The 276,996-nt window shown below is 48.3% G+C and overlaps 4 protein-coding genes, 2 long non-coding RNA genes and 1 other non-coding gene across 7 annotated transcripts; 3 read left to right on the top strand and 4 right to left on the bottom strand.

The window, feature by feature from the left end:
- The first annotated feature begins 26,189 nt into the window (after nt 1–26,189).
- On the top strand, nt 26,190–31,322 carry LOC147002137 (uncharacterized). Its single transcript, XR_015044559.1, has 4 exons — nt 26,190–26,289; nt 27,111–27,133; nt 27,547–27,645; nt 31,040–31,322. It is a non-coding gene; the product is annotated as an uncharacterized LOC147002137 (long non-coding RNA).
- Nucleotides 31,323–47,764: 16,442 nt separating this feature from the next.
- Nucleotides 47,765–51,803, bottom strand: LOC147002138 (uncharacterized). Its single transcript, XR_015044478.1, has 3 exons — nt 51,619–51,803; nt 50,609–50,793; nt 47,765–49,457 (listed from the first exon to the last, which is right to left on the bottom strand). It is a non-coding gene; the product is annotated as an uncharacterized LOC147002138 (long non-coding RNA).
- On the top strand, nt 51,778–132,694 carry Slco2a1 (solute carrier organic anion transporter family member 2A1). The gene is made up of 14 exons (XM_021172521.3): nt 51,778–52,183; nt 89,445–89,582; nt 92,815–92,977; nt 110,450–110,677; nt 111,684–111,782; nt 112,810–112,946; nt 115,101–115,176; nt 115,690–115,854; nt 116,915–117,104; nt 119,486–119,651; nt 121,792–121,955; nt 124,670–124,734; nt 127,069–127,192; nt 128,193–132,694. Exons 1-14 carry the CDS (start codon nt 52,088–52,090, stop codon nt 128,311–128,313), a joined length of 1,932 nt encoding a protein of 643 aa, XP_021028180.1. The 5' UTR covers nt 51,778–52,087; the 3' UTR covers nt 128,314–132,694.
- LOC115032044 (small nucleolar RNA SNORA17) lies at nt 66,090–66,219 on the bottom strand. The gene has a single exon (XR_003837691.1). It is a non-coding gene; the product is annotated as a small nucleolar RNA SNORA17 (small nucleolar RNA).
- A 20,329-nt stretch (nt 132,695–153,023) lies between the features above and the next one.
- Rab6b (RAB6B, member RAS oncogene family) lies at nt 153,024–225,381 on the top strand. Its single transcript, XM_021172658.3, has 8 exons — nt 153,024–153,484; nt 181,292–181,350; nt 200,688–200,741; nt 200,932–201,037; nt 202,427–202,538; nt 203,732–203,825; nt 207,023–207,089; nt 221,263–225,381. The coding sequence occupies exons 1-8, from the start codon at nt 153,415–153,417 to the stop codon at nt 221,325–221,327; spliced, it is 627 nt and encodes a 208-aa protein (XP_021028317.1). The 5' UTR covers nt 153,024–153,414; the 3' UTR covers nt 221,328–225,381.
- Nucleotides 225,382–227,194: 1,813 nt separating this feature from the next.
- Nucleotides 227,195–241,254, bottom strand: Srprb (SRP receptor subunit beta). The gene is made up of 7 exons (XM_085827952.1): nt 241,024–241,254; nt 240,389–240,483; nt 238,107–238,184; nt 236,323–236,405; nt 231,765–231,901; nt 230,633–230,687; nt 227,195–229,979 (listed from the first exon to the last, which is right to left on the bottom strand). The coding sequence occupies exons 1-7, from the start codon at nt 241,169–241,171 to the stop codon at nt 229,766–229,768; spliced, it is 810 nt and encodes a 269-aa protein (XP_085684078.1). The 5' UTR covers nt 241,172–241,254; the 3' UTR covers nt 227,195–229,765.
- A 5,564-nt stretch (nt 241,255–246,818) lies between these two features.
- On the bottom strand, nt 246,819–268,670 carry LOC110301231 (serotransferrin). The gene is made up of 17 exons (XM_021171578.2): nt 268,408–268,670; nt 266,200–266,372; nt 265,122–265,230; nt 264,184–264,360; nt 263,277–263,409; nt 261,745–261,800; nt 261,098–261,276; nt 260,249–260,426; nt 258,913–259,064; nt 257,815–257,905; nt 257,234–257,266; nt 255,371–255,541; nt 253,924–254,053; nt 253,289–253,353; nt 249,966–250,150; nt 248,441–248,624; nt 246,819–247,018 (listed from the first exon to the last, which is right to left on the bottom strand). The coding sequence occupies exons 1-17, from the start codon at nt 268,619–268,621 to the stop codon at nt 246,984–246,986; spliced, it is 2,265 nt and encodes a 754-aa protein (XP_021027237.2). The 5' UTR covers nt 268,622–268,670; the 3' UTR covers nt 246,819–246,983.
- Between the last annotated feature and the right edge of the window lie 8,326 nt (nt 268,671–276,996).

Below are 276,996 nucleotides of genomic sequence, written 5' to 3' on the forward strand. Positions count from 1 at the left end.
TGGGAACAGACAGATAAAGGAAGTCATAGTCTGCTAGTGTGGAGTTGCCCTGCCCTCTGGGAAATGTATTCTTATGCAGCTAAACTCTATCTCCTCCTTGAGGTAACAGGACAGTCTTAGTCAGGGTTTCTATTCCTACACAAACATCATAACCAAGAAGCAAGTTGGGGAGGAAAGGATTTATTCAGCTTACACTTACATGTTGCTGTTCATCACCAAAGGAAGTCAGGACTGGAACTCAAGCAGGTCAGGAAGCAGGAGCTGATACAGAGGCCATGAAGGGGTGTTACTTACTGGCTTGCTTCCCCTGGCTTGCTCAGCTTGCTCCCTTATAGAACCCAGGACTACCAGCTCAGGGATGGCACCACTCAGAATGGGCCCTCCCACCCTGATCACCAATTGAGAAAACGCCTAACAGCAGGATCTCATGGAGGCATTTCCTCAAGGGAGGCTCCTTTCTCTGTGACAACTTCAGCTTGTGTCAAGTTGACACACAAATCCAGCCAGTACAAGAACCTTGTAACTAGACACAGACCAATCTCAAGGGAACACTGGACACATAGCCAGTTCTCACAGATCAGGCAAGTGAGTGATGGGGACCTCCTTCCACCCCAGGGTTTGTATATTCCAGCCATCAAGAGGACAGCCATCTCTAAATGCTCCTGGAGTGAGATGGCCCTTCAGCATGCTTGGCCTGGGTGGGTCTCGAGGTGGGTGTCATCTGGCACCAACTGGGAGACAGGGGCAAACCTGATACTGCCGTACCTTCACACTGCATTTAGGGGAGGCCTTTCCCTGAATGCCAGGCCCACAGTGATGGAGACAGCCCTGCCTTTTATGCTCATCCAGTGAGGAGACAGAAAGAAAAGTCACCACAGACATAGGGTGGGCAGGTACTGGGAGAAAATTACTCACCTGGTCTTGGGTTATAGCAAGCAGTTAGAAAAACCTTCCTGGGAAGTGATAACCCAATTTCTAAGTTAAAAAAACAAACAAACCATGGTCGGAGAGGTCACTGATTCCTTTAAGGGTGGAGGCAGAAACTTTGAGGATTTCCTGCAGGTCTGATAAGCTGGGCTTTGTCATCCACTTCCCACCACGCCTGTGCCAGTGTTACCTGGCTGTTCTGAGTGAGTCAGAACCTTGACTCAAGCAAGCCATTGGCAGCACAGTGGATCAAAGACTGTCCTGAGGAGTGTTGGGCATCCACTGTGTGTCCCATATACTGTTCTTGGAATACACCTTTCCAGAATTCTCTGTAAGGCTGGCATCGTTACCTTTGATTTAAAGTATATGAACCGAGGCTCAGGGGTCTCACTGTGTGCCAGGCTAGCCTAAAGCCAAGCCTAGATTTGCACACATGTCTGTCAGCCTCCAAAGTGTGAGAGCCCTCCTTTCTTCCTTCTTGTTCTCAAAGGCGTACCCCAAGTCAACAACGGTGACATTTGTGATGGCATCCTCATGGCCTTGGGCCTCTAAGTGTGACAAAAGCCCAGGCTGTGACTCAGACAGAGGCTCCCATGCCTGCCCTTGAGCTTCAGTGCCCTCAACCCCCTCAGACATTCTCACTCCCTGAATATGAAGTTCAGTGGTGAATGTTTACAGTGAGTAAGACCATGTGGGTGAGTGAGCCCGTGTGCTAGTTATATGGAAACAGACTGAATCACCTCCTTTCCACCTCCCTGACACAGGTCCGGCTCGGGCTTCCCTTAGCACCACTAACAGGCACAGAGAAAGACAATTTCTTACATGCTCGCTTTAAACTGCAAGGCAGTCAGAGCCACTAACCCCAGGCTGCAGAAAAAGAAAAGTAGGCTCAGATAGACAAAATTATCTGATCTGGGATCAGACTGACCTGAAAGCCCACCTCATATTCCTGCACCCCAACCTGCTTTTCTCTATCCCTTTCTGCGATGCGATGCCGTTGGGAGCCAGGAGGCAGAGGCTCAGCAGCTCTCCCAGACCATACAGCCCCAACCTGCGACTGTTTTCCAGACTGAGTAATTCTGCCGCTTGCTGGGCTACACCTTACCTGGAGAAGAGCCTTTTAGCAGGACATGGTAATGTATGGCCCATGGCGACAAAATTTAAGGTCATAAGGTCACCGCAGTGTCATGCCCTAGCTCCTTCATGTCACTTTTTCACATTGCCCATCAGGAGGAGTTGGGGAACAACCAGAGCCCAGAGGAGATCCTCCATCCTGGCTACGTGCTGCAATAGCCAGAAAATTTTTATAACTCATCAGTGCCTGGGCCACACCCCAGAGACCTAGAGCGGGTCAGAAATCTTGACAGGTTAAAAAGTCTCCCTTGCACCATTAACTGTGTGGCAAGCCACCCAGGTTGAGGGTCCCTTGCTACGCGGTGCAGTCTCTGCCGTTCCCACCTGTCCTCCTGAGTAAGTTTGCTCATTGTAAGGGATCAGAACTCAGCATAAGGACAGGACCTGGAGGCTCTGCAGAGTGGACCACTGATATCTGCTCTCGCTGACTAGGTCATCCAGGGCAGAGGCACCTCTGAGAGCTTTGCTCTGAGAGATTTTCTCATCCCTGGAAGCTGAGGAATTTTGGTACTTTGGACCACTTTCCTTAGAAATCTGACTCTATAGCTCCTGGAGGTTGGCCAAAGGTGGCTAATTTTGTAGCTATGGAGCCAAGGGCCAACGGAGTGGGGCACTTCCTGGAAGGCTCCCAAGGCAAGCCTTTCTGGCTCCTATTGATTCAACCTCTGCCATCCCTGCCTCCCAGGCAGGCCTGATACTGCAGCTGGGTCCAGAAACTAAGAGATAACGGGTAACACACTTAGAAATGACAGGCATCGGAGTGGCCTGACTGCTATGTGCAGGATGCAGAGTTGATGGGGAGGCCAGCAGGTGACACAGTGTGTGCATTTGCAGGTGACACAGTGTGCACTTTCACCATTTGGATAGAAGCGCTCTTGCTTTTTTGGCTTCCATGTTCATGAATCCAAATCCAAGGCTATCCCCACTCCACCATAAAGAGAGCGTGAGTCTAGAAGGTCAAAGAAACACTGGGACTCCTCTTTGGGATCTGAGTGCCTCTGGGCGAGATACACCCAGGGTGGGTGGACCCACAGGAGATTTTCCTAGGGACTTGGTGTCCCTGGCACCCTGTCCTTCGTGACTGGGCTGCCACAGTAGCAAGGGATCAGTTGAGAGTCAGGGAAAGGGGACACTAGGCCTCTGGAGGCGGTGCTCTGCCACCCCTTACACTCAGAGACCTTCATCTGGGGATGGGGTTCTTATTGGAGGGCTCCTCCTCTCTGGTGGCAGACTGGAAGGTCACAGGTAGGCACCCAGAAGGTTCACTTCCTTTCTTCCTACCTGGATGGACCTCTGTATAAACTGACAGCATGACCACTCCAGGTAGGCTTTTATTGTAGGAGAGAGAGAGAGAGAGAGAGAGAGAGAGAGAGAGAGAGAGAGAGAGCACATTTAGTCTAGGCTACTCCCCACAGTTACCTGGCAACAGCCAGGTGTGCCTGACTCACTATAAAAGAGGCTGCTCTCCCTCATCTCTCTCTCTTGCTCTTCTGCCCTTGCTCCCTAACCTTCCTCCCCCTCTCTCCCCATTCCTTCTCTCTCTCTCTCTCTCTCTCTCTCTCTCTCTCTCTCTCCACATGCTCATGACTGGCCTCTTCTCTCAACTCCCCTCCCTATGCCCTGAATAAACTCTATTCTATACTATACTGTCATGTGTGTGGCTGGTCCCTCAGGGGAAAGGGATGCCTCAGCAGGGGCCCACAGAGGCACCCCTTCCCCCACACCTTACCTCACCTCCACCAAACACATTCCGTCTCTCTTTAGTTTTAAAAGACAGAACAGAGAGAAGGAGTGAGAGAGTAGAATAGCTATAGTCATCTGTAAGAGTCCAGAGCAGAAAATAGCAGGGGAGAGAGAATAGAGAAGACATGATGAAAGGAGTAGGGGACAGCACAGAGAGGAGAAGGAGGGAGATGAGGAAGGGGGTGGGGGACAGACAGAGAAGGGAGAGAAGAAGAGGGGGGAGGAGGGAGGGAGAGAGGGCAGGGGAAGGAGGGAGAGAACATAGTAGGGGGGTGGGGGGAAACAAAATGCCAGGTTAAGTGGAGAATGAGTAGCTGTGGGGGAAGGGAAGCCCAGGAGCTGGAGGAAGTGAAAAGGCCGGGAAGCTAGCGTTACCTTTGAAAGGGGTGACAGATACTAGCAACACGGAGCAGACCTGGAGGCCAGCGTGTGCTTTGGTATGCTAATAGGCACCACAGGTAGCCATTTGTCCCTTCTGCCACTGGTAAGGGAAATGGCTCCTTTTGGTAGAGGGAAACCAGGTTCATCAGTCCTTGAGAAATACTGGCTTTTATCTAGTCACGGGAAACCCTCCTGTGGTCCAGGCTGAGCCCATTTCTGGCTATTTGGACTGCCTTTGGGAGTTCGGGGAGTTGGAGTCTCCTCTGGCTCTAACAACCTGCTTGTGTAGCCTGCCCAATTTCCTGGGTATGAGTGTGGATCCTGGGGGAAGAATTTACAACCCTGTTACCAGGAAGAGCTAGAAACTTTGAAACTCTGACAGGGACTTCCTGTAAGCCATGGGGCTCCTAGAGCCAGCCTTCCAGAGCCTAGAGTCCAAGAACCCTCTCTCAGGCCTGAGCGGTAGATGGGGCTTCGTTAAGATTGTGCTCAGTTGGAGGTCCTTCAAGTATGGCTTGTAGGTCTGTGTCTCAGCCAGGGTTTTCAGGGTCTGATGATTTTTTTGTGTGTTGAATTCCTGGGCTCAAATGATTCTCTAGACTCAGCCTTTGGAGTAGCTAAGACTGTAGGGGTGTGTCATCTCACCCTTGTTCTCTGAATGAGTGACCCGGGAGGGGCTGAGTCCCTCTCCGAGCTGCCCCTGGCGCACACCATCTCTGAGTGCCGGCTGACCATACATGTCAGCTTCTAGACTCCTCCTGTCCCCTTGCCAAGGCCGAGATAATTTGGAGGTCACACGGGCCAGCGACTTTCCTCTCTGCCCCCTCCGTTCCACGTGTAGCTCCTCACTCTCCCAGCCACAGCCATAGCCAGCCAAGGATTGCAAGAGCCTGGTGGTAAATTCCAACCCAGCTACCCTCCTTATCAGGTCAGAAGTTTACAGGATCTATTCCCTTGCCTTCCCAGATAGGTGTGTCAAAAGTTTAACCTGGAGATCCCAAAGACGGAATTCGAGGGGGGAGGGGAGGACCAATGAGAAGAGCCCCAGCCCTTTGATGCAGGAAGACTGGGATTGTTCTTCATGAGCAGTTTTAGAGCATCAACAGACACCATCCCCATTCTGCACTGTCACATGCTTATGGCTATGGGGAGGGTGCTATGGAGGTCAAGAAGGGAGGACCAGAGGTGGGCGCAAGGATGAGGAGGCTGTTCCTGACACTCCCTCCATCAGAAGGGTTCTGGCGTGCAGCTCATTGACATTTAAAACATCTGATGTCTTCTGCTGGGTTGACAGTAATGGTAGTTTTACCCTCTCTTTATGTTAATAATTTCCAGAAAGTAAATTTAAAACAGGCCGTCGGCTTAGGTATAGACGGGGGACAAAGTATTCCCAAATGTGGTTTAGGAAAGAGGTAGCCTCAGCCTTTGCAGAGTGGACTTCCCTTCTCAGACAGATGAGAACTTTAATTCTGCTCAACACATTATCGCCATTTAAACATTTTTCTTCAAGGGTTTTTTTTTTTTTAATCTGAGGAGGAATAATTATTTTGCCTAAAACCACCACTTTCTACCATGTAAAAGGTCTAACATGAATGGTGAAGTCTGTCTGCAGTGTGCCGTGAGCAGCTTTAATAATAACCATCTGCCCAGCCTTGTTCATCTCCAGCTCCCTCCCTAGCCTCTGGTCATTGGATTACGGGAAGGTCAGCTCTAGACTTGAGGGCTTTCATCTGTGAATACTTAGTGCTCTAAGAAATAGGGCTTTCTCTTCAAAACCAGACACGCACGCTAATACAGCAGCATAGAGAGTTAACTTTGGCTTCTGAGTGTCATCAGGTTCCCCTCCGTGATTAAACTTCCCCTGCTGCCTCCTTACAGGCACGTGTGACTGTGCAGCTGTGTGTACCCCAAGAGCAAGAGAAGAGCGTCAACAGTCCTGCGCTATTCCTCTCAGCCACACCCCCTTGAGATAAGTTCTCTCACTGAACTCAGAACTCCACTGAGAGTCAATGAGCCTCCGTGTCAGTAAGATCTTCCTGTGCCTGTCCTCTACCGAGCTGGTTATTGGTTAATAGGTGTCCACACCGGCGTTTTCCTCTGGGTTCCAGGTTCTAAACTCAGGTTCTCACACTTGGACACCAGATGTTCTTACCCATTGAGTCACATTTATCCAGGTCCTACTTGTGTTAGAATGGCGGCTTGTCCAGACAGATCACACCAGGCCAGCACAGATCCACAGGGAAAAGGTTTATTGGAGGGGGAAAAGGACGAAGGGGGGCAACGAAGAAGAAAGAGAGAGAGAGAGAGAGAGAGAGAGAGAGAGAGAGAGAGAAAGTCAGGGGGTTCTGCCTTTTATTTGGGCTGCGATGTAACTGTTCACACAATTGCGTACAGGTGAGGACAGGCAGGTGAATGGAAGACGGTTGCCATGGCAACAGATGCAAGTCCCTGTTGTCTATGGGTGACGTCATCATTGTAATTGGAGGTTTGCTTCTGATGCCAACACTACTAATGGGTTTTCATAGATGATTTGTTGAAACAAAGTTTGGACATCGATTGTGCTTGGTTAACACGCCTCAAGCTTCCTTGAGACAACCATTTTTTCTTGTAATACATTTGTTTTTTTAAAAAATCATATGTCCTGCAGAATCTTTCATATCTTGACCTTGTTGATTGTACCCTCCTGGTGCCTTTCATGTGTTCCTCTGGTCTCTCTTCCTGACAACAGTAGTTAGATTTGGAGGTTTCATCAGACCCATGGTAAATTCTCTGTAAGAAGTCGTTGACAGCGAGATTAGTCTTTATTCTAGCAAACATGTCCTTTTTTATTTTTTTATATATATTTTTTATATTTTTGGTTTTGTGAGATATTCATTGCAAAGTTTTTTTTTATAATCTCTGGCTTTGAGTTTTAAATGACATCCGTGGGCCCACATGATGGGTAAAATAAGGGTGCTCACTGCCAAGCTTGACAACCTGGGTTTGATCCCTGAAACCCACATGGTCTGACACCTGGAAGTTGTCCCTTGACCTCCACCTGTGCACTACAACACACACGCCCACACAGTCAAATCAATCAATGTACAAAAGTGTTGACGTCATCCCAGAATGCCATGGTCCATCATTATGTCATGACATGCAAAACAGTGGTTTTTAAACTCTGCCAAGCACTTCTGAATTTATTACCTAGGACTCTTCCCTACAGCGAATGGCTAGACCCTTGGTGACCCTGAAACACGGAGGGTGGAGGAGCTCCAGATAAACCTTTGCCTCCGCTTGTGTCCCAATACCTGTCCCAGGCCATTAGTGAGAGGTGTTAACCTCTGAGTATCTTTCTGAATGCCACCAGGCTAGCCTGCCACCTTTGTGGGTGCCAGCTGAAGATTTGTGAGGTCCAAATCAGAGGCGGTGGACTTTATCACTGAGGTCAATCGTGAGTCTGATGTTCACACCGATTCTCCCCTCTTCCAAGTCTCTCCAGGGAGGGATGGTGTAACCCAGGCAGGTGCTGTCTATACAGTGGGGTTGTGTGGCAGCTGAGCCACACTGGACCTAGGAGATCATTGAGAGATTCACCTTGGCTCTGAGTATGACATTGTTTGACCCAACATAATTACTCTATGCACACATAACTAAGATAGCCAGTCTGGGTAAGGTGGGGACAAGGCTGGAGAAAAGCAGGGGTGCTGGGCTTAAGTCCTGAGCTTCTCGAATTATTATCCAAAGGCACAGTTATTTTTAAATACGTTTGATGTATTTTATTCTGTCGAGGTCATTTAGCTTGCTGGTGCTCAAGTGTCCCTTATATGACTGGTGGGAGCCTTTGATGTGGCTCCTGTACCCTTTTGGTATAGTCACAGTGATCCTGCATAGTCTTCCAGTCTGACAAGGCCTTCTGGCCTCACCCTGTTCAATTCCTACCTCAGAATTCATATATTTCCTCCTTTTCGGCTATTGGTGTTTAGATATACAAAGTAGGTTGAAAGTGTGCTTTTAGGTTAGTATCCATTCTACGTCCTAGGGAAATAAGTATTTATTTTGAAATATAGAACTATTATTTATCATATTGATATTTTAGATTAAAATTTCAGATTATAGGGCTTAACTTTAAATTTTTTGTTTTCTTAAAATTGTGTGTGTGTATGTGTGAGTGTATATATGTGTGCATGTTTTGTGTACGTGAACATGTCGGTGTGCATACATTTGTATACACACGCATGTGTAGGCTCGAGGCTGATATTGGGTTTCTTCTTCTATCAATGTCGTTTGTTTGTTTGTTTGTTTGTGTATCTAAGACAAGATCTCACACTAAACCCAAAGCTCACCAATGACTAACTAGAGTGATGGTCATCCATCTTTGAGGATCTGTTTCCTCCATGTACCTCCCTTCCAGACCTCTGAGCCCCCAACTCTAGGGGTTACATGTGTGAAGCAAACCTGGCCTTTTCATAGACGCTGGGCATCTGAACTCAGGATGCTTGCATGACAAGCACTTCACCGAATGACCCTTCTCCCCAGCCCCTATTCCTCTAGTTTTTACATAAAAGATAACATACTGTCCATACTGTCTGGGCAGTGGTGACACACACTTTTAATCTGAACACTCTGGAAGGAGAGGCAGGCAGATCTCTGAGTTGGAGGCTAACCTGGTCTACAGAGTGAGTCCAGGACCGCCAGGGTTACACAGAGAAACCCTGTCTCAAAAAACAACAGAAAACCAACCAAACAAAAAAGATAACAGGCTGTTGCACTGTCTCCCACAGGCTGGAGGTTTGAATCGTTGCTGACCAATTTGTGGTGTTATTTTGAAGACTGTGTTGCCTTAAGTGACCGGGCTGGAGGAAGCAGGCCATTGGATCAGGCCTTTGGGGATTATACCTGGCCCTGGTTCCAGCCTGAGCTCTGAGCCCCCTTGTCATGTGATAGGTGGTGACTTATTTGCCCTCAGAAGGAGCCGCTCCAGATGTGCCTTCCCTACCTGAATAGATCATAATCCCTCTGAAATGGTGAATCAAAATAAATTCTCCCTCCCTTAAGTTGGTTCTCTCAGGTACTTTGGCCACAGCCACGAGGAAAGCAGCCAACTCGCATAATATATACATGGTCTGCACCTTCCTCTCTGTTTCACATTAGATGCCAATACATTGTCCCTCTTTCTAACTCCATCTTGGCTCTGTATTGCCTGGTCATGGTGGGTGGGGGCTATTGGGCATTCTCCTGTGATTCAAATGTGTGTTTCCAGCCTTCTGCTATTACAAGCAGCACTTTAAAGAATGATCTGACGATAAATCTGTTTGGATCATTTGCTGGTAAGTCTGGGACTAGATTCTTAGAAGTCCAGTGTAAGAGTGACCAGTGCATATTGTAAGCACAACCCTAAGGTTACCGGGTCCTGTGAGGTCTCTGAACCTCTTATTGTAAATGAGCCTTGCTTGCTGACAGGAGGTGAAGGCTGTCTGGGGGTGGGGGTGCTGTTCATTTTCTGTCATAACCTTTCACAATAAGCCTTTTATTTTATTTCTTTTTAAGTTAGTTTATAGTTCTAACATCTGTCTCTCCTCCCTTCCCTTAGAAGGATGGTAAATAAGATCTTTGACTTTTGAATTGTTTTAATTGCACAAGTCATGAGTCATGAATAGATCTAATACAAAAACAAAAAAAGAGTAAAGGCTAGTGTAATTTTGTTTGCTATCATCATCAAATTTCCTTCCACACTGGGCTGGTTAGTTTTATGTCAACATGACACAAGTTAGAGTCATCAGAGAGGAGGAAGAGCCTCAGTTGAGAAAATATCTCCATGATCTAGGGCTGTAGGCAAGCTTCTGGAACATTTTTCTTAAGTAGTGATTGACAAGAGAGAGTCCAGCCCATTGTGGGTGGTTCCATCCCTGGGCTGGTGGTCCTGGGTTCTATAAGAAAGCAGGCTGAGCAACTCATGGGAAGCAAGCCAGTAAGCCGCACTCTTCCACCGCCTCTGTATCAGCCCCAGCCTCCAGGTCCCTGCCCTGTTTGAGTTCCTGCTCAGGCTTCCTTCAGTGATGGACTACAATATGGAAGAATAAACCAAATCAGCCTGTTCCTCTCCAACTTGCTTTTGGCCATGGTGCTTCCTCACAGCAGTACAAATTGTAACTAAGAGAGACAGGGTTGGGCCTCGCCACTTTCTATCACTGAATACATCATCAAGAGTGATGTGATATTTTTCTTAATATTTTCAGTATATCTGAAATTACTTATTTACAGCAATTTAGGTGTATGAAATAACCTTTTTACTTAATTTTAAGGAGAGTACAAAGATCTTTCAAAAAAACTTCGTTAGGTTGCCCAGGTTGACCTCAGACTTACTGTGTAGCCAAAGCTGGACTTGAGGTTTTGATCCTCTTGTTTTCACCTAAGTGCTAGGCTTGCAAGCATTTGTCTCCATCCTTGGGGTTCGGGAATCTGTCTTAGTCATGTGACCAAAGACAACAAGTACTGAAGAGGGTGTGAAGAAATGGATCCTCTGCACACTGCTCATAGGAATGCAAAGTTGAACAGCCATTATGGAAAGCAGTAAGGTAGGTAGGTCCTCAAAAGGTTTAAACATGAGTTAGCATATGGTCACACAACCTCTCCATTGAATATAAACCCAGAGGAGGTGGAGTCAGTGTGTTTAAAGAGACACCTACATCCCAATGCTAGTTGTAGCACAGTTCATAAGAACAACAAAAACAAACAAGCAAACAAAAACGGCAGCCATTAACTGATGAGTGGGTGAAGAACATACAGTCTGTAAAAAGTGAGAAACAAAGAACTATGTCATTTGTCAAAAATGGGCCTGGAGGTGGTCATGTTATAGGAAATAAATTAAGCACGCAAAGGAGGGTGTTATATGAAGGTAATTCTTATGTAGAATCTATGAAAGCTGCTTTTATAGAAGTTGACAATGGAGTGGTAGTTACCAGAGAGTACAGGGGGAATTGGAGAATGTTGATCAGTGGATTATAAGTAATGGTTGAGAGGAGTAACATGTTCTCATGTGCTATGACACAGCCATGTGACCATAGATAACGATAATGCACTGTTTATTTAGAACCATTAGAAGGGATTTTCACCATTAGCTAGTGAAGGACTAAAGATATAGCTTGTACTGGCTAGTTTTGTGTCAACATGACACAGGCTGGAGTTAACAGAGAAAGGAGCTTCAGTTGGGGAAATGCCTCCACGAGACCCAGCTGTAAGGCATTTTCTCAATTAGTGATCAAGGAGAAAAGGCCCCTTGTGGGTGGGACCATCCCTGGGCTTGTAGTCTATGGGTTCTATAAGAGAGCAGGCTGAGCAAGCCAGGGGAAGCAAGCCAGTAAAGAACATCCCTCCATGGCCTCTGCATCAGCTTCTGCTTCCTAACCTGCTTGAGTTCCAGACCTGACATCCTTTGGTGATTAACAGCAATGTGGAAAGTGTAAGCTGAATAAACCCTTTCCTCCCCAACTTGCTTCTTGGTCATGATGTTTGTGCAGGAATAGAAACCCTGACTAAGACAAATTGATACCAGGAGTGGGGAATTCCTGTGAAAACCTGACCATGTTTTGGGGAGGACTGTGGAAGGACTTTGGAACTTTGGGCTAGAAGATCAGTGTTAAGAGCTCTGTGGGATGTTGTGTAGGAGCTTGGAAGATAATGTTGAGAACAGTGCAGAAGATGGAGGCCGGGCTTGTGAAATTTCAGAGGGAATATTAAAGATGCTTTTCAGGGCCATTGTTACTTTGATTGTGAAGATTCTGCGGTTCTGATTAGCTGGGGCTGAAGAATCAGCTGTGATTAACAAGATACCTTAACTAGAAAAGTGAAACCTTTGTATTACTGGGACTATTGATGCTGGTTAGCTGGAGCTAAGAAATTAGCGGTGATTAAGAAGAGACCAGCATCATTGAGGTGACATCCTCTGGGAAGTGTTTTCTGAGAGCACAGAGGCTGTGTTCCAGAGATAGCCATGGTTGTATCTTGTGCTGTGGCTGGACTTAGTAATGTGTAAGAGTTACCCAGGTGGTAGTGGTTCTGAAGGCATGAAGGGGTCACACAGAGCACCTGAGGTTCAGCACTGTGAGAGGACATAGAAGGCTATTGGTAAAGGTGCAGCCTCCATTGCAATTGATGGCCCAGGACTGAAGGGGTCATGAAAAGGAGTTGAGGCTTGGCACCAACTATGAGCCTATGAGAGGCTATTGTTAAAGCCAAGTTACAGTGGAAGACAGCAGAATTTTGGAGATGCCAGTACCATGAGATGGCTACCAAGAACAGCAGCAGCAGTGTAGTACAGGTGGCTGGAGCCTAGAAGACAACATGTGTGCTACAAAGGGCATGGCTGGAGAAGTGACCCAAGCCCTTGGAGGAGCCCAGAAGATTGTGAGTTGAATTCCAGACATTGAATGGTTGGAGATTGATTTTTGTTTTTGATTGTGACTGTGCCCTGATATTTTTCCATCTTGAAGGAAGATTTTTAGTGAAGTCCACAGTTAAGAGACTTTGAATTTTAAAGTACTTTGAATTTTAAAAGATACTGGATATTTTTAAAGGGATTGAACTTTTAATATATAAAGACTGTGGGATTTTTAAAGTTGTTTAGATCTTGGGGATGAATAAGAAACTAAGGGTTGAGGCTTACTAGTGATGTGTTTGTGTATCAAGTAGACAAGGGGTCAATTGTACTGGCTAGTTTTGTGTCAACTTGACACAGGCTGGAGTTAACACAGAGAAAGGAACTTCAGTTGGGGAAATACCTACATGAGACCCAGCTGTAAGGCATTTTCTCAATTAGTGATCAAGGAGAAAAGGCCCCTTGTGGGTGGGACCATCTCTGGGCTGGTAGTCTTGGGTTCTATAAGAGAGCAGGCTGAGCAAGCCAAGGGAAGCAAGCCAGTAAAGAACATCCCTCCATGGCCTCTGCATCAGCTTCTGCTTCCTAACCTGCTTGAGTTCCAGTCCTGACATCCTTTGGTGATTAACAGCAATGTGGAAAGTGTAAGCTGAATAAACCCTTTCCTCCCCAACTTGCTTCTTGGTCATGATGTTTTGTACAGGAATAGAAACCCTGACTAAGACATAGCTTGTTGACAGAGTGCTGGCCTAATATTTGTAACAACCTAGGCTCAATCCTCAGGGAAAAGGAAAGAAAAAACAGAAATGACAAACATTTGTGGTGATACATATGTTTGCCCAATTTAAAAAATTGTACCAGGCTGTGGCTATAGAATGTTTGCTTAGCACATAGAAGACCTGGGGTTTGATCTTCAGTGTGTGTGTGTGTGTGTGTGTGTGTGTATGTGTGTGTGTGTGATTCATGGGTTTAAGTCTCATACAGTTACCCTGAATATGTATAATTTTGGTTCTATTGGTTTAAAAGCAAACATTTTCAAAACACAGGTGGTATAAAAAACTAAGTATTTGTATCAGTCCTAGGTAAAGTGCAAGGCTTTGTTGACACATAGACCTGAGCCCCATTCTTGCCTTCTCATCAGTTGGTCAGGTGACCCTTGGGGAAGCATTAGTGGAAAGGGAGGGGTGTGTGAATACATAGAAAGCCCATGGCTGAGTCTGGGAGTCATTGCCTGGGAGAGACAAGGACCACCAGACTTTTTCGTGCCAAGCACACACGATCCTTTTGTATTCAAAGGTCTGAGTACAGGAGACATCGAGGCTAGCACTAAAGGACTAGCCATAGGTCAAATAACTTGCCCCAGTTTCCCCTGAACTTCTCTGGTTTTAGTTCTGAAAGTCCCTGCTCTGGGAACCCCCTCTGTCCTGAATAAACCACAACAGATGACTTCCTTATTGGAGAAAGAGACCTGGATTGAGGGATCCTGAGACCCCTCAACCGAGTTGGAGGCAGCTACCTCACCCTTGTCAAACATTCATGTAGCCCAGCGGCTCTCAAACCTTCCTAATGCTTCGACCCTTTAATTACAGGTCCTCATACTGTGGTGACCCACAACCATAAAATTAGTTTTGTAATGTAAATATCTGTTTTCTGGTGGTCTTTAGCAACCCCTGTGTAAGGGTCCTTTGGGCCAAAGGGGTCATGATCCACAGGTTGAGAAACACTGACACAGCAGAAGAAAACAAACATAGCTATTGTTGCCGAGGGGACTGGTATTGTCTTGAAGCTAAAGTGGAGCTATCACCTTGAGGAACCAGTGCCTGGTTCCTTTCTCCTGTCTGTGGCTGGAAGCAGACTTAGACGCGGTCTCTGTGGGGTCTAGGGAGATAGTTGTCTGTAAATTGTTTGCTTTGCAAGCACAGGGATTTGAGTTCAATCCCCCAAGCCCCTGTAAACATCTAGTCTTGGTGCACACTTAGGATCTCAGTGTTGGGAGGCAGAGACAGAAAGGTTCCCTGGGAATCACCGGCTAGCCCATCGAGCACTTGGCAAGATCCAGGCTAATAAGAGACTGTCTCAACATAAAAGAAAGGTGGATAGCATCTGAGGTACACCACTGAGGCTGTCCTCTGGCCTCCGAATGTGTGCTTACACGTGTGCATGCCTGTGGACACACACACACACACACATACATATGGCACATAGATCTTTGGCCTCTTGGTAGCAATGTTAACTGGAAAGACAGCTAATCTCTCTCAGGCTGACGAAGGCTAGTATTTTATCAGTAATAATGGTGAGGTATGCATCAGCCTTTAGCTGTTCTGAATTATGGCTTTCAATATAAGAAAAAGCGATCCCTGGTACTGAATTTTCTCATCCTTATTCACTGGGGGTTAGTCATGCCTTCAGAATGGCCAAGTGGGAACCTTGGGATTTGGCAGCCTGGGCTTCAGGCCTCAAGGCAGGAGTAACCATGCCAGACTTGGGTCATTGATGGAGTTTCTCCACTCCGATTATTTCATCACTTTTATGAAATCACAATGTCCTTCCATGGATTATTAAGTGTCCCCAAGATTGCCAAAAAGGAGGCTACTCAGCCAGAAGGTTGTGAGTTGTACTGGGACCTCGCTATGTCCCCAACATCTTGAGCTTCCAACTCCCTGCTCTTTTACTAGAAACCAAGGAACAGGCTTGGGTGTGGCTCCTCAGACCCAAGGGGGGGGGATTTATAACTTGAGTCATGCATTCTAAATCCTATTAGTTGCCTCTGAAGTGTAACTTCACTTTCCAAATAGCATAGTCAACCTCCAAAGCCTGGGTTTTCATCCCTGCGAATGGGAAATGAGTGTAGTCTCCCGTGGCCTATTACACACCCTTTGTTCCCTTTTATCTGACCATCCACTCACATTTCTTCCCCCTCCAATTTCAAGTACACTTGTTCTGCCCCCACCCCCACCCTCCTGTGGGGATGTGGGACCACTTGTGGCTTGGTACCCTCCTGACACAACATAGAACTGATTTCCTTCAGAAACGAAGCCATTCCACCATCAATGACCCAAGGTGATCCCTCTCTTCCTACTTAGACACAGCCCAGGGTAGCACCAGGCACAGGACTGCTTACTGGGTCTTTCTCTCCAGAGACCTTATTCTCCAAGACAACACCAAGAGGGTTGAGCGATGTTTACACTTGAACCCACTCAGTATAGCTCCCGGAGTGGTGCAGAAGCAGCCTGTCTGCAGGCTCTGGCCTCCTGGCGGTTACCGTGTCCCTTCCACTCTTAAGGCTCTGCACAAAGTCTTCCAGAGCCTGGGGTGTGCTGGGTACTGGGGAGGGTGGGCGTTGCTGGGTGAAGAAAGCCTGTGGGCAGCCATGATTGACGACTTGCCCACAAAAAGCCTGACTCCTCCGAGCCTGGAAATTGAAAAAGGACAAATTTTTTTTTAAGTTAAGTGCTTCTTTTCTTTATGCAGTGTACAGCCCGATACAAAACACAAAGCACATCACAGTAAAATGTTATCAGTCTTCTGTTCCCATCCCCCACCCTCATCCTAGTTTCCTACAGATTCGACTCACATCCATGAGAGTGAGGGGTGAAGTAATGGCTGGAAGGCACAGCCTCCTCAGACATCTTCCACATGCAGCCCTTGTGACCACAACTGAGCATTTCTCTGTGGTTCAGATAGAAACAGGTAGGTATGAGGTTTTGTTGGAAGAAGCAGGGACTCACTGGAAAAAAATTGTCTGAAGGTGAAAGGTGATCTTGGGCACTGGTGGGCAGGAATGGCTGCAGCCTGTGAGTTGTCCCATGGGTCTTTAGCACTGCAGCCCTTTCTATTGGGAGACGAAGTAAAAGCCACACAGAGGTTTCAGTTGAGGCTGTCTTTGTGATGTGTGCATGTCTTAGTCAGGGTTTCTATTCCTGCACAAAACATCATGACCAAGAAGCAAGTTGGGGAAGAAAGGGTTTATTCAGCTTCCTCTTCCACATTGCTGTTCATCACCAAAGGAGGTCAGGACTGGAGCTCACACAGGGCAGGAACCTGGAGGCGGGAGCTGATGCAGAGGCCATGGAGGGATGGCTTACTTCCCCTGGCTTGCTCAGCCTGCTTTCCTATAGAATCCAAGACTACCAGCCTAGGGATGGCACCACCCACAATGGGCTAGGCCCTCTCCTCCTTGATCACTAATTGAGAAAATGCCTTACAGCTGGATCTCATGGAGGCATTTCCTCAAGGGAGGCTCCTTTCTCTGTGATAACTCCAGCTTGTGTCAAGCTGACACACAAAACCAGCCAGTACATTGCATGACGCTGGTACCTGCTGTCCTGTGCGGAGTAAATGGGGTCAGGAAAGCAGATCTTTTCCATCCTGTTAGCACAAAGGCCCAGCACACAGTAGGCATTCTGGAAACCTCTTTCTGCCCATGCCCACAACACAAATACTGCAATCTGGCCAACTATGGGATTGCATCCTACCTTGCCAGTACTTGCTCAGGAAGCAGGTGTGTGTGTGTGTGTGTGTGTGTGTGTGTGTGTGTGTGTGTGTGTGTGTGTTTTGGTGCTTTTTTGTTTCTTCTACCTGGAGTACTTTGCCCTCACTAGGAGGAGTTTAAGCTCCCTCCATGAACTGCTAGGTATGAGAGCTACAGCTGTGGATGATATAATGTCCAGCCCTAGAGGAGCTTCTGTCATGGGGAGGAGGGTGAGCAATAGCCAGATAGCTGTGTGTCCGCAGTGCCAGTCCACAAATGGCATAGCAGACCAGGATGCAGAGTAGGGGTACCTGCCAGTAATTTCATCAGGAGGGACTAGGTAGGACTCTGAAGAGGACAGGAAGGAGGTGGGTAGTGGGCAGGCCATGTCTAGGAGCTGATCCTAACTAAAACCATCCAACCAGAATGGCTGAATGTGCTGGGAGAGGGGGTGGCAAGAGACTGGGAGCAGGAAAAAGGAACCTGGAGTGCCAGGAGATGGAGGAGCAATGGGGCAGAAGTATGGGGGTACAGGTAGGGCAGAAGTGGGGGGCTGGGCTTTACTCTGAGATATGGGAAAGGTCTCAGGGGGCTACAGCATCCCAGGTCAGTGACAGCATCAGACTTGAGGACAAAGCCATTTGCTCTGCAGCTGTGTAGAGACTGTAGAGGTTGAGGGCAGACACAGAGAAATACTGAAGAAGAGGCCCCAGCAGTGACTGGGCCTGGGGAGGATAGTGCCTTGGCTAGGGTGACCCTGGATGTCGTGAGGGATGATCTAATATGGGCAAGATCCAGAGACAAAGCCAGATGGATGTTATGATGAGTAAGATGTGTCTTATCCACCCATCCACCCACCCATCCATCATCCATCCATCCATCCATCCACCCATTATGACAGACATTGGTGGGATCTCAGACTTTGCCTTAAGTGCCTGAAGGTACAGGGAACAGCAAGACTAGCCACACTGGTGAGGTCTGGGTTTGACTGAAAATCTCCACAGCAGTTGCATCTCAGATATCCTGTATATCAGATATTCACATCATGATGCATAACAGTAGCAGAATTACAGCTATGAAGTAGCAATGAAATAACTGCATGGTTGGGAGTCACCACAACATGAGGACCTGTATTAAAGGGTCACAATGTTAGGAAGGTTGAGAGCACTGTTCTACGTCAACTTCAGATCTCCACAGTATGCATATACATGCATGCATGCCATACATGCACATATTTTACACACACACACACACACACACACACACGGAAAAGGAAAAAAAAATCTCAAAGAATTGGTCAAAGCAGGCTACTTATGTGTGTTCTTTACAGTCTAGAGTCATGATGGGGCTTCTCAGAGGAGAGGAGCAATAGCCCTCCCAACCTCCGTAATTGGGCAGCTGATGTTGCTAGGTAACCAGACTCAAAAATGTGAGCAATAGCCCCTTTCCACCTCCTCAGTGAAAGATGAACTATGTAGAGACCATGAGAGATGGAAGAAGGAACCTGCTCAGGACAGCCAGCACTAAGGGCGATGCTTACATTTTAGCAGGCTCCGGTGTTCTTAAGTACACTTCGCCCATGTTGAAAGTAGGTCTGAATTCCTGAACCTTGCAATTGAGACCTGACTGTGAGTTTACAGCAAAAGTCAATACTTAACAAATATAGCACCTGCCAGAATCTATAAACTGCCTTCTGATTCAGTATTGAGAAATTTAATTTAAATAGGTCATAAAGAAATGGGGCAAGAACCTGTCAGGAGTCCTAAAAGATCTCTCTCCTCACAGGAGACCCTGTTGATCAGTCAGGTGAATCCTAGATAGTTAGGGACTTGGTGTTTTCTTCATGAATGTGTCTTGAACCACTGTCAAAGTCTGTGTGTGTGTGTTGGGGGCAGGGGGTCTTGAAGCTGTGAGGAGGGTTTTTCTGTGGCCATATCAATCATATTGAGAATGATTGAAATGTCTGTTCTTGACACCTGAGTGTCTGTCCCCTCTGGGAGCAGGGTGCAGATCACATGATCCAATACAAGAGCCTTCAAAGTGACAGCTGCCCTTGGTTAGGGGCAGGATGAGGAGGACATCATTCATCTTGTCACCAAAGCAAATTCTTTTCTATACACCCTCACAAGATCTCTCTGGGCGCCCCAGGGGGATAGCACATAATCTCTATCCTCAGGGAGTTCATAGACAAGCAGAGACCACGATGTCAGTGCACCGTGCACTGACGTGACCAGGGTCACCGTATCTTTCATTGCTTCATTAAGTTCCTGGGATAAATCGAGAGAAATCCCTTGGCTGATGCACTTGCCTTCGAGGGATTAGATCTTACAAGTTTTTTTTCTACAGTTGTTTTTTTTAAGTTTTGTTTGTTTGTTTGTTGTTTTTTTCGAGACAGGGTTTCTCTGTATAGCCCTGGCTGTCCTGGAACTCACTCTGTAGACCAGGTTGGCCTCCAGCTCAGAAAATCGCCTGCCTCTGCCTCCCAAGTGCTGGGATTAAAGGCGTGCGCCACCACGCCCGGCCCTACAGTTGTTAATAATGAACTTCAGTGGGAGTGAGTTGGGGTTACTAGTGCCCACAGCATACAGCCTGGCCTAGCCCATCTTAGGGGCCTGCTGAAGTTTGGGTGGACATTGCACTGAAGGGAGAGACCTCTGTGCCATCATTGGGTGGCAGCTCTTGTAAACTGGGTAAGATGAGGGGTCACTCAGAGGAGTCTCTGGAAGGCACCGTGGGCATGCCTCATGCCTGTTCCTGTCACATGGCACAGCACCATGTGAGCTTTTCCTTCCTAGCTTTAGTTACTGTGAGTAAATGGGTCTGAGCACAGCACACTGGAATGAGGCTCTTCCAGTGTAAAGTGGGTATCCACAGCTTGTGGGGAGCTAAAGCAGCTTGTGGAGAGGTTCCAGGCAGGCTAGGGGAGTGATCTGGATGGCCCTCAGTCTCCCAGGGGAGCTGGGGGACAGGGGGGCTTTTGATGTTAAAAGCCGCTTTGGAAGAAGTCCGTCATTTGCTCCTGGACTATGACATGCGTGGTAGGAGGACAGAGGATGGCAGAGGCAGTAGGGCTTGCTTCCAGGATGGCCCACCTCATCAACCTGCCTCTAAAGGAGGCGAATGGACCTTGGAAGCCCTGACTGGAAGACAGGGAATAAAGGGTTAAAGGCCACATTCATTTGAAGACTCTTTTAATGAGTAACACCTTTGCCCTTGAGACGCCCACCTCTAGAACTAGATGATAAAGCTACTTTCTCTCTGTGTGTGCAAGGTGTACCCTGAGAGGTGTGTATCTCTTGGGCTCCCTTACAGGGTTGCAGATTGAAGCATCTCGAGTGGCCACCAGCCTGCCTGGCCATAGACCTTTCTATCTAGATTTAAGACAGAACAAAACAAAACAAACAAACAAAAAAGTTGTTTGTTTTTTAAATCCATTTTCCTTAGGACCAGCAAGATGGGTAAAGGTGCTTACTGCCAAGCCTGACAGCCTAAGTTCAATGTGTGGGACGCACATGGTAGGAGAAAAGCAATTTGTAACTTCCACATGTGGTACACGTGTGTGGGGGGTGTGGGAGGGGTGCATATGCACCCGAAAGTACATACAGAACAAGCACACAAAAATCAATAAATGTAAAAATATAAAAATGAATCTCACTTAGAAGCTTAAGTGAACAGTGATTTATTAACATAGTTTTATTCAAGGTCTGTCAGAGAACAATAAGGTAGTCTATTAAGTTAACATAGACACTGGAAACCCAGGGGGACAGGAAGCAGGCAGTCTCAGACCAGCCTAGACCTGCAGTGCCTTCTCATGTATTGATTCTCTCCATCTCAGCACTATCAGGTGCCAGGTGCCCCAAAGTCACTGGCTGGCCTGAGCCTTGAAAGATATTTACAGGAGCACTGATCTCTGCCAGACACCAGGAGTGGCAGCCACTTTGTTTAAGTCAAAAATGTTCCCAGACATTTCCCATGTCCTCTTGGGTTACAAGATTACCCCAGTCAAGAACCACTGCTCTCTATTTTGAATGAAAAAAAAAAGTATCAATAGGGATCTCTCTCTCTCTCTCTCTCTCTCTCTCTCTCTCTCTCTCTCTCCTGCCCCCCTCGTGTATGTATGTGTGTGTGTGTGTGTGTGTGTGTGTGTGTGTGTATGTTCACTGTTCCCAACACTCTTGGAATTCCCATGGATTACATAGACATTTTATTCTAAGGTGGGCCTACAACCAACCCACCGTACAAGTTATTAAGTTGGTAGTTTTCAATGTACTAAAATTTGTATGTAACACATTTGAGTGGGTGTGTTGTTTTTATTACAATTTTTGAGGAGTAGGAAAATCTTCATGTTAGAAACATTCAAACCAAATGTTGGCACATCCCTTGAAGCCCTTTGAGAGTCAGTTTGGAGCCAATGGTGCTGGCTTGGATCTGAACATGGTCACAGGTTAGAATGGGAGGGCAGCCTAGCCATTGCCCCTGGGACCCCTTGGCTCTGTCCAATACCGGCCTGAGGAGGAAGAAATTGTATGTACCGGCCTGGGAACCTCTCAGAGGGTTTGGAATTGAAGCAAGGAACTGAAGATTGATTTAGGGTGTGAGCCCAAGGGAAAAACAAGCCCCTGGCCCCAAGCAGCCCTAAGATCGAGCCCGAGATCCTGGTGACGCAGGGCCAGGAGGTTAAGCCCAGAATAATCATAATGAAAACAATCTGTTTGCACCATTGATGTTTCCAGAAATTCCTGGGAGCAAGTCCAAGGTGGAGAACCCCAACCGGAAGTGCTGCTGGTTGGAACTGAGAGGGTAGTGGTGGGACCAAGGGCCAGAAGAGAGCATCTTCCTCTGCTTCCAAGAACAGGGGCAGGGTGGGAGGGGAGGTGGCGGCCCCAGGGAAGCAGCGGCCAGCGGAGGGGGAAGGGGGTCTGTGAGCTGCAGAAACAACAGCTGGATTTAATGTTCTTGGAAACAGTCCTTTGCTGGAATCAATTTGTTCTTCCTCTTCTGAAATTTCAGGGCTGAATCCTCAGGAAATCTGCCTACAATGAGGTGGGACAGCCGACCACAGGCCACCTACCACCACGTCCACGGGGATATAAAAGACAGTAAAATAAGGCAAAGGTCTGACAGGGCAGCCAACTGTCTGCTTGTATCGCCACAACTTCAAGGGTAGTTCTCAGCAGGAGCCTGGCCTGGGGCTAATGAGGCAGAAAGAGGCCTTGCTTGATCTTAATGGAAGACACCCTTCTCTCCTCCTCACTAGGGCCACTTAGGGGAAATCCCATTCTTGTCCTAGGCTTGATCCATTACCATGTATCAGAACTTTTTTTAAAATTATTTTTATTCTATATGTGTTGGTGTTTTACCTGCATGTATGTCTGTGTGAAGGTGTCAGAGCTTGGGGTTACAGACAGTTGTGAGCTGCCAAGTGGGTGCTGGGTCCTTTGGAAGAGCATTCAGTGCTTTTAACCACTGAGTCATCTTTCCAGCCCCAGTGTGTCAGAATTTTGTGCTAAGAAAGACCTTGGAAAGCATATGGTCAGAGGGGTCATTGAGATTTTAGCAAGATGGCCTTTCTAGCTACCTTCCCAGGCTTCCTGCCCACTGGCTCTGTCCTCCTCTAAACCTGCCAAATTCTTCCCAGTAGTAAAGGTTCAGGGCTTCTAAGCTTGACCACCCTGGGTCTCCTTGGAGCCGTGGGTGTGGATCTGTATATATTGGGATTGTGTGGGCTCTAGTGTGTGTGAGTCTCTGCAGGAGGACACTCACCTGCTAGTACATATGTAGTGTTAGGCCCTGGAACTAGGGTAAGGCTTAGGGTGGGACTAGACACTGGAGTGAGTCTTGGGACTCAGGTTGGTTCCTGGAGGATTTTGGATATTAGATTGAAGGCAGGCCGGTCAGATAAGTCATCCCAGAAAGAATGGCTCAGGAAGAGGGACTTGGGAGGACACCCAAGGCAAAAGAAGTGAGCCAGGGAGCCAGAATCCAAGAGCACAGTTGGGAAACACCCACTAGTCCTTGCTGTCTGTAGGACTGGGTCTACATGAGGCGCAACAGCCATCTGGCCACCATCTGTTGAGTACCCACTGTATGTGTAGTGTTGTGCTAGGTTTTAGAGGCCAAGCTGGAGGAGATAGTTGAGAGTTCAGCATGAGTTCCTGCTTTCTGTTTCACACACACACAGGGACCCTGCTCTGTGGGTTCTAGAAGAAACAAGACATGGTCTATACCCTCTAGGATTCCCTGAGCTCAGGCAAGACTCCATAGGTCCATTACAAAATGGAGTGCAGTGGGATGTGGGAGCTGCCAAGGCAGGTTGTTGAGAATTGTACTTACTTTCTTATCCTAATCTTAATCTGCATACACCAGTATCCCAGGGCTGCAGAGCCAGGTCTGTGCATCATTCTACCTGAGAACGGGCATCCAGACTCATGGGATATACACGTATGTTTTCCTTGTCTCCAAGGAAGATTCTCAAAGGATGGCATCCCGAACAGAAGCCTGGGCCTCGGTGTGCTCTGGGAGCTCAGTGTTCATATCTTCTTGGGAGAATGTGGGCCTGTGTACCAGGGGCTTTCCATGGAGACCTCTGGCCTAGCCTGGTGTGAGAGTTCCAGCAAAGGGAAGCGAGTGCAGGCAGGGAGGGGAGGTCTTTTCTGATGCTTCTGTTGCTGCAGTTGGCTCCACCTCCATCTCTGCCTTGCTTTCCAGGTTACTCAGTAACTCTGTGCTGCCCTGCACTGAGTTGGGTTGGACTGGGCCAATGAGAGGCCATCCGACTAGTCAGTGAGGAGTGTGGTGGAGCTTCAGGCAGTGTTTCAGGAGAGCAGACTTCTTCCCAAGTGTTACAGCTCTTAGGACAGAAGCTCTTGGATGAACACAGTTGTTCTCACACACCTCTAATCCTTCCAGATAGGATTCTTATATACAGTTTGGGGGTGGGTCAGGGTCTGACAACAGGTTCTTCTCATTGGTTTGGTCTGAGAGCTTTGAGTAAACCTTATTTGCATGTGGGAGGGCTTGGTGCTGCGGATTGATGGCCACACACCTCTCTGCAGGGGGCTATGGGAGGCTGTAGCTGCAACAGGAGCCAGGGGCCCAGGAGTCATGATCAAACGCCTTCTATCCAATGCAAGTAGAAATCACCACCCACTGGGTCACCAGGGTTTCAGACCTTTGCTCCACTGGAGACCAGGCTGTCTGTGCACAGTTCACCGCCCCACAGGTGAACAAGACCTAGCACTCTAACTTCCCACACTGTGGGTGTTACCAGGTCCCAGGCAAAGAGAAATGCAGCCTACCAGCTAGCTCCCTTGCTTCATATCTAACGGCTGACCCCTTAGGCAGACCTTGGTATCTCCCTAGGATAGCAGGGGAGATGTTTTGAAAACGCCTTCCTTTTCCTGCCACCACAAAGTCCTCCACAGGACTTGATAGAGCAGGGTCCACCTTATGGTCAAGGCCACAGAGGCTGGGGTGGTAGAGTAGCTATCTCAGGAGCATGCATTGCCACTACTGTCTGCCTTTGGCAACTTCCCCCAAATACAGGTCATATGTGCTGTGCTCCTATGTGACTGACTGACCCATGTCCAAAACCAACCGTGGGGTTTTCTGAAATGTGCTTTGGAGTGGCCAGCGGCTTCAAAGGCTCCTGGCAAGGCCCTGCCCAGGAAGCTATGAGCCAGCACTTCCCTGGCTATGTGCTTGTGGCTGACCCTGGCCTCAGGGTCCCTCCCCTCCTCATTAGGGAAGGATGCTGAGGAGGGTGGAGTAGGCTCCGGAGAGAGCCAAAAACCTTCTGGGAACCATCTTAAGGGAAATGGATGCCCCAGAGTGGCTCTGCCCTCCTCTGGACCTTACCCACCCTCGGCTTCAGCAGCATTTGGTGCTGGAAAGAATGGACCTTGGTTCCTGAACCATGCAGAATAAAGAGGTCAGTACATTCCAGGGCTTGGCCTCTCTTCTTCTGTCAAATACTCTAGCAGATGGAAGATCTAGGCCTCGTCCTATCCTTAGATTAATCGGGGAGTTGTCAGGTCTTTCTCTGATGGACAGGGGTGTTGAAGAAGTGCTGTGTGGTGGGAACTGAGGCTAGACCCCCGTATCAAATGCTGCTGGGCTCAGGATCACTGCCTGCTCCCAGGGCCTGGCCACATAAGACAAGCTCTTGTTTTGGTCCTGTGGCTCTTAAGACATCTCTAGCTGTTTTGACCTTCTGTCAGGGCACAATGGTCTTCTTAAGTCCTTACACCCCTGCCCTTGCCTTCTCCTCTGCTAGGATCACCTTCTCACCCATCTTTCTCTTGATGACTTCTACACATTCCCCAGCCCAAGCCCTACCCAACTTCCCCATGATCCTATGTATGCATGGGAGGGTTGGTCCTTGGGTCCCACACTCTGGGTTTCTGCTCTTTTTGTCTTTCTGGAGCTTCATACTCTAGGATAATTCCAGTTAGTTCCCTTTCCTAGACAAACACAGAGTGAAGGTGATAGCCCCACTCTAGGCTTGGGCACTCAGCCCAGGCTGGCTCCGCCCTTTTCTGAGAGGATGGATTCTCTGTCCTTCCAGTTGCGCAGGCCAAAATCCTGGAGTCATCCTGACCCTCCTCCCCTTTCTCTCATAACCCACACCCAGATCCATTAACCAGCCCTGTCAACTTGGCCTTAAAATACTAGCAGAGGCTAATTCATGGAAGCAGGACGCAGCCCTGTGGTACCTGGAGTATGGGGTGAGGGGTGGTGACAGAAAGGCTTAAGGAAACTTTGGTGACGTGGAAGCCTAACTATCTCAGTTATGGAGATGGCCTCGTGGCTGTTATATACATTAATGTATACATTATGCTCAGCTCAATGGTTGCCACTAAGTTGTTGGTTATTTAAATCAGAGGTTCTTCATGACCTCTGCAGTTCTCGGGATAGATCTCTTTCTTCCTCTGAGCTTGCTGTACTGGCTGGTTTTGTGTGTCAATGTAATAAAAGCTAGAGTCCTCAGGAGAGAAAGGAGCCTTAGTTGAGGAAATGTCTCCATGAGATCCAGCTGTAAGGCATTTTCTCAATTAGTGATCATTGTGGGAGGGCCTGGTCCATTGTGGGTAGTGCCATTCCTGGGCTGGTGATCCTGGATTCTATGAGAAAGCAGGTTGAGCAAGCCATTGGGAACCAAGCCAGTAAGCAGAACCCCTCTTTGACCTCTGCAACAGCTCCTGCCTCCAGGTTCCTGCCCCACTTGAGTTCCTGTTCCGACTTCCTTTGGTAATGAACAGCAATGTGGAAATATAAGGTGAATAAACCCTTTCCTCTCCAACTTGGTTATTGGTCATATTGTTTTGTTGCAGCAGTAGAAGCCCTAACTAAGACACTTGCCCAGGTATAAAGTGGGATCCCCATAGAGTCTTCCAGCTGGGCCATCTGCATTAACCAAGCTTATCACGGCACCCTGGGAGGCTGCAGTGGGTGGGCCGTGTCTGTGTGACTCAGGTCTATCCCAGGACTCATCAGCCCTTCCGGTAAACGGTAAACGTGGTTTAGACCTAGCTAAGGGATTAGTTAGAGATGGGGGGTTTGCCAGGGCGCACAGCAAAATCATGCAGGGAAAATAAGGACACCTCCTTGGGTCTCTGCTGCGTGGAGCTCTCTTCAGGCTCCCCCAAACCTCTAGAGCTTGGGGAGAGGATCAGGGACTTTGATCAATATCCATATTTGACAGATAGGGAAACAGAGATCATCTGGCAAGTCCAGGCATCTGGGTACTGATAGAGCTTATACGGGAATGCAGACTGATAGATTCTTACTTCTTTCTTTCTCTCTCTTTCTTTCTTTCTTTCTTTCTTTCTTTCTTTCTTTCTTTCTTTCTTTCTTTCTTTCTTTCTTTCTCTCTCTCTTCTGAGACAGGATACCACAAAGTTGTCCAAGCCTTGAACATGAAATCCTTCTGCCTAGGCTTCCCAAGTAGCTTAAGTGACAGGCCTATGCTACCAGGCCCAGGTCAGGCTGCTATATTCCTAAGCTAGTATCAAGTCACTCCTTCCCTGACCCCTGTTTCTTTGTTTGCATAACATCTTTTCTTTCTAATGTATAACATAATTTACTTATTTATTCCAGGTAGTCTTCCTCCTTGGGAGAAGGTAAGATCCACACGGCTAGAGGTGGGTGTCTGTTCTCTAAACCGAAGAATTCCGAAAACTTAGAATAGCATCTTTCACAGGCCGGGCCCAGAACCAGTCCTTAAATAAATATCTTAGTCAAAGGTCATTGTTCTGAAGAGCAAGGACTTCTAGACGATTCTATTGCACTCAGTGGTTCACTCCAGCACTAGCTGCTTTATCTCATCCCCCGTAAGCCTCTGTCTTTTGACCTCCAAAATATGGTTTCCCAGAATTTTTACAAGTAGTGAGATGCCTAGCAGGAGGCAACTGTAGGGAGAAGGGTCTTTGTTTAGCAAATAAATGTACAAAGCAAAAGCAGGGCAGGCAGAGGAATGGCGGGCTTGATTTAGGTGTGAAGCCCTCAGATGAGGTATTTTCTTTTCTCCTTGTAGGAAAATGTTCCGGTTTGAGACCCAGGCATTAAAACTGTTCTGCAGTGGGAGAGGATACATGACACTCAACCCTGGTGACCCTCACTTGCTGGCAGCCAGGTTTGGGGGTCAACTAGTTCTTTGAGGACCTTTGTCTTCCTCCCTGTGAAATGGGACATGAATGTATTCTCCACTGACTTCAGGACTGATAGGAGGGTGAAAGTGCTCCTGAGAGCACTCTACGAGCACTGTGGGGCTGTGCCTGGGGCAGGTGGCTCCAGCTAACAGCAGGCCCACAATGCTGCCTGTCTGGTTTGAACAATGTGCTTGCTACTTGGGCAAGTTGTGTTCCCTGAAATTCATATGTTGAACTCTAACCCCCCCAAGACACTCCACAATGTTTCCATAATTGGAGACAAGGTCGGTCATTAAAGAGCCAGTGAAATTACAGATAGGCCATTAGGATGGGATGTAATCCAACCCCGATACTCTCCCTGTAGGAAGAGGAGTTTTGACATAGATCTTCACAGCTAATATCAAGATAGAAAGGTGACCATCAGTAACCAAAGAGCAAGAGAGATACCAACACCACTACCATCACAACCACCACCAAGAAACCTGCCCTATCAATACCCTCACCTTTCAGCCTTCCCAAGGCCTAAGCTGTCCAGTCTGTGGTACATTGTCACAGCCGCCAGGAAACCAGAAGAGGGACTGCTTACTCTTCTACCATGCAGACCCCCAGACCACACATTGCTGCCAACACCCCATCTCCAGGAACCACTCTCCTCCTGGATTCCAGAGTGAGGCAATCGCATGTCTGTTCCTGAGAGACCTGTTAGTTGAAGGCTGTCCTTAGGACACTGTACACACTGTTCCTGAACGCGACTCTAGGAGCATGGCTTTTTAGGAAGGGACTCTAGAAAGACTTTCATCAATTTATCAAGAGCTAGAATGTCTCTCAGCTCACCGTTTTCCGATGTCATTCAAATGAGTCAGATGAGTGTAGTTTGTTCTCTACAAAGGGCAGATAGGCACCTAAGTCCTGCACTAAAATCCCTCTTCCTTCCACCTGCCTAAGGTCTTGTGTAGCCACACAGAGCTGTTAGGGTTGGGGACTATTTCTGCACTCAGTGAATGCTGCATCCTGAGGGATGCAGGGACTCTCAGGTCACCCACAGGGGAGGGCACAGTATGAGCCAGCTGCCAGGCCTGTCCTGCTTTCTCTACTCAGTAGGCATCCCTGTTGGGCAGCTTATCTGGACACCCTCTGTTCTGATCTGGGCCTTGACTTAGTCATGAGATGTCACAGTGTCCTCTTACCAGGATTGCCCCATCCCCCATTCTGGATACGAGAGCTCTTTCAACTTCGATAGACAACAATACAGGCTAAAGGCCACAGGAATGAGCTCAATATATCATCACTATTGTGAACATTACTGACATCTTTTTGGAAGAGCGTCCAAATCAAAGGGTGGGGGCAGTAATTGTGTACAACCTGGTAGAAAGGAGCTTACTTTCCTTTCAGGATAAGGGGAAAAATAGAAAGAAAACAAGGCCACCCACATACATTCTATTCTTCTCAAAACTCCAGCCCTGCCAGGAGTAGCTGTGAGTTTTGGTTCATTGTCATGTGACGTCACTCTGCAGCCCCTGGTCTGTGTCTGTCTCATTATTTGACGCAGTCTTGATTTAAGAAAGAGGAGCTGCCAGGATCCAACCTGTCAATTACACTGTCTCCACCCTTTACCCCAAGTTCCCCTGGCTTTCCCTGTGTATCTGTGACACACCCAGGGGTCTGTAGGGAGAGTGGATAAAGTCCCAGGCCTACTAGTCTGAGAACCCTAAATTCAGCCTGGGGGGAGGAGCAAGCCCATCAGAACTGGTTGGTGTTCAAATAGCTGCTGTCACTGGGTAGTGTGCAGAGCCCCTGGGAGGTCTTCTGGGTGTTGGAGGAACATTCAGCTCTCAGATGGATGTCCGGTTCATTCAGGTGGTTTTAATGATGTTTTTCAATCCTTCCACCTTCCTATGTTACATCCCGTCTGCCCTACATCTGGATGTTTTCTTGTAGAGGCAGAGCAATGCTCAGATGTCAAAGTCTATGACCTCTAATCTGTTTGTACAAAAGGTCAGACTGAAATGGGCTTTTCCTGGCAGTTCCAAGAGTGAATTAGCAGCCTGTGTTTGCCGGTCTTATGGCTGGAACGACCTGGGTAATCCATCTTTCATCCTTCTGTCAGTGTGGATGGCTCCCAGGAAGGGAGATGATGGAGGTGCTGGCCTTGGTCCCCAAAAGTCTGAGAACTCTCTAGATGTCCTCCACACCAATGGCTGTCTCACCAACCCATGCTAGAAATGACAAAAGCAGCCCACAAAATGTTTGGACCTGCCCGTATTTGCTGTGGACACCATAGCACCCAAGTTCATTGGAATCTATTGCCAGGGACTTTTTCTCTTCAAGTTGCCTCAATAGACAAGGTGGGGGGTGGGCAGAAAAGCAAGCAGGAATGCATGTGTCAAAGATGTCGAGGGAGTTTCCTGGCTGTCACTACACACTGACTCGTTATTTCTTTAACAGCTTGGTCTAGTTGGCATTCAGAATCCCATCCTGGAAATCCTAAAATTCTGACTAATTTTGTAAAAAGTTAGAATGTGTTGGCTAGATGAATCTTACAGAGTCAGAAAGATGTACTCTTCCTGAATAAAGAGTACCAGTCATGGTCCAGAGGATCAAACAGTGGCTCTGACCACAGCCGAGGTGTCACTTGAGGAAGAAGCTGGCTGTCGAGACAGAGGGGTCATGGGCTCATCTGGGCAGGTGCTTTGCTCTCTTTACTTCAAAGTAGCTCCATGCTGGCTGACCAAATGCTTCTCCCTCTGGGACTTTCTAGTCAGAGACTATCTTAGTTACTTTTCTGTTGCTGTGAAAAACCACCATACCCAAGGCAACTTATAAATGAATGCATTTTGATTGGACTTATGGTTTCAGGGAGCTGGAGTTTATGGTGCCTGAGCAAAGTGCTGGGAACACCTGTGAGCTCACATCTGGATCTGAAAGCAGGAGGCAGAATAAACACATTGGCAATGGCACAAGAGTTTGGAAACCTCAAAGACCACCCCAGTGACACAACCCTGCCAACAAGGCCACACCTCCTAATCCTTCCCAAACAGTTCTACTAATTGGGGACCAAATACCCAAACATATGAGCCTATGGGGGCCACTCTCGTTCAAACCACCACAGGGACAAACAGAATAGAAAACAGAGGAGGTGGGGGTGTAGATGGAGGGATGAAAGAGATGCAGAAGTACCAGGAAGTTATGTCCCATGAGTGGCAGATCTGTCAAGACTTAAGTCACAGATCCCAGCCTAGGGGAACAATGAGATAGGCATTATACTCCTAATGGCAGAATCCTTCCCCTAGGCTCCAATAGGTTAGGCTCATATTCCAGAGCTGAACACATTACTCGTGTGACTTAGAGGAACTCACAAAGCTCTCCGGGTCTCCACAGGCTTCCAACATGGTTGATGGCTGTGGCTTATCTCCTCAGCTGGACTGTGAAAGATGATGCCCATAGATTCTCTGGTGCCTTGTCAGAAACGCAGGCAGAGCAAGTGCTTGACAAGCAAAAGCTATCATCATTGTCAACCTGGCCTTAGGATCAACCTCCAAACCCCAAGTCCTTGCTATAGGCACTGCTGATGTTCTGTTTGTCAATGGATCCATTTGTCCAGCCACCCATCCATCTGTCTATCCACCCTTCCTTCTTTTCAAATAAACAGCTTTGATGTGAAGTAACTTGCATGTCTGTGTTTCTTGCAGCTTGGAGGAGGCTGTTCAGAATGGAAATAAAAAGAACCTTCTAGGTGCATTGAACCCAGGTTACCACACCACTTAATCCATGTAGCCCTCAGAGGACCTGGGCTTCAAAATGTCTTCAGTATAAACAGGATAGACTCTAAATACTGTTGAGAGTGATGCCCTGGAGGCTAGGGTAGGGGACATTTTAAAACAAACTTTGGCAGGGTGCATCTAGAGTCTTGGGGCTTTCTGAAGGAATTCTAGAAGCATACTCAGTGACTTAGTGTCAGTTCAGAGGCCATCTACTTGGGGTGTGTGTGTGTGTGTGTGTGTGTGTGTGTGTGTGTATGCAATCTCTGTGAGTGGCTGGTGAGGGGACAGCTCTGTTTTACCTTCAGGAGCTCCAGCCACCAGGCAGAATGGTGCCGGCCAGGCCACATGGTCACTGGCCACAGAGCTACACTGACAGACTTTACAATGGCCTATTGCACCCAGGAACCAAACTCATTCAGGAACCTGTGCCAAAGTCCAAAAAGGGGGGAGTTCCAATGACTTTCCTGGGATCTCATCTCAAGGGGCACAAAGTGACCTTTGACTCTTACACCTGGCCAGTTCCTGGTCCCTTCCCTCAGTGAGGGAAGAGAGCCCAGGTTCCTGGTTCCGCCCCACAGCCAGGGAGGAGAAGAGGTTTCACTTTTCTTCTTGTCATTTTCGCTTTCAGACTCTCTTGCTGAACTGCTGAGGAAGAGAAGCCCAGGGCCACCGTGAGCAACGCTGGGTGGAGATGTCCCTGCCTCAGGAACTGGCCTGGTGATCAGCCTGATCCAGCTGACCTGGTAAGACAGGCTCTGACTTCACTGAGCATACCACACTAGCTCTCTGTGCACTTAAGAAAGCAATTTCCAAGAAGAGGTGTAACATGGTATGGATATTATGGCCCAGGCAAGGCGGCTGCCAGACCTAGCACTGAGAAAGGACATTAGCTGCTGGTTGGCCCAACCTCAGGTAAAGGAAGATGCTAGAGTCCAACCTCACATGTTAACATGTGAGTGTCACGGATTGCGGCCCCCAAGAAAACCTGGCTCCCAGAGATCCCCGTCCTGACCTTCAGTAGTCATGTCGTAACACCTGTGACTGTGTTCTCATGCCTGGCCAGGTGCTAAGAAGTTGCTGGCCACTCTCAGAGCATCTTATCCTGCAGGTCACATCTACTCTCTGGTAAATCCACCTTGTGGCATAGGCTATGAAAAACAGAACCAGCCTCCCCAGCTGCCCACAGCTAGTCTCACTGGAGTCTGAGCCTGGCCCTACACTCTGTCTTCCCAGGGTCTGCATCAGATCACATCAGCATACACAGACATAGACACAGATACACAGATGCACAGAGGCACAAACACAGGCACAGACACAGACACAGGCATAGACACAAACACACACACACACAGGCACACAGACACACTTAGACACACACATACCATAGATATTTCATACACATAGCACCACACACATACACACACTCTCATATACACATACGTAGGCACACACACACACACACACACAACATAAGTATTTCATATCCTAAGATGCCTAGTCTACTCCCAAGCTGCCACCCATCCCTCACGGTCCACCCAAACTGCTCTTCTCTCTACCCTCTGCCTATCCTCCTACCCCCAACCCTCCTTTAAAGGCACCCTTTATTGACAGGCTGTACCAACAAAACATGTCCCGGTGGACTCTTGCCATCCCTCCAGCTGCATCTCAGAGAAAATAAGAACAGGCTTAACTCAGGAGAAATGAAATTCCTGTAAGATCCACATCTCCTCCCATCAGGCACTTGGCATTGCAACCTCAAAGACAGAAATCATCACAAATTTTACGTACAGCATCTAGACACAGTTCACCAACTTCAACCTTCAATCTGTCCATTCAAATTGCCATTAATCTTTCCACAGAAATACTCCGTATGCCTGAGACAAAATATCAGAACCATGACATCTCTCCCTGGAATGAATTAAATTAAACTGAGGCTCCCTTAGAGGTCACTTGAGAATAGCTTTCCTGTCTCCTGCTGATCAAAGAAGCTTGACTGGAGGAGATGTTTATCAGTAGCATCTTGGAGATGGCACAAACAGCCTTTTGTCACTTAGTAAAGGGTCTTCAGGTTTAGTATTTTATTGTCAGGACATTTTGAATTTTAGACCAGCTTTTAGTATAAGCATGACCCCCCAGAATGGGATAACTTTAATGGTCTGCTATACACAACACAGAACATATGGTTTATCTGAAATTCAAATTGACCTGGCATCCAGTGTCTTATCCAGTGACCTTAAGCTCCTACATCCAAATGCTGTGCTATCAGGCATCAGGGGCTCAGCAAGGGAATCTGTTGCCATAGCAACCACTAAGCTTGTCAATGATTTCTCACTGAGGACAGAGCCAGGTTCTTCCTAGCAGTCACACCCTCTCCAGGGTTCTAGAAAGTAAGCTTAGCCAATACCCTGGATGCCTGGTCCTGAGGTCACTCTGGTGTCTTTATGTAGCAACTGCAAGCCTGGTAATGTTATAAGCTCATACTTCCAAGTTCCTTCTGTTTTCCTTTCTCTTCTTCCTGTGAACATGTTTTCCAGAAAGAAGGCAAGCCCCATCAAGAGAGTGGTGAAATCAACCATCCAGCGACTGTGTCTGAGCAAGGGCGACCCCTGTGAACACAGCGGGTATAGCTTCCCCACAAGGCCAGAGGTGGGCTTTGGCTCAGCACCATTCAGGATAACACTCATCTGTGGGTTAAATTACAAAGATTACTCCCGACATCATCTTCAGTAATGCTTCCAGTCTTACAAAGGGCATCAATGAGGATAGGCAGCCAGATTAGTACTCATTGAAAGTGAGGTATTTGCGAGTTTAGATTGATGTTGCTCATCCATCCTGTAAAACATGACATTTTGGGTTGATTTGTTTACTCGTGTAATTGTGAAAGGGCTTTGGCACGTATGCGGCTTCCAAATGCCACAGCTGTGGCAGGGCCTGCTTCGCTTCCCTGCACACACAGGATTTTGGAGACATGCTGACAGCTGGGGTGGACCTGTGAGGAGCTCAGGGGGCTGACTGGCACAGAGCATTGCTGAGAGCTGTCCTTTCCACAGCTTTTAGACCCTCGCCAGCCAGCTATCCTTCAACAGCAGACTTTGTTGAAACCACAGGCTGGTTAATGCAGAAACCTGCTGGGAGCTTTCTATTCCTTCTCATCGAGGTTTTTCCTTGAACTAGGTCCACTGTTGCGAGATCTTGCGTCTTTTTTTTTTTTTTTTTGTTTTGTTTTGTTTTTTTGAGACAGGGTTTCTCTGTATAGCCCTGGCTGTCCTGGAACTCACTTTGTAGACCAGGCTGGCCTCGAACTCAGAAATCCGCCTGCCTCTGCCTCCCGAGTGCTGGAGAGATCTTGCGTCTTTAACTTGGGTTGGCAAAGGGTCTGGATGGGAAGGCAGTGGACAGACCCTACCTTGGGAGATTTGGAGAATGCACACCATGTTCACCATCCTCAGTGTCTCGAGGCACTTGGGAATCTTATTGTAGATAGGCAACTTGGGCTGCAACTTTGGATCACACAGTCCAACTCCCGTCCCTGCTAGCTGGACTTGAACAATAGTAGTCGTTGGCCACAGCTATATATGGGAAATCTTCCATGCCCAAAGGCCGTGGAAGTAATAATATCTCTCAAGGAAAGCCACTCATTCCATTGTACTGCTTGATGTAAGTTTAGGTCTATAGAGGCTGGTGTTTCTATAGAGGATAATGAATTAAAACAAGCTAGAAAGAAAGATTTGGTCCCCACTCCCACATACCCATGCTTTACATCATGACACACTGCAGAGTGAACTGCAGACCACGCTGCTCTGCCGTATCTCTTAGCTGTTTTAAGGAACTTGGATGCATCTCCTAGCCTTGGGATGTGGGGACAATCTGGCTGCCATATCTGTCACCCCATTGATTGACAGGGTGGGTTTGACTGACCTGAGCGGCTAGGCGGGGGTTGCTTTCTTCTCTCACTGTTCCACGTGTGTCTATCCTGAAGCTATATGCTTGGTCGAAGAAGATGACCTTCTCTGAAGAGAGGAAGATTGGTCTCTGGTCAAGGGTACCAGTCAAGGGTATACAAGTAGCTGCATTCCCCTGCTAGGACTTCCAAACAACAAGGTTAGCCAAGCATGAAAAGAGACACAGCTCTGAGTGGCTCTTCCTCATCATTGCCACTAGGCCAGGAGCTTGATTAATATGTACTGATGGCCAAATCAACCCTTGAGAAACATATGCATCTCTTTTTATTGGCTCCTTCAATCGTTCATATCTCTGAAGCCCGGGGAATAAGGAGTACCACTTTTTGACTGAGGAATTCACAACGACAGGCGGAGATGCTCACAAGCATCCCCTTGCAGCTTCCTGAGCCGAAGTGTAAGGAGAAGCATCTCACTGGGGGCTCATCAGAGACATCAGTGGGAAAGATCGGTTTCATTCCAGATAGTCCTGAGGCCCACAGAGAAGGAATTTTAATTTATGTATTGCTGAGTGACACTGTCTACTGACTCCAAGTGACCCATCCTTTGTTCCCTGGCAAGCCAGACTGCAGGATAAAAGAGAATCTGTTTTATATCCATTTTGGTCCCTTATGAAAGGGAAGGGTGAAAAGAAGCAGAAAAAAAAATCCCACTGAAATGAGAGCAGCCAGGATCACCTTGGATCTGCTGGAGTGGACAGACTGTCCAGGAATGAGCACGCTCATTTATTTGCCCTGAAATTATTTATTAACCACCTTCAGCCAGCCAGGTGATGATGACCCAGGCCCTGCTGCCTCGACATTAAAGTATGGCTGTTTTGAATAATTAAATCAGATCGGATCTTTGGAAGAAAGCAAAGACCATTTTATTATAGCATTCACCAAAGAAAATAGCAAATACTTTTAAGCTTCCTCCAGGGAAACCTAATCCCTGCCCCCGCACTTGGTAAAATGTGAGTCCCTGTGCCTTCCTTCAGCCCTCTGGGTATCAGCCGCCTTCTTCCTGTGCAGATAGGATCAGCCCTGGGCTGTGGAAAACAGGGCAGGCATTTGGCACCGTTCTCGAGGTAAAGCCATGTGCAGACAAAGGCAGAGAAAGGAGCCGGTGACTTGGAGGCTGTGCCCCTGGGGAGCTTTGCTGACCTCTGTGCTGAGGGTGGCCATGAGTTACTTACATCAGCAAATGCCTTTACCTGTTTCTTCTCTGGGGCTGGTATCTTTCAGGGTGGATGAAGGTCTTTCTAGGCCTCAGCACAGTATCTGGGGACGGGGCAGAGGGGACTCAGGGATGCTAGAGGAAAATGAGAACCTAAGCTGGGTGCAATGTACAACACCGTGGGCCTCTGGAAGTGTGGCTTTGTGTCCTTTTAAAACACACAAGGATGAGGCCTAGAAAAAAATGCAACATGAGGAACCAGCAAAATGGCTCAGTGGGTAAGGGCATCTGCTGCCAGCTCTGACAACCTGCATACCATCCCTGGACCTACTTGGTAAAAAGGGAGAAGCAACAGGTTACACACACACACACACACACACACACACACACACACACAGAGGCATACACAGACATACACAGACACACTCAGGCATACACAGATACATCACACAGTCCAACTCCCGTCCCTGCTAGCTGGACTTGAACAATAGTAGTCGTTTGAACAATAGTAGTACACACACACACACACACACACATGAATACACACACACTCACAGGCATACACAGACATACACAGACACACTCAGGCATATACAGATACAGGCACACATACACAAACACAAACACAGACACACACAGACACACAAGCACAGACACACACACACAAACACAGACATATATACAAACACATACACACAAACACAGACCCACTCACAGGCACACACAAAAACACAGACACATGCATAGACACATGCAGAGGCATACACAGACACCTGTACAGGCACACACACACATAAACACACACACAAACACAGACACATACACAGTCACAGACACACAGACACACAGACACACATACACGCATACACACACACCACACACACACACACACACTTTTTAAAATGCAATGTGTAAGGACTCTAACTCTGGGGTAGGGACAGTCACCGACACTCATGCCTTGCACATGACTCATGCCATTCTCTGCTCTCGAGTCACAGCAGAGGTGAGCGAGAGTCAGCTGAGAAGTGAGGCAGGGGTGAATCCAGTCACTGAAACAGATCAGTAACAGGGGACTCACCTTTGTCAGTTAACAGAGAGGGTGAACTGCCCCTCCCACCTAGGCAACACCTAGTCCTCTTGTGCAGGCCCTGTAGTACTCATTGACAGTACCCAAAACAGCACGACTTCCTCTAAAATCAGGATGCTGCATTGTGCTTGTAGGACCTGCAGCAACCACAGCAACATCTGCTAACTTATCGGAGCTGCATTGACTCCACCTCAGACCTCCTGAGTTAGGGGCTCCAGGCAGGGCCCAGAGACCTATGTCTGAATAATCTCCAGGAGCTTGTAGTACACACTCAAACATGGAAGCTACTGTTCCCCACATGCCACCTCACTCTGAGGGATTTATAGCCACCTGGGCCAGGCCACGCACAAGCACAGCTGCAGACTAGATCTCAGGTGCAGCCAGGGCTGACAGAGTGATGCTTCCCCGGCCTGGCTGCTACTCTCTAGACTTTCTTCTCGTAATTTTCATTGCAGAGCTACAGGGTGTGGAAGGCGGTGGGGGATAGATGACCGACTGCAGCCTGGGTGTACTAGAGATCTAAGGGGCCATCTTCTCTAGGATTCATGACTCCTCTCCTCATGAACAGGGACAAGGAGATCTCAGAACGCTGTACCCATGCCAGAGAAGGGGAACAAACTGGGTTCTCATCATAAATCAAAGTTAGGCCTGCTGAGGGCAACAGACCTCATGTTACCTACAAGGCATGGAGGAAGAAGCACCAAGGCTCACAGAGAAGTCCATGCATGGTCACATGGAGCAGCGAAGTGTGGACTTGCCGTTATCCTCAGTAGGACTTCCAGGGACTGAGTTTGAGGAAGCCAGGAAAGGGGGTGGAATTAGAGGCAGCATGGAGTCCAAAGGTGGGGGCGGGGTCAGAATGGGCCACCTTCTCTACATCTGCAATGCTCCTGAGGAATGTCACAGTCTGAGAATGTCACTTGTACACTTGCCACCTATTCAGTTCCAGCATCATCACTGGCCCAGAAGCCCCTTTATCTGCAGGGGTTACCTCCGGGACCCCTTATAGACTGATCCCTGAAATGGCAGACAGTTTCTAGCTCTACAAATGTACTATACATATACTTACATAGCTACGATGAAGTTTAATTCCTAAATCAGGCACAGGTGACTCACCACGGTGACAGTAAAATGGAGCAGTTGTTACAACAGGTTGTAATGAAAGTCACAGGACTAGCCTCGGTCAAGCGATCCCTGGTCAGTTCATTACTATTTCTATTTCTGTGACAAAATGCCCGACGGAAGCAGCTTAAAGTTATCTGAGTGTTGTCTTTCCCTCCCTTCTGGTGAGATTGTAGAATGGAATGTCTTCCTAAAGAGATGGGGTAAAGGGGGAGAGGCAGGAGCTGTGCTAAAGTCTGAGGCACTATTAATCTTAAGTAATCTTGAGTACACGTCATTGAGCCAGGATGGTGCTTCTGAAAAGCAACTTAAGGAGGAAAGGACTTTGAGGTTTGGTTGGTTGGTTGGCTGGTTATTTGTTTGGTTCACTCATATTTCAGGTTTATGGTGTATGGTGATAGGAGAGTTACCATGGCAGGAGCACAAGGCAGCGGATGCATTGCATCCACGGTCAGGAAGCAGCAGTGAATGGTGATGCTTAGCCTGCTTTGACTGTGTATGCAGTCCACGACAGCAGCTCAGAGACTGGTACCATCTCAATGAATCCATCCTCATACAATTCCTCACAGGCACACCCAGAAGCTGAGGTAATCCAGGTGACTCCTCCCATGAGGGCCTGAAGCTTTGCCTCCTGGGAAATTCCACATTCTGTTAAGCCAGCAAGCAGTATCAACTGTCACAGGGTAGAAAGTCTGGCAGTTCTCTGCGAGTCATTGAGCAACAGGTGGCAGCTGAGCTCAGCTTGTGGGATATGAAATGAGAAAGGATCTGAGATGTATCAGACATGTTTCATGTACAGTTAACATGACAATATATTGTGTTGTTGTAAAGTTTATGAGGAATAAAAATAGACTATTATGACATTATAGCCCTTTTTCAGCTGTAAGTAGAAACTGTGGTGTATCCAGCATACCGCCTATGAGATGATGGTCCCATGTCCCCAGCAGGGTACGTGTGTTTCTCTTTGTCTGTTCTGAGCTGCAAGGATGGGCTGGTATCTCAGAGTTCCTCCTGTGCAAACAAGAGTCAAGATATGTACATAACTGGTGCTCAGCAAATATTTGTGCAAGGAACAAATAAACATGTCACCCAGGAATGTTCTAGAAGGGAGGTAATGTCAGTGTGGACAGCGGCTTGGACTTTGGAATAGGCCAGATTGCAGCTTGAGTTCCAACCCTGCCTCCAATCCGCCCAGTGAAGCAGATCCTGTAGTCAGCCTCTTCCAGCCTCAGTCTTCACCCCTACATAAAGGACACGAGGCCCACGGCTTCTCACCAGCTTGTTTTTAAAGGCAATATACAGCACAGTAGCTATGGAGGCAGGATTAGGTAACATGACCCGTGCTCACCAGGAGCTAACAGGAGTAGCAGACTCTAACTCACGATCTAAGGGGTGGGCTCCCCTAGGATGCAGAGGATAAATGTGAGGCTTGACAGTCACAGGAGCTAGAACATCAGCTTGGAGGCTACCTGGGTAACTTCCCATAGTGTACAGAAGCAACAGAGAGGAGTGGTGACTGCTCCAGAACCACAAAGGAGAGAGAAAGGCAGGACAGGACCTCGAGTGTCCCCCTTGACCCCACCTGAGGTGGGGACCCTGGTGATGCTTTCCATTCCAAAACTGGGTAGAGAAGCTGATGCATGTTCGGGAGACTGCTTCTTCCTTCTCCCCCTCCCCTCCTCCTCCTCCTCTTCCTCCTCACCCATCTCCTCCTCTCCTTCCTCCTCCTCTCCCCATTCTTTTTATCAAAGCCCATTATGTTTGCTTCATTATACAACAATGCTGCTAAGATTCAAAAGATAAAGAAAAATGAAATTATACAAGAGCAAAAGTCCACTAGATGCAATTATAATCTTAATACATACTTTACTGTTTCTCCTAGCCTTACATTGCCTGTCATAGCTCACGTGTGGTAGGTGTACATGTGTATTCGTGTGCACACGGATGTGTGAAGGCCAGAGCCCAATGCTGGGTGTCTCCTTCAATCACTCTCCACCTTAGTTTCCGAGATAGGCTCTCATGCTGAAACTGAAACTCACCAATTCAGCTAGGCTGGCGGGTCAGTGAGCCCCAGATCTGCCTCTCTCTTTCTCACCAGTGCTGGGATTACAGACACACATACTGCTGCGTCCTCCTGGAACAGCATTTTGAAATCACAAATGACACATATTATATATGAAATATATAATTTTAGAAATTTAAATCACATTATTAAAAATATCTAATAAAATTGTGTGTGGGTGTGTATGTGTGTTGGTGTGTATGTGTGTAGTTATGAGGATAACTTGGGGAAGTTCTTCTCTCCTTCTATCATGTGGCTCCCCAGGACTGGAGTTGGGTCCTCAAGCTTCATGGCTAACAGTGAGCCATCTTGCCCACCCAAATTGGCCTTTTAATTTGACATCATGATATAGATGTTTTCTTTGTTATTATAACTTTTTTGTGATAACTTTTAGTCCCGCAGATAGCCTATAGAGCTGTGTTTCTGAACACTTTGGATCCCCTCTTCTCCAGGGGCTGGGAAGTCTTGCCTCTGCCCTTGTAACCTCTCGGCCGTGAGTGCTTGAGGCCAGCAGGGTCTAGTGTGTCTGTAGTGTGTGAGACCAGAGAGACAATGGCTGTACTCAGAAGACCTGAGAGCCAGGTCACATTGACCTCTCCATGGGACCAGCCAGCCCTTGGCTTCTAGTCTTCTTTGAAATGGGATCAACAGCCTGCCTCAGAGAGTAAGTGCCAGGCAAGTGAGCTATCAGCTCAGCCCAAATCTTGGTTTATTGGATTTACCAGAACCTTCAGAAGCCAGCAGCAGGAAATGCAGCCCAGCAAAACTTAACCATAAAGAGAATTTATTAGCTCACAGAATTGCAAAGTCCAGATACAGTGACCCAGGAGGGACACAGAGCCTGGAGGATATGGCCGTGGGTCTCAGTCATTGTGGTCCTACCTGCCTACTTTTCTTGTCACACCTTTCTAGGGAACTTTCTTTCCCGTACTCTCCAGACCAACTTCTGTATTAGTCAGGGTTCTCTAGAGTCACAAAACTTATGGGTAGCCTCCATCTAGTAAAAGAATTTGTTGATGACTTACAGTCTATAGTCCAACCCCCAACAATGGTCAGCAGCAGCTGTGAATGGAAGTCCAAGGATCTAGCAGTTGCTCAGTCCCACAAGGCAAGCAGGAGAAGAAGAAGAAGAAGAAGAAGAAGAAGAAGAAGAAGAAGAAGAAGAAGAAGAAGAAGAAGGAGGAGGAGGAGGAGGAGGAGGAGGAGGAGGAGGAGGAGGAGGAGGAGGAGGAGGAGGAGGAGGAGGAGGAGGAGGAGGAGGAGGAGAAGAAGAAGAAGAAGAAGAAGAAGAAGAAGAAGAAGAAGAAGAAGAAGAAGAAGAAGAAGAAGAAGAAGAAGAAGAGGAAGAAGAAGAACAGAGAGAGAGAGAGAGAGTACTGAGGACAGCACTCCCATTCCTGGCATCCCCAAGAGAAACATTGGCCTGTCTGCTTCATTAGAGGTCCCGGTGACTAGGCCTGGCCTATGTCCTTCTGCCTCAATGGTCATCCATTTACTTATACCTCCTAACCTGTGAGTGGGTGAGGGTGGTGGTCCCAAGCAGGGTTAGGAGGTGCTTTCATCAAAAGAGAGGAAGACTTGGGGAGGGGCAAAGAGTAGCCATGCCCTTCGCAGACTACCAGTTCCACTGTGGCTAGAAGTTCTCAGAGCAGGGAGCCCAGCATCCCCTGTGGGTTTGACAGTCACAGTCCTTTGTGATATGTTCAGAATCTTCCTTGGGCACTCTCTTCCTCTGCCAGCTCTACCCTAATACAGTAAGCATTTTCTCTCAAATGCCCAATGCCAAGAACCACACCCTCACACCCTCAGTCCCTGTGACCATGAACTGGGAGGAGGCTGGCTTTCAGTGACCTCATTAGGTGACTCACTCCACCTTCACAGATATGGTCCAAGGTGTATTACAGTCCCAGACCCAGTTGAAGTGTCCTGAAACAGGAAGAGGTTGGAACTCTGAGATGGGGCTGGAAATCCTTATCCAGTCTCAACGCCCAGGACCTATCTGTGTTCAGCAGGGAACAAAGATGTGCAGAAAGTACGTCTCCCATCACCTTGTGTGCTTGGGAGGCCAGGAGAGGCAGGTGCTCATTGGATCCACCCAGCTGAGTGTTCTGCAATGGCCTCCTGCTTTCTGCTCTTGTGTGCACTTGGTCCCTGTCCTGAAGTCTCACAAGTCACCTGGTAGGAAGTCAATCCAAGCAAGGCAGTGAGAATGTAATAATGGCAAAGCAGGGCACCGATCCCTTCAGAAGTGAGAAAGTCAGGGCTCCACACTAAGGGGCTAGGACCGTGGCAAAGATGCTGAAGGAGGGGAAGGTGGGATGGGTAGCCCAAGGCCCTTCCAGGAATGGAGGACACCACAGATAAAGGGAAAAGAGACTTCAGGCGCTGAGGAAAGTCTGAGGAACAGAGGTCTGAGAAGAGAGGGGCCCACCTAGATCCAGAGCCAGGGGACAGGGCACAGGCAGGGCACCTGCTGCAGAGAGGTCAGATGCTGATCTAGGTGTTTGTGGGAAATCTAGGAAGTAGGCAAGGATCCTCAGGCCTCCTCATGAGGACTTCTAGGTTTGACACAAGGACAGGAGGGGAGGGTAGGCGTTCTGAGAGAACCGAGGAAGCCTGTTGTCAGGAAGAGCTCTCTCCTTTCTGTGTGTCTTTTGTGTGTCTGTTTCTGTCTGTCTCTCTCTGTTTTCTGTCTGTCTGTCTATCTCTGTCTCTTTTGCATGCATGTGTGTGCATGTCTGTCTGTCTACATACTGCAGGTAAGACCCACCCTAGCATGGCTGGAGGAAGAATGGAATTTGAGGCTGGTGTAGACTCCGAAGCTCGCCACATGAACTTAGGGAGAAATTATGCCAGCTGTGGAGAGCACCTGGGCCTGGAACTATAGCCATCATGGGTTTGGAAGGAGGCTATGCCAGCTGTGGAGAGGACTTGGGTCTAGTCGAGGCAAAAATCAACAAACAAAACAAGTTGGCTGCATCCAGGGAGGGACCAAGAGGACAGCACCTAGAAGACAGCCACAGCTCCAACAATGGTGACCTGAGAGTCCAGCCACAGGAGGGAGTTAAGCGACTTGCTTGAGAATATGGAGGATAGAGCCAAGAAGGTAGCCCTGCTTTGGATCACAAAGCCCCAGCACTTAGGGTACGTAGATCCAGGAAGGCAGAATCCTTCTTCAAAACTGGATCAAGGCAGCTTCACTTACGGCACCCTCGGTCAGCTTCAAGATGAATGTGTGACCTTGAGCTGCAGAGCTCCACACGGAATGTTGGGGGACAAGGAAGACCTGAGGACTCCCTGGGAGGTCTTCTGCAGCTGGCTTAGTCAGGTTACGCACCCCACCACACCCCACCCTGGAATGCTGGTCTCGCACTGTGGAGGCCAGAAAGATGTTGCCGCTAGGAAGAAGGGATGGACATGCAACAGGGAAGGGGATGTTAAATGAGAAAAAGATCCCCAGGTGAGTTCATGCCCACTGGACTTCGCCAGTCACTGCTGGTCCTCAGTCCCCAGTCAAAGGGCTTGAGGGGAAAAAATCACTATTTATACAATAAGCACATTAAATAATTTTCATCATTCTAACCCAGCAGGTGGTTGAATAACTCCTGTTGGCTGGCACAGCCATTCATGAGACCAGGAAGAAAAGCCCCTATCATGTATAGCAATGCACACAGTAAAACCCCTATCATGTATAACAATGCACACAGTTAAGATAACAGCTGAAAGCTGTTGTTGCTGGCTTTAGTTTGGTTTCCAGCACCCATGTCAGATGGCTCACGACTGGGAATCTGTATTGGGAAAGAATTAGGAGAAGTAGAGAATTCAGCAAAATCTAAATCGTGACAGAGAGTGATGGGATTTCAACAAACCACAACCTTTGAAGCAGAGTTAAACCACTGTAAACCGTTTTTAGAAGACTATCGGGTTCAGATCATCAGCACGTTAGAAACAAGTACCGTGGCAGAGACCAGCCGTAGCTCTCTATCCAATCAGCAGCCTTGGGACAGCAAGATCTGTGGGTCTTCAGGTCCCCCTGTGGAGGACTGAGAGAGCATAGAAGCTTGCTCTATGTGTGCCTGCAGAGTGGGTCTCTCTATTCACAGGAGTGACAGCCAGTCCGCCTTAGCATGGACTGGGGCTATGACCTGGCCATGAATGGGCAGTGTGCAGATAGGGCAGGCTAGACCCCCTTCTCCAAGAAAGAGTGAGATCACTGCTGAGGGAGTGATCTCGGGAAATGTGTGGGAGAGGCCTGTGGGAGTTTCTCCTTTCTTTACCAAATGACCTGCTCTGGGTAAGACCAGGAGCTAGCACAACAGAGCCAGATCCTGAAAAAGTCATCGTAAATGACCACTGACATTGTCTTAGGGGTGTGTGCCAGGCCCTGGTACATCCCAGAGAAAACAGAGAGCAGCAGGGGGCATGAAACTCTGGTGCTATGATAGGCCCCACTGGTCACATTGCATTTTCTTGGGGGAGGGGAGGCTGGAGTGTGTCTGAGAGCTGAGAGGGGGAGACAATGGCAGATAGGAGGCCCCCAAGGACACCCATGCTGGAGGGCCAGAATCTCAGGACAGGGAGGAGCAAAAGAATGGTCTTGTGGCTGGACCAACAGGGCCCACCAATGGCTATAGCTTCCCTTGGACTTTTGTTTAGAGAGAACTTACCAGGCTGGTTGTGATCGTGGCAGCAGGGTTTATATTTTCCAGGAAAAGGGAAGGCTTTCTAAGGGGCAAAGATGGGAGATGCATTCCTCCATGGGCTCAGGACTTGGCTAAGCCTATAGCTGTGACCCTCAGACTGTGTGAAGAGCCCCCCCCCCCAAGTGCTCAGACTCTGTACCTGGCTTCCATGTTTCTATCTGGGCTCTGCCACTTAGAAGCTCTGTGACTGACCAAATTATGTGTGTCTGTGTAAGAGTATGAGCATGGGAGTGCAGTTGCTCATGACGGCCAGAAGAGGGTGCCAGTTCCCCCAGGCTGTAGTTCCAGGCAGTTGTGAGCCATCTGACATGGGTGCTGGAGACTAAACTACAGTCTGCTGCAAAAGCTGCATTTAGGCTTAATCACTGAACCATCTCTCTAGTCCTCTTGCCCCAGTTTCTGCAAATGTAAACCAGAACTACAAAAAAACTATATCTTTCCTTGGATTGTTTAGAGTATGCAATGAATTTTCCATTGTTGGAAGTATGTGTTAAATAAAGATAGAAAACTGTGCAGGATATCTCATGAGTTGTTGGCCAGGAAGGACCCAACGATTCCTTCAAATCAATTCAGGCTATTGTCATTGTTCTTGATTGCCCACTAGAACTAGCCGAAAAAGACCACATTGCTGAAGGTATCATGCACTTTAGTTGTAGAACATAGAGAAATCAGCCTGAACCTGAACTAGGAGTCAGCTGGTCTCCAGAGGGCTCAAAGGTTCTAAGTGCAGCCCAGGCACTGGAGAAGGAACACCGTCAACGGTCTTATCTTGCTGTGAACCCTGGGAGTTACACCACCAACCATCAGTGCTGTGACTATCGTGGAGGTAACCAACCACTTTCTTATTGGTTTGTAGACCTGCTTCACAGGAGGAATTCAAACCAGGTACTCCAAACCTGGTCAAAATCCCACGGCTAGGGAGGTCATAGGCCCTAGAGGGGGACCTGTGACTTTTGTTTTGCTAGGTGGACAATGGTGTCAAACTGCCCTGTAGATATCTCTGTTTCTACCAAACATCAGTATCGTTCTCAGCCTTGGTCAGAGAAGCATCTGCAGTTGAGCGTAGAGACTCAAATGGCCAAAGTGCTGAGAAGTGACCATTGAGCTCGAAGCACTAGACGGGACAGCCCGAGGGCAAGAAGGAGTACCATAAAATGCTGTCCGTGGCATCACGGACATGGCTTTTGGCATCATGAGCTCACAGCTGTAGCGGCTGCCTGCACAAGACTGGGTCCATCAACATTCCGTCATGGACAAGGGAGGGACTCACAAGGCCCCACCTCTCCCCGAGGAACCATAGGCAATTAATGGTTGCTGAGGCAGAGAGAGTCATATTCCTCAGTGGTCTAGCCACTGGTAGGTTGTTCTCGCTCAAGTAAATAACTCTCCACCCATGCTCGTGCAGGCAGCCCTAATTAAATGCAGTGGGTCACAAACAAAACAAAACAAAACAAAACAAAACAAAACAAAACAAAACAAAACAAAACAAAACAAAACAAAACAAAACAAAATTGCAACACCAGAGAGAAAGATATGAAAGTAGGAGGAAGCTTGCTGGGAACACGAAGGGGTTAGTATGAGGGGGGGAGGAAGAGAGGATATGGGGGGTGGGGAGATGTGACCAAAGTAAGTGTGTGTATGTGTGTGTGTGTGCATGCAGGTCACTGTAAAAGGACAAAGAAAAAGTGGCTAAGATAGTGAAACATATACAAGAAAGACTTGTGCCTTTAGCCATCACTCAATTTGACCCAATTATGACCTGTGACTAAAAAAAAAACATCTAGGAACATTGTGTGTTTACACTTGCTCCTTTCTGGGTTCTCCTGGACCCATAGAATTTGGCCTTGGACCCTATCATCCACTGTTAACACCCTTGCTTGGCTCCTCAGTGTGGGACCTGGCCAGCTCGGTAGCTGCCCCTCAGGTCATACCTTGTTCACAGCAAGGGCAGTCTTCAGTTTTCCTCTTTGAACATGACCTCTGGTCTCTCCCCACTCCTATCTCCCCTGGCTTACCTCCTTCCGCTCTGGGTCTATTTCTTGGGCAGATGTTTCTGCAGTCTTTTCTGGATATCCTTCTCTTCACACTCTCACTGAGAGACTTCATCCTTCCTGGAGGGTTAGCATCACCTCCACCCACCCTTTTCTTGACTTTGTGTCTATCCGGGACATTGAGTCATCATAGCCACCCACCAGCTGCCCACTTTAAAAAGAATTTATTTTAATTTTAAAAATTATAATAGCACTTTCCCCTTCTACTTTCTCCAACTCTTCCTCTGCTCCCTCTCAAACTCATGGCCTCTTTTGCTTTGTTGTTTTACACACACACACACACACACACATACACACACACACTATATGTAAATATATAAATGTAAACCCAACTGCTCAGTTCATTTGGTGTTACTTGTATGTATATGATTTCAGAGCTGACCACTCCGAATTGGGCAACCAAGTAGAAGGCTCCTCTTTGGGGAAGACAATTTCTCCCACTCTCCGCATTCCTTAGCTGCCAATAATTCTTTGCCTATGGGCGGGGCCCTGTGAGATTCCCTCTCTCTGTGTTAGCATGGCTGCTGCTACCATCCTTGTGCAGGTCTTGTTTAGACACCCATATCATTGGGTACCAGGAGTGAAGCTTTCCTTTTGTTTTTAGGAGACAGTCTCAAGGCAGATTCCCTGGTCCTCTGGCTCTCGGATTCAAGTGCTCCGCCACATCTTCTGGAACGTTCCGTGAGCCTTCAGTGCAAGAGTTATGTTGCAGATGTATCCCCTGGGGCTTAACACCCACGAACGATCACTTGCTCTCAGTACTTTGACCAGTGGTGGTTTTCTGAAAGGGTGTCCATCTGTTGCACAGATAAGTTTATTTGCTGAGAGACGAGAACTACAATTATCTGTGGCCATACGGATAAATATTTAGAATCTAGCTGCCCGTCTTTACCTTTATGTAGTTCGTACTGGGTGGAGCCTTAGGACACCACTGGCTTCCCCCCGTGGCTGCTAGTCCTTCTGGGTCCCCGCTGCTGGGAATGAGTGTGGCAAACTCGTGGCAAATGCTCTGTGGGAGTCTTCAACTGATGTGGGTACCACCAGCATGTGAGTGCTGATTCCCTGCAGTATTCCCTGAATTTTTCCTCCCTACCTCTTGCGCAGTCCAAGCTTGTATCGCTTGCTTTCCGGAACTCTTTCCGGATCATGGGAAATGCAAATCAGCTTAGAGCCCATGCTACTCAGAAATCTTCAATGTACTGTCGCTGAGCTCTCGGGATAAGGCCTCCATTCTTAGCATGCCAGTTGGTTTAGCCTCTCCCCAGCCTCAAGTATTCCTCTTGTTCCTGGTTGTGTACTCCAGACAGAGTGACACCAGGGAGCAGATGTCACCTCTATCCCTCCTCCTCATCCTTATTCTTAGGGGGTCACTTGACAGTTACCTCTTCACATAGCCTCCCCCCCAGCCCCACCCTGCTGTCCTGAGTGCATTGGGGCCCCTCTTCTGCATGTTCACAGCTCCTGTGTGCAAGTCACTCTGTAACATGGCAGAAGCCTCCTCTCTCCCTACACAGACAGAATGGCTTAGCGGCCAGGACCTGCCATTGTGCACTGGGGCTGGGCTTTTGTGTTTTTAGCACTAACAAATATTTCCTGCAACCAAGGGTTGGGAAGTCCAGCGGAGAGATCCTGGTGATGCTCTTTTGAGGATGCGGATAGCTCCACGTGGAGACACTCAGTGTTGATACAACAACCTTTGTTTCTCTTCTTTTCCCTAACAGACCTTCAATGTTACCCCGGAGGGCAGCGTTTGGGTGAAGCTCGTTTCTTAGTATCCTTTGTAGGGGGTTCCTCTGTGGTCCAGCCAACAAGATTTAAGGCAAAGTCAGTGTGTGAGACGTTGCTTCTCTGCTGTGAGCCTGGCCCTTTCCTGTTTCCCTGTCTTCTACTTCTTTCCTGGAATAAAGAGAGGAGGCTGGAGGAGGAGCCGCCATCTTGTGACCATGAGCTAGCCCTAGTCATGCAAGCCACAGAAGGAACCCTGAGGGCGTCAGGTCATGACCCTCTAACTACCAACAGCCAACCTCTTACAACAGACTGTTAGTGTTCGCAGGGAGCTCGGTTTCCCCCAAATCCTGGTGGTTACTCATTCCCTTTGTAGCCCTGCAGGTTCAGCTATGCTCCTTCTTTTTTGACTCCCCCCCCCATCTCAATCTCTTTGTCTCCCCCCTTCTCCTCCCCCTCCTCCTTCCCTTCCCTAGGTTTCTCTGTCTTTCTGCTCTTCCTCGGCTTCTCTCATGGCCAGGTCTGGGCTGCTGGCCATGTTCAGTCTACTGCTTTCTCTCTGCTCTGGGCCTTTCCAGATGTCTCTGTTGGTTCTCTCCCTCACATCGACAACAAAAACCTTCCCCTTAATCATACCGTGGACTATCCATGTTCATACACAGACAAAGAAGTTTCACTGGAGTCACTGCGGTCAGACACCACCGCATTTAGCTGAACTCTCCCGATAGCATTTCTGAGTAAGCATTTCCCTTGGAGGTGACACACTGGCCGTGATACTAGGCAGAGGGCAAAGTTAAAGGAGCAGGACAGCATCTACACAGGAGAGGTGGATTCTCCCTGGGAGTCTACTAGAAGGATCTACCTGGGAAGGACACGTGTTGAGGAAGAAACTCTAAATCACCGAGGCCCCAGGGTGAAATGCAATTGCTGTATTAGATAACTTTAAAAGTGCCTAAGGCTAGATAGATAGCTGTCAGTAGTGGGCCTGCCTAGCAAGCAGGACTTGAGTTCAATCCCATGTAATCAAAGAGAACAATTATGGCAGCAGGCACTTATAATCACAGGCCTGGGGAGGCAGAGACAGGTGGCTTGCTGGCCAGCCCCAGGTCAATGCCAGGCCAGTGAGTCTGTTTCAAAATCAAGATGGAAGATATCTGAGAAACAGTTGGGGCTGTCCTCTGGCCTCCACCCTCCTTCATTCTACACAAGAGTGGTTCATGGCTGGGCTTTGGCATCAGGCAACACTGAGTTCTGGGTCTAGTTCTATTACTTCCTTGCGGTGTGGCTTTGGTCCCTCTAATTGATCCCTCTGGCATCCTTACCTGTAAAGTCCAGATCATCAAAGCATCCTCTCTCACTTAGATCTAGCACTGGTGGCACAAGAAATCTACATAGCATCAGGCACAATCCACCATGGATGGGGGCCTTCTGTGTCCAGTGTACACTGTCACCTCTAACTACCTGTGTCCCACGGTGGTCCAGCGAGCCAGTCTGTCTGTACTTCTCTCTGCAGGTGAACAAAGCAACGAAGAAGTTGCCCACTGTCCAACAGCCTCTGGATTGTTGCTGTGTCCAGCCAGAGTCCTTGGCTTGCTAGTGCGTAGGAAGAAGTCCCCAGACCGACCAGACCAGAGTTGAGAAAACATCAGCCTTCAGAAATAACGAAGCAGTGGGCTCCATCCTTCACCCGGTGTTCTCCATATTGACAGCATCTTTTCCTGGGCTGGGCTGGAAGAGGTGGTTCTGCCCAAGACAATAGAGTAGGAAACTGGAAGGGCGCCTCCTCCGAACTGCCTCAAGAGCTTTTGCGGGATCTATTTTGTCTTTTTCTGGAAAAGGCTCACCTTCTTTCCCTAAGGTCCCAGTCCAGGAGAGGAAAAAATATCTTGCTCACTCCAGCCTCGCAGAGGAGGTCAGGGTTGGGGCAATCCTGTGTCAGACCAGCGCTTCCTTTTGTCCCAACCCCCAGCACTTCAGGCCAGACCCGCTGACACTCGACAGCGCCTGCAGTTTACCTTGGCTCCGGTCCAGTGAGTTCGAGCCCAGCCCTGGGGCGGCCCCCACCTCTCCACCTTGTTACGCCTTCCCACCCTCCTCTGCAGCGCAAAGAGCAGTTTAAATATAAATCAGTCCTCAGCACAAACAGAGCTTGGGCAGCGAGTCTCAGAGCCATCACCGGAACCGAGGGCCCAGGTTTGCGGAGCGAGTGCGGACACGCAGAGCCCTGCTCTGGACAACCCCAAGAGCCACAGAGACTCCTCGCTCCCTTCCATCACCCCGTGCCCCTCGAGTCCACTCTAGCTCCCCACCCCTTCCCCAGTGCCGCGCCCACCTTAAGTCCCCAGGTCTCTCTTGGCCTGCAGCCTCCTGCCTCCTCCATACGCGGTCTCCTCTTCCTCGGGGACCCGCCACCTCCCCACACACTACCCCCAACCCCCAACCCTGGCCAGCAGGACCTGATAGGCAGCCAGGGCTCACTCAGCTCGAGTCCCAGAGCCTCTGGGCTTCCGCAGCCGCGACTCCAGGACGCAAGACACCTGCCTGGGGGAGGCGACAGCGGCTGGGCGGGGGCTAGCAGCACCTCTGACACCCGAGGAAGAGAGGGAGGAGAGAGAGCGCGTTTCATCATCGCTGCCACTTATAAAAACTTCTGGGCGCTCACTCTCTCGCTCAGTCTCCACGTCTCACTCCCCATAGCCCGGCTACCGCTGCTGAAGCCTGAAGCACCCAAGTCCCGCAGAACCTGACCCCGGCCTGTCGCCACCACCTTGGCCCGGTCAGGGGACGTCGCCTCAGTCACGATGGGGCTCCTGCCCAAGCCCGGAGCACGCCAGGGCAGCGGCACCTCCTCGGTCCCAGCCAGACGTTGCTCCCGCTCGATCTTCAGCAACATTAAGGTGAGTAGTGTTCGTTTTCCGGGCAGGAGGGCGGCAGAGTGGGTGACACAACCTAGGACGTCGATGAGGCCAGTCCGGGAGCTCTGGGTTGCACCCGGCTCCCTTCTCTGTCCCCGGTGCTACATCCGTGGGGCCTGGCCCGGCGTGTGAGCGTGAGGAGGCGATCTCTCTCTCTCTCTCTCTCTCTCTCTCTCTCTCTCTCTCTCTCTCTCTCTCTCTCTCTCTCTCTGTGTGTTGCGCGCATATGCTCATAGGCTCTCGTGGGGAGTAATAATCAGAAGAACAGACGTAACTTTGTAAAGAGGGAACTGTCCTGTTCTTCCATGGAGAAAGAACACCTCCAGGGAATTCTGTTGGGTCTCTGCTGTGGGTATGCGCTCTTCCTTAATGAGAAGGGATGCAGAGGAGTTTGGCCAGCACCTTGTGGGCAACAGGCTGTGAGCAGCCTGAGATGCTGCAAGTCAGAGCACACGCACCTTGTCTCAGTGGATGGTAGAAGCCTGCATTCCTTGCCTGGGTTTTCATCTTTGCAATAGTTGGGAGTCGCAGATTAGATTGCTACCTGGCTGCATAGCTCCCAGCAGTTTTGAGAATCCCCCAGCTCTCCTGGTCTCAAGAAAACAGCAGGCACTCGAGGTTTATGGAGAAAGGCCACCAGAGGTGTCTGTGGCCTAAGAGTTATGGGGAGTTAATAGAAAAAAGGGGAAACTGTTAGCATGAGAATGCCTTCTTTGGTAAGGGTCAAAAGTAGGGTCCACTTCCCCCAGGTCTTGAAGGACCTGGAATGGTTGCGTCCTTACAAAATTTGGGGGAGAGGTTCCTGAAGAAGGTATCTCCTGGAAGGGGCTAGACGACCTTGGTCAGACATCCAGGCGCCCTGGGGTCCGGCAAGCATATGGTGCAGAGAGATTATTTCCCACAATTCCTACTTTAGATGTAGAGGGTGCCCAGACCTCACATGGAAGGATTGAAGAAATGTGAACAGGCTATGTGTGTCTAACGGAAAGAGACTGGGGTTTGGGGGGTGGGGGTGGGGCAGAGCGATGCCACCTGCATGTTCTGCCTCAGGCTGTTACTGGTAGAACTGGGGTTCCTCGTGGGGATCCCTCTTTTGTTACTACCACCACCACCACCACCATGGTTTTAAAAGGCTACCTTGATTTCCCATTGGAATATTCCTAACATAAAAAATTGGAGGTAATTGAAAACAGTCCTCAGATCTCCTCCCCTCTAGCCAGACCTGGATGGGAATTCCATTTATTATTTTGGTTCTACCAATTTACAGGGACTTAGAGAATTATGGAGATTTAAAAAAAAAAACTTGCTAATTAGAAGGAAAGGGTGTGTCCAAAGGATGGGTGGTCTCAAAGGAATGGGATTGTGGCAGCACGAGAAGGAGGTCTCTCTCATTTTCCCCAAGAATGGAAAGAGAGGTGGCTGTCCCAGGATTCCTGATGGTCAGGGTGACAAGAGTGACTCAGCACCTCCAACCTCTAAAAATAAGTGGGTGGCAGCCATTTCGTTGAAAAAAATATAAAAATAAGATAAAAACCACATTCATATGTTGAGATTCATGCCTGAGACCTGGACCTAGGCCAGTTGGCCTCAGAAGGGAGAGTCAAGAGCTCTTATCAGTCAAGAGGTTTTGAGTCTGTTAAAACATTTCCTTGGTTGGAGGATAATAAGCATCAGATGACAGGCAGTTTGGAGAGCCCCCACCTTAGCCAGATTCGTCCTGGAGACCCTAGGCACACCTGAGTGGAGATCCTAGCTAAGCTTTTTCTTGCTGGTGACTCATGCCTGGGCCTTTGCTATTCGAAGGGAGATTTTCTCCTCTTGATGACAGGCTGGGTGACTACCTTATACCTTCCCAGCAAGGGAAAGGTGACACAAATGACGTGGGGCAGGTGACAAGGGACATTCAGCCCAATAGCTTGTCACTTTGCTGGCATCTTTGTCACTGGGATGGACTGTCAAGAGTGGATGTTGCTGTAAACCCATGTGCCACATGATCTGAGGGAGGAGTAGAGTCTAAGAATACAGATCCACGGCCTGGCCACACTCACTTCCTGGGTCACACAGGACAGACACATGGCTCACCTTTCTTGGCCCTCTGTGGTCCTTTTCTGAAAGAGTGGGTGTCATGAATAGTTCCCATTATGCACCTCGGTAAGAATGCCCTAGGGTAAGAGTAAAACTGGGTCTCCCCAGGGTGAGCCCCAAGTGAGATAGATCACTTCTCACTTCTGTAAACAAGGCATTGCATTCCAGTGTCCTCCAGGAGCTCCGGTTTCAATGTTAGACCAGCTCTGAATGACGCCCTGGTCTCCATCCTTGACACCACACTGTAGGCCTGCACAGGTCAAGCCAGATAGGAGGGTCCCAGTACTGAGGTGGGAGAGTGAGTCCCACCTCTAACCAAGATGCTATTTGCAATTGATACATACCAACCAAGGCAAACATCAGTTTTCTTCAGTGGAGTGTCCCTGTGAATATCAAACCATACTTCAGAGCAGACCCGTGTCCCTGAGTAGCTGGCCAAGATAAAACAAAACCCATTTTTGTTTGTTTGTTGTGGGCTTTTTGTTTAGCTTGGACATTTTTGGCTTATTGTTTTGTTTTGTTTTGATTTTGAGTTTTGTGAGATTTGTTTATTTGTTTATTTATTTTAAAGACTACAGCACCTGCTGGTCTCCCAGTAGTAACCAAGCCTTACCCTGCTTAGCTTCCAAAATCAGACGAGATTGGGTGCATTCAGGGTGGTATGGCCATAGATGAGTGTTATTTTGTTTTGTTTTGTTTTGTTTTGCTTTGCTTTGTTTGAAAGAGAGAGAGAAAGCATAAAGTTGAGTGGTTAGTGAGGTAGAGAGGATCTGGGAGGAGTTGGGGGGAGAAAAAAACATGATCAAACTATAATATTGGGCAAAAGTTGTTTTAAAAAATCTTAAAAATGATTAAAAGATAGATTTTTAAGAACTCAAAATAAAAATTAAAAAAAAACTGGGTGTAGTGGTCTTGTAATCTTAGCATTCAGGAGATAAAGGCAGGAGAATTAGAAGCTTAAGTTATCACTGGCTATAGAGTAAGCTGGAGGCAGCCTGGGCTACATGAGACCTGTCAAAAGAGAGAAAGAAAGAAAGAAAGAAAGAAAGAAAGAAAGAAAGAAAGAAAGAAAGAAAGAAAGAAAGAAAGAAAGAAAGAAAGAAAGAAAAGAAAGAGAGAGAGAAAGAAGAGAGAAAAAAGAAACCATTGTCCCATTAGTTCCATGATGCAGTTATTAGTTATCAATGACAGTTAATAATATTTATCACAAGGTCCATAATAATAACAAATAATAGCTAACAGTAATTGGGCTCTATGAATGTACAGACCTTGAGGATCTTGCACGCACATCCCATCTGCTTTACAACTCTAGCAGAGGATAACATTACCAACCTCACTGATAAGGCAATCAAGCCTTCATGGACCAGGAAGGGAGGCAGGGAGAGGCAGGAACAGCTATGGCACAAAGCACTGTCCTGCCCGCCCCTCATGAGCACTGACGTCTACGCTGGCTCTATAACTGGCGACGACACAGCCATCAGTTAACAGTACTTTCTCCAGGACCGGGAGACATTCAGGAGTGGGTATAGAGGGGACCCAGACAGGAATCCCCAATGCTGACCCACTCCTGCCTCTTCTCTCTTCACAAGTCTTCATGAAAGAGCCTTGCAATTATTATTATTTATTATTATTATTATTATTATTATTATTATTATTATTATTATTATTACATGAAACAGGATGCTGGAATGTGTGAGGTGTGAGGCACCACCATGCAGCCAGGGGAATTTTTACATAGCATGTGTGTGTGTATGTGTGTGTGTGTGTGTGTGTGTGTAACAAGTCAACATGCAGCTATGTGGAGGCCAGAGGACAATCTATAGTATCAGCCTTAGGGACAGCTTCCATCTCCTTTGAGAAAGGGTTTTAAAGGGCCTGAAGCTCACTGACTATGGTCAACTGGCTAAGCCATGGATCCCTAGCCATGGATCCCTAGGGCTCCCCTGTCTCTGCCTACTGCTAGGGTCAAACCCACTCTGTCTGGGTAATGCCATTCTTACACAGGTACTAAGGTTAGAACTGGGATCCTCTTGCGCATGCGGCAAGCGCTTTATAGGTTGGGAAGTGTTTTGCTTCTGGTTTGCTGTGGTACTGTTGAATCCCAAGCCATGAGCTATGTAAGAGAGCATTCTACCACTGAGTCACCTCCCAAGCCCTGTGGGGTGAGGATTTATATATCTCCTCCTGCAGGAGACCTCTCTCTCTCTCTCAAGATTTATTTATTTTGTCTATATGAGTACATCATTGCTCTCTTCAGACACACCAGAAGAGGGCATTGGATCCCATTACAGATGGTTGTGAGCCACCATGTGGTTGCTGGAAATTGAACTCAGGACCTCTGGAAAAGCAGTCAGTGCTCTTAACCACGGAGCCGTCTCTCCAACCCCCAGGAGACATCTCTTGAGGTTTGGTTTGCAAGAAGATTCTTAGGAATCCCAGAACCTGCTCAAACATCACTGCCAATTAGTCTAGTACAGGCCCAGGACTCTAAATTAAAAACTGGTTCCCTTGGAGATCCTGGGATAGGAGAGTGTTGGGAGGAGGTAGGCTCTGCTCCTGACTTCTCCTGGCAGCCTCAGACTAATCCGAAGCTCCCCAAAGTGAAACACCGTTTTGGAGCTAAGTCGAGGTTCTTCTGAGGCCTTTGACCCCCTCAACCCTGGTGAGGCATCTTGAGTGCCACTTCTTAGTTTCCAAAATCCAGGGCAGCATGCCAACAACCTAATCCACCCCCAGGAAAGCACTCCCACTGGACTCCCTGAATCAGAGAAGAGCCAACCGTGGTTTGCCCACCTCCCTCCAGGGGGCGCATTTCCATAGACTTCAGAACAGTGTTTTGTTCTCAGGAGGCCTTCTTGGCAAGTTTATCAGAAGGCAGGGAAAGGAAGGATGAGGACTGATGGCTTCTCTGGTATTAGAATACTGGGATTCCTCTCTGGGCTGATGTTCTAAGCCCTCTATAGCTTTTCATCTCCCAACACAGAACAAATGAGAGCGAGTTAACATTTCTGAGAGTGGAGAGTCCCTTTCATCTGTCCTGATTGTGACAGGACTATCTCTTTTTCCAAGCTAGGAGACCCAGCCTGGGCTGTTGGGATGAGGGCACGCTTCTCCTCATTTTCTCTTGTCTCAGCATGTAATTTGAGACAAACGGTGTTTGTAGGGGAAGGTCAGAGGCCTCTGACCCTCCTCATTCTCCCCTTCCCACCCTTGCATTGGTTGTAACCACCTCCTGGCAGCCTTTCTGTCTGTAGAGGCACTGGCTGCACAGTGTTTGCTATGTGCCCAATCCCAAGGGTGGGGAGGGAGGTACAAGAGGGCAAGGATAGGGAGACTCAGAGGCTGCGGTGGGAGTGTTCCTGCCCCCTGCCCCAGCCCTGTGTCAGGATAGAGGGTTGCTCTCTGTTTATTATTTTTAGACTCTCTAGAGATGGTTTTCCCAAGGGATGCTGTGAAGAAATGAAGAAATGAGGTGTATGAGTTTGCCCTTCTTCATGCTCTACACGGGTCACCATCACTGGGGGCTCTCTCATAGTGACCCCATGAGAAAGTCACTTGTGTTGCTAGTTCCAGGCACAGCTTGATTTGTTTAGAGTCTTTTAGAAAATGGTTTTCAGTTTGAAATGATAACAGATTCTCAACAAAGCTGGTCTTAGAGGTCCTGTGTGTCCTACACCCACTCACCCTCAGGGTTCCATGCTATATGACAACAGTAATGACGAGGGATATCAAAAAAGCAGGAAATCACCATTGCTATCTCGTGCACGTACAGTCCTGTCCTGTACTGCTTTATCACAGGTAGATCTGTGCAGACACCACCCATCTGAGGATACAGGCGTGTTTCACCACCCTCCGCAGAGAAGTGCCTTGTGCCCGCTCATTGAGAGTCTCATCCTCTGACCGCTGTCCCTAACCCCCAGCACTGTCTAGTGTCCATCTCCCGGATTGTATTATTTCAAGGCTGTTACATACATGGAAGCATGTAACAGGTGACCTTTTGAAAAACCAGTGGTCTTCATGCAGAATAACGTATTTGCGTTCCAGTCCATCTAAGCTGTGACACGGATCAGGAGCTGGTTCGTTTTAACGGCTGAGTACTACGCCAAGGTGTGGATGTGCTGTGCTTCGTTTACACATGTTCACTTACGGAAGGGCGTTTGGCTCATTTCCCACTTGGGACTAGTTCAGATAAATCCGCAAGAGTGGTGACGTACAGGCTTCTGTGTGGACATAGCTCGTAATTTCTCTAGGGTGAATGCCGTGGAGTGTTGCTGGGTGGTGTGGTTGTTGAGCAATGATACTTTTTTTAAAGAAAGATTTATTTATTATTATAAATAAGTACACTGTAGCTGACTTCAGACACACCAGAAGAGGGTGTCAGATCTCATTATGGATGGTTGCAGGGATTTGAACTCAGGACCTTTGGAAGAGCAGTCAGTGCTCTTACCCACTGAGCCATCTCACCAGCCCTGAACAATGATACTTTTTTAAAAAAGGAGCTTCCCAACTCTTTCCTGGAAGGGTCACCTCACCTTACACGGGTGTCAGCTGCTTAGCAGTTGGTCAGCTTTTGATATTACCACTCTTTTTTTGTAAAAATTCTAATAGACATGCGGTACCACCTCTTTGTGTCTCATTCATGTTGTCCTTGTGGCTGGAGAGAGGAAGATTGACCTTCTTTTCATGTGTTCATTGCTCCTTCATGTTGTTGTTTTCCTTTAATGTTGTGTAGCTTTAAGAGCTCACTGGGCACTCCAGTTATAAGTCCTTTGTTGGGATATTTGGTCTGCAGATTTTGTCTTTGAATCTGTAGGTTGGTTTTTTTTTTTTAATCATTTAAAATGGTTTTATAGAGAAAATACTTAATTTTGATGAATCCTGATTATTGCTCTCTCTCTCTCTCTCTCTCTCTCTCTCTCTCTCTCTCTCTCTCTCTGTGTGTGTGTGTGTGTGTGTATGTATACACCTGCTCACATGTGCGCACACAGTAGTCAAAGGACCTTAGGTGTTGGTCCTCAACATTCACATTGTTTGAGACAGGGTTTCTTGTTTACTGCTATATACAACCCCAGCCTTTGTTTGTTTGTTTGTTTGTTTGTTTTTAAGCTCACGTAGGCAGATTACCCACTACTCACTGTGTAGCTCAGGTTGGCCTGGAACTCCTGATCCTCTTGATTTCTATCTCTGAATTGCTGGGTTACTAAGTATGTACTGCCGTGTCTGGCTTACATATATCAGCCTTCAGCAGTTTGGATCCTCCTCTTGGTGCTACATCTAAGAAGGCTTGCTTCACTGAATCATTGCTCCTAAGTGTTTTTCTCCCCTATATCTTCTTGTAAACACTCCCCGGTTTTACTATTGAATCTATTGTTCTGTATAGAGGCGCGCGTTGGGTCAAAGCCTTGTCTGTTTTTACCTCTTGGTGTTCTTGCGCCATGTCTCTTCTCTCCTGACTTGTCGCAGCGCTCTTGTCCCAAAAGAGTTGGCTGTTCTCCTGCAGGTCTCTTGGTTCTTTGTTTAGCTTCACTGCTACACACCTTCAGCCCCCTCCCCTTGTATCGCTGTCTGATTATTGTAGCTACAGATCGAGGCTCGACGAGGGAGGGGTTTGCTTTCACCTCTAACGGTGCAGTTATCAAGCTTGCTAACTCAAGGAGCTTCCCTTGCCCTCTGGCTTTTGGCATGATTTCAGGGCAGATTTCAGCAGTGGGTGTGAGCTCTGCAGCACCCCTGTCTCCTGCTTGCCTTCTGGTTTCAGCTGATTGGCATGCTTTTCTCCTTGGACTTTTAGATCTGTGCCTCTAAATTCTCTATGAGAGTGGGAGATGTCTCAGTCTGTAAGGTATTCACCATGCAAGCATGAGAACTTGAGTTCAGAACCCCAGGATACATGTAAAAATCTGGGAGCCACGGCACAGGCCTCTAATTTCAGTGCTGGGAGGGTAGAGATAGGTTTCCTGAGGCTCCCTGGCCAGCCAGCCCAGCGGAACCCATAAGTTCCAGGTTCAGTAAGAGAATTTGCTTCAAAACTAGAGACTTGCTGTCAACCTCTGGCCTCCACAAGCACATGCATGTGCACTTGCACACACATGTATACACACATGTATACACATGCAATAAATACAATTTTCTTTTATAATCCTAATGACAGCCCTGAAGAGAGGTGTCAACCCAACACCTCCATCTCACAGCTGAGGAAGAAGAGAACCGCACAGGGCTGCGTGCTGAGTAACTGGCAAAGCAGGAATGCCCACTCAGCATCTCCCTCCCAATCCCCCCTTTCCCATGACCACAGAAGGACTCTGTCTTCTACTTTCTCTCATCCATGACCTGCAGGCTTGGGCTCCATGGTCTCAGGGTTCCTTTCCCAGTCTCAAATTCTCATCTCATGCTAGCCACCACGGATTAAGATGAGACTAGGAGCGAGCCAGTTGGATTTGGACTGTGCTTGGAGAGTTTCTGTGGACCCAGTGGAAGCAATGGGATTCTTCCAGCAGTGTCCTGCTGGCTTGGGTTGGAGGACCTTGGTGGCCTGGGTCTGCCTTACTGTTGGAAGTTGATTAAATTTTCTCAGGGGTGGAGAGTGAAACCAAGGCAGAAGTCAACTTGGACTTCACTGTGGGGGTGAGGGACGGGTGGGCTGATACTGTGGGGGGTGGGCATCTTCATGAGCTGATCTTCCCAGCTCCTTTCCATTCTGGGTCCTGAAGCTCAGCAGTACACCCAAGAGGCTCAGGTCCAGCCTAAGGGTGAAGCAAAGAGAGGGAGCCAAAGGGCTTGTGAGGAACTCTTAGAACATTCAATGTGATCAGTATTTGGTGCTAATGCCCAGGACTGCTCTTGGCTTCTAGAGATGTGGTGGACTCTCTTCTCCTATCTCAGGGTTTCTATTGTGGGAATGAAACACCATGACCAAAAAGCAAATTGTGGGAGAAAAGGGTTTATTTGGCTTAGACTTCCATATTCCTGTTCATCACCAAAGGAAGTCAAGACAGGAACTCAAACAAGGCAGGAACCTAGAGGCAGGAGCTGCTGCAGAGGTCATGGAGGGATGCTACTTACTGCCTTGACTCCCATGACTTACTCAGCCTGCTTTCTTATAGATCCCAGGATCACCAGCACAGGGATGGAACCATCCATACTGGGCTGGGCTCTTCCATATTGATCACCATCCATACTGGGTTGGGCTCTTTCCTATTGATCACTAATTAAGAAAATTCCCTAGAGCTGGATCTTATGGAGGCATCTTCTCAGTTAAGGTTCCCTCCTTTCAGATGACACTAGCTTGTGTGTCAAGTTGACATAAGTCTACTTTAGCACACCTCCTTAGAGAGTTAATGAGCATCTGGGTCCTGGAGGAGCCTGGGGTCTTCTTGACAAGCCACATATGTTCAGAGTGGTGTCACACCAAATGTCCCTGGGATGTGGGCTAACCTAGAGCACCAAGGAGCTTGGGTAAGATACAGAGGTCCTCAGAAGGGGTCAACATGGAGGTTCACCTTTGTCACATGCCTCACCTCAAGGCCCTGGGTTCTAAATAATAAATAGGTTTCCACATCCTGGAAGGGCTAGAGAACAATGTATCTGGAGATAGGGCCTGACCTGACTAACCCCAAGAATTACATTTTTCCCCCTGAAAATCAAATGAATTTTATATTTTGTTTCACAAATCATCTATTTCCACAAGTCTGTTCTTGTTCCCCAAATCTGGGAGTAACCGCAACATCCAGGGACCTGTCTTGTGTTTCTCAAACGCAGGGTCCCAGAAGAAGCCCATCAAATTTGGGGACTACCACCTAGATAGAGCTCAGGAAATAACTACTTATCTGGCTAGTTCACTCAGTCAGCTTGTTGGCTGCAGAGGGAAAGACGCTCCACAGTTTAAACAGGATGGGAATGTGGGGTGTGGGTCAGAAAATTTGTAAACTGAGCCCAGTGGGACACTGGCAAAGTGGAGCCAGTTACAGAATCTGGTGAGGTGCCCTGGGTTTGGGGGAAAAGGGCATGTTGGTAGATCGCTACCAACATCTACCAGTAGAAATGACACAGGATTTTCCTGGTGTCTTTTGGTTGCCAAACAGAATCCTAAACAGATCTTAACTGAACACTTGCTCAGTCAGCTTTAAGCTGTCCCTTCCTTGCACCTCAGGACCTCCTCTTTTTCTTAAACTTCCTGTTTTTCTTTGGCTCGAAATGCAGGTGGAGGCAATAGCCAGGAGCTGAGCCAGGAGTCTGCAGCTGATTGATTGGTTGTGGGTGAGACCTTTTCTAGCTAGGCACTGCTGTTCTGTCTGGCTCTCCGAGAAACTCCAAAGTTTCTGAGATGGATTGCCTGTATGTTTGCTGGTTCCCAGGATGAACAAACAACCCCCATTTGCCCTGGGACACAGGACTTTCAGTTTTAAAACTGGAAATGTTCTAAGGAAATTGAAATAAGTGAGTCAACTTACTGCCTCCCATGTAAGAATAGCTTACAAAAACAAGCTTCTACTCTCTGACTACCAGAGGCAGCAAGGAGGGTTCGCAGATAATGTTGCAGGGTAGACATGAACCCCAGAGGCTCATGGAGGCTTCCAGAGAGCAGCTTATGATGGGCCAGATCTTGGGCCTTGCAAGCCTCATTCGTCTCTCCGACTTACAGGTGAAAGCCTTTCTCCAAGCTTCCTGCACCCATTGTGGATCATGGTTCATGACTAGTCCATTGCGTAGAATCTGTACAGATAAGAATGGAACATACTATGGACAGATAAAGCTCCTGGTCTGGGGAGCTATTGAATTTCAGAATTGACTGTGATATGCAAACTCATCTCCTCAAAGATGCAAAAATGTGCTGATGTCTCTGTCTTTGCTATCTGGCTCATTCACAGGATAGCCTTTTTCTACAACCCAGGTCCACCTGCCTTGGGGATAGCACCACTCATGGTGGATGAAGTGTTCCACATCCACCGTCATTAAGACCATCCCTCACAGGCATGACCACGGGCTACTCTAATCTGAGTAATCCCTCAATGGGAACTCTCCTTCAAATGACTCTAGGCTTATCAAGTTGATAGCTGAATCTAACTAGGATATAACCTATTATATACTTAATGCATAGGTATATAAAATTTATAAGGAGCAGGGATGGCATTGTTCATACTTTTTTGTTTGGTTGTCTTATTTGTACTATATTTTAGTCTAATTTAGTTTCTTTCTTTCTTTTTTTCTTTCTTTTTTTTCTTTCCTCCTCCTCTTCTTCCTCCTCCTCTTCCCCCTCCTCTTCCTCCTCCTTCTCCTTCTTCTCCTCCCCTTCCTCCTCCTCCTTCTTTTTGAGACAGCATCTTGCTCTGTGGCCCAGACTGAGCTGAAATTCACTAAATTAACCTGGTGTACTTTGAACTTGCAATAATCCTCCTGCCTCTGCCTCCCAAGTGTGATTACATACATGAGCCACTGTGCCTGGTCTTGAACATTCAGAGTACTGGCCTCAGTTCCAACCCATTCTTAGTAGCTGGTACAAACTTCCTTCCATTTGGACCATGTGTGTGGTAAGCCAAAAAAAAAAAAAAAAAAAAAAAAGGACAGATATTCAGCTATGACTATAATTATCAATATATCTGTGCGTCCTGCAAGAGCACACACCCACAGTGCACACATTTAGTGAGCTAATGTGAACAAAGCTAGGTCCTTCCAGAACGATGAATGATGAAGCCCTTTTCCTATGCCGAGAAGGCAACCCGTTAATTTCTACTTTATCAAGGAGGAAACTGGAAGGAGGACTATACAAAATGCCTCTCACACAAGTGGAGAGCTGAAAGTAGCGCTTTCTGGGGGTGCTGTCTTGAGTTTTTCTCCCCTCTACAGCTGCACACAGTCCTCCATAAATCTCCAATCGTTTAGCCAGAGTGGTACCTAGCCATTGCGTCCTACCAGAGATTCGGCAGAGTCACGGACATCTGTCTAGTGCTGTTTTCTAAGTCAGACGTATCTACTGTTGTCCCGGAATTCTAACTTCCTCACGTTTGCCTCTAGATGCACATTTCCTCTTTGGTATTCAGCCAACACCAACACTCCAGCGCAGGACACTTAGATGGAGTGTGGACGTGGGGCTATGTCATGGCTTTAAAAATGTTGATTTCTAAATGAAAGGATTAGTGGAAACCCGATCATTTGCACAGTGTCTTAGGTTGTAACTCATTTGCTTAGAAACTCAAAGGGAAGGACTACTCTATCATCGGAGTGTCAATAAATAAACTGCAAGATGTTTGTGGAATAGTCACAAATCTATTGTGTTTATGTGTCCTGTTGGGAATTGTACTACACATCAATTTTAAAGTTTTTTTTTATTCTTATTGATTCTTTGTGAACTTCATACCATTCACCCCAGTACCACTCATCTCCCCATCCCTTCGTACCTGCCCTCTTCCCTTGCAACCTCCCCTGCTACAGAAGCTGTAGTGTGTCACAGTGTGTCCCAGAGTACACTCTTTTGTCTATACTTATTTATTTGCCAATGTTCATTGCAATGACTTGTTGGTTTGGTACAAGGCCTCTGACTCCTGCTACTGTATCAATACTGGAAACACTCTGGGACTCCTCTTAGATATCCTGTTGTTGCTCTGTGTCATGGTGATCCTGTAGTTTTAGATCTGTAGGACTGACCAGCCATTCATGCACTCCAGCAGTTCATCAATGGGGTAGATGTTGGGGTAGGCCAATTCAAAGCCCTGGATCTGGGCCTGAGAGATACCAGAGCTGGTCAGCCTTCTGGCTCTCCTCCTCTCATTGCCCTTGGAGATGGCTCACCAGCATCCCCCATATCCAGACCAGCTCTACCGTGCTGCCCCAGGAGGTGCAGGGCCTGCTCTCCCAAGTGCTGCAGCAGGGGAGGGGCAGGCCAGATCTCCTGCTCTGATGACCCAGGGCAGCTCTCCTGCTGCCAAAGGTAACAAGGGGTGAGGGAGGGTCATCTCTCCCTAACCAATGTCACTACACAACAGGCAAGGGACAGGGCCAGCTCTCCCATACACGCGCCCTTGGAGCTGGCTCACCCACAACCCTGCTACCAGGGGCAACTCTACTTCGCTGCCAAGTGAGGTGGAGGGCCCAAGTGCTTCTGCAGCATGACCTCCTTTCATGACCCCAGGGGCAGCAATCCCATGATGCCCAGGTGAGGATAGGGTCAGTTCTGCACAACACTCAGACATCAACAAGTCCCTGGGTGGTATCCCAGACCAGGGACATCTGCCTAGCTGCTGCAGGGTTACAGATCAAGATGTGCCCTCTCCCTGTGTCAGCACAGGCCAGGGCCCCGCTATGGTCCCAGGTGGCACCACCAGTTGCTCACATCAGGTTCCTCATGACCCTTGAGTCTGCAGTTCTGCCTTTCTTCATTGTGCCCACATCCTTCTGTTTCTTGTTCTCTTCCTTTTCTCCACCACTGACTTGCTCCTCTTTGTGGTGTGCCTGGAGACTCTGAGTATCTGGGGTCACCTCAGGAGTGCTGTGCCCTGATTGTGCATTATGGTGCCAGGCAGGGGTTATCTTGGGCACAGTCTGACCACTGCTGGACTAGTGGACACCTCGGGCAAGATCCCTGTCCAGGCTTCATGGTGCCAGTCTGGTGGTCGTCTTGAGCTCACTCCTCTCCCAGCCTACCAGAGTGGTCCTTTGCAAGGGTCATCTGTCTCAGGCTCACTGCCACCTGGGACCCTCAGTCCCAGGTGGGATTCTTCTAGTCTCCAGCTCACCCTCCATCCTGGGAGCCCATGTGGTCCTGCCCGGCACCGGACTGGTGGTCATCTCAGGCTCAGTTATTTCAGGAAGTGTGAGGCTACTAATCATTCAGATGTTCATAGGTCAGAACACCAAGCGCAGACATAGTCTCTTCTCTCTGCCACCTACTGATGTGCCTGTGACAGAGCAGCCATGCCTGCCACACCTCTAGGGGCAGGGAAGCTTTCTAATGATTTACTTATGTATTTGTATTTTCTGTGCACGGGTGTCTTGCCTGCATGCTTGTCTGTGTGAGGGAGACAGATCCCCTGAACTAGCATGACAGACAGTTGGGAGCCACCATATGGGTGCTGGGAATTGAACCCACGTCCTTTGGAAGAACAGCCAAGTGTATTCAACCACTGAGCCATCTCTCCAGGCCCCAATCTTAATGTTTTAAGAGTAAATCAAACATTGGAAAGGAGCTTCTCTGATGTTAAGTGAAATGAGGCAGGATGGGACACCGTATGGACCAAGGGTGTGGATATTTCTGCTAGGGCACACAAAGCAAGGCAGCGCTAAGGAAGAACACCCAGACAGAAGTGGTTCTCCGCTGGGCGGGGACAGGAAAGCCTAGCAACAATGTCCCTTTGTTCTTTATGGATTTGTATGTTCTTTATTGTCCTACAAACAAACGTGTCCTATATTTATGCTTAGATGAAACTATCAACTCCAGACTCTAAAGTGACATTCACCCTCCACTGCCAGGTGCACCAAGACATTACACTGGTGGTACATGAAATAAAAGCCATGGAGCACAGAAGTGCTATTTTCCAGGACTCTGAGAGTGGACCAAGGACGCCTCAGGATTGCAGTGAGAGGGATGGGGTTGTCCTGTAGTGTGGTTGCTATCCCCTTTGCATTTTTACGCCTATTATTGCATTCGAGGCTCACTGCTTCCCAGAGGTGGACTCAAAGTCAGATAATGATACTTGAAGCCTTAAAGAGCGGTAAGAATGCAGAACACTCTCCATTCTGGAAAGATGGGAGACAGGTATATCCAGGAATCCCTCTCCACTCTGCCGGCACCCACTCACAGTGCCCAGCTCAGAGCTTAGGAATCCAGCCCCAAGGGTTGGCAAAACACCTTAGAGAGACGAGTCTATCTATCAGATCTGCATCTTGCCCTGTAGGAAGGGCAGCCAAGGGCGAGGCAGCAAGAACAAGAGCTGCCACTGGATCTGCTGAGTAGTGACTGGAGGTCTAGTCCTGTGCCTGGGGATTTATGCCTAAGAAGACATGGAAACCATCTTAGTGGGCTTTCCTGTGGCCATGTTAGTAAACCTGGATTGCCTGCCACATTGTTTGTAAGGCTGCACTCTGCTGTTGTTCTAAACAACAGTGACCTTTGACTCTCTGAGGCCAAGAGTGGTAAGGTTCATTTATTTGTGTGTGTGTGTGTGTGTGTGTGGTCAGGAGTCACCTGGGGTTTTGTTGTTGTTTTGTTTGTTTTAAGACAAGGTCTCTCACTGGCTTTGAACTCATTAAGAAGACTACGCTCGATGGCCAGTGTCTTGGGGTTTTACTGCTATGAACAGACACCACAACCAAGGCAAGTCTTATAAAGGACAACATTTAATTGGGCTTGCGGGTTCAGAGAGGTTCAGTCCATTATCATCAAAGCAGGAACGTGACAGCATCGAGGGCAGGCATGGTGCAGGAGGAGTTGAGAATTCTACATCTTCATCTGAAGGCTGCTAGCAGAATATTGACTTCCAGGCAGCTAGGATGAGGGTCGTAAGCCCACACCCACAGTGACACACCTACACCCAACAGGGCCACACATCCTACTAGTGTTACTTCCTGGACTGAGCATATACAAACCACCACAGCCAGAAAGCCCCAAAGGTCTGCTTTCTCAGTGATGGGATTACAAATGCACACCGACATGCCCAGCTTCTTCTTCCCTTTGTTCTGAGGATAAGCCCAAGGTCCTCATTACTGACTGAGCTAACTCCCCGTCTTCACATTCTTGGTCGATTACCATCAAGCATTGGCTATTCTGTGATGAGTAAAAACTGAAGAGCTCTGTCCCTCCAGTCAGATAAACAGTGCACAGCTATGCAAATGACAGCAAAGTCACCAGGCATGTCATATAAGCGGGGGAGAAAATTGCCTATTTAAGGTAACAAATACGGTGGATTCTGCTTTACATATCTGGGTCACGGACTGTGAGTTTTAGCATCATCCTCACTGTCCTCATACAGAATGACTGAGTGGGAAACACCCTTAGGAGCAGAAACAAGGTCTCTGCCTCCCAAAGGCTGTGGTTAGATGGCTGGATCATAATAAGTTCTAGTGCGTTATGGTCTCCATCAACAAGACAGGCTCATGTAGCACAGAAGACCTTTTAATGAAAATACTTAAAGGTGCTTCATAAAATAAGTAAAATCAGAGTTCCCATGTATAGCGGAACTTTCCAGAAAGAGAAGGGGAATGGTCAGGTGAGAGAAATGAAGAAGGCACAAAACAGCTGAAGCTTGACACACCAGTCACTGCGGTGGGGGACAGATTGGAATGGAGCATAGTGGCTATGAGACCAGGAAAGAGCCCAAGAGACTGTCGGAGAAGGATGTGGTATTAGCCACAGTATGGGTACCTAAGATGCCATGAGAGGCGGTGGGATCCCATGTATGAGCTACATGGAATTGCCAACTGAGGTACCACATGATGGACAGACTTTAGACCATATAAAAGTTAACTCAAATGGATCTGAGACTTAATTATAAGATCCAAAACTATAAAACTCAAAAGGAGACATGGAGATCAAGCTTTGTGACACAGAGCTGGGCAAAGCTGTCTTAGATGTGATGCCAAAAGTATAGGCAATATGTATTAAAATTGTTAAAAGTTATATGATGTTGAATTTTTAAACATTTTTGTGTGTCAAATGAGACAGTCAATGGCATCTTAGAAGGAGCAATCTATGGGCTGGAGAGATGGCTCAGTGGTTAAGAGCACTGGTTGTTCTTCCAGAGGACCTGGGTTCAATTCTCAACACCCACATGGCAGCTCACAACTGTCTATGCCCCAGCTCCAGGGGACACTACACCCTTACACAGGCATACGTGCAAGCAAAACATAAAATAAAAATTAGAAACAGAAAATGCAACCTAAGACATGGGAGAAAATACATGCAAATTTATGTGCAGTAAGAATTAATATCTAGGAGCCAGGCGTGGTGGTACACACCTTTAATCCCAGCACTCGGGAGGCAGAGGCATGTGGATTTCTGAGTTCGAGGCCAGCCTGGTCTACAAAGTGAGTTCCAGGACAGCCAGGGCTATACAAAGAAACTCTGTCTCAAAAAACAAAAACAAACAAACAAAAAAAGAATTAATACCTAGGAATATAAGAAATTTCTTCGATCCAGCAACAAAAAAACAACTTGAACTGTAAACTGAATAAATCCAATTTTTTACTTTGCTTTTGGTTCAGGTACTTTTATCCCAGCAATGGAAAACACACTAGGCCATTACAGGAGGAAGATCTGAAAGCAGAGGCTCTAAGCAATAGTTAAATACCCTGGATCATAGCAGTGCTAAGGTAGAAGAAACCCAAGTCTCCACCAATGAATAAATAGACAAGCAAACCAGACATAGCCACAGGGTGGAACATTAGTCAGCCATCAAAAGGAAAGACATTCTCACGCATGCTATAAAATAGACGGACCTGGAGGATGTTCTGATCAGTGAAGTATGCCAACCACAAAAGAGCAAAGATATGATCTCATTTAAGTGAGGTCTGTAACATGGCTAAATGTATAGATAGGGACCATAAATGGCAGTTTTTTAGGGTTGGAGGGATGGTGGGAGAATGGGGAGCTCCTACCCAATGGGTATTCGTTTCAGCATCACAAGATGAAGTGTCTGAGAGGCAGATGATGGTCATGGTTGCACAGCCTTAAATGTGTGATGCCACAGGAGCTGGTCCTGGAAATGGTCATGATGGTTGGTGGATTGAAATGTGGTTTTCCTCCATTGGAAATATGTATGGGTGATCAGGAAAACGTCACTAGACACATGTCTTCCAAGGGAGGGAAGAATAAAAGGTAGATTTATAAAATGATAATAAAACAAAATGTAATCAAAGGCTGTAGCAACTGAGGGTTGTGGAGGCAAGCCCCCTTCCGTGGAGCCTGATATTATAACTAAACCGAGAAAGAACTGAAGCCCATGCAAATGGCCTACCCTCATCATTTCCATTTCAGAGAGTCTCAGGTTGGATTAAAGAGAGAGAGAGAGAGAGAGAGAGAGAGAGAGAGAGAGAGAGAGAGAGAGAGAGAGAGTCAAATTGCTTTTGAAAAGGGACATCCAAGGCAGTGGGATGTGAGGTCACCTATATTCCTTCATGTCCCACCTCTTCCTCCATTCTCAAAGATGGTGGCTTAGTATCTTGAAATCTATCAGTTCACCCTCTCTCCTCTCTCATGAAGACTTTTGTCATTATACACTCATGCACACACACACACACACACACACACACACACACACACGCACATACACAGCCATGCATCTTGAATAAGCTCTCAATTTAACATCCTAATCACGCCTTCAAATTTCATTTTGCCACATAAGCTAATATAGTCAAAGGTTACACCTGTAACCCCAGCATTTGGGAAGTGGAGGCAAGAAGATCAGGAGTTCAAGGCCAGCCTTGGCTACATAGCAAGCCTGTGCGACGTCAAACCTTGACTCCAAAACTAAATAAATTACCACAAAACCAAAATCCACAAAAAAAACATTAAAACACACAGAAAGTTTGAAAATCAAGAGGCAGAAGATTACCAGGAGACCAAGATGTAAAGATGATTTATCCATTTTAATAACAAGTAGAAGTGCCTATAACAAAAAGAATGCTAGATGTTGACTGTGGTATATTTGTAATATTTAAAAATGAATGAGACTCATAGCTAGAACATATCCAGAACAGAGCACACAAAATCCAGCAAGGAAATACTGACAGACGTGATCAGGTGGACGACAGTATCTCTGAATGTCACTGTCATTTTGTCCTCATGAAGCTCTGTCTTCTGGAAGAGTCACAGCCAGCAGCCAGAGCATGTCCATTGCAGTTCATTTAAATGCAATTTGAAAAAAATCCTGGGACAGACTCTAATTGGCTCTGCTGGGTCACGTGGCCCTCCCAGTGCAGGACACCATACTGGTGTTGTCTTCTTGAATCATGGGTCCAACAGGGACCCTTCTAGAACTGTTCTTACAAACAAGGTAGGTAGATAGAGCAATCCAGACCTGCTGTGTTAGGAAGGGGGACAAGTAAAGAGAAACCAAAGAAGAGGTGCGGTCCTTGGTGCAGTGGGAGATTCCTTGGGTGTCATGGTAAGCAGATTGTTTGAGCAAGGAACAAGATGAAAGGGGTTCGCCCCCTCTGCACTCTGCAGTCACAGAAGTTCTAAGGAGCCACCAACAAAACCACCACCTTAGAGGAACCCGGAAGTGAGGCTTAGAACACTTCTCAATTGGCTACAGCTCAGCAGTCAGCCAGACGGCTGGCTAAGGCTTAATTAATTGGTTAATTGCAATGCCCCTCCCCTCCAAATGTTATTTAACATCCTTTGCTGTGGAGAAAAGGTCCCTCCAGAAAGAGGGCAGTCATGTACAGGCAAGGGATCTTTCTGAACTGGATTCACACCTGTTTCTTATCGCTGCTGTAACAAATGATCCCAGCCATGATGCTTAAACAAGGACTTACTGTAGGGAAAGCAATGCCCTTGGAAAAATGTGGTGCCAAGTGATTTCCTCACTTTCTTCCGCTTCTACAGTCACCTACATTCCTCCATCCTCAAAGATGGCAGCTTAGTGTCTTGAAATCTCTCCCCCCCCCCTTCTCCTTCTTATCTCATAAAGACCTTTGGAATTATATTGCTCACCGCTCTCCATGGATCTTGGATATGCTCCTAATTTAAAATCCTATCCACACCTTCAAATTTCCTTTTTGCACATAAGCTACTACTATATTCAAAGGTTCTGAGGGCCCCCTTCTAAATAGGGGAAGACATTGTTTTGTCCAATTTGGGGTTACTCAAACTAAAGTCAGTAGAAGTCATTCACACACATATTAAGATATAGCACAAGGAATTGGCTCACACAATATTGGAGGCAAGCAGTCCAATCACAAACAGGCTCTTGGGATTCACCGGCTTGGCCAAAGCTGCTGTTCGTGGTGTGTTTGTGTGTGTGTGTCTGTGTGTGTGTGTCCCATGCACACACTTGTCAGTTCTTTTTTATATATTTTTTTATTAGGTATTTTCCTCATTTACATTTCCAATGCTATCCCAAAAGTCCCCCATACCCTCCCCCCCACTCCCCTACCCACCCACTCCCACTTTTTGGCCCTGGCGTTCCCCTGTACTGGGGCATATAAAGTTTGCAAGTCCAATGGGCCTCTCTTTCCAGTGATGGCCGACTAGGCCATCTTTTGATACATATGCAGCTAGAGTCAAGAGCTCCGGGGTACTGGTTAGTTCATAATGTTGTTCCACCTATAGGGTTGCAGATCCCTTTAGCTCCTTGGGTACTTTCTCTAGCTCCTCCATTGGGGGCCCTGTGATCCATCCAATAGCTGACTGTGAGCATCCACTTCTGTGTTTGCTAGGCCCCGGCATAATTTCACAAGAGACAGCTATATCTGGGTCCTTTCAGCAAAATCTTGCTAGTGTATGCAATGGTGTCAGCGTTTGGAAGCTGATTATGGGATGGATCCCCGGATATGGCAGTCTCTAGATGGTCCATTCTTTTGTCACTTGTCAGTTCTCTTAAGTTTTGTGGTTGATTGGTTCAGGCCAACTCAGATCATACAGGATCATATAGATCATCTTCCTTCCTTCAAGTCAAGCGATTCTGCATTTTAATTATATCTGCAGACCTCGATTGTGTTTGACTAGCTGGAGGCAAGGCTAACCATGCTGGCACATCCAGGATGCTGTTACAATTAGGACTTGTTGGGGACAGACTGTTGCAGCTCCAGGAGTTGGGACTACCATGGGAGCATAGGGAATCCCCAGAAGGTAGTGCCTTCTTGAAACTGTTGATTTGAGGAATGCATGCTTGAGTGAACTGTAAGAAGCCCAGGAGAGGGTGAGCACCTTCCCACAGTTTGAAAAAGCTGTGACGAGAGAGAGTCTGCTTCCTTCTACACCAACTTTGCCAGGCCACACAGTGAGTGAGCTACCTGTGACTACAGAGATGCCCCTTCCTTCAGTTGCTTTCCCATTGCTAGGTCACAGGCCCCTGGGGTGCAGACTTGAATGGGCGGGTGGTGGAAGGCCGGTGAGCTCATGTCTGCTGCTCTTGGAACAGGAGGCAGCTGTAGGCGTGAGTGTTTGCTTGGCTTATCTTTTCCCATCTGAAGATGGTCATTGGTGATTCACTCCGGAATCTTGGAGTCTGCTGGGAGAAGTCCCAGCCCAAACCAACCAGGTGCAGGTAAAGGGACACCCATCCCCCTATGTCCCTGCACTTGCCTTCTAGTGTTCTAAGAGAAGAAGGAAGCGAATCGGCCTGGAGAGGGGGCTCCCCAACACCCACTGTGCAGGCAGACTCTCAAGAGGATTCCCCATGCCCAGATAGCCCAGAAGGGGGAGAGAAATCTGTAAGTCTCAGCTTCTCACTCCATGAGAAGAGTTTACATTTTAGCAACTCTGTTCACAAAATGTGTTTGTCCAGAGGTTGAGCTTTGTCACTGGGAGCAAAAGATGTCAGGGAAGAAGGACTTAAGGGCTTGGGAGTTCTTCCTTTGACTCGACAGCCATGATTGTCAAAATGGAGTCTATGAGCTGGTGGCACCCTCCACACAAGCCAGCTTATTGTAAAGACAAATTTTCATACCCCATCCCTGACTACTGAATGACTGATGGAAAGACTTCTCGGGTACTTCTGATGTGCTCCAGCGTTCAATGACATCTCTCAGGCAAGCACATCTTGAGCCCCTGTTGTGCATGCAGAGTGTGCTATGGTTGCTGTTATGAATGTGGCGGTGAAAGTGAACAGCAAGAAGTAATTGGTATTCAACTCCCACGGTTGCCAGGTAACTCGACTGGCTGATGTAATGGATGGAGGAAATTTTCCTGGCCTCTGAGGTTGATCAGTAAAGGCCTCCCAGAACTTTCTAGTGTGGCTCAGGTAAAGGCCAAGGACTGTAATTTCCTGGCCCAGAGACCTCTCTGAGCCGGGAGACTAGAGTGGGACTGTACCAAAGCAGATCCTCCTTAGCCAGGAGGAACAGCCATGTTGCAATCTGCGGGCTTTTGTGTGTGTGGCGGGGGGGGGGGGGGGGGGGACTCAAAACACACAGGCTGGGTTCCATAGCAACCTCATTTAAGCCATGGGGAAGAACCAATTGTCTGGGAGGCTGAGGTCAGGAGTTCAAGTTAAATAGTCAAGGTAAGCAGGGAGTCTGAGAAATGGGCGTTCTCTTCTCTGTATGTACTCCTGGCTGCAGTTTTGGTGCTAAGAATGCCTGGTGCTCTGAATGAGCCATTCCAGAAATTGTGGGGACCCCTATAGCTACTCCCTTGATGCTCTTTGGGGCCATGGTGTGAGTGTGGGTTGGGAAGAAGCACCAGAGGGTTGTGGAGACCAGGGTGCCATATTTTTGTGCGTGTTACGAAACTCACATCTTCCTGCCCTCCTTTCTTGACTTCTCTATTTGTCTTTTATTTTCTTCCGTCACATCAGCCTAGGACCTGATGAAGCTTTTCTGGGCAAGAACTTGGTCTCAGTTCTGTGGTCTGACTGAAGACCCCTCCCTTTGAGGTTTCATTCAGTTCTATCATGCTCTCTCTGTGTTGACCTTGAAAATATTTCTTTCTCTTTTTCTGTTGCTCCATAGCTCCCGGCAAAAAGTAACCCACAGTTAAGCTTGGCTTATTCTGGATTGAGGGTACAGACTGGCAAGGCAGGGCTGGCATGGCGGGAGTGTACAGGAGCTGGCTTTATGCACCTACAGTCAGGGAGCAGAGAGAAAGAGACAACCATCAATGCTCCATACTCACTCTGCTTTTGGTTTAGTCTGGGACCCCAGGTAATGGGAGAGAGCCACTTCCATCCTTCATGGTCTTCTCTCTATAGCTCAACCTCCCTGAAAATGCACAGCGATTTGTCTCTTAGGCAATTCTAAGTCTGGGCAAGTTGATAGTCAAGATTAAGAATATGTGTGTGTGCGTGTATGTATGTTTATATATATGACCTTTGTCATATATATAAACATATTATACTATAAACATATAATATAGAGAGTCTAGTGACTTCATGTCTTGATTAGTGCAAAGCCAGAACATATATATATATATATATATATATATATATATATATACATATACATATATGTTGTATACATATATATGAAAGGACTTGTTATATAGATGTTTTCCCCTAAAGATGCCTGCCTTGCTTCACTGCTAACATGGCAGCTTTGGGAGAGGGGAGCAAGTAGGGTCCATATTCTGAGAGTGAGCACAGGACATCCAGAGCACTGCTTGGCGACCAGCCCTCCTGAGAAATCTTCTACTTCTGGGGAGGATCACTTGTGCAGACTTCTACCCATGCAAAGACTAGACCAGAGACGCAGCTTGGAGCACATCCCAAATAGCATTAGAGATCAAGTGGCCCTTGTCTGGCTGCAGATAACGACCTCACACGTCAGAGTTTAGATGCGTTAGGGTGTCTGTCAAGTAACTGGGGCTTTGTCCTGGTTTTTGTGCCACTGTAGCACAGCAGCTGTCAGGAGGCACCCAGGAGGCTCTAGGTCAAGTAAGCCTTCCACCTTCTTCATGGGGAAAATGGAGTCTGCCAGGGAGGCCCCTGGCTGTGTCGACCAGGAATAAAAGCTAATAAAGATAAAGGAATCAGTCATGGGTGGGGCTATAGCTCATCCTAGCACGCACAGGCTCCAGGGCTTGATTCCCAGCATTACCAGAAAAACAACGAAGAAGGAAGGAAGGAAAGCAGAATGGAGAAAAGATTTTCTTTTCCTCCAGCTGGAACGCGCTCAAGGGGCTTCAGTCCTACGGAGCCCAAGAGGGACTTATTTCAATGCAGCCCTGGGTTCCTGTTTTCCACTGGGCTTGAGAACTGCATTCCACACTATCCCCCCACCAGAATGAGAAGTTGAATAATGAGCAGAATTGAAGTCCTCTTGCCCTGGAACCAGCTGCTGGCCTGGCTGGGACCTAGAGGCCATTCCCAATCAGCCTCCAGCCATCCATTCTCCAAGCGTGCCACCAACCGTTGATACAACCAGAGAGAGCTGGTCTTGTCCTTGGTAGGCAGCAGTGCCCTGCCCAGCTTTCCTCCCATGCCAGGCCTCTTTCTTTGCCATCCCTGTTCCCTCCTTTCATTCTCTCTACAGGTCCCTCTCCCCTGACCCATCGGCCCACTGACCTCTGCACACCCGCTCCCACCTGTTCCCCCGCAGCCCATTGGCTCCTTCCTCTCACCACCTGCCCTGCCCTGCCCTGCCCTGCCCTGCCCTGCCCTGCCCTGCCCTGCCCTGCCCTGCCCTGCCCATGTTCTGACCTCTTCACTTCCCTCACACCACTCTCTCCGGTGCCCCTTACCATCCCTGGGCCACCTCAGCTCTCAGGCCTTCCCTTGCCAGAATTCCTCTCCCTTGGCTGCTCGCTCGTCCTGGTCGTTGTCCAACTAGAGACTTCCTGCCTTGTCTTTGCAACCTCGCCTGACTGCTTTCCTGAGTTCTGCCCTGTTACATGACAACCTTTGCAGGAGGTCCAGCATGTGTCATACCTGCTTAGAAGTCTTCAATGATGGCCAAATGGAAATGAACTCCTATGGCCCCCCAGGGAGGCAATTGTCATTCACAGTGTATTTTCTTCCTGTCACACCCCCAGAATGTTCCCCAGATTCCTCTGACCCTATCACCATGTGACAGATGCGCAGCCTGGCTTCCCTGCCACACAGTCACCTATAGTGAAACCTCCTCCATGCCTTTGTCACTTCATTGGTAAAGTCAGACCATCAATGGCAGGCACATCTCATGAACCACCAGAGGTCATGTGGTAGAACTGCGCTCACAGCCTAAGGCAGAGAAGCATTTCTTTCTCCGGAGGTGTCTGATGGAATGTGGCGATCTGAATGTTGGGTAAAGGGCTTCTGTCTCTTCCTAGCATCCTCTTCCTTGCCCAGGGGAGAGAGGGGGCAATCTGCTCTGGTGTATCTTACGCTGGCTTGATGGACCTGCTCTGCACAGGACCAAGCTTTCAGGGGACTGATGTCATGATGAGTAATGGGAGAACGTGTGGAGACTGCCGCTAGTTCTGTGGATTCTCTGGCAGGCTGGGAAGGGGGATATGAGGTGACCATGATAGAGCATGTTGTGTCCCCATGTCAGAACAAGTGTGTCTGCCTGTGAGTACTGATTACGGCGAGGATCCTGACCTGTGATCAGTGAGTCGGGGGAGTGCTCACCTGTGGGTATGGATGCACAGACTCTGCAACACTGTCACCTGGAGAGGGACCTTTACTTAGGATCAGCCAGAGGACACAGTGTTGACAGTGAGTGGGGCCAGCGATCCACTCAGGGGAGGTAGGCAGATACACACACACATACACACACACACACACACACACACACACACACACACACACACACACGGTCCTCAGGTCCTCTCCTCCATGTTTCTTGTACATCTCTTTGGGGACCTACTGAAGCTTTGTTCTCAGACCTCCTCTGTGGCTTCCAGCAAGTGTGTTGCAGTTTTTCGGAAGGTCTCCTGGGAACTGCTGTTGATGCATGGGTGGTGGGTGGAACACAGGCTGCCCTGGGCAGGGGTTTTCCTGAATGAAAGTTCTTTCCCATCCCACCAGGGCGCTGACTCATGTCTGATGGGACTTGCTCCGCTCTTGCCTGGGTACTCCAGGGGCACAGCTTAACGCTCTGTTTCTCATGCCCAGAAAAGAAATTTGACAGCCCGTTGTCTGTCTGCCAAATTAAACCCACAGCAAAGACCAAAAGTCAAAACTGAGTCCAAGGCTTCACTTCTCCATCGGGAGATGAGTTTGTTGGGAACTCTGGGCTAGAAAATGGCTGTGGGATTCTGAAGAGATTGAAAGAACCGATCCACAAGAATTGATGACAAAGAAATTTTTCTTTGTCTCTAGAACTTTTAGGGGGGGGCATGGCTACTGGAAAAGGAAACCACCTGCTTCTACAGTGAATTTACAACCTAATTTGACAACTTCGTATTTGTATGCATTTAATGCTAACTTTTGGGTGTCTGGATAGGAGTGGGTCCTTCACTGACATTCACTCCTTGCCTTATCCATGGACTTTAGTGTTTCTGGAGAGGATTGCTTCTTCCTCGAGCTTACCCTGCCTCTGTGGTCATTTCCTTCACACACTGCTGCTGTGTGCTGGATGCTGAGAATGGCTAAGGCCCTGAGCCCCAGTGATTGAAATCACACTCTGGGCTCAATTTCCTGAAGGAACAATGGAGAGCTGTAGCTCAAGGGGCCTTCCTTGACACTAGCCTGCTGAGTTCATGAAAAAAGGGACTGGAGGCTGGGAGGGCAGATCAGGCGGTGAAGTTTGTCATGTAAGCTTGAGGAGCTGAGTTCAATCCCCAGAGTCCACACTAGAAAATAACAAGGATTGAGGAATCTGGAGGGGGCAGGGACTCCACAGGAAGACCAACAGAGTCAACTAACCTGGACGCTTGGGGGCTCTCAGAGACTGAACCACCAACCAATGAGCGTACCCAGGTTGGACTATCCCCACCCCCCGCATAGTTGTAGCAGCTGAGCAGTTCCCCCAACAACTGGAGCAGGGACTTACCCTGACTCTGTTGTCTGCCTGTGGATCCTGTTCCCTTAACTAGGCTGCCTTGTCTGGCCTCAGTAGGAGAGGATGCGCCTAATCCTGCAGTGACCTAAGATGTCAGGGTGGGTTGGCACCCAGTGGAGGACTTCTTTCTCAAAGGTGAAAAGGAGGCGTGGGGGAAGGGGCTGTGTGAAGGGAGGACTGGGATGATGGGGGGCTGTGATCAAGGTGTAAAGTGAGTAAATGAATAAATTTTAAAAAACAATAACAAAACTGAGTGTGGTGGTGTGGGGTTCTTGTTATCCCAGCACTAAGTGGGAAAGAGCGCAGACAGGGGAATCCAGAGGCTTGCTGGCCAATCAGCTCATCCTACTTCTCAACTCCAGGTCGGTGGAAGACACTGTCTCAAAGAAGAGGATGGCAGCTGTCTTAGTTAGGGTTTCGTTGCTGTGAAGAGATACCATGACCAAGGCAACTCTTATAAGGAACATTTATCACCATAGCAATTGAGGTTGTTTTCTGGCCTCCATACACAGACATGCATATGTATACACAGAGAGAGAGAGACAGACAGACAGAGAGAGACATGCACACACATGCATACCACATGCACATACACACACGGGCAGGGGAAGAAGAGGAAGAGGAAGAGGGAGAGAGGCACACATGCAAACACATGCACATCACGTGCATACCACATGCATGCACGCGCGTGCGAGCGCACACACACACACAAAAGGAAGGAAGAGCCGTCAAGCATTTCTCACCATCATTTGTTGCCCCAGCAACTTCACGCTCTCTATTTACGGACACACTTCGGCACTGGGTTGTGGCCACTGTGCTGGGAAGCTTAGGCAGAGGGGAAGGCAGACGAGAGTTTGAGTGTGAACAGCACTGTAGGCTGTGGACTGGGTTCAGATTTTCATCCAAGATGGTGGGAACCCACAGGCTTGTCACTGTCATAGCAGGCTCTGGTCTCCATTTTCAATCATGCTGCCACTTAAAAGTCCCTTCCCACAAAGCCCAAGGGCAAACTGACCCTAGCTCTTGGAACTCAGAAGAGTTTCTACCTTGGAGGTGAGGCAGGTGGCAACTGAAGGGACCCAGAGACCTTTGGGGAAGGTGGTACTGATCTAGTTTTTATTATGAGTCCCTGAACTGTAGCCAGCTCGGGAATCTTTAAGCTGTACTCTTACAACATGTGCATTTTCTGTGCGAATGTACTCCAGTAAAAGCTTTCTCAGAAGACTTCTCTGGCTGTTTAAAGAGTAGATCAGAACAAGGAAAGAGTAGGTATAGGAACTGAGAAGGGGGATGTGTCTATGAGTCAGGGGATGTCACCAGCTGCTGGTGTCAGGGACTGGAGGGGACCAACACAGATGAAAAATGTAACAAAATTTTAGTATTGGCTTGGAGGCACCGAGGGCAAAACCTAGAATCCAGAAAACACTGTTGGAAGGCAGGAATGACGGGGCACGGACTTGATAGGAAATGGGTGGAAATAGGAGAGACACAGTTGAGAGGAAGTCAGCCTGGGGAGGGAGGGCTTCAGTTAAGCATCCATGCTCCCACAGGTGGGTAAACAAGACACCAAAGTTTGGTACATATGAAAGCACTGATATACATCCTGGGCACCATCAACATCTGGGGGGATAGAGAAGACATCTCTCATCAAAGTTTTACAATGGAAACAGACATAGAGGAAGTGACATCATGTACTCCAGTGCCCATCCTTGTTGAATTACCTGGTACAGAGGTTCACGTCTGTGATCCTGACTCTTGGCACTTGGGAGGTAGGAGTTTGAGGCTAGCCTGGGCTATATAGCTAGACCCTATCTCAGAAGGAGAGAGTGACAGAGACAGATAAACAAGAGAGAGAGAGACAGGTAGGAGGTGGGATAGAAAGGAGAGATGAGGTGGGGGAGTCCTATAGAACTTAGATACTTTTTGGAGAGCCCATTATGTGATAGCCAGGTACTGTCAACTTCAGCAAAAACAATCTCTGTAGCACCTCCTTCCTCTGAGCCCTCAGAAGAGTCGACATTGTCACACAATGGAAGAGTAGTGTGACTTAGTGTCTGTTGGCTGCTGTCATTTGCCAACTACAATATGAGATGGGCTTGCAAGTTGCCCTGGGCCTTCGTCACCTTCTCCACGGGGTCATGTGAAATTATCTAGGTTTGCAAGCACTTACTGAACATGTACCATGCATTGGCTTACTGATGTGACAGTGAGAGCATGCCCGAAAAAAAAAAAAAAAAGCGATGGAAACAGATAACAATAACAGAGACAAAGATGATGTGACGGCCCCACATGCCCTCCCTCAGAGCTCCCTAGCGGCCATTGCCCACTGATAGGACCATAGGACCCCTCCCTGGAGGGACTCTTGTGAGACTGTCTTTGTATTATAGTTTGCACTTTCTCTATCTGAAAAACTGGCTTCCCTTTGCTTGAAGGCAGGAAGGGACAGGCTTTATCTTCAAATCCTTCCAGGATGTGAGAAAAAATATTGACATCCCATCTTGTTACCAGAACAAAGACGAGGAAGGATATAAAATAGCAACGTTTCCATATTCACAGGGTCTGGATGTCCCTTCCCTGTCATAAATGCATTCAAGGCACGTTGGACAACTGCGGCTTCCTTTCAACCCAACAGGTGACTCTGAGCCAACTTCCCCCAAGCACAGGATGGTGCTTGTTCTCCATTAAGGAGTGTTTTCACTGTCTTAAAAGACAACAAAAGCTTTTCAGAATCTCTGGAAAAGAATTCAAGCATATATTGACATGAACACCAGGGATAATTTTATTTCCAAGTGTCTATTTGCCCAGGAAAATGTTCTTCTAGTGAATATGATAAATCCATAGAGTCTCACATGCATGCATTTAACCCCCCCCCCCCGGCGATCTCTCAGCTTGCTCTTCCATGACACCTCACCACCACCTCCTTGCAGTGGTCTGCCTCACACACTCCTGGGGCTGAGCACCAAGCAGGAAGCCCCGCTCCCACACCGGGATGGGGGAACCAGAGCATCTCGGAGCATCCAGTGCTGGATATGCCTTCTAGGGTTCCTAGTGTGGTTTGGGGTCCAGGATTCCCACTGCTTCTCTCCTTTGTGCCCCAGCTTTAAAATGAGGGTGCAGCATGGAAAGCCACAGGCTTCATGCCCACAGTGAAGTTCTACATCTTCTTTTACTTCAGAGGACACCCCAGAACCCCATCTTATCAAAGATCCTTTTTAGTGAGATTATAATCCCAGATCCAGATTCCCAAATTGCCTTCTTCCTTCCCTATGAAGAGACAGGAGGTGTCTTGTATCTTCCGTGCTCCTCTTTAGACTGCTCTAGTACTTTCTTTTTTCTCTTTTCTTTTCTTTTCTTTTCTTTTCTTTTCTTTTCTTTTCTTTTCTTTTCTTTTCTTTTTCCTTTCCTTCCCTTCCCTTCCCTTCCCTTCCCTTCCCTTCCCTTCCCTTCCCTTCCCTTCCCTTCCCTTCCCTTCCCTTCCCTTCCCTTCCCTTCCCTTCCCTTCCCTTCCCTTCCCTTCCCTTCCCTTCCCTTCCCTTCCCTTCCCTTCCCTTCCCTTCCCTTCCCTTCCCTTCCCTTCCCTTTCCTCGTCTCGTCTCGTCTCGTCTCGTCTTGCCTTTCTTTCGTCTTGTCTGTCTTTCTTTCTTTCTTTCTTTCTTTCTTTCTTTCTTTCTTTCTTTCTTTCTTTCTCTTCCAAGAACCATCAGGACACAGGGCTTTTCTAGTTCCTAACAATGCTAATATTCCTGATGCTGCCTTGGCTTATTTCTCCTCCAGAGGACATCAACTTTGAGCCCAGGCTGGCTATTTTGAATCTGAGTTTATCTTGTGCAGACATTCTTCCTGCATGGGAATATACTTGATTTCCTGAGTGATTGTGGGAAGGAGACACTCCCCAGGGGGGCACTGGGCTATGCCCAGCAGAAGGTACAGGAGGCTTAGGCAGGATCCCTGGCTGTTCCAGGCCTTTCACCCTAGGTCCCATCTTTGTTTTACATCCCACTATCCCTTTGGAAAGACAATAAGAAGGATTCACCATCCATCTTCCAATTCTGGGGACCCTCAGGGGGGGTCTCAGAGGCACCAACTCAGGCTCTCTCTCTCTCTCTCTCTCTCTCTCTCTGAAATGTCAGATGACTCTGGAAAACATCTTTATCTGTGTTGCAATAGGGTACCTTGAACCTAGGACCTCACCGTTCAGCAGTTAACCCCTGGTCCACTGCCGACCAGCAAGGAGGATGAGCTGTGGGCAGGGAAGTTAAGTGGGAAGGAGCACACACAGAGTCGGAACCACCATCAGGCCGAATGCCTGCAATCAGAGGCACACCTTGCTCTGCGAGACTCGGCCAGCGAGATAACAGTATCATAACCCGAATGTGCTGGGGTTATGAGGGAGGATCTGTTTGTATTTTGGGATTGACAGTTTAGTCCACTGCCCAACATATAATAAATGGTCTCTTAATGGTGTTCTTGACACCACTGTGATTTGAAAAAGTACACCCACACCACCACACTGTCCTCCAATTTCAGTACAGTGGTTAGTAAAATATATGAGGTAGCCAACAGCTTGTTATGAAATAGGCTTTCTCTTAAATGATTCTGCTCCATGATAGGCTGATATAAATGTCTTACCTGGCAAGTGGGGGGAACATAGATGTGAACATATACACATAGAACATTTTCTATTTATGAGGAGTTTATTAAATATGCTTCCTGGATCCCTTCTTTATTCATTGAGAAAGTAGGGGCACCAGGATGGGAATAGATTGGGTTTGTAATTCAAGACAGTAGACTAAACATATGCTCATTTCTCCTCAGCTCCAGCATCCCCATTATGATGAAAACGGTGATTAAGGATAATATAAAAAAGGACCAGAAACAGTTAAAAGGGGGGACACACTATGAATAGATGAAAGAACTCAATAATTTCTGTGGCATGGACAATGGTTGGTGGATGGGTCAGCCTGGGAGTCACAGACTCTCAGGTCCCTTCAAGGGGTGTTCAGTGGTGGGGAACCTGAAGCCTGCCGCAACCCCGGAGGCGACAGGGATAGAATCTGTGAGTATTATGAGGTAGAAAGCTAAATTCTGAGGGTGATGGTTAGCAGAGGATAGCCCTTTGCCCAGGGGAAAACCTGTGTCCCTTCATCGTGAACCAAGGGCACTATCACCAGGGGGTTTGGGGCACTGGTTCCTGCGGCTTCCAGTTTGTTTGCCACAGAGTGGGGTGGTCTGATAACAATAAAAGACCGGCAGAACTGTGAACAGCTGGGAGGAACAGGGAGAAGGACACATCTAGGCGACCAAACCCCTATCCACGATGGCTCATACTCTAAAATGGCAGAGCCAGACGTCCTAGAACAAGCATAGCGGCTTGAGATGGGTGATCAGCAGAACCGCAGAAAGCCTGTTCTGTGGACCTGCTAGAGCAGCTAAAGCTGCTTGCCCATCGGTTTGCTACTCTGAGCCCTTCTGTGCCGCTTGAGGTTTTTCTAAAAAAATTTACACGTTGTTATATAGATGATAAGATGAAGGGGGAAAAACAAAACATGTAAAAACATGTAAATAGATTTTAATGTTCTGTGTGGAATCTGGTTGACAGAGGCCAGGAGTAGGATCCTTTGGGCTGGAGCTGTGATTGGAAAAACCCATCTGGTCAAGAATTCTATTCCTCTACATAGTATTATTCTTGCCAGCCTAGGCTGTCATCAGTTCCAGCTTAGAGAGGGAAGAGGAAGAGAATGGTCTCTGAGCCCAGGGGTGTATGCTGTTGCTGTTAGGATAGCATCTTTCTCTAGGATCTGGGTCTCCTCCACTAGGCTAGGCTGTCTAGCCAGCAATCTCCAGGAATCTTCCTGCCTCTGCCATCGCAGAGCTGGGATTTCAAGTGCACACCACTACACCCAGTTCTTTGGGGGGTTTTCCCATGGGTTCTGGGGACTGATTGGATGCTATAAGAAACATCTCATAGGCTGAGCTATCTCCCAAGTCCTCTCTGAGATCAAAGAAGCTAAAGCAGGCAGCAGAGGACTCAGAACAGCCCGGGCATACCCAGAAACACCCAACACTCCTGTGGCATCAGAGGAATGTTTCTTTATGTCTGTGGTTTTTCCTTCTTCTCTCCTTCCCTCCCTCCCTCCCTCCCTCCCTCCCTCCCTCCCTCCCTCCCTCCCTCCCTCCCTCCCTCCTTTGGGAAGGGCTGCTTCTTCTAGCTCACCATGACAATCTTGGGACACAGACAGCTGCCATCTAGAAACACTGGAAGGCTTCATCAGGCCACCCTCAGGTCACTTAAGGCTTTTTATCATGCTAGCCAGCTCCAGTCTGAATTACCCCAGTGTAATCACATCCTAGTGGCCATGAGGGCTCATGAAGGGAAAGTCCTCCCTCCCTGAGAGCTGTGTTCACAAAGTCAGAGCTGGGTGAGAGCAGGAACAGCCATTACCTGGGAGTCCGTGCGTCAGACCTACCTGGCAGCTTCAGGGCCAGCCAGTTGTTTCTGTGGTCTAATGCCAGCTACCTATAGCTCCAATGTCTAGACTAGGAAAAAGAACGAGTCATGAACATGACAATGAAAACCGACCAAACAAAACTGTGTCCGGGGTGTCCTTGACCCCTCCCCATTTACCCTGAGTTCTCAGCGGTCCCTCGCCCTGAGTGCTCACGGTACAGTTAATTGTCCTCCGCATGCCACTGAAACTTGCCTGGGCCCCAGACCTCTCTCTGCCATCATGCGCATCCTCTCAGCCTTTCTTTGGTCTTTAATGGTCACTTCGATGTCTCTGCTTCTTTCTCCTTTACTCTCCCTGCCACACCATCCTCATTTGTTAGGACTGAGGAGTGGAGCTGTGAGCATGACCTACACATCTGGATGTCTGAGAGTCTCCCTCATATCCAACCCTGCAAGAAAGGTTCCCAGAAGGGAATGCCTTTGCTAACGTCCTCTGTGAGATGTACCTGTAAGAGTCTGTCTCTCTGTCTCTGTCTCTATCTCCCTCCTTCCCCCCCACCTTTCTTGGAATAGCATGCACACACAAATCTAAATATTTACACGGGTTTTGAACTTTTCAGCATAGAGCCCTTGAGTAAACAAACACTCTCACAATGTTGTCAATGCTCATACTTTAAAACAACAACAAAACCAGAAAACTTTGCGGAAGGCCCTTCAAAGGGTCAGGATATTATTTTGAAAACCTTCATGCCTCCGACTCTGTCCTCAAGGGAATTTTCCTTTAGTCAATTTTATTGAGGTCTACTTTGCTTATAATAAAATGCACAGACTTTAAGTACAGACTCTACCTGTATAAATATCACTGCTATAAAAATGTAGACGACATCAACCACATCAGAAAGTCCCTGTATACATAGTTGCAAATTTTTAACTTTTGTGGTTTGGGTTTGACATACTCAGAAGCCATTCTGAGTGAGACAAGTAAGCCAGGGGGACAGCTGAACCGTGCTTACAAGTTATAGCCACGTCAAAGGGGAATTTTATACATGACAGAGACTGGTCATTGCAATGAACCTGCAGGACCTGGCTCTTCTGACGGCTGAAGCCTCTAGACCCCAGGTTATCTGTGACCCTGGGAGTGGCCCCTTCCAGCAAGCTCTGCCAACCCACCCCTCTATGGCTTCCTCTTTCCCCTGCATTTTCTCCTGTTGTCATAGCCGCACATCCCATCTGTCTTTATCTGCTGCGTCCCCTGGAGGATGGGGCTCAGACCTGCATCAGTACCTCTGTCCGAGCATCCGTGAGGTACCCAGTCTGGCCACAGCTGCAGTGGCTACCGCTGACGTGGGCATTGCCTCAAAGGGACATGGCACAGAGACATAGCAGGGTCCTCACTGTAGGATGCAGAAATCCAGCACTTACTGGAAACAGCAAAGGAGTATCTCTCAGGAAAGGCTCTGAGGCAGTTTCTCTCCCACCATCCCTGTCTTCCTCTCAGGAGACAACAGAGGAAGTTGGTAGGAATTACTCACGTCTGCTAATTCATTACTAATTGAAAGGAAGGGAGATGGGTCTTCTCTAAACGCAACGCTCAGAAGCTAAAGTATCCTAACTCTGACCTTGGGTCCCCTTTTCACGTCTGGCCTTGCCTCCTTGGCTTCTGTATTTTATTCCATTTAGAGTTGATGACCACTCAACTTCTGTGGGAGTCTTTGATCTGGTCCCTTTTCACATGTCCTGCAAGACTTCCCTGGCATCACCAATACCATCAGCGACACCTTTATCCTATCTTCACTAATATTCACTGGCTTAGTTAGCATCACCTGTCAACTTGACATAGCCTAGAATCACCCCCCCCACCAAAAGAATATTTGTTGAGTAATTGTCTTTATGGAGTTGATCTGTGGGCATGTCTGTGAGGGCTTATCTTGATTGTGAATTAATACAGGACAGCTCACCCCATCATGATGGCACCATTCCCCCAGAAGGTGACCCAGCGCTGTGTAAGGAAGCTAGCTCTGTAAGAACAAGTCTAGCCGGGCGTGGTGGCGCACGCCTTTAATCCCAGCACTCGGGAGGCAGAGGCAGGAGGATTTCTGAGTTCGAGGCCAGCCTGGTCTACAAAGTGAGTACCAGGACAGCCAGGGCTACACAGAGAAACCCTGTCTCGAAAAACCAAAAAAAAAAAAAAAAAAAAAAAAAGAACAAGTCTGAGAAAGCCAGAGAACAATGCTTCTAATGACTTCTGCTTCAAATCCCTGTTTGAATTTCTGCAATGGCCACAGTTTCTCCATTTTGGAAAACAAACTGGGACAAAAACTCATCCTCAAAGCCGATTTCATCATAATATATTAAAAATAGGGGTTAGAGAGATGACTCAGCAGTTAAGAGCACTGGCTGCTCTTCCAGAGGTCCTGAGTTCAATTCCCAACAACCATGATGATGACTCACAACATCTATAATGGGATCTGATGCCCTCTTCTGGTGTGTCTGAAGATAGCTACGGTGTACTCATATACAAATTACATAACTTTAAAAAGATTAAAAATATTCCAGCCAGTGAAAGGAAACACAGGAGACACTTCCTGGGAGGCAGGACTGAAGAGATTCCTCTGGCCAGCAGGTTCTCTGCTGCTTCTGGTGAGGAGGGAGCTGGTTGGTGGGGCTCAGAGGCAGGCAGCAGTTTGGAGAGCTATCTATTTCCCTGAGTACGGTGGCCTTCTTGAATATAGAGGCCATGAGTACAGACGGACATGCAGTGAGTTCTGCTCTCTGTCAAAGAAGCCTCGAGTTGGCCTTGCCAAGGCTCTGTCCGAGCAGCTAGGACATTCCACAGGCTGGAGGGAGGCCCCAGCAGCAAGACCAGCTCAGTTTTGGAGGGAAATGACAATGAAGGTGGAGACTTAGCTGCTCTTCTCAGAGCCCTTCAGTCCAGAGAATAACTTTAGCAGAGTATGAAACATAACAGCACCCTACCCTTCCCTGGAAGGCCTTGAGCATTCATCCAGAGAGGAAACACTAACCAAAGGAAACCTTCCAAGCACAACTTAAGGATGTGGGTCTTGTGGCTTGGTGCCTGTTCATGCAGCAGCTGAGATCCCAGGGAGACACAGCCTGGAGCCGAGGACACCATCAAATTCTTCTTCCATATTGCAAGATGATATCTAACCCTGTCCAGTATGGAACTCACATTTGCTCAGTATACACAGGACAAGGCATGTAAGCCCAGCTGGGACACAGTGACAATTAACCTCTGGGCATTTCTCCAAGGCCTTGAGCATTCATCCAGAGGGGAATATGATCAGCCAGAAATGTTCTTGGTAGGAAGTCAAGATAGCCCTGATAAAAGCCCGGTAAGACAGAATGAGGATATTCATTTAAGTAGATGGTAGGAGGACTTTGTCAAACCACCATCCTGGAGACATAAGAACTTCCTGGGCCTTGGAGGATGGAGGTTGTGAATGGAGGACATGCCAGGAGAAGTGGAGCATCCAAACCGAGGCCCAGATTGAGTAGAGAATGTCCTTCAGCCCTCTCATGGCACAGCAGGAAGACCAACTAGCAGTTTATGAGAAAATCACGATACGGTTAGGAGCAACTCAAGGTGGCAAAGGCCCTTGACACTTGTCTAAGGGGGGGGGGGACTTGCTTGCGGATGGCATTTCCCATGGTTTTAGAGGGCTCTTTGTGACAACAGTTATAACTCACTAGGTAGAGTGCTTGCCCTGGTCTGCACAAAGCCTTAGGTTCAACCCCCAGCACAGCACAGAAACAGAATGTGGTAGCACAGGCCTGGGAGCTCAGCACAGAGTAGAGGTAGAAGGATCAGAAGTTCAAGGTCATCTTCGGCTTCAGAGAGAGTTTCAAGCCAACTTGGGAGACAAGAGACAGGGTCTCAAAAACAAAAACAAAACAACAACAACAAAACCCGGGAAATCCAGGAGTGACTAGCACTTTCAGACCGTTTGCCATGGGGTAGAATATGTGGTATCTGATAGAATTTCACCCTCAGAACCATCCATGAAGTGTTTTCATGAAGAGACAGTGCCAACTGTCTCAGAGAGCCCTGGATGGAAGGCTGGGCAGGCACCCAGGACACTGGGCACAGACCTCACAGGCCTGTCATCTATCTCCCAGGTCTTCGTGCTTTGTCATGGCCTCCTACAGCTCTGCCAGCTGCTCTACAGCGCCTACTTCAAGAGCAGCCTCACCACTATCGAGAAGCGCTTTGGGCTCTCCAGTTCTTCCTCCGGTCTCATCTCCAGTTTGAATGAGGTGAGTGGGAGGCCCTTTATTTTAAAAGACTTTTAAAATCAGACTTGTGTATTGTATGTGTGAATGTTTTGCCTGTATATATGTATGTATGTATGTATGTATGTATGTATGTATGCATGGATGCATAGCAGATAGATGTTTGCTGCCTGAGGAGACCAGGAGAAGGCATTGGATCTCCTGGAACTGGAGTTATGGATGGCTGTGAACCTCTACGTAGGTGTTGGGAACTGAACCTGGGTCTTCTGCAAGAGCAGCAAGTGCTATTAAATACTGACCATCTCTCCAGCCCTGAGTGGGACGCTCTTGACAATCTTTCATTGTATATACTGATCTAACCTCGAGAGGTGCATAAGAGGGGCAGGGCTTACTTCTTAGTGTGTGAACACCACCCCTACATTTTGGTCTTTGATTTAATATTGTCCTCATAGACAACAGACAGCAAGGAAACAAACCTTTGCCATTTATGTCACCAAAGCCTGGCCCTGGCCCTTGGATGTATCACAAGTCACCCACAGCTCTTGGTGAATCCAGACATGGCCTCTGGATTCTTCTCACACCATGTTCTAGGCTCCGTGACTAAACAAATGAGATCTAGCATATAGGATAGACCCTCTCTTACAGCAGTCAAGAGGAACCAAAACTATGATTCCCACACCTAAACTTTTATCTGCATCATTGAATGCTTGGAATAAAGCTGTGCTCCAGGAACACATGGAGTTTGTAGGCTGCTGTTGCTGCTGGCGGTGGTGAGTGTGTGTGTGTGTGGCCAGGGGTGTGTAAAGAGAGTCCAGCCTGGTGCCAGGTTAGGTGAGGGCATCCAAGTGTGTGGTGAGTACAGACCTTCAGACTGAAGCTCCAATCTGAAAGCCTTCCTGGCCCCAGGTGATATGAAAGGACACAGAATGCCTATGGCAGTTCAAAGGCAGGTGAGGGGCTAGAACAGAGAAGCCATGGGTATCTTGGCCTTGGAAAGCAGCAGCTCCTATTATCCACTCTGACATGACATTGAAGGATGAACAGACATGACAGGTTGGATCCCTAGATCCCTAGATGTCCCTAGTCTCTAGAGCCCTTTGGTTTTGAGACAGAGAAGGGCAGAGTGTGTTCTTAATGGGCTTTATGTCAGATTGCAAATGTTTAACACCAGCGAGTCGATGGAGCTGTTCTAGAGGCACTCCAGGGGTGAGACCTGGAGTCCTCTCCTTGGCTAGAACAACTGCAGCTTTGAGGTCTAGCAACCCACAGAGAAACCAACCATGGCTTCTGCAGGTGAGCGCAGGCCCACATGCCCCAACCTTTCTTCCTGGATTTGTTTTGGACCCCACCACCATCTGTGATGCATAGACCCTTTCGAGTCAGCTGACAGCTGAAATGGTCCAACACTTTAGTCCACATACAAAAAAATAATAGAGATGCTAAAAGGAAAGAAATGAAACCCAAGAAGCTCAAGAAGAAGCTGTATCTCTCTCTGGATACCGGCTGCAGAATGTTCTAGAACCCTCAGGCTGGAGGGCTCTCTGCTAAAGCCAGGCTGCTTCCGCATACAGCTCACACACCCTCACACCTTCCTGTATATGCTGTAGCCTCTGTCTGTCAGTCATGCTCCTCGACACATGTTAATGAGCACCAACTTTGGGCCAGACACTGTCCTAGATGCTGGGGAGGCAGAAAGGAGCAGACAGACAAAAAGCTAAGACAACTGTGTAGAAATAAATCTCTAGTAGGTAGATGGTAGGCTCCATGAGAAGGTGGCATGGGAGAGGAAGGACATGCGGGGTCAAAATGGTGGACACAAAGGGACATCCCTTCTAAGGAGCACCAGGAACAGTGTTCCTGATGTCCACACTGGGCAGGACTTGGAAGTGGTATGGTTCTTGTCCTTTGTTTTGAAGACTTTAGCATGGGAATGGGGTGGGTTAGAGTTATTGAGGCAGAAGCCCATTCTTCCAGAAGATTGTTCTAGGACAGTGTAGACAACCCGAAATGGGCCTCCGTGGTTCAGGTTACCTCCTGACTTCATGGATGGAGCTAGGACACTTACTGTTTGACTGTTTTCTTTTGGTTGCTCTGATAAAGACCATGACCAAAATGAACTTGGAAAAGAGAGTATTTATCTAGCTTACACTTCCATCCTAGGTCACCATCACAGGAAGCCAGGGCAGGGACTGAAACCGGAGCAGAGGCAGAGATCACACAGGAAAGCTGGCTTCCTCCTTCAGCTTGCTTAGATTGCTTTACAACCCAGGACCGCCTGACCAGGGACAGCATCACCCGCAGTAGGCCAGGCCCTCCCATATTAATCATTAATCAAGGTAGATGTCCCACAGACTTGCCTACAGGCCAACTGATAGAGATATTTTCTTGATTGAACTTTCCTCTGCCCAGATGGCCCGAGTTCATGTCAAGTTGACAAAAAAAAATTAGCCAACAGAAATTTTACATTGAGAGTAGTTACATAGTGTCTGGGGCCATGCACATTGCTTGGTTGTTATTCTGACGTTCAGTCCAAAGTCCCTGAGTCCATTACTTTGGACCTCATTTAAGTTAGGAGTTTAATTTAAAAATATATGCTACTCTAGCAGCCAGCCAGGACTGGAGCTTCCTTGGACTTTTGCCCCCAAAAGACTTTTCTAGAAGGGCTAGGGTAAAAGCTTAGTTGGTAAGGTGCTGATTATGCAACCACAAGGACCCAAGTTGTCCCATCCCTAGAACCTACATTTAAAAAGCCAGGTGCAGTAGTGGCATGTGTCTATACTTCCAGAGTTGGGGAGGTAGAGACAAGGGGATCCCTGGAGTCAACCAGCCTAGACTATTTGCCTAGCCACTAAGAAACTGTCTGAGAGAGAGAGAGAGAGAGAGAGAGAGAGAGAGAGAGGCACAGAAGCACACCCACTTGCTAACACACACACCCTACACACACACACACACACAGGTTTGTGTATAGACACCCAATATTTAGATTAGTTCTTTATGTTTTCAGATAATTTTTTTGGGTTGGTCTAAAAACCTGAGGCCGGGATGGGTTTCTGATGACCAAGGGAAAGCCGATGCCGTGAATCTACAATGAGAGCAAGACCATCTGGGCAAGGCTAGTGTGGCTTTGTCAGGGACTGCACTAAAGCCAGACGGCCCCTTCACTGTCTGTTCTCCCTAGGTGAGCTATGGTAGGTCTCCTCTGGGCTGGAGGAGGGTGGGACCTGGCTCTCACTGCATCCCTTGTTCTCCTCTGCAGATCAGCAACGCTATCCTCATCATCTTCGTCAGCTACTTCGGCAGCCGGGTGAACCGCCCACGGATGATCGGCATAGGGGGTCTCCTCCTGGCTGCAGGGGCCTTTGTCCTCACCCTCCCACACTTCCTGTCAGAACCCTATCAGTATGCGTCGACCATTGCTGGTGAGTGGCTCCGACTCCTGGAGGAACTGAGGGAGGGTGAGCACGGTGCAGAGCGGATGGTGGTGCTCCTGGGGTTGGGGTCTCTGCTCTGAGTCACTTTCTTCCCTCTCCCGATAGAGACTGTCCTTGACTTCAGTAGTTCAGTTTCTCTGCAGACCACATCTGAAGTGCAGAACCTATTGAAGCATACGGAAGCATGAAGTAGCCCAGCTACCTGGTTATTGGGGATGTGGTTGCTGGCCTTTCTCTGTGAGTCCTTGTGCTTTGTGTCCAAGGCAAACCAAACTCCACCTGCCTAGAACCAGAACCCACAGAGGCCTAGAGAAAAGAGGACCAGAGTGTGGGATGTGAGTGTGGGATGTGATGAAGTTTGGGGAGTGGGGGATCCTGTTTGTTGTACTGTCAATTTCGCTTTAACTAGCATATCACGTGTACGGTCCTTTTGTACAGTCCACTCGCTGATGCCAGGACATTAGTGGAGTGTATAAAAAAGTTATAGTATGAGGTTTTATGTAACTTCTTCTGCAAAAATATGAACAAATGTCTGTTCACACCATATAAGACACTACAACAACCCAAATTCTACTCAACTGTAGCTGGTGAACCAATAAATTCATTCAGGTTAATTACAGGAGTATAGGTAAGAGATGATAGGAATATGGGTAATTCAAAGGCAGCTACATCTCCAAAAGGCACACCCATCATGGGTGAACACTCACAAAAGTTCTATGTTTGGAGCCTCCTGGAAAGGTGTAGGTAACTCTAACAAGAGTCTCCTCTTCCCCAGCAACTGATTCCTGCTTTGTTTGACCTTGGAGGAAGCTTTGTAAATCTTGTAATTTTCGTGAAATTCTGAGCCATACAAGTTTCTATAGCTCCCTTCATCTTAAGCGTTCCCTACTTCCTCTAACCTGAAGAGAAGGTTTCAGTTGGGAAGAAATGGCTGCATAGTAGGTCTTGACAGTTGAATTTACTCAGATACTATTTCATGTTTCAAGTATCTAAGAAGAGAGAGATGATGTGGGGGAGATCTTATCTCCTGACCCTCAGATAGGGGCTTTTTCTGTGACCCAAACTTCTGCATTTTATTGGGTTGTCTTGTGGCAGAATGAAGTAGACAAAGAATTTATGTGGTTAAACATGGTATTGATTAGTACTGAAGTATCTATGAAAAGGTAACTTTTCCTTACATCTTATTTTAAAATTATTTAATTAGCATATATTAATTATACATAATAGGTTTCACTGGGACATTTCCATATATGTACATGATGTACTTTGATCATATTCACGTTCTTCCTCCCACCCTTACTAATTCTGTTTCTTTTCTACTGTTTCGTGTGTGTGTGTGTGTGTGTGTGTGTGTGTGTGTGTATGAATTTCATTAGGGTTGATTAAAGGAGTGTAAGTGAGGGTTTGTTTATAAGAACATGGGCACCTTACCACAGGCTTTTCCACTGAAGAAAATGTTGCTCTTTTCCCTACCAACCCATTAACTGATTGTAAATTGTTGTTGTTTTAAATTGTTTAGTTTGAACTTTATACAAATTCTAGACAGCTCTTTGTTGATATAAGCTGTACAAATATTTCCTCCCAGTCTCTAACTCATCATGCATATTCTTTTTAACGGACTATATAGCACTTCCAGAAGAGAAAGAGGTTTTAATTTTGACAAAATTCAATTTTTCCTTATTTTTTTTCCTTCCATGACTCATTCTTTCAGTACTGCACTTAAGACCTCTGCCTGACCCCAAGAGAGAGAGATTTTTCTATGCACTTTCATGGGGTGTCTCCATTCTTTACATTTGCATGTAGACTTACGATCTGAGTTAATCATTTATTTATAAATGCTCAAGATTTCCCTCTTGTGTATGAATGTCACTTTTCAGCCCAATTTATTACAAAAACTGTCTTTTCAACATACCATAATTTTGTACCATTATAATAGATAAATTGTCTTGGGCTAAGGCTGCAGGTCAGTGGTAGAAAGCTGACCCTGAGTTCTACCAACACAGAGAAGAAAGCTGACCGTGTCTGTGGGTTCATCTCTGGACTTCCCTTCCCACCCCATGGATCTGGGTGTCTCCTTTGCCGGTACTGTAGGCCCCTCCCTCCTCAGTGTTTTACTACATTTCACACACACACACATATATATATATATATATATATATATATGTATATATATATATATATACTTTGAGATCTAGTTGTTTATATTCAAAAGAAAACATTTTTTCTGGAATTTTGATTGGGACTGCATTAAATCCATAATCAACTGGCACACCTGTTGTGTGTAATCCTCTCATTCCCTCTCATTCTTAAATAGTTTGGCTCACTGCTGCCCTGTGTTCACCACTGACTGATGACTGAACAGGCTCTAAGCTGATGAATGCCTTTATCCTCCAGGAGAACATAGTCCCTGGATGCCTTAATGCCCACTGTCTATCACTGCTGCCCAGTGCTGTGGATACTCCTAGCTTACCCTCCCCACCCTACTCAGCGCTATTAATATTTACCCACAAGGCTAGAGGTTTCTGTGTTCCAGTTCTTCTGGGGAGGGAGGCTTTAACACACTTTGTTGCTACAATGTTTCCCTATTCCTGAGCTAGATCCTTTGTTACTTTGATGAGTGATAAAATGTCAGAAAAGATCTTCCTTTCGCCCTTGCTCTCTAATTGGTTTAGCTGCAAACAACCATGAAATGAATGAGTTGTTATCCCTGCTCAGAACTTTGAAGAAAGTGCATCTGTGTCTTTTGGCGGTTCTTAATGGACCTTCTCCATCTGTCTAATTATCAGCTCTTTATTTCTAGGCCTCCTGGTTTTAGTCTCTCTAGTTGATCTTTTTCTTCTTTGCTTTGCTACCATAACATGGTTGACTGTGGGCTAATCTGTATCTGTCTGGGAGTTCAGGTTTGTTGGGGGTGAGAGTTGGTTGTTGGGATGTATAACCAAGATTTTTATGTAATTCTAAAATATGTCAGTCAAAAATGCTTCTGGTTTTCTTCATCCTTCACTCTGGAACTTTTATGTGGATATACACAGCAGTCACCCTCATCTTGTAACCTCATTTCAGTGGGTTGTCCCTCTGTACCATCTTTTTAGTGATTTCCTTGAAGTACGCCTCCCCATTCTGTGAATCCCTCTAGCTTTGTAAATCAGAACCAAACCCTTCCATAATGTAAAATTTAAGAGCTGTCGCTGTTTTGCTAATTTCTAGGAGATAAGATTTGCTTTCAAATTTTTCTGCCCCAATTTTGTGATTTCTTAATGCTTTTTTACTGACATACATATACATAGGTATGTTTCTTTGATGTCTTCAAGTATTAAAATATATTTATGTATGTAGCCTTTTTTTTATATTGTCCCAATAGCTCAAGCTTTAAGAATGTGGCCCTGTCCCCTTCATTTTGCCTGCTTGCTCACGTTTCTTGTGGGTCCTCCCTTTGTATGTTCTATCATGTACCATGGAGCAAACTGTAATAAGTTATATGTGGACAGATTGGGAGTGGATCTGGTTTAACATCCGTTTGTGTACCGAGTGTGCACTATCTGCAGGGATCTAGGGCTCTGACCCAGCTGGAGCAACCAAAGAGCCCCAAGAGTTGCAGTTCTCCGAGAGGGAGCCAAAGGAAGGCAGCTCTTCCACTGCGGATGCTGCCCAGAGTCAGTGGCAGGGGCAGGATGCAGTGGGCAGCTAGGAGCCAAGGTCGGGGTGGGGTTTGGGGGTCACGGGACAGGAGCCAAAGTAAGGCAGCTCTTCCACTGCGGATGCTGCCCAGAATCGGTGGCAGGGGCAGGATGCAGTGGGCAGCTAGGAGCCAAGGTCGGGGTGGGGTTTGGGGGTCATGGGACAGGGGACAGGAAGTGGCTGAGGTAGCCTTGAGCAGCTTCCAGTGACAAAAGCTTCTAGAGAGAAAACTCTTCCCTGGAGTGTTACAGCTCCACAAGCCAGGCGCTCTCAGATGATTCGGTGAAATAACTCATGCCCTTTATTCCTTCTGGATAGGATCTTATAATACGGTTTTGGGGGGTGGGTGGGTTGGGGAACTGACAGTGGGTGCTTCCTATTGTCTTGGTCTGAGACGTTAGGGATACCTCATCTGCATGTGGAAGGACTTCAGGTGCTGTCCCTGCATGACTGATTGTCACAGTCCTCTCCATGGGGTGTCGTGGAAACCTGTTCCAGGACAGGAACCTGGTCGGGAGTAGATTTAAACACCTACAGTTCTCAAGTATGATAATTGCCAGGGTTTCTGAATCCATTCCACCTTACCAGGCTTTCTGTCAGGTGGCCCCACAGGGCAGCATCATGTTTTACATCCTCATGTGGACTTAGTGCTTCAGGACCACCGCTGCTATGGGGATACCTTTGTATCAACCTGTTAGCTCAGGATGAATTTGCCCTTGTCTTGAGAGAAGTGGGGGGAGGTTATGGCTTGGTGATGAGAGGCAGTAAGGGCCCCACACTGCAAATGTTAATACTTAGTTCGATGCAACAGAGCTGTGTGATGTTGGTTGAGGATGGGTGAGCCACCCAGGAACATGCTGAGCAGGTAATTGATTCTTGTTTGCTTGAACATCAGGCTCTTCTAAAAGTAGATGTAAGGGCCAGAGATGGATCATTTAGAATGGCCCAGGAAGGAAATTCCTCTATGGGTTGTGTGGCCTGTGCTAGAGATGGGTAGTTGGTTTGAATGGGAGTGGGGAGTGGGAGGGGTCTACGAATGAAGTGTCTACAAGGTTCTGGTACTGTCCCTCCTTCCTCTGGAGCGTCCTAGTCATCTGCATAGGCGTGTCGCAGTCGCAGTCCTTGACTGTTTAAAGGCTGAGCCTTGCTTCAGGAGAGACAAGGACAGAGACAGACCCAAACCTGTGGGTTCTGCCTTGTCCTTTCTCCCCTCTATCTGGGGGAGGCAATGGAAACCCAGCTCTGATGGAGAGTCAGGACTTGACCTTTTTGATGCATGAAGACGGGGCTAATGAGATCAGCAAGGGAGCCTAGAGCACTGGGGCCAGGCTGAGGGGAGGGCACTTTGCCAGACACCACACACCAGGCTGGTCGGCTCCCCGCGGCCTGGGCCCACAGCCCATGGCATTTGCTTTGCACAATGTAGCCACGGGAGGAAAATTAGCGATGGCCTCACTCTGCTCCTTATTAGGGGAGGCTATTCAGATTGAGTGGGACTTTACCACAAAGCCCAGATCACAGGGAGTAGCTACCAGCCCAGTCTTAACCCCGATGCTCCTGGCCCAAATCATCTGAGAGACTATGGAAAGGGCTATTGGAAAGAGCACAGCTTGCCTGACAGGACCACAGTGTGCACAGGCTAGGAGAAGGGGCTGGGCTGTTGTTGCTCCTGTCTGTGCACATTCTGATTGCAACAAGGGTAGCACTTGCTCTGACTGACATCTGGAACAACATCTGGAAGTGTTCAGGTGTAGACTGCCTTCGGGGTCCACCTTTCTAGGGCCAGGCAATAAGAGGAGGAGGCCCGTGACCCAGGAGTCACTCTGTGTGCTTTGGCTGGGCTATGTACTAGGTGCCAATGCAGTGTGGAAGTATGGTGTGTTACTATGTTCAGATAAAAATAGTCATCAAGTCTCATTTTGTGGAAGGAATTATGATTTGTGGCTCCACTTCCAATGTACTCTTATGGGAACTTCAACTTTGAATTATGCGAGGTCATCAGAGTGGGAGCGACACCCAAATGTGGGTGTGTCTGAACTGTCTTCTAGAGCCAGGCAGTCCTAGGGCTGAAACTAACCATTGAGACTCTCTAATGGAAACTACAGCCTTGAGCCATTTCCTCCTTGCTTTGAGTCTCAGTACCTTAGCAAGGTCTAAAGAGAAACACTTCCCCATAAGGCTCCGGTGTAGCCCCTCAGAGTCCCCAGTGAGAACGCACGTTGTGTCCTCTGACAAGTGCTTTGCTGTGGGCTGGGTAGCGTGGGAGGACCTGCAGGTGATCTCTAGTCTTCATGCCTGGTTCTCCAGCACACCCTCATTTGGGCGTGTGGTCCCTGTGGATGAGAACTTGGCCTGCTTTTCTGACTAGTTCCCAAAGCACGCTGAATGAAGTTTCATCTGGAGCCTCTTAAAGTCACAGTGTAGGAAAGGCTCGGTCCTCACTCCCATTGGTAGGCAGAGCATGGACTTTGACAGCCCAATCCCATCTCAGCTGCTCTCTTGCCGACTCTTCTTAGGGGAGGCACTCCTCTTTTTTTTCTGAACCTTACCTGTAATGCAGGAGCAACAATGCCTTCCCACTCTGGGTTCCCGGAATAGAAATAGACATGAAGAGCATGGCTCACGGTGGCTATCGGGGAAACCTCTATTTGCTTGCCTTGCTGTCGCACTTGAAATCTGTAGTTGATCAGTTTCCGCTCCACTCCTCTCTTCATGAGGATTTTCTGACTTCTTCCACCATGGAGCAAAGCTGCCCCAGCAATGCCCATGGGAAATGAAGGGAAACTATCATCTTCAGAGGGGGAAGAAAACTGAACAAAGACTGAATGTTGTGGGAAATCACAAAGACCTTTACAACTAATTGCTAATCTAAAAAAGTCCATGCAGACATTTATGGGTGTTTAGATTTTCTAAATGTCACTGGGGTCCGGAAATGTGCCTTGGCGCCTTTAGAGACTAGCTACCCAGCCAAAGCCTCCATCCAAGCCCATGTCTAGAAGGTACAGGGAGGCTTTTGTGGATGGGAAACAAGTCACTGTGAGACTGGTTCCCATAGGAGAGGAGAGAGGGGACTTATGGAAATCAGTGTTTGGAAAGACTAGGTGTAACCTGATGAAAGATTCAGTCTAGTCCTTTCGGAAGTCAGCCTGGCAGACAATGGTTGCTGGGGCAGGAAGTCTCTTGAAGGCTAAGCAGAAAATGAAGGGAAGTGTTGTATTTTGGAAGCAATCAAGAAAAGAAAGGGAAGAAGCCCTTCCTGGTCCTTGATGTCTGAGACTGTTGGTCCCTAGGCTGTGCTCTTCGTGATGTCCCCAGGAAGATGGGCAGAGGGAAAACACACAAAGCAGAGCCTTGGGACCCAGAGTGACTTCAACCCTTCCTTCCTCGGCTCTCGGCCTCCAGAGCTAAATCCATCTCCTAAGCCTGGAAGTGGCCCAGGCCGGGGGCTCAGACAGAGTCACTCTGGAACATGAGCTCAGGTCTGTGGTAAATACCCAGCTGTGGCATGAAATGGAGATGCTAGAAGCTACGGGAAATAAGGGGCAGGCTCATGGTGTGCAGGTGGCCCACGTGTGCCTGTAACACGTAGGTATGTGCAGGGCAGAGCTTCTCTACGGGCCGATGTTGGGGGAGGTAGGGAAGTGGCTGGGCATGCAGAGGAGAGGAAGCTGGTGTATGTGGGGATGGGTACTGGTGGCAGGAGTGTGTAGACGCAGGGGTGAAGGTAGGCCGGTAGGGGGGTTGTGAGGAGGTGGGAGTATCTGGGAAGGAGAGTGAAGAGAACACACATAGGAAGAAGTGTGTGGGTAGGGATGTGGGGGACAAGCATGCACGTGACGGGCAGTTGGCTGGAGAGCTGAGATAGGGTGTTAATAAAGGGTAAAGGGAGCATGCGTGTTGGGGTGAGTGGGTAGGTAGTCAGTGGTTGCACAACCTGGCTAATTGGAACTGTTTAATCTGGAAAAAAAGAAGACAAAAAAACAAACAAATACAAGAAAGGAAAATATCGAAAAACACATACATGCTATTAACTCGACTAAAAGAAAAACAGTTCCGAACAGATGAGTAGACCAAAAGCGAATGCAGTTTGACGAGGACCTTCTTAAAGTCATGGTATAGGAAAGGAGAGGTGTAAACCTGAGGGATGATTTGTAGGCACCCAGCTGCTGCACTGAGTGGCAGGGAAGGTCAGAACTCTGAGGTTGGTGGGGCAAGCGTCTCCACTGCAGTGGCACGAGAGACAGCCCCTCTCCAGGCACCAGCTCCTGACCTAGGCTGTTCATGCTCTGGGTCTTTGAGCATTGTAGTGGATTTGGTCTGATGCTGCTTGTGTTCTAATGCAGAATACTACTGGTTCCTCAAAATGTGGTTGCCCTCTGCCCCATGAGCAGATCCTCATGTGTTCAAGGGATGCCATGTGAACCTTCTCCCCACTTTCACTGGTCAATAAAAGGCCTGTGATTGGGCAGGGAAGGGAGAAAGGTGAGACTGGAGGTTCAAGAGATAGGGTGGCAGGTAGAAGGGGGAAGGAAGAGGAGGGATATAAGGGAGGAAGAAGCTGCCATGGATCAGAACCGTGTGGCCAAAAGGAACAGCAAGTAACCAGGAACCTTATAGCTAGGAAATACGTTAGTATAGATCTGCCCAATCTAGGCATATGGCTTATAAATAGAATTTCTGGATTGTGTGTCTTTTATAAGGGCTTATTAGGATTGAAATTTTAACTACAGAGCATCTGTGTTGTGGGGCAAGTCAGGTGAATTGAAAGCATCCTCCTGGTCCTCCGGTAGGAAGCTAAGTGTGGCTGGCTTCTCTCTACCTTCTGGGCCCTTGGGAACTACTTACTATGCAGCCATTTTTCTTGTTCAACAGTGAAGCCAGGTGGTGGGCCTGCTGCAAGTGTCTTTGGAGACAAGCTCCTTCCTGCCCTCCATTGAGTCACTCTTCCTGGATGGTTGGTAGACTCTGTCTCAGTCCTACCTAGGACAGGGGAAGGTCTCCCTAAGAGCTGTCATTCAAGGCAGAGAAGAAATGCTTTGGGCATCCTAGGAAACAGTCACTATCCCACTGTAGGATGGGGTTTGAAGAAACTGTTAGCCATCACTATAGGAGGTAGTGGACTCCTGAAGGCCCAGGGAGTCAGAAAGGCACCTTCTATTCCTCTTCCTGCACTTGGTGAGGCTATTGACTGCCCAGACACCTCTTGTGACTGAAAGACTTGACATGGATGACCCAGGCACACCTAGGCAGTGGGCACCTTCTTTCTCCCATGACCATGCTTGCGCTGTCCATAATCAGAGAAGATGGAAACTCGGGCATTGAAATAGGGACAATAACACAGCAGTCAACTGACCTACATCCCAGGACCTAGCTGTCAGCAAAGGCTTGTGGGTATTCTGGAATGTTCCAGATATCCCCTTCCTGTCTTCTCCCTAGCCTAGGAGAAGAAGTGAGGAGAAGGCTGAGTAGGAGAACTCCCTCCTCCACCACACACCCATCCTTCAAGAGCCCTGGTTATGTCTGGGTCGTATTCCGTATCTCCAGAAGCTTTGGTTATAGAAAGCTTTAGTGGCTGAAGTGTTTGAAAACCATATTAAGCCACGGGCAGACATTTTTATTCAAGTACCAGGTTGCAAATATTTCCAGCTTGCCAACCCCAGGGACTATGAACCTGTTCAGCACTGTTCCAGGAACACCAGTTTCCACAGGAGTAGAGACCAAAGTGTCTAGGCGTGTGCTGTAAAACTCACGGGCACAAACAGGGCAGGGATCCATCCGATCCTACCCTCGTTAGTAGTTTCCCAAGCCCTGTGCTACATGGTTCTCCTGGCCTAGGCTTACCCTATCCCTTAGAGCTGAACTCCCAGGCTATGAATCCACCAGGCTGCCTTGATGTGCCCAGTTACTCTCTTTCTTAGATCTGGTACTACCTCCCATGGGTTCTAGTCCCTCCTAGAATCATCCAGACCAAGTCTGTTAGTCCCAGCTACAGGAACAGCCATCCCATAGCTGGGCTGAGCCTGTTCTTCCACTGTGGAATCTTCACTGGACCTCAGAAAATAAGGTTGCAGGGCTTCAGGGTCTCCTCGGGAAAACGACAGAGAAGTTTCCCCTCTGGATCTGAGGATCCTAAAGCAGGCTTAAGATGTGGATGTGTGATCAAAATAGCCAGAAACTCAACCCTGAGGATGGTTTTGTTGTTGTTTGGTTTTGTTTGAGACAGGGTTTCTCTGTGTAGCCCTGGCTGTCTTGGAACTTGCTCTGTAGATGGGGCTGGTCTTGAACTCAGAGATCTACCTGCCTCTCTCTGCCTACCAAATGCCAGGCCTTGCCTTGTCTATTTGCTGTCTAGCTGAAGCCAAACCTTGTATTTGATCCCTGTAAGAGTCACTCTCCTTGGCTGGAGCCCTGCTTTTTTTTCCTTGGGTCTAATTTTTTTTTTTTTTAACTTTTCGGCCTTCGGGATGTTTCATCGGCCATTCTCCTGACTCTACCGCATCCCTGTTGTTCTTAGGCCTGCCAGCCATGTCCCCAGGACAGAGCCTGCAGAGTGACAGACACATAGCCCTTCTACCTCAGGTATACAGCAAGCTGGTTCCCCTGAAGGTGCTCCAGATATGGGTTCCCATCTTACCTAGCAGATATAGTGACAGACTTCGTCAACAGGCTGCCTCCAGGCAAGTCATGCCACAGCTTCTGCTGGCTAAAGAGCCGCACTAACAAAGAAAATGTGTGTGGGGGAGGAGGCATGGATGACTTTTGATGAACTGATGTTGGCTCTGCTAACTACTCTGGGTTTTCTTCAAAGAGCTCCCTGGCAGCCTGGGGAATAAATCTGTGAGCAATAACTGCTATTTCACAACAATGAAAGGTGCTAGTGAAGTGCCTATCTCCTTAAATATTAAAGTCGGTGCTGCTAGCTGTCATCATTTTTCTCCCAGCCACTAAAGAAATTAATTTGATGCTCAGGGAGCCTGTGCACTGGCAAAGGCTATGAGGAACTAGGAGAGGGGAGTCTCCGGCCAGCCATATGGCTTGGGATTTTAAGTCCTGCATACAGCAAGCCTGCTCCCTTAGGCCCAGTAAAAGTAGCATTATTTTAGAACCCTCCTATGACAAGGGAGGCAGTGTGGGAAGAGAGTTTCAGTCTCAGTGCACACATACATGTGTGCACATACACACACGTGCCCAACACTAGCACACTCCTTCCCTGTACATGTACGAACTTTTCCAAGAACACACGTTTGCCCTGTGAGTTCTTTGTTGTAATCTGCTATTGCTGGAAACCACCCTCAGTCTTGTCTGTCACTACTGGAGCCTGTCCCTGAGTAACATGGCCTTATCCATTTGAGTTTCTCCAAGTGATTCATCATTTTGAATGAAAGTAGTTTTATTGGAGGAACTTTGGGTCCTCGATTATGATATACTAATTATTTCTTATAAAATAGTGCTTTATAAAACAAAGTTTTATGAATAAGGAGAGCACAAAGTTGTGAAGGGATGGGAAGGTGGGGATGGACATGGGAAGAGCTGGGGGGTGGGATGGGAGGAGAGTGACTATGATAAAAAATACATTGTATAAAGTTCCCATGGGATCGTAAAATAGTATTTTAACTGTTTTTCATTGCAATGACACATAGTGATCACATAAACATAGCATGTGACATTTCAACCTATGTATGCATGTGTGCCGATCTGATCGGAATGGCTGACATACCTTCTATCATGCTAGCCACTTCCCATTTCTTTATGTTGGGAACATCATGCCTGCTTCAGTCCTGTTCCATGCCTGCCCGAGTCCATGGGTCACATCCCAGGAAAGTTGACTTCTTGACACAAAAAAATCTCCTATATTGCAAAACCACAGAGGGATCCAGAAGTCAGGACTGGAATTTTGCAGATATAAAACTCAGCGTGAGTCAGGAGGTTGACTCGCGTGCTGCCAGGGTAGGGCTGAGTAACCTCAGGAGGGGTGAAGCCAGCCTGTTCCTAGTCAGCGCTGCCCAGTCCTGTAAAGACTGATGGAACTGGACCCCTTGTGTCCTACTGGGGTTAAAGAATGTGCTCTAATGAACTTGTGCCTTCCAGGAGTCTGCCTTGGAGGAGATAGGAAATAGACTAAACTCCTGTTAATTAAGGTCCTTTTCCTCCTAAGGAGCCCTGCAGTATAGAGGCAGGCAGCCTTCGGTGAGCAGATGGATTTCAGAGAAGTTCTGTAGTGGCTGCAAAGGGTGCCACTTATCTATCTTATTTCAGGACTTTTATTATTTTTAAAATGTTGTGTGTATGGGGGGAAGGGGACTGGAGATATAGTGATGCACACCTTTGATCCCAGCACTCAGGAGACAAAGGCAGGTGGATCTCTGTGAGTCTGAGGTCAGCCTGGTCCACAGAGTGAGTTCTAGGACAGCCAGAGCTACAGAGTGAATCCCTATCTCAAACAAACAAACAAACAAACAAACAAACAAATACACCAACAAAAATGTAGGACTGGAGAGATGGCTCAGTGATTAAGAGGACTGACTCTTGCAAGGTTTGGTTCCCAAAGCCCACATGGTGGCTCATAACCATCCATAACTCCAGTTTCAGGGCAGTCAATGTCGTCTTCTGATCCCTGAGGATACCGTGTGCACATACACGCAGGCAGACCACTCATACTCATGAGATAAATAAATCTATAAAAAGATTTTAATTTGTGTGTGAGGTAACGTGTATAAATGTGTTTGGATGTATGTTCATATGTGCACATGTGTCCATGCATACATTTATGTGGAGGCTAGAAGTCAATGTTAGATGATTCTCAATCACTCTTAGCTGTATTTCTTTGAGACAGCATCTCCCATGAACCTGGCACTCACCTGTTTATCTAGGCTGTAGGCCAGTGAGCGCCAGGAATTGGCCCTATCTCTGCCTCCCCAGTGCTGGGATTACAGATGCACGCTGCCACGCCTGAGCTTCTCTCTGTGTGCTGAGGAGGATCTGAAGTCAGGTCCCCGTGTTTGCTCGGCCATCACTTCACTAAGTAAGCCATGTCCCCAGCCACAGTGAGCAGCTGGGAAAGCACTCAGACTTGAGAAATGATGAGATACTTGTTGATCCCCTACATGGGCTCAAGCTCTTGGAAAAGGCTAAGAACTCTGCCCCTAGGGAAGAAATGGGAGACTGCAGTCCAGAAAGCCAATCTACCCACCACTGTCCTTCTGTCTGTTGAGAACCTGCCTGCAAGGATGGTCCCCTCCAAGGCCTGTTCTTCCCATCCTCTTGCCTCTGCAGTCACATATCTATGATGCCCACCTCATTCATGTTGATTATTTTTGAAAAGAAGAGCTTAACAGTCTTTTAAAAAAAAAAAAAAAACTTAGACCCTATTTTCACCCAGGGTGTGATGGCCAGGACCACCCACTAAAGGGAGTCCATGCCTTGTTCCTAAGCTCCTGCATAAGGCTCCAACTGCTGTCAACCACCCTGGAGGGCAGGGAGCAACAGACCTCCTCAGAACATCCTGCCCACTGCTCTTCTCTGCTCCTCGGTGCTCCAGGGCTCAGTGCTCACCACCTCCAAGGTAGCCAGCTGCTGTTCCTGAGATGGCGCCCATAGGGAAAGAAGCCCTGCCCTAAGGGCTTTGTTTAACTACTGCTGCGCATACATGTGTGTGTGCATGTACATGTATGCATTCATACACGCATGGGGGGGGAGGGGGAGTACATCCGGAGGCCAGAGGTCATCCTGGGTGTTGTTGCTCGCTCAGGAGGGTCATCCACCATATTTTTCGAGATATATTCTCTCACTGGGACTTGGGCTGGCCAATGAGTCTAGGCTGGGTGGCCACATGCCATCTGATCCTCACCTTTCCAACACTGGCGTTACAAGCGTGTGCCCTCATGCTGGGCTTTTTATATTGGTTCCGAAGATCAAATTCAGATGTCATGCTTATGAGGTCAAGCACTTTATGAACCAAGCCATCTTCTCAGCTCCAACAACTGTCCCTTTGCACAAGTGTCACAGCTGGATCTGAAGTAGGCTTGGGCCCCCATTCTGCAGGGAGATCTTGAATCAGTGTGGGAAACAGAATAAAGCCATGGAGAATTTGGAGACTTGGATGTATTTGGGGCCAACGGATCATTTTTTTTTCATGCATATTTCGAGTAAGAGGTATTTCTGACCTGCACATTGACACTTTTAAACTTAATAGTAGCGAAACGATCCCCAGAGACTTTGGTGGCTGAACACTTCGCTGGATGAAACTTCAGGAGGATTTCTGTGGCTTTGGCATACCACGCAATATGGCCCATGAAGACTTAATAAGGCAGTCAATGTTTTTACGATCTTTGATGACCATTAAATGTCACACACACACACACACAGAGCCTTTGCCAGCCAAGGCAGTAACAACGGTTCTCATGGATGTCTGTTTCTGTCAAATAATGAGGACGGGTGAAATCTGGAATTGGAGTAAACTTAGAACAAACTCTATTCTTTGGGACTTTTATTTCCCTGGGGAGTCCCTCAAGTCATCATCCCCTGCCCCCACCACAATCCTACCTATTCATACTCATACGACCATGGAGCCCCCGCAAGCCCTGACCCTGAGCACACAGCGACAGCCTCACCTCTTAGAGCTCTAGGCAGTTCTGGCTGAGGGTCTTCCTGCCCTTGAACTAGGACCTTCGTCTACCCAGAAACTGTATTACAGTGCCCTGTCAGGGTCTTCACCTGTCTTGGGGTGTCCTTGGGGTAGGTAGTTCCTAAGGCAATCTACCCACCGGCAGTAGCTGGATTGCATACCCTCCCCTCCCAAACTTCCCTGTGAACTGTGTCCCTCACTTGTGAGTGCTGAGACACCCTGGCTTCCCATTGTGCCTTCTTCTTGGTTCAGAGGCCCCTGTCTCCAGAGAACTTTTTTCCAACCTCTCCACCCCCCTGCCATGCCAACTCTGAATTTCCCACTTAACCTTTACTCTCTGTCCTTTGTGTGCTTTGCACTAGGGTTTTTTTTCCAGTTACGGTGAAATGTATAACGTGAAGTTTGCCCTTCTACCACTGTAAGATGCGTGCTGGTGGGGCTAAGTCAAAGCCACCCGCCTCCAGGACATTCTTATGTGAATCGATCCTATGCAATGTCTTCATTCCTTTCTCCCTTAGCCCTTGACAAACTCCCAGTCTTTATGAATTCAGCCACTTTAGAAGCCTCCCATTAAGAGAGTCAGACAGGACTTGGCATTTTGTTTGGCTTCTTTCACTTAGCACAGTGTCCCCAAGGCTCATCTATGTTAACATACAGCAGAATTTGCTTCCTCTTTAAATTGAAAAAAGATCCTATTGTATGTACCATGTTTGACTTAATTACCAGGTTGTTTCTATTTCTTGGTTTTCACCAACAATGGTGCCATAAATATGGGAACATTAAGATCTCTTCAGGGCTGAAGAGATGGCTCAGTGGTCAAGAGCACTGACTGCTCTTCCAGAGGTCCTGAGTTCACTTCCCAGAAACTACACAGTGGCTCACAACCATCTGTAATGGGATCCAATGCCCTCTTCTGCTGTGTCTGAAGACAGCTACAGTGTACTTATACACATAAAATAAATAATTTTTTTAAAGGGGGGAGGTGGATCTAAAAGAGAAAAAGAAAAATCCAGCAAGGGCAGTGGCCGTGCGCACCTTTGATCCCAGTAGTTGGGAGGCAGAGGCAGGCAGAGGCAGAAGGATCTCTGTGAGTCAGGACAGCCAGGGCTATACAAAGAAACCGTCTTGAAAAACAAAAGTCTCTTCAAGCCTCAGCTTCATCTCGATTATTATGGGACTCATTGCAGAATGGCTGCAGCCTTTCCCACACTTCGCCAGCAGTGCCCAGGGGTCTCTCGGTCTCAGGATCCTCACCAACACTTGCTGTTTTTCAGCTTTTTGATGCTTGCCATCCTGTGGGATATTACGTGCTATCTCGTCGCTTCCTGTTTCTGTTGACAAAGCAATACTGTAGTTGCTTTTTTTTTTTTAAAACAACCCAGGGGCCCTTGTGGGTTGGAGACTAGGTAAGGGCCATGCCTGTGTCCCTCTGTCACCTGCATGAGGAAAGGGCCCTCTCTCACAGTCACTAGCCAGATGGCTGGGAGACTAAAGAGGACTTGAATCTTGGTGTGGCTGTTTATCAAGAGGCAGGCTTCACCCACACTACTAGTCAGAGGATGGTGTCTCAGATCGAGGCACATGCCTTCCGTGACCAAGCAGGCACAGGGACAACTCTTTCTTGGCATTATCATTTGATTTCAGATGGCCTTTAAACTATTCTTGAATAGATAACGCACACCACAGGACACTCACTAAAGGCGACCAAGGCCCCTGTCTCCGTTAAAGTCATCTGCATTCTGTGCCACCAATGAGCCTTGGCTAGTGGTTGTAGTAACAGTTTGGTTTGTTGAGAGGGGTACATGTTATGTGGACCAGGCTGTCCTCTAACTTATAATCCTTCTGCCTCAGCTCCTTGAGGTCCGAGATCCCTAGTGAGCCCGACATGCATGGCTTCCCAGAGTACTTGATAGTGTCACACCTGGCCTTCGTCCCTCTGTTTTATCTGAGTCTCTCAGTGGCCATTAAAGGAGCCCTTTTGCTGGAAGTTTGCACATGGGTCTAGTCTAGACCCTGGCATTGAGAATAGGCAGTAATAGGATTCAGCCATAGGAGGCCTGTGTGGACGGGGAATGGGGCATTAGGGAAGGCAGAGCCCCTGCCCCTGCCCTACCAACTATTCCATGGCCCCCACCTTTTCTCTCCAGGGGGCTCAGGGGCCCTCTCGCTCAGGGCCACACCTCTGGGAAGATCCTAAGTAGGAATTAAACTGATTCCATTTGTGTTAATGAAAACCCCACGGAGGAAGGCTGGTGACGTCAGAGGCTTCCATTGGCCAGAATGAAGCAGGAATAAAAGGGATCTGGAAAAGTTTCCCTCAAACCCCTCTAGGCCTTGGAAAGCTGACAACGCTGATTGTTTGGTGTGGGGCAAATTGAAAACAGAGGCACGGATGCAGCTGCCAAGCCTGGCAAAGCCTACAGCCGCAGGAACCACAGTGTCCAAAGGCCATACTGGGATGACTGGAGCCCTCCCAGAAGGGCCTCCAGGGACAGCCTCGCTCCCCAATCTGTAATATGACAAGATCTCCAAATCCCCTTGTTTTCAGAGTCTGCCGTTCTTCTCTTGGTCCCGGCCAAAAGGCCCAAGAAGCATTAAGAGTCTATGATTCTGGGGGGGCTGCCCAGGTGTGGTCAGGTTACTAAATACCTTTGGCAGCAAGTCCTTTGCCATGGTGTGGTGCTGGGAACGTTCAGAAGTGAAGGATCAAGGGGTCAGGATGCAGGGAAGGCCAGAGCCAAGCCCAGCGGTGACATAGTCCTTTGCTGAGGAGAACTCTGGGTTTAGCCTGTGGATCCCCTCTTCCAGATGGGTGGCACTTTCCTCCAGGACTGAAATATGGATCTGCTATGCTCAACCCTTTGCCAGCACCGGAACAGAGGGAGAAATGGTTGTGCCTTCTCCTTCCTGGGCAGAGCTGCTCCTGGTGCAAGAACCGCCGTCCTCCTTGCTCTCGCCTCAGTCTCTGTAGCAAGTCTTCTGCCAGGCAAGCAGTGGACTACTCCTCTAGGACCATGTCCCGTTTTCCTAACCCTGGCCCTCTTTCCCTTCCTCTGGGATATGGAAGAAAGGCTAGAACAAGAGCGGGATCGAAGGACAGATAGATGGTGGAAGTGGGAAGCCAGGCTGATGGTGACTACTGGGCATGCTCATTGCAGGAAACAGCAGCCACTTTCAGACCGACCTCTGTCAGAAACATTTGCCAGACCTGCTCCCCAGTAAGTGCCACAGCACTGTGCCCGATACCCAGAAGGAGACCAGCAGCATGTGGAGCCTGATGGTGGTCGCTCAGCTGCTGGCCGGCGTTGGGACGGTGCCCATTCAGCCATTTGGGATCTCCTATGTGGACGACTTTGCAGAGCCTACCAACTCGCCTCTGTATATCTGTGAGTCTTAAGCTTCAGCCGGGCTGCGAGGGGTGGGGAGTCAGGACCTGGTGCAGCACCTGCTAAAGCTCAAGTGGGGTCTGATTCGCTTCGCCCACAACATGGTGGATGACAAAGACCCATTGTTAATGCCAGTTCTGCTTCCTTCCACTTGGCTGGACCTCAAGTGGCTAACCCAAGTCCCCAGGCTCTTACCTGGAGGACGGCACTAAGATTTTTTGTGTGAGCCTTATGTTTTGAGGTTAGGTGAGCTGATGTAGATCGCCATTTAGCCCTGTTTTGAGCCTTTGGCATCACAGCATGATATTGGGTTCTATCAAGTTCACACTAGAAACCCATGCAATTGAGGTGGTTTTTTTTTTTTTAATGCAACAGCAACAACATAATGCTTTAAGTTTAAATTTGGTATTGAACCATGTTCACAACTGTCCTGGAGACCATGTGGCCTATGGGCCAGGTGTTAGACACTCCGTAGATCCTCAACAAATTATAGGCTCTTCTAGGTGATATACCAATACTCCAAGTTGTGAACAGGTTAGCATGCATGAAGAAGGTAGCAGATGGCCAACTGGTACCTAATCCCTTCCCTTAGAGAGAAAGCCACATCGAGCTTTCTCAGGGTCACAGCCTGCACCTTTGACTCCACGTGCACCCGTCAGAGCCACCAGCACCGTGCACACACAACACTGTAACTATAACACACCCTGGACTGGCACTTAAGAAGACAAAAAAGATACCATTGAGGAAAGTTCATTCCAGGCCAGCAGATCTCTCTGGCAGGTGCAGAGCCGCAGGCTTGGTTCTGCAAGCCTTGGCATCCGGCCCTTCCTTATCTGCAGGAGCTGTAATAGGCTCGGGCTTCAGGAGGAGTTACAGGTATGGGCTTGTTAGTCCCAGGGGACAGCGAGTGGCACCTTAGGAATCTCCTTCAGTCTGGGAGACTAGGGATGCTGAACTTCCCCCAATGCCCCTCACTCGGCTTTTTATCCCTTGCTTTAATGTCCAGCCATCTTATTTGCTATCGCCGTGTTTGGTCCGGCTTTCGGGTACCTGCTGGGCTCAGTCATGCTGAGGATCTTCGTGGACTACGGCAGAGTGGACACGGGTGCGTATGCAGAGGACACTCATTCTTATCACCCCCTTTACTGATGCTTCTGGTTTAGCTCCTCCCTTGTGGCTGCCCATAGAGAGCAGCGATGGAGCTCTCAGCCCACGTGGGGCCCTGCCCAGGGGTGCCTGTCACTGAGTGACTGGACACTATTTTGCTACTTTCTTCCTCCTTCTGTGTCCATGTCTGATGTCAAGGAACACAGAGGGGGCTGGAGCACAGTGGGACAGATTTCAGGGGATCATTGCTGTTTGGAGAACAGGCAACCCACTTTGTTGATGGCGATGTCCTCTGGCTCCTAAGAATTATGGAACTTCCTTTCTTAGAGCTCCTCAAAAGTAAAGTGTAGCCGGGCGTGGTGGCGCATGCCTTTTATCCCAGCACTTGGGAGGCAGAGGCAGGCGGATTTCTGAGTTCAAGGCCAGCCTGGTCTACAAAGTGTGTTCCAGGACAGCTAGGGCTACACAGAGACACCCTGTCTCGAAAAAGCAAAAAAACCAACCAAACAACAACAGTAAAGTGTACTCAAGCTCAGTGGTTAAGAGTGCAGGTTAAGAGTGGTTAGGATGCCAGGGACACAGGTTTGAAATTGACTAATGGACAAGGGATTTGGTCTCCTGATCAGTTAGAGGAAGTCAGATGTGTGTAAGTCTTCCGTTACCGGGATGCTAGAAGAGCCTGTAGGATGGTGGCGGCAAAGTGTGTAGTAGTGTGTGAACCATGTCAGCCCTCTGGAGACCAGATCATTTCACCAATTATTCCTGCCAAGAGCTAGAGAGGAAACACAACAGTGGGAGGGTTAGCATTTGCCTTCTGTGCAGAGACTGGGGTGCTCTGGGAAGACCAGAAAAGCCTGGAGAGGGAGAGTTGTACAGATCAGGGTCCGTCCTGCATCGTAGTCTTCCCACCATTGTGGGAAGAAAGTCAGCAAAACACCCCCCTGAGCCAGATTTCCCTTTCGAGTCAGATCAGAGAGATCGGGCATTCAGCCAACAGACACTTCTATTCCTCGGTTTCTTCTCAGCTACAGTGAACCTGAGCCCAGGTGACCCTCGGTGGATCGGAGCCTGGTGGCTGGGCCTGCTCATCTCCTCAGGCTTCTTGATCGTCACCTCTTTGCCCTTTTTCTTCTTTCCCCGAGCAATGTCCAGAGGAGCAGAGGTAAGTTTCCCAAAGCCTAGGACTCCATGGATGTAGCCGCATAAGCAATGGACACGGGCTTGGAAAAGAAACAGCTGGGAAGCTGCAGTGGCCTTGGCAAACTGGGGGAAATGAAAAGAGGTCTTAGGAATTAGGGTTCATCAGAGACTGAGAAGAGGTATCTCTCAGCGTCTTCCCATCGTGCTGTCATCTCGAAGACCGGAGGGTTGCAAGGAACATAGTTTGGAAATTCCCCGAGTTCATCTAAGCTGGGCTAAAGAGTCAAGAAACAATTCACAGTGCACAATGGGATGTGGAGACAGGGAGACAACTGAATCCTTAGAAAGCCGGTCATGCAAACCTCTTCTTTTTTAAAAAAAAGCCAAGCATGGTGGTATATAATTGCAATCCCAGAGCTGGGGGAGGGCAGATAAATGCAAGTATTCCCTAAGGCTTGATAGCCAGACAGCCTAGGTGGGGAGTTCCAGGCTACTTAAAGACCTCTTTAAAAATCAATATGGGGGCTGGAGAGATGGCTCAGTGGTTAAGAGCACTGACTGCTCTTCCAGAGATCCTGAGTTCAACCACAGCAACCACATGGTGGCTCACAGCCATCTGTAATGGGATCTGATGCCCTCTTCTGGTGTGTCTGAACACAGCTATAACTATATATTCTTTAAAAAAAAAAATCAAGATGCGTGGTGCCAGAAGGATGACACCCAAGGAGGTTGACCCATGGCCTCCACATGGACACACACATGCGTGCACACATGTGGACACACACACACACACAAGCTGAGCAGATTGTGAGGCACAGTTAACTTGGACATTTAATAGAGTTTACTAAGGTTTGAGCCTGAACACCTGGTGAGAAGGGGACGTCCACTCAAGGTGTGAGTGAGGGTGTGGGGCAAGGATGGGCTGAGAAGGAACGTGTCTGGGGCAGGGTTGTGTCTGCTAGGGAAAGGAACCTGAAAGATGAGTCTAGGAAGCAGCAGAGAGGAGGTTGGGCGGAGCCTTTATGTTACACTAAAGGGTCTAACGTTTTCTCCTGTGGTTTCTGGGCACTGCGGGGGACTGTGTGGTCACCTAGTGACAATATGGCAGTTGGCTGAGATTGGAGCTTATGAAAGAATGAAGACTGGAGACCTAAGAGGCTCAAGAGAAAGAAGGAAAACACAGTTGAGGGTCAGGGCAGTGGCCATCAGAGAGATGGGACAAAGTCCTGCCTGGAGCGGTAGTGCACAGACTTGGCTGTGGATAGGGTTGGAGCTGCTGTTTTGTGCCTACGACTTAAGACAGAAAGGGCCCCACTGTGGGAAATGGAGCTGTGAGCAGAGGTCCAAAGCTTATCCTGGGGAAGCATTTAAGAGGTTACGGGTGTATTTTGATAGGCTAAGAGTTGGACAGCTCTGAGCTTGAAGACTGTTCCACTCGTAAAATTGTTGAATGATGCTAGGCAAGTTGCTTTGTTTTTAAGCTTCCTTTCTTGTAAAGTTCTTGGGAGTAATTAAAGAATCTGTCTGGGAAGGAAGTTGTGAGGGAAGAGGCGATGGATGGAGAGTAATGGGCATGTTGCCCAGAGCAGGAGTGCTCAGTTAATGGGAGCATCAAAAAATGCTTATGGTAAAGCCCTGGCCTCTGTCTATGCAGTGGCTTGGAGAGAGCCGAGGCCTCTGACTGGAGCAGCTAGCTTCAGAGACTGGCGAGGGTACTGAGGTAATGTGCCCAGAATGATTAAAACAGAACCTAGGGTAGGGGTTTCTTCTGGACTGAGTAGAAAGCAGGGACCCAGAGAGGACACAGAAAGGGGGAGCTGAGAACTGCAGACATCGTAGATCCCTGTGTTCTAGAAGCTAGCCATCTCCGGGATCTGCATATGGGACACAGTGTAGTCATAACGCAGACAAGGGTAGGGTCCAGGATGATGCTTTTGGCATCAGTCATGGGAAAGTCAGATGAAATAATATGCCCATAGGTACTGTGGGAGGCATTGGCACAGATTCACCCTGGCCTCCTGCCAAGGCACCAGGCTCCTGAAAAACACAGGTGGTATCTGCTTCAAGAGAGCATCCTGCAGATGCCCCCTACCCCACATACATGTGTGGTCCTTGAGCCGCTGAGTCAAGGGGCTCAAGGACGGGCCATTAACATCGCCATGTTTGCTACCTTCAGAGGTCTGTTATCGCAGAGGAGACCATGAAGATGGAGGAAGACAAGTCAAGAGGCTCCCTGATGGATTTCATTAAACGTAACTGAGCGCCCCAGCAGCCTCGGGTGGGCTGGTTCTGGGAGGCAGCAAGCCAGGTACAGGGTAAAGGGCAGCAAGAGACAATAAGTAAGGCACGTGACTGCCTCGCCTCCCTTCAGTTCGGAGGGATCCTGCCAAGGACCCTGGTGACCGGTTCTTTACAGGAACCAGTAAATCCCACTTCAGGCAGAGCCAGTCACCCCTTCCCAAGTCTCCCCTTTTGCTCTCTCTCTCTCTCTCTTCCTAGAGTGGTGGCAGTTGTGGGAGGAGACCTTCTCCAGGGTGAGCAGTGTTTCTATTTACCCACCACCAGCATCCTCTTAGTCAGACCACAAGCGTGGTGAGCAGGAATCCAAGGATCCTGGGCTGACTGCTGGGAGTCTGGGTGTCTCTGATTCTGCCCCGAGGAAGAGAGGATGCTGTCCTTGTGGATGAGTCAGGGTGACGGCAAGGCTCTAGGAAGCCTGTGATGCTCTTGCCAAGACCTGCCTCCTGACAGCTGTTTGCCCGCAGGGTTCCCCCGCATCTTCCTGAGGCTGCTGATGAACCCACTCTTCATGCTGGTGGTCCTGAGCCAGTGCACCTTCTCCTCAGTCATTGCTGGCCTCTCCACGTTCCTCAACAAGTTCCTGGAGAAGCAATACGGTGCCTCGGCAGCCTATGCCAACTTACTCATTGGTGTGTCAGAGGGCACTGCAGGGCCTGGGTGGCGCCCTAGGGAGGAACTGGGTACTGTACAGTCCATCCAGAGATAACTGAGGGCCAGACCGGATGCTGGCAGGAGACAGGAGGGCTTGCCGGATAGAAAGAATTTTAAGAGCATTTTTCCTGGTTGGCGATCTAGAGTGATTTTGGCAGGATTCTGAGACTCCTATTCTATTTAGGAGTGGGTGGAGACTAGGGGCTGCCTTCCTTCCCATCAAGAGGGTAGGAAGCTGATATCCTCCCAACTGACCTTATGGGGGTAACAGAGGAGAGAGGGAACATGGAGCTTGAGATATACATAACACCTCTTAGGAGTTGCCTTCTCCAGGAACTTGAGTCTCGACCCTGTGACACGTCAGCCTCCTTTACCCAATGACAGTGCAGATGCTTGGCCCCCACCCACCAAGACTATTGAACCCAGATTCTGTGGTGGGGGTGCTCGTACTTCTTGCAGTAGATGCTAAGAACCACTAATGGGGGTTCCACCAAGTGCCTAGATGAATAACTGGGCCCCGTCTATAGGTGAATTTGACCAAAGATTTGACAAGATAATCAGGGCATGAGATCTGGGGTGACTTCCCTGTCTGCGCTGAAGTCCTGTGTAGACTTTAGGAATGCTATCATTTCTCCAGCCTTCAGTGTTGGATCAGGGTATCGCCACCCAAGAACGATCTACTTGCTTATTGCTGTCATTGTCCTCTTGTTTTCAATCTTGTTTCTTCGAAACAAGTCCTAGAATAGCCCAGGCTGACTCTGAACTTGCTAGGTAGCTGAGGATCACCTGGAATTCCTGATCCCCCTGTCTCCACTTCCCAAGTGCTGGGTTATAGGTGTCAGAAGTTGACTGCCTCTTTGCTCTTTGAGGCTTGCCAACCCTCTAGTAAAGCAAATTCTCAGGATGTACCCAGCAATCACCCAACGGTTAGTGATATTCAGTACTCACCCACATTTTCTTTACAAGGCTGTGCTCCTTCCCGGTGGTTCAGCTCAAGGCTCCCAGGCTGTGCATCCAGCCCCTCTCCTTCTCACCTAGGTGCTGTGAACCTTCCAGCTGCGGCCTTGGGGATGCTGTTTGGAGGAATCCTCATGAAGCGTTTTGTTTTCCCTCTGCAAACCATCCCCCGAGTAGCTGCCACCATCATGACCATCTCCATAATCCTATGTGCCCCTCTCTTCTTTATGGGATGTTCCACACCCGCCGTGGCTGAGGTCTACCCTCCCAGGTAATGGACAGCCGGAATCCAGCCACTGTATGTCTCTCTTCTCTGCCTTTTACCTCCTCCGTCCTGCCCATTTGATCTGATGTCTCACATGGTGACACAGGAAGCCAGGTCTCAAATAGTGTGTTCCATTATGAGATGAGATCGGCCAGCCATTGGGGTTGGGCTTAGGGTTTGGTTTTGTAAGAAGCCACAGAAGCTAGCCAGCTTAGTGTCTGGATGAGCCTAAGCCGTAGAAGCCAGGAAATAAGCAATGGTTAATGCCAGCTCTGAACCAGCTAGAGCTAGAGTCTCACTGAGATGTCTAAGAAAGAGAAGAGACTTGAAAAGGTTTAGAGATGAACAATTAAAATGGCGACACACTGTAAAAAGAAAAGAAAACAAGGGCTGCAGAGGCAGGGGCAGGTCAAAGGACCGGTCTGCTTGCTTAAAGCAGCGTGAGACATAAGCTTAGGGCAAGCTTTATCTTCAGAAAGAGTGTTACAACCCCATGAGCAAGGAATAGGCCACTCTCCCTTCCTCCCCCCTTCCCCACAAACCCACCCCAGGTAACCACCTTGAAACGTTTTCTTTTTTTGAAAGGAAAACATATTTTGTTTATTTATATTTCAAATGTTATCCCCTTTCCTAGTTTCACCCCCTCCTGGAAACCCCTAACCTATCCCCCCGCCCCTTGTTTCTGTGAGGATGTTCATAAGGGAAATTGGTCTGAAGTTCTCTTTCTTTGTTTGGTCTTCAAGTGGTTTAGGTATAAGAGTAATTGTGGCTTCACAGAATGAATTAGGTAGTGTTCCTTCTGTTTCTATTTTGTGGAATAGTTTGAAGAGTATTGGTCTTGGGTCTTCTTTGATGGTCTGATAGCATTCTCCACTAAACCTATCTGGTCCTGGGCTTTTTTTTGGTTGGGAGACTATTAATGACTGCTTCTATTTCTTTAGGGGTTATGGGACTGTTTAGATGGTTTATCTGATCCTGTTTTAACTTTGGCACCTAGTATCTGTCTAGAAAATTGTCCATTTCATCCAGATTTTCCAATTTTGTTGAGTATAAGCTTTTGTAGTAAGATCTGATGATTTTTTGATTTCCATGTCTCCTTTTTCATTTCTGATTTTATTAATTTGGATACTGTCTCTGTGCCCTGTGGTTAGTCTGGCTAAGGGTTTATCTGTCTTGTTGATTTTCTCAAAGAACCAGCTCCTGGTGTTGTTGATTCTTTGAATAGTTCTTTTTGTTTCCATTTGGTTGATTTCAGCCCTGAGTTTGATTATTTCCTGCCGTCTACTCCTCTTGGGTGTATTTGCTTCTTTTTGTTCTAGAGCTTTCAGGTGTGCTGTCATTGAAACTTTTTCTTGAGAACTTTGCCTAAAACATTTGCAAGATTTGGAGACTCAGAACCTTTTAACCCCAGCATAGTCTCTTTCTCATGGAGAGCAACATCTCCAAATACAGCAACAGCATCAGGCAAAAGCATAGTGTGGTATGACCCCCTCTGTAGCTGACAGATGAGGGAGGAAAGCAGAACAAAAGAGGGGAACATTGCCTCGAGTGAGGGGGTGAGGAACTCACCACTGTTCTGAAGGCTGAAGAGAAGCTGGGGACCCAGAGAAGCTGGGACCCAGAGAAGCCTGAAAGCTTGGGGGCCTTAAGGTGGTTTTCACTGGGAGTTTGATCCCACCTCTGTCACCTGCCTGGCCTGAGTTCTAGATATGACACTCTTCGTTGCTCTGAGGAAGTTATCCGTAAACAAAAAGGCCCTTCCATTGTGATGGTCCATAAATGCCAATATCCACTGCTACTGTTTATCAATGCACTACTCAGCCATCAGAACTTCCCCAAAGAAGATCAGTAAGAACAGCCATCGAAATCCACTTCGATGAAGTTCTGGCCCAGGATAGGGAGGCGAATGGACAGACCCAGATCAGTGAATCCATTTGTCTCAGGAGATGAACAGTCTATAAAAACCTCAGTGGCCTCCAAAGGTCTCAGCCAGCACCAAGCTGGGCCATAAGAGAAGGCAAATGTTACTAATGACTTCACTGTAGCATAGACCACTTCCTTCAACAGAGCCTCAGGCTATCAGTCATTTTAACTCTGACAGTGGCATGGGGGGCAGGGGTGTTCTGGCTAGACCTTTACAACTGAGTAATAGGTGGGTTTGGACTCCAAGGGTCAGGAGAATGGAGAGGGTCATGATGTCCAAACCGTGGCAGACTCACAGCCGGCTCCCACCGGCTCCATTCAGATCCTGGGACAGCATTGGCCAAAGACAAACGAGGGTATACAGTCACATCAGCCAGGCCGGGAGCTCGTGCTGGGCTGGACTGTGGTGCTGTTTCTTGGTCTTGCTTTGTTTGATTCTCCTCTCTTCCTGTCTCGCCTGGCAGCACACCAAGTTCTATACATCCGCAGCCTCCCGCCTGCCGCAGGGACTGCCTGTGCCCAGATTCCGTCTTCCACCCCGTCTGCGGAGACAATGGAGTGGAGTACCTCTCCCCCTGCCACGCTGGCTGCAGCAGCCTCAACATGAGCTCAGCAGCTTCTAAGCAACCGGTAAGGACGACAACGAAGGGGGTCACAGGGGCCAATGGAACCACATGGAGCTTTGGGGCTCAGTGTGTCACTCAAAAAACGTTCCTTGGCGGTCAGTATCAGCGTCTTAGCCCCCTCCACCCTCTCTCATCCTTCCCTGCCCCGGGGTCATGACCAGATGCCCACAGCCCAAAGTCAGTTAAAGATTGGCCGGAGACCAACGAGTTCATTCTTGGGAACTTGGCAAAACAACGGAAACAAGTCTGAGCAGTCACTCTCAGCGGAGACTTGTGACTGATACTGATGGCTCTCTGTGGGGGGAAACTTCTGGGTTCTGGGTTCAGGCCATATTACAGAGTCACATGGGCTGGGAGCAGATAGAGGGTCCCCTGTGACTTGGACCTTAGAGGCCAGTGCTGGGAGCAGTAGTCGTTTCAAGCCCTCCTCTCCCAGGAGTGCCACAGAGTTGGCCTGAAGCCGTGAAATTAAGCTCAAATCTAGGGTTAGAAATAAAAGCTCTCTTCACCTGGTGTTCAAGGCCATGTGTCTCCTTCTTAGACCTAGACCTATGGGGACTTGTCCGACAATATATGAGGACAGTGACCCCAGGCCTTCTGGGATCAGGCAACAGCAAATACCTCCTCTAGGTTTGTCTCTTAGTCAGAAATCCGTGTGTGCAGCCACCATGTTGACCAAAAACCCTGGTCTCACATTTTGCATCCAGTCCGATAAATGCACACAATAAATGCTGAGAGACTTCCTGAGGTGACTTACACTTGAGCAAAGACCAGAAGAATCCTATGGAAATGTGGAAACCCATTGCACTCGAGGGAAGGGCAGGTGCCAGTGCACGGGAGAAGCTGAGGAAAGGCCTGGTCGGCGCTAAGCGACAAGTGTCACAGCTATTGGGACAAGGGACCGACAGGCCCAGAGCTGGGCAGGGCCAGGCAAGCCAGGCTTAGGAGGTAGATTATTCCCCCTCTTAACTCCCTCCGATGAGAACAATGGGACGTCTATGTCATTACTATAGGATGCCCCCATAGGAAGAATGCACCTGTGTGTCGGCCATGTGTGTTGGCCATGGGCCAGGCTAGCCCCCACTTACCACCTCTTGCAAGGTCACAGGAAAAAGCTTCTCCCCCATCCCTCACTATGGGCAAAGGCCCTTGGCTCTCAGGTAGAGAAGGGTAAGGAGCTAAGACAAGATGGCCCCTTAGTTTGCCTCTTAACTGGAAGAGTGGTGGCTTCTGTGGTTTTCTTATCTTTATTTACTCTCCGCTGACTCATCTACTTCCAGAAATAATCTTGACAAGCTTCCAATAACAGCACAAGTACATCAAGATAAAAATCCATTACCATGATAGCAAGGGAAAAAATAATAAATTATAAGGGGCATAAAGTCTTGGTATTTTAAGATCCAGATTGCGGGAGGTTATGGCAATATCGTGTGTTAGGAACTTCTGAGCTTGAGGGCCACAGTCCCACTGACTGACAGAGGGAGGCCTCCTAGCTCATTAGTTGGCACAGCCCCATAACAGCTCTGACACCAACGACATCATAGTCTGGGCCATCAGCCACTGCAAGGAGGGAAGGCAAAGATGACCAGATGAGCAGTGGCCGCCAAATGAGTCTAACAGCAGTGTTGAGCCACATAGAATTATGGTGAGGCAGGGTCCTCTTCTGGGGGCTCCTCTTAGGTCAAAGAACACCTCTTCAGTGGGGAGTGCTACAGAGCATTCAAGAGACTGTTATTGTTTCCTCTACTCCCAGAATATACCTCCTCCCATAACAACTTGCACAACCACTAGAGCGGGCTGGACCGGGAGGAGAGCTCCCCGGCTCCAGGCGCTGAGCTGATGAGGGTGCTTTGCCTGGTGGTGGGATCTTGGACAGTCAGATGTTGGAAGACTGCAGGAGTTCATCCTATGCTAGACTCTTGGTGAAGACCATTTCTAAATGTCCCCAAAGTGAAAGAGGCAGGACCCCACGGGGCACTCTAAAACCCTCATCTGACCTCTTTAGTCTTTGAATCCTAGATTTTCCTCCATCCCTGGAGGGCTGAAGGGAGGGCAGAGGGATTCGTTCATATTGGAGGGAAGCAATGTGGATGTGTGAAACATACAGAGGTTAAATCATGACGTGGCCCCTCCTGTTCTTCAAGATCTATTTGAACTGCAGCTGTGTGACTGGAGGATCTGCATCGGCCAAGACAGGCTCATGTCCTACATCCTGTGCACAGCTGCTGCTCCCGTCCATCTTCCTCATCTCCTTTGTGGCGCTCATTGCCTGCGTCTCCCACAACCCCCTCTACATGATGGTCCTACGGTGAGTGAAATCTCTGAGCCTCTGGCTGCTGCTTCCACACCCTCTCTTTGACAGTACATCCTGTTTCCCATTCAGTCTCTCCTCCCTTAACTGGGGAGTCTTAACAGCAACCTACAAGTGTCTAATGGGGAGAAGACAATAGGTACACTGATGGCAGGCGTTCCCTGTCCCAGGAGGAGCTCCTGGTAGGGAAGCCTGGCCCAGGCTCCTAGTATCCATGAAACATAGGCCCTGTTGGCACCCCCATTTTTATTTGTGGGAAGTTAAATCATAGCCCAGGATGGTGGAACTGTCAAAAGGCTGAGCCACAGGTTCAAGACAGGCTGTGAGTAAAGATTCACTTGTTCTTCAATCTTAAAAGAGGAGAAATCAGCAAGTCAGAAACTGAGGAAAGTTCCAGAAGCAAAGCAAACGCTGCGAGAAAGGGCTGAAAACGTGAAATTTGCAGGAGACTGGAGACTCAGTGCTCAGAGTGGAGGGACAAGGGACCAGGGTGGGGTCAAGGGAAGTGTCTGATTTTTATAGAGAGCGCCTCTCCCTCTCCTCATTCTACCAAGAAGGAAAATGTAAGAAAAAAAAGAAAAGAAAAAAAAAAAGAAAAGAAATCTCACCCAAGTTCACCTAACCACCTCCTGCCTGCCTCTCTGACCTCTCATCCAGCCCCATCAGCTTACTTGGAAAGCAGAGAAGGAGAAACACAAAGGTTGAAAAACTCCCTGTCAGATTAAAAGTCTCTACCTGAGTGTCTTGGGTGTTGCCTGACCTCATGAGCCCCAGTTTCCTTGTCTATGAAAGGGAGATAGTGATACCCACCTCCAAGTGTGAGTGTGAGCAATTACAAGGCAATTGCTTCGTAAACAGAAGCTCTTCTACTGGGCGTGGTGGTGTCATCTATAAATCTAGTGCTTGGAAGTAGGAGAACCAGGAGTTCAAGGACTTCTTTCCCTAGATAGTAAGTTACAAGCCAGCCTAAGCAACATGAGACCATACCTCATGAGGTTCTCAATGTGTGAGTAACAATCCCTTTGGGGGTTAACCGACTCTTTCACAGGGGTTGCCTACTACGACCATCAGAAAACACAGAATTACATTACAATTCATAACATTAGCAAAATTACAGTTAGGAGGTAACAACAAAATAATTTAGTGGTTGGGAGGGTCATCACAGCATAAGGAACTGTATTAAAGGGTCGCAACCTTAGGAAGGTCGAAGACCACTGCCCTACCTCAGAAAAGAGATGGGGGCTGGTGTTCTCCATATTGATTAGGACCTATCTCTCCAGAAGGCTAAGCAATGAGGAAGGACCAGCTGTCATGTCAATAACGTAGCTTAGTAACAGAGCACTTGCTTAGCATATGTATTTTACTCTATCCGAGTCTAGTCTCTTTCCATTCATCCCAGAACCTCAAACTACTGAATAGTACCATGAACATTCAGGATTACATCCTCCCAACTTAGTCCAATCCCTCAGGATACATCTTCATGGATACACCAAGAGATTTGTTTCCCAGGTCATTCCAGATCCATACGTTGGCAATGAAGATTGGCCATCACAGTCATCCATTATGGATCGGGCCATTGGAGACAAGCTGATACAGAGGGAAAGAATATCCATCAACTGGGATTCCAGGCACTGTCCATTGGGAGATCCCAGATGGTCCCTCTTTCTCCTACTTGAACTCCAAAGAGCCTCCCTTCACTGGGTCATCCTCCTGGGGATGTCTCTCAGATGCCGACTAACTTTGGCAATGGTTGTAAGACAATATGGAATGACCTGGAGGCCACTTTTGAGTTCTTTTCCACTCTGTCCTCGACTCCAAATTCTTTTCCAAATGATAATCACCCAGCCAGGAGTATGTGTGGTGAAAACGTGGAGAAGCCAGAGTCTGGTCACACAGCAGGCGCTTCTATCACTGCTCTGAGCTCCTCAACCCTGTGTGTCAGAGGCCAACCCCCTTTCCACTCTCCAGCTGAGGTGGCAGCTCTCTAGGGAGAGCTGAACCTCTTTACCTGGCTTTGCCATCCCCCTCTTGAAGAAGAAAAGGTAGAAAGCAGGACCACGCACAGAATCCATGGGACCCAATGCAAATGAAACTGTAAAGACTTTGGCTTGTGAATCATTTAAGAACTCCAAGACATACGTAAACCAAAGCTGGGCCTTTCTGATGGCAGCATCCTATGCAGCTGTTCAAGTCACACCTTACAAAGCTGGCCCAGGGCAAGGAAATGTTTCAGATCTGCACAGAAGCTGATAGCCCAGGGCCCTCTTTTCCTGGTACAAGATATTCTGTGGGTGTTGTTCAGACCTGCTGTCTAAGCATCCAGCCAGAAATTCCTTTCTACTTGGTCTCTCTTGCCTGCTTTCTTTCCAAGAAGTCTCTGGAAGTCCTGAAAACAATACAGACTATTGGTTCTCAAACTCAAGTTTACATCCAACTCTCCTGGAAAATCCATGTTTTTGATAGATGCCAGGTGGAGAATCTGTATTTTGAACATAGCCTGGGTGATGCCTCTGATCCAGCAACAGTGCTTTGAGAACGATGGGTATGACAGGCATTCAGCAGATTACGCTCATCATCCATGTGCCTGGTCAGACGCCATGAGGACCAGTGCTGACCTGCTCTGAGTCTTTCTATCCCCTACACCTCATACCCTCCAGGTGATGCTGCAGGCCAGAGTCCTCCTGGTGCTAACTTCCTGTTTTCCTTTTCAGTGTGGTGAACCAGGATGAAAAGTCGTTTGCCATTGGAGTACAGTTCTTGTTGATGCGTTTGCTGGGTAGGTGATTTAAGAGCTTCCTTCTGGAGTAGAGGCCCTGGACCGTGGGCATCTAAAAGCCAATGTGGGGCGGGGCAGGGTTTGGAGAAGCCCTGGTTCATCTTGGCTGCATATTCCTAACAGCAAGAAGAAGCAAACCCCGACAGATGACAGTTTGCCTGATTGCTTGAGATCGGGGAAGATTCTGTCTACAGTATTCAAGCCAAATTTAAATTATGTAAGAAAAAAGAAAAGGTCATAGCTGAGAGTGCTGAATACAGAGTTAAAGGCAGGTATTTTTAAAATCTTTCTCCAAGAATCCGCCCTAGGAAACAAGACCTTGCATTCCTGCCCTAGACAGAGCAGTTTCTGAGCTGAGCCCTGGCTTCCTTCCCATTTTCCAAACCTCAGTCCTCTGCCACGGTTCAGCAAATGTCTCTTCTGTCGGGGGATCCTGCCTCCAAACCCTGTCTGTCCTCAAGTAGCCTGGAGCCCCCATCTCAACACTCAAAACACTCAAGCTGTGCATACACATAATCAGCAGAGACCTACAGGGAGGGAGAACTCCCACGGGAGCAGGAGGCATCTGGCTTCCCTGAGTGCAGGGACTGCAGGGAGAAGAGACACACAGTAGGTTCCTTCCCAGCCCGCCAACTCTCATCTGCCCGTTGACACCCCTTGGCATATTCATGCATTAGACTGAAACCCAGGCACTGATATGGAGGTCTTGCTACGATGGATGAACAAAAGTATAAAGATTGGATTTAACAGAGGATCTTTGTACTGAGAATTTCAGGGGTGGGGATTTGGAGGTTCCGGGCAGAAGGACTTGAGTTACTATCAATGTGCGCCTTCCTACTTTAACCACTGACACCCTCTGCAGTATTATACAGTGGTGCAGGTCACATCTTGCCCTGCCATGGCTTCCATTAGCCTTCCAGCGTGCGTCATCATCCCTGCTGAAGTCAGATGGGCAGGAGACTATGCAGGGTCTGAGCCAGCATTTTCAATGGAGTTTCTTAGCCGCAAGCCATTTATCCTATCATGAAGTCTCTCAGTTCCAAAGGACCCTTAACCCTCTAAATGACAACTGTCACATCCCTGGAGCCACACAGGGGACACAGGGTATCTTGCCCAGGTTGAGGCTGGTTCATTAGCACAGCTCCTTGTATTTATTTATTTATGACTTACCATCTATAGCTGGTTTATCACTTACTCCAATGCCCTGGTGGGGAAAGAGCCCTGGCATTCCTCCCAGAGGACCTTCTGCCCTGCTTCTATTGGTGACTTAAAGAATGGCCCCTCTGCCCCGCTGCTCCAAGCCCTTGCTGCTTCCTCTTTCCCACCTGAGCTCAGCTAACTCTGTAGACCACAATTGGAAAACACGGGCCTGGAGGAAATTCACTGGTCACTTAAGAACACAGCTTCACTCTGGGTTAGATGAAAAGACTGCCTATTTATAAACCCCAGCAGGCTCACAGTCACCCACTGAGATGTGGTTGAAAACTCTCTTTGACTTCTTTTCTATTTAGGGATGGGTCACTAGGGCCAGTTTCCAGCCACTGTTCACCTAGAAACCGGAGGGTGAGCAGGGGCTGGGGGGCTGCTCTTGGGAGTTTCTCTATGTAGGTAGGGAACAGGACTGAGTTGCCTCTTTCTTCTAGAAACGAGAACTCACAGGGTGCTAGAGAGTCTGGTGTTTTCAGCACCGTGTTTCTGAGAATGGGATGGCCCATCCGCAACGTAAACCCTGGACAAGTCCACCCTGACCCATTGGCTGCTCACAACTTGGCTAGCACCACTGAGTTTGGTGGGGTTGGGGAGTGGGCATCTAAAATATTCAGCACCCAGTAAGGTGGTGTGCCTGCTGGACTTCATCTAACATTCAGATGCTAGGATGATTCTGCAACCTGTGTTTCTGAGCAAGACGGGGAACTAAAGGTCTCCAAAGGGTGTTGTCTGATCTAGTGGGCTAGTTTGGAGTGGGAGAAGAACGTGGGATTTGAATTTCAGTGAACCTTTGGGTCCACAGAGGTTGGGGGAGTCCTTGGGGGCATTAGCACTCTGGAGATGGAACTTCTACTCGGGGCCAGCCTTGAGCTTGAGAACAGTGCCCTGTGTCTGAGCTGACACCAGGTTGAGCCCATGATTCATTCAGCCCTGAAAGAATGGATTCCCTTTTACCTCCTAAGCCTTCTGGTGAAAGGGGAACTCGAATGAGCTTTCTGCTTTCCCGAGTCACTGTGATTCCGAGGGCAATGTGTGAACTGTGCCATTGATGTGGGGGCTCGGGCATCTCTGACTGCAGATCCAAGCCACCGAGACACCCTGAATTCTCTTTCCCATTGTTGCCAGCCTGGCTGCCATCTCCATCCCTTTATGGCCTGCTCATCGACTCCTCCTGTATCCGGTGGAACTACCTATGCTCAGGGAGACGAGGGGCCTGTATGTATTATGACAACGATGCTCTCCGAAACAGGTGAGGGCTCCCACATACACAGGTACCTAGGAGATTAGGTCTGTTGTCCCAGCACAGGGGAAAAAAAATCCCTTTTTTTAAACCTCATGGATGTGGTGGGGGCTGTCAGCTTGCTTTTTTTTTTTTTTTTTTTTTTTTTTTTTTTGGTTTTTCGAGACAGGGTTTCTCTGTATAGCCCTGGCTGTCCTGGAACTCACTTTGTAGACCAGGCAGGCCTCGAACTCAGAAATCCACCTGCCTCTGCCTCCCGAGTGCTGGGATTAAAGGCGTGCGCCACCAAGCCCGGCTGGCTGTCAGCTTTCTAAGGGGCAAGATAGGAGGGAATGTCTCTATAGATTCTGCCATGGACAGAGAGCAGAGGCTACCATAGCAGGCATTTGGGGACCTATAAGGAGCCATTCAGGTGAGGAGACACAGGGTCTGCTTTGAGGTGTCCCCCAAAGTACTGTCCCTCACAAGCCTACTCATAGCAGCAGACAATGGTCACCAAAGTTAAAGGTGTGCCTGAAGCCTGAGAGAGATTGTGGATATGGAAAAGATACCAGTCACTCTCCACTGCTCAGAGAATGGGGAACACAGCACGGCGCCCAGGAGAGGTCCAAGGAAGGGGGAGTCCAACCTATGCCTGTGAGCCAAATGCAGCCATCTCTTCTGTTGCTGCCATTCCATCATCTAGAAATGGTGGAGAAGGTGGGCCTGCAGGGGCTAGAAATACTGAGAACAGATAGAAAAGGCCAGGTTAGAGAAGGCCAGCAGAGGCAGCTGAAAGATACAGACCCTCTGGAGACAGCTGGGACAGTAGTGTCACCTCTGGCCATCAGTGATGTCACTGGAGAGCAGAGGATCACTAGTGTCATGTGTCTCTCCACGGTGACCACCTGAGAAGTGACAGCTCGTCACCTGAGTAACGGTCTTCACAGCTTCTAGTGAACTGTGAAAACAAAGATCATCTTCCCGCTGCCCGTGGGCCTCACCATACCTGTCTCTTCCTGCCTCATAGGTACCTGGGCCTACAGGTAATCTACAAGGTCTTGGGCACACTGCTGCTCTTCTTCATCAGCTGGAGGGTGAAGAAGAACAGGGAATACAGTCTGCAGGAGAATGCCTCGGGCCTCATCTGACCTTCAGCTGGGACTACTGCCCTGCCCCAGAGACTGGATATCCTACCCCTCCACACCTACCTGTATTAATTAATGTTAGCATGCCTTCCTCCTCCTTCACTCTCTCTCTCCCTCTCTCTTGTGCACATACACACACACACACACATGCGCGCGTGCGCGCACAAGAGAGAGAGAGAGAGAATTAGTTCACTCACCCCTTGTCTCACCGGCCTCTTCCTCCTAAAGTCTCCTGCATGGTTCTTAGGGCCTGAAGTATCCCTAGCTGAATGAGCGCTGGACTGAAGGGTCTAGTTTCTCAGAGTCCTTGGAAGGGATCCTCTCCTCAGCCCTGGGTCTTCCACTGTCCGTACTAAGGCAGCCTCTGTTCTCACCAGTCTCTCAGGAACACTTCAGTGGTGGGAGAAAAGGGAGCCTTGACTTCTGTGCCAGGCAGCCTCTGTCTCTGCCCACACCCAGCAGAGAGGCAGGGGGGCAGCAGGTGGTTGTTTCTTAGCAGCTACCACTGGGCTAAGGGAGCTGGCTGTGGCCCCTTTGCATCTGGCTTCAGTCTAGCATGGAACCCAGGAGGGACCTATCTCCCTTTTCTTTCCCACTTTCTGCCCTCGAGGCTGATTTGGAAACCATCATTTTGGGAAGTATAGCCCTCTCTGTATACTACTCCCTGATGTCAGAGCAGGAACGAAGGAACCAGCAAGGCTAGGTCACCCAAGCACTGTTCCTAGGAACCCGAGGTCTACCCTCGGGTCAGCATGTGCTTCCTTCTGCCTTTCAAACCAACAAAGCCCATGTAAGGAGCCCATGTAAGGAGGGCCCAGTCTCCCACCCTCACAGTGGAGACAAGGTCTTTCCCCCTTCAGAGATGCAAATGGCCATCTTTACCATGCCCTGGAAACAGAAGAGTGACCTTACATGGGCTTTGCTGTCTGGACTTCAGCTCATGTGCAGAGGAGGAAAGGCGGTGGGTAGGGGATGGGTTCCTGAGATGCGGTCAGACCAAGGAATGGAGCAGAGTGGATGCCACCTGTCACTGTGCCAGATGGCAAGTTGCAGCCCACAAAGAGAGTAGCCGGGTTGACTCACTTGCAAACACATTGTCTTCGTTGGCATTTTCTCAGCTTCTCCTCATTACCTCTCTGGGTGTGGAGGTGGGCTCCTTCTGTGGGCCTGGGCTGGGGGCCACCACTGCCGTGCAGTGGAGAGGCAAAAGCAGAGGCCCAGGAATGAAGCCTTTTCTCAACGATTCTGTTTATCAGAGAACTGGCTTGGTGCTTGGCAGGGATGCTGTATGGTTCTCTGAGAGCTCCCCTGAAAAACCTTACCTCCATCCGCACTAGGGATTCCTCCCAGAGAGCGCTCGGTGGGCAGCAAGAACATGCTCACACACTTGCCAAGCATATCCAGAACCAAAAAGGCTGGCAGAAAAGATCCTGGTCTGACTGCCTATGCACACCCTGAGGCTCCAGCAGGTTGACTGTGTGCCTGAGCTGGAGAGCTGGCTCACCGTGTCCCCGAAGCAGCTAGGCAATTGACATTGCCCTATGTGACATTTAAGTGCCTTTCAGAAATGCCTTATACGGTGAGAAGCCAAATGGTTTATGTCGGCGTGGCAAAGGTCCCGTGAGACTGAAGCCTTCACGGAGCCTTTGTTACTGGCAGTGTTCTTTCTGAAGCCACCGGGCTCATTTCCACAGATCTTATTAAGGAGGAGGCTCCACACAACCTCACGGGCCAGTTTCAGCATGTGGAACGGTTCTGCTTGGAACCTGATTCTCTCTGCAACTAACCCTGGGCTTACTCGCTGCAATGTAACCAGATTCTGAAGGCATAGCCTTCCACCAATCTCGCAAACAATGAACGCCAACCTTCCGTTCCTGGAAGATCGGCTGTCCCCACAAGTCTTTATTCTATTATATTGCTATTAATATAATATAATTCTGTTCTGGGTGTAAATTGGTTGTAAACTTGTGCTGTCCTGGGTCTATTAGAGAACAGACAGAATTTGTGCCTTCTAGACAAAGAAGTAGCCATGCTTTAAACTTTAGAGGCCTGTAGCCAAGGGCGTTAGAGACCATGTTACTCTCAAGCCACCTGCCTGGTGCTGAGCAGGTCCCAGGCATTGCTGGTTGCTGTGTGGGGCCTTGTGCTTTCTGTGCAGACCAATGTCAAAGACTCATGGGCACGGGCTCTTGGGAGGCCCAGTCACCGTCCTTGAGTTCATATCCAGAAGTGGGCTCAGTCACAAACACTATAGCCATGAATACCACAGTCATAATTGGTCATTTACTACTAGTCAGCAAATCTTGCCTCTCAAATGCCAGGGGGGCTTTAAAGATCTCACTTTTTTTTTCCAATTAAAGAGCAAAATGTCACAGACTTCCATGAGTGTATCATGCTCAAGATTGCTATTAAAATACAGGAACACCTGGGCTGGAGAGATGGTTCAGTGGTTAAGAACACTGGCTGCTCTTCCAGAAGTCTTGAGTTCAATTCCCAGCAACCACAGGGTGGCTCACAACCATCTGTAATGGGATCTGATGCCCTCTTCTGGCGTGCAGGTGTACATGCAGATAGAGTACTCATATACATCTTTTAAAAACGCAGGAACACAGCTGGGCAGTGATGGCACACGTCTTTAATCCCAGCCCTTGGGAGGCAGAGGCAGGCAGATTTCTGAGTTCGAGGCCAGCCTGGTCTACAGAGTGAGTTCCAGGACAGCCAGAGCTACACAGAGAGCCCTGTCTTGAAAAACACAAACAAAAAAGGCAGGAACACCCTTCCCAAAGCCTGAGGCCCCTTTCTGGGACTGTAAAAGGAATCCTGAAACTCCACCTTCCAGGAAGATGAAGGTAACCCCTGAGCCCTGTGTGATGTGGGTCACCCATGCATAGAGCCAAATCCAGGCAAATTGACCATAAGGATTAACCACCAAAGATGCCTTTATATGTAAGAAGGCCATAGTAGGTCTTTGATCTCTTCTCCTTGCTTCTCTATGGAGCTTAGGAACCCTGTAGAGTCTGGCTCAGGGACAGAGTTCCATTCCTGGGCACAGCCAGAGCTATCATTCTCTGCTGCCCCACCCAACCTAGGAAGCCCTTCTCTCTTTACCACCCCAATCTTTCTTGCACCATCCAGCCTCACAAAGAAGAAACCAAAGAAACAGGAAATAAAGGGTTTGCCATCCTTTGGAAGGGAGCGATATCTACCAAGTGTCCTTGAGTCCAAAGCCTCTGGCAGGACCCTCATCCCAGCCTATGATGGGAGCCACACTAGTCTGTCTGAAAATATAGAATCCTAGGCATGTGGAGCACGCCTTTAATCCCCGTACTTGGGAGGCAGAGGCAATTGGGTCTGTGAGAGTTCGTGGCCAGCCTGATCTACATGATGAGTTCCAGGACAGCCAGGGCTACATATTGAGACCTTGTCTCAAAAAAAAAGAGAAAGAAAGAAAGAAAGAAAGAAAGAAAGAAAGAAAGAAAGAAAGAAAGAAAGAGAGAGAGAAAGGAAAGAAGAAAAGGAAAGGAAAAGAAATGGAAAAAAGAAAAAGAAAACGAAGAAGAAAAAGAAAGAGAAAGAGAAAGAGAAAAAGAAAAAGAAAAAGAAAAAGAAAAAGAAAAAGAAAAAGAAAAAGAAAAAGAAAAAGAAAGGAGAACTCCAAAATCAAGGAAGCAGCCAGCAGAGAGCTTTCACAGAAAGCCCAGGTCTTTCTGGCTGCCCCAAGCCCCTCTCTTCTTATAAGTCATTCTGAAGTTAGGGCAAGCCTTGGGTGGTGAGAAGCCCACCTCTTTTCCCATTGAAGTTCATTGGCTGGTGAGAAGGAAGTGGAGGGATCTCTTTAGGGTCGTGTAGGTTGGGTGATAGAGCTTGGGAGACCAGGTAATGTCTCAATTATTTACATTCTCGTCAAGCATTCCAAGAACATTGTAACCATTCACAAACAAGGCCCTCTGGGTACCACAGGGTAAAGACCAGACGTGGAGAAAAGGGACAGAGAGGAGAGGACTTGGAGAAGCAGAGCCATGAGATTGAAGCACAGACCTTGGGGGAAATGTCCCATCTGGTAACTGCTTATCATGTTCTCGCTTAAGAAACAAAGCCATGTTGTATTTGCCTTCAACACTTTCAAAGATGGAGAGATGCAGCTAAGCTGGGTCCTGAATTACTGTCAACTTGATAGTAAAATATTGTATTACAGCTTCCCAGAGAGATTGGCAGTGGTATGTGTGTGTGTCGGGGGAGGGGGGTAATCTTTGCAAATCCAGAAGAAAAAAAAATCCTATCTTTCCTAGCCACAGGGACCAAACATTGGAGGTAAAAATGTCCATTCCCTGCCAAGAAGGCCAGATTTGCTAACCTTTCATCGGTGATTAAATATGTAAACAGGTCCTGGGCAAGCCCTTGGCAAATCATTAATGAGAGAAAGCCTTTCTCTCGTGACAGGCGCGGCCCATTTATCAACCTCCACACCCATTTCTAGCCCTGTATGGTGGCCACAGGACACAGGGCTCTCTACCTTGACAAAGTTTCTGCTCCTTAGGCACCTGCTACACTTTGATAACAATAATAAAATGTACATAGTTCGCTACAGTTTGCCAAGCCATGCATTTATTTACCGAACTCCTCAAACCACCCAGAATGGGCTTGGCTAGGCTTCAGTCACATGACACAACACACCTTTATCTCTTGTTTGCACAAAGCCCGTGGCTTGTTTGGGTGACTCTCCAGGGCAGTGGCTTCCAAGGGTGGCTCAGAATGCCAGCTATTTGGACTTGAGGTACCTCCGTTTCATCAATCTACAATTAATGAGGCAGGAAAGGAAGCTAAGAAGGTCTCGCCATGGGAAGCAAGTGTTTTGGCCAGAAGGCGCATAGAGTTTCTGCTCCCAGGCGCTTGGCGAGAACTAGTCTCACGGCATTATCTAACTGCTGTACAAGTGGAGAAATATAATCCTCTGTGCTCAGAGAGGAGAGGAGCAGACTTAGGCAAGTGCTAGAATCTTCCACCATGAGGAGTGATTCTAGGTGAACCAATATGCTCTCTGAGACCCTTCAGTCTTGTCAGGCTGTTGGAAGACGGATGAATACAGTCAGAGGGAGGAAGCATCCACAGCGGATCCCTAGAGGTGAAAAGATGATATCTCAGCAAAGCCAAGGCTGCCTTAGAGATGAAAAAGTGGAGAGGACAGGCCCAGAAGAGGCAGAGCTGATGGAGCAGAGGTTTAGAGATGCAGGGTCAGAAAAAAGGTTCTCTTTAGTTGACAAAGACTTAGGCAAAGGATGAGAAGGCGGAGGAGCTAGGGGGGAAGACAGTTGATTGAGCATGCCCCTCAAGGGGCGGGGCTTATCTCGAGAGGAGGAGTCTCACCCAGAGTTTCTTCCTGAATGGTGAGGCCATCGGGACCATCACATAGATAAATGAGGTCCCCTCGGGTTGTCAATCACGTTTTATTTGTTTGGTAGCTGGTGTGTGCAAGAACCAGCCATGACACATTTCCTGACCTTGCAGCCGTGTATACTTTGACCTAGGGTAGGAACTTGACCAAGTGCTGTGGATTCCGTTGGGAAATCAGAGAAGGGACCAGGGCTGGTTTCGAGGGTCAGGAGTGTAGGGAGAGAGGACAGCTAAGTTGTGAACAAAGGTAGAAAGGCGAGCAAACTTGTGCACATTCTGAGAATTCCCTGATCGGGGGAACCTGAAGGAGAACAGGAGTAAGGCTAGAAGGGTAGGGTCTAGGCTTAGCGGGCCCCTTAGGCGTCCTTCGGGACTGCCTTAGACCAAGCCCATTCAAAGCCTGGAGAATGTCCTTAGAGACAAGTCAACCAGTCCCAGGAGGGCGTTCCTACCTCAAAATACAGCCCCGGGGCCCTGAGAGGGAACTGCTACACCCTAGAGACCAGAAGAGCCGTCCATGTGAGCAGTCCCAGCTGACTTCTGGAGTAGCCTCCCTCCCTTGCTTCAGCCAAAGTTGGCTCCACTATATGTCCTCTCTCTCTCTCTCTCTCTCTCTCTCTCTCTCTCTCTCTCTCTCTCTCCTCCCTCCAGTGTGGGAACTGGAGTTCCAGGGGTGTAATTGAAAGGCAAATGGGGCAGCTTATTTGAACAGGTCTTCTGTTTAGGCTCCTAAACTTCTCTTTGCACTGTGGGTCTCTCAGTACAGCATTTCAAATGTATACAGCCCTTAAACCTTAGAAGTCTCAGGTAGGGGCAAGCATTTGACTGAATATTCTTAACTTTCACAAACACCAGCTTACAGAAGAAAAATGGATGTGGGAGTGGGGTGGGGTGGGGTGGGGTGGGGTTGGGGTGACTCGAAATGAAGCTCCCCTGGGCCCATACTGGGAAAAGGCATTTGGAACTCCAGAACAGCTCCAGAAGTCGGGAGTGTGTTGAAGATCAGAGAACGCCAAGCCCTTTGTGCTTTGCGCTTCTAGTGAGATGCAATTATCAGACGGGGAGTTTGGAGTGCAACTGGTCTGGCTTCCAGCAGAAAGCAGGGTCCAGACCTTATTCTTGCAGTGACCGGCGCTCCGGGGCACTGCTGTCGTAGTCCGCCACTAGGCGGCGCCGCTCACCAGGGCCGCAGTGAGGCAGCGCCACCGCGGGGATCACCGCATGCAGCTTGGCAGAGAGGGCGTTGCTGAGGCCAGGTTGCTCGCTGCGCAGGGCACCCCTCAAATACACCGCCACCCTCTGACACTTCAGGCTCCCCACCCAAGCATTCTTACAGACCCTGTAGGCACTCCCAGGCCCTGCGAACTAGCATGGGTGGTCGGTCACTCTGCTCCAACGTGGGGCCCCTCCCATCCTGGGGTTGTCAGCCTCGCCATGATCTTACAGGCTTAACTATTTAGTGGCTTCAGGGAACTCAGTCACCTTCCACCTCCGCCTTCTAGGTCTCCGGTATTTACCAGTGTATCCCTTGGGCCTCAGGAACGTGCCTCTGAAAGAAATCTCTCATAATCGCAGGCACTGCCCGTCTTCAGAAAAGGTCCCTGTGCCCCAGTCACCTTCTAGGGCATTCGGAAAAGGACTGAGCTCCAGGCCTAGGGCCAGGATAAACAAGACTAGCAACACTCTTGCTCCTTGGAAGCAAAGGCAAAAGTAGCCAGGAAAGCATTATAGACTGACGCACCTTCCCGACCCCCCAGGGTTGGCTGATCAATTCCTGGTTCAGCAGAGCTTGAAGGAGACCTTGACCGACACCAGCATCCCGATGCAGGGGAAACTGGACTCTCCACCTCTTGCCTTAAGCCTCCCTTCCTTGACTTCTCTATGTCACCCATTAGCATTCCAACCTTAAGTGGTTAGGCCAAAAATTTATAAACAAGATGAAGACATATTTTTAAAGCCCGTTCCTGGCAATGTACGACTAACATCATTTCCGTGCATTTTATAAATGTATATGAGAACACAACCACCGTGGCCATTAAAGTGTAGAACAGTGTAACTCCCAGCCACTAGGTGGATATTGGGTTGAGTACAGTCTCTGCCCATTTTGCCACCCTCCCCCCTCCAGTGAGGAGCGTTCCCTCAGTATGAGTTAACCTAACTTATTCGAAAGCTCTATGTAAATGGTATTATGCAATCCATCTTGATGTTTTTGAGATCCATTGCTTGTGCCTGTGGTTGTTTTTTTGGTTTTTTGTTTGTTTGTTTGTTTGTTTTTGTATTGTTCCGTGACACTCTCTTGGTTGAATATGACACAAATTCTGTATCTGTCCATTAGATTATTTAGTTAGATGTCAGGCCATTTTTTATTATGACGAATAAAATTACTATGGAGATTCGTGAGTTTTTTGTGTTTCCATTTCTGTTGGAGACATGTCCAGAAGTGAAAAAGCAAAGGGATAGCTCATAGGCTATCAGAATTAACTCTTTCCAAAGTTGAATGGCTTAGCATCTCACTAGCGATGCAGAAGTCTCGTAGTGTTTCCAAAAGAAGCTCTGTTGAGGTTTACGTGGGGTGCAGTCATATCCACACATTCACAGTCTTCTGTCAACTTGTTTGGATAAATGTATGTGTTTATCCTAGACTGCTGTAGCGCCACACATGGGCTCATGTACTTGAATATGTACTTGAACCCCCAGTTTGTGGCACTGTCTGGGGAGAGAGCTCAGCCTTGCTGGAAGAAGTGCCCTGGGGAAGCCAATTTTTTTTCAGCCTCACCCTACTTCCACATCACTTTCTTTCTACTTCCGGTTGCCATTGAAATATGATTTCTAAGATTTCTCCTCCAGCTCCCAGCCCTGCCCCCCCCCACACACACACAAACAGTAATGGACTCTCCCTAGGAAGAGTGAATCAGGCTTAGTATTCACTGAGCTATTACATCATACGTGGTTTTGTAATTGATATTTTAGACTCTTTCACTGTGGATGACCTGAGACACCTGGAAGATCCTTCCCCGTCTTCCTCCTTCCCTTTTCTTCTGGTCGGTCCTCAGATTACCCTTTTAGGGAGTTGTCTTCAAACTCATCGAGTTTTCTTCCGCACCCTGTAAATACACTCTTACAACCACCTACACATATGTTCATTTTCGTTTTATGTTTCTCAGGGCTAAAAATACTGTTTCTTTTTTTATCACTTCCATAATCTCTCTGCTGAGTCCCTATTTACCGATTCAGATTGTAGTCAAAGACTGGAAGGTCTTTGAACTATTTATAGGAGCTATCTTCAACTCCCTGTCTGCTCAGGTAGACATCTGGGTCATCTCATACCTTGGCTGCTTTGATTTCTGGACTTTGGCCACATTTCCCTTTTTATTTGCTAGTCTAGCTTTTTTTTAATATACCCTGGACATTATGAGTGATGTTCTGTAGAGGCTCCAGATCCCATTATTGTCCCATTTCCCTGGTGTTTGGGATGGAACATTAAGGCCTTGCAGATGTGAGACAGACAATCAGCCATTGACCTTCATACCCAATCCTCTGTTATTATCTCCTAAGGAACCATGATTCATACATATGTGTGTGTGTGTGTGTGTGTGTGTGTGTATATATATTTGACAGATCACTTAGGACAGTGGTTCTCAACTTGAGGATCACAGCCCCTTTGGCAAACCCCGATTTCCAAAAAATATTTACATTATGATCCATAACAACAGCAAAATTGCAGTTATGAAGTTGAAGTAGCAATGAAAACAGTTTTATGGTCAGAGGTCACCACAACATGAGGAACTGTATGAAAGGGTCAGAGCATCAGGAAGGTTGAGAACCGCTGACCTAGGAGATGCTTATTTGATTCACTTTCAGCAAACCCTACGATAGTTAACAGATTGCCTAGCCTTCAGATCTGTCCCCCTTCAGGGTCTCCCGCAGGCTTGAATGTAGGGATTTTGAGGCAGGTCTAGAGTTGGCGCCCAGATGCATTCTGTCCGTGCTCGTATCTTAAGGCTTTGAGGTTGTAATGAGACAGGGACTGGAGAAATAGCTGGCGTTGGGGTCACAACTGACCACCCTTCTACCTATGGAAGGGAGCTTTCTTTGGGCTCCTACCTGCTTTGTCTTCCTGAAGAGCAGCCAAGAGACACCCAAGAAGACTATTTCAGGATCACATACATGATCCACCTGTGTCTGTCTGTGGCACCTGATTCTGTTACATGGATATGCAGATGGACTAGACTAGCCCAAATGCCCATGATCTTCTGTTGCGGGAAATATTAAGCTTATTAAAATAGGAGCTGAACATTTTCCTTTTGTTTTGTTTCTTTGTTTGCCCAGCTACATGAGGATTCACCAAAGGCCACACTCCGAGTCTTATGTCTCTTCAATGGCTTTGTAGTCACAGTGTCTGAAATGACTCACACAGTCGGATCCCGATTGCTTGAATGCGTTTACAGTTGTCTGACAGATGGGAAGAAGGTTCTCGCATTCCGCTTTTAATTTGTTGGATTGAAAACCCAAGACCTCAGAAATAGTTTCCTACACAGAACAAAGTAGCACTAACCATAAAATGATTGGCCAGTTAAACCTTATTGTTTGCGTTTCCATTGCTTTGATATAACACTGGGACAAAGAGCAACTCGGGGAGGAAAGGGTTGATTTTCATCTTACTATTCTCATCGTGATTCATCGCTGGAGGGAAGTCAGAGTAGGAACCTGGAGGTAGGAGCTGATGCAGAGGCCATGGAGAGGTGCTGCTTACTGGCTTGCTCCCATGCCTTGCTCAACCTGCTCTTTTATAGAAGAACTCAGGACCACCAGTCCAGGACACAAGGGGCTGGGCCTTCCTAATCACACTAGTTATAAAGCTGCCAATGCATAAACACACGGCATCACAGGTAAATCTTGCAAGTGTTTTGTAGAGTGAAGACTGAAACACAGAACACAAAAACAGCGATTCCAAAAACAGACAAACAGCAAGATGGAAGAGGTTAAATTCGAAGGAAGAAATAATAGTGGCCGGGAGGAGGAAGGAGTGTTGATTGTAGCAATGTTCAATTTCTTAACCTCATGGTGGGTACATTGTGCTGTAATTCATTCCAACGTGCATTCTTACCCCTTGTTCTTTTGTGTATTGAGCTTCCCAGTATAAAACATTACAATGCCATGCATATGCCTCAGTTGGACACTATAATAGTTGCCCCATAAGCCCAGGAATTAAACAAAGAATCGTCTTTGAAGCCAAATTCATATCTAATATTTTCTACAGGTTTATTTAATTAGGCGTTTTGATGGATCTCAGATTATAGTCAGCACTCAGGGTTCTATTATATTAATAATATGCTTCAGACTTTGGAAAGAAATGTTTTCATGTTAAAAATGTCCTGAGTGGTGAGCACTCTCCATTGTGGAATTCATTCCACTTTGTCTCCATTTATGACGTTGTTTGAATGTGGGCTGCTAAGAGTGCGCTCCAAGGGAACGCCTGCTCTGAACTTCATTTTCCCTAGACATGGCCTCGAGCCAAAAGTCTGATTTTTTTTTTCTTACTGAAATCTAAGAGAAAGGTGACATTTCTTCCTTGCTTTCTCAGTCTGCTGTCATAGGGAGAAAACAATTAAGTTGTAACACTAGGCATAATTTATAACAACACACTAGCCTGTATTGCTTGAAACTCATTTGGAACAGAAAATATTACAATTAGTAGATTTTTAGCCCCAAACATCTTTATCTATTTGTCTCACCTCAACAGAGTGCAGTATTTACTTATTAGATGAAAGCTTAATTATTATTATTACTATATGGCTTAATTTTACACTTGCAAAGTACTTATTCCAAAAACGGTTTTGTTTGTTTCTAAAAAAAAAAAAAAAAAAAAGGCTAATTCTCTACCCATGAGTTTAAAAAAAAAAAAAGAACTCATTTAATATGCTTACCCACATCTCCAAGCTTAAAACCCCTGTTTTCACTCAGCTTTCTATGGGGTTGCCAAGATGGCCGCTCCCCCGCCCCACCCCTGGCTGACGAGACACAAGAAAGGCAGAGGAAGGAGTGTGCCCATCGCCTCTGCTGTGAGGACTGCGAGTCAGGAAGCTCCAAACCACTCTGGTGTTTATCTGTGTTGCCACAGCTTTGGGCTGATAATCTGCCAGGGCTTAGTGGGTCAGAGGTGGGGTGTCAGGTATAAAGGTGTGATGGTTTTCATCTTGACAGGGTCTGGGATCACCCAGGGGACAAGCCTCTGGGCGCAGCTCTGCAGGATAATGTAACTTCGGTGACAGCAAGCAGTTGTGTTGGATTAACTGGTGTGGGAAGACATGGTCGTTGAGTGAGCAGCCTCATTCCCTGGGGTCGGGTCCTGGGCATTGTGAAAAGGAGCAGCTGAGTTGAGTACAAGCTCTCTGCCTCCAGCTGGGTCATCACAGTTCCTTAGTTATCATAAAAGAGATGCCATTTTTATTTTAAAGTGAGTCTGCTATAAATTCTTACCATAATAATAATAATAATAGTAATAATAATAATAATGCTCTTGCCGGGCGTGGTGGCGCACGCCTTTAATCCCAGCACTCGGGAGGCAGAGGCAGGCGGATTTCTGAGTTCGAGGCCAGCCTGGTCTACAAAGTGAGTTCCAGGACAGCCAGGGCTACACAGAGAAACCCTGTCTCGAAAAACCAAAAAAAATAATAATAATAATAATAATAATAATGCTCTTAAGGAGGGAAGTTTACTATTGCTTTGTCTTTCAGTATTGAGGCCAAACCTTGTGTCTTTACCACTGAGCCACACTCATAGCCCCCTCCTCCACGCTATTACGCTTTTTTACTCCTCAGATACTTAGTTTATAAACTCTGTGATCAATCACATCAAGACGAGAGGGACCACAACCAAGGATTCCTTGTCGAGTGATTAGAGAACAAATTCAAGTCCCTGGCATAAATATGGTGAAGGGCCAGAGAGTTTATAAAGTGTTCCCTTGTACATAATCTTTTTTCCGTAGCAAACATACAAAATAAAGCTAGCACTATAATTGTGGTTTCTACGCCTCAAAGTGTGTGTGTGTGCACGCACTTGTGTGTATGTTTGCATGATGATGGTGGTGTGGTGGTGGTGGTATTGGTGGTGGTGGTGTTAGAATGTATGAAACTGAACCCCGGGTCACACTATATGCTAGGTAAGTACTACCACTGAGCTGTACCCCCAGCCCAGCCCCCAAAGCCGCAAAGTTAAGGACTAGATTCCTTCTAGAATTAACAAAGAAGCCTAGAGTTAAAGTGCAGAAAGTTAGAAATCTTAAGAAAACAAACTACTTCCAGGTTATGACATAATTAAAATAAAGAACTAATATTTCCCATTTTGTCTTTTATATAAAGAAACTCAGTGTGTGTTTGTGTAAATGTCTCTTTTATTTCCTCAGATGAAGGGATCAGAAGAGAGCTGTACCCAAGCTGTGTGCACGCACAAGTTGGGCTGAGCCCAGAGTGTTTGTTTAAACTGTTGTAATTATCCCAAGGGCTAGACCTGGAAGCTCCTAGCCTCCATACAACTTCATTTTCCAAGCTGACTGATTCAATCCAGCTTCTCTTGGCTTTTCACTGAATTTCTCTGCTTGACCTTGTACTAACTTTGGCAATATGTTCTAATCTTCTGGCTCCTTCTCATGTTCTGGCTAGTTCTGTCTTCACCTGTCTAGCTTGTTCTCTCTGCCACCTGTCTTTGTAAAGCAGTCTTACTAAAACTACCACACACAAACACCATCCACCTTTCTCTCTTGCTGCTCTTAAGTAGCCTCTCTTTCCTGTGCTGGTCTTGTGTGAGCTATCTCTGACTCATTCTATCAAATCTCTCTCTGGTTCATCACTTTGTCTGCCCCTCAATTAGACATTACTTCCTCAATTAGACATTACTTTCAAACATAGCTGCTCCCATCTACAAACTAACCTTACCTTCATTTTGAGTGATTAAATGTGTACACAAAGATCTTTATTCCAACCAGATCACATAGATCTAGAAGGTCCTTGGATGTGCTCCCTTGCCAGAGCAGCCATGTTGCTGGATTAAAATTCCTCTATAGGTATGTAACAACAATAACTACTACAACAGCTACAACTGCAGCAGCAGACCTGATTAGTATAAATTATTCACACACTGCAACAATTGGGGTGGAAGTTTCTGCATATGTCAAACAATGCAGATTTACCTGGTGTTTTGCTGAAGCAAGGCCCATGGGAGGACGCTTGATATTTGGAGAGAGTATAAATAGGACTCAGTGACAATGACGGTGCCCTTACATAGCTAGCTTTGCAATGCTTCATTGGTCTTGCGTCTTCATCTTCGTTCATCTTCCCTTTGTTGAGAGAGACACAGCAGAGAACTTCTCCTGGTATCCAGGCTGGTCCTGTTCCTTCCTCCCTCTGACTCATGCTGATTCTGTGGAGGCCTGGCTCTTTCTGTTGCTTTTTCTGGGCCACTGCTGCTGATTCCTGTTTGGTTTCCTGACTCTACTGAACTAGACTGCTGGTATCCTGACAAACGAAGACTGGAATCACCCCCCAGAGAACTACTTCTAAACAGGTCCACATCCCTTTGTCCTATTAACCTAGAAGGGGGGTCAAAATATTTGAGAACCTTTATTAGAAGTAGGTTTTAAAAAAAAAATCCAAGCCTACAGTTGTGGTCTAAAGTGAAGGTTTTGAGTATCAAGTTGCCAAAAGGTGTACTTCTAATGGTTAACTTAGATAGTCAACATAGTTGGATTAATAGATACCTGAGGTATTGAGATACACTTTTGGTTGTGTCTATGGGAACTTTTCTAGAGAGCACTGGAGAGAGATGGCCAGACCTGAATGTGGGCAGCTCAAGATTCAGGGTCCTAGAACAACTAAAAAGAAAAAAAGGAGGAGGAGAAAGAAGAGAAAGAAGAGAAGGAGGAGGAAGAAGAGGAGGAGGAAGAAGAGGAAGAAGAGGAGGAGGGAGACAAGGAAGAGGGGGATGAATAGGAGAAAGAGGAGGAAGAAGAGAAGAGAAGGAAGAAAGGGGGAAGAAGAAGAGGGGGAAGAGGAAGAAGAGGAAGAGGAAGAGGAGGAGGAAGAAGAGGAGATCAGTTGAGCACTGGCATTTTTCCCCACTGTTTTCTGGTCCACTGAGAAGCTAAATGGTGAGAGGTCACGGGTGGAGTCACGCTTTGCCTGTCATTCACGTTTTGCCTGTCATGGTAGACTCATACCCTCACACCATGAACCAAAAAAAAAAAATGTATTTTCTCTCAAGTTGTTTTGTTGTCAGGCATTTGGTCATAACAACAAGAAAAATAAGTAATACACTAGTTTAAAAATCATGTTGGTCTAGGAAATCAATAACCCGTGTCAACTTATCATTAGTATCCCATTAAAGGGGTAACATATTACTTTAAAATAACCCCAAACTTACAAACATAGGGCATTCTTCACAAATGTCTCATACTTTTGTAACCAATGTATACAATAGCAATAATTATGATTAAAATATGCATATTGATTCATTTTCAAAAAACTGTTTCAAGTCATTATTTTTGGTTTGTATTATGAAAAGCTGCAAAATAAATGTTTGTTCTTATTTTGCCAGATCATAAATAATTTTCCCTCTTTCTTTGCCATTTCCAAAATAGATACTTCACACAAGAGTGTAATAGCAGGAAGGAGAAAAAAATCCCACTGACATTTTTAACTTTGTTTATTGAATATCTGGCCAACATTTCTTTTGAACTTCTCATCAGTCTGGGCTTTTAAACTCAGTGCTGAAACACTTTCTGGCATGATCAAGCCTAATTTTATTTATATCTAGCTGAGATTGTTTTTGACATATATAAAATATTCAAAATATTCTTATTTCAGATTCAGTTTAGACATTTAGGCCACAAGTGGACAATATTTTTCAAACTAATTTGGAAGTCCTCGAACATATGAAAAATACCATAGGATAGTATCTCTTATGCTTCATGAGTTACAGAAACTTTCAACAGTACCTACAATTTTTCTAACATTTAGATCAATTATTTATGATATTATGAAGAAGGGAATCTACTCTACAGAAATCTTAAGTTAAGAAGATTAATTTTGGTCGGGCAGTAGTTGTGCACGCCTTTAATCCCAGCACTCAGGAGGCAGAGGCAGGCGGATTTCTGAGTTTGAGGCCAGCCTGGTCTACAAAGTGAGTTCCAGGACAGCCAGGGCTACACAGAGAAACCCTGTCTCGAAAAGAAGAAGAAGAAACCTTTTCTAGTCAAAAATACAACTTAGACCTTGGGAAATATATTATATGTTTAATTCTAATTTCAGGATAATTCCACTACTTCTTACTGACCTGAAATTAGTTTGTTAGCAAGTTCAGCATTAGTTGAAAATATCTACAATTCTTGTCTCATTTGGTTTTGTTTGTTTGTATGATTGTCGGTTTTTTTAAGACAAGGTTTCTCTGTGTAGGCCTGGCTGTCCTGGAACTTACTCTGTAGACCAGGCTATAACCTCGAACTATCAGATCTGCTTGCCTCTGCCTCCTGAGAGCTGGAATCGAATATTTCTCATACACAGGAATTTCGTTTTTGTATGCTGTATGTAGCAGGTTTTAGTTGCTCTCAGTATGACATTTGTACATAACTTCCAATAGTTTTTTTTATTGTGTGTGTGTGTGGTGTGTGTGTGTGTGTGTGTAACAGAGAGGTCAGTCAACATTGGATGTCTTCCATGATCAACTTCCGTTTTACTTTTAAAACAGGTTTCTCACTGAACCTGAAGCTCACCAATTTGGCCAGAATGGTTGTCCAGAAAGCACCAGGAATCTACCTGTCTCCACCCACTCCTCGCTGGGTTTACAGGCATCTGTAGACCATGCCCATCTTTTTGTGGGTGTTAGGGTCAAACCCAGGTCCTCACGCTTGCGCAGTCAGCACTATACAGACCGAGCCGTCTCTCCTCCCCTGGTTTCTTTTTCTTTTGTTCTGGTGATAGTACTCTTGTCCCCCTAGATTCTCATTTATACTCTCATTTTATACTTAAAGCTTTGTGCACTCATTCGCTCTTTAATTAATTAACTACTGTGTGTGGTGTGTGTGAGAGCGTGTGTGTTGTATGCGCAGTTACATGTACCTATGTGTGTCATCTGAAGTCAGAGGATGAGGTCAGGTGTCCCGCTGTCACTCTTCATCTTGAGATTTTTGAGGCAGGATCTCTCACTGAGAGACCAGGCTGGCCTCCTGTCTCTAAACCAACACAGTGAAGGATTTCCAGGCTCAAGTGACCACACCTGGCTTTTTTTTTTTTTTTTTTTTTTGAGACAAGGTTTCTCTGAATAGCCCTGGCTGTCCTGTCCTGGAACTCCCTTTGTAGACCAGGCTGGCCTCGAACTCAGAAATCTGCCTGCCTCTACCTCCTCTGCCTCCCTAGTGCTGGGATTAAAGGTGTGCGCCACCACCGCCTGACCACACCTGGCTTTTTGATGTGGTGTCTCAAGCTTGCCCACAGAGCAAGCTTATTATCCATTAAGCCATTTCCACGGTCCCTAATCTGTTACTTTCTAAACTAGAAAAATAATTTCATTAGTAATTACAACTTATATGGGTCCCACTGTACCTATATTATCTGAATATAATATTGCACCATTATACTGATGTATAAATATATAAATAAATTCACGCTGAGTCAATCCATTAGCACTGACTAGAAACACAAAGTGCTTATGCATAGTTATAGAAAACCCTGTGACACAAGGATATAATGTTACGTAATGCAATATAATTTGTTAGAGCAAATTACAGTCCATAAAAATTATAAAGTTGTGGGGTTTTCTTTTAAGTTGTGTTTTAAAAAGAAAATGTCTTATACTCTTTGGTGTTTAAGTTGTGATATCACTATTTCAAATTGGTGTGGAAAACACACTCTTAGGAAAACAGTCCAGACGCTTCTTCAAGTTAGCATGTGACAGAGAAGTCTAACTCCTGGGCATTCATGCTACTGGTCTGAAGGTATATATGTATATATATATATATATATATATATATATATATATATATATATACATATACATATATATATGTGTGTGTGTGTGTGTGTGTGTGTGTTAACGCCAAGATCTGTATGTGTATATTGATGGCAGTTTTATTTATAAATTCCCCAAATTGAAACAATAAAACTGTATCATAATTGACAAATAATAAAATATGATAAATAGCATATCTAAATAATGAATTTCTGCTTACAATAAAAAGAAATAAACAATTTAGTAATTCCAGCTTAACTAATTTTTCTAAGTGAGATAGAATAGATCCCAAAGGCTATGTATTGAATGCTCCCATTTGTATGACCTTCTGGGAAGCACAAAGCCGTAGGAGCAGAAAGCAAGTCAGTAGCTGTGTGAGTCTGGAGAGGAGGGATATGTTCAGTGTTGTGAGCTAGAGAAGGGACTCCCAGGATGGTTCTTTGTGATGCTGTAATAGTGGGTAAATAACTCAAAATCTGTAGGAATTAGTACAATAAATAGATTTACTGTATGAAAACGTCATGTGAGACTAGGTTATCAAGTGAACTCAGGGTGGGATGCAGGCAGATAATCCAGCTCTATTATAAATCAGTGGCATAACTACATCCTATTTTATTTTCCTGTTATTGTGATAAAATACTCTGATAAAAGCAATGTAAGTGGTAAAAAGTTTGTATTGGCTAGGTTTTTTTTCTCACCTTGAGCCAAGCTGGGTCATGAGGAAGAGGGGTCCCAGGAGAGAAAATGGTTCCATCATATTGACCTGTAGGCAAGTCTGTGTGGGCATTTTCTTGGTTTTCTTGATGTGGGAAAGTCCAACCCACTGTGGTCAGTACCACCCCTGGGCAGGTGATCCTGGATTCTAAAGAAGAAAAAAAAAAAAAAAAAGCAAAGCAAAGCAAAGCAAAACAACAATAAGAATCTAGGATCAGCAAACTGGGAAAAGCTAGCCAGTAGTCAATATTCTTCCATGGCCTCTGCTTCAGTTTGTGCCGCCAGGTTCCTGCCCCAACTTCCCTCAGTGATGGACTGTAATCTGCAAAGTGAAATAGATCCTGTCCTTCTTAAGTTGCTTTTGGTGATGGTGTTTATTACAGCAATAGAAACCTAACCGGAATGGGCTTCATTTTAGCTCACGATTCCAAGGAAAGTATCCCAAAGGCCAAACAAAACAAAAACAAAACAAAACAAAACAAAAAACCCTCACCCATAGGAAGCTCTAGCTTGTGAAGATTCAAATTCATTTAAAGCAAGAAAGCCCAACTTCAAAGAGTTCCATGCTCCTTGAAAGCAACTGCCTAGGAAAATGTCTCCCCAAGGCCAGCGCACAAAAGCCAATGTGGCCGTGTAGTTCAAGGGTACCAGGATCTATCCCAAGCTAGTAGCAGAATCTACACCGTGGAGAATAAAAGATTAGAGACTCTTGATGAGCAGCTGAGGCCTGGCAGTGTGCAGCAGGGCTGGAGACCCTAAATAGAGGTACTAAAAGGCCATTGTATAAAGTTGTGAAAATTAAGCCCCAGTGTTATGGAGGCCTCCAAGGGTCAGAGGTCAGCACTAAGGGACATCTCTCAAGGAGATCTGCAGGCATGGAGAGGAGGTGGCCTCGGAGAGACTCTGTGTGTTCTACAGGTGACAGAGTCAGAGGAGTGAAGCTACGGCGGAGCCCTGGGATGCCCAGTTGACTACGTGACCAGCTCCAGATGCTGGATAGGAAGCTGCAGGACCTCCTATTTATTCATCCTGTTGGATTTTAGTTTTGCTTTGGTGTAATTGTACTCTGCTATGCCCTGGTTCTCCCATTTTCAAATATATTTACTCCGTGCCATTATATATTGGAAGTATGAACATTATTATCATTATTATTTTATAGGAGCTGACAGTTTAAAGACTTTGGACTTTTAAAATACTGAAGTTATTAAAGACTACGGAGACCTTTAATGTTGGGATGAGTGCATCTTTCATGGTCTTGAGCCTGTGAGGAAGGGAAATGGAAGGGCATATTAGTTATTTTCCTGTTGCTGTGATAAAACACCATAACCAGACAGACCTGACTTACAAAAAGAAAGAGCTAACTTTGGCCTTCGGTTCCAGAGGAAGAGTCCATAATGACAGAGGAGACATGCAAGGCAGCTGATAGCCGCAGCTGTGGAGAAGGTCACATCTTCAACCACAAGCAGAGAGCAGAAAACCAACTAGAAATGGGACAAGGCTATCAACTCTGAAAGCCTGGGCCATCTGACAGACTCCTTCCAGCAAGGCTCCATCATCAAAAGACTCCACAATTTCCCAAACAGATCCTCCAGCCAGGGACGGAACCCCAACTATGTGTGTCTGTCGGGGACATTGCTCACTCAAACCACCACAGAGGTTATGGTTTCAAAGTGATGTGTTTGATCCGCTTCCCCCAAGGCTCATGGAAACCTCGTGGAAGAGGAAGGAGAAAGACTGTAAGGTCCAGAGGCCAAAAAGTGTCTTCAGTATCTGTCAGGACCACAGCATTCATAAGCTCAGAGCAGAGCAGCTGTGGTAGTCCACACAAGACTCACACAAGAGAAACAAACAAATAATGTCAATATATCAAAAGTGCATTGTTTAAGATGATCAAGGAAACCAATAAACCTCTAGATAGAATACTGGGGGCAGGGAAGAAGACAGCTCTAACCTGCCAAAATCTGGAATAGGAGACGTATCACTAGACAGTTTATAGAATTAAAAGATTAATAAGGCAGCATTACAAATAGTCTCTCTCACACACAAAGTGTGTAGCTTAAGTGGAAAAAATTCCTTTAAAGACGCTGACTGTTGGTGATCCATCAAGAAAGAGAACAGAAAACCCCAAAAGTCTAATATTTACTGAAGAGACTGAATTGGTATTTTTAAATCTCCCCATAAAGAAAACCAAGAATCAACAGCTTCATTCAATAATTCCATCCAACTTAAAATTGTTTCACTAACAAGTTATTTTAGCTCACACTTTTGATCCCAGCACTTGGGAGGCAAAGGCACGTGGATCTCTGAATCTGAGGTCTGCCTGGTCTACAATGGGCGGCCAGGGCTACACAGAGAAATCCTGTCTTGGAAAACCAAAAACTAACAATAATTTTTAAAAGTACATAAAAAGTTTAAATCTTTATTTAGATGTGTCTATGTGAGTATATACCCATGAGTGCCGGTGGAGAGCAGAAGAGGGAGTGAGAGACCCCTGGCTCTGGTCATGAGCTGCCTGATGTGGGTGCTCAGAACAGAACTCTGGTCTTTCTGAAGCACGGGAAGTGCTCCTAACCACTGAGTCATCTCTCCAGCCCTTCCATTCAACATTTAAGAAACAACTCCAATTTTACATAAGCTCCTGCCACAAATGGGTGATGCCTATGTACTTCCCGGTTCATTTTCTGAGGCCAGCATGACTGTTATCCAAACCAAATGATGACATTAATTTTGTTTGTTTTTGTTTTTATTGGATATTTTCTTTATTTACATTTCAAATGTTATCTCCTTTCCTGGTTTCCCCTCTGAAAAACACCCTCTTCCTTATCCCCCTCCCCCCTCCCCCTGCTCACCAACCCACCCACTCCTGCTTCCTGGCCCTGGCATTCCCCTACACTGGGGCATTCAGCCTTCACAGGACCAAGGGCCTCTCCTCCCATTGATGTCTTACTAGGCCATCCTCTGCTACATGTGCAGCTGGAGCCATGAGTCCCACCATGTGTACCCTTTGGTTGGTGGTTTAGTCCCAGGGAGCTCTGAGGGTACTGGTTAGTTCATATTGTTGTTCCTCCTATGGGGCTGCAAACCCTGTCAGCTCCTTAGGTCCTTTCTCTAGCTCCTTCACTGGGGACCCTGTGCTCAGTCCAATGGATGGCTGTGAGCATCCGCTTCTGTATTTGTCAGGCACTAAAAATGATGATATTATAAGAGAAGAAAATTGCAGGACAACATCACTCACAATTGTAGACAAAAAAAAAAGTGCCAAAATTTTAGAATGCCAAATTTAATATATATAAAAGAACAACTTATTATAATCGAGTGAGGTTTATCCAAAGAATGCAAAGAACGCAGGCATCCATTGTGGGTGAGGGAAGGAAGAAATTACTGTGGTCCACACCTCTCAGTAGTAATGGAGTAGACTACTGATACAAACAGGAACTCAGAATCTGTCCATGGAGTTATCTCAGGTGAGAAAAAAACCCAGCCCCCGCCCCATGTTCCGTACGATATAATTTCGTTCAGATTCTTGAGTCTAAGGAAATGAAATAGTTCAGTGATTGAGAGCGAGGAAGGGATAGGTGTGAAGAAGGCAGGAGTGTTCCCATGGTGATGGGACACTTTATTCTTGATTGTCTATATACAGGCCGTGACAATGAACGTGTAAGATACTACCATGGTGGAAGTGGGTAGGGCAGGTTAGATAAAGTACCCACGGGTCTGACTTTTTTTTTGCAACTTCTTGTGAACGCATAATGACTTCCAAATGAAGAGAAATCTGTAGTTATGTTTTAATGTAAATAGCCAAGGGAAAATAGCCAAGCCCTTCTTGAAGAACATGAAGAAACATGGGTGGTGGGGTAGTTGTATGTTCTGACAGCGATCGTTGGTGTAAAGATAACAAACATACATCAGGTTTTAGCCCTTGATGTATTTCCTCTCTGCAGAGCTTTGGAACCTTTTCGCAGGTGCACCAGGAGACAGGAGACAGGAGACCAGTCCTATCTGCACCATTTGCAAAGCAGAAAGAAGGCTGGGTGCTCTTTCCAAGGTTAGTTTCCTGGCTCTGCTAAGGTACCGTGGTTATGTAAGATGTTATCGTGGGGGCTGTTGGATGAGGAGGCACAGAAACTTCCTGTACTATTTTTTGAATCCTCTATGTAGTCTAAAACTATTTCAAGCTTTAAAAACTGGACACATTTTTACTGAAAATGGTTTCAAAATTGGGGCAGACGATGGAATGCTAAGCAGACATGGGAACCAAAGGCTCTGCTCTATGCATCCACAGGAATCTTGGGAGTACAGCGAGAAGGGAAGAGCAAGTCAGAAGACAGAGTTTGAAATATGAATTCAAAAGACTCAAGAGAAATGGAAGTGTTGTGAGTTTGGGTTTTCTGCCTTGGGGAAGGAGGGAAAGAGGCAGGGGATAAAAGAAGAATTAGAAGACAGGTGTGAGCCGGGCGTGGTGGCGCACGCCTTTAATCCCAGCACTCGGGAGGCAGAGGCAGGTGGATTTCTGAGTTCGAGGCCAGCCTGGTCTACCGAGTGAGTTCCAGGACAGCCAGGGCTATACAGAGAAACCCTGTCTCGAAAAACAAAACAAAAAAAAAAAAAAAAAAAAAAAAAAAGAAGAAGACAGGTGTGTGTTCACTGCGATATGATGTCTTTCTATGTCCCTCATCCAGAGAACACACTCATCAGGTAGGGCAGAAAGATGCTATGCAGAAGAAACTATTTCTAGCGAGGCTACCAAAAGAGGCTTATAGTGGCTCTTTTTTTCTATCACATGGGAAATGCCTGATATCCCAGGACAGAATAAAGATAATCCCTTCCCCCCAAGAGACAAAGGAATGGCAAGGGTAAGGGAGAGACTTGGAAGAGAGCAGAAGCATTCTAAGGTTAGGATTCACACACAGTATGAAGACCATGCTGTGTAGTTCTGCCCAGACTGCAGGAGCCAACCCAGCAGACTGAACCAGTACAGATGAGGAGATGCTGGATGGAAGGTGTGACCTCCCACCCCTTGAATGCCTTGACCTCCATAGGCAGGGAGGGGTGTGGCTTAGGAGTATCTCCTTCACTGCTGGAACGTCCAACTTCTAGCTACGGAGACACAACATTGCAATCTACAAACTTCACACTGTAAAACCAGGCAATGGAATCAACAACAATAAACAAAACTTGCCCCCCAAAAATGTAGAAACCCATCCAGTATCTCATAATGTTCTACATAAGATTACAGTATTGTGTTGGGCTGAATTCATAGCTATCCTGCAAGGCATATGGCCTGTGGACAGTGGGTCGGACACACCGGCCAGAACTTTCCTCAGCCCATGCTGGATCCTGAGACAGCAACAAACTCCGGGCAAAAGTAGGGTGGAGTCTGAGAGAGTTATATTAGTCTGGTGCCCAACCTGGCCTGCTTATATCTCAGAGGGATGACCTCCGACTCCAGGGATTTTAAACCAAAGAAGACCACAAGAATAAAACAGTTACTCCGATTTGAGAGTAGTTTTAGACGTTAATTCGAGCACTCAGCAACTGTTTCCTAAACTCTAGGTGAACTGGAACCTCAGCTGCTTCCATGGAGTTTCCTGTGAGGGTTTAATGTGCGGTGGGAGACTCTAGTGGGTACATTCGGGGTAAACTCACAAGTGTTCCCTGGGAAATCTGTAGCCACGGGTGTGTGTATGTATGTGTGTGTGTGCGTGTGTGTACATTTCACTCCTGGCTTGCTTTGTGTAACATACACTACACATTCCAAACATTCACAAACAAACATTCCCTGAATGGCCAGAGAAGGTCAAGACCAGCAAGTGGCTGGAGAGGAAGAGGGGAGGGGCTTTGTAAAGCCTCGATTAACCCGATGCCTTAGAGTGTACTGCTTGGGGGCTGCGTTTAACCTTAGTCTGGCGTCTACTCTTTGCTCTCACCCTACTCTGTGTGCCCTGCAAACTTAGAGGTCGCTCTCTTATCCTCTTGGAGCTCATTACCTGAAAAAACCTAACTAGTAGGGCGCAGGAGTGTGGTTGGAGGCAGGGCATTGTCTTTGGGTTAGTGGAGCTGTCTTCTACCAGGCAAGTTAGGTTTCAAACCCTAGTAGGCATATCCTGTAAGGGTGTCTTCTCTCTCACTGGCCAGCTCCTCCGGGGACAACCACAGATCCCCTCCCCATTTAGAGTCTAAGTCTAGCTAGATAGGAGGTAAGCTAGAGGCCAGCAGGGGCCACCGAGGAGCCATACCTCAGGTCTGAGCCAGGTATCGCACATCTTCCTACTCACCACCACACCACACACTGACCCTTTCCTATGTTCCCGCCCTGTCCGACCATCTGGGTCTGAGACGGAAGAAGGGAACCGCATTTAGGTGTCAAAGACCAGAAGCAAATGTCCTCTTGACCAAGTCCTGTCTTTTTTTCCCCCCTAGGTGGGTGGGTGAGACAGAAGCAGCAGGGCAGAGCAAGCCGCTCCAAAGAGGGCACCTCTCTTAGGCTCAAAAGGAGGTGGCTCTCCCAAGCCGGCTGCCCGGGTGGGGGCTGGATGGCGCACGCCCCCCAAACCCCGCAAACCCACCGGCTCCGCATGACATCAGAGGCTTGGGAGCGCGCAGAGCGCAGGCGCGGGCGGAGCAGGCGGGCGGGAGGGGGCGCGTGGCGCTGCTCGGAGAGCGCTCCTCCGCCCAGCTCGGTCCCTGCGCCCCGCTCCGCCCGTGCCTCGCTGCCCGCGCCGAGCTTCGGGCGTCCACAGCGCGCCCGTCGCCCGTGCAGCCAGCGCCACCCAGGACTGCGCCGCGCACCCCGCCTCCTCCCTTTCCGCCGTCGCCGCCGTCGGACACGCAGCCGCAGGCCGGGGCCCGGCCGCAGCTGGGGAGTCAGGGGCGCGCGCAGCCAGCCCTTCCCCCTCCGGCTCCCGCACCGCTCGCCGCCTCCCCTTGCCCTCCTCCTCTCCCCTCCCTGCTCCTTCACCGCTTCCTCCTCCTCCTCGCCCGGCCCCAGCTGCCAGCACCATGTCCGCAGGGGGAGATTTTGGGAACCCGCTGCGAAAATTCAAGTTGGTTTTCCTAGGGGAGCAGAGCGGTGAGTACTCGGCTTATTCTCTCGGCTCGGAGCCGAGTCTTTTCCCCACGCCGCCCATTCAGCCACCCCACTAGGGACCCTCCCAGCCCTGGCTCGCCAAGGCCCTTCCACGCCCCGGTAGAGGAGAGGGATGCAGATGGGGAGATGGGGCTAGCTCGGGTGGGGCCGGGCTGGGGAGGACCAAGGGGGAAAGGAAGAAGGTGGCTCTGGGGGTCAAGGGATGAGGATGAGTGTGAGATCTGGGTACCCGGTGCAGGTGCGTCCGGGAGGAGGACCGAGGGCGGCGGCTGGCTCACCCGCTCTAGGCGCCGGGCTCGCGGGCTCGCTGACTAGCTCGCACTGCGGCAAGGCTGCAGAGCACTGTGCAGGTGTCTGGGTGCCGGCGAGGGTGTGGGCGAAGGGACAGGAGCCTCTCTTGGGAGAACGAGGTGGGGCTGGAAAGTGGTTGCCCCCACCCCAAGGTTGCGCCCGAGGGGCTCCCTGCGGACCCTGCCTGGAATCTAGGGAAAGGACACGTCCAGCTCTGGAGCAGATTGCTGCTGGGAAATGGGGAACACGACACCTGCCCCTTTTCGAAAAGAGTGGGTGCAAGTGGTAGGGAAACTGGGCACTTAGCTTCTCTGGCTTACATCCGACTGGGCAGAAGGTTCTAGACTCACTGTCCTTAATTAATGCGTTAGCCTCTTTGGGGCTTAGGGGTGTGGATCGTGAGAATGAAGATTCTTCCCATAGCAGGTGACTTGGGGGATGGTACAGAGGCGTCTCATATCTGTGAGCTTGGCACTGGGCAGAGAAAGGCCTAGGCGACACGCCCTGCCTGGCTTCCCTGCCCCCTCTCGAGAGCATCAGTGGAGCCGGTGGATTCTCCCACCCCCATCTCCCAGCTCACCGCCCTTCTTGGGGGAGGGGAGGTCACCGTGGCAGCCAGCCAGAGCCTAAGGAGGGGGAGAGTAAGGGTTTCTTTGCCGCCCAGGAGTCTCCCCTCCCAAGTATCTGACACCCAGTTTGGTCCAAGGTGGGAAGCCCAGACTGAAGAGCAGCGACCCCTCTGATACCTGTGGGAAGGAGTGGCTCCTTGAGAGCCTCGGTCCAGGAGTCTCCTAACCAGGGGGTTACAGACATAAGCTGGGCTTCTGAGCATTTCTGCTGGAAGAGAAGGGGATTCCTGGGGGGGGGGGGGGCGGGATCCCCAGCTCTAGCTCTGTAAACCAGTTCTGTTAGCTGGTTTGGAGGCCAAGAGGAGGAAGGCCGTGGGAGGACCTGGTGGGCCCAGGCACCGTGCAGCTATGACGTGTGCGTGTGGGCTGTGGAGGTCACATGGCCACCTCCTGTCTGCTGATGCTCAGTACCTGAGCTGGAGGGTTGGGAGCCGGGCGGAAGTCGGGGTTGCCTGTCCCGGAGAGCTGGGTTTGGGACATTTCACATAGTACCCAGCTCAGCTAGGTAGCCAGCTGGATCTGATTCCCTGTGCTTTGTAGATCCCAAGTGTCACAAAAGACACCTCTGTTCCTTGCTGTGTGGAAAGGATTTGGGGAGCACCTCACCCCTAGGAGGGAGCCTGCAGGTGCACAGCAGCCTTGGGGGATGGGTCCTCAACTGTGTTGTCATTTGCCTGATTCCAGGCCTCCTGGACACTCAGTTTCTGTCTTTGAGTAGTGGGTAGCTGGAAGCAGCCCTTATGCCTCATGTTTTTCCCCAGTGCCTGGACTATGCTGGAGTTCAAAGAATATTTGTTAATTCTAAATCTGAACACAGTTCCATAAAGAATCCTATGTGGTGAGTTTGAATGAAACTCTGGGCTCCCTTAGCAACTGCTGATGGGTGGAACACACACACACACACACACACACACACACACACACACACACACACACACACACGCCACCCCCAGTGAGAGTTCCGCCAACCCCTCCAGGTCTGGAGTCACAGAAATGAGAGGCAACCTTTCCTCGCATGCTCATGTGGAGAGAGAGAGAGTGGGGAGGTCTTGCCCAGAGACCCACTGTGAGTTGTGAACACTTTGGGAGCAGGAACCCACACTTCCCCTTTCCCGTCTGCCATTTTTAACTAGAGTGTCATTGGGAAGTAAGATGACCTTCAGTGCGGGAAGCCAAGTCTGGAACCTCTTTGAGAGGATTTATGGGCTCAGTTAGTTGGTTGTGGCCTGGTGGGAATGCTTGGCTAGTTGGTTAGGGGCAGGATTCATAGGCCCTTGGAACATAATCCATCAATGTGTTAGTAGTGAGTTGTTTACCTCGGGTGTACAGAGCTTGTGGTGTCTGTGAGTCACAGAAGTTATGTGTATCCCGGAGCCTAGTAGGCCGTGACTGTAACTCCTTCCATCTTACCTCCCGACAGTTTGCATGCCAGCATCCTCTGCAGCCTGTGCTGTGGAGGGCAGCTCCTGACATCTGGTCCAAACCCTACCCTAGCTCTCCCTTCCTGTGTGATCACGGAGACCCCTCACCTTCCATACCAGGGCACTTGAGCCAACTGAAATCTGAGGCCTAAGCTTCCCTATAGAGGCCAGCTAATGGAGATGGGGGAGGGAGGCGGTAAAAGCGGTTGAAAGAACACAACCTTCTCCTGATCTCTATTCCTGGCATTGTGTTAGCATCCCTCTTGGCTTGTGGACAGAGACAGCTGGATTCCAAAGAGGGGTGCCAGGCTTGGAGCAGGGTAAGGTAGGAGATACCCTGGAACAGATAATCATAGGTAGGCATGAGGCCTTCAAAGGTACCGAGGAACTGGTTCAGGTAGGAAGCCTTTGAGTGCCTGCTCTCCAGAACGCGCCTCCATCCTGGAGGAAAGTGTCTCAGCAGAGTGAATGGTGCATCCTCTCGCCTGTGGACTGTAGTCTGACTGGCAGTGCCTGTGTCACATGGAGTAGGATCCTGGCCAGGTGCTGTGGACTTAGGGTGAGGTGTTTCCTTGCGTCAGGTAGGTCATGCAATGCTGCTGGCGCTCAGGTCGCTGTGTGGCGCCTCCCGATTAGCCCTAACACGGGTGACAATGGTGGCGAACCCAAGAGGGTGGTGCACGCCAGACTGGTGTGGAGCACTCCATAGCATCTGAAAAAGACAGGCAAAGTCTGAGGGAGAGTGGGCCTGCGAGGTGTCCATCTTTCTCCCAAGTTACCAGAGCCTCCCAGGGGATCTGGACCTTACCAGACACATCCTGGTGTGTGTGGTGAGGAGGGAGGGAAGGGAGAGTGGACAGACACAGGGGGCTGTCTGCATTCCCGGGCTGAGGCAGTAGGCCATCCGTCTCTATAGGCCTGAGTACAAGGAGTAGGGGTAGATTTCAGAGAAACCCCTCTCTCCTTGGCCCAGCTCTGCAGAAAGTATAGGTAGAGGCACGCCTGTCAGGAGCGACTCTAACCTTCCGAACGCTACAGCCCTCTAATGCAGTTTCTCGTGTCGTGGTGACCCCCAACCATAAAAGCATTTTGTTGTTGCTTCATAACTGTAATTTTGCTGCTGTTAGGAAGAGTAATGTCAATATCTGATATGCAGAATATCTGACATGTGATCCCAAGGAGGTCTTGACTCACAGATTTGAGAATGATGGGATTGCTGGCACCCGGTTGAGACCGTCCTATACATCCTCTTCAGTTAAGGTTTAAGAAACAACTGTCCACAGACTGAGCCCTGTTCCCTGCAGCTGCCCCATGCAGCACACACCGTCCTGTCCTAGCTTGGTGGCAAGCCCACTGTCCCTTTTAGAAGCTTTTCTCCTTTCTACTTCCAGGCTTGTCACATGGACACAGCTTTGATTCTTTTAATGAGCATTAAAAAAAAAAACCCAAAACCCACAAAACTGGTTATGTGCAGTCCCATGACCCCTCTTCTGTCTCAGCTAGCTAAGGGTTTTAATTTAAGGATTTTAGGGTGAGTTTTAAGCACCCTAAGTGGGTGACCAAAGCACGTTGAGAAGATTGTGTCTGAGTCATCTCCTGCTCCCTGCTCCCGTCTGTGGGCTGTGCGTGCTCACCGAGGATCTTGATTCGAAAACGATGACATCTTTGATGTGAGAGATTTGCTGATGGCCTGTCAGCAGATTAACAGTGAAGGGAGGTGAGGCAGCTTTGTGTGGTGTTCTGTTGTGTTGTGTTTTGTTTTGTTTTGCCAGAGAATTGCATCATTATGCCATGGTCATGCCCAAGCACCTGAGATTCTCAAAGGTTTTCCCAACTCCCTTTATATCTCTGAAGAAACATGGAGGTGGTGTAGGGGCTCCTGTACTACCAGAGGTGGGGAAGGACACGGCAGACCAGAGCAGATCTCTTGGAGGCTCAGACACAATCCCCATGGTGTTCTGTGCCTTGCTTTCTCATCTCGGTTTTTTCCCCTCACCTTCTAATTTCTCTCTCCCTGCCCCCTCCCTTGGGTGCTAGTACAAGAGAGAGAACCTTGGGCATTGGGTATAGACCTACCACCCTTGATTATTTTTTTCCTATGTTTAATAAAGTGTGTAGGAATCACACAGACAGTAAGATGAGGCTGTCCGTGTTCCTTCTGTTACTATAATGAAACACCCGAGTCATGCCAGCTTTATAAGGAGAGCAGGTTTGTGGAGCTCACATTCTGGAGGGTCAAGGACAGGGTGCTGGCATTGGCTCCGTTCTGGTTGAGGCTCTCATGACAGATGACATCATGGTGGGGAGTGATTCTGAGGGCACGAGGTCATATTACCACAGGAAGTTAGATAACTTCACAATCCTTTCCCAACACTGGCTCCAAGGGATCAAACCCCTCTTAGTGGGTTTCCAGGCTTACTCTTTGGGGGAGGGGTTAGGTGAAGGTCAGGGGGTAGGAAGATGGACAAGGGTCTTACACAGGCCTCACTGGCTTTGAACTCCCGGTATGAATGAGGATAACCTTGAGTCCTCCTCCACCTCCTGAGTGCCAGGGAGTGGATCTAGGGCCTCATGCATGCCAGATGAAGCACTAAATCCCCTGGTCCCACCGCCACATGAGGACCGAGCCACATCCAGACCAGAGACTTGCGAGAGAGGAAAATGTTGTTATTTATAATCCTCAAATGCTCATAAATCATTTTAAAATAGAACAAAATAACTTCCTGTCCTTTGCTTCCATAGTGCACCCCTAAAACCAGTCTGTGTTGCCCTGACATTGCAGACCATCCTTAACAGACGTGAGAGAAGTGGCCTGTAGGTTACCTCCACCTGGCTCTCCCCACCCAACTTCCGCACCCAGTGCCTTTCACTGTGGCTTGACACAACAGGGCTCCTTGGTCTCAATATGACGACATTGTTGGCCACAACTGTCTGGGGAGCTGAAAGGTTACATAGAACAGTAAAACATAAGCAGGATTGAACTACTGTGCTGGACACTTTCTGTCTGTCTGTCTGTCTGTCTGTGGCTCTTTGTTGTTTCTTACTGTGCAGAAGAGGCGATGGAGGAACCCTTGGTGGAGGTTGCCAAGGAGAAGGACCAGACACGCCCTGAGATGGGCAGCTCTTTTGTTCCAGCCAGAAAGACAGGCTGCTGGGAAACAGCTCCAGGCAGGGCCTGGGGACTTGAAGTCCCAAGGGGACTGGGAATGGCAGGTGCTTTGTTTCTAGAGCCAGGGAGCATTACCCACCCCCCATGTTGGCTTACTTCGCAGGGCTCCTGAGGAGGTTTGTATTATAGGTCTGGGCTTCAGAAGTCAAATTTTCTTCATTATTTCTATAACTTTTGCTTGAAACTTAAGAGCGATCATTTTAAAGAGTAAAATTTTTGTTGCCATGAATACTTCTTATCACTTTAATAGTTTATTTTTAGAAAAAAAAAACATATTTATCCTGTTCTCTTGGTAACAAGACCAGTGGGAGTCCAGGTAACTGGGGCTACGTACCTCGGCCTAGCACCGTATCCAGGGAGTGATGTACTCAAGGGACAGGCCTGGGTCCTGAAGAATACAGCTGACAGTGTGGCCCTGAAGGCAGAGTTGATTCTTTAAAGTGGTCTCCGAGAAAGTCACTGAAGGGCTGGTTGCCATGTCCTTCCTCTGTGAACCTCAAGTCAATGCCCCGGGCTCTCCAGGGGCACTTTGTACCTTCCTGGTCACTCTGTGATAATCATGCACTGATTGCTATTTTGCGGTTCATGAGGCTGAGGCTTGGAAAGAGCTGGTCCTGCCTACCATTAGTGTAACAAATTAGAACTTGGAGTGCCGGGGTTTGGGGGACAGCTGAGTCAGGAGAGTGCCTGCCTTGCGAGCATGAATAGCTACCTGAGTTTGAGCCCCAAAACGCACACAAAAAAAAGTCGAGTGTGGTGGCAGATGCTTTTAATCCCAGCACTGGGGAGGCAGAGGCAGGTGTATTCCTGTGGCTCACCAACCAGCCAACCTGGTCTACGAGGTGAACTCAAGGCCTCCAGGTCAATGAGAGACGCTGTTTTATGGACCTTTGGATCAGGTCATTGTCCAAGGCAGAGCCAGGAGCAGGGACAGAAGAATATTGAGGACTTAAAAGCACAGAGTCTGTCATGAATGAATGACTCAGAACATCTGTACCAAACACTTTGCTAAAGAGGAACCAGTAGATCCCCTTGTAGCTCCACTGACCATGAAGAATGCTGGAGCCAACCATAGGGAGGACGGGCTTTGGGGAAGGAGGCAGGCAGGCTCTCCACAAAGGAGGCTGGCGGCCCTGGCATTGTATGGCAGGCAGTCTGTCTCCCCACACAGGGGATTGCTTACTTTGGATGGCCTGGAGGGAACCAACAGAGAATCAGCCTTCAGCCTACTTCTACTGGGGACATGCTGCTGGGGACTGGTTCCCAACAAGGGAAAAACCAGTCAAATCAGTGTCAGTTTGTGGACTAAGCCCTGCTGGGCCTTGTCTTGCTCCTGGGACTGCAGTGTCCTGGAAACACAGATGGCTTTTGCCACCTGTTAAATGAGTCCCTGCTCCACTCTGGCTCCCAAGGCTCCTGGGTACAGTGGTTTCTTAGGCCAGATGTCATTCGGTGCTGGCATTAAGCAAGATGTCAGGCTTATAATGACACTTCAGCCTGGAGATGAGCATGCCGCTGGCGTGAGGTGCTGCAGAGAGTCTCTCCTGACGTGTGCTTTGGTCCATCCTGTACTTCCTGTCACCAGAAGGCACTTCTTCCACATACAGATGGCCTTAGATGAAGGCGGCAAGGAAGGTACACCTCCCAGGCACTTGATGCTCAGCATAGGGAGAGAGCCAGAACCAAGGTGGGTGGTAGTGACCCTGCCTAAGCTCCTGCTCTGACCATCACTGTGTTGGACCTCCTGAGTCCTGGGCATCTGGCCCGGCTCACCCCTCCCCACCCCCCGTCACTTGTCTGGGTGGTGTCTGGGGTGCAGTAGAACCATGCACACTCGTTCTCCTCAGCTGGCATGACCTTGCTGGAATTTCACAAAGATCAAACGCGTGAACACACAGCATGCAGGTAAAGCTCGAGTACCAGCTGGCTTTGTCAATAAAATCGTGACGGAGCCTCCCTCTCCCCCTCCTCACCTTGCGGCTGTCAGGGAAGGAGTAGAGATGCATGAAGCATTTCTGCAAGTAGGCTGCACCTCGCAGCCCCGGACAGCACATCCCATTTGACAGCTGCAGAGATGGAGGCTCTGAGAGGAGGGGCTTCTGTGTGCCCAGCAGAGCCCAAAGGCAGGCACCACTCTGCAGGAGAGAGACTCAGGCCTCTGGCTCAGGGCTTGCTTGCTCCTGCTCATCACCCACAGAGGCGGGAGGCAGCACTGACATACCAGTTTCCCCACGTGAGGGCTACCCATACCCTCCTGGCTAGAGCACCTCATTCTCGCTGGCAGACCACAGGGGCAGAAGCTGCTCTGGTGTGACCTAAACCGTTCAGATCAGCACTTGGCCTAAGGTAAGCGGGAAGAAGCCCTGGTCCTTACAAATAGGAAGCATTAGATTCAGAAGCAAAGCTATTGAGCAAGTCGTTTTATGGTGAGTAGGAAGGAAAGTACCTGCAGGCATGGGGATGCAGGAGACACAAGGGCCCCCTCTGTGCCAAGGCAGGAGAGGGCTTAGGGCCCCTGGAGAACTGAACAGGTTCAGGGCTGCTGGGACCCTGGTGCCCTGCAGGTGTGGGAGAGTAGCAGGTATAAGGGTTGAACCTACAGAAGATGGCAGGGCCAGCCCGAAGAGGCCTCCCTTGCCTCCCCACACTGGTGTCTGAGCCTTTCCTATAGAGAGTGGTGACCCCTGGAGTCTGGGACAGGGGAGACCCATGCTCATGGATTAGGAGACAAAGGCAGAGTGTGGCATATTTGAGGGTCCAAGTGACTGACCTGGGGTCAGACAGGGGGCATTTGGGGAAGTGTAAGCCCAGCTTCTGCCTGGCTCTCTGGCCTACTCAGTTGGGTGGGTCTGTTCTCTCAGTTTGGTCTGCAGAGACAAGACTCAAGACAATGAGATGAATGAGGGAGGGGCTTCCAGCCTTCTCCATACTGCCCTCAGATGTCCTAGAACCAGCCCCCCCCCACCCTGGAGCTCCCCCATCTATACTGCCCCCACGGCAGCCTGGGGTCCCTGGATGCTTTGGCCTTGGTGACATGGGTGTGACAGTCTGCAGCAGTCCTTCCAGACTTCCCTCCGCCCGTTGCTCTGGCAGATGTGGCATCTGATGCAGCTCTGATGAGCCTCCTGCTGTTCCTCCTCTTTTGGGGGCCCTTGCCACACACGTCCTTTGCCTTCTCCTGTGCTACTTTCCTTTAAGGTTAGGAGATTTGGTCTCACAGCACAGATGAAGAGAAAGTGCTGTTGTCTGCCTCGGCGACTGAAACCTAAGCTTAAACTGGCTGCTCCAAAAGCCAAGGTGTTTGAGAGCCAGGGACCAGAGTGAGTGGAGGCAGAGGACTGCCACTCTTGAACCCACCCCTAGCTGAGAAAGAGCAGCCTATTGGGATCAAATGGGAACAGGTTTTCAGGTGACCCATGACCTTTGTTCTCTTCCCTTCCTGCTTTGGTAGTCTTCCAATGCAACAGAGCACTGCCTGGTATAGCCTTGGCAGCATGGCTGTAGTTCTGATTGGTTCATTTACAATGACAGCATCTCATAGTGACACTCGTCGCCCCTTGAGCAGCACCAGATCATCTCTGTGGTCAGGGTGGGTGAGGACTCTTCTCTGTGCTGGTGTTCAGCAGGGGAAAGAGGGACGACATTGGCCCCTTCCCGCCTCCCAACTGCAGGTGTGGGAGCTGGAGACCCATCCCTGGTTCTGGAAGAGATTGCTGTAACTGTGACCAGCACACTAAAGCCAAGTCCCAGGGGACAGTCAGATAAGCTTCTGGCTCACTCTGAGAGTCCCAGTGAAACATCCCACCTTGACCCTGTGGTGAGCAGGAAGCAGGTCATAGGATGGAACGGTGGAGCCATTTAGGAAATGTTTCTCATTTTTTTCCCTCCTGTCCAGTATAGTGAGCAGGCCAGGAGGGAGCCACAGGTGTAGCCAGAGGGAAGAGAGACCACGGGTGTGCTGAGTCAGGGAGAGTGTGCTTCCTGCTTCCAGCACAGGCCAGGTTCTGCAGCCACACTAGGTGTGCCTTCAGGGCTTGCTGGCTTCCTGTGAGGCTTCCAGAGCCAAGATGCTTGGCGGTTCTAACGATGCTATCCATCCTGGGATTCTGAACAAAGTCCGGTTAAAGACGGGAGGTTCTGTCAAATTGATGCTGGTCCCTGGGCTTAGTATGTTGTGACTGTGAAGGGCAAGAAGAGGAGTGGGGCAGCAATGGAAAGGAGGACTCTGCCTGGTGCTCCCTGGAGCACCCCCACTGCCTGAGCACTTCCTGTGTGTGTTGCACCGTGGGGTGATGCTAAGCCTCATCTCTCCCTCCTCCAGGGGTCTGCACTGCTGCTGCTGTGACCCTGCAGATGTACACTTATCTGGCCACTGTAAGAGAATGCTTCCAAATTATTTTTAAACCCTCGGCATATCCTATGTGAAGCCCTAGAACCTGTAAAGTTCTGAATTCTGCTTCATTGGGTTCCCTTCCCCTTCTCTACACCCTACCATAACACTGCAGTCCACTGCCCAGATCACACGGAGCAGGAGGCCTGAGAAGGCACCTGGCCAGTCTCCTGTCCTGAACCTTTCCTAACCACATCAGAAAAATGCCAGAGCCCCACCTGTAGAGCCAGGAAAACTCTGCTTTTCTCTAGCTCTGAGAACAGAAGAGATGCTAGAGCTGGCATCATCTGGTGTCTTCTGGTTGGGGGGGCGCAGGTATGGCATGGGGGTCTGGGCAGAGGGTGACCAGTGCCTGGACCAGTAGACCCTACAGAGAAGTCCTCTATTCTGCCTTCATCCCAGCAGTCTGGGAGAAATATCTGCTGGTTAGGAGAACTTGTTCCAGGGGATCAGTCCAGGTCACAGCAGTAGGAAGGGGAAGGGAACCACTTGGTAAGTGGAAGGCAGCCCGTCACGTGAGCCCTATGTTCTCAGATATCCTTCTCCTGAGTGCAGATAGGACTTGGGACTTGCTGCTAGCCCGTACAGTATGGCAAAGGTGGCGGGAAGTCACTCGTTTAATTGAGTCATGTCATTGGGAAAGGTAACAAGATATTTGTCCCTGGATGGTTTCATTTTATTTATTAATTAAAATTTACTCTTTAACAATTCCACATGTGTATGCAGTGTACTTTATTCATATCCACTTACTTTCCCAACTTCAGCCTCCCCCTCGCCCCCCTCAGGACCACGCCAGGTGACATCCTCCCCTGCTCGCCACTATATTTTTTTGAGGCAGGGTCTCCCAATGAACCTGGAGCTCACTGATTGGCTAGATTAGCTGTTCGGTGAGCCCTGGGCAATGTTCTGCCTTTGCCTCCTGTGCTATGATTTATAGGCCACCAATAGCTTTTAACACGGGTGCTGGGAATCCGGTCTCAGATCCTCATGCTGGTGTGGCAAGCCCTTTCTCCACTGAGCCATCTCCCCAGCCCTTCTTGGTTGTTGGTCTATTAGAAAACTGTCCCTCCGTGCCTCAGGGAAATAAGCTGCCATGCTTTGGATAAGCGTGTGTAGAGAGGGGTGGAAACTGTCTGTGGCTGACCTCGAACAAGAAAGGGTCTCCAGTTTTATAAGCTTGGAGGAGGACTCTAACTTCGGAAGAGAAATACAGTCTGGCAGGCACCATGTTTGTGATCCCGTGAGACCCGAAGCAGAAGGCCCTTCAACCCATGTCTGGACTCCTAGCTGGCAGGGACTGAGAGATCATAAAAGTTCACCTGTTTCCAGCCATTGTTGACAATTACCGATGGCAGTTGGCACACAGAAATAGATAGTTTCTACAGAGGAGAGAAAGATCTTAGGGTGGGGAGATGCCTTTATCAGAGTGGGAGTGGCATTCTCAGGAGGGACCCCTGACCAGCCCTGAGTCAAGCAGCTACCCAGGCCCAACCTGTGAACCCCTGATGTGTGATCTGCTTATGTTCTTCATATGTTCCTGTCTTAGTCGGGGTTTCTATTCCTGCACAAACATCATGACCAAGAAGCAAGCTGGGGAGAAAAGGGTTTATTCAGCTTACACTTCCACATTGCTGTTCATCACCAAGGAAGTCAGGACTGGAATTCAAGCAGGTCAGAAAGCAGGAGCTGATGCAGAGGCCATGGAGGGATGTTACTTACTGGCTTGCCTCCCCTGGCTTGTTCTGCTTGCTCTCTTATAGAACCCAAGACCACCAGCCCAGGGATGGCTCCACCCACAAGGGGCCCTCCCACCCTTGATCACTAATTGAGAAAATGCCTTACAGCTGGGTCTCATGGAGGCATTTCCTCAAGAGAGGCTCCTTTCTCTGTGATAACTCCAGCTTGTGTCAAGTTGACACACAAAACCAGCCAGTACAGTTCCCAAATAAACCTTGATTCGTGGCATTGTCCCCTGTCAGATGCAGGACTAGAACATTCTGTAGGGTCTCTGTCATGTCCTTGTGTTCTGACCCCACTCTGATCGATGGCCCTCCCAGGAACCAGGCTTTATTGTCCCTTAACCTCTCTACTGACCCTTGGCACTTCCCATTGCATGTTTACAGTGGGGCCTTAACAAGTGAAGTCTTCCTAGTCTGGTGACACCTTGGTGACCTTGTGGTTTTTATTTTTATTTTTTTCCTTTTTGATTTTTTGAGACAGGGTTTCTCTTGTGTAGCCCTGGCTGTCCTGGAACTCACTCTGTAGACCAGGCTGGCCTCGAACTCAGAATCCGCCTGCCTCTGCCTTCCAAGTGCTGGGATTAAAGGTATGTGCTACCACTGCCCGGCAACCTTGTGGTTTCATACAGCAGCAAGGACAAGAGTAAAAAGAAGAGCTTCGGAGGGTGGGTCTCAGTTGTTCATTGGAAGAGACAGTGCCTGCATGTGGCCCTGGTTAGACAGGTGGCTTCTGAGGGTGATCTCTCCGTTGTACATTGGAAGAGACAGTGCCTGGATGTGGCTTTAGTTCTGTACCCCCCATTCCTTCCTCTGGCTTCACAACTCTCTGGTAAGATCTGCATCAGAGTCTTCTGTGGTTTGGGCCATTATGGGGCTGCTTTTAAGAATGGCTCCTTAGAGATCTTGAGCTTACAAAGTTGGAAGAAGACTCTAAACATTTGCTTTGGTTCCCCGTTTCCCCATCCAGTCTAGTGCCCGACCAGCAACCATCTGAATTCCACAAAAGCTGGAGGAGACACAGCGATCCTTCCTGCATCCCAGATGGCCGTTATCCACTCACAGGCCCAGGACCCTGAGGTCTCCAGTGTGTGTTCCTTCCTCATGGTACTTTGGCAGGAGGCCTGCCTCTATGCAGGTGTCTGTGGAGCAGGAGATGGTCAATTTTGTCTGAATGGGAGATCTAGAATTTTCTCTCTTGCTCTCGTGTTCCCCTTTATAGCTGGCTTGAGCAAGGTAAGCCTGAGCCTCTATCCACCTCCTCCTGGGCCAGCAGAATGTTGAGCAGCTGTGTGAGGGTCTGTAGGAGGACAGGAGAAGAAGCAAGGGCCTACAGAGGCAGCATCAGAAGCAGCCCCCTGTCTGGAGACTAAGAGCATCCCAGTTTGCCTCTCGGCACGATGCTCTATCCCTGTTCCACAGTTCCTTTGAGAAGGGAATAGACTTCTGGGAAGGTGTTTGCCAGCATCGGTCTTCAGGTCCCTTCCACATCCCTGAGCAAGCTTTATCCCATTGTCATGTCAAAGTCGTGACCCTAGTTTGAGGAGCTTTAGGTAGTCAAAAGTCTCTCTGACAACTTAGAATGCATAGCCATCCATGCACTCTGTCCTCCATCTTGCCACCTCACCCCTTTCTTGTATTCCTCAGACTTTCAGCATCCACAGCGCCAGCCTTGGGAAGAAAAGGGTGAACATGCCCATTACTTTGCCAACATTATGGCCGGATGAGCCAAGACACCTGTTAGATAAGCTCTAAGCTTGCAATAGCAGGAACTTCCTAAGGGGGCAGTGGGAATATAGCATTGCTATCTCTCTTCTCTGCAGCATGTTGTGTTCGTGGTGGACCAGTTGTGCACCGCATGGATGTGTGGACACAGTTGGCCTGGAGGGGCTGGCTGGAGTTGGGCTGAGCCTCAGAGCAGTTGAATGGGAGCACATTTGCCCATTACAGTGTGACTTTTCCTGGGAAGCCCAGGGTTGCTATGGGTACTGTGGATGGGGACCTGCCAGTGTGGTGTGGATGGCACTCAGATGTCTTCACTTGGCCCTAGAGGGAAGACACCATACCACTCTGAAATTGCTATGAGTGTGCAATGCAATGAGGCAGAAAGGATTCAGACCTGGGTAGGTCGGCTGGGAGTTCTGCAGCCTACAGAGGGGTGCCAAGGTCTCGGGAGTGTCTTAGGAACCGTGAAGGTGATGTCCTTGATCATCAGTCCTAGTAGCGAGAAGCCCAGGGAAGTCAAGGCGTTTCCACATTGACCCATTGTATTTGGCTATGTATGTGCATACACTGTCTATATGTGTACTACATACACCTCAAATATGCATACATCAGTGGCAACCTGTGATAAGAGCTCCCAGCAGCCTCTGACCTGGCTCAGTCCTGTTCGTCTATGAGGCTTGAATAAATGTACAGTAATATTCCAGTTCCTTGGGGAAATTTCATATTCATCAGGGGATATGCAGTCCTTAATAGAGTGAACAGCTCTTTCAGAGGACCCAGGTTTGGTTTCCAGTGCCCACATTGGGTGGCTTATGACTACTCCTTACTCTGGCTCCAGGGGTTCTGATACCCTTTTCTGTCCTCCTCAGGTACTGCACTCACTTTGAGTACATAGCCCCTCACATACACGTGTACTGAAACATGTACTTAAAAATAAAATCTTAAAATTTTTATATTCAGCAGCACATTTGTTTAATCAGACAGAATGCACCATTTCCTAAATATATCGGGTATCTCAGAGACTGTGTGTACATAAGCATATATGTTATATATTAATATATACTATTTCCCCTTTGCTTTTCATTTTAGCATACTTTTAAGCTTATAAAAAAAGTTACAGAAATAATACCGAAGCTTCCCACCTGCCTTTTACCCAGGACTCCCAATTTTTAAATTTTTACAACTCTCACAGAGTTCTCCAGACTTTTGTGAGATAGATATTTCTCTCTCCATTGAATGTCTGAGGAAGCTGAAACCCAGAGAAGGTGGTAACTGACATACGATCACACAGCAGACCAGAGGCAGAGCCAAGATTAAAACCCAGGCCCGTTGGTCCTTAGAGCATCTTTGTGAGCTACAAGGCTATGTGACTCCGTCGACGCCTCCTCTTCTGCCCTGTGTTTCTTTTCTTGTACAGTAGATCTTCGAGCAGTGAGTTATCTCATCATCTGTCTTTATCTCACATTTCTGAGATGGTTTTTTTTCTGGGGGTAGAATCTGGGGCTGCCGATATTTTGAAGATGCCCCTTGCTCACTCTGTCATGGTCACTGGAGCCCTAGGCCAGAGGCCAACTCTGAAGGTTCCAGTGGGTCAGGTCCCTGCCACTTACTCCAAAGAAGGCAGGTGGGATGGTGGAGATACAGCGAGGAAGGATGTTACTCAGCACTGCTGTGCGGGGAAGCAGCCTCTGTTAAGCCTGTGCAGTCCGTCTTCTGGGGACTGACTCGGGCTTTAGGTTTAAAGAGAGGAAGATTGGGAGATTACATAAGTAAGCAGGCTTGGTTAAACTGGTCTAGGTGATTATTATATCAGTTCTGGCTCTGCCAGCTGACTGAAGTCCTTCGAGGAGGCTTCCAAGGGAAGGGACACTGGAGGCAGGCATTCTGTCCCCAAGGTATCCAGGTGATGGCAGGTTTAGAGCTGTGAGTGGCTACTTTCTGGTACGTTGTGTTTCATTCACTTTGGGGTGGGGGAGTAGAGTGTCTTGAACAGAATTTTGACAGGAAGGTGTTTTTATCTGAGTGCTTTCAGGCTTGAAGGGAGTGAGATATGGGAGCGAGATACGTCATTGACGTTTGCACAGACCGCCCCTGAGTAACTAACATGCCTATGTGCAGAGTTAGGCAAAGCCGGAACTTGAGTCGGAGCAGGGCCTCACTGTGTAAGAGACCAGCCTGCTTCTGTCTCCAGAGGGCTGTTAGGATTAAAGGTGGACACCAGGGTTTTCAGCTCTGACCAAGTTTAAGACCAAAGAGGAAGATGTGAAAGTGAAGGCTTATCTCCTGCTTTAGTTTTAGTTAAGTTTTTGCCTCCTGGGGCCAGTGAGGAGCCAAGTTTCTTGGTAAAGGCAGTTTCCACCTGCCTGTTGTATCACTTCAGAGTAACAAGGATTCTCATAGTTCTCTCAGGTTTATTGTTATTTTTGTTTAAATAGTTACCTTTAAAGCCACTTAAATGGCAAAAGTCTTGGTATCTGCCCACGATTGTAGATTGTCCTTAACTCTCTTGTGTCTGTGTGTCATTTCCTGTATTCCTGAAGAATTTCCCAGAACAGTTTTTGTCATGAGGATCTGCTAGCGATAAATTCTGTTAGCTTTTGTATGTTTCTAGATAGATAGATAGATAGATAGATAGATCTTGTATGTTTCTAGATAGATAGGTAGATAGATAGATAGATAGATAGATAGATAGATAGATAGATAGATAGATAGATGATAGACAGGCAGGCCTCTTTATCGTGCCATTGCTTTTAAGGATATTGTCCCTAGGTATAGAATCCCACGTTAATATTTAGTGTAAGTTTTTACTTTCAGAACTGTTTTTTTTTTAAACCTTAGGACTGGGAATTGAGTCAGGGCCTAGCGAATGTTGAGCACTCCGTTGTCTTCTTACTTATATCGATTTAGGGAAGAGCTCTGCTGCCCCCTTGTCTTCGCATCTTGGTGTCACCGTCCAGCTGGCTTGAGCACCAGAGGCATGATTGGACAGGTTAGAGTGGAAGGCTGGAGACTCAGACTTGGAGCAGTAGCCGGAGTCCCATAGGGGATGTGCCCTACCCCCCCCCAGCCCCTGTGTATACTTTCAGAGATGTCTTAGGGTTTTACTGCTGTGAACAGACACCATGACCAAGGCAAGTCTTATAAAAGACAACCTTTAATTGAGGCTGGCTTACAGGTTCAGAAGTTCAGTCCATTATCATCAAAGCAGGAACATGGCAGCATCCAGGCAGGCATGATGCAGGCAGAGCTGAGAGTTCTACATCTTCATCTGAAGGCTGCTAGTGGAAGACTGACTTCCAGACAGCTAGGGTGAGGGTCTTAAAGCCCATGCCCACAGGGACACACCTACTCCAACAAAGCCACATTTCCAAATAGAGCCATTCCCTGGGCCGAGCACATACAAACCATCACAAGAGGCTTCTGCTAACCACTGGCTCTGTGCAGCCGGGAAATGGAGCTTCTTGGTGGCCTCTTGGTGGCCTCTCCTCTCTCCCCCTCCCCCCTCTTCTCTTCTCTTCTCTTCTCTCCTCTCCTCTCCTCTCCTCTCCTCTCCTCTCCTCTCCTCTCCTCTCCTCTCCTCTCCTCTCCTCTCCTCTCCCTTCCCCTCCCTCTCCCCTCCCCCACCTCTCTTGCCCCCCCCCACTCCTATCTCACACGTCAGCCTTTGAGACCTCCAGTCACAGATAGAGAAGACACTGGACACTGCCCTCTAGCTCCCTGGTATTCTGTTCATGTTGATTCTTTTATAGCCCATCTTTGATAGTGTTTATTACTGTTCGAAAGTTCATTGCTGTCCTCTTCTCTTCTGTGATGTGCAGTCATCTTTGACATCATAGTTCTCACTGCTGGGATTTTGATTTGTGTCTTTAAAAACATTTTCCTTGTTTCTGTTTAATTTTTTGGACATATGGAATGCAGTAATAACAGTAATCTCATACATAATGTTGAAAGACCCCCGTTTCTGGGGAGACCCTCGCTCAAGTCCCGGGATGAGCCGATGTCCCAATAACTCGAGAGAAACCGTTCTTGATGCAATATCGCAGGAGGTTTATTTATCAGCATGCTGAGGCCGAGCTTGTAACCCACACAGGGGCAGAGGAGATGACCCCCAGCAGTTGCAGTCGAGGGTTTTTAAAGAATAAACCGCAAAGTGAGGGGAGGATAGGACCACAAAGAATGGGGAAGCTGAGTAAACACTGAAAAATGGGGATGGTGAATTACAGCTCATCTCTCACGGAAAGGTTACAGGTTATCTTTGGCAAGCATTCTTGGTCCCTTACACTATGGGTCAGGCGCCTGGGCGGGTCACCCAGAGGTCATCATTCTCTCAGGCTGAAGGCGAAAGAACAAAGAACTCCATGCTGGGCTTCGTTTCTAGGAGTCTAAGAAACACATTGAGTTGGGGGTCTTACAATGTCTTTATCTGCTAATTCTACTGCATCAGTTTGGGTTTGGTTCCAGCTGATTTTTGTCTCTCCTTTTTTTTTCCCCCCAAAAAGATTTATTTATTTATTTACTACATGTAAGCACACTGTAGCTGTCTTCAGACACTCCAGAAGAGGGCTTCAGATCTCATTATGGATGGTTTTGAGCCAGCATGTGGTTGCTGGGATTTGAACTCTGGACCTTCAGAAGAGCAGTCAGTGCTCTTACCCACTGAGCCATCTCACCAGCCCTTCTTCCCTCCTTTTATGTTCCCATTTTCAGGCTTCTTTGCATGCCTGGAGTTTTTTTTTTTTTTTAAGGTTTTAATTTTTTATATGTATGGGTGTTTTGCCTGCAGGTATGTCTGTGTACCACATGTGTGCCCAGTACCCAGAAGATAGCATGGAACCCCCTAGAACTAGAGTTAAAGATATTTGTGGGTTCTAGGAATTGAACACAGGTTTCCTGGAAGAGCAGACAGTGCTCTTAGCCTCCGCACAACCTCTCCTGGTGATTTTCTTTTTTAAATCGTTCAGGTTTATTAATAAGAAGGTGCCATATCCTGACGCTGTCTTCAACAATTATATTCCAGGCTTCTTTTCTTTCTTTTTTTTTTTTTTCTTTTGGTTTTTTGAGACAGGGTTTCTCTGTATAGCTCTGGCTGTCATGGAACTCACTTTGTAGACCAGGCTGGCCTTGAACTCAGAAATCCGCCTGCCTCTGCCTCCCGAGTGCTGGGATTAAAGGTGTGCACCACCATGTCAGTCTTATTTTCGAGAGTTATGAACAATCTTTTTTGGCACAGGGAAGGAATTATCTAAGTAATTAAATAAGGGTGGGTACTCCTGGCACACTGTGGTTCTAAGCCTGAGAATACAACTGTTACCCCCATGCTGGCTACCCCGGCTCTCCTCTGCCTTCCCACCACAGTAAGCAAGCAGCCAGACCTTAGTTCTGTCCTTTGGCTTCAGGACTCTGGGCTGGATGGGAGGAAGTGGGACGTCACTAAGATTATGAAGCCCCGGGGTAAGAGGATTCTGCCCACGGCAGTAAAGGAGTCTTTTCTAGAACTTCCATCCCACAGTATATTAAAGTAGATTCAGGTCTTAAAGACCATTTGGCTCAGCCTCAATGGAATACCAATGAGCCAAGGCAAAGCCAAAACGTGTTCAGGGCACATTGGCCAACTTAGGCCTCCATCATTTAACAGGCAGCTCTGGCTGGGTCTTGATGATTGAGCAAGTCACTGTTATATCAATGAACCCATCTTTCTCATGAACACTGCCTTTCTCAGTTCCGGACTGTTTGTCCCAAATGTCTGTTCTGGGACACAGTGTCTTTATTTCGGTAACCTGAGGCCTTACGCTGCAGACCCACCTTCAGGCAAGCCCGTCCTGTATTTCTAGTTCATGGTTTCCCTTCTCTAGCCCTTGACAGTGTGATGTCCCCTTCTCTTTTGTTGCCCGCGTCTTCCAGTCACTGAGTCCTGTATCTACTACCACCCTGTATGTCTCCTGACTTCAGGTGATAGAGGTTGGGGTGGGGCTCTATGTCATTCCCTGACCTTGAACTGAGAAAGCCTCAGGTCAGAGCTCAAGACCTCTTCCTGATCCAGGCCTGAGGTTGGCTTTGGCTTGTTTTAGTGTCGTGGGGTTAAGGAATGGGACACTCCTGTAGCTAATGCACCCCAAATCATTCATTCTCACTGTAGGGTTGGCCAGGAGTAATGCCTGAGATCTATTTAGGAATAGGGGAGAAGAAGAAATCTCAGTTAGGACTGGGTGGGCAGGGATGATTTGGTGTGAAATCTCTTGAGGCTGTGGGGAAGGAGAGATAGAAGCAAAACTAACCGCTTGCAAGCTCCCTGAGGGCTTTGGAGGGTAAAGAATGGACTCAGAAATGTGAAGTACTGCATAGTAGTCTGTGTGGGTACTCACCCCGCTTGATGCTGGGTCTCCAGCGCTCACTTTATAACCCCAAGTTTGTACCTTTGCCTGGCATCTCCCCATTTCCTCCGACCGTGGGCTCCAGCAATCACCTGCAATTCTCTGTCCTCTATTTCTGTAGATTGAACATACAGGTGAGACCGTGTGGTTGTGCTGTGTCTTTTTGTGTGTACAGTATTGTCATTACAAAAAAAGGTATCGGTGGCCCACGCACACACATAGGCATGCACGCACACACATATACCACAGGCACACGTGTATACACATGCCAGGAAGGAAGCTGTGTTGTGATGAATACATCAGCTAGACTAACTGCCATATCCCTGCATAATATCTATATAGAGAGGGAGTTCTGTCAGAGCATCACCTCCTATATGTTAACTCTTTATAGCATTGACTTGTCAGCTATGCCTCCGTACACCTGGGGGTGGGGAAAGGATGGCAGCTGGAGAACACACGGATGAGCATCATGCTGGAATGCGGCAGAGCCCTCCCTCTGGGCAGCCGGAGGCCCGGGTTGGGCACCTTTGGAAGAGTCTCACCTTGCTCAGCCCTTGGGCAGCTCTTCCCTCCAATTAACTTTCTACTGAAGGAGGAGCCACTGGAAAAGAAGCAAGACAGCCAAGAGTGTATGTGTAAAATGGGAAACTGAGGCTGGGCCTCCCAAGGCACTGTCTGGTGGCCGTGTGAAGGCTTAGCAATCCATTGTCATTATGTCACAGAGCTTTGAGGAGGGTGTCTGGAAGACTGACCACAGCATACCTCAGGCTCCTGGACAAGGGGAGCAGGCTTGTCTGTAGTATTAGACTTTGTGGGGAACAAGGAGCTTTTATTTTGCCCTTCTGGTTTCTGCCTTATCCTGTCTACATGGCTGAAGAGTGGGTTTCTTTTTTATTTGACAGCATTTTATTTTTAATTCTATTAATTCATCATCACTATTGAAATCATGTATATGTGTCCAAGAAGGCCAGAGGTATCAGATCCCCAGGATCTGGAACTGGAGTTAAAGGTAGCTGTGAGCCACCAGACATGGGTGCTGGGAACCAAGCTCCGGTCCTCCACAAGAGCTGTAAGTGCTCTTAACCCTGGAGCCATCGCTCCAGCTCCTGGGTGTCGACTTCTGTGCTGCTAAGATCTTTCTTTGGATCCCCTGATCGATCCTGCTCTTTCTTGCTCTCACCGAAGGGCTGTAATCCTCAGGAATTGCAATGGCTTCAAGGTCCAACACCTAGTCAGGGCCACATAGGAGGCCAGAACTCCCTTCTGTTGGCCTGGATCCCTACTTCTCCAGCCAGTGCAGAGGGTGATAATGAAGAGACATCTGAGTCAGGACAAGCTTCCAGAACACTGGGCTTAGAGGAAGTGGGGCTGTGGGGGTGGGGTGGGCAGGGAGACTGAGGCAGGAACACTCCGTAAGAAGGGCAGAGGATCAGGCATGGCCAGCTCTGGCTGGTATGGAAGGGCCTAAGCCACACATGCCGGGGCCCCATGCCTCAGCCTCCCTCTTTGTCCTGCCCCCCATCCCCTCGTTCCATCTTTACTGGCCCCCTAGTGAGGCCCAGGCAGCCGAGCATCCGCTGGCGGAGGGAATTAACATACTTAATTAAAGTGTCCAACGAAGAGCTTTGCATACTTCTTAATTACTGTCTAAATCTGTGGGGGCAAGGTTTGGAATGGGATTTTTTTTTTCACCTGTTTCCGCATTTAGCTGACAGTGAGCCAGCTGGGCCCTGAGGGCTCAGGTGGGAGCTGTCAACACTGCTTTGAGCTCAGGGTGGCAGAGCAGGGTGTGGAGGGGAATCCTGGCCCCAGGCACATTTGCCTTTCGCAGTCAGAGAGGGCTGGGGTTTCTGTTTCTTTAACCCAGAACAAAAGGAGACAAGACTCAGACAAAGGTAGCTGGTGTCTTCTCAGCTCCTCATAGGGCCTGAGTGCACACCATGCCACGACTGGGCCAGTTTCGGGGTGCCTGTGCCTGTTGTGCAGAGGTTTCAGGGGGTGGTGGAGGCATCTTTTGGGGGTACTATGAAACAGTGACATGGGGTCAGGATGGCTCTGGCCTGTCACTTCCGGTTTCAGGCCCAGGATGTGAGTGACCTCTGTCCATCATCAGGAGGACTAGGCTGAATTGCATCTCTGTCCAGGAGTGCTGCAGAGCAGTCAGGGGCAGTAACGTGAGCTTGAGTTGATGGCAGGCTGCAGGCCAAGGCTCTTGTAGGTGGCACAGCTTTGGCCAGGCTTTGGCAGACTCTCAAATGATTTCTGCAATGGTTTCTTTTGCCCTCTCACTCCCTGGCCCTAGCAGCAGTCTCTCCACCCACATTCACACTCACTTGGAGAGGAGAGTGAGGGCGAGGTGTGTCCTTCACAAAGTGAGACAGCAGCAGGATGTGGGTCTGGAACTCACCATCTATTCAGCTCTCATCCTGTGAGCCAGGCCCAAGCCACACCCAGTGTCCTCATGGGTACTGACTCGGGCATGCCACCCGTGGCGCAGTGTGGGTGGATGACATGAGGTGAAGGGTAGCCCCATCACCCAGCCCTCAGATCTTCACCACTCCACACCAAACCAGGTGTCAGCTCCCCTCAGAGAGGATGTGTGCCAGGACCGCCCAGCCCAGTCACAGTGCAGCCCCTCCCTGAAGTTTGGCAGTTCAGGTATTTATGGTGGGGTATAGCCACGTGACCAGGGCTGTTGCTGGAGAGCAGTCTGCTTCCTCACTGAGAATTGGGTTCACAGGATGAGCCTGACACAGTTGGCACCCAGTAGGGGGTCAGCGAATGCTGAAACCTCACTGTCTTCTGCATGTACTTGGAACCCACCAGAGCGTGCACAAGTCGCTCTGACTGGAACTTGTGCTGAGATGGGTCCCAGAGCCTATGGGAAGCCAGTGGAGTGCATGGACCCCAGGGAGACCGACAGGCAGGTATTGGGAGTGGGCCATCAAGGCTCAGCGTTCAGTCTATCTAGCAGCTGGCAGTAGTGCCGTGGTGTGTGGAAGCGAGCGCCTCACAGTCTGTGGGTATGCGTGAGCCTTGTCCAGCAGCTCAGGAGAGAGTTCTGAGAAAATAAGGTTTTGTGGGAAATATGCATAAATCCTTTGCTCGTGAGATTGAATGATTGCTGTAATATTTACTTCCTGGAAACAGTGCTTCCTTGTGTGTCCTGGTCGGGTCGTTATTATACCTTCATGGTGCTCAGAGTCTAAGCTCAGTACCTGATCGAGCCTTGTTGGCTGGGCTTCCAGGGATGGTCACAAAGCCAGGTGACCGGAGACATCCTGGGCTCTCACTTGACTCTGACCTGCCAGGAGTCCTGTCACCTCCTATGTTAGATCACACCCCACTCACTGCCCCTGCGTCCTTCTGAATGGCCCATCTCTCACCAGACTTCAGCCCCACCTCCTGGGTGGCTTCTGTAGCCAGTCTCCTGGAGCAGTGTAAGAGTTCCTTTTAAAAGCTTGGAACTGGCTAAGCGTGGTGGCACACGCCTTTAGTCCCAGCACTCAGGAGGCAGAGGCAGGTGGATTTCTGAGTTCGAGGCCAGCCTGGTCTACAAAGTGAGTGCCAGGACAGCCAGGGCTATACAGAGAAACCCTGTCTCTGTGTATCTCCTGCTGTGGATCAGACCACCCAAAACTCAGCTGCCCAAAGATAGGGAGGGTAGTCATCCGAGTCTCTCAGGTTCATAACTGGAGCAGGACACAACGGGGTAGGTATTAGTTCTGAACACTCAGCATTGTGAGTGCTAGAGTCCTCAGTATGAGAGGCCGCCCACTCACTCACAGGTGACTTGGGATGGGAGATGTCTTGGTTCCTAGTCACAGGAGCACAGAGTGATCTCACCCAGGTGGGCTGGCGTGAGAGCCCAGTTCAGGGTGTACAGACAGGAGCACACTCCTGGCAGGTGATCTGCCCTTTCTCCCCTGGTGACACACAGACCATTTCTGTCACCAGAGTAGGACCCTCCAGACGGAGTGCCGGGCTTGCATTGTGAGGGCATATGGAGTGGGGACCGTCCCAGTGGTGGGAATGTTGAACCACCATCCCTGGGTACATTCACATCCTGGTGAAGCCTCCTCAGGCGCTCTCACTGCCTTGGATGCTTCAGCTATAGCTGCCACGCCCTTGGCAGCGTAGCCTTCCCATCTGCCCCTTGTAGCTCTCCACATCTGGCGCCAAAGGTGAGGTTTTGTTTAAATCGACCCTGCAGCTTCCTGTGCCCCTCACAGTGTTTTTATTTCTTTCTTCACACACTGTCTGCCTCCATTATTCTGGGGCGGGGCAGGGGAGGGCAGTGTTCAGATTGAGGGGCCTCCACATAGGTCCCCTACTTTCTTAGTGGACGTTTTTTCCCAGGCCTCCGAATTTGCTAACTTCCCACTGCCTGGGGTCTTGCTCCCACCAGCAGCTTTGCTGACAGACCCCAAGATCTGCTACTTGCCAGACCTCTCTCCAGGAAGGAGGCAGAGCAGTACTCACTCCTTCACTGCCTGTTCACTTGGAGACCTTGGGCATCGTTTTTTTCTTTTCATTCATTCATTAATTCACTTTTCATCCTGATCCCCGCTCCTCTCCCTCCTCTCCTCCCAGTCCCACCCTCAGAAGCCCCCCACCCCACCCCCGTGGGTACTAACCCACATATCAGGCACATCAGTCGCAGCAGGACTAAGTGCATCCTCTCCCACTGAGGCTCAGCTATTAAAAACAAAGATATGGGGCTGGCAAGATGGCTCAATGGTTAAAAGCACTGACTGCTCTTCCAGAGTTTCTGCATTCAATTCCCAGCAACCAACCACATGGTGGCTCACAACCATCTGTAATGGGATCCAATGCCCTCTGCCGGAGTGTCTGAAGACAGCTCCACTGTACTCATATGCATAAAATAAATAAATAAATCTTTAAAAGAAATAAAAGACAGATATGGTGCATCCATATGCAGACAAATAATTGGAGCTAAAAAATATCATCCTGAGTGAGGTTACCCCAGACCCAGAAAGACACGCATGGTCTGTACTCATAAGTAGATATTAGCCATAAAGTACAGAGTAACCATACTGCAATCCACAGACCTTAAGAAGCTAAGTAACAAGGAGGGCTCAAGGGAGGATGTTTGAATCTCACTCAGAGGGGGAAATAAAATAGGCATTGGAGGTGACTGGAGGGAGGGAACCTGACCTCAGGTATCTTAATGCATAGCATGGAGATGGGGATTCAGGGGTGGGTGGCCTGCTTGTTTCCAGTAAAGTCCACCCTGCTGTGCTGCACTGTGTCCTGAGCCTTGCCGCCGGCAGTGCCAGTGCGGTAGAGTGACCTTGAAGGCAGAGCCGGGTGGAAGGCTGGCTTCTGAAGGGTTCCTGCAGGGATTCAAAGCTGAGGTTCACCAGCATTTCTTGCCCCTCCTCTCGCTGCCATTTCTGGTGCGTGCTGACCACCGCCATCCCTCTCAGCACCCTGCCCCCGATGTGACCTATAGTGACGCCTAATGAGGTCTGTTTCCAGATTCCAGCATCTTCTACCCAGGGCCATTGTCGAGGACAAGAAAGGGACAGGGCAGGACCTTCTGCCCTCCAGGGTGGGGTGAGGTAGGCAGAGAACTCCCCAAGCATGCCCCACAGGCATGCTGTCCTGTAATGCTGTGGTGGAGGCCAACGCGAGTGAACAGAGGGACTGCCTTATACCTTGCTCAGGTCTCTGGAGGTTCCAGGAGACAGAATGGAGGGGGCCTTTTCCTGCAGTTCCTGGTGCCTGCTGGTGTTTTCAGACTTTGTGTCCAGAGCCAGGCAGTCCAGTCCCTTGCAGACTGTTGAGCCCAGAGACCTCAGAAGCCAGGCTCAGGGCAGAGACCTGCAGTTCCAAACTTGGCCAGCATGGGGCTGCGGAGAAACAAATTGATCAGAAATAAAGAGCAGGGATAAATGCTCTGAGAAGCATAAGGACCACGGGAAGGATGAGGCGTGCAGGGATGTCTCCAAGAAGAGAAGCTGGAAAATGTTGAGGGGGCTCCCCAAAACATCCATACTTCTGACCAACTATTTCTAAATCCAGGGGGTCCCCGGTGCTCCTTAGGTTCAAGAACAGAAACTCAGGAAGCCAGTGGCGGGGGTGAGGGGCAATGGAGAGAGAACTCAGCTGGTCACCTGCCGTGCAGTCATGAAGACCCGAGTTTGGCTCGCCAGCATCCACGTTAGAAGCTGGGTGTGGTGATGCTGCACATCTGCAATCACAGCCGTGGAGGGGGGAGGGTGGGAGAGACAGGCAGATCCCCGGAGCTAGCCAGCCTCACCAATCAGTGAGTTCCCACGCAGTATGGCTGTGCCCTCTCCTCACAGAATCACAGCTGTCCCCCTTCAAGGCATATCTCACAACCCAGGAGGCTATGCAGGGCCTGGCTGTCTGGAATTCTTACCGGGATTCCAAAAACAGGCAGAGCTGGTTGAGTGTTGTCCATGTGATGGAGCTCAGTCCCCAGCCTGCTTCCTTCCCTGGGGGTTGGACTGACTCTGGGCCCCAGCCCTCTGGTTTTAGGATTGACAGCCCCATCCTGAGGCCACCAAGGGAACCACCACCTCATTAATATAGGCTCAGGTAGAGTGACTAGGGCTTAGGACAAACAGAGATACTCCTGTTGCGTGTTGCGTCCTCACCCCAAGCCAAGGAGGAGTCAGTTTCTTCATTACACAATCTTAGTGATGGTGGTTTTGTTTTTCTCCTGTCATGTTTGTCATTCTGGAAATTACCTCCGCTATCTTAAGTGACCTGACACCCCTTGCTCTTTAGCATTTCCTGTGTATTGTTCCTCTTTAGACCTTCTCACTAATTAACATTCTCGAGGTCCAGAGGAGTGGTGACCACCTCAAGGTGATACAGCTAATAAATGCCTCAGTGGGATTTCACCTCAGCTGGGCCGGCCATGAGGTCTTCTGGCTGCAGCTCAAACCTAGTCTATCGGAGGTCAGGTGACTGCCTCTCGTTGGTCACTGTTGGCTGTCAGGAATGACTACGCCTGTCTGTTACATGCTGTGCACAGTAGATTCAGACCCAGCAAAGAGCTTTTCTGTGGATCCCATTGGATTGACCGGCATGCCACTAGTCCCAGCCTGGGGATGGCCTGCTAGACAGTGGACAGGGCAGAAAGGCCTTAGGGACCTTTGCCTTCCCTGTCACGGGTACTTAACTCCTGCACTCACTTCTGAACCTCTCTGGACTGTGGCTGAGTCCTGGTGGGGCAGAGGAGAGAAGAGTTCCATGTAGTAACCTAACAAATGTCCCTTTATATTATCCTTCCTCCCCTCCCAGATGGCCTGAAGTACAGCAGTTGGCATTCTTGTCACTGCTGTGTCCCAGGGGACCTGCACGGGTTGTGTCAAAAGCCAAGCCCTGCAGTTTGGGAAATTAGCAGCATTTATGGCTGTCCCAAGAGACTCTTGGCATCTCAGCCAAACTAGCAGTCTTCAGCTGGCCCATTTCTGCCCCAGTAAGGGAGTTTATGGACTGCAGTCGTCACAGTATTTGGGGGGTCCTGTTGTCAATTATGTAGTGGGATCTAAGGTGCTAATGACCCAGCATTGAGCTGGGCAGTCAGACACACTCTGTGGGGAATAGGTTTGCCCTTGAGAGAACTGAGAAAGGCCTGCTTTCCCCTGCCCCTTTCTCACGAGGGTTTAAGTTGAATAAATGGGAACCAAAGAAAGTCTTGACCACTTGAGCCGATGAGTGGTCAGGTGGTCTATCCAGGGGAGCACAGGCAGCCATGAGAAGAGCAGTCTGTTGGGATCTCATGTCAGCTGGGGCCTGGGGTCAGGGCAGACCTGGACTTGGGTGGTAGGAAGTGAAGAAAGGGTAGGCCACGCTTCCTCCTCCGTGGCAGCCTGGGGTCTGACAAGTGTGGCCCCCTAGAGCTCACGTCAGCACCTTGGCTTGGGCTCTTTCTCCTGGGGTCTGCTTCTCTGCTTTCTGTGGTTTCTATGAGCCAGCCTTTCAAGTGCGCGTGTTTAGGAGACCCTAGCCATAGGCTGGTCTTACGGCTGAACCTCTCTCTCCTTTCTGCCTTGCAGTCGGGAAGACGTCTCTGATCACGAGGTTCATGTATGACAGCTTCGACAACACCTACCAGGTAAGACTCCCCACTTCCCATGCTCCCCCCTCCTCCTCCCCTGCCTCTGTCTCTGCCTGTGGACCCTGTCTGGAGAGCACTGCCACCTCTCTCCAGGGAGCATTGAGCTCAGAATGGGTGGGGCCACTGCAGCTCTTGCCCTTCTTGGGAACCTGGCCTAGGCCGGAAATGAGCTCAGAGTCTCGATGTTGAAAAGGAAACTTTTATTTTTTAAGGGGGAAATATCAGAACCAGAGAAGGGCTCTTATGAAGAAGCAGGTTGGAAGCATTACAGTGTTTGGTTATGTCCAGGGGCAGGCCGAAGAGGATAAGTGAAGTGCAGGGGCAGTTGGAGAGGGTGCACCTCAGGAGTGGTCACACTGGCTGGACTTGACATAACACATAACCCAGACAGACCACACACGGACTGTCACACACGCTCAGCCCTCGTCCCCTGCTGCTGAAGCACACGCTGCCACAGAGAGGCGTGGATGCTTAGTTGACCCTGCCCTGTGTGGTCAGGAGACTGGGCATAAAGACATCTGTGGAGCCTGGTTTGGAAATGGTAGCCTGGGCTCAGTCACAGGCCCATAGGTGACCCCAAACCGAATTCATGAGGGGCAGAGACATATCTGTTAGGTATCGGTGGTGGTGGCAGACAGGGCAGTACCCGTGAATTTCCTCACAGCTAAAGCATTTTACCAAAGTTGTTATCCCTACCACCACCTTGGACTGTCCACAGTTAGTTCTCCAGTTCATTTCTCTAGGCTGGGGTCCTGTGAGATACTAGCTCCCAGACAATGTTAGTAGCTGTTACATGGCAAAGGGGGTGTGTGGTTTCAAGCAGAGCTGGGTTGTTTAGATGGGGGTGGGGAGGGGGTGGGGGGGAATGAGGGTGGGAGTGGAAGGGGACTGCTCTCGCTCAGCATTGATTCTCAGGGCTCCCCCTGAGCCCAGGGCTTCAGTGTGCTGAAAGCAGATGCAGTGGTTGTTTGAATGTAGAATCCCTTTGTCAACACATTCTCAAGGACAAGTATTTATAGGTTCACTGGGGCAGCTGTTCCAAGATACCGCTCCCCACTGCTGGGTGTGGAGCAGCTCGCGAGTCTCTGATGCTTGTCCGTCCATCAGTGCACTAGTGCAGTCACCCTTGTCTCAGATGCCCTCTGAGGACCCCCTTTCTGTTTCCCTCAAGTTCTTATTCCACTCTGCAATGGGTGGACTGAAATCCTCTATCACGTGGACTCCAGAGGGATGGCCTATGGGGAAGGACAGGAGAGTCTGGGTTCGTCAGAGGGTGTACGTGGCTTTGGGACATTGATGCCGGTCATACAGTTGTGTCCTCCCCCAAGCCAGGACTTTGCGTCACTTTGGTCTGACTGTGGAGCAGAGGTGACATCCCTAACAGACTTCCTCCTAAAGTCTCCTTGTGCTCTGTGTGTGCACATACACACGTGTGAATGTGTGCGCCTGCGCACACGCTTGTGTTTTTATTAGCTGACTTCTCCCTTCCCTTTTTGACACAGAGACTCCTGTGGCTCCAGCTGGCCTTGACTCTTCTGGGTAGCTAAGAATGACAGTGATCTCTGGCTATTTCTGACTACTGCTTGATTTTTTTTTTAGTGATCTTCCTGTTTTTCCTATGGCATGGCATTGAGATTCTTAGCAGCAGTGGACAAGTTACCTTTGAAATTTTATCTCCCTTCCTCCCACTGTCACCCTCATTGCCTGACGCTTGTCATTCAAATCAGGCTTTACTCTCTCCTGTCACTGTGTGGTGGCTGGCGATGGCCTAGCCTGGACATCAGCTCCTGTCACTGTACCAGCTCTGCTCACTCTGCTCTGAAAATTCTTCCAATGCCTGAAGCCTGGCAAATGTTTGCCCTGAGAACAGAGCCCGCCACTTGCATCAGTTCCCATGAGCCTTTGGCTGTAGCGTGTGCTCCTGAAGGCTAGTTGGGCCCCTCAAGTCTAGGGCTACTCCTCTGCCCTTCTGGTTCTCGCCTGTGTTTTGGGATGTGCCAAGTCCAAGATCTTCTTGGAGCCATCACTGTACAAGGCCTGGCCGCAGATGGTGTCACAGGTGCCTACGGGCACAGTAATGGCTGCTTGCCTCAGCTGACTGGTGCCATCAGACTGAGTGCCTCCCAGGACCACTGTCACGGTGAGTCAACAGAGATCACAGAACAGATCCGATGCCGCTCTCCTCATGCGTGGGAGAATTGTCTGACTTGGTTTCTTTACATCATCAGGTGGAAATCCTTTCCTTAAGCCCTTTAGAGCAGTAATTAGGCTGAGAGGCTGGGCTTTGCTTCTCTCAGTCATTCATACACATACACACAAAGACATACACACACATATATACACACACACAAAGACATATAGACATGGACATACAAAGACATACACACACACACACACACACATATATATATATATATATATATATATATATACACACAGACACATACACACACACAAAGACATAAATACACAGACACACAAAGACATACACACACATACATATACACACATAGGCACACACAAAGACATACACACAGACACATAACACAGTCACACACTCACACACACATACACTCAAAGACATATGCATAAGCACAAAGATATACACACACAAAGACATATATACACAAACACACAGATACACAAACACACATAGACATACTCACAGACACACAGACACATGATTGTTTGTTAATCCTCAGGAGATGGAGGAGGACAGACTTTGTTTATTTCCTTTTTCTGAGCATAGCAGCAGAGATGTATGGGAAGTAGATAAGTCCCCAGGGGCCCGAGAAGATGAAATGTATTTTCTCTCAGGCTGTCCCACTGCACAGTAGTCGTGCCTGTCACCCTCCCACCAATATCCTGTCTGTTCCAGCAGCAGTACAGCATGGCAGAGTCTAGGCCCACTCAGTCAGCTCCCAGGACAGTGTTCCCTCTCTCTCCTCATGGCTCCAGACCCTGGGCTCTCCTCCATTCACTCATCCTGACAAAAGACAGCTGTGTACTGTAGTACGTGGCCTGCCAGAAGGCAGCAGAAGAAGGCAGCCTGGCCCACCATCAGCGGGGCACAGAGGGCAGGGCCTATCCTCAGCCATGGCCAGTTCCACCTTGGTGTAGAGCTGAGTGTGCAAGAGGCCCCAAAGGGCCACCATGGGGCCCTGAGTATGGTAGGCTAGGGGTCCTCATCTGAACCTCTCAGAAGGTTCTGTTTGTGGCCCTGATGAGCTGGCACTTGTACAGCCCTGGGGACCTTTGAGAAGCATGCTTTCTTTCTCTACTTACCTGGCAGTTACACACACACACACACACACACACACACACACACACACACACACACCCCTTATTCTCTGCTAACACCGTACTGTACAGTCTCTTGCTGCCCTGCCTAATTCACCATACAAACTGATTCACTTATACAGTTTTCACTTGGTGGAAAACCAAGTCTCAAGCAGAGGAAATTGTGTCTGTGGTGATCCCTTCATGTAAAACCCCAGCTAAGAGGTAATATGTTTTGTAATGTGGTAACATGAGGCGGCGGAAGTGGGTGCCTTAGTGGGCCCATGTTGAGGTACCCCCACCAAGGTACCAGCCAGACAATGGGTCTAGTATAAAATGAAGTTTATTTGGGGCATGAGAGGAGGTTGTGGAGAGGGGGTGGAGGCAGAGAAAGAGGACAGAGAAGAACAGAAAGAGAGGAGAGAAAGAAGGGAAGAGGCCAGCAGAGAACATGCAGGGAGAGAGAAAGGGGAAAGAGGACAGAAGCGGGGAAGAGAGAGGTCAAACAGTCTTTTTATAGCCAGCCGGGCTCATACCTGGCTGTTCCTAGGTAACTGTTGGGCAGAGTCTAGAAGAAATGCTAACAAGAGGTTTTTTAAAATTCTATCTAGGGAAAAAAATCTGGACATATCTTGTAATAAGAGGTGGCTCTTGCTGTGCGCTCTCCCACCCATAACAGCACTTACCCAGGAAACCCCTGTGGGCCCTGGGAGGGTCAGCTGTGTGAAGGAGCCCTGCTAAAGGGAGGTGTGGTCCTCTGAAGGTCACTCCTGGCTGAGGTTCTCCAGGGTGCTCTTTCCGGCCTGCAAAGCTGGCAGCTCAGGCCTTAGCGTCTTAGAGAACTGAGAGGTGGTAAGAACTTAACACCGAGGACCCATGGCCCCTCCTGTCATCCACACCAAGTTAGAACAGCACAGATCTAATGGGCTGCCTCAGGGAGAGAGAGGCCCACGGGCGGGAGGGCTGTTCTCAGAGGACACTTGTGAGATGGGAAGGTGTTTCAGACTCTGAAGGAGGTTCCTAAGAAGCAAACGCTGGTCTTTCTGGCGGGCTCAGATCTCTTGAGATCTCTTGCCGGCAGCTGATCCTCGAGCCATGGCAGTCTGTTCTGCCCTGAGGCTTCCCACACTCAGTCTTGGGGCTGCTGCAGCAAATTACCACACACTGAGTAGCTTCAAAGGAACAGGAGTGTATTCTGTCCTCGCCTTCCTGGGGGCCTGAGGGTGAAACACATACAAGAGAGCCCTGAGCTTTTGGAGGTTGGGGGGAGGGCATTCTCCTTGCCTTTGGCTTCTAGTGGCCTCAGATGCTTTTTGTCATAGGGCTTCAAGATTTCCATCTGTCCGCCCTCTTCATGAGATCTGAGTAGATGAGGTGGATGGATAGGTGTGGATTCTCGTCTGGGCCCTTGAAGTGGACGCAGCATGCATCTGTATGCATCATCTGTATGCATCTGTATGCATCTGTATGCATCTGCACTCAGGGAGAAGCTCCTAGTCACGTCACCTCACATGGTGCCTGAAGCCTTGAATTTTTATTTCTGTCTCCTGCCTTGTCCTGATTATGTCCTATTGCCGTGGCCACAGAGACTTCTCCCTGACACAGTGCGGTAACTGGCCTCTTACCTGACAAGCAATGCTTCCTCTTCAAGGTGAATACATATATGCATGTACACACATACACTCACATGCAGATACATACGTGTGCACACACACTCTCACACGCGCCTGTGCACACATGCATGAACACGCACACACACATATACATACACATCGCACACACCAGCACACACATTTATGCAGCATACACACACACACACACACACACACACACACACACACACACACACACACACACGATGCTGGATCCCTATACGCCAGCCTTTCCTGAATACTGAATAAAGCTTCTGCGTGCACTCGTGCCTCTCTCCGCTGTGGCTGCATCAAATCCTCATCCTCTCCTATCGGCTCCACTCTTTTCTTCCGGTGGCCTTCCTGCCCACTCCAGCAGCCATCAATCAAGGGTTTGTCTGGACCACACACCCTAGGGACCACGTCACTAACACTATTTTTCACAGGCTCAGACACTACTGGAGGGGAGGGTGAATAGGCAAAGACTTGGTTGACAACAGTGATATTTCTCATGATGTGAGCACCATGACCACCCAGGGACCAGGTAGCAAGGTGTTTTCTGTATTAGTACTACGATGAACAGAGCCAATAACATGTATTCACGTATGTATATGAATATATGTTATTGTACACACACACACACACAATTACAAATTGGGCAGCCATTCTTCATAGAGAAGAAAGTAACCACAGGACATATTGTGACATTGAAAAGCCAGGTGCCTGCCCTGTGACCTTGGGAGCCAGCATCACCTCCTCCAGGGCACTAATTGAGCAGCTGTCATTGGCTGGCAGTGACCCGACCCTACCTGTTCCCAAGAGGCTGTGAGATCCTTCCTACAAAGCAACCACTTTCCATGGCTGAGTCTTTAAGTTTACCAGGCTCATTTGCATGCTAATTTGCATAACTTTACCCAAATACTTCGGTCTGGTGGTTGGCTGTGCCTGAGAGAACAGCAGAGTCATTGTCAGGGGCTTGTCATGCCCAGCTGCTTTCTGCCATTTACGGATGCTTTTCTCCAGCGCCGGGCTCAAAAAGAAGACGCACGCACATACTTGCCTTTTCATTCTCTTCCCCTGAAGAAATAAATGCTGGCGTCAATTTATGCTAATTGCCATGCAGATTTCCTCCGGTAGACTTTATTGCTGTATCTTGTCAGAATGTGGATGCAAATTTATATTTCATAATAAATGCACAGAGCTAAGAAGATTTCAACAAGTGCCGCAGGGAACATCTTGCTCAGAGATCTTGCTCGGATGTGCTGGTGGAAGGTCGGTGCAGAGGAACGCGAGGAACACGCCACCGTCGACACCCCTGTCGATACTGTGTAATGCCACACTCAGAGGAAGATAACCGGTGGGAGGAAATCTGTGCTTCTTAATATTCTTTGCGTGTGTAAAATAAAGTGGCTGCTATTTTTCACAGACAGTGAGTGCCGTTTGCAAGCGCAAAGGAATAAATTAGCATTGCCAGGTTCCGGGCCACGTATAACAGTATACTACACCGCGGTCTCCTTCAGAGGAGACATCATGCAATACAGGCAAAGAAGGCACAGCTGTGTGAGGGGACCACGGGGCTTCTAGACTGACAGAGGACTCCCCAGGCACATGCCTGTTGTTCGTATCTCTTGATATCTCATCCCCTGTGGGGCAGCTACCATCGGAAATGATTTGTTTCATACCTCATAAGATAAAGAATAGAAAAGCTACCTTGACTATAACTCCTTGGCACAGTGGAAGAGCGGCGTGCCTCTCCTCGGCTCCATCTTCCTGAACCTCCGCCTTTGCTGAAGCCCTGGGAACGCCAGATCCTTGGGATGTTGATGAAGAATAGGACAGACAGCAAAGGTTCCTGAGGGGCTGCGGGTGGGGGTGGGGGTGGGGGTCTGGCAGATTAGGAAAGAAACAGTTCCTGTCTCTCCACTGCAGGATTCAATGGAGCCTTTAATGTGCCAGGAGAGGCACTCGCTTGCTCGCTGTTTCTGCTCATTCTGAGCAGACTCCGAGGCCATACCGCATAACCAGACAGACACCGGGCAGTCTCCATGGCTTGGCTGTGCCGCTTTGCCTGGACAGCCCTGGGTCAGCTGGTGCCTGGTAACAATTGCTCATTTCTGTTGACATAGCATATGACAGGATGACGTGCCTTCACAGAGTCTTAACTCCTTTGGTCCAACAGTCCTTAGAGGGAGCTCTGGAATCTTCATTTGAGAGGTGAGGGGGTTGGGGGCTAATCGGACTCCTTAGTTCAGTTGGTAGAGTCTAGCATGCACGAGAGCTTGGGTCTTCAGTTATGGGGCACTTGTAATCCCAGCACCCGGGAGGTAGAAGTGTGAGGATAAGAAACTCAAAGCCACCCCCAGCAACAAGCTAAAGGCCAGCTTGGGAGCTGGGATACAGTAGATCCTTTCTCAAAGCAGAAAAACAAGATAAATAAATAAACACAAAGAGCAACAAAGAAAATCCCACTGGCGCCCACTGGACACATGACCCACTACTGATGGCTTGTCAGCCTCTCTGGGGCCCACTGTAGCCCGTCCTGAGTGGCCCTGATAAACACAGCCTGGGTGCGCTCCCTTTCCGAAGAACCCGTGAGGGTTCCTCATCCCCTGGGCCACAGGGCAGCGCTGGGGCTGTGTGTATATCACACACACATACACTCATACCAGTCTCACGCACCCATTCATGCCTTTGTATAAATACAGTGTAAACTTGAGTGTGTTCCATTCCCACACACATACAAACAAACACACATCCACCAATACAGAACTCTCCTGTGTGACCTGTGTTGACCCCTGAGAGGAGGCTGGTCAAGAGGAGTCACCAAGGATCCCTAGGCCTAGCTGACTAGTTCTTTGTTCTTGTTATCTGGTGTCACCTACCTCCAACGTTCACCTGAAGTGGGGGCGTTCTTCGTGACCAGACTGCAGGTGCAAAGGAGAAAAAAAAAAACTAGCTCTGCAAGCACTGGGCTAAGTGTGGCAGAAACACCGCCTGGGGCTCAACGTTTGATCCCAGGTTTCCTGGTGGACAGGAGAAACTGTATGCTTGGGTCTTGTAACTACAAGAAGCGTCCAGGGTTGTGTTCTGATCAGATGTTGCTACCCTGTAAACTAACCCACATCACCCACAGGCTCGTGTGTTTGGATGCTGGGTCACCGCTGGTAGGGATGTTTGGGGAAGTTGTGAGATTATTTAGACGATGGGATCTAGTGGAGGAAGTGTGTCTCTGGGGAAGGCACCACTACAGTGGATTACGTTTATGGCCTGCCTCCAGTCCTGATCCTCTGTGGTGGAAACAGCCTCACCCTCCCACTCGGGTGAGCAGGAGCTGGTCTCACCTCCCCTAAACCCGTCAAAATAGAACCTTCCTCCTGTCAGTTCTTTCTGTCAGGTATTCTGTCTCAGCAACAGAATAGTCCCCAATGTCTAGGGTTTCCTGGGGCCAGCCTACAGAGATGTACGTACATGAAGTGGCTTGGCAGGTGGACTGGCTGGTAGTAGTGTGAACGGCAAGGTGGACTCCTCACGTGGGCAGTCTGTGCTTCTGACTCACCGACCTCTAAAATGTGTTGCCCGCCTACCTACCTTACTTCCTGCTGGTACCATATTGTACTGCGTAGACAAACACCTGAGGCCCGTGGCTTCCACAGTCAGAGCTGACACAGGTCAGAGCCTGTAAGGTGGTACTGAATAACAATCCAACAGTGCTCTCAGACAGAACTCAGGAGCTCCACACACTGTGCTCCGGCCATCCCACCTCACGCCCTGTTGGGAATACCTATCAGTCTGGATCTAGCGTTGTGGCTCTCCCCTTGGGCAGTATGAGTGATGGTCGGGTACTGCCTGTTTTCACTAGTTGGTGTGGTGTGGTTGCGGCTACCTTTCTGTAATCTGCTCCAAAAGAGTCAGCCTGTGTTAGCTACTTTTCCACGGGTAGCACCAAGCACCCAACAGAAACAGCCTAATGTGGAAAGGGTTGATTTGGGTGTGTGATTTCAGAGATTCTAGTCAGTCATGGTAGAGAGCAGTTTGCATCATGGTGACCAAGAAGCAGAGAGTGGGGGCATGCAAACAAGGGGCTGGGTAAGGACACACTAGTGACCTGCTTCCTCCAACTAGCCCCCATCTCGTATGCCTTGCTACGTCCCAATCATGCCATTGTCTTATGAACCCATCAAAGGATTGCACCATTGATCAGACCAGAGCTCTCATGATGTAATTGTCTCTGGAAATGCTATTACACACGGGGGTGGGAGGGGTAGGGTGGGGAGCAGACAGACAGACAGACAGACAGATAGATGGAGAAGTACATTATTTATCTCCTAGGTGTTTCTTAGTCTGTTTGTTTGTTTATCCTCCAAAGGCTTATGTTTTGAATGCTTAATCCCCAGCCTGTGGCACTATTTTAAGAGACTGTGTGATTTTTAAGAGGTGGGGCTCTATCTGGTAGAAGTAAGACACTTGGGGGGTAGACCCTTGAAGATTATGCCCAACCCCTTCTTCCTATGTTGCTCTCCTCTTCCCAGGCTGTTGTGATGTGAACAGCTTTGGCCACATTCTGCTACTGCCAGATGGCCTTCTCAAGCAGGTGGGACCAAACAGCCATGGACTGACCTCTCGGAACTGTAAGCCAGAGAAAGTCATCCCATTCTTGAGTTCTTATTTCTATTGAGTATTTTGGTTGCAGTGATCCAAGAGTCTATACTAATCTACTTAGTAAATGGAACCACCATAGCCAGGCAGTGGTGGCACACGCCTTTAATCCCAGCACTTGGGAGGCAGAGGCAGGCGGATTTCTGGGTTCAAGGCCACAGAGTGAGTTCCAGGACAGCCAGGGCTATACAGAGAAACCCTGTCTCAAAATGAAAACCACCCTCCCCCCCCCCAAAAAAAAAACAAACAAACTTAGCCATCACTCAGCGCACAAAGGCCATCTTTATGTCCTCATCTGAAGCCATGTCCTAGTAGCAGAGAAGGTGCGGCGTGGTCCTTGTCACCCTGCTGACTCACTATCACACCCTGCAAAAGTCATGTCTCTAGTCTGAACCTCTAGTTTGTCATCTGCTGAGTTGTTCACCCATATACCGGCGACTCCACTTGTTAAAACCTGCCTCAGCCACGCTCGCACGCAGCCTTTCTACATCTCTCCACATTCACTAAGTCTGACCTGTCCTGAGTATCATCCACATGCCCTGCCCTGGAGCCTGCTTCTTCCCCTTGCATATCTTCCAGATATACACAACAGTTCTGTGTGTCTTTCTTACATTTGTCCCATCTACCAACCAGGATGATCTTTCTAGAGTGCCGGCTATTAGGAAGTCCTTCTGAAGTTTCACTTCATCCAGTTCCCTGGCTTCCCCAGGTTCCTACAGCAGCCATTGGCCCCAACTGTTTTCCATTTTCTGAAAGAACTACTTGGCTTCATTCTTCAGGGTGCGCTCTCCTACAACACTCTCTTTACTGCCTTTACCTGTGTACTCACCCTCTCCTGTGCCCGTCGTCCTTGCAGAAGACCCAGGTCCTGTCACCACCGTTTCCTTTCAGGCTGAGGATCGTCTTTAGCATAGACTCTTTGTCCCCGTTCATTTAAAAGGTGCTTCTAGTTTATCTGCACATGAAGAACATTTTTTGCTGGATTTAAAATTCCAGCTCCGCTTACTATCCGTCGTCATTATCTTCCCTGCCGTTCTGTCCTCGGGTACCAGGTGCCATTTCCTCTGGCTGGTCTCAAGATTGTATCTTTGGTTTGGTCCTCATTGATTTGACTCTGATTTTTAAAAAGCTTCTGTATATACTTGTGTGTGTCTATGTGTGTGCTGCACATGTGCTCGTGTGTGTGTGTGTGTGTGTAGAGGTACGTGTCATGGCAGGTGTGTGGACAGGGAAGACAGCTTGTGGAATTAGTTTTCCCATTTCTACAATGAGGATTCCCGGACCAAACTGAGGTGGTCAGGCTTGGCGGCAAGCACCTTCACCTGCTAAGCTGTCTTGCTGAACTTGCCCATCTCTGTCTTTGTTATGAACATAACCTTCTGTAGCTGGTCATAACAATATTGACTATCTCAAAATATTTCTTCATACTTTCAATGTCCAAATCATCTCAGGATTGGTCCTCATTTCTTGTTTTCCTTGTGTATGGCTTACGCTTTCCTGTCACCTCATGTGTCAATTGAGATTACATCCTGCACATTTGTGTGTGTGTGTGTGTGTGTGTGTGTGTGTGTTTGGATTCTGGTAGCAGCTTTGAGTCCTGCTGGTTGTTTGTTTTAATAGTTGTATAAACCCTGATTCTCAGCTCTGTCCCCTGTGCTGGGCTACAACCCTCTCTTCCATTTGTAGTCTTGTTTTGTTTCTGGCCTTGGGCAGATTGCTTGGGATCTTCTCTGGCCATCCAGTATTGGACAGCATTTATATAGAGACTTCAGAGTCCCTTCTGTGGCTTTCTCATGTCTAGGATTTTTCTGTACTTCTTGTCAATTGTGGTGGCTTCACGTTCTGTCCTCTCGTGTTCCAGTTGGTATGACTGACTGGGTTTCTGCACAAATCTGAGTTTTTACCAGCACTTCCTTGTGCCTTCCTTGCCTGTTTTTTCTAGTTGATTCAGAGTTAGTAGCATTAATCATCCAGAGGGCTAGACGACTTTGGATGATGAGAACCAGAGTCCACCTCACTCCTCCAAGATGCTTTTCCCTAAACCTCCTATCCCCACGATTCCCCGACTTCTGCCTTCTGGAAGGTCCTATGCACTGAGGTCTTGCGTATCTACTCCAAATTTCCATCAGACACCAAGCAAGCCAGGCCTGCTGCTCTGACCTTCATCCCTTCCACGCGGGCTCTTCCTCTCCATTTGCTGTGAGTGACAGTTTCTGTATGTGTCTTCTCCTCCAAGTAGGAAGCTCCTTAGGAACTGGGGATTTTTTTTTTTTTTTTTTTTTTTACAACACACAGTAGGTACTCAAGGGTGAAGTGAAGTGGTTTGACTTAATTATTTACACCATCTGCCACGAAGAAGCTGCCCAGGGAAGACCATGACTGCCACCTTCTCTGAAAATCTGGCCTCCGTGGGAGACACAGGCTCCAGCTGGCAGCGGTGTGGGCCAGCTGCTGCGACTCATGTCTGGGAAATACATGGTGCCCAGGAGCTAGAGCTATGTTCTGGTCATGGAGACCCAGCCAAGTCTCTCTTTCAAGCCCTTTCCCCTCTGTCCTTTGAGGGCTCACTTTATTTATTTCTACTAAAATGCAAATGAACTCTCTCTTAAGAGGGCTCTGCAGAGCTGTTATGGCCAATGATCACCGCCGCTTTCTGACAGTCGGGAGTCAGACAGGATTTGACTCCAGGGAAACACAGTGACAGCTTCGGAAATGGACTTCTAGAAGCCGCAGGACTACAGCTCAACAGCCCAAAGCAGAGCCTTTGCCGTCCGGGAGAGCTGGAGTCAGATCCCAGGTCTGCTACCCAGCCTCGGTGACAGACCTTGGTTCGGAGTGAGCCTGGTTCCTTCCCTGTGCATAACAACTCATCCACTGGTGTTATCTCCATCTCCCCCACCCTCTTATTATCTGTTTTTGGCCCTGGAGACCACAGTCTCCTCAGACCCGGATCACAGCACAGAGCAGTTTATCTGCACACTTCGCTGAGCAAGTGACTGACCTGAGAACTTGTCTGTAATTCTGACATGCAGAGCCCGTGCTTGTGTCTACCTGAGTGGGCCCAGGAATCTCAGTGTTTAAGGAAGCTCCTGGGGTGAAGCTGAAGTACATGATCCACATGGTACATGCTAAAACTCCCCACATTGTTGACCAGAGGCAGAGATTTAGGGAGTCTGAGACCTTTCCTATTTGGTAGAGAAGGTATTGAGTAGCCTCTGGGCTATCCCCAGTGTTGATAATCGGATTTTTGGAGAAGCATCTCAAATTCAGATTATGAAAGGACATTTCACAGGAGGGACAGCATCAGGAAAGAGATGCAGAAGCTGACGTGGGAAGGGCCTGTAGACTGACTCAGTGGGTAAAGGTGCTTGCTGCCAAGCCTGGTGACCTGAATTTGATCTCCAGATACATGTGGTGGAGGACCAGCTCCAGCAAATTGTCCTCTGACTTCCACACAAAAGCCATGCATGCATGCATGCACACACACATACAAAGTGAACAAAAACATGCAGAGAAACATGTGTCTTAGTTAGGGTTTTATTGCTGTGAACAGACACCATGACCAAGGACAACATTTCATTGGAGCTGGCTTACAGGTTCAGAGGTTTAGTCCATTATCTTCAAGGCAGAAGCATGGCAGCATTGTGGTGCAGGAGGAGCTGAGAGTTCTACGTCTTCATCTGACGGCTGCTAGAAGACCGACTTCCAGACAGCTAGGACAATGGAATTAAAGACCATGCCCACAGTGACATACTTCTTCCAACAAGGCCACACCTCCTAATAGTGCCACTCTCTGGCACAAGCCTGTATATCACAACATGTGAATTCTAAACAGCATTATTCCTTGGTATAAAGTCAAGCTGGTTACGAGGAGTACAAGGTTATAAAAAGCCAGTGGTGGGTCTTGAACAGTCAACCACAGGTGCTTAGACTGTTTCCTGGGAGCTGTAAGGAGGCACAAAGTCAGGATGTGTGTGTGTGTGTGTATAATATCTATATTGTATATAAATATATTGTATATAAATATACAATACATATTATATATATTATTAGTTTTGTTTCTTAAGATTCACTTATCTTTATTTCATGGTTGAGTGGTTTGCCTGCATGTATGAAAATGCACTATGTATGCGAAGTGCTGGTGGAGACCAGAAGAGGCCATTAGATTCCCCAGAACAAGCGCTATGGAGAGTTGTAAGCCGCCCTGTGGGTGCTAGGAACTGAACCTGGGTCCTTCCCAAGAGCAGCAAGTGTAATTAACTGCAGAGCCACCTTTCCACATCCCTAACGTCATTGGTTTTAAACTCAAAACTAACCTTGCCTGCCACATGAAGATTGCTTACAGGGCAGTGGTGAGGACAGGGAAGCCAGGGAAGATGCTACTGAGGTTATTCCAGTGGGAGGTTCAGTCTGCACAAGGGAGCAGGGGGAGCGGTGAGAGGGGGTGGGAGGTTCAGTCTGCACGAGGGAGCAGGGGAGTGGTGAGAGGGGGTGAGGATGGGAGCAGGTGAAACCACAAGAGGTGGCACCGTCATCTCCGCCTTCCCTCTCCCCTGTCTTGATGGTTTCAGAATGTCCTCAGAGTTCTTGAGACTCATTCCCACATCTATTTTCTTCTTTTAAAGCCTAGCTATTTGTGTCATCTAGGGGTCTGTTCCTCTTGAGTTTTTTTTCCCTCAACTATGATTCAAATTTCTTCTTTGCGTAGGTGGTCTGTTTTTATTTTGTGGACAGGATAATTTAAATGCATAGCTTCCTTTGCTTCCCCAGAGACTGTAATCCCTTCATTGTTCACCAGCTTGTGGTCTCTCTTACGTGCTTGTACATTGTTGTTTCTTGAATTTCTTTTCTATAAATCAGAATAGCCAGATCCAATCTGCTCAGCTCTCAACAAAAGAAAAACTGTGACATCAGAGCTTAAGAGCAAAGATGGCTCAGACACCCAGAGGTGATGCCCATGCTGTGCCGTGCAAATGTAAGAAGATACACACTAGTTGAATGAATTACATTTTTTATGTTGTTGTGATTAAGTTACCTGACAGAAACAGTTTATGGAAAGAAAGGGTATTTTTTTTTTTGGCTCATGGTTTCAGAAGAGTTCAGTCCTCATGGCAGGGAAGACACAGCAGGGTTCGCAGCAGTGCCAGCTTGTGGTGGGAGCTCCTCATACCACAGTAGACCCTGAAGCAGAGAGAGCAAGAACCAGCTATAGCCTGGGGTCCATGTCAGACACCCACCCTAAATATCCTGTCTTCACCAGCTAGGTCCTGCTTTCTGAAGGTTCCAAACTCTCTCCAAAGAACACCACCAGCTGCAGAACAAATACTCAAAACCTAAACCTGTGAGAGACTTCGAGTCAAGCCATAACATTCCATCTTGGTTGCCAAAGGCTCACGGTCATCTTAAAAGACAAAGACACACTTATTCCAATTTTAAGACATCTCACAGTCTCAACATTGACCAATAGTCTAAGTCCAAAGTTTCCACTGATGGTCAAAATAGTCTGTGGTCTCCTGGAAATAAGAATGTGTTCAAGATTAGAAAAAAATAGGACCAAAAGCCAACAGGGAAAACACTTAAGTCTTCTACCTCCGTGTCCAGAATCGGGGCACATCATTTGGTCTCACACAGAGATGTTCCTTAAAAATCTAGGTGCAATTCTCCGTGACCCCGTAATTTACATTCTGCACACCTGAAAAATAGCACCAGATAGGTAAGTCAAAAGCCAGCTGCCACAGGGACCCCTTCAATTATGGCTGCTTTTGACTTCTGAGTACCTGAGTAGCTAAACCAAAACCTAGACAACCATCAGAGCACCGTGGTGACTCTTCAAAATACAGTCACCTTCTGAAGGAAAGTATTTTAAGTGATTAATTGATTAGTCTTCTATTTCATACCCTGGAGCCCTCAGAATTGGGACAGATTCTCAGCTCACCTGCTCTGTTGCCCCCAGTGCCAGGTGAGCATCAGTAGCCTGCCGCGACCCCTAGTCTCTTATCCACAGCTTTAAACATCTTCTCCTTTCTTTCAGGGCCAAATTATACATCTTGAAACTTCTCTGCATTTTGCCCCCAGTCTTACTGTGAACGTAGCTAAAAGTAACCAGCCAGAACCATACTGGTAGCAGGTTGACCTCTGTCTGGGTTGCTTTGCATTTTCTCCATTACCTTTGAAGTAGTCCACCACCTCACTCAAAATTTCAGGTCATGGGTAGAATGTAAATAAATTCTTTGTCAGACTCCAGTGGCCTCTAGAAGCCAGCGACCAGTGGAGTCCTTGTTCTGCCCAGAAATAACATGGGTATGGTCTTTGCTGCTCATATTGTTGTCAGTGTTTTGATCCTCCAAGTTCTCAAGGGAACAGTGGATCTGGGGCCTTAGAGTCCACATGGTTAAACTGTTGCAAGCCAGTTTCAAAGGCTTAGAAACCACCTGGTAAGATTAGCTGTCTGAATGTTGCCACTTTGCGGGACCAGCTCTCTGCTTCTCACTTTCGCATGGTTCTGAGAGAAACAACTTGAAGAAAAGACTCTTTCTGGCTCGTGGTTTTTCAAAGGGCTTCAGTCTATCCAGCAGTAGCAGCATGTAGTAGAGGCACCTCACGCCACTGAGGCAGATCAGAAAAGAGCGAGGACAGAGGCTTTGTGTAACCTTCAAAGCCTACCCCCACCCAACTGCTTCTACAAGGTATGTCCCATTCTGAAAGGTTCCACGGCTCTCCAAGTTAACACTGCCAGTTGGAGAACAAGCATTCAAAACAGGAACCTATGGGATGTTTCAGATTCGAACGGCCAGAATGAGTCTGAGAGAGTGACAGCTACACGATTAGAGATGGCTCTTAGGTAGTAGCTTGAAGATCAGATAGAGGTGGGAGGCAGCTGTGGGGAGAGGACGTTGGTCCCTCTCAGCGTTGGCTCATTGCTGTCTCTTTGGTCAGTCTGTTTCGTGAGGCTTAATAGAGATACAGTCTGTGGCTCAGTGAGTATTGACGATGATAAAAGTCACTGGGCTACGCGTTGCTGCGGCTTGATCCAGTGGCATGACTCCTCGTCATATTATCTAATGATCTCTCTCTGCGCCATGGCAGTGAAACGTCTTACATGTGCACACAATGGGGGAAAAGGATTGTCGCTGTTACAGTTATTATCAGTAACATCCCTGTCGCCACCCAGCTGCTGACCTTAGGGGATATGATTTTCCATGGTCCTTCACTCTGTTGATCCAGGTTAGTTACGCCGTGCTGACGGCAGGCAGCTTGAACAAAGTAGAAAATGAGATCTCTGTTACGCAGATGGGTAGTACTGCCGAGGTGACTCTTCACAGTCCAGGAGTCAGGCTCCGTTGAAGTCTTCCTGCCCTCTAGTCCTCAGCTGGAGAAGCCACGATCACGCGCCCCACGAGTCTGCATTCCATGCAGTGGGATAGGGGGCAGCCTAGTGGGGCGCACTAACCCAGGAAGGGCTCATTCCGGATGATCATCACCTACACATCCTGTGATCAGAACTCAGCCACCCTGCAGCCAAGGGATTCTGGGAAACATGGCCTTTGACTGAGGCAGCTCAGTTGTGCATTTTCTAAATTCTGTATTGGGGGATGCTGGCAGCCTCTGCCTCTGATCCTGAGCCTAGGCATCTGGTCTTGCTTCAGGGGTCACTAAAGAAGGAGTCTGGTGCCTTCAAGGATCCTGTGGCACATAGAGAAGTTGACATTTCTGCCTGCTTGGCATATGCCTGGTCTTCGAGCACTCGTCAGTTTTAGACTTAGTTCTCATGGCTGTGGTAGGCACTTAGGGAAGTCAGGCAGGAAGCTGGAAGCAGGAGCTGAAGCAGAGGCCACGGAGGAACACTGCTTACTGGCTTGCTCCTCGAGGCTTGCTCAGCCTGCTTGCTTATAGCATCTAGAACCACATGCTCAGGGCCTTCCTGCATCAGCCATTTATCAGGAAAATGCCTCCCACAGACGTGTCCACAGGCCAGTCTAGTCAGGTGGAGCCAGCTGAGAGCCCCTCTTCCCAGGTGACTCTAGATCATATCAAGTGGACAAAAAGCTAACCCACAGGGAGAGGGAAAAGGGGGGGGGGGGTAGGGAGAGGGAGGGGACGGGTGGCAGGTGTCTCCTCTCAGTTTGTCCTTTTCATTCAGTCTGGGACCCCAGCCCATGGTGGGTGCTGCTCACATCTAGGGTGGGTCTTCCCTGCTCAGCTAAGCTTCCCGGGACATGCCCTCACATACAGCCCAAAGCTGTGTCTCCTAGTCGGGCTGACAGAGAACTCTATATTTACACTGAAGTCTTCTCTTGGTGTGTCTTTTGTGTCCACCATAGTTCTTCACATGATGAAACATTTTGAACTTTTTCCTTTCAAAGAGATACTTTTTAAAAAAGAAATAAAGTCCTAAGTGGAGCTCAGGTCGGCCTCTGTTCTCTGCCTCAGTGGTCCTGGTATTAACAGCCATATCCCATCATGCAATGTGTGATGGTTTGTACATGCTTGGCCCTGGGAGTGGCACTATTAGAAGGTGTGGTCCTGTTGGAGTAGGTGTGTCACTGTGGGCGTGGGCTCTAAGACCCTAGTCCTAGTTGCCTGGAAGTCAGTCTTCCACTAGCAGCCTTCAGATGAAGATGCAGAACTCTCAGCTTCTCCTGCACCATGCCTGCCTGGATGCCACCCTGCTCCCAACTTGATGATAATGGACTGAACCTCTGAACCTGTAAGCCAGCCCCAATTAAATGTTGTCCTTATAAGAGTTGCCTTGGTCATGGTGTCTGTTCACAGCAGTAAAACCCTAACTAAGGCACATGGCTATCTCAAAGATTTTTTTTTCTTCTAAATTCATAACTATTAACAGTTTATTATAGAAAATAAAAAAAGATACATACTAGAGAGAGCGAAAATAGCCCTTGGTACAGTTGTTCATTCAGATACCAGTATACAACATATTCTCTTTATCTCTGTGTCTGAGAAAATATGGACCCATCTATCTACGTCAGTAGATAGAATCGGGATCTCACCACCAACAGTGCTTCCTACTGAGCCCTTTGCACTGTCGAAGGTTCCTGCAGACCTTTCTGTGTTACAAGAAGATGATTCTAGGCACAGGGTGGAGCATGCGGCTGGAGCCAGGCCCTGGATGTCTAGCTGGGTCTGAGGGTTCATTATTACTTAGTGGTGTTTGCTGTTTCACACCGACAGTATCTTGGCTCCTGCTTATAGACATGGGGTGCAGGTAAGGACCAGAGAGGTTGTCTACTAGGACAGAAGAGGTGCCAGGTGGCACAGGGGTGTGGGTGACATCCCTTGGCTTGGCAGCATGAGGAGCAAAGAGCTCTTTGGGCTTCAGGCATTCTGGATGGTCCACAGTACCCCATCCAAGGCAGGGCACGCTGCTCTCTGTCCCCATGCAGTGACAAATCCTACCCAACCCTGCCTCCCCAAGAACAATGCCAAACTGAAGTCCAAGTCCAAGGGAGAGTCTGGGAGCTCAGGGGATGCTGGAGGCAGGTGGGGACTGCTTCCTGTGCCCCATGCTCTCTCACCCTTCTAGAGGCACCTTTCTCTCTCTCTTTCTCTGCGTAGAACATCCTCTGCAAACAAAAACCTGATCTCACCATCATTTGCTCAAGCTCCTTCCTCAGTGGAGGGACTTGGCTTGAGTGTCCCCTATGCTCTCTGTGCCATTTCCTGGGGTCCCTGGCCTTCTGGCTCCTTTGTGTGATTCCTTTTTCATGTTGACCTCTCGGTGTTGTTGTTGTTGTTTTTTTTTTTTAATAGGCAACCATCGGGATTGACTTCTTGTCAAAAACCATGTACTTGGAAGACCGTACGGTGAGTTCCTGGTCTTAGAACTGGAGGACAAGGAGGGCATTGTTGGGCTTGTTCCCTAGAGCCCTCACTTGGGCACTCTCGGGAGTCTCTGCCAAGACCAGGAGGGAGCTAGCAGTGCCAGCATCGTGGGGTCTGGGCCTCCAACCCCCTCTACCACTCCTCTACCGATGCCTCTGTTTGGGCCTTGTAGGTTCGACTGCAGCTCTGGGACACTGCTGGGCAAGAGAGGTTCCGCAGCCTGATCCCCAGCTACATCCGAGACTCCACGGTGGCTGTCGTGGTGTATGACATCACTAGTAAGTTGGAGTCTGTGTTGGAAGGAGGGGGCTCTTGGGACCCAGTGTGACCCTGACCAGACCTGTGTGTGTGTGAATGTGTATACCAGTGTGTGTTCAGTGTGGGGTAGTGTGTTATCTTAGACTGTAGTGGATTCATCACTGTCCTTCAAACTCCTGTAACAAATTCGACTGTATAAGACAGGGTTGGTTCTGCTTGGGGCACGGGCCCCCCGGGGTGGGGGAAATGGCAGATGTTCACAGGGTTAGCTCTCTGTGCCCTCCCTGGCCCTGGCTGGCATGTGTGTGCCAGCTTTCCCCAGGCATCCCTCTAGGCAGCCCCTCTTGTATACATGATTTTTGAAAGGGCTGCACAGACTCAGTGGGGGACCACAGGTTGGAGCAGGCCTTATGCAGAGCCCAGGTGCCCCCAAATCATCCAGAGCAAAGATCCTCAACCTGTGGGCTGACACTCTTCTAGGATCAAATGACTTTTTCACGGGGATGGCATATCAGATATCCTGCGTATCAGATATTTACATTACAGTTCATAACAGTTCATAGCAGAGTTACAGTTTATGAATTTGTTGCTGTAGCAACAAAAATAGATTTATGGTTGGGGCTCACCACAACATGGGCAACTGTGTTAAAGAGTCATCATTGCATTGGGAAAGTTGAGGACCACTGAGCTAGAGATGAGCAACTGTGTTAAAGAGTCATCACACTGGGAAGGTTGAGAACCACTGACCTAGAGAAACACACCTGGGAAGCCCCAGGCTTTACTCCCAGAGTGCTCTGAGGACCCTGACATCACATGGGGTTGCGGCACGCCTCACTGCTCAGTTCTGCCTTGCCCCTCTGTCTTTCTACCTCCTCTCTGAGCATATGCTCCTTACACCCCCTAGTGAGGTGGGAGCTGCGTCACAGGCTGGGGAGAGCAGCCACCTCCCCCCCACCCCCCACCCCCAGGTGCTGAACTTGGATGTCTGAGGGAGATGACCCTGAACACAGGTGACTTGCTTCTGTATTGATATGCCTGTAGGGGGTGCTTTATCTGTCTACCCTTCCCTGCAGGGTTGCAGGTTCTCTTCCCCAGCCAGCCTGGCCTTCCTCAGGCTCCTCTGAGCATCACTTTGGAGGGACACCATTTCCTAGGGGTCGCCATATGCTCCCTTCACAGATCCGAGGCTCGGCCAGGCCATGGCCAGCTGTGACTCTTGCGTGGTCTCTAGAGTCACTGTTCTGTGTAGAAGTTGTGACAGCCTAGCTTCCTAGGTACGGTGACTTCTCTCCCTAGGGTGGCTGAGCAGTGCTGGAGGCTCTCCCAGTATTACAGGGCAGGAGGCCATCTTTCCTTCTGACCCCTCCAGGTCCCCTCATTCTCACTCTGTTCCCACTTTCTGCCTCCAGATCTCAACTCCTTCCAGCAGACTTCTAAATGGATTGATGACGTCAGGACGGAGAGGGGCAGTGACGTGATCATCATGCTTGTGGGTAACAAGACGGATCTGGCTGACAAGAGGTAGGCAAGCACTGGAGCGTGGAGGTGCTATGACTAACGGGCCCATGCTTCCTCGCCCCTCTGTGGCTGTTCCTGCCCAGGTCTGAGATGACAGGGCAACGAGGCTGGTCTCCACGCACAGGGACCCCGACACACCTGTTAGCCCCCGTACACTGCAGGCTTCTCATCTCTGAAAGCTTTGTTTTCCTCAGCTCAGCAAAGGCAGGGCAGGGCCTGTCTGCACAGGCGTTCCCATCATGGTCCCAAAGTAGCCTCTGACACAGCTTCTGTCCCTGGGAAATCCTGGCGTTGACATGTGAGGTGTGAAACCCAGGTCCTCAGGTATGAGCCTGAATTATGTCAGCCGAGTACCAACTTTGTCCCCTGTCCATGCATCCTGGTTTATGGCTGGATCTGGGCATGGGGTATTTTTGGAAAAGGTTTCTCCATAGCTGTCCTCTGATGTCACTGCCCATTAAGGTGTCATTTGCGTATATGTCCGCTCTTGGAACCCTGTGCTAACTGGGACAGAAAAGCCATGTGTCGCGGTTTCTAGTAAAGCATGTGGCTTCTTGCAGCATCCCTGCTGGGGGGGGGGGGGGGAGGGAAATGGTCTCCTCTGCAGATCAGTATGGGCCAAGGCTAGCTACTTTTAATTTTGGTATTTGCATTAGGAAATGGGGGCTGAGGCTTCACTACAAGAAAGGCTGCACGTGTCCAGGAGATCCTGTTCTAAGGACTGCTGAGAAAGCTGTAGGGGGCGTGGCTCAGCCGCAGAGCGCTCGCCTTTCCAAGTGTGAAGCTCAGCATCATACAGCCAGGCTTGGTGGCATATCCTACGGTCCCTGTTCTAGGGAGGTACATATGGGAGAGAATCAGAAGTTCACTATCATTCTTCGTTACATCACAAATCCAAGGCCAGCCTGGGCTACATAGGACCCTGCCTTAAAAGGTAGGAGGTAGCCTTGCTTCCTAGTTCAGAAGATATGGGAAAATGTGGAAAAGGCTTGGGGTCCTCTGTGCCCAGGTGCTACCTTCTTGCTAGACAGACTATAGCAGGCCTCCTGGCAGGGACCCCTGGGCAGGAAACCTGTCTTCACGGCTGACCAATGGGCCTGGCAGTCCCCACAGTTCTTTATCTCAGGATGCCTCCTCCACTTCTGCCAGGGGTTGCCTCTCTGCTCCCTGATTTTCCTTCTCCCCTTCATTTCCAGGCAGATAACCATCGAGGAAGGGGAACAGCGAGCCAAAGAACTGAGCGTCATGTTCATCGAGACCAGCGCGAAGACTGGCTACAACGTGAAGCAGGTTAGGAGAGCTGGCTTGCTCGGGTCTGAAGGCCCTCCCCTGAGGCCTTCCTTGCTCTGAGTGGCTAGTGACTAGGATGGGGCAGACAGCCAGTGCATACACTTATAGCTCTGGGCAGTGGGGGATGGCACTGGCTTCCAGCACTGGTAAAGCTGGTGGCATGGGGGTTGGGGAGTGGGGGAGGCACTCCGCTAGAGAGCCGCGCAGACCCTGTCAGTCACTAGTCTCCTCAGACATCATCAGCTGTGGGTCCCTGGAGCAGCGTGTGTGAATGGAAGTCCAGCATGGACTTCTGCCCGGCTGAGGAAGCTGTGGTTCTTAGCATCTCACTTCACTTCACATGCGAATGCAGGATGTTGAATCTGATCAATACGTTGGGCTTATGTCTTGTACTTGACAAGAACCCAGGGCCACGAAGGGTAACTCAGTAATGGAGCAAAGAGACTCCCTTGGCAGTCGGGAATCATGGGAGGGAGCCGAGGTGTGGCTGGGACCCACAGAACCAGAGTACTTGGTGGGCAGAGCTTAGCAGCTCAGCCGACCTGGGCTTCAGAAAAATCCCACAGGTATTGTGACTGCTCCCTCATCTGTAACCAGCTCCTCAGTGATGAATGCAGACAGCCAGACAGCCTCAGGGTTAGCAGTGAGTCCTGTGACTGTCCCACTGGCAGAGCTTCACAGTATGACAGGCATCCCACGCTTCACAGTACCGGATCTCAGCATCCCACTAGCCATTAGACCACCTGTAATCCTGATGTTCTGTATGTTTGTAAGGAGACATGGATGCCAGCGTGGCACAGATTTATGATCCTTAAATATTTGGGAAGTTTCATTCAGAAGCAAATGGTTTCCTTTATGATCCATTATAACTTGACTACATCTGAAAAACGAGTCCACCGGCTTCAGCAGTGTGAAGGAGCCTGTGGCTCAAGCAAGGTGAAGAACCCCTGTCTCGGAGCAGGAGGAGGGTGGTAGCAAGGAGGAAGGACATCCTAGGCCGGGCTGATGGGCATAGAGCCTGGCAGCAAGGTGCCCGTAGCACAGGAAGGGATCCTAAGTAAGGAACGCGGCTTGATGCCGCCGTGTCCGCTGCGGCCCTCGACTTCCCAGGCACACCTGGGCACCACTTGGCTTTTGAGAGAGAGTGATGGTTCACTTCATATTGATAGTGCTGAGATTAAGGTTGACAAAGGAGCTAGAAAGGACAAAGTAGGAGGGGCACTGTGGCCATATTAGGGAACCCCCGGCCCCAGCTTCCGGAACCCAGTGCCCAATTGGAGGGCCCTTCAGCTCCATTCACTCCAGCCTTTTCCAGGCCTCTGTATCAGATGTGAGCCTAACCACCTCAGAGAGGAGAAAAAGAGGCAGGGGTGGGGTGGGTGGTGAGGCCGCTGCTCTTTGGGTCCAATGACATCATGGGAAATCGAAGCCGAGGACAGTATCAGGCATCCATAGAGCAGGAGGCATCTTCAATCCGCTGGGCCAAGGTGAGACTGGTCCCTTCCCCCATCCTGGAATGATCTGGAATCTGAGCAAGGGTTTGAGCAAGAGTTAAGTCTGGTGGGTTTGAGCTGCTATCACAATTACTACAGGCTATCACAGGTAACGGAACCTTCCTCCTCCCTGCTCTGAAGGCTGAGGACTCCAAGATGAATGCGCTGGGAGATCCAGTGCCTTGCGTACTCTGCTCCCTCGTATTTGGTACCTTCCAGTTGTTTCCTCACATGAAAGGAACGTGAAGGCTCCCACAGCTTCTCTGTAAAGTTCCAGTCAGGGGGGCTCCTTAAGGCAACACCTCCTCACACCGCCTTGCTAGGAGTTAGATTTTTTTTTTCATTTGTTTAGTTGGTTTTGTTGTTCGTTTGGTTGGTTTGCTTTTCAGTTTTTTGAGACAGGGTTTCTCTGCATAGCCCTGGCTGTCCTGGAACTTAACTTACTTTGTAGACCAGGCTGGCCACAAGCTCACAGAGTGCTGGTGTTAGAGACATACATCACCACTGCCTGGCCAGGAGTTAGGTTTTAACTTATGAACTTGGGGAAGACCCAGACATTCTGCCAGGCTCAGAATCTTCTGTGCTCTCGGCTTCTGCTTGTACTTGTTACTTTCAAGATGTCACCTCTGCCAGTGTCCACCTATTAGGTGCCCCTGATACCTCCTGTCGTCGTGCACACTCAATTAGGTAGACTTGCCCGTCGACCCACACTCCACATGCTTGCTTCTCCCACACTCACTTTCTCATATACACACAGAAACATGGCATTTACCATAACACACACACATACATACACACTTACACCCAAAAACACACTTAACTTTTTATACCCACTCTGCAAACAAAATCAGGCATACCACGCATAGCACACGCATGTAGCACACCACATTGACACAAATTTTCACATTCTTCACTGTGGTTATGACCCTGGCTCCCAGGATCTGTGTCCCTGGGGAGAGTCGTTTATCTTCCGTAAGGCTAGAAACTGGTTTTCTACACCTCGTCCCCATGTGAGAGTGATGAACAGCTGCCCGCTGAAGGGCCTGCTTCCTGTGGCCTGGATGATTTCTGTACCAGAGCAGGTCCCTTGCAGTCACCCTCATGACCCCTGCTGACTGCCTGTGGGCCAGCCTGCCTCTAGGAAGAGCCCCAGCTTTGCTGTATGTGTGGACATGTGTTTGTGTGCAGGTGTGTGGGGGCATGCATGTGTTTACTTACACCTGTGGCGGTCACAGGTTAACTTCTGGTGTCACTCCTCAGGTGTCATCCACCTTATACTTTGAGATAGGGTCTTTGACTTTACCTGAAGTATACCAGTTCAGCTAGCCAGGGAGCCCTGGGAACCTGTCTTTGTCACTCTATCACCAGAATTACAAGTGTGTGCAGCTACACGCAGATTTTTATGTGGATTCTGGGGACTGGAGTTGAGTCCTCTTGCTTGTGTGGCAATCACTTTGTCTCTCTAGCCCCTGTTCCCTCTTCCTATTAACATCCCGAGTTGCTCCAGGACCAACATTGAGAGGGGCTATGGTGATGGCAGAGGACTTAGAACAGGCCTGCACTCTGGGGCAGTCAGTGGGCAGTCAGTGGACAGACAGGCCATCAATCCTCAGGCTCCGTACACGAGGAGAGCAGTACAGGGGAAGACCAGGAGAGGGAAGGAGGGGGACTGGGCAGGCCTCACCCTGCATCTCCTGCCTGCAGCTCTTCCGACGTGTGGCGTCAGCTCTGCCCGGCATGGAGAATGTCCAGGAGAAGAGCAAAGAAGGGAGTATCCTTTTCCTTTATCATGTGAGTGAAATGATGGCTCCCCAAGCCCACGAGTCATTTAGTTCAGTAAGCAGATGAAGACCACCTGGCCTCTGGCACAGCCCTCCCTGGACTGATGCAGAGAGCCGGGCCACCTCTTTCAGTAGCCAGATGGGCTCCACGTTCTCTGAGCTCCAAACTTTCTCTAACCAAGGCTGCCTCTTCTTTCTTAGCAGTGAGGAAAGACAAGGGCTGTGCAGCAGTGGGGGATTGGAGGATGGTGGCTCTGTGTTGCTTTGTAGTGAACACTGCGTGTGTTTCCTGAGTCCCCTGGAGTTCCCAGACAAGGAAGCTTCCATGCAATGAGCACTTGATTTCAACCTGTCGATGCTTCCTCCATCTGCCCACTGCTCTATGGGGAAAGCTTGCCCAACACTCACCCAGTCTAACTGAAAACCTCGCTTACACCCAGATGATGAATCTGAGGTACATAGAGCAATCCAAGGCACGCTGTGTGTGTGTCAGTCAGGGAATTAGCCTTTACGCTGAGACTTCCTGCATATCTACCCCTACTCCGTTCTGGAGGGTTGTCTCTCAAGGACCCCTGCGAGGCTGAGATTAGTAGCGCTGTAGGTGGCTGAGGACATTGCCCACACGCAGGCTTTCTTTGAAGTTTATCAGATGGCCCTACCTGAGCAAAAACCCACCTGCAGAGTCAAGAAAGGAGCAGGACCGATGGGAAGCCAAGAGGTGTAGTGACCCTGTGCCCACTGGGGGGGACAGATAGCCTGCTTTTATCCTGTCCAGCCCAAAGGCAAAGCTGACATACTAGCATGCATGGCGGTCATTCATTCATGTTCTCCCCGAGGCCCGGGTGGCACTCCATGCAGGATTTACAGTTGGGTCCCCCAGGCTCCCACTTCAGCATGACAACTAACATGGCGTCCTAGTGAACCTAGCGACTTGCCCAGCTTTAGGGAGAAGAGCGCTGGGCATATGGCAAGCAGATCACACAGGGCACTGTTTGCCCAGCTGTGGGGTGCCCCCATCTGGCAGATGCAGCCATCCGTACCACTTCCAGGTGCTCATGGCTGGAGCCTCCTAAGAGGCAAGACTGAAGCAGCCTGGAGCAGACTCTATAGACAGCCCAGCAGGGGACAGGTGGAAGCAGCTGCCACCTCAGCTTGGTGCTGAGCCAGCACTTATGTTGACTGACGGTTCAAACCCAGATGCTGTCATGATGTGTTAGGGATCATGCTTAGGATTGCATCAACATGAGGAACAAGCACACAGAAGTGGCACTTAGTGATATATGAACGGTTCTCATGTGGCCTTACTCCCTGGACTGGTGTGAGTGTGAGTGGGGGCTGGGGGGTGGGGCAGAGCTTCTGTCTTCTGCTTCCAGGTCCCTAGAGGGTGTCTGCACTTCACGTCTGCTCTGCACAGGAAGCCTGCCCAGGGCCTGTCTAGCAGGTCCCCTTACCCACCTTCCAGCGCTTGATCTCTCAACGAAGTTGGGCTAAGGGACCACAGAAAGATAGGGCCACAGCCCTTTGCTGTGTCCACACACACACAGGGCGCTCCTTTCTGGAACAAGGGTTTTGTGTGCCAAATAATGACAGTAACTTGGCAGTAACTATAGGTTTCTCCGCCAACGAAATGAACCAATTTAAGCCAAATCAAAAGTGTAAAGGCAGGTTTATTGAGAGGCAGCTGTCCGGCGAGGCACACTTAGAGGTCAGTAAAGTCACATGCCCAGGCTAAAGCAAGGGGGTTATATGGGTTTTAGGCACAGAGTGATGACGTGTGAGCTAGGAGCTGGGATTATGCCTGTGTAAAGTAGAGAAGCTGAACCCCTGTGTGGGCACTCACTGTGCGTGGCTGGAAACAGAGACAGGGAGAGGTGTTGTGTTAGCCTGGAATTTTCCTCTTGCAGGGCCGGGTTGGGGGAAGAACAAATGGGGTTTCTTAGCTTGTGCAAGGGATATGCAGGGGCTCCAACCAATCTTCCTGACCTCTTTGGGTAGAAGGAAGGGCACTGATTCAGAGCTACTTCCTGCTGCAGAGGGAGAGAGTCGGGAGTCAGTGGGTCCGAGTTCCTTGGGAGGTATGAATGCGGAAGCATTTGGTTGGCAGTTACTCGGGAAACTTCGAGAATCCATTCTGGGAGAAGGCGGAAGATGCAAGGCGCTAGGAGGAAAAACTAGATTAATACCACGGCCCTGTGAACGGGGCTAGCTAGGTGCAGAGTGAAGACTGCCAGGAAGAATAAAACGGAGACTACCCTGGTTGTCTTGGCAGGGTTCTTCAGAGTTTGTGAGGTGTCTCAATGTTAGCCTCTACTAGGCCAGGTTTGCTGGCATAACAACATTCTTTTCCCACGGACATACAGGTGCCTCCTGAGGGCTGAGCCTGCTGTGAGGAGGACCAATGCTCCTCACAGGTTTTGCATGGCCACGTGAATTGATCTCATGCTGGAGGAGTGGCCAGTGACGCCACCAAGTTGTTGATGGGCTTTTGGAGACAGTCAGACACCCCTCTGATCTCAGCCACCTGTATCCGATGGCACCCGCAGTCGAGGCCACAGCAGCAATACCTGTTACTACTGTGATCTATGTGGGCAGAGGGCACCTGAGATTGGAAAGAGCTGGTAGGATAGGAGAGCGTGGCTGTGTCAGCCTTTCCATAAAGCATCTGGTCCGGCTCTGGTGTCGTTGGGTTACACAGAGAGGAAGGATCACCAGGAGGCAAGCTTTTTGCTATAGAGCCGCTGCACCAGCAGAATCCCCTGCTGCGCCCGGGCAGATGCCAAAGTTGTGTTAGTAGTATTGCAAAGGGAGCCAGGCCCAGAGTAGCAGAAAGGGAAGTGAGTGTCTGGAAGAGGAGTGGAGTGCGTCTTGTATAGTGATAGCCTTTGGTTGGAGGGTCAGCCCTTGGCCTCACGAAGGGACCGGCAAGGGAACTGCTATCAGAGGAGCGCGGCCCAGAGCAGCCCAGAGAGAGCAGTTGTTGACGTCAAAGGCTTTAAAGAGGTTAAGTAGGATTGCGCTCCCTCCTGGATGAGGCCCAGCAGGGGATAGGTTCATTTTCTTTAGTTTTTACCCAAGGTTGGGAGGAGTCTCTCGGGTGTGGCTGGAGGCGCTCCTGCTGTTGTGTGGTCTTGGTGAGGTTTGCGGGGCGCTGGAGGGAAGAGGGCAGGGTCTGGATGCCAGGTCTCCAGATTTCTCTCTGTTCACATGGTTACGAGGATGAGGATGATTCACTCTGATAGACTTGGCCCAGAGGTCATTCCAAGGATCTCAGACGCTAATATAGCTGTAGTTTAGGGGAGGTATCCAGCCACTGGACAGGCTCATCCTCGTCTATGCTCTCATCAGCTTTCTTGTCTGCACCCTCCTGGGATGTTTGTTTTACAAGGGCCCCATGAGCAACCCCTTTGTTCTTTGACCCTTTGGGAATGACAAACTTCCTCCATCTGGTGGTCGTGGGTAAAGCAATCATAGAGGAGCAATAGTCCTTGTACATTTAAAGAAAGATACTGGGATGGAAATACCATCTTGGCACCCCTTAGAGGGACAGTCTGCTTGGCCCGCGATGTCCTTGTGGGTTTCACAGGCTTGATGGCTGAACATGGAAGCATCAGCAGTATGTTGGAGCTGATTTGGTCTCACCTAGCTGGACAACCAGGCAGGGGTGTCTCGGTGTCTGGCACCTATGGCAGCAGAGAAAGGGTGTGACCCAGGAAAAGGAAGAGGCAAATAAAGTGAATGTTGTCACATTTGACCATTCAGACCTGGTTTTGAGAATCCCTGTAGAACCTGAGAGCGGTGGGTGCCAACTGCTAAAACAGACCAGCCATCTTGGGCTGGGGCCTTTTTGAGCCTAGATAGATGGTGCCAACACTGATATCCTAGGAGTTTGGCAGCTGAGGGAGTGGTGATTACCATGTAGAGTCCGAGCCACTGGATCTCTAAAGATTTGGAAGATAGTTGTTTGAGAAGCACCTGGTCCCCTGACCCCGGGAAAGGGACAGGGGTGGGCAGTGGCTGAGTCTGCTGATATTGGGGTGGGGATAGTTGTCAGTGTGTGAGCCGATAAGGGAGCACGGGAGGGACAGGGCAAGTCGCTGGCCAATGGGGGAGTCTGGGCCCGCGCATGTTGGCTGAGGAGAAACAGCCTTCCGTGCATGAGCTCAAAAGGACTGAGGCTCGTAGGAGAATGTGGGGTAGCTCAGAGGTGAGAGCACTTGGGAGAAGGGAAGGCCAGGGTAACCTGAGCTCGGGTGAGAGTTCTGAGTTGTTTGATAAGGCTCTCTCTACCTTTCTCAATGACTGTGGGTGGCACAGAATGTGAGATTTTCAGGTTCAAGGCATCCCTGGCATGCAAAACTGAGCTCCTATGTTCCAGGAGCTGTCACATCCGCTGCTCCCCTGGAGGTGGGGAGCGTTTGGATCCACCCTGTAAAAGTGTCAACGAGGGTTAGGAGACGGCAGAGTCTTTTCTGGGTAGACATGTGTGTGAAGTCAGTTTGCCAGTCTTGTCCTGGTTGGTGTCCTTGGAGCTGGTGCAGGGTCTGGCGTATCTGGAGAGCCCCCTGTGAGTTTGTCTTGGCACATGTTTGACCGGAAGGATGAGGCTGTAAAATATGGGCTCAAAGGTCAGTGGAGTCAATGGGGAGGGGCGGCTCTAGAAATGGGAACAGATTCTTGGGTCTGATGTGTAGGCTCTGGTGGATGTCTGAGATAATAGAAGGTGCCAATTTGAGGGGAAGAATAAAGCTGTTATTTAGGCAAAGCCATCCATCTTTTGTCTGTGTGGCCCCTTTGTTAAGGAATCTGGTTTTATCCTCCATCTGACACTGAGGTTTGTAGGAAGATCTTAGGAAGAGGATGTGCCCCGTGAGTCTGTAGGAGCTAGAAGCCAGACCTCAGATCACTGAGTCAGCCCTGGAATTATCCACAGGCTCTGGATCTGTGGAGGTCTGGTCCCTCCCTTACTCCTGCACTGACTTATGGCCACCTCTGCAGGGGGTTGGAGGGCTCCAAGAGCTTGCTTGGCTATAAGGGGACCACCCATGGTGCCGAGGAACCCCCTTTCCTTCCATAGGACAGAGGGGCTGTGAGCTACAAGAAAGGCATACTTTGAGTCAGCATTGGCTCATTGTCCTTTGGCAACATGGAGTGCCCTGGTTAGAGCAATTAGTTCAGCCTTTTGTGAAGAGAGGTTCCACTGCGAGATGGTTCGCCTCAGTCATTTCAGCTGAGGTGACCACCACATATGCTGTCTGGTGACTCCTGGGTTATCTCTAAGGGAACTTCCATCCACAAAAAGGGTGGGTTGTGGGTCTGTGAGAGGCTGGTCTGGGAGGCCGGGTTGGGGTGAGCGTAGGGCCTCCACAGCTCTAAGCAAGAGTGGGAAGGCACATGGAGGAGGGTGAACCAGGAGGAACAGCTGCTGAGTTTAGAGCAGGGCTAGGGGCCAAGGTGACCTGGGAGTTTCCCAGGAGTGACAGATAAAAGGGTTGGGCCCATGAGGGTCTGAGGAGAGAGAAAGAAGTGTGGCTCAGGAGATCAGAGAGGCAGTGGGTAGAGTATACAGTAATAGGCTGGAGTAAGGTGATCTTGAGTGAATTCAGCCATTGCTGCTAGGGCTCGCAGACATGGCTGCCATCGCACACAGTAGGGTCCAGTTGTTTAGATAGCAGAGCAGTGGCTTGGGAGCTGGAGAGATGGCTCAAAGTTTAAGAGCACTGGCTGCTCTTCCAGAGGTCCTGAGTTCAATTCCCACCATGGAACATGGTAGCTCACAACTATCTGTGATGGGATTTGATGCCCTCTTCTGGTGTATCCGAAGACAGCTACAGTGTACTCATATGCATTAAATAAATAAATAAGTCTTTAAAGAAGAAGAGGAGGAGGAGGAGCAATCAATGGCTCGGTGAGAGGGCCCAGTGGGTTGGACCAGGGCCCCAGCCTCTTGTCAATAAAGAGGACTGAGTAGAGTCTTGAAAGGGCCAAGACTGAGACTGCTAAAAAGGCATCTCAGAGAGTAGGGAAAATGATGGTGAGCTATAGCTGAGTGGGTGAGGGGCCCACTGGGGGCCTCCTTGGCTGCCTGGTATAGTGGCTTAGCCGTATTAGCAAAATTGGAAATCCAGGGTCTAAAGAATCCAACCAAGTCCAAAAATTAAGGAATATGATCTGCCACAGTTGGGGGCTATAGATCTCTCAGAACCCGTGCTTGGTGAGGGTCTCAGAGCCTCGGCTAAGTTGAACACCTGAGTATATATTACAGTGGGAGAGCATAGTTGAGCTTTAGATGGGGAGACTTGATCCCGGGTAGACAAGGTAGTTTAGAAACAAGGAGTTGGCTGTCTGGAACAAAGACAGGGAGGGGCTACAAAGTAATAGGTCATCTACATTCTGAAGACATGTATTTAGCATTAAGGTCTAAGGAGAGAGCCGGGCAGTGGTGGCACACACCTTTAATCCCAGCACGTGGTAGGCACTGGAGGGCTTACGGAGAGGGAGAATGGAAGAGCTGCGAGGCAAGTCCTATAGGGATTAGAAGTCCCTGACATGGGAGGTGGGTATTGATGGACTTCAGACAGTGACGATGGGGCTCAGAAGTGGGGAGCTGGGGTCTGAAAGGGGAAAGAAGAGGGGTAAAACTAGGACTGGCTGGTAGTGCGGAGCAATTACCAGGGTGGAGATATACCATATTTGGGGGTCAACAGGGTCTGGTAGAGTCCATACAGGGTAGTCTGGGGTAGGTATCTGTGAGGCAACCAAAGGAAGAAGAAGATGAGAGTCAGGAGAGGTTGTGGGGATGCAGAGAAGTGGCTGAGGATATTGTGGTCAAGTAAAGGCACAGGGCAGACAGGCACGACTAGGAAAGGATGTGTGAGAAATCGTCAGTCAAGGATATAGGAAAGTGGCATAGCTGGCTGGAAAGGAGGGGATCCCATCCATCCTCATAGCAGAAACTGATGAAGGAATGGTGGGATCCGAGTGGGAGGTCAAGACAGAGAAGGTAGCCCCATGTCCACCCGGAAGGTCATGGCGCATTACCCTAGGATCTGCAAGAGTGACAGGAGCCCTTGAGTCTGGGTGCCATCAATCCTCTGCCAGGCCGAGGAGCCTAAAGGCAGGAAGAGTTTGAGGTACCTGCGCTGATGGCTCTGGACCTTCATGGCCTGGCCCAGAGGACAAGCCCACACTGGGGCATTCTGACTTCCAGTGGTAGGGTGGTGAGCAGACAGCATGGGTTGCTGAGGGCTGGGGCAGTTGTGGGATCAGTGGCTTTGCTGGCCGCATTTGAAACAGGCCCTTGTTGGAGTTGACGTTGACTAGATGGGGTCTGCGGGATTGCCAGTGGCCTCAGGTCAGTTGCCAAGTCTTAGGCTTGGAGTGCAACCTTTTGCTATAGCTGAGCCTGTCGGGAAGACTCAGTTGCCCCTTGGGCATCGAATACCTTAAAAGCCATCTTTACCAATTCCTGTATGGGGGGTTGGGGACTATCTTCAGTCTCCCCCCCGCCCTCCGAATATCTGAAGATGACTGGGAAATAAAATGGGTAGCCAGGACTGTAGCCCCTGCTGGGGAGGCTGGGTCAAGGCCAAGGTGTTAGACCATGGTTTGTTGTAACCAGTTTTTTTAATGGCCAGGATTTCATTAGCTTCCTGTGTAATTTTGCAGAGCTTGCCGAAAGTCAACAATCTATTTGAGACCATTTCCATTCCCTGAAGGAGACAATGGACCATACTCTAATTGGTGGTCAATGTGACCTGGCTAATAATTCCACTTAGGCTCTGTGGTCAGCACCATTGTGTCAGTCACAGGGACCGTATTGTCCACTAGGTGGCCCTGGTCTGTATACTGTCTGACTGCAGCCTGAACCTGTCCATGTTCCTCAGGAGTGAGGGTAGAGCCTGAATGACATAAAGATCGTGTCAAGTTAAGTCATAGTCCTGACAAAGGAAGCAGAACTCTTTAATATAGGCCGGTGGGATGGCAGAGAAGGGGCCTCTCTGCTTTTCAGTCTGGGAGAAGTCTTGAAGGGAGAAAGGAACATGAACTCCCACAGCTGTTTCTGCTCCGGCCACCTCCTGGGAGGGCAGAAGAGCCTTGGAATATTGAGACTGCATAGGAGAGGCTACAGGGGAGGGTTCAGGAGAAGTGGGACAGGATGTGCATGGGACCAGGGTGTGGGTTGACCCGTAGGCGGAGCCTGTGTTGGTAATGAAGGAGGAGGGACAATGGGAGGAGAGAGAGGAGGGGAGGGACAAGGGGGACAAGAGTAAGGGGGAGGAAGTTAATTGTCCTTGGCTTTTGTCTCAGAGGAAGGGGAAGAGAAAGGAGTGGGTACTAGGGAGAAGGCTAGCCAATAGTCAGGGTATCGATGGTGTAGGAAGGGGAGAAGTCGGCAGGGAAGGAGGAAGGAACAGGTATAGGGAGGAAGGTTGGCCAATAGACTCAAGCTTATGGTGCTGTAGGAGTGGGAGTAGTAGACAGGGCTGGGGAAGGGGTTGGTGTGCCCATGACTCAAGTGGTCCCGTCAGAGTAAAGGGTGTCTTGTAGTCCCAGTCCCCAGATGAAAGTGTGTCTGGAGGTGTCACAGCCTTGGCCAACATTGAGCACTGACTACAGAAGGAAGGGCGAAAGTGCAGTTCCCAAAACATTTGTCCATAGGTGAGCTCAGGCCATCTGTCCATACGCCAGCAGAAATTGTCAAGATCATGAAGGGTGTTACAGTCAGCAGTACCTCCTGGTGGCCATTTGGACTCATTGTCCAAGGCGTATTGTGGCCAAGCCACAGAATAAAGAGGAACTTAGGGTCCAAGACAGTCCCAATTTGGATAAATTGCATAACCGCCACCACATGAGCTACTGAAGATTGGGTTTAAACCTGGCGTTGTCTTCTCCTGGACTTGCCAATGATGCAGCGACCCATATGATAAACTGGGGTCAAAGAGTGTGGGGTGGAGAAACCTTGGAAAGGACGTCTCTGAATCCAAAGCCTCCCTAGAACAAAACGAATCCAAAGCCAACCTGGAACAAAGACTGAGTCTTTGCTCTGAATGGACAGGCTTGTCCTGGCTTGGCGGAGACTTGGCAGGGGATCCCTAGCTCGGTCCTGAACTGGGAAGAGGCACCCGGTACCTGTTAGGCTGTGGCTGGGAAGTGGCTCTCATTGAATGGAGAGGGAGAGAAGTGGTCCCCACGTGGCCTGAAGCCTGACCCACTGGACTGGGGGCCCAGCTTCTCCCAATTCTTCAGAATCATAATAGGTTTCTCCACCAACGAAATGAACCAATTCAAGCCAACTCAAAAGTATAAAGGCAGGCTTATTAAGAGGCAGCTCTCCAATCTCATAGGTGGAGGTCAGTGAAGACACACATCAGTCAGGGCTAAAGCAAGGGGAGTTTACAGGTTTGGGGCGCAGGGAGATGATGTGTGAGCTAAGAGCTGGGATTATGCCTGTATAAGGTAAAGCATGTTAGCCCAGAACTTTCTTCTTGCAGGTAGGGGTGGGGGGGGGGAGAGCAAACAGGGTTTCTTAGCTTATGCAAGGGATAACCAGATAGTAACCATGTGTCCCCCCAAGGAGAGAGTGTTAGGATTAGGCATTGGGGGTACCTTGGTGGGTCTGGGCCAAGGTGTGCTGCTAAGAGATCACTCTACGTAGCAGACCTCACACACAAGAGGTTTATGGGAGAGGGGAGGTAAAAGGCCATCTCGAAGTTGAGATATAAGAAACAGACAGAGAGACTGAGAAACAGAATTAACAAGACACACAGAGGGAGAAAGATCAGGGATGGCTTGAGGCTTAAAGGGTGCGTGTGTCACATAGGGGAAATAAGCAGCCATAGGACGGTAGAAGTGCACCACACCTGGCCACAGCGGGCAATGACGTAAGCTACTAGCTCTGAGTTGCTGAAGGACAAGCTGGTGGGGCTCCTGATTTATAGTATTCCTCCTTTTTGTTTATTATAAAAGGCAAGAAAAGAGGAAGGGGTCGTAGTAAGGTGGCAATGGGGGTGCCTATGCTTTTTAGACTGCTCCCTGCTATCTCAGAGCATGGACATCTTTGGAGACCCAAGAAAGCTGGGGTGCTGGCCAAGTCCTGGGAGAGCTGGCCATTTCCCTAGCTGTGTAGGCTCTGTGGGACCATCTGGGGCTAGCAAAGTGCAGGCCTAGTTGAAGCAGTCTGTGAGGCTGGACCACCTGGGGCCAGCCACTTTCAAGCTATCCTAGATGCTGACTTTGAGTTAACATGGGGACCTGGCAGGATGCTGGGACAGATACATACAGGAGAAAATCTTTTCTTAGGTGTACATTTGAAACTTTTAGACCCAGGGTCCTGGTAGTTGGGAGAGGGGAGTCCCCAAAATCAAGGAAAGGGGATCCCACCGTCAGAAATAAGTGGACACTAGGCAGGTAGGGGAACAGGCTGTTGACTGACAGTACTTATCTGGAGTCCATTCACCAGGAGAGGTGGATTCAGCCTAGTCCCTGAAGCTTACAAGAACTTAAATTTACAAAAAGAAATAAGTTTTAGGCATGTTGCCATTGCCACTGTTTGTAATCTGCATTGAAATCCACATTGTGGAGAACAGACTCGCCTTTCTGTCATAGTAGAAGCTCAGGATATGATTTTGGGAGGACAAGCTGGGGGAGGGCAAGGACCTTCTGTTGGGCAGCAAGGCCAACACACACTTGATCTTGATTTTCAGTACAAATACAGACCATGAAAGAGGGGCTTCCTCCCTCTGTCCGGAAGACTGGATGTATCTATCAGCCAGGCAGTTTTATCAGCGCAATAAAAAGCACCTGTAAGTCTATACTTAGAAGACAGCCATAGGAAATCTAAAACCTTGAGCTTGTGACTGTTATAAAAGCCGTAGTGCTTTTCCAGAGCTAGAGTGATAGCTTATTAGCACTGCATTGACTCAGGTTAAAACTCTATACAACCATAGCACTGCAAAGGAAAGAAATCTGAAGCCTTTTTTATATATACCTTAAGTTACTTTCTTACGCCTTTACAAATTGCATTTACATGCCTTAGAAAACCTCCTCAGGAAATGCTGTATCAGCTACTGCAGCCTTAAAACAAAGCCGGTGTCTCTTTGGACTTTAAAAGTGTCCCTATGCAGCATATTTTATTTTTGTTTAATCAAATAAACAGAGGGTTGTCCCATGAAAACAAAGAAAAAAGAAAACCTCCTCAGACCCTCAAACATTTTCTTAGATCCTCAGAGCTTAAGCTTTAAACTTCACACCTTTTGTTCCTACCCAGCCGTTGACTGAGAACAGTCCTCGGAAAGCAGAAATAGTGAAAAGTTACACTGAACTCTATCTTGTGAGTTTGACTCTTTTCTGAGTCTGGTAACAAGGCACACTGGGTCTCAACCCAGTAGGAGCTCTAGGACAGTGACGCCTGGAGCCTGATTTTTACACCTGAAGACAGCTGAGGAGCGACTGAAGCCTTGGTTGCTGCTGTTAACAATGTACCAAGCTGTCACTAGCCTAGTCCTTAATGCCAGAGATCTGAAAAGGGTAGATTTCATTTAAGTAGGAAGTAAGGCCAAGTAGCTTCCGAATCGATTAAAAATGACAGAGACTTACCAGCTACCTGGACAGAGACACCCTAGGGTGTCTCTGTGGTCATTGGGGACAGAAGTCTCAGGGCTATACCAGGCTCAGAAGGTCCTGTCAGATTGTCCTGTGGAGTAAGAGCTTCGGCGGGGGCGGCACTTGTCTACCTTGTCTAGGCAAAGGAAGGCAACCTGCTCCCTAGTGTCTTGCTTGTCCTCAGGTTGGACAGTAGCATCCTAGCAGCAGTAGAAGTGAGGGGCAATTTTGGGCCCAGTGTCCAGCCTTGCCACATTTAAAGCAAGCTCCAGGCGAAGGTTCTTCTGTACCCATCATCTTCTTTGAAGGAGCTTAGGGGTGCTGCCAGGAGCCGTCATAGCATGTCTCTCTAGCATGAAAACCTTTTTATTATTAATTTACAATGCCATATTTTGCAGATCTCTGAAGCATTTGAGGACCATCTATTAGTATAAATGATTTAGTGGTCAAAGGTTCTCCGAGAGGCATCGCAAAGGGGAGTGAGGAGGTAAATGACACAGTTCCCATGGTGACATAAAGGGGGAGGTCCAAGGCCTAAGGTGTCCCAAGGACTTAGGCACAAGTTGAACAGTGGGTCACCTCACACAGTTCTAGGACCAGGGCTAAAAGCCCAAGGAGGCATGGGATGCCTGGTACTAGGACTTTCTAATGAAGCCAGAAGATGAAAACCATGCTCAAAAACAAAATGTCATCCAATGGGAGTGGTCAGGGGTGGGTTGCTCTGCAAGAGACTGCCAGTGGGCAGGAGGTGTAGCTCCCAGTTGAGTATACGCTTGATGTGTCTGAGGCCCTGGGTTCCAGCCTCAGTCTGAGTAAGTAAATAAACCAACTCCAGGTGGGAAGGTCACATAGCTGTGGGGTTCTCCCAGGCCCCTCAACCTCCTGTCTGGATGACGGGTGAAGTCTGATGCTGAAGTTAGATGGCACGTCCACTGGACCTCAAGCAGTGCTAGGGACAGAGTTCACTGCGACCTGAAGAGGAACCTGGCTTAGAATGAGGCCACTTAGAGGCAGGGCTAGGGAGGGGGCCTGAATGGGGCAGGGCTGTGTGCGGTACTTCTAGAAGGAAGGAAAGTATGAAATCTGTTGAGGAAGGGGACAGTCTTGATTGCTGGGACCTCCATGTATGGTGGGGGTGGGGGTGGGCAAGGATCATCAAACCAGAGCTGATTCGTGGGAAAGACTGGATGCTAGTATGAGAGATCTTGGATGCTGTGCCTCTGCTCCAGGCGATGGGTGTCACTGAGCCAGCTTAGGGATGCCATTCTGCTGAGCAAGGGGTGAGGTGGCTCAGAGGGGCACCTGGGAAAGATGAGAAGACCCCAGTGAGGCCTGTGCTCGGGACCAGCAGTGCAAGCCAGGCCCTGGAGTGTCCTGGGATCAGTGGGGACCACCACAGAACCACAGTTAGCAGAGACTAGCATCACAGTGGTCTGGGAAGCGTTTGTAGAGATGTAGGGAGCAGAGGAAAAGGACCATGGGATGGGAGAGGGCAAAGCTGAGCTGAGGGGGAGGGGAAAGGAAGCAAGTTTACTTATGTGTACTGTCCAGTGGCATCAGGCGTGTGGGGGTGCGTACACACACACACACCAGCAAGGTAACACTGTATGTTTTTTCTGTGAGCACACATGCAAGATAGAGAAAATAAAGGTAGGGAGAAAAATCAAACTGAAAATATATACCGTGCTGTGTGATTGACAGAAAGGGTAAAATACTGGCTGCAAGCCAAGTAAAACAGCCAAGGCAAAGAGACAATGAAATTCAGAGTATGTTATGCCAAAAGAACCTCACATGTTACCCCCAAAGAGGGGACACAGAGACATCCTTAGAATGCTAGCAGCAAGCTCCATTGCCACCCCACCCGACTCAGCCCAGCCAAGGATCTGGGTGGGGCTGGAGAGCATCCAAGGGCTTGGTGCACAGTAGTGGTGAGATGTCCTGGCTGGAGGCAAAGCTAAAGTCTTGTACAATCAGTTAGTCTGGGTTTGTAGCCAGAGATGATGGGAAGGTACAGGCTGCCCTGCACTTTGCATCCGCTCCTCTGGTGTTCTTGGCAAGTGTGATTCAGCCCCCAGCCCCCAGAATGCTGTAGGAAGGGGCTGTTTAGTCCGTGGATGCAGCTTCTCACAGTAGCAGCCTTAAGAGGTAAGGACCACCACCTCACATCCTCCTGTACTTTATGATATGGACACTCAATTCTGATCCTGGCTAGGGGACTCTTCCCTCCCAGGCACTTTGGGGGAGGGCCAGCCGTTAACCAGCTGATTGCTAACCATCTATTGCTAGATGCTGGAGTTGAAGCACAGTTTATCCGTCACTGGAGGAACCTTCTAGCCAGACTCTGCCTGGCCTCTGTGTGGTGTTGATAGTGAGATCACAGCCGGGTTCACACTGGGTCGACAGTTTGGGGGGTGGGGTGCAGGCAGGTAGAGACAGGAGAGAAACGGGTGGGAAGCAGTTCCTTCCTCCTCCAGCCGAGCTCAGAGCTGAGGCTGTGGGTTTGCAGAGAGACAGCATGATGTCTTGATGACCGGCACTTCTTCCTTAGCCCGCCTCCTACAGTGATTGACATCAAGCTGGACAAGCCTCAGGAGCCCCCGGCCAGCGAGGGCGGCTGCTCCTGCTAATGCTCCGCCCACTCGGCTTCCTCAGCGTCACTCACTTGTTTTGCCTCCTATAGCTTCCTAACGGGGTGGGAACTGAGTTTATCAAGACTGGAGGATCTTTCTTTTTTCTCTCTCTCTCTCTCTCTAGGAGTAGGGTGGGACATGGGGAGGGAGGCTGGGCATCAGGGACCACGTCACTCTTAACAGCTGTTACCTAAACAACTATTTTTTGGTTTGGTTGTAATATATTGTACTTTATTAAGATTGCCAAAAACTGTTAAAATTTAAAAAAAAATTTAAATCATGTGTATACAACTTTTTGCCAGATTAGGAAAGTAGTCATTTTTATTTGAAAGAAGTGCTTTTTGTTTGTTTGTTTTTGTATATTTGTAAACTTACAGAGAACCTCTCCACACACTCCTTCCTTCCTGTTCTCTTGGAACTGTGTGTCACCTCTATTTTCCTCCTACCCCCGCCCCCCAGCCCAGAAAATTAAAGCAATTAACTGAACAGTAGTAATTACATTCTAGTTCTAGTTCTGGGTCACATGGCCCAAACCAACCAAACCCGCACTCCACAGTCAAATCCAACTTTAATCTAACAAAAAAATCTAACAAAACAGCCTCGGAGGGGGTATTGTCGAGTTCTGCCCTGGCAGAGTGGGACACAATGGCAGGCCCCTGAGAGGAGATGAAGGCCCGTGGATTGTAGATTCAGCAGCAGGCTCCTTGGCTGCTTCTGCCTCTTCTCCTTCCCTGAAAAAATAACCATAGAGCCAGAAAGTACAGGCAGCCGTGTGTTCTCTGGGCTGACCCGGTGACAGACAACAAGAAGTTACTGGAAGGATGGATGGGATGCGCTTGACAGCTGAGGGCTGAGGCAGTGTGTAATCTACTGGCCCAACCATTGACACACATGGTTAGGCTGGCTCGCCAACTCAATGTGTGATGCTGGGTGGCTCAGGGACGCTGAAGCCTAGGGCACCTGCCATCACTGCAGCTACCATTGAGGAAGTGAGAGGAGTCGGCCATGACTCCGGACACTCCATGTTGTCAGACCCTCGGATACTAATCTTGCCGAATGTTGTTCTGGAAAAGCTGATTTCTCGATGTGTCCTCACCTCTGGCACGGTACGTTTGAAATCTTTGTATGAATACCTTTGGGAGTGTTGGCGGCTGCACTGCACGCATCTTGGAGTCACTGTGGGGTTTCCAGAAGGCTGCTGCCCCAGGGCACTGCAACCTGCCCCCCCCCCCAAGCAGGCTGTCCTTGCTATTTCCACTCATTCCCCAGACTGAAGACCTTCAGAGTCTCTTATCAGAGTGCTCTTCTCACAGCAGAATAGCTCTCACATTCTAAACGCTCCCGGACTCACTGCCCCTGTTTGCCTTTGGGCAGGCCTGGGGCAGTGACTCTAATCAGAACAGCCTAGCCCCATAGCATTGGCTCTTCTTCCAGACTGCTGGTGGGCAGAGTGAATTGCCTCCACAAGGCAGAACTCCAACAAGGAGGTTGGGATGAATTATGGAATCTCTCAAAGAATGAGTTCAAAATGGCAGCCTGCGTGGCAGGGCTGATTCTGTGAGTGGGCCTGTCATGCAACTCCATCCTGGGAGACAGTGTCAAAGCCAGTTCTGATGACGAAGAGAGGAAGCAGGACTGCCCTGGGTACCTCCTCCAGAAGGCAAGGACCAATGTACGAGCATAATCGAAACGTCACGTGTTTAGTTTTTATATGTGTGTACATAATTATACATAGAGATAGACTTGTGTATACACCCTCCGCGCGCACACATACACACACTTACATCCTCACATATACATGTGCTCAGTGTATATCCTCGTCTCTCCCACTCACAACTTGGAACTTACATTGTGATTCCGGTTTTTGGAAGTTCAAAAGTATGCAGTGTATTGAAATAAGAAATAACTCAATATTGTCAAATAATTTGTGGTTGTCTTGCCTTCAATAAAATAGTGCATAGATGTGTTAAACTACAAGCAAAAGTAGTCCACAAAACTACCTTTACCACCGCTTTTTGTACCTGTGTGCACAGGTGTGCATGCCGTCGTGGGCCAGTGTCCCCCAGTGTGGACACCCCACCCATGTGGTGCTTGTTGGAAGAAAGCATACTTAGCCCGTGGTGACAGCAGCCTGGTTGGCAGTGAGGGGCTTTGCTGGTGGCCTCTGGCAGAGCCCCACTGACAGCACTCTCTACTGGCTTTCACTGAATGAATGTAGGGTGAATTTTAACCTTCTGGACACTGAATAACCTTTCTTGTATTCCTGTAACTCGAATTAGAAAATCCGTTCACTTCTCTTGTGCACACAGTCTAAAGACATCATGGCCTGCTACTAGAAACAGCAGGTACCATGGCAGATGCCATTTCTGGTCGATCTGGCCTAAGGAGCCCTGCCTTCCAAGCTTGTACACAAACCCCCCTCCTTGAGTTTAAACTCTCCCAGCCCCGCGGCCCCTGAGAATTAGGGTTCTGCCCCATCGCTCTCCCACTCCAGAGGTGCCCTGGCCTTATTTCCTCAGCCAAGCTACCCATCTCCTTCCCAAAAGGCAATCAAGGCAGCCAGGCCCCAACAGAACTGTATTGGACCTGGGCTTTCCCCCTGACCGCCACCACCATCCTACTTGTACATAGGATCCAGTCAGGTTCTCATAAAGACATCCTGAAATTATCTGTGCCCCCATCTTTGCTAAATTCAGATCAGTCAGAGGACAAAATGGAGGGTTCCTCTTAGGGCATGATGTCAATGCAGTAATTCAGTTCCTCTCTCTGGACACTGCCTGGCCTGGCAGATGGGCATGGCCCTCCTCCTTTTCTTTAAGAGACTTGAAAGAGAGTTGTCAGCAAAACTGTGAGCAGTGCAGAGATTGTGAAAGGGCAGGTAGCGTAAGTAGTATTGTTGTGGGGTCAGAGGTTAGAATGCTGGGTGGTTAGGGCCTTGCTGCTGCCAGTCACTGCTCCCTGTCGCCATCTTTAAACATTTCGCAATATCTCAAGATCCAGGAAGCCATGGCCACATCAGTTCAATGTCTCAGGCAACAAAGACAAGGGTTGCAAGGTGGTAGCTAGGAGTATAGACGCCTGGGCCTAGTCTCTGTAACCCAGTGGCTAACCAGTGTCAGAGATCTAAGCACGGCTGGCTTCAGCCTCCTGCAGGGAGGGCAGTTTATCCCTTTCCCATATGGATGGGGGAGCGGCTGTCAGCAAAGTGGCTGAAGAGAGCTGAGTTAGAGCTACCCAAGAGCCAGTCAGCAGGAGTCTGTGTCAGATGCTCAATAGTTTCTAAACTACCTCTCCCCCAAGAATGGGAGGCACCATCACCTTGCCACAGCACTGGGAGCCAAACCCTTCCTGTTTCACGGGTGGGAGAACCAGAACAGAAAAGGTCACCTGCAAGCCAGAGAGGATCAGAACTAGTGTTGGCATTCTTGATCCGTTGCTGACCTTGCGGTGTTCAGACAGGACTGCTGTGCTAGCGTCCCTTAAGCCATCTCTACTCCATGGCTAGTACCTAAGGGTCTTCCCAGCCTGACTAGCTAGAGAGAAGATAGGTGCATTTTGGGCTCTCACTGTAAAGAAGAGTGGTCCCCAAATCTACTTGCATTGTCTTGTGTACACACACATACACACACACACACACACTCACACACACCAGTAGTCAGGGTACCCTTTTAATTTTTGTTTGAAATCAACTTCTTCACTGTTTGGAAATCTTGCAGTTTCAATGTGCACACTCCTTGGACTCCAGACCCCGTCTGATTGACACTCTCCGCAGGGTATAATTATCAGGAAATCCATGCAGCGGGAGTTCAGATGGGCCCTTCAGGAGGCAGGACGCCTCCATAGCAACGAAGGCCAGCCTGCCTGTTGTGATGTGTTGACTTCTCACCTGTCCTTTAAAGTGAGGAGCAGAGGGCGGCATTTCCATCTGTACTGGGCTCAGAAGGCACAGTGGCCATATTGACTTTACATTCAACTGTGTAATATGTGGAAAAGACTCAGCATGTTGGTCAAACAATAAACTGTCCTAATTCTCGACACAAAGCTTCCTGTTGACTGTTTCTAAGTGGTGTAGTTATATATTGGGGCTTGAAAGCGGGTTTCCTCGAAGGCCCATCCTCTCCTGTCTGGGTGGTGTATCACCTCCACAGAGCCCTTTCCTCTGGTCACTGCTCACCTGGGCTCTCCACCAGTTCTAAAAGAAAACGATGGACTAGTGAGATTGTGTCCACAAGCCTTCCTTACCTGTTGGGAAGCTCCGGGAGGGACCAGGACTTGGGAGTGTATTTACCATCACTCCCATGACACGGCTAGGGATTAGGAGGACAGAATGCAGGGAGGAACTAGGTTTCTTATCTTCTTGGTTTCCAGACTATCACTTAAAAGGTAAGAACGTAAGAGTAATTACGATTACCTTTAAAATGACACCAACCGTAGCTTCTCCCACACCAGTTAGGGAACAGTTTCTGAGAGGTTCCTCAGAGTGCTGGAAGTGCCACTCTTCAAGTATAATAATAAACGATTCTAAAAATTCTGGAACACTCCAGTTTGCCGTAATTAGAAGCTCTGACTGTCCCTGCCGCTGCCTTAGATGGGCATCTAGTCTTAAGGTGCGAGGCGAGCAGGTGCAGGAATGACGAAGGGTAGAAGGCTGAGAGCCTGAGAAAATGACGATGTGGCCTAGAGAGTGAGAACAGCCAGTCCTTCCCCAACACAGCAGTGGCGGGGCCACATGGCTTCACGATACTGAGAGAACGGTTGTTCTCTTCAGGTGAGGTGTGAGCACAGCTGCTCGACGTTCCCGAAGACTTGAGGAGGTACTCCAGGTGGGTACATGAAATGACACTGACTGCTCTGCAATAAAGTGCAATATGGCAAGGGCAGGGCTACTGGATGACTTTCCTAATCACTGTAAGAGTGACCACGGTTTGTTAAGCTCAGATTTATAGATTTCAGGAAAACCTTGTAGCCTTGAAACACACATACATACACCCTGAATGCATACACAAATACACATTTTTTTTCCAGGTCAGTAGAACTAGGTGTTCCATGTGCTGACTGAGGCTACAGGAAGAGAAACAGCCTACCTAGGACCCCATGTAGCACAGGGCAGAGGGCAGCAGAGACGGGGTAAGAATGGGATGAGCCAGCTGAACTTTGGCCAGTCTTTAAGAAACAGAAGCAGCAGGTTCTGGATGGAATGACGCCAGCAGGGCACTGTTGTAGTTGCCAGTTACTCAGATCGACCTGGTGGCTAAGGCAGCAGCACATTCCTTGCTACCTGCACCAACGTTCTGGGTTCCCAAATGAAAGACACACTCGGGAAGCCTTATATCTTAAAATGCCTTGAGCAGCTCAATGGCTGGGCTACTCCCAAGCCTCCACAGAGCTAACACCTCCCCTGATATTCATGAGTTATTGCTTACTAAAATCTGTGTTTTATCTTTGTTGCCCTAGACCCATTTGGGGCTGGGGGGCCTGGGGCCACTCTTCCCCAGTTCTCACGTGATTGGTATGCTCTTTTCTGCACCTCTCAAGCCTGGGCCTTACTTCTTTCCTAGCATGGCCACTATATCTTCTTCCTCCTCCCATGTTCAAAGAACTCAGCTGCCTGCAATGGCATAGACTTTTTAAATTTCCTTTAAAGCAATTACCATCATTTCTCCTTTCTACCCTTAAAAACAATTAAATCGGCCGGGCGTGGTGGCGCACGCCTTTAATCCCAGCACTCGGGAGGCAGAGGCAGGCAGATTTCTGAGTTTGAGGCCAGCCTAGTCTACAAAGTGAGTGCCAGGACAGCCAGGGCTACACAGAGAAACCCTGTCTCGAAAAACCAAAAAAAAAAAAAAAAAACAAAACAAAACAAAACAATTAAATCGATTTTTATTCATTCTCCCTTCTGTGGAGATGAACATCTCTGTGGTTACATATGTCACCTTTCCCATTGTATAACTTGAATTAATGTCTTTTTTATGTATTTAATTAAATTTTCCATCTTGTATGGACCTAGGCTTATCTGTTTAAAACAATTTTATTTTTTATTTAGGCTCGTCTTTAGCCTGTCTTATCTCAGCAGCAGCTCTTAGTATCTGTGGCTTAAGCTCTCTTTGTAGCAGCCCAGAACAGGAGTGTCTGGCTGAATCTTTAGCCCACTGCCCATGACCCTGGGTCAGCCTGGGTGTGTCCTAGCCTTGAGCCACAAGCCCCAGAATCATGTGTGCCAAACTAGCATGAAACAAAACCTTAGTTTTGAACCTTCCCGGCTTGGGGAGGAACCACATGACTCAGCTCGGCTCAGAAACACATTCTCCTTGCCTCATAATCTTAAAGGGAGGCATGTGTATTCTTGGGAATCTCTTAACTTTTAAAAGTGAGTGTAAGTCCCACATTGGGTGACACCGGTTGTCAATTTTGCTCGATACCTACACCAACATTCTGGGTTCCCAAATAAAAGACACACACGTAGCCTTATATTTTATTGTGCCTGAAACAGCTCAATGGCTGGGCCACTGCCTCACCTCCCCTCTGATAGAACAGCTCACGTCAGGAGGTGCTGGAGGCCCTGGGAAGCAGTGGCAGGGGCCAAGGCCTCCCGAGAGACCACAAGGTACCTAGCAGTGAGAAGCTACTTCTGCCATGGCTCCATGGAAGAGTCCAGACATAGAATCTTTGATGCGGCTGCCTGTTTAGAGCTGGCTTTTACAGCAGCCCACAGCAAAGCCAGACCCATGCGTTCCAGGCAGGCATTCTACCAACCTGGTTCCCAGCCCTGCACAGCTTACCTTTTGCTTAGGACACAGGCTATAAATAAATATCATTTATCCTTGCTCTCCATCCTTGTCACTTTTTTGATGTACTGATTCTCCCACTAAGTAAAATCACTTTATCATCCAGAAAAAAGGGAGGCCAGTGAACACATTTTCTAACTGAAAGGTTTTTTTGATGAGCACCTACTGTGATGTGAACGTCCTTCATCATGCCCTTCCCATTTGTCCATGACCAACATGAACAGCAGTGTGCAAAGGGCAGTAAGGATCTTAGCAGCAATACTGCTTCCCAGTGAGAACTGAGTCATCTCATGGCTTATCTGTGCTGTGCTGTGTCTGTCTCCATAAGCATCTAACACCATAAGCAAGGCCAGTAGATAGTTTAGGAGTGGGGAGCTGAGTGCTTGACAGGAATCATGGTCTGGGACTCAGCCCAGGTGACCCACGGGGAGGCCATGTGTCAGCAGGCAGAGGCTTGGGCTGGACTGCCCAGAGAACACCTTATCCTGTCCCTCTCACTGGTCAAGGCCAGCCCAGAGCTCCACACATACTCCCTGAGCACTGCACCTGAGTCAATGCTCTGCCTGTCTCTTTAGTGCGGCTTTAGTGAAGCCTGACTCTGAGTGTGAGACGAGACCAAGTGTCTTATATATGCAGCGATCTGTAGGCTCAGTAACCTGGAGCTGGGCTTCAATTCTAGCTCAGGTTCCCACTTGTACTCATCATTTGACTCAATGCTTTCAGTACAGTTATTTATCAAGATACCAGTCATTTATAAAAGCAATAAGAACACAAACATTGAAGACAGCATCACTTTAAAAAGGTAACATTTTTTTAAAGCATCATGAATAAATATGTATTTAAAATGCACAGTGGACATCTTCAGTTTGTATTGTTCTATAGCACTCTAGCTGGGGTGACACAACAGGAACTGAGCAAGTACCACAAGGGACAGCCTGGGCTCACACACACCCGAGGCAGCAGTGTGCTGTCTCCCTGCTCTCCCCAGTGGAGCCTCTAGAACACACTAACCCACGAGTGTCTGGGGATTTGGCTCCTAGAGCCACCTTGTGAGGGTGACTCTTCGGGGTTGCAGCAGCTTTTGAACCTAGGGTGCTGTGGAGATGGTCACTGAGCCCGTGAAGGACACACTGTCAGCTGTACCGTGAAGGACACACTGTCAGCTGTACCGTGAAGGACACACTGTCAGCTGTACCTGTGGTTTTGAAGCTGTCTTCACTGTATACCTCCACATCCCAGACTTCACTAAGAACTGACACTGTATTATGCCTAAACACCAAGGGCAACTGCAAATTCACTTATTCCATAAGCAGGCAGATCTGGTCCCAGGAAAAGGGACCAATGCAGAGAGGAAGGAGACAAGGACTGCTCAGATGCTACCCTACTCTCAAAGTGATACCCTCTCTGTTATGTCTCACACTAACATGATGCTACACCTAACACCTAGCAAAGGGAGAAAGAATATGGGAATTAAGTAAAAAGGACTAGCTGAGAAAGGAGCTGACGGGGGTGGGAGTAGTACAATTGTTTCAAGAACTCAAGAAATGCTACAATGACATGTCCCCTCTTTATCAGTCCACACCACCGCCGCCCTTTCTCAAACTGCAGGGTCAGTCTCACATGACCAATGCTTGTGGCCAGCGATGTTCCTCAGGCGATCTTGGCCAGCCACTTCTCCAAGTCCTGGATGTCAGCAGAGCCAGTGTCCCCTCGTCCACCCTTGGCACTACACTCCAGGAACTCCACTTTGAGGGGCAACTGGGAAAATTCAAACTCTTTGCCTTTCTTCCCCAACTGAGAAGGTGCGGTGCTGGAACTGTCCAGTGTGCTGGGAGCCGCGGACCGGGTGACTCGTAAGGTGTTGCTGGGGGCAAAGGGAGAAGTCAGACACAACAAAGCCACAAATTCCTATCAGCTCCTAAATCTGATGGGATAACGCCAGTCGGTATTGACACTGCTGGCTTGTCCTTTATATCCACGGATCACTGTTTCAGACAGACACCAGTGGGTTAGGAGACCCAGGTCACACCAGCTCTTTGAAGCCTCTACCTACATCTAAGATCTCCTGAATGGCCCCACTGTATTATAAAACTCATGGTTTTAAACTTCAGAATGGGTAGATAGGGAGCCTTCTTGGATATGAAGCTCACACATCCACAGACTTTCGTCTCACCTGTCCTGTTTATCTGTAAGCAGGAAAACCTTCCCAAACTGTCACTGTGCTGCCAGCTGCTTGGCTCTGTAGAGCACACAGGCAGCATGCTTGCTGCCTTCCTGCTGGGGACATTTCATAAACACTACATCTGACTAAATTTACAAGCAGGGCATGGTGCCACACACCTTTCCAAAATTTGTGAAAACCTTAAATGGCTATAAACACCCCATGTCTTTTATAATTCTATTAATCCCTTTAACACATATTCCATACTACCCCAGCTACAACTCTGATCACTCGATCCTAAGCTGTGTGCATGGACTCCGACGGTCAGGACGCCACCCGAGCACAGCCCCACTTACAGCTCCTTCTCAAGCTGCTGCTGGATCAACTTCGCTGATTTTGCCATTGCGATATCTGGGAAGGAAAAAAAGAGCATTATTCTAGTTTAAACCAGAATCTGTCCTCTCCCTGGACTTCTAGCACAGAAAGAAAATTCCTATTTATACCAACTAGTTCACCCCCACATTCCTTTGTTGAAACACTTTTTATCATTATTCTTTTCTGTCAAAGTAAATGCTGTATTTGCAGGTTTCTGAAAAATGTTTTAAAACATAAAATACAACAAAATATTGTTTTAGTGCTAATGACCTTAAAACTAATCAAGCTTAAGTTTCCCACACCTTACAAGCCCCTCAATATGTAGCCTGTCCTGTCCATTGAAAGCAAGCAAGCATATGTGAACCATGACTGACATCTGAGGAGAACTTTCAACACAACACCGCATTAACCCTTAAAAAAAGATGATGGCTGGGGCTAGAGATGGCTCAGTGGTTACAGCACTGGCTGCTCTTCCAGAGGACCAGGGCTCAAGTACCAGAACCCACATGGGCAACTCACAACTGTCCCAGCAGATCCAAAGCCCTCTTTTAATCTTCTCAGGACCAGGTATGCCTGAGGTTCAGCCCTGGCCCCCCTCCCCCACATACACACAAAACAAAAATACTTTTACAAAAGATGCTAAGAGCTGCACCATTCATCAGGTATTAGGAAATGTAGCCGTGAAGGAGTTCCCGAGGACCAACTCCTGACGTTACTCGGCCTGGCCACAGAGCTGAAGTCCAGCCAACCCGACTGTGAGAGCTGGGGTAAGAGGGAACAATGGCGCAGCCTGTCTGGAAGGAGAGGCCCAATAATCCCCCCAGAACCTACAGTACTCGGCCTCACAAATTAACATTTGGAAAAGTAAGATAATTTATCTTTAAAAAGCACTGTATCATAAAAAAGATATAAAATCAACAGAGCCCCCAGCTGCCAGTCCTTGGGACAACCTGGTAAAAGACCAGGAAAGTAATAGAAACAGATTTTCAGATTTAATCCCTTAATTAATGATAATTCCAGCCCTTCCCCCATGCTCAGAAATAACAGCTGTGGGTAAGTGAACTAGTTCCCAGCAGCAATCCTCAATGGCTGGCTGCCTTTGCCAGGAAGCACCTTGCTTATTGCAGGCTATTAATAAGGACGGTGCGTTCTTCAGAGCCATGCTGTCGATGAGGACCTGGTACAGAAATTCAGCCACATCTTTCACCTCCCGCTGGAACGCCGCACTGTCCACCACGAACACCACAGCCCTGCAGGGACAGTTAAAGGGAAGGACACATGAGCACACACGGCAGGCAGGACCACAAGACAGATCGATCCCTGGTTTCTCCACTCAGCCCTCCACCACAGCACACATGCATACATGCATGCTTTGATTTAAGTAAAAAAGAAAACAAAAACAAAACATGAAGAAGCTAAAAGGACACAAGAAATGACTTGGGCTCTCAAGGGTCAGAAAACCATCTGACAGATCTAGGCGATGAACACAGGGCAGAATGTACCCACAGTGGAAGAACAAAGAGGGAGACTAAAGAAAGATGTAAAATCTGGGGAAGAGCACACAGGCAGGGTGGGCAGGGTGAACAGGGTCGGCCAGGCCAGAGAGGAAAGGGATGAGGACACGGCCCTGTGAAGCTTGTGCTGTGAAGACTACTGGGGCCTAAGTGGAAGACAGAACACTCTTGAGGGAACTCAAGGATTATGACTATGTGGGACCTGACCTCAGACACAGCAGTGACACCATGAAGTACCAGAGGTAATGCATGGGAACCTCAGACAACAGGTCCTGGGGCAGAGAATGTGCAGTGGCTAACAGGGTCTGGACAACTGGACCAAACGCCTTACACAAAGCCTCCAACTCAAAGGCAGTGAAATGGAGGCTGTGGTTAGAAAATAGTTTTAAAGAAGTTAAAACACCTGGTCTCCAATGGCTATAGCTATGGGGCATAAGTGGACACTCCCTTGGAATAAGAGCCCTAAGCAAGAGATTATATAAAAATTGGGGGCTGGAGAGATGGCTCAGAGTTCTTCCAGAGTCCTGAGTTCAATTCCCAGCAACTACATGGTGGCTCACAACCATCTGTAATGGGATCCAATGCCCTCTTCTAGTGTGTCTGAAGACAGCAACAGTGTAGTCATACAAATAAAAACTTTAAGGAAAAGAAAAAGTTAAAAAAATTTTTTGGACCACACTCATCATCAAACCCCGATGGTGCTAACAAATGAAGATAGCTGTGTGGAGTTGGCCTTTCATGTCCTACACTAACAAAGACCACCAGTCTCATCGATGGTACCCATTCTCTTAGAGGAGGGGTTCTGGATCAAAACAGAAATTAAAATATGCAATTATAAAAGAGATTAACCAGCACCCCCAAAACTGGACTTTAGAGCAATCTACAAAGCACATGTTTATGGGCTGGACATGAAGCTCAGTCTTAGCAGAGTGCTTAGCAGAGAAGCACTTAGCAGAGTGCTTGCATAGTAGACTATATATATATATATATATATATATATATATATATCTCCATCCCATCCCACCCAGCATTGAACCAAAGTGATCACCTGTAATCCTAGCACTGAGGAGGTAGAGGCAGGAGATCAAAAACTCAAGCTCATTTTTGGTTGAACAGTGAGTTCAAGGTCAGGCTGAGCTACATGAAATTCTGCCTCCAAAAAAAATCATAATGTATGTTTAAAATTATTTTAGAGGATAATACTAGAAGCAAGTAAAAAGAAATAGGTGGAGTTTTAAAGGGTATTTTAAAAAAGAACACATTATAAAAATAGTAAATAAAATTAGCCACGCAGTGGAAACTAAACAGGTTCTCTCAGCTGAAAAGAACACGGCAAACTAGGCAGCGGATTTGAAGGGCTAACAGAGACCAGGTGCTTCAGGTTCTTTGGAGTTCCGTTCCAGCTACGGTCTCCATTAAATTACCTTTGAGTGGCATGCTGTGCACAGGGTGATTGGTCCAGCTGCCCACCAGGACCTGCACTTAACAGATGATAACACCCTTCTGTGTAGGGTGCTACACTTGAATTCCAAATACCAGAAACCCAAAGACAGATGACTCAGAGGGAAATGACAGTTACACGGGCACTAGCGCTCTGTAAGAGCAGATGTGGAGTCGGCGGTCTCCGTGGATCACTCGGAGCTGCTACCCAGGACCTCACATGCAACTAACCAAGGACCATGAAGAAAAAAAGAGAGGCCAAATAAAGGTTGCTTTACGTGAAAGACACCCAACAACTTCATGACACACTCATCCTCTAGAAACATTTCTAGCAGATACTCTGAGAAAAACAGAACCTGAAAGGAAGGAGCAGAATTTGGCAAAGAGCAAAGAAATCACAAACATCGGGGAACCTCAAAACACAGGTGCTTGTTATGGTTCATGAAAAAGAAACGGGTCCTGGTTAGATACTGGTTTTTGTTTTTTAAAATGGGGCAGGAATCCACAGGGGGGGGGGAAATCACATTCTCATCTATAACAGGTTGCTTAACACCATCCACTTGCAGCAAGAAGCAATGACAAAATCTATGTCTAAGCATGTTTGACAAAATGGAGGTTCCAATGCCAGTCCAAAGAAACAGTAATACCTCAGGCACAGGACTGCCAATTAAACCATCACAGCGTCAGCTCCAAGATGCTTTCCAAATTCAGTTATCAAAATATGTCTTCACATCATTGAAACTATCATACAACTTTTCCTTACTTTTCTTCTTTATCAATGTTAGATAGCAAACATGAAGAAAGCATTTAAAACTACAGCATACAAATTTTAGGAAAGAATTTAAAAATCAGTAACATGAGGACTTACACTAAAAATAGTTCTTTCCTGAGGTATCGATTTAGTGTGATTCAAGAACAGACATGCAGCCTCTAGCTTTTGGCTGGGTTATACGAGGGAGATGGTGAGGAAGGTCTCTATACAGTTGTTCCTATGAAGTGGACAGCTCCATACCCACCAGCAGAAAAGCACCCAGTAAACTATTAGCTCCAAAGCTGCTTGCACTACTGCAGGGGTGAGGGGACCTCTCTGTGCCACGTGGTACTGTGGCACTCTGTTCTGCTGCACTTCTGATCCAGACTCTGGTTAGCATCTGGGCCAGACCCAGGACGTGAGTACAGCTACTGGTGCTTCACAGGACTCAAGCCAGGCCTCTCTAGCCGGCCTTTCTGAGGATACCAGCTGTGTGCTAGCCATGCAAACAGCTAACAGTTATGTCAAAGAACTCCAGCTAGCATGCCTGAAGAACAGGCTTAAGAATCTACAATAAGAGCCGGGCATGGTAGAGCACACCGTGAGTGCCAGGACACAGGAGTCAGGAGTCAGTAGCAGGCAGATCTCTGAGTTGGAGGCTAGCCTGATCAACTGAGGGAGTTCCAGGATAGCCAGGGCTACACAGAGAAACCCTGTCTCAAACCCTGACCCCCCCCCCCAAAAAAAATCTACTATGAGAGAAATATAACAGCAAAGCAAACAACAAACCCCTTTGTCCTGCTATCATCAGTAATTCTGAACGTCAGATTCGTCCCCGTGGGGTCAAAAGGCATGATTCTGAGTAGAAAAGTGGGGCAGAGTCGGGTGCTGGCGGGCTTTCCATTTTCATTTGTCCTCGATTTCCAATCCAAACACGGGAGGTAAAGCCCAATAGAGCTAAGCCTTTCTTTGGGCAACTCCAGCAGCTCAACTTCAAGACAATTAGAAATCAATCTCTTACAGTTTTTTGAACAAGGCTAACATTTATAGCATTTCTATGCTAAAAAACAAACAAAGAAACAAACACACATACACAAGGGAATTTCTTATTGATGACCAAAAAATAAAAATAAAAAAAAGAGGAGAAGAGAAAGGTGAAAAGAAGGTAAGAGGAAAGAAAGCCTTGCTAGGTATGGTGATACATACCTGTAATCCCAACACTTGCAAATTCAAGGTTCTTTGTTGGGCTATATAGCAAGTTCAAGGTCAACCTGCAGTACCTGAGACTCTATCTTGAAAAGCCAAAACCAAGCAGGCAGACAGGAAAGAAAAGCCACCTAGTTTGTATAAGCCAGGAGGCTGGAATGGAAAAAGCTTACAGTTCAGGGCCAGCCTGGGCTACATGGGCTAGAGAGATACTGCCACCTTATCAAAACAAAAGAAAACCACAAAGAGTATGATGAATGTTTTGAGTTTAGTATCTCTGGGATCCATCGTAGCCTTACAATTTCCTTTTCCAGATTGTAATAGCCTTAACATGTCATTAAATCTATCTTCAGAGTCAGTGGCTAGAGAGATGGCTCAACAGTTCAGAGTGTGTTCTGCTCTTGCAGAGGAACTGAGTTCAGTTCCCATGTTGGGAAGTTTACAACCAATTGTAACCCCAGCTCCAGGGGATCCAACACCCTCCCTTCCTATGCTGTACCCGCACACAAGTGCACATACCCTGCCCCACATACACATAGTTGAAGTTTAATCATGCTCGTAGAGTGACACCCCCTGCACAACCTGAAAGGCCATCCTTATGCAAGCTCCTACGTCTTCCGAGTTCTAGCACCCCAGAAATGGCCACTGCAAGGTTCATCCCATACCAGTGTCAAAGGTCTTAGCAGAGGAACCCAGGTGAGCATGCGTATGGACACGGTGCAGACTTGAAGGAACCCAGGGCACTTCATCCCTGACTTACCTCGCTGAAGACTTAAAGCGGTCTAAGAACTGAAACCTCAAGCTCTCGTGCCCGGGGAGGTCGATCAGAGTCAGGCTGTTCCCCTGAGGACAGCAAGAGTGACAGCGCATCACCATTCGGTCCAGCTCCAGGTTCACAACATAGATCTTCACCATCAGACCAGCACACTGGAGCTGAGCTCATGAATCAAGCAAATGTTTACTGCAGGCAGCAAGTCAGACGGATTTCTGTTGAGGCTGTCTTAATAGTAAACACAGATGAAGGAAGGGGAGCGGCTTGCCTAGTAGATGTGAGGCACAGAAAAGTTTTAATCCCAGCACTCGGGAGGCAGAGGCAGGAGGATTTCTGAGTTCAAGGCCAGCCTGGTCTACAGAGTGAGTTCCAGGACAGCCAGGGCTACACAGAGAAAACCTGTCTCGAAAACAAACAAAAAAGTTTTGTTTTTAAAAATAACGGCTGGGGGGAAAGCTGGTAAAAAGATCTGAGTTTTATTCCAAAAACCTTTATTTATTTATTTTATTTATTTATTTATTTATTTATTTTTGGTTTTTCGAGACAGGGTTTCTCTGTGTAGCCCTGGCTGTCCTGGAACTCACTTTGTAGACCAGGCTGGCCTCGAACTCAGAAATCCGCCTGCCTCTGCCTCCCAAGTGCTGGGATTAAAGGCGTGCGCCACCACCGCCCGGCTAAAACCTTTATTTTTAAAAAATAAATAAATAAATAAAATAAAAAATAAAAACATCCCAGTGTGGAGCCACTTTTCACCCCAGCACTGGGGAGCAGACAGGCAGGTTCCTGAGGCTCTCTGGTCTGCCACCTAACCTACTTTGTGAGCTGCAGGACAGTGAGAGACCCTGTGGTGGCACACGCCTTTAATCCCAGCACTTGGGAGGCAGAGGCAGGCAGATTTCTGAGTTCGAGGCCAGCCTGGTCTACAGAGTGAGTTCCAGGACAGGACAGCCAGGGCTATACAGAGAAACCCTGTCTCAACCCCCCCCCCCAAAAAAAAATAAATTTTAAAAATAATTTTTTAAAAAGGCACTAGACATTAACAAGGCTCCGAGTAATAAAAATCTAACTATGGGACGGCTTCTAAAGAAAAGTCTGGCTGGCAGAGGCAGAAAAGGACAACTACTTTGAACCAAATGATTGTCCTGGGTCTACACACTGCCTACTTATACCAGAAGAAGACCCAGCACTTACTGAACCTCACAGTAATACTGGACAGACAGAACCTAAAAGTAAAATGTCTTATACCCTGTACGTAAGTTACAAGGATGGGTGGGCAGGACTAAATCTGCTACCTATATTGCCAAGGGCAGATCTGTCTGTTATGCAGAATATGCTCTATGTCAAAAGGTACCTACATCTTCAGACTACTCCATTCAAGGTTTTTCCTTGACAAGCCACAGTGCCCCAGTAAGCTTTGTTAACTTGACACAGCTTCCAGCCATGTAAGAGAAGCCTCAACAGAAGTCCCTCCATCAGACTGGCCTGTGTGCATGTCTATGGGTCATTTTCTTGAGTCCAATGTGGGAGGTGCCATGTTTAGGCAGGTAGTCCAGAGCTATGAAGAAATCTAGCTAAGTAAACTGAAGAGTGAACCAGCAAGCAGCATTTCTGCATGTCTTCTGCTGCCAGGACCCTGCCCTGAATTCCCTTAACAATGAACTACGTCCCGGGAGTCCTTTTCTCCCCAAGTTGCTTTGGGTCAGCAACACACATGACAGTAGAACTCAGTAAGGAAGATTGTCAGATTCTAGAACATTCCAGATACCTCTTACCCTGTTATTGTTGACTTTGTATATGGCAGAACTATCAGTAATAGAAGTCTGTGTGTCTCTGTACTGGCCAGTTAGCAACTGTAAACAAAACAAAACCAAGACAGACAAATCAGGGTAAATGCGTTACAATAACACCGAATGCAATGTAAAGAATGACATTTTCATTCTGTGGAGAGTAAGGTCAAATGAACGAATGCTACTTGAAACAGCTGAAAAGGATCATACTGCTTTATTTTTAACTTGTAGAATAATAATTAATTACAACCCGGCAGTGGTGGCGCACGCCTTTAATCCCAGCACTTGGGAGGCAGAGGCAGGCGGATTTCTGAGTTTGAGGCCAGCCTGGTCTACAGAGTGAGTGCCTGGAAGGCCAGGACTACACAGAGAAACCCTGTCTCGAAAAAAAACCAATAATAATAATAATAATAATAATAATAATAATAAATTACAAGCTTTATTCCTCCTTTTTGCAGTGCTGATGGCATTGCAAAAAGACCCGAAAGTGGCACCCTGGGCCCAACATTAGTATTATTTTTAAACAACAGCAAGGGGCCAAATTACTAACCTGTAAAGATTTGAGGCACCAAAAACAACTCAAGGCCTCAGGAGATGTTCAGTGGACATAACACTTCCTGTGTAACCTTGATGACCTAAGTTCAGCCCCTCTGAACCCACATAAAACCAGATCTAGTAGTACACACATTCACAATGCCAGTACTCCTATGGGGAAAATGGGAGGGAGACAGGGCAATCTCCAGAAATTCATTCTAGCTAGCCTGGCAGAGCAATGAGAGAAGACCAACACTTCTGGTCCTCTGACCTCCACAGATATGCCAAGGCTCACACGTACCAGCCCTTACACACATGAATGAACACACACACACAATTAAAATAATAATAGCTATTACTATTACTACTACTATTATTATTATTATTTATACCCTCCAAAGGAAGAGGGTAAATTCTCTATAGTAAAACATGTTCTGTTAAAATACACTGGCTTACATAAAACTAAGTATTAGTAACTTAAGACTGTCAAAGGAGAATAATTTTTGTCATGATTGTGATAATGCTGGATTGCTCAGAACTGGCCATGCTGGGACTATTTTAAGTCACAGAAATCAGAAAAAGTTATTGGGCTTCCTTTATCCTTTATTGATTGTTTAAAGAAAGAATAAGAATGCAAGCTACACTTAAGAATATACGTCTATCCAGGCAGTGGTGGCACATGCCTTTAATCCCAGCACTTAGGAGGCAGAGGCAGGTGGATTTCTGAGTTCAAGATCAGCCTGGTCTACAGAGTGAGTTCTAGGACAGCCAGGGCTATACAGAGAAACCCTGTCTGGAAAAAAACAAAAACAAAAAACAAACAAACAAAAAAAATGTATGTCCATAACCATTATATTCTGAGTAGCCCAAGAAACTGGTAATGCATTTTTTAACAGGTGTATGTGTATGTATACTGAAGGTTGGTTGATGTCAGGAGCCCTTCCTCAATCTTTCTCCACCTTATGTATTTACTGTTTTTGCTTTTTTTTTTTTTTTTTCCTGACATAGGGTTTCTCTGTGCCGCTCTGGCTGTTCTGGAACTCATTCTACAGACCAAGCTGGCCTCAAACTTGAAGAGATCCTCCTACTTCTGCCTCCCAAGTGCTGGCTTTAAAGGCATGGACCACCACCACGCAGGCAGCCACCTTCTGTGAGGCTGTGGTCTCTCACTGAACCCGGGGAGAAAACCAACTAGCATGGGTGGTGAGCCAAGGAATTCCAGGGATCCACTGTATCTCTACCTCCTAGGCACTGGGATTGCTGACAAGAACTTCTGGACCTGGCTTTCACGTATGTGCCACCGATCCAAACCACATATTCTAATAGCATCGCGTGTGTGTGTGTGTGTGTGTGTGTGTGTGTGTGTTTAAAGGTTTTCCTAGAGTCTTTTTTGTGTTCCCAAGTAAGTCAAGAATTAACTCCCAGGGCTGGAGACTCAACTAAGTTGGATAAGATCCCATCCTGCTCTAGCAAGGGACCCGAATTCAATTCACAGCACCCACATCAGGCAGCTTTGAAGACCGACTCTACAAAATCTGACACGTCTGGCCTCTACAGGTACAGGCACTCATGTGCACATACCCACACACATACATATAATTAAAAAGAAAAAAAAATATTTTTTAGAACATGTCCTAAACTTGCTGTACCAAATAAACTGCAAGATGACAGGGCTACAGAAATGCCTTACCCATCCCTCTTAAGTCTAACCGAGGTGGAAATCAAAGCATTACCCTGACAAACAGTAACGTTTTCCCAGAGTCACAGAGACCAACGAAGAGAACAGCTCTCTGACTGCTCTTTCGGCTCCAGATGAACTTCCAGAACACTGCAGAGAAGAGAAAGGCAGCATTCATTTTCTAAAGACATTATTAATAGGCATTTACGACAAAAAAAAAAAAAAAAAAAAGTGTCCATCTGGACTACTTTCATTGTCACACGGATTAGAGTCAGTTTTGTTAGGAACTCACGGAGCGCCGGCCACTATCAACTGTAAACTTTTTTCACGTCTATTTCCCTCATCCAAATGTGGAGACTAAAAGTATACACAGAATGATGGATCTGGGGAAAATTAGTGGCTTGCTACATTTGATTGGTGGATTTCTACTCTACCTTAGTACCCCAGTATCCCAGAGTCCAGCTCAGACACAAGTGGCTCAGAGTTGGAATGAGCGATGGCGGCCGCAGCGCTCAAGCGCACAGGGGCGCCTCATGTAAGTCCTGCCCCAAGACCCAGGTCACTTCAGCGTCCCCTTTCCACACTGCTGGGTCTGGAAGACCAGTGGTAGAAGAGGGAACCCAGCCGTCCGCCTCCCCGGCCTGCGGCGCCGAGCCACCCAGCCCTCGCCGTGAATGCCGGCCGCCTCACCCAGCGTCAGCAGCACCGCCAGTAGAGCCACCGCCACGGAGAGCAGCGTCGGATCCCTCTGCTGCAGCTCCTGTCGTAAAGAGTCGAGGTAAGGCTGGAAGGCGCCACCGGCGCCATCGCCAACTCGCCGGGTGTTCGCCGAAGCCATGAAAGAGGTGTGTAGTCTTCCCGGGCCGCCAAAGTTACGTGGCTCTAAGCTCCACGCCGTGGCGGGGCGCGGGGCATCACGGGAGTTCCTTAGGGCTATCTCGGCTAAGTGCCTGATGGGAGTTGGAGTTTTTTGGTTTCTACAACCCAGTTAGCGAGTGTATTCATATCGGCATGCTTTGAGACATGTATGTATAGCTTTGTGGAATTTTTTTTCTTTGCATTTTAATTTTTTAATCTTTGGAGAATTTCATAAATGAATATGATGTCTTTTGGTCAAACCCACCCCTCTACTCCCATTTCATTTCGATTTTTGAAAGAATGATGAATGTTAGCAAAATTAACGGCTGCAAAACTTCATTTGAGGGTGAGGATTTCTACTCGGCCGTTTCATGGGATGACATTTATGAGAGATTTTACCTCAGTATGATGTGACCGAAGATGTGATGGAGTCACAGAGAATCCACAAAGACACGTCGAGTCCTTTATGAGGTCAGAGAAAAGTAGCTAGAGATGGACCTGAATCTTGGAGGATGCATTAACCTATGCTGGCAACTGAAGAAAACAGAAAAAGACGCACGGAAGAGAAGCTTAAGAAAAAGCCAATGACGTGTGTGGGAAACTCGGTAATTCTGTGTCCTGCGTTGACACGCCCAGCACGGAAAACTCAAATGACTGCATTTAAAAAAGCAATCAGGAAAATCAGTGCTCGGGAGGATGTGGGGGTGTCGACGATAGATTGATCACTCCCACCCAAAGGAAGCAGGCCTACTCAACCAGGTAGGCCATTTGAGAGGCCCAGAGTAGACAACATTTTTCAGTTTCTCAAGAGGACTTATTTATAAAAGATCTTCATGGGAACTCTTCTATTTAAGATTTCAGCGGGTAATCGAAAACATTAAAAAAAAAATGTGAGCTTCAATTTAAAAATATCTCTGTGGGTCAGAAGTGGCCAAGCCTCGAGGGTCATTTGCAGCCTCCTGTCATTAAGTAGCTGTCATGATTTTAAAGTATTTAAGTACAGGTCTGCCTGGGAGATGACAGGAAAAGTCGATGTCACTTAAAGACTAAACAAATTCATTACAATGTCGCACTGCCACATAAAACCCCAACTCCTGCAGGCACCAGGAAGGGAGGAAATGGAAGGGAGGAAATGAGACATTCCCTTCCTCTCTAGTGTGGCAGTGAGTGATTGGGTAGGAAATGAAACAAAGATGTTAAACCTTGAGTTTGGAAGGCTCCCAATGTGATTTAGATTTAGATGCATCCTCAAAGGGCAGAGGGCAGGCGAGAAGAAGCCCACTCGAGGGCCACTCCGTTGGCCTTGATACTGAGTCGCCGGCTACAGGCTATGTACAAGAATGATTAGATTGTCCATGGAAGCAAAAGTGGCAGAAAGTCAGCTGGGAACGTTTGTAGGAATCAGACCTGGGAGTGGTTTTGTGTGCTATGCTGAAGAACACAGAGTTTACTCAGAGTATAACAATAAGCTGAAAGTGACACGGATAATTGGCAGATCTGTGGAGAACTATGACTGGAGAGAGAAAAGACTGAGGCTGGGGGAATCAATGGGAGTCTCTTGTCGTATTTAGGCAAAAGATACTTGGAGTCTAACGCAGGATAAAAGTGTGAAATCGGGGGCTGGAGAGATGGCTCAGTGGTTAAGAGCACAGGTTGCTCTTCCAGAGGTCCTGAGTTCAATTCCCAGCAACCACATGGTGGCTCACAGCCATCTGTAATGGGATCTGATGCCCTCTTCTGGTGTGTCTGCAGACAGCTACAGTGTGTTCACATACATTAAACAAACAAACAAACAAACACAAAGTGTGAAATAGAGGGTAAAATTTCTGAAATATTTAGAAGTTAAAATATGTAGGTTGTAATGACTATAAAATATATAGTTGCTGTTGTTCTATTACTGTGAAAAGACACCATGACCAATACAGAAGAAAGCATTTAATTGGGAGCTTTTTTGTTTGTTTTTTTGAGACAGGGTTTCTCTGTGTAGCCCTGGCTGTCCTGGAACTCACTTTGTAGACTAGGCTGGCCTCGAACTCATAAATCCGCCTGCCTCTGCCTCCCAAGTGCTGGGATGAAAGGCGTGCGCCACCACGCCCGGCAGAAGAAAGCATAGAAAGTATTTAATCGAGAGCTTCCTTATATTTCAGAGGCTGAGTCCATGAGTGTCGCAGTAGGGAATGTGGCAGCAGGCAGGCATGGCACTGACACAGTAGCTAAGAGCCTACATCATGATTCAGAGGCAGAGAATAAGAAACTGGGCCTGATGTGGGTGTTCAAAACTTCAAAGCCCACTCCAGTGACACGCCTCCTCCAACAAGGCCACACCTCCTAATCGTTCCCAAACAATTTCACCAACTGGGGACCAAGCATTCAAATGTATGAACCTATGGAGATGTTCTCATTCAAACCACAGCACAGCCTAACCTACACAGTAAATTCCTTGGCTACATAGTGTGAGATTTTGTATCATCCTTTGTTTGGTAAATCTCCATCCCAAATATACCCTGGCAATGAAAACACAACACAGTTAATATGAATACGCGCTGTGCGCCTAGGTTGGGCAGATCTACACTACACTACCATCTGCCACATCTATGAGACCCCTTAGAACTTGCGGTTTCTCCAGGCCATGTGCTTCTGCTCTGCTTTTCTTCTTCTTCCTCCTCTACGTCCTCTCCCTCTTCCATTTCTCCTTCTTCTCTCCCCCCACCTTCTGTTCCACCTTCCCTTTTATCTGCCCAATCATCATCTCTTCTTTATTTTACAAATTAAGGTGGGAAGCAGGTTTACAGGAAATCATCTGAGTGCTGACTCATTCCTTGTTCGCAGCCCCTCACAGGAGAATGGAATTAATATCAAATATAATTAGCCCCAGGGCTATCCACAACAATCCTTTCTAAAAAAAAAAAAAAGTTGTTAGACGAAAGATTGTTGTCGTCATATGTAAAAAGAAAGTTGGGTACCTATATGTATACAAACACATACACAAAATAAAAATTAATATTTAAAAAATGACTTGAAGAGACTTTTTTTTCCACATGTGGCAAATTATCAGGAGGAATGTGAAGTGTGCTTAACGTCTTTAGCCAGTAAGAAGATGAAAATGAAAACTGCTATGAGATACTACCTGATACTCATTAAGATAGTTACTATTAAAAAAGCCAAAATATACCAAACAGTACAGAGAGGAAAGGGAAATCTGATACACTGTTGGTGGGAATGTAGCTTCCTACAGCCATTATGGAAGACAGCATAAAGATTTCTTAAGAAGTTTAAAAAAAAAAAAGGAACGGGTGGTAATGAACACTATAATCCTAAGTACTCGGGAGATGAAGGCAGAAGGGTCAGGAGTTCAAGGTCATCATTAGCTGCACAGCAAGTTTGAGGCCATTTTGGATAAAATTAGAACGTGTCTTAAAATACGCACACACAAACACAGATGTTTGCATGCATTATTTTGGGTAGAGGAACCCACAGAGGTCAGAAGAGGCATTGGATCCTCTGGAAATGGAATTAGAGTGATTTGTAAACATTTTATTTTAATGATGCATGTATGTGTAGGCGTGTGTGGGGGTGTGTGAGTCTGTACATGTGAGTGTGCGGGCTGTGGGCTCTCATGTGAGTCCTGAGGTTTGTAAATGCTCTCAAATGCTGAGCTGTTTCTCTGGCCCTCCTCAGGTTTTCAATAATTTTTTTTTTTTAAGATTTATTTATTATATGTAAGTACACTGTAGCTGTCTTCAGACATTCCAGAAGAGGGTGCCAGATCTTGTTGTGGATGGTTGTGAGCCACCATATGGTTGCTGGGATTTGAACTCTGGACCTTCGGAAGAGCAGTCGGGTGCTCTTACCCACTGAGCTATCTCACCAGCCCAATAATTTTTTTTTTTAAAGGTATAACTTAATTTTAATTTTAGAGAGGGGAACGCTGGGTCCAGAGGAGAATTCTTAAGATACCCAGATTGGTAGGATAAGCTCACAACTCAGGTCACGAGTGAACACAGAGAGATGGGAATCAAAGAGAATGACCATGTCAGAGAGGGAAAACCATCCTAAGAAAGGGAGGGTAGCTGGGCGTGGTGGCGCAAACCTTTAATCCCAGCACTTGGAAGGCAGAGGCAGGCGGATTTCTGAGTCCGAGGCTAGCCTGGTCTACAGAGTGAGTTCCAGGACAGCCAGGGCTACACAGCCTATCTCGAAAAAACCAAACCAAACCAAAACAAACAAATGAGAGAGAGAGAGAGAGAGAGAGAGAGAGAGAGAGAGAGAGAGAGAGAGAGAGAGAGAGAAAGGGAGGGTAGACTCCCGCATGGAAAAGCTGGCGAGTAGCAGCGACTTCTGTCAGGGTGAGACTGTAGAGCCGATGACTAGTCTCTGTGTGTTCAGCCAACTGCTTATTACTAATACATGGGGAGAAGGGGACGTGGAGCCTGAACCTTCCAAGAAAGTTGGCTGAGGAGTGGAGGCATGGGGGTAGAAATGAGACAGGAACACGGCCCCAGTTCTCCCTAGGCACTGGGGCAGACTATTAAAATCTGTTAAAAGTCACTGCCAGTGTTAATGCTGAGCTCTTGAGGCATTCTTCTATAAAGCACTCTTTTTAATGTTCATTTCGTACAAATTAGCCAAGGCCTTGTGGGATGGAACTTTCTGATTTCCTAGTATGGGCCCTTACTGACTTAGCTGACTGCAAAGCTAAAGGGCCTGAATACCTGCCGCCTACAGGACTGTAACACTAGAGGGCGCCATAGACATGCCTCCGCAGCTCCTCCCCACCCTCACATCCTATACACCAAAGCTCCCAACGACCAGCACTTGAAGAGCTTCCCCTCGCCTGCCCGTGACGTCTAACTGACTGGTGAGAAAGGACCCCGCCCACTGACTGACGACCAATTGTTTGCGATGTTGTCGGGCTCGCAGGGAGATTTTTTTTTTTTTTTTTTTTTACGCAAAGCTGATTCAAATTTGGTTTTGGACCATGGCTATTCCATCGCAATGAATTAATAAAAGTGGGTCTTCTGTCAACTTTCTCAGTACTCACTGGGGCATCTATTTGTAACAAATTCTTCTTACTGGCATGTGCACATACGTACGTGTGTGGTCATACAGTTTTTTTGTTTTTGTTTGTGGTTTTTTTTTTGTTTTTTGTTTTTTGTTTTTTGTTTTTTGTATTTTTGAGACAGGGTTTCTCTGTGTAGCCCTGGCTGTTCTGGAACTCACTCTGTAGACCAGGCTCGCCTCGAATCCAGAAATGCCTCCCAAGTGCTGGGATTAAAGGCGTGCGTCACCACGCCCGGCTAAGATTCTTATTTTTGATCTTTTATTTTATGTGTATGTGGTTGTGTGAACTTATGTGCCTCACATGAATGCAGGATCTTGCCGAGCAAAAGAGGCATCGGATCCCATGGAACTGGAGATACAGACAACTGTGAACCACCACGTGGTTGCTGGGAATTGAACTCAGGACCTCTGGGAGAGCAGCCTGTGCTCTTAACCTCTGAGCCATCTCTCCAGCCCCAACTACCTGAATCTTGAGCTCAGGAGACAAGGTTCAGTTTCTATGATATTTAGTCAGATTGTACAAAGAATTCCTGGTGAAAATAGAAAAGAATGGAGTTTGGGAAATATAAAGTCAGCAGTCGTTTTTATTTTGTGCTCTGTGTATGTGGTAAGGCACAGCAGTGAAGACATACACCAGTTAGTCCCAACCCCTCAGGGCGTGAAGACCAAGAGAAGCCCATGGACCACAGGAGCATCTGTCTCCACCACAGTGGCAACCCACCTCTTGGATTTTAATTTTTGTGGAAACTGCAGGCTTCTAGGAGTCCTGGGGAGAGAAGAAAGACATAGGACACTGAGAATACTCATACTGTTATGAGCCGTTTAGCAGAATGAAGGAGCCTGAACGGGCAATTCAGTATCACATAAATTGTGCCAGGGCTCATTGTTCTGCTAGACTCATGCATGCTGTGCCCCATCCCTGCCATCCCTGCTTCCCTACACAGCTCCTGAGCCTCCCACGGGGAGGGCTCCACACAAGGATGGAGAAGCTGTCACGTGACCTTCCTGCCCTACAGCATCCCCCAACTTTGCTTTTAACCAGTGAGGCTCTGAACTTGAATTCACATAAGGAGAAGCCGCCTAGGAAGGCCCTTCTTCCCTGAGAATGTGAGGCAGATGGTAGCTGGCAGTCCCCAGCAACTTCTGAGCTGGGTCTAAGGATGGAGTGGAGAAAAACAAAGCTAGACCGGTGTTCTCTGGAGCATACAGGTAAGGGAAATATTAACTTGGGTTCTGTAACACTAAACCTCAACAATCACATTGCTCACACTAGAATTCCATATGGCAACTTAGATAAAACATATATATAGCATAGCTTGGCACAGTGCAGTACAGTATAGTACAGTATATTGTCTCCTACCGTCAGATCTAGGGATTAAACTCAAGTCATCTAGCTTGTGCCACGTGCTCTTTTCCCCACTGAGCCATCTTACCAGTCCACATGTGGCAACCTTGAAAGGGCCACCACCCCAGACCAGCACAGTCTCTGAGGCTGTATCTCCAGCACAACAACTTAAATGAAGGCCAAGACTCACCTACAAACTACAGTGGGAGACTCACCACTGTATATCCCATGCATCCTCTCGCACTTTACAAATGTTTTCAGGTGGCCCCACTAATCCCCAAACAGATGGTAAAATATATTTTCTTCTATTTCAATTCCTGGAACACGGCATTGCAGATGTTGCTTAGCAACTTCCTAGCTAGCCAGAACTTATCATTATTGAAGTTCCATAGAACAGAGCTGTCTAAAAGGATGTTCTGTGAACAGAGCTATCTAAAAGGATGCTCTGTGATAATTCTTCTTGCTATGGCTACTTTCAACTAAAATTGTAGCTGGGTGGAGTGACGATATGATATCTAGATTTAATCCAGCTGTCACCCGAAGTTGCACTGTCACACCTTGCTAGCCATTGCCATATTGGACAGGGACTTCTAATAAGTTTAGTGCCCTTTTTTATCTTCCTAGGAATAAGGTGGGATTGTGTGCATATAATACGTCCACTGCCCTAGTATCTTGGGTCTGTGACCCCTTAGCAATATGTGCATATAACCCACGTGGTTGTATATGCTAGGTTCTGTCTTGCTTATGTGGCTGTTTCCTAAGGGTTTGAGTTCTTGTCGCTACCATTCCAGCACCCATCGCTGGGTTTCTCTGCAACCCCTCCACAGGGTTCATTCTACTTACGTGAGGTTGAGCACTTCCTCATGTTACCGACGGCTTGCATGTACTCTGTCCCTAAGTACTTTTCATATGTGGTACCCTCTGGAAGTTTAACGAAACATTTGGTGTCGTCTCTGAACAGAAGGTCCTTGGTGGTGGACTTGAACAAACAGAAATTGCTGGTGCAGTCTCTTCCCCCATATAAAGTCTGTCAAATGAGCAGAAAATAGACGTGAACCTATGTCTCGGACTGGAAACACCTGCAGGAGACTGAAAGGTCCAAGCCAGCCCTGGGAACAACAGAAAGCTACAGAAGATATTTATAATTGACATAGCATTTTTAAAAAAATCTACACAAGAAACAGAGGTATAAAACACTGTAGAAAGGTTAAAGATTTCACATTGAGTCTCTTTAAACATTTGGTGATGCTGCTATGAAACTGTTAGCGATTGTAAGATTGTTTGACTCAAATCTAATGTCAAACTAGAAACACCACTGGAGATTATCATATGCTTTGAAAGGAGCTTTTCTTTCTTTTTTTTTTTTTAAAGATTTACTTATTATTATATTATTATATGTAAGTACACTGTAGCTGTCTTCAGACACACCAGAAGAGGGCGTCAGATCTCATTACGGATGGCTGTGAGCCACCATGTGGTTGCTGGGATTTAAACTCAGAACCTTCGGAAGAGCAGTCAGTGCTTTTAACCGCTGAGCCATCTCACCAGCCCCCAAAAGGAGCTTTTCAAAGTATGCTAGCCTATTTCTTTTAAAACTAATGACAAATTAAAAGGCAGGCAGCTATGCCAGAAGGAAGGGTAATTTTTGTGTGTGTATGTAGAGTGGCCCTAGGGATAAAGTGTTCCAGTGGCCCCTGTACTCACTGCCCCCCAAGGCTGGCCCTGACAGGATTTTTCTGAGAGTAAGAGTCTTGTATTTTCTAGACTGTGAAGAATATGGTGCAACTGATATAAGCAAGAGAAGGAGTAGTCAATTCCGGTCCTTAAGACTCATAGGAAGGAACATTCGAAATTGTTTTCAGAAAAACATTCTCGAGGAAAATAAAGTCCCGAGTCAAGATCCGGATGAGCTGGAAGGCAGATTCTAGGCTCGGAGGGCTCATGGGTCAAGTGGGAATTTGTCTGTCGTGACTAGGAGTTCCACAGGACCAGAGCCAGGTCTGAGGAATCCAGTCCCAGCTAGCACACTGTGCGCCCTCCCTGTAAACACACATTCCCTAAGACTTGTGCATGCACCACTTGATTTCATTTTTTTTTTTTTTGTTAACTTAGAAACATTGTGTGTATGTGGTGTTATTTCCATTTAATATGTGAAGAAACCGAACGTGGACATTTTAAGCCACGTGCCTAAGATGGCATGGATCGAAAGCTGCCGAGCTGAGATTTGAACTCAGATATTCTGATCCACGGTCTAGAGAGTCCAAATTCTAGTTTTTAGAAAGGAAATGCTCACTCCGGAGCTCCGTGCAACTCCGAATAGCCTGCCCCTGCTAGGAATAAACGGTAGCAGACCCTGGGTAGTTCATACCTCCTGGCTAGTCAGCAGAGCCTTAACCCGGGCTGCCTTCTCTTTTCGTGAGACCACAACATGGTTTGGAGCTTGGGCCAGGTGGCAGCTGGCAAAATCTTTCACAGGCTTCCTGGTGCCATCAGGGCAGAGCAACTCGAAGTCTTCCTGCTTCAGATTCTTAGCCCATTCAGCAGGGTTCTTTCCTGGGTAGAGAAAAGGGGTGGATCAGCCAGATGGAACCGTTGTAGTCACTGGGATGTCACTGACCCACAGGTGTATGGAAGGCGTGTGCCTTCTGTCCAGCAGAAGCGCATGTTTAAGGTTATGGCGGTGTTAGGAGGAGAGGATGGTCGTGTTCATTACAGGTAGCACTCGATTCACAAGAGCTTTTTAGTGAACACTCTCCTCTGACCTGCCCTCTCAGCCAAATGAAAAAAAAGAGCCACAAGCCGGGCAGTGGTGGCGCTCGCCTTTAATCCCAGGACTTGGGAGGCAGAGGCAGGCGGATTTCTGAGTTCAAGGGGCCAGCCTGGTCTACAGAGTGAGTTCCAGGACAGCCAGGGCTACACAGAGAAACCCTGTCTTGAAAACAACAACAACAACAACAATAACAAAACAAAAAGAAAAGAAAAGAAAAAAAAAAGCCATGTTCTATGGGTGTTTTTTTTTTAAAGAAAAAGAAAAAAAATCTACTATTAAATTCCAATGCTAAACAATAACAATGCATTTAAATAAATAAATACATAAATAAAGCCAGGCGTGCTAATGCATGCCTTTAATCTTAGCACTTGGGCGGCAGAAACGGATCTCTGTGAATGTGGGGCCAGCTGGTCTACACAGTGAATTCTAGGTTAACGGGAGATACAGAGTGAAGCCTGTCTCAGACAAAATCCTGGGGCCTTCTGTACTTCTAGCTTCATCAAGGGGCGGGAAGAAGGTGGTGCTCTAAGGCAGTTTCCCCGCCTCTGTGCTGCCCTCTCCGTTCTCCAAACGGAAGACCCGCCCCAAAGATGCTCTCCAATCCTCATCGATATTTTCAGTTTGACGTCATGCTAGTCCCAGGAGCTAATGTCCTATCTCATCTGCTTACTTAATCTTTTCTGCATTCTCTTTGCAACAGTTAACCAACCGAACAGTCGATTTAAAGACCTCTGCCCTTCCGGAGGTTTTCCACGGTTCCTCCGGGCATTTTTTCTTGCCAGTTTTCATTTCTCGCTCATAAAGCGAGATCGTGACCTCTCTCGATTCATTCACTGTCCGCTCAGCTTTTCCCGTAATTGAACAAATACTGTGTGAGACCAGCGTTATCATATTTTAAAATTATTCCCTCAAAAACTAAACACCCTCACTTCTGCGTTCCTTAACTCCCAATGTTTTCTCTGGCACCAATCCTGGAAATCACAAGTTGTGCTTCCACGCATGCGCCTTGTCCTCATTTACCTATATACAAGTCTGTGTGATGTTACAAGCCTACATTTTTTTTTCTTAGCAGTAGATCTTAACACATATGAACTTCCGTAGCTCTCAGCTACTTATATACGTCACAGTTTCTTCTGCACCATTATGCAAATCAAGGTAATTCTTTAAAACCATTGGATCTTATTCTGTAGTGTGACAATAACACAGTGTTTTTAAACCATTCCTCCATTAATAGATATTTGGAGTAATTATACTTTTTTTGCCACTATGGTAATGATGAGTGTCTATTGAATATGAATGCACTTATGTAGATGTAGAACAGTTAATTCAGCTTAATTTTAATATAATCAAATTGCTTCCACCACCCTATGTGGTAAAGACTTGCTTAAGCATGATCCAGGCCTTGGGTTAATTTCCAAGTACTAAGGTGGGCTGATGGAGGGACAATGGGAGGGACTGGCAGAGGATTATAACAAGGTTCTCTAGAGACAGAAGCTATGAAAAGAGAACTAGGAAGGGCTTGCATTTGTGCCAACTGAGCTTCTCGTGCCAGCATCCTGTGCACAAAAATAGCAGCTTGTCAGTCCGAGGAGCTGAGGAGATAGAAGGTCAGGTCTCCTACAGCAACTGTAACCAGGAGGTTATAGGTGTTGGAGCCTTTATGGAGAGTGGAGAGTCAAGGCCTAGAAATCAAAGACTTACTCAGAAAAGCACAGAAGAAATCAAAGGTGACAAAGAACCAAGACCAGGATGACCCTTGGGTGGCATGAAAGAAAGCCTTTAAAGAAAGTTTAAAAATCATGTGGGGAACAAGGGAGGGAGAGAGGGGAGAGAGAAAGGGGGGACTGAGAGAGAGGGGAGAGGGAGGAAGAGAGAGAACAAGGTAGGAAGAGGGGAGAGAGGGAGGGAGGGATAAAGAGAGGGAAGGAGAAGGAGGGGAGGAGGGAGAGAGGTAGGGAGAGAGAAAGAGATAAGCAGAGGGGAGAGAAAGAGGGAGGGAGAGAGAGGTGGAGAGGGGAGAAAGAAAATGTGTGTGTGTGTGTGTGTGTGTGTGTGTGAGAGAGAGAGAGAGAGAGAGAGAGAGAGAGAGAGAGAACACAATCAAATCAGTCCTTTAAATAAATTCTTAGTGTCTTCTGAGTGCAGTCTCAGGTGCTGGGAGATAAAGAGGAAGAGAAAGAGCCCAGTGATTGCCCACAGCCAAAGTGCATACAGATACTTTGTAGCCACATAGACAGAGGATTCTCAGCAGAGTGGGGTGTGCCGCCTGGGAAGGCGTCTCAGAAGAGCTGGTGCTGAGACAGTCCATCCTACATCAGTTGCCCAAGGCAGTGAAGAGAACAGACCTGAGAGCTGGCAGGGAAATGGTTGATGGCCGGAACGGCAGTTCCTCGGGAGCCCTTGGTGACATACAAGGCCTGGCGTGCACATCCTTACTGATATGCAAGCCCATCTTCCCAACCTTGCCACCCCACCTCATTCCTTAGCTAGCATTCCATGGCCGGCAAGAGCTATCTCTTCATCGTTTATCTAGTCTGGGTTGCATCATGGATTCTTACTTTAATCTATGGTTTGCCATTCGTTACTGTTAACATTAGTTTAATGTCCAACATTTCCAGACATGGCACTGGGAGATCCTATACACTGACTCCCCTGTGCTGTAATGTATCGCATCCTTCTCTGCACACAGCAGTGCAAGCAGCTTCCCATGTATATTCACCCTGCCCCAGCCTTGCAGTGACCCTTGCCATAGGGATCACTGCAGAGCAATTGCTTCTCTCTCCATTGAACACACAAGTTGAGAATTAGAACTCTCGAGCCTGACGGTTTCTGTACAGCTCCTATGGAGCTATCCCTGAGTCTCAGCAAATCCCAGTGACCCAGATTCTGGAGGGAACCAACAGAAGAGAGCGCACACTTACCTTCAGTGTTATCCAGGACAGTCTGGTGTTTCACAAAGGCTACATCTCCCTTCTCAACGAGACACCTGAACAGGTCCAGATTTGGGGAAGAGAGAAGACAGGAGGTCAGACTGACCCCTGCCATTCAGAGGCACCTTGGGGAGATCCAGGTTGGTCACCTGATGTCATCAAGTGTTAGGGCCACTCGTTCTATCACTCAACAACATGCAGAATAAGGAAAGCAAAAGGCTCCAAGTTGCTGTGCAGTTCCACAAGCTCAGCTCCACACACCATACCATTTTTTTCTTTATTCTTTGTGGGTGTGAGAGGAAGGCATATATGCACATTCATGTGAGTATGTGTGCATGTGCACATGTGTACATGTGTGCAGAGGTCAGAAGTCAACATTGGGCATCTGCCTTTATCACTCCCCACCATACTTGTTTGAGCCCTACATGGTCTCTCACTGAGCCTGGAGCGCCTCAGTCTGGCTAAGCTGGCTGCTAGTGAGCTCCAGAGACTCACTTGTTTCTTCTCCATCCCACACTCGCAAGTGCTGAGGTTAAAGACATACATTCGTGCCTGGTTTTTATGTGGATTTTAGATATCCAACTGTGTGTGTGTGTGTGTGTGTGTGTGTGTGTTGGAAAACTCACCGGAAAGCCCCCGTGTAACCATTATATTCCTCTTTGTTGTTCGGAGCACATTTGGATGGGCCAATACACAGGTCACAGAGGGTGGAATTCTTCTCATACCCAGGAGCACAGCCTTGACTGAAAAATTCATCTGGACAGAAGAACAAGAACATGTCAGCTTTGTGTGTGTGTGTGTGTGTGTGTGTGTGTGTGTGTGTGTGTGTGTGTGTGTTAATTCTAGTGACTTACCTAACCCCTGACAGGCTATGAAATAATTCACTCTGCAACCTGCCACCCACCAACCCAGAACCACCCAGACTATAGGTCTTTGGAGGAAACTTCTCAAGGTTGGGAAAGGATTTTGTGAGCACTCCACTTCAGGGTGAAGGAGACCCCTGGAGGACTGTGAAGGTACCATCTCTAGCCTGTAGAATGAAGAAATGGAATTTCTAAGGTTGTACCACTCTTTCTTTGTTTGTGGGTTTCCCCTTCCCTGCCATTCATTAGAAGAACTCCACTACACCTCAGAAATCAAGAGAGGGATAGGAGATAGTCTCTGCCCATCAGCTGCTTCTGTGGATGTGAAAATATAAGGAGGCTCAGGGAAGCAAGGTCAGGGGCCTGTGCTTTCTGCCTGTCACCCCAGGTGTCCTTTGTTTCTGAGACAGCAGAGCATCTCTGTGCAGAAATGTGTCCCCATCTCCCCTCCCTGCATATTCTAAGGTCGCAGAGTTCATAGTCATGTTTACAGTTCTATCATTTTTAAGGAGTTGCCCAAATTTAGAGGCATCAGGAAAGAAGATCTGAGGAAGCCAATATGAAGCAAAGCCATTGCCAAAATTTTCTGTTGGGATCTTCTACTCAGAAACATAAGGAGGTAGAAACAGCCTCAGGTAGAGGACATAGTCAACTGAAAAATCCTCGGGGCTGAGCAGGGACTCAGTGAGATGACCAACACCTTAAGGGACCCAGGAAACCGCAACCCTGATGGCAGAGATTGCTTGATATCCACCCAATGTCTGTTTCCCTTTGTTCCTCCGTAACAAAAATCTAATTTGGTTTATAGTAGGTACGTGTAGGTAGGTGTCTGACAGGACACCTAAGTTCTGCACAATGGCAAGTTATATGCAAATAATTGCTTTCAAGTCCAGAAGGCTCTTTTCAAGCACTGACCATAGTGGGTGTAAATTTCCAGTTGTTCTCCTTGCCTGAATTGTGACTGCCCAGGCAAGGTTGCTTTGAACATGGAAGTACTATGATGGAAATCGTGGACCGGAAAGAAGGAGGAGCTCTCAAGACCTTATCCTGATTCCATGGCTCAGCTCCGCACCCCTCCTAGCTTTTTTTGCTATTTCCTTGAGGTTCATTTTTGTGAAACTCACTTTTATGAACCCTGAGCCCACCGCCTCCCTCAGGACCCTGTTTTTCTGCACGGCTCCTCCCAAGCTGCCTTCCCAGCTCTGCTCACCGAATTTGCAGTGGTTGATCCTGTTGTACAGCATGCCCATAGGGATGTTCCAACCAGCGGTTCTGTCTACCCCAGTGTGGCAGGACTTCTTGCCTTTCAGGTTGTCCCAGGTGATGCTAGTGTCCGATGCCTTCACCACAGCCACGGCATAATACCCTTTAGGAAAGATACCTGAAAAGAACAATTAATATCGCTGGGGCCTCCCAAAGTATCTGCTTCCAACAGAAGCCACTGTCTCCCTAGGACAGCGAGGATGTCCTAAATAGCATTGTGTCATGAAAGGAATTGCACAACATCTAACTCCAGTGAAGAACAGGACAGTCTTGCAGGAAGAATCTTAAAAGCAAAGCACTAAGATCACATGGTGCCCCATGATTATGTCCATATTAAAAATGCTTTGATGAATTGATTTAAAAATAAAATAATGGGCTCAGGAAATGACTTGGTTGGTAAAGTTCTTGCCATGTAAGCAGTTCGGTCCCCAGAACTGATATAAGACAAAAGCCAGGCATGGTGGCATGTGCTTATAATCTCATTACTAGGAAGATGGGTACAGACAAATTCCTGGGCCTTACTAGTAAGCCAGCTTAACTTACTCCAGACCAACAAAGATCCCATCTCATAAAACAAAATGGATGACTTCTGAGAAATTCCACTTGACGTTGACTTCTGACCTCTACATGCCCCATCACAAGTGTGCACGTGTCCACATATACATGTATACACATAAAATAGCAAATATTAACATATAATCATTAGGAAGATGGCTAACATACAGCCCTTACCTGCATGCATAAGGTTATTGAAGTTAAAAGCCAGTAACTCACTTTCCAAATTATTAAATCAAAGACATGGGTACAGAAAAGTTAATGGAACTCTGGCATTTTGTATATGAACATGTATTGGGGTTAGTCAGGCCAGATTCCCTCTGATAATAAGAATATGATTTTATACCAGGATAAACATAAAAAAGGAAATACCAACAACATGTTGGTTGTAATTTTCTATAGCACAAATGTGACCTCAGTTGGGGCTGGAACACCTGTGATTCTGTTTTCTGTTTTCTGTTTTAATTAATTCAATATACTTTCTCCAATTGAAAACAATCTGTGGAATAATAATGGCTCCTTCTAGATATGCTAAAAACTGGGAGGTTAAGTTTAGCTGCAGGGACAAGAGTACAGAATTGTACACTCATAGTTCCATGGAATACAACCTAAGGAGAGTGAACACTAGGACTCGGGGTCACTTTGGCGTTTGACTTCCTGTTTGCTCTGGTGCCATCTTTTCAGATCCACTCCTAATCAAAGCCTTAGTAAGAGATGGGCTAGTCTGGTTTCCTGGGCCCAGCCTGGATGGATGCTCAAGTAATTCCATGCACTTAGACATCAGCATTTTGAAGTGCTCCATTCCGCCCTGCAAGGACTACATAGACAAGGTCTGTGCTAACTCTCATCTGAAACTCTGAAGATCTTATAGGATTCAAAGTGGTAGGAAGTGATGGGAAGAACCCAGACTGTTCCCAGGATCAGTTGACAGGGGCAAGAAATCCTAGCTTTGTCAACAGATGTTATATTTACTGGTTTGTTCAAAGATTTGTTTGGAGACCATTCATAAATTCTCAACCCTTGGGTTCCCTCATGCATCCTTATAGAGACAATACCTACATATTAACAGGAGATGAGTAACCCTGTGTCTGAGTCACCACACACACACATACACACTCCTGATCAATTACTATTATTTCATCTCACTTTGCATTCTAAAATTGGCTCTCTCCATTGACTTATACATTTGCCTAACCAGTTCTCCCAACAATGAGAACTTACCTTCTAGTACCCGGGATTACCCATTTCAACTCACCTTGTTCTGAGGGGGTGGCACAATTAGAGCTCTCTGAAAGAGAATCAAGAAACCATTAACCATTTATGTGTAGGATGGAAAACCCATGCCTTTCTCATGAGGCAACTAAAACTAAGAGGCATGGATAAGACTGCACACCCCACTGATTTACAATAAGGCCAAGACTCCCCAGATGTGTTGAGAGTTCACCTGGCTGTGGACCTCTGAGACTCAATCACAAACTGCATCTCAAGTGTCTTGCTCACTGCGCACCAAGCCCACAGTGGGATGCTGACTGAACTTATTTGTCCTGCTACAAGGTAGCAGGAAAAGTGAGCCTTCTGGATATTGCAAGACTTTCCAAACTTCCTATATATCCTCTGTAGTTGGATCCTTTTTATACCAGAAATCTCATCTCAGGGACTGAGGGTCCCACCACTCTCATCCTTTAAGATGACTGTGGAGATTCTAGGTGAGGGAGTCTCAGAGACTGAGAAAAAGCTCATGCAAGGAGCATTTTATGGTGGCTGTGAGATAAACTGGGCTGTGATTCTCCTTCTACCATGGCTCAGAAAGAACACAGAGGCACTGTCCTCACTCACCGTAGTACTCTGCCATGACGGGCACTAGACCACACTGGCCTGCAATGTAGGCATGTCCTCCATCCAAAGTCATGGCGTCTGCTTCTCCGTTCTGCAAAGACACAGGAAGTCACAGCAAATGAAGAGTTGCTATTTCCTGTGCCACCTGCCCTTTTAGACTGGCCTCTTGAAGGCCCCTCTCAGCCCAAGTTATAAAGCCAAGGGCAACAGTAGATGTTGGTACCGGACCCCTGATGATCAGTCAGGCACGCCCAGATGTTAGTGTACTTTTATATAAACACTGGTTCTGCGTTAGCAAGCTTTGTATGAAGTTGGTTTGATTTTTCTTGCCTTGACTCAGACAAAACAAGAAAATGGTCTGTAGCTAAAAGAATGTAGTATCTGAAAATGTAGATAGAAGAATGGGGTTCGCAGTCGGTTTTGCTTTCTGATAGATATCTTAAAAAGCACAAAAGATTCAACTCAAAGAATAGGCAACTGGAGAGACTCCATAGAGCACAGAACAGAGGCAGGGGTGTGAGAGCTTGGAGCTTCCTTGCCCTCTCGAAGGCTGCCACCCTGCAGAACCTCAGTGTATTCCCTAAGGCAGAAACACCAGGGTTCAAAAGACACAAGAAAGGCTCACAAGACATGATGAGGTGCTAAGATGGGGTGTGCTAAGCAACCTGCACAGCACACTCTCAAGAAGAGGGTTTTCTCTGAGTCACGGTGATGACAAGGGGTGCTGTTTTTCTTCGTGCTCAGGCTCAGGATTTAGAAAATTCTCTACAGGCAATTTTAAAACGCTATCTCGATCAATGAAGTGAACATGTACTTGCTTGCAAAATCAAAACTGAGCCCTTTCCGCACTCCCCAGGGCACACCCTGAGCCCAAAGGCACTCTTGCCATGGCCCAATGTCCCTCAGCAGGAGATGGCTCAGTTTACCCTTCTACTGCGCTAATGTAAAGGACATCCTACAGAGCTGAACTCAAACCACAAGAGCAAGGAGTCTGGAAAGGGGATTTCCATGCAAGAACTACACTTGCTAACTCAACCTTCCAGTGGGCCAGCAGGCCACAGTGTTAGGGACCCACCCTGAGAGGCAGGAGACACGTACCACAATCTTGTCAATGCAGTCCTCAGTGGTCTCTGCTGACTCACACTCTATCTTTCCCTCACTGATGATGCTCCACTCGTCACACTTGGTTCTCTCCAGGTGGCTCAGTGCACACCACTTCACTGGCGAGTTGTCGATCGAGCCCTCTGGGCCTGTGGTACCAGAAGAAGAGCCGGGGCTCAGGTAAGAAAGGCTGCAGCAGCTGTCTGGTAGATGTCAATGCTGCTAACTGCTTTATGGAAATGATGAGCTAAATAAACAGATCCCACCCAAGGAACTCCTAATCGTCTAGAAAAGCAGATGGGACACAGCCCAGCTGTAGTTGATTTCATTTAAGTTCAGCTTTTCTTCCGAGGTAAGATTTGGTTTTCTTTAATTTTAATCACGTGGGGTGCGTGTGTGCATGCGTGTGTGTGTGTGTGTGTGTGTGTGTATGTGTGCGTGTGTGTGTGCATGTGTGTGTATGGTTTTTTTTTGTTTGTTTGTTTTTGTTTTTGTTTTTTTGTTTTTCGAGACAGGGTTTCTCTGTGTAGCCCTGGCTGTCCTGGCACTCACTTTGTAGACCAGGCTGGCCTCGAACTCAGAAATCTGCCTGCCTCTGCCTCCCCGAGTGCTGGGATTAAAGGTGTGCGCCACCACGCCCGGCTGTGTGTGTATGTTTATGCATGTTAGTACAAGTACCCTCACAGGTTTGACTTTGATTTTCACTACTGTAGGACTTTGATTTTTTTTTTTTTTGCTCTTTTTCATTCTTTCATTTTGTATTTATCTGTTCAGTAGTGTGACTATCTCTCAAACATTTGTCCTCTCTCTGGCCTGAAATTCCTTCCCCAAACAGCAGAGTCTAGTATGTGTTTATAAGTTAGGCATCCAGCCGAGTCTGTGGCTGGTTGTCTAATACATACCTACTGAGTGAATAAATTATTAGGCAAACCCCCAGTCCTTCCGTGAAACCCAGGGCCAGATCAACCTCCCTGCATCTCCAGCTTTCATGATGCCCATGTTGACCACAATATTGGCAAGAGATATGCAGCCTGCAGAAACGTGGAGTTACTTAACTTTCTAAGGGCAGGGGCTACCCTAATTTTTGCAGAGGAATGATACTCGTACCAACCCAGGTCATTTAAAATGTGACCAGCCTTTAAAGCACTTGGTGACCTCTGGGTTCTCTTATGGTTGATGCCAGCCAGCATCAGTCTAGCCCTAGGCTCACAAACAGGATGGAAATGAGAACAGCAGGAGGAGCTGTCAGTCCCCAGAAAGACTTATGGCTGCTTCTTGACCTTACCAGGTTCCCCACATTCCTGGGGTCACCTAGCTTTCCCTGAATACTTACACACGCCTTCCCGCTGATTCCGAATGGCAGTGACATAGTTATGGCCGAGGTACAGCCTGTAGTCCATCCTTGGGGGGACCCTTAACAGCCCAAAGGCAGAATCTTTAAACAGCAGGTCTTTCCCAAGAGGAGAGCTGAACAGTTGGAAGTCTTTTGATTTGCCTTTGCCAAAGTGTTCCTGTTTCCAGAAGGAAAAACAAAAAACAAAACAAAACAAAAAAACAGTGGAGTGAACAGGGAATTAGGGAGGTTAAAAAGAAGAACAAGAACTGAAGAGAACAAGAGAAACTTCAGGAAACTGATCTTAAAAGTGCGAGAAACTTGGAGGTACCAGGAGAGAAGGTATTCGGGCATGTTCTCCATCACCCAGCGCCTCTTTGTCCAGGACACTGTAAGGACCATCCCACATTCCCTCTCCCTGTCTGCCTGAGTGGTTGAGAACTAGCTGAGAACAAGTGAATCTAGTGCAGAGGCTGGCATGAGTGGGCTTGGCCAGAGGAAACTGTCTTAACCAACCTCAGCCAAGAGGCAGGGGAAGTCAGTCCCTCTGCAGTCTGGGTGTGTGTGCGTGTGCGTGAGCGTGTGTGACAGAGATTCTCTTTCCTTCTGGGTTTCTCTCTGGGCCTTGAGGGCCTAACTCAGATGGAAAGGGTATCATTGGTCAAAAAGGTGGTGGGTGTTGATACCAGAGGAGACACCTGCTACTCTACGAGGATGCTGGAGAGGTTGGTGACATGTGGCAGGGTCCCCACTGTATCCTGAACACACAAGGACTGTCTTAGTGTGTCCAGATGTCAAGGAGATCTGAGCACAGAGCGGTAAGCAGGACAGAGGATGGCGGTAAAATACCTGTGCCACTTTGAGAATCTCCCAGATCAAGTCTTCCTTGCCATTGTTTTTTCGAGCCACAACAGCATGAGAAGGGATCCGGGCCAGGTAGCACTCCTCATACTGATCCACTGGCTTGCGGGTATTGTCAAGGCAGAGCAGTTCATATTGGTCCCTGTCAGCCTTCTCCGGCAAGACCTCTAAGGAGGGAAAGTTCAGTGAGCCTGTGAGCCTGAACCCCTCCCCATCTTTGAAGTCCTGTTAGCATTGAAAGCATGAACTGAAAGGTCTAGAGGGATCTCTGAGGGTCAAAGAATATGCAGGAAGGTGAGCCTATGACCAGTTAAAGACACAGAGGCTTCTGTAGGCTGGTGAAGCAATGGTTGCCCCCATCCCATGACGCCAAGCTCAGCAACACTACTGACAGGCAAGGTCAGCCAGGCCAACCTCCAACCCTTGGCTGTGACACTTCTTCTCTAGAGGGAGAGCCATTGTGTGTGGTTGAGTGTTGGAAAGAGACCCATGAGTCTTGCTAGAGACCCCCAAAGTACCTTCCTCTGCATGCATAGAGACTCAAGCAGCGGGAGAGAAACCCTGCATGCTCAGGTCTGACCACTAGCCATGAAAAGGATGACAAGGAACCAGCAGAGTCTTTCCCCATCACTCACCAAATATGGTTGTGTGCTTGACAAAGGCCACATCCCCACCGCCATCTTTCAGACACCTGTGGGAAAGAAGCCCTTGAACAAGGAGTCCCACAAGGCAGACCTTGCTCCTGGTCCAGATCACACTGTCACTTTCCAGACAAGGCCTGAGGCTGAATGGCCCCCACAGTGGAGACAGCTCTCTAGGGTGGGATGCTGACATCCACAGTACCACTGGGATGGGGGATGTGCTCACGTACCCCAAAGTGGCTGACAGGAGGTGAAAATAATGTAAAAAACTTCAAATCCTTAGTATGGAAGATGACAGTATTTCTACCCTGGCTATGTGGATTTCAGGATACCAGAAGACAAAAAAGAGAGAGCAAGAAATTGGGCACAAATGACACAAAATCCTACTCCTAAGAGGCTACTTGCAATTGATGCTGGCTTCAGAAAATCAGAGTTGTTTGTTTGTTTGTTTGTTTCAAGATAGTGTTTCTCTGTGTAGCCTAGCTGTCCTGGAACTCACTTTGTAGACCAGGCTGGCCTTGAACTCAGAAATCTGCCTGCCTCTGCCTCCCAAGTGCTAGGATTAAAGGCATGTGCCACCACTGCCCGGCGAAAATCAGTTGGGTTTTTTTTGTTTTTGTTTTTGTTTTTTGTTTTTTTAAGGGAGTATATCAACCATATTTCAGGACCAGTCTCATGCCCAGGAGTAGTTGGCCAACACACACACACACATACACACACACACACACACACACAGGACTTCATGTTTTGTTTTGTTTTCCCCTGTGTACTTTCGGTTTGGTTTAATCTTCAGTGTTGGTGTGTGTGTGTAAGAAGGTTTGGGGGTGCAGTGTCCTCTAGTACGGTGATAGAGACCCAGGGGTAACTTAGGCAGAGCTGGGTGGTAAGAAGCCAGAGAAACCTCTGTAGACTTAAAGACAGATGGTCCATCTGTAGCATCATTCCGGGAGAACAAAGGCTCAAGAGGGATCTGCACATGGGTCATGAGTGCCTTATTCTCCTTACCAAGCCAAGGCCCATGGAACCACAACAGAGGCTCACATGCCCTGCCTCCCTCAAAGTATTTTATGTCCACTGGTACGGTGATAGGGACAGTTTTATATATGATTAAAATATATTATATGTAAAAACATAATTTAAAAAGCCACATGTACTGCTGGGGTGGTGCGGAGCAGCGTCTAGTATCCTGAGCATGGTCCACTGCTGGCACAGAAAGCAGCAGATCTGCGACATCCCGAGGCACTAGGGGTATGTAGGTCCCTTCAGATGCTACCCAGCCCATTGAGAGGAGACGCCAGCCAGATGCGGGAGCTCTGAGGAGAGAGGACTCCCAGAACAGGGCTTGAACTTTGACATCAGATGGAAGGGGACATAGGTTACCTTGGCCTTGAGAGCCCCAGGTTGTACCCCCGCCTTCCTGGGAGGACCTTAAGCCACCTGCATGCTTTTAGGTAGGTTGGCTCAGCAAAGAGCCGCCATTTAAGGACTTTTGGCACTGGCCACCACAGAGTGTCAATTCCACTCACTTGAATGCGCCTACGTAGCCAAAGAATGGTTGAGTGGAGGAGCAGCCACAGCCTGGGCACAGTTGACACAGTTTGGGGAATGCCACTGGATCTGCACAGGGGACACAACTGCCCGAGAAGAAACTGGACACAGCTGCTCGATACAAAGAAATGGACAAGGCATAATAAGCACAATGCCATCACCCAGCCTGGGCTGGTGAAGGAAGGCAGAGGTACAGTCCCTGCCCAGCACAGTCCCTGCCCAGCCTTTCATGTACTAAGCAGGGTTTCTAGACAGGATAAGTTAACCCCTGCTCTTCAGTTACCCTCCTGAGGACACAAGCAGTACTTCTTGCTAAACAAGGCTTGCCCTAGACTTTGCCCACTCTGTTTCCAGATTTTTTTTTCAAGACAGGGTTTCTCTGTGTAGCCCTGGCTGTCCAGGAACTCACTCTGTAGACCAGGCTGGCCTCGAACTCAGAAAGCCACCTGCCTCTTCCTCCCAAGTGCCGGGATTAAAGGTGTGAGCCTTAATCCTATGACCTGGCTCCAGATCTTTCAAAGGGTGCCTCTGGGGGCTCTAGTACAGCCTAGAGAGGTGCAGGACAACCTTATGACCAGCAGGTGGAACCAAAGCATCCATTAACGGAGCAGAGGTATGTATGGTGGTGGGGGAGATGGAGGGTGAGGGTGTGTGAGGGACCAGCCACTGAAGTGAATATGGAAATCCACTGTGGATCCACCTGCCCTTTCATCCCTCTTCAGTTCAGCCTCTGCAGGGGTGTTGGGAGCTCACAACAAGAAGAAGGTTCAAGTTGCCACTTCTAATTGTTTCCCTCTTCCTCCACTTCCTTGGAGTTCAGCCTGACTAACCAGGACTGTGTGACCCCAGCAGTACAGGATATTCAGAATAGAAATGGCGGCTTACCTTTCTCAAGAGGATTGCGGGGCTCCGACAGCTTACAGAAGAGCAAGCCAATGGGGATGACCCAGCCTGCAGACCTGCCCAGGCCCGTGTGGCAGGACTTCTTGCCTTCGAGCTGGTTCAGCTGGAAGTCTGTTCCCTTCTTTACCACGGCCACAGCGTAGTAGTAGGTCTGTGGATCTGAAAGGGGACAATGTGGAGGGAGGACTTTGACATGGCCCAGAGAAGCACTGCTTGTCAGTGCTCCGCCCTGATGGAGGAGAGAGAGAGAGAGAGAGAGAGAGAGAGAGAGAGAGAGAGAGAGAGAGAGAGAGACCCAGGGATAACTTAGGCAGAGCTGGGTGGTAAGAAGCCAGAGAAACCTCTGTAGATTTAAAGACAGATGGTCCATCTGTAGCATCATTCCGGGAAAACAAAGGCTCAAGAGGCATCTGCACATGGGTCATGAGCGCCTTATTCTCCTTACCAAGCCAAGGCACCAGGAACATGTGTGAGCCACAACAAAGGCTCACGTTCTCTGTCTCCCTCAAAGTATTTTACATCCTCTGGTATGGTGACAGGGACAGCCAGAGCTATCTCGGAAGAGCTTCTTGGACTGCTAAGCTCCCTCCGGACACTACAGGGGTGGGGTTTCTCTTGTCCATAGCACCTTAGGCTCTGGGGAGCTTGGACACTTCCCCAGATCCAGTGAAGGCCAAGCTGGACCCCAGCCTGCTCTCCATTGAGGATGCCTGACTCAGAAGGTCCATACCAGCCTCCAACCAGCCCAAAGTCCTCAAGATGTCTCCATGTGTGCCCGGAGGGTTAGATGATCTCATTCCCCACGGACTCCCCAAAGAAAAGGCTTCCTAGCGTTTTTAATATCGGCTACCTGCCTACAGAATGAGATTTAAGATCTACTAAACCACGGTCCCCCTCCTGGGTACTCTGGGAGAACTCACGTTCCACTGATCCATAAAACTCTGCCGCCACGGGCTTCAGGTTGTTCGGAGTCAGGCCGGCATCGTACACCCAACCCCCATCCAAGGTCATAGCATCGGCTTCACTTGCCTAGAAGAGAGCGAGTCCCAAAGACTTATTTCAAGGAAGGCTTCCCTAAGCCAGAACAAGTGGGAAGGAACCTGGCAGCGCTCCATGGGTCTCAGGCTAGAAAATCCTAAGCACACGCACATCCAGCCCTGTCGGTTTGGGTTGATTCCATCTAAAGGAAGAAATGGAGTCTTTTTTTTCTTTCTCTCTTTTCCCTGATGATGTGTCCAGTACCTGGACAAAATGCGGATTTACCCATCAGCAGTGGTTGAGGCTTGGTCTGGCAGGCTTGGTAGGGGGGAAGGGTCTCTCTCTCTTCAGAGGTGGGCACTGGTATTATACCAGAGGCTCTGGCATGGTTGTAGTGGAGCACCCAGGGTCTGTGGGTGGCTGGGTTCTTATATCTGTTTCCATGCTCGGCCACACAGGTGGGTTTGTCATTCAGAGACCCTCGTGCTTTGAGAGTCCCTATAAGCTCCTCTGTGGGTGCTGTCATGGAGGTGAAAACCCTGAAGGTGCTTGTCTTTGGTTTTTTTTTTTAAGATTTATTTATTATTATATCTAAGCACACTGTAGCTGTCTTCAGACACACCAGAAAAGGGTGTCAGATCTCATTACAGATGGTTGTGAGCCACCATGTGGTTGCTGGGATTTGAACGCAGGACCTTCAGAAGAGCAGTCAGTGCTCTTACCCACTGAGCCATCTCACTAGTCCAGAAGGTGCTAGTCTTAACACTGAAAAGCTTACTGCTTTTCCCTATAGTCCTGGGCCCCTGAAACAGTAGGAGCTAGCATGCCATGGCCACATACGTGTGCGGCCACACCCGGATGGACAGGAGAATTCAAGCCTTGGAATCCTCTTCCTGTCACTCTTGGTATAGTTGTCTACTTGGATACCTGACACTCCCCACCCCCCAGTTCAATTTTTTTTTCACAAGTGAGTCAAACCAGAAGCGTATAGGGGCTACCGTTCCCGGCAGCAGGACTTACAGAAATGGCCTTGATGCAATCCGGATAGGAGGTTTTCTTCACACAGGCAAGCCGGGGGCCATCAGGTGGAAGGACGGTCTTCATGTGGTCACGGAAGCTGATGCATTTGGTATTCTCGTGCTCTGACACTGCACACCATTTGACCGTTTTGTCAGGGACAGCCAGACACAGCCCTGCAGGAGAGAAGGCAGAGGCATAAAGGACCCGCTCCCCGTGCCTGGGGAGAGAACACACCACTTTATGAAGGATCTTAATGGCCACCTCTCCTCTGTTCCACCCTCCTCTCAACCCTGGTGGCAGTCATGACAGACCACAGGGCTCTGCTGCACTCCGATCCTGGGAATAGATGAATTCGTTTGCCCCAATGGTCTGCTGTTTTCCCACCTAACCCTGGGCTGCTTAGAGAGATGCTGGGATAGCTGAAGGTGACAACCTGTTCTTCTCTTGCCTTGGCTGAAGGTCCACATCAAAATGTGAACTTCAGTGGGCAAACAGCATCCTCAGCCACCTTCAGACAAGACACCAACTCTAGGAAAGGCATACCGTCTTTTAGAAATGAGAAAGCTGGCCTTGGGGGAGGAAGCAGGTTTGTCCTACGTCATCATGTTTGTTAGCAGCCCAGACTCTAGGTCTGATGGCCAGGCCCCAGGGGAAGATAACGATCTTAGAAGCTTTGCCTCTCGCTGAGCGACAGATCACGAGTTCACCTGTGATACTCAGCTGTCTTCTGTTGAGAGAAAGTTAGGAACTCCCTTCTATGCAGCAGGCTTCTGTTTCTACCAATTCCCTCAATGCTTTACCCTCTTTGGGCTGCCATTTAGAGAATCAGCTGAAGACAATTACGTGTGTCATGATGTGTGTATGTGCTTATATAATCGGGCTCCCATGTGGTGTGTGCATGTGCAGATGGGAACACACGAGGGGTGGAGGTGGGGGACAAAGGGCAATGTGCGGTGTCTCCCGATATTACTCTCTGCCTGATTTTTTTGGAGACAGTGTCTTTCACTGAGTCTGAGCCTTGCTGGTTCCACTAGATTGTCTGGCCAAAAAGTCCCTGGGATCTTCCTGTATCTGCTTCCCCAGGGCACTGCGGTACCCAGCTTTTTACATGGTTGCTGGGGTTCTGAATTAAGGTCCTGATGTTTGCATGCTAAGCATCTTCCCAGTTGTACCATCTCCCCAGCTGGGTCACCATTGAAATCCACACGATGGAGAGGTGCCGTCTGTGGGACCTGGCACTCCTAGCTCTTGTCACATCCCTTCCCTTTCGGGCAATTCAGCAGGGCTGACTTACTGACTCAGCAAGTCCACAAATCACTAAACATGGATCGGGGTGGGTGAGGCCAATGGACCTCAGGATGGATGAGGAAGGACAACGGGGAGACTGAGTCCCAAGCTACTTCCCTTTAGTTCACCGTGGCCAGAGGGATAGACGACCTCTCTAGACTCTTCAAACTAGTTCATCTAACTTGTAAATTTTGACCTTGGTCCGGTGTCTCTGTGCACAGCCACACAAGGTGTCCTGAGCTAACAAGCACGGAAGCCTGCTTCAGGCTGACAGTTGTTAGGGATGACAAATCACTCAAACTAAACAGCCCCAACACTGTGACAAATGCTAACTACAGTCCAACTGGAGCAGGCATTTGGGTCTTTGAGACCCTCCTCTGGTGAGGAGTCAGCAGGATGCAGGACTGGAACCTGTGACCTCACCCTCACCTGACCCTCCCAGGCATGTGCGGTAACAAGACCTGTCACAGGAGAAATACAGGCATGATTTGAACCCCAGAATTCCGGCTTCAAATCCCACACTCTAGTCTAAGCCACCAGTGAGTGCCAAAGGCATCCGAGGAGGCATCAGACAAAGGAAAGATAGCAGGATTAGATCGCAGGAGGTTGTGACTACCACACCATGCTGTTTGGACTATACTGAGAGGCCCCGGGATAGCGCCTGGGTAAACTGGTTAAAAGTTTTCTAACATCGCGTATACTATATCTTCAAATTACTGGACATAGGGGAGACAGCGTGGTGAGGATAATGAAAGGTAGAGACTGAGTCAGAGCCCCAGATGCATGAGGATCCATGTTGTTCCCACGCGATGGAAGATGAAGATACCACAGAGAGGAAGCAAAGGGCTGGAAGCTAGGGCTTCCAGCTTTAGCTCCTAAGGGTTGCATAGCCAGCCAGTCGTCCCCTGCACGCACACTCACCCAGGGCAGCGCAGGCCAGCAGGGCACCCACGGTGAGCCTCATCCTCTCGGTGTGTGTGTGGCGAGGAGCGGGGAGTACAGACCGACCCGCTTCTGCACCGCCTGCCCGTGGCCCGCTCGCCTTTATGCACGGAGGGAGGGGGCCGGCTGGGCGCAATCTTTGACCTCTTGTGTTTGCGCAGTCCAATTGCCCAATTGCCCAATCGCCCCGCATCCACCCCCTTCCTTTCTTGCCCTGATGATCACCTCATTTCCTGAGCTGTGGGACAGAACTGCGCATGGAATCCACTACCACGACAATCACACACACACACACACACACACACACACACACACACTCACACACACACACACACACACACACACACACACACTCACTCAAAAAGGCTGTGTTTAGAAGGAAGCTAAAAGCAGAACCCACTCTTTGTTATCACTGCCTGGAGCAGCATGGTACAGCTGCTTGGGCGGGAGTGGCTTGCTCCCGGGTGCCAGGGCTTCTGCTTGCCAACAGCTTCATCAACCTTATACGGGGAGAGACTGAGGCTTGTGCGGGAAGGGAAACTGCCTAGGACGGCAGACTAGAACCGGAGAAGGAACCTAACTAGGAAAGTTGGCTCAGGTCAGAGAGGCCATGCTCCTCTGCAGATGATCCCTGCAACAGTCCGGGGGCAGCTCTCCCTCCCTCTATCCCTGCCAGGCCTGGCCTGCTCTGGAGCTGAAAGCTTCCTGCCCTTGAGCTTCTGGTGAGACAATCCGGGCTAGAAACAGTCACAGGGACAAGAAACTCTCTCCCACTGCCAGGAAGTGGTCAAACTGTGAGGCTCAGAACAAAGGGCCAGTGTAAGCATAAAGAGGATGCTTCCATTTTTTGTTGTTGTTATTTTATTTATTTACATTTCAAATGTTATCCCCCTTCCCGGTTTCTCCTCTGAAAACTCTCTATCCCATTCCCCTTCCCCTGCTTCTATGAGGGTGCTCCCCCACCTCCCACCCCCCACCACTCATCCACCCACTCCTGCCTCACCTTCCTAGCATCCCCTTACACTGGGGCATCCATCCACAGGACCAAGGGGCTCTCCTTCTATCGATGCCATCAATAAGGCCATCCTCTCCTACATATGCAGCTGGAGCCATGGGTCCCTCCATGTGTACTCTTTGGTTGGTGGTTTAGTCCCTGGGAGCTCGGGGGGGGGGGGGGGAGGGAGGGGTGTGTCTGGTTGGTTGATATTGTTGTTCTTCCTACGGGGTTGCAAACCCCTTCAGCTCCTTCAGTCCTTGCCCTAACTCCTCCATTGGGGTGCTAGTCTGATGGTTGGCTTTGAGCATCCACCAGTCTGATGGTTGGCTTTGGCTTCCTTGGCATCCTGATGATACCCCTGATTAAGTAGTCACCAAACTGCTTTGACTGCATTCATCACAGAAATGTTTCGCTTGCACCCTCCATACGTGCCGCCGTTTCAACTCTCACTAGAGTTGTGCATTTCAATCCTGTACATGGACTGGAAGATTCTGAAATGATGAGGTTAAAAAAAAATAGGCATTTGAAAATGTCCCTCTGGGTATATCACTAAATGTACTATCCCAGGCTCCATATACACTCAGGGAAAGGTCAAGGCGTCTTTAGAGGCAAAAATGCAAATCCAGATTTCAGAATCACTAAGGGAATTTAGGGTTTTCAACAACCGTTTCTTACTGGATTTAATCAAGGTCCTGTCCTCTCTGGTCCTCGGTTTCCTTGTCAAGTCTGCAGGATGGAGACGCTCTGATTTCAGGCTGCAAAAAGAGCCCGGTGAAGCTCTCAGCACGTCTCGGCCATAGCTAAGGTGTTCAAGAGGAGCCGTGGGTGACCAGAAGCTCTCTGGTGTGGAATTAAACACACAACTGGGGACATGCGCAGATGTGTCTTGGGCCACCAAGGACACAGAACGTCATGGCACCAGCCTCTCATCTTCACATCTCCTGTAGACATTCACAGACCTGGGCCTCCCATGCAAGCATGTGGCATGTACATCTCCATGGCTAGCCGTGTCCTGTCAACCCCTCAGAAGAGTGGCAGACACAGGACTCTGTTGCTGTCCTTCTCCTGTGCAAGAACTGGTAGCCTGGACGTCTGTAGCAGGCGCAGGAAGGTGATGTGGGTCTGATTCTCTGTTTAGCTGACAGAGAGGAGCTCAGCCCAGACTCGGTCGGTCAACATGCTAATTTGGCTGCTTTGGTTTTTGTGCACTGGCGCTTATGAACCCAAACACAAAGTGACTTTTCCCATTGTAATCCCAGTCTCTGACAGGAATGTTTTAAAGGTACGTGTGTGTATGTCCTGGGATGGTTAGAGAGAAAGTTGTGGTATGTCCAAGCGCAAGCACACATGTGTCATATGTCAGAGTGCGAAGGTCAAAGGACAACTTCCAGGAGTCAGCTCTGTTCTTCCACTGTGGAGGAAGGTTCTGGAGATCAAATTCAAGTTATCAGGTTGAAACCGGTTAGCCTGCTGAGCCACCTCAGCCCAAAGGTCAAATGTTCTAACCTAACACACCCATGTAACTGGACATATGAAAAACTTAAACATGGACACAAAACTGCCAAAAAACAGGACAGGGACAGAGTGTCCCAAGCATCCAGAACTCTTTTCCTTTGTCAGTCATTTGCTGAGAGGACCCCCATCTTCCCTCAGGCCCCTCAGAAGCTTCATATCACATGCTCCTGTCTGGCCTGTGGCCCAGGTGAGGAAACAGGGCCAACCCACACGCTGAGCGCCAGTGCTGGTTGGCTAATCTTTTGCAATAGCAGAAAGTATCACTGGGCCATTACAATAGATGGTGTCCCTGAGAAAGGAGCACTTTGGAGACCATCGGTTTATAGCAGGGACACTGGGCAATATGTACATCACTAATGAGGAAGAGAAGCCACAGTTGCTCTGTGCTCTGTCCCCCTGACCCTCTTGTGGGCCCTTATGCAGGAAGGCTATATTCCCACTGCCACCCCACAGCAGGCGTTAGGATGGAGTCTGTATTCACTGGACACCTGGAGGCAGGAGACACCCAGCAGAGCGATAGATACACTTCCAGCTGATGCCTTGGTTAGGCCCTGCAGCGAGCTTGCAGGGGCTGCCAGGAAGCAGGAAGGGGGGGGGGCTTGTGAGGTGTTGAACATATAACACAAACTCAGGGAAGTTCAGAGGAGGGCATGGAATACAACTAGAAAGTGACTCTCCCTGCCTCATCCTCTCCTGTGGACACATAATGAGTCTACCTCAAGCTACTCCTCCAGCCACAGGCTTATTAGCAAAGTGTCTGGCCTCACTGGGTCCTCACCACACATACCTGGTAGAGAGATCCGTGCCATTGGTTCTTAATCAGGAGAAGCCCGGTGTCTGCCATTCTTCAGACAATGTCTCCTTTTGGGATGTACATGTGGATACAACCCTGGTTATATTGACTGCTCAGGCCTATGTGTCTCCGTAGGGATGGATGTGTTGGGATGGGAGGTTGGCATCACAGTGCTCTGTGTTCTTGGGGGCTGCAGACATCTGTGTCTTCACTTGTGTGTTTAATTATTCTAAACCAGAGACCCTCTGGATACTCACTGTCCCCCTGAGCACCTCACCAATGGCTGAGACTTTCAGCGGGGCTTCACCGATCTCTCACTACAGCCCCGGGATTGGTGCTTATGAATCTCCGTCTAGATATGAGAAAGAAACCCAAAGGAATGTGGTAATGCCAGCATACAAAATCAGACACACTGGTTGTAGGTGAACTTCTCAACCAGGGACACAGCTTTTTCCAGCAAAGCAGGACTTACAGAGGCCGAGAAGGCTCATCTTTGGTCACACTGAGAAGGTTACAGGCAAGGATGGCCTCCAGCTCTGCCTTTTTTTTTTTTTTTTTCCCACAGCCATTCTCTCACCTCACCCACCTCTGCTGCCAGTTCTGCCATCTGCGGACCTGGTCAGCCTGGGAGAGGAATGAGTGCCGGGCCACAGAACATCCGATGGGGGCTGCCTAGATTGTGCCCTGTTGGAAGGAAGCGTGGTTTTAGCCCCTTGCACGTTCCAGACTCTGTTCTGGGGCAAGAGTCTGTGGAGTTGATCGACAGATGACATCAGCATCTGTGCTTCCAGACCTATCCAGTCTGTTAAAATGAGGGCTCCTAGTTCACAAGCTTTGGGAGTACAACTCGGAACTCCTAATGTTAGCCTTCTTCAGACCATGGGGGCTTAATAGTTGATCTCTCTATTTAGAAAGAGAACAAGAGGAGAGGAGGGGGCAGGTGGGAAGGGGAGAGGCCAAGAGGGGAGTTAAAGGGGGCTTCTTGTTTCATGCCAACCTACAGGAAGCCCCAGTCATGTACCACAAAGAGAGTAGACCCTCACATTTCAACAACAGAGCTGGCTTTCTGGTAGAAACAACTGAACTTGTGTCTACGTGCAGGGGAGTTTGGGGTGCTGCCCGGAATGGGGTAGGCAGGAAGGCAGTGGGCCTCTGAACCAATATTTGCTGTTTACAAATGTTGCTCAATTTTCATAGAAGCTGAGCAAACAAAGAACTTCTGTCTGCTTCAAGCATGCCTCCCTCCCTCCCTCCCTTCCTCCACCCGGTGCAGTGTCCTCTGACCCACCGCCAGAGCCTTCTCTGAAATCTCAGTCTCAGCAGTCTTGGGGAAGGAGTAACCTGGAAACCCCCGCAAGGCCTGTCACTGCCAGCCTGCTGGGTCCCAGAGAGTATGTGAGGCAGGTGGAAACTGGGGCAGGGCCTCAATGGGAAACTGGCGTTCAGATGTGGCATGCCACCCTGTTTCCCTGTCTCTTCCTCCCTCTGTCTACCCTCCCTCTCAGAAGTCCGAAGACAATGGAAGGCTTTTATTCTTTTCACAGCCAAGAGCACACATAGTAGCGTTCTGGTAAACAGTAACAGTCCACTGCCAGGTGGGCTGAATTCAATCCAACATTTAAGAAAAACTGCAACAGTCTTACACAGGCTTCCTGGGAACTAAGTCTAGGAAAGTCCGAACTAATGTTTTGAGGACGGAATGTATACTTTGAAAGGAAAAAAAAAGTCAATAAATATATCACAACAAATACAAAATATCTTCTGAGAACACAGATGCAAAAAAAAAAAATTCATAGCTGGGCAGTGGTGGCACATGCCTTTAATCCTAGCACTTGGGAGGCAGAGGCAGGAGGATTTCGAGGCCAGCTTAGTCTACACAGTGAGTTCCAGGACAGCCAGGGCTACACAGAGAAACCCTGTCATGAAAAACAACAACAACAACAACAAAAACAAAAACAACAAATCACAAGTAGGGTTGAGAAGTGGCTTGGTTGGTAGAGTGCTCGCTTAGTGTGGCCCAGGCCCTGGATTTGATCCCTAGCAATGCATAAATGTGGGCTTGGACACACACCAGTAAATCTACTATTCATGTTAACCTGGGCTACAAAATGAGTACCAGGCCAGCTTGGCCCGTACAGGAACATCTAAAAAAAGTCACAAAGAGGATCCACTAAAATGTAGCAAAGATAATAAACCGTTACTCTCAATTTGACTCATCCAGGAATGCAAATTATCTTTTGAAGCATCAATGTAATTGAATAAATTAGTATAATTGTGGAGGAAATTAATAACCACATCTATCACTATGAGAGCATCATTTGATATAGCTTAACATCCATACTTAATGAAAGATCTTAGCAAACTTGCTCCTGGATTTGATGAAGGGTATTTAATAGAGATCTACAGATATCCTGCTTTGTGGTGGAATGTGACATGAAAGCTTTCTCTTTGAGAGCAAGAACAATACTAAAACAGCTACTGTTATCATCTCCGCTGAACATATTAGTGGCAGGTCTGAGCCAGACCTCTAGGCAAGAAAAAGAAATAGGAAGCAAAATGACTGAAAAAAGAAACAAACAAAACCTCTTATTTTTATAGATGGCTTAATTGCATAAGTATAAATTTCTAAATACATTTATCTTGCTTTGTAGGATAAATGGGATAAGGAACATCAGAATGCAAGGTAAATTATACAAATTCAACTCATTGCTATATACAAAATCTAAAAACAAAAGAATTCTACCTAAAGGACAAACAGAGGCATCAGGATTGCCTTGCACAGAATGATTAAGTCTTAGTGAGGAAAATAAACTTGAAGTGAGCGGAAAAACTAAAGTGTGCAGCGTCAGAACCAGAATTAGGAAAGTCTCGTCGCTTCTCTCCAAACTGGTCTGTAGATGGGGGTGGGGCATATTGGGAGTTAGAGGTTTAATCGGGGATGGGGCATGAGAACAGGGCCTAGGAGGAAGTGATGGGTAATTAAACTAAGGGTGTGTGGAAAACGCTATGTAGAACGACTACTTTGTAAGCCAGTTGAAAACACATGACTTTCTAAAAAGGAGTTTGGGAACAGGCACCCTGCTTTGGTGGACAATGCTTCTCTCCAGATGATGACTGCTATTAAATGAAGATCTCATTGCCTGGTGTGGAATCCCTCTCGATGAATTATTTGGTCAAAAAGATAAATATCCCCCAAAACAGCACGGGCTGTTGCCGTCGCTCTGGGTCGTACACCATAACCAGATGGTAAGACCCTACTGCCAAAAATATCTTGGTTTCAGGACATAGAGAAATCAAGCTGGAATTGGCCTGAAAACTGTCTTCCTGCTGGCTAGCTTTCACTGTGCTGGAGGGTGCTACACAGGCCACTAGGGGATGAACAGTCATCAGTGTGGCTTACCTAGCAGTGAACTCTGAATGCTCCAATATTGACCCACTAGGCAAGATGCACCCCTAGTGTAATGGTGCCATTAAGGTTATGGTGGTAACCAGCTCCTTTCGGATTGGATTGAAGCCTCCACCGAAGGGAATTCACTCTTCATGTTATAAACGTGGTCCAAGGTTCAGAAAGTTGCAGGCTATAGTGGGGCATGCACTGCTGCTGCTTTCCTAGATGAACATGTCAGGCTGTCTTTTAAAGGCCTGCAAGATGGCTCATCAATCAAAGGTGCTTGTAGCCTAACAACCGGAGTTTGATCTCCAGGACCCAACCGGTGGAAGGAGAGAATCAGCTCCTACAAACTGCCCCCTGAGCATCATCACAGGCAAGACTTGGAATGCACATTTACACACACACACACACACACACACACACACACACACACACACTGGATGGATGGATGGATGAATGAATGAATGAATCAATGAAATTTTAGAAATTAAAACGCAGAGCCCCGCCTTCTAAACAGTGATAGTTCTCCCCAAAGGTTAGTTAGTGCTGATCTCTCCCTTGGTCAGAAAAGCCTCTTGGTTCACGGAGTGGCAGTGAATACAGAGACTCACAGCTGGATAAAGTGCTGAGCGTATGGGACTGTTGAGCGGTCAGCCCCAAATAGGACATTTATATCAATCCCTCCCTCCAGGCTTAGGGAAAATGGCAAAACGGCCTAGACTGTAGTAGCCAACCACTGGAGAGGGGAGGCTATGAAACACTGTCTCCTGGAGATGACATGGCTGCTGCTCTCATGAACTCACCAAAACTGTGGGTACCTGTGGGCCAGCAGCATCAGCCAACTCCCCAACAGCCAGCACTAGTTAGACTCGATGTGTCACAAAATAACAGTAATAATAATCCTAACACCAATAGAAGACGTGAAGGTGAGGATATGTTGGGGGTGGCGTCCGTGCTGTGCTGTCAGGCAGGGGAGTGGGAAAGAGGAGGTGGAGATTGACATTATCGAGATACATTGTATACCTGTATGGGATTGCCAAAGAATAAATAAAAGAGATTACTTTAAAAATGATTTATAGATTCTAGCACGTGAAATGTTTGCATGTCTTTGATATAAAATGACCATATATTTCCACAGGTCACATACAAATACAAAAGTCTCCATGCGTTTGCTGGTTGTACAAGGCAAGGCATACAAGATAACAATAGATTGCATTTAGTTTTTTTTTCTGACCTCCTTGCCCAACCCTGCACCAAAATATATAGTATAACCAATTCAGGTGGTGATGGTGCATATAATAACATAAGTTGTTTCTAGAGTGTTCTTGGACTAAAGGCAGTGAACAAAAAAGACACAGTCAACCACACACCCTTTCAAAAAATATTTTGTATATTTTCTGAGAATATAATTACATCATTCCACCCTTCCCTTTCCTCTCTCCAAACCTTCCAATATACCCTTCCTTGCTCTCTTTCAAATTCATGGCGTCTTTTTTTCATTGATTGTTGTCACATACATACCTGTGTATTCACCTGTATTCCTAAACGCATACATACAGGCTGCCTAGCCTGTATAATGTTACTGTGTGTGTTTTCAGAGCTGGCTGAACATTTGGTATTTGATAACCAGTTGGTGTGCTCTTCTCTGGGGAAGGCTATTTCTCCTACTCTCAGCAATCCTTGGAGCCTAGAGCTCTTTGTATAAGGTTGAGGCCTCGTGTGAGCATGTTTCTTGTTCTTGTCCTTGTTTGGCTCACTCAAGCTCATTCTTAAGGGTGTGTACCTACACATCACCGCAATGGCTAGTCGCTATTCTCACTCCCACTTCCTACATTAAGAAGGAAAATAAACTTTAGATTTTACTTCTGGGGT

The sequence above is a fragment of the Mus caroli genome, unplaced genomic scaffold (genome assembly GCF_978045245.1).
Source record: "Mus caroli unplaced genomic scaffold, Mus_caroli_1 scaffold_11, whole genome shotgun sequence".
Lineage (NCBI taxonomy): Eukaryota > Metazoa > Chordata > Mammalia > Rodentia > Muridae > Mus > Mus caroli.

Coding starts and splice junctions, on each gene's coding strand:
- Srprb (XM_085827952.1), bottom strand. CDS start 241,171: ATGGCTTCGGCGAACACCCGGCGAGTTGGCGATGGCGCCGGTGGCGCC. Junction 240,484..241,023: donor GGCGGTGCTGCTGACGCTGG/GTGAGGCGGCCG, acceptor TCTTCTCTGCAG/TGTTCTGGAAGTTCATCTGG. Junction 238,185..240,388: donor AAACGTTACTGTTTGTCAGG/GTAATGCTTTGA, acceptor TTTTGTTTACAG/TTGCTAACTGGCCAGTACAG.
- LOC110301231 (XM_021171578.2), bottom strand. CDS start 268,621: ATGCGGGGCGATTGGGCAATTGGGCAATTGGACTGCGCAAACACAAGA. Junction 257,906..258,912: donor ACTGCATTGACAAGATTGTG/GTACGTGTCTCC, acceptor GTGTCTTTGCAG/AACGGAGAAGCAGACGCCAT. Junction 253,354..253,923: donor GGTTACACGGGGGCTTTCCG/GTGAGTTTTCCA, acceptor GGACCTGTTCAG/GTGTCTCGTTGAGAAGGGAG.
- Slco2a1 (XM_021172521.3), top strand. CDS start 52,088: ATGGGGCTCCTGCCCAAGCCCGGAGCACGCCAGGGCAGCGGCACCTCC. Junction 115,177..115,689: donor CCTGATGGATTTCATTAAAC/GTAACTGAGCGC, acceptor GTTTGCCCGCAG/GGTTCCCCCGCATCTTCCTG. Junction 121,956..124,669: donor CTCTACATGATGGTCCTACG/GTGAGTGAAATC, acceptor TTTCCTTTTCAG/TGTGGTGAACCAGGATGAAA.
- Rab6b (XM_021172658.3), top strand. CDS start 153,415: ATGTCCGCAGGGGGAGATTTTGGGAACCCGCTGCGAAAATTCAAGTTG. Junction 153,485..181,291: donor TTTCCTAGGGGAGCAGAGCG/GTGAGTACTCGG, acceptor TCTGCCTTGCAG/TCGGGAAGACGTCTCTGATC. Junction 181,351..200,687: donor GCTTCGACAACACCTACCAG/GTAAGACTCCCC, acceptor TTTTTTTAATAG/GCAACCATCGGGATTGACTT.